We start from the raw sequence: 237,841 nt of genomic DNA, 5'->3' as shown, positions 1-237,841 counted from the left end.
TCTATATGTGAACCTTTTTCTATGAGATTGTTTTCCGTATGAAATTAATGTTTTTGGTAAGAAGAGATATTCTGCCATGTGAACCTCAACACCACACTCAGTGTGAAGTGGTTTAGTATGTATTTCCACCCACCACCTCAGGGAGAACTAGCGACTCTAAATTCTTCACATCAAAAAGTGCATATGTTTCACATTTTTAAATATATATATATTTACAATCCATGCACATGCAGCATTACAAAGAAGCTGCCTCTTTAACACTTTCCTGTGAATTTCATTAGATACATTCAAGAATAAACACGGGATTCAGACAACCCATATTTCCCCATCAAGTGTCATTTTGGTGGAATTTGCATGCAACTGGGTTGCCTGAAGGGGTGAGATACATACATTGTAAACATGCAATAACTTGCACCTGCAAAAACCTACCTTGTTGAAAACACAATGGCCATTAAGTCCCTATTGCTTAAGATCCCACATAACTTAATTCCATCGTGATCTCATCATGTGGTGGGTGTGAAAATCACTGTGCAACAGCTCACACATTCAGATTTCCATACACACAAGCAGCTGTACTACTGCAACCACATGAGAAAATACTAATGGGAACCAGGCTGCACACAAGAGAACCATCAGGCATTTCCATAATAATGACAGATGATTTCCCCTGACTTTGTAAACCAGACCTGGGAAAATTTGTTTTACAAATTTAGCTTTGACAATATTGAAATATCGACTTCATACCTTTGCATTTGTTACTTCTAAAAAAGAAGGCTTTTCAACCAGAAAGAGACAATAAAGTGACTACAAGTGCACTTACAGCTACTTAACTATGAAGCTTTAGAAGTAAACTGGAAAACCATGGAAGTATACAGGAAGCATACAGGTAACTTGCATCTTACGCTTACTTACGCGATCGCAGCTTTGTTTGGGGAGGGAGGGGGATAAATAAATAAATAAATAAATGGAGAGCAGCAGAAACCCACTCTCCATTTATATATTCCCCTCACCCCACCTGTGCAAAGCTGTGATCCCCAGCTTTCGGAAGGCAACGTGAGGGCTCTCAGGCTTTGGCTCTCACTGGGCTTTGGGAAGGTGGAGGGAGGGCTCTAGGTCCCTGCCAGAGCCCTCACACGCCCTCCACCTTGCGGGGGGGGGCCTGGTTCTGGGGGTTCCTAGTTTTATTATTTTTTGCTCGTGGATTCCTGGAACATATGGGATACGTGGCTATCTTATCCCAACAGCCTGTCCCCCTAAAGCACCAGAGAAAAGTTAAAACACTCAAAAATCCCAGTTTCCAGCCTGAACCACAGATCCCATAGCACAAATACATTGAATGAGTACCAGTTTGGTTCCAAATATTGGTCAAATTGAAGATGTGTCCAGAATAATAGGGAAAAGGGACTTGGGTGAGCATAATCCAAATATACAAAGCTTTTTTGGATACTCCAAGTAAAAAAATATGCCTGAAATGTGGTGATCTTTCAACAGTTCGCTGGAAGGCAGTCATAGGTAGTAATTAGACAGCTCCTGATTTGCGTCCTTTGTTTCGCCTCCGAGTGTTATTGGAGGAAGAGCTGTCTCGTCTAGAGCAGTAATGTTTGGTGACTACTTCTTTGCACTGTTCACATTTCACGGTGCAACACCAGATGAACTTGCAGTTGCAGTTGGTGACTGTTTCTGTCTGCCTAGCCTCAGTTTTCAGCCCACACTCTGCACAGAGCCTTTTACAGCTCCGCTTCTCCCACTGGGACAGGTTTGTACCGCCTTGCAAGCACTCTCGTCCTTCAGTGCCGCGGAGGCCCAAGGTCATGTTTTTGACGCAGTAGTCAGAAGAGTCTTCCAAGTAGACAAGTTCACCAGCTAGCAGGGTGCTGAAGGTCTCGAGTGTGACTCCACGACTGTCTGCACTGTTTGCCGCTCTCATTCTCTTCTTGTCTGTCTCCAGCTTCTGAGCCTGGCGGTATTTGATCTTCAGGTAATTTCCAGTCTCTCGGAAATCTGAAAGCTGGAGCCAACAGGTTTGGATGCTGCAGCTCCCTGAGACCCCGTGACATTTGCAAACCTTCTTCATGGTTGCTTTTACAGCCTTGGGTGAGAGACAGGAGAACAATTAAGAACACCAAGTCTGGAATGAGCCTGAGAAATGTGCCCTCTGTGCCCACCCCACAGTTCCATACTGATGTAAATTGCAAGGGGCAGAGAGAGGATGTGGGCCATAACATTCAGTGAGACACAGAGAAGAGAAGCACCAGGCAAGGCAGCTGTAATAGTGGCCATCTTCATTTGCCCTTAGCAGGAGGAGCCAACAGGTGCCCTCCGGATGTTCCTGGACTCCAGCTCCCATCATTCCTGGCTGTGGCTGATGGGGAGTCAAATAACATCTGGAGGACACCTTATTGCAAGCAAAAGAGGACAGGGCTCCCACACACAGTGCTTTTTTCAGGGGACACTCAAGGGTACGCAATACTAGCACCTCTTTTTTGTTATTAAAACGTATAGCACTTACTTTAACAACTTCATAGTGAGTACTGGGACCTATTTTTCTAGAAAAAAAGCACTGCTCACACTTTTAAAAGTTGTGTAGGAGAGGGAATTTAGGCAGGTATAAAGTGCATGATAAACAACAACTGTCTTCCTTCCCATCAGGGCTTAATTTACCCAGAATGCCCCTAGACCCCAATATAGTAGCAATTCTGGATAAATTAAGTTAATAGCACCTGCTACCTGTGCAAAATGTGCTTCCATTTATAGCCCTAGGTTTAGCACCATGATGTTAAAAGCTTTTAATATTTATTTCTTAATAAAGGAAGCTGGTGACTGGTGATAACCATGTTGGGCCCACCATGATGCATGCCAACACCGGGCCTCGGTGATCGAGATTTGGAATAATGCTTTCAGAAGCTTCCCTACATCTTAAAAGTTATCAGCTCTCATTCAGTATTTATTTTCCAGGAACTAAATTTCCTACTTATGTGGAGTTGTTCTAGATGGAAGCAGCATGCCATCCAATCTAATGCATGTTCCTCAAAATCATTCCTCTGTGTTCAGTGGGGCTTACTCCCTGGTAGGTGTGCATAGAATTGCAGCTTGAATTTTCATTCCAGAAGATACTCAAGACTGGCAAGTTTCTATCAGGAATGTATAGCATGCTAGTCCTTTGCCTAAGAGGTTAAACCTCAGTGCACCCAAAAATGTGCTTAACAGAACAAACTGTTTAAAGTCATGTTATATATAAACAGAGATTAAACCAGAAATTTGCTGCTTTCAAATTTCAGTTGCATCACACTAATCAAACAGAACTGATCACCCTTGTGTAAAAACATTCCTTTGTTTTGAAGCAGAGTGAGGCGGCAGCATGATGAGGCTTGTCCAAGGCCACTAGGTTGAACCACGACCAGAGAGCCTAGAACAGAAAACTGATCCACCTAACAGAGAACAGGCAACAATTTTGCTCACCCAATTACGCGTCTGTGAGCCATATGGATAGAAGCAAAGTGTATATTTTTGTTTTTTGTTTTTTGTTTGTCTGAGAAATTGGTCAGTTTTCTACCCTAGGTGGGGTTGCCTGTCTCCTGAAGGAGCAGTTTTGGGGTGCTTCTGCATCCAGCTCTGTTGCTGGAGGCACAGGTAGCCTCAGTGGCTAGAAGTGCCATTTACCAACTGCAGCTGGTTCAACAGCTATGGCCATTCCTGGAGCAGGAAAGCCTTGCCACAGTAGTTCATGCATTGGTTACTTCAATGCACTCTACTGCATTACTGCAATGCACTCTATGTGGGGCTCCCCTCGTGCTCAATCCGGAAGCTGCAGTTAGTGCAGAATGCCGCAGCATGACTGCTGACAGGAGTGAGACCTTGTCAACATAGAACACCTGTGCTCAGAGTTCATCACTGGTTACCAATTTGCTGCCAGGCCAAGTTCAAGGTGTTACTCTTAGTCAGTGCTTTTTTTCTGGGGGGATGCAGGGGTACGGACATCCCTAAACATTTTGTGAATCTTAAGTTTGGCCTCATTGAGGGGCAGTTTTTCAATATGAGTAGGAAAATGAGAGTACCCCTAAACATTTTTATAAGAAAAAAAGCACTGCTCTTAGTATATAAAACTCTTAACAACTTGGAACCAGTTTACCTATGAGATCACCTTACCATACCTATGCCCACTTGGCCGCTTCAGCCAAATTGGCACTACTACAGGTGGGAGAAAAGCAATGACAAACCTAGACAGCATCTTAAAAAGCAGAGATGACCTTGCCAACAAAGGTCCGTATAGTTAAAGCTATGGTTTTCCCAGTAGTGATGTATGGAAGTAAGAGCTGGACCATAAAGAAGGCTGATCACCGAAGAATTTATGCTTTTGAATTATGGTGCTGGAGGAGACTCTTGAGAGTCCCATGGACTGCAAGAAGATCAAACCTATCCATTCTGAAGGAAATCAGCCCTGAGTGCTCACTGGAAGGACAGATCCTGAAGCTGAGGCTCCAATACTTTGGCCACCTCATGAGAAGAGAAGACTCCCTGGAAAAGACCCTGGTGTTGGGAAAGATTGAGGGCACTAGGAAAAGGGGACGGCAGAGGATGAGATGGTTGGACAGTGTTCTCGGAGCTACCAACATGAGTTTGACCAAACTGCGGGAGGCACTGGAAGATAGGAGTGCCTGGCATGCTCTGGTCCATGGGGTATAGCTGTCAACTTTCCCTTTTTGGGGGGAAATTCCCTTATTCCAGCGCCGTTTCCAAATGCAAAAAAAAAAAAGGAAGGTTGACAGCTCTGCCATGGGGTCATGAAGAGTCGGACACGACTAAAAGACCAAACAACAACACAGGTGCCACATAATAGCTGTTCCACATTTGTAAGAACTTGACTGCTCAGTGTGGTAGCACCTACAGTGTGGAACTCCCTGCCTATTGAGACCTGTACTCTTTTTGTTGCTTGCTAAAAACATTCCTATTTAGACAAAGCAATCCAGAAGCTTAAAAAACGAGGTGATTTTAATCTGTTTTAGTATTTTAACTTTGGTATGTTTTAAAGTAGGGTTGTACATTTTTCTTGATTTTACTGTTTCTAGTTTTTGTCAACTGCCCTGAGGGTGTGGCTTTTTTTTACAATCAAGCGGTGTATCAATTTTATGGAATAAATAAATAAATAAATATTTTACTGCTATTTCCTTGATGCAACCGAATACAAATGAATACAACTGTAAGGGGTTTTTGTTTTTCTAAAGTAACACATTGAAGGTGATAGTTTCTCCATCCTGCTTAAAACAATCAGGTGTGCCTCATTTCTCTTTCAGAAAAAAAGAAGTAGGTAAAATTAATCAGGAATTCACCCTGAAGGCCTGATAAGGTGACTCTGCCCGCATTCAATGTTGAGCAACCCTTATTTCCAGTCAGTCCATGAAATCAGTGAGTCAGTCAGCTTATTCAGAAAAGGACAGCCTGAAGGGGCAATTCTGAGGTCACTCTTCTCTTTGGCCATTTACACATTCTAAAAGAAGTATTTTTCAAATGAAGACTACATATTTTCGCACTTACCAGTCTCCCTGCCTCATTATTGTGCAAATTCATTGAAGCTCTGGTATCATGCGCTGTCTCCAAAGCATCCACAAATTTTTTGGAGATTCTTTCACCAAATTCTACATTGTCACTGCAGCCTCCCCAAACCCATCCTTTTCCACCTGGGGGGACAAAAATAACATCATTAGCAAACTCTTCTGGTATGAATCTTCCAACAGAAGTGGGTTTGAGCACATGGAGGTATCACAGAAGAAACAGGGAAAGGGGTAGTAGCCAGGTTTGGACTGGGATGAAAGTAGGGGCTAAGAAATATATATTAATTATAATTTAGTTTGAATTGTATCTTTCATGCTACTGGGAAGCCAGACTTAGCAACCAAAAACAGCTAGCACAAAGCGTGTAGATGGAGATTCTGACACCTAGAAGTGTGAAAAGCAAAGCAATAATGAACTAATTCCAGAATTATGCCCACCAAGATGAGGTCTCACCTGCATGTCCCTTTCTTGAGTTATCGCAGCCACAGTTTTCAAATTCTCCCATGCTGCAGTTCCTGGTAAGAGTGTACATTACGCCAGCTGAGCTAATGGCATGAACAAAAGACGTCTCCCTGGTAGCTGAAAGAAGAACCAGTCAGCGTCAGGAGGGGCGGGGGAGGCAAAAATTGTCCACCACATTTCTTCTTCTACTCTTTCGTGGTCTCTAGATCCCTTTTATAAATCCACTATAACATGAGCATTGATATATAATACATTGCACTAAGCATTAGGTCAGGTTTTATCTTCCTGCACTAAACGTGGTCTGTGTATCACTAGCAACAGAGCATGATGGAATATATACAATCATTTTAACACAGAAGCAAAAAAGTCTATGATCACAACTTTTATATCCCAGCTATTAGGCTGGTAAACTATCTTGCTTTAGAGTTATATCTTACAAAGTTGTCGTGCCTGTTTGGTGAAAGTACAGAGAAGGTACTGTTCTAAAAGATCTTGGGAAATTAAGCTGCTGCTGCTGCTGCTAATATTTATTTATTTCACAGGTTTATATACTGCTTTATAGTTAAAAGCTACAGAAGCAGTGTGCAATATGATAAAATACCAAAGATACAGACTCAAACTAAAAACAATAAAACCACTCTTAAACAAAAATGTCTTAAACAAAAATGTAGCCACCTAAATATGAAGATACTGTACAGTACTAGCCACTTCAGCTGGTAATTATTTTCAGAAAGCTGGAGCTGGAACACTATATACCCTATTTCTTATAAAAACTAAGGGTACCTCTGGGGCATTTGGTACTCGAAGCAGTTCATGTATTCCTATATTACTGTTGAAGCTTCAATCCTATAGCTTCTTATCTTGGAGTACATCTCATTGAATTCAATGGGATGTACTTCTGAGTATATTGGCATAGAATTGCACCCATCCATTTAATGTATTATTGAATTTATATCCCACCCCTCCTCCTAAAGTAGTCCAGGGTGGCAAACACATGGGCCTTAAAACAGTATGTTAAAACTAAAATGACATACATTATAAAATGAAATAACAATAAATAATAAAATATCAGAAATCATCTAAAAACACAGCAGTTTTTGTTTTGTTTTGTTTTGCTCTTCTTATTCTGGAGCTGGATTCCTTCCATTTGCATTTTGTAAGCTAGTTTGACATTTTCCCCCCAAACAAAATAAATAGGAAAAGAGATTGTAACTTTAAAATAAATACATATGTTCTTGGGTAAAACCAATGTGTTGTTTTTTGAGGGGGAGAGGTCTCTTAGGAAAAAGTACCCCCTGGTCTGGAAGCACTTTCACTGTTATTCAGTGGTGGTGGAAATGAAAGCCAGCTTGGTGGGTACCGTATAATGGTTAGACTGAGGCAAGAGCTGAAGAAACTTTACTTCAAATTTCCACTCAGCCATAAAGCTCACTGGGTGATCTTTGGTCAGTTGCTCACTTTCAGTCTAACCTACCTCACAAGGTTGTTGTTGTTGTTGTTGTTGTTGTGAAAGGTAAAAGGAGTGCAAGAGAATTTTGTGCCCCAGCCTTATCTCCTTAGAAGAAGGGTGGGATGAGACGCAATAAATGATAATTTATTCATTAAAAAAACAAAACAACTCTGAATGTGTTCCAAAAGCATTTTTGTCTGTCCATTTCTTCACACATTCCAGGATCAAAGCCTGACATTGCCCACATTTCCGCATTAGAAGTTGCCCACCACAGAACCCAGACAGACCTGTCTGTAGGAAAGGACATGCTGAAATCCACTTACCACTTCTCAGCTTATTGTGAGTGGAGAGTTGCAGGGTGCTCTCGGGACAATTCCAGCGCTCCCAGGCAAACTGGTGCTTACACTCTTCAATTCCACGTAGGGCACCAGCAGCGACACTGGACGAATATGTCAAATATGCCTTTAACAGACAAAAAAAAGGGTGAAGTGAGGTGTTTATTTTCTCTCTTAAAAAAAAAAAGCAAAACCCAAACATCATTGAAAAAGCTGGTTTCTATCCAGTTCCCCTCCATTCTGCACAAGGAATTGTATGTAGCTTTGTAGCAGCAGATGTGGTTACTTCATTCAAGCAGACTACGTTGAAAGCTATTTAAACTCACAATATTGAAAAGGGGTGGGTGTGAATTACCTGGGTTCCTGACATCAAAAAGTTGTTCACGGACCTGAAGGAGGGAAAGAGAGAAAAACAACAATAAAACACCTCATTGAACAGAATTTTAAGGACATCGTTTTTGAAGTGGGTGAGAACCACCTAGTAGCAGTGAGGCTTGAGCTCCTACCATGCTGATATCCTGAAGATCTCTCCGTAAATTCCAATAACAGTAAGGATGGCAAAGGTGCCCCTCTTCATGGTGACTCTCTATTCCACGAGCAGATCCAAAAAGCTTTCCCCCCCAGACAACATAGGCTTTTGCTAGATTAGAGCGGGGAGGAGGACACACAGCTAAAATCCTTTTTTTCTATGCCAAATGAGAGATAATCCAGAATAAAGAAAGTTACAGCAACCAAAATCCCAAGTTATTTATAAGATGAGCTCCTGAAGGGCGTCTATTTGCTGCCCAATGATAAAAGAGCTTCTGATCCAATGGTTGAAAAGATAGCAAAAGGAACCGCCTGATGGTGCACTTCAAAAGGCCGGGAGGCAATTGCCATCTGAATCTCTGTAGTGATTCTGATGAAGGGCAAACTTGCCTAACAATAGAGAACTTTTAATTCAATTAAGGGAGCTTTTGACTTTAGCTGAGGTGCACTTGCTTTCTCTTTTAAAACAAACAAACACCTCCCCTTCCTTAGCCAAGGTCTCTCACCACCATCTCTTCTGCCATTCCCCAAAAATCAGGATCTATTACTGTATTTTATTTTTTTATTTTTTCTCTCTCTGGGGGAAAAATGGCTACGATGCTTGATGCTTCCAATGAAGTCCCAATAGCCATTGCAGGAGCCATCCCAGAATTAATGAGCTGTGGATTTGGCCATAGACTTGAGGTTTCAGCTAGGATTTTTTTTTTAAAAAAAATAAACCACACCAAGCAGCAGCAGATTCTAAGGCTTAGAACATTCAAAAGTATCAGTACCAGCTTTGGCCAGGCGCTTTGGCAACCCTGCTTTTACTCAATTAGTTTCTCCTCAGCATGCAGTAGTTTAAGGTGACAGATTCCTTCCAGAAAATAAAAGCTAGTGATTGTACTTTTTTGCACAAAAGCCCATCCATTCCTTATAACTTGACTTTGGACAAGCAGAATAGAGACCCTGGCAGTTTCAGGGAATCTTCCCTTGCATACAAGCATCTAAAGCAGAAGTGACTGGGAATTGTCAATGGACTTTTCTCTAGCATATGCAAAAGGAAAGGATTTATTAAGCTCATCATGCAATAGATTAGCTTTCCAGCTGCCACAGAACACTGTCTTCTGGGCCTTTGGAAAACTGTGAGTGGGAGCATCATTTGGTATTGGGGGGAAATTCATTTTAGAGTGGAAGCCTATGCATGTTTGCTCAGAAGCAAGTGCTCCTTTGTTCAGTGGATCTTACTCCTGAAATACTATTTAGTGAAAAGCTTAGGGACAATCTGCTTTTCTGAGTATTTTGCAGGATAAATCCCGTTTTTGGCTCCCTACGCCAGTATAACTATGATAAAGTTCACCTCTGTTCTCCACCAGACATGATTTGTATGAGACGCAATGTGCATCCTATAGTTAAGGCAATATTCATTTGATTTTATAAAAACAATTAATATTTCATTCACCTGTTTATTTTCTTAATCAATCTGTGAGGCAGATGACTTTAATTCCCACTTTACAGATGAAAAAATGATACCGATAATTATTTTTCCAAGATAACCTACCGCGCTAATGACAGCTGGGATATGAACCCAGGACTAGTACCACTTGGCTGAACTCCTAAAACAATTTACTCCGGAATAACATAACAAAACTCCATTAAATAACTCCAGAAAAAGTAGTTTGAGTATCTGCAATTAAACTTGTTCTCAAGGAATCTCTCTGTAAAAAAAAAAAAAAGGTACAACTTTTAGGAAACAGAAGATACCACTTCTCTTAATATGAAACCAGCCATGAAGCTCATTGGGTGATCTTGGACCAGTCAGTATCTCTCAGCTTAACCTACCTCACAGGATTGTTGTGAGGTAAAATGGGAAGGAGGGGAACTATGTATACCACCTTGACCTTCTTGGAGGACAGGTGGGATATAAATATGAAAACATACATATACACATACACAGAGTGTAAAATTCCTTGCCTATGAAACAAGGCATCACTGAAACATTTCACCAGCTGTTTTGGTAGCCAGTTCCATATTGCAGCATAAGCCAGTGTTTTTCAACCACTGTTCCGCGGCACACTAGTGTGCCGCGAGATGTTGCCTGGTGTGCCGTGGGAAAAACGTCCCGGCCGTTGTTGTTGCCTTCCTTCAGCCAATCAGGGTCAGCCCGCGCGTTTGTACAGAGAGCCGAAAAGAGACGCCCGCCTTGCCCCAGCAGCGCCGAGGCTACACTGCACTGCATTGCACGGCCCTGGACGCGGCAGCCGGGCCGGCCGCCTCAAAAGCGCCTCCCTCCCTCCTTCGCCCTCCCGCCGGCCAATCGTCAGCGCCCTCCGGCCTGCCGGAGTTCCCCGCCTCCTCGGCTGTTGGCGTGGCCCTGAAGGGGTCCTGCGCGCTGCGCGCCGCGCGCCCCTTGTCGCGAGTGGGGTTCCGAGGCCAATGTAGGTGCGCGCATCTTAGAAGTGGGAGGGGGTGGAAAGAGCGGGCCGGAGATGAGGAGGAGGGAGCCGGCGGTGGGCGTGGGTGGGGGCTTGGAAATGGCGCACGCGAGGCGGAGGCCGGGGGGGGGGGAGAGATAGAGTACCAAATCGGATGCAAAACCGCATCTATAACCTCTCAAGGGAAATGTTTCCCAAAGAGTAGTCATCTCCAACCTACATAAATTAAGAATTCTTTTGCTGTTTGGAGGAAATAACAAGCCTGGCTCCTTTCAGCTGGGTGAGAGCACTTTGCTAATAAATGATGAATAATTAGGATGTGTAGGTTTCCTTTTGCATTTATTTTGCACTTGCTGGTTCAACCTCTTTGAACTTCCCAAAGCACAAGATCATCACAAAAAAGGGAAACACCACATTGGCTGGGCTCTCAAGTGTGGCATGGCAGTTAATTATATCATGTCAGGATGTTCAGGAGCTTCTCCACTCATGTCTTTGTCACAAAAAGTCACTCAGGTACAAGACTAGAGTCCCTCAGACCTTACTTGGGGCTGGACTATATTTTGAAAAAATATGAACAAATTCCTATGTCCCACAAATAACCCAGAGATGCATTTTAAATAAAAGGACAGGTTCCAATTCTGTAAAAACACGCTGATTCCTGGACCATCCGCGGGCAGCATTTAGAAGGTGATTGGGCCACATCCGACCCCCGGGTCTTAGTTTGGGGACCCCTGCTCTTAAGTCCAAGAATTATAAAATACTTTCTTTGTGTTTATTTGATTCCTATTCAAGAGAATTACTTGATATATAGTCAATATAGGCACAGAGTTAAATTATTTAACATTTTCTAATGGTGGTGTGCCTCGTGATTTTTTTCATGAAATAAGTGTGCCTTTGCCCCAAAAAGGTTGAAAAACACTGGCATAAGCCACATGGCCAGGGCAGGCCCAGGGCTCCTTCCCTCTGAAAGACAATTCCCCCTTGACTCCCAAGTTTATTAGCAAGCAATAGAAGGAACTTATCATCACCCAAGATCATGTGAAAGGGAAACCTGGAGCCAGTCTGGCAAAGCTGCAAACAAACATTTGCAACCAGAGGATTAAAACAGTGGGCTAGTGAGAATGTAATGAATGCAAAATACCTCTTAATGAGCCCAGAGCTTTCACAGAGTGAATGTATTCCTGCAGGGAAGACAAAACTCTGGCTGGAGTCACTCTCTTAATCATTAACATCCTGGGAAGATAGCTCTCCTTCCAGAGAGCCCAGGAAAGGGCCTCTGTTTATAATAAAGAGCTTGATGGGAACATGGCTGGCGAACCTGAAGAGGGTTTTCGCATAAAAGTAATTATTTAGCACCTTCAAAAAAAGTCGTTTTCAAAGTCTGAAATCTTTATCTATCTAATCTTTATGCTCTGTTTGTGTTCGTCCATTGCATTTGCCAAAAACAATTACCTAATCACTAAGTACTTGGATAGTAAATTGTGTCAGAAATTCATAGCTGCAGGCGCATTCTGATAATATATCTTTATGAAGACTTAAGACTTCTAAATTAGGTGCATAGGAAATTTCTGTAGATAAATCCAGACCCATTGGACCATTTATCTTAGTACTCAGTCTCAGTCTACATCAAGGGTTGAGAACTTATGACCCTCAATATGTTGCTGGACTCCAATTCCCATCAAGCACACCCACCATGGCCATTGTGGTACCCAGCATCAGAAGGGCCACATGTTCAACTGAATATTCCTGCATTGCAGGGGGTTGGACTAGATGATCCTCGGGGTCCCTTCCAACTCTACAATTCTATGATTCCCCAGTGCTGTGTAAGAACCTGAACCCAAGAATTCAAGGAAGCTCAGCATGTTCGGGTCTGATCAGTACCTGGATGGTTGACGACCATGAAACACCATGTATGCTGCCTAGATTTCCATTGCAAAAGAAAGGCAAGGTATAAACCGTAATAAACTGAGAAGACTAGCAATAATGCAGACATTCTTCATCGCCTGAAGCCAGGTAAGTTTTGCAGAGTGTCAGATTTCATTGGAAACCCATCAATCCTGATTGCATTTCACAGACTGTTCAACATCAGTCAGACACTTTCATTGGAATGTAGCTGACTCCTCTGATAAAAATATTAACTGTTTTTGGTAAATTAATCTAGTTGCATTCTGAGCTTTTCACAGCCCTGCGGTGATGAAGTGATTAGCAGCAATGGGAAGCCCTTGGAGGGAAAGGATGGTTTGTTTTTGGTAGTGAAGAGGGAGCCCACCTCTCATTCTCACAATAAGCATGGAGGGAAATAGTGGAGGCGTCAACTATTGAATTTCTTCCAGTGGTGCAGCACTGAAAAAGCAGACGTTCTCTGCCAGGGAAAAGGTGGCAACAGGATTATGAAATTGCCTTCTTAATGGGGCAAACCTAACCCTTTATCTACTGAAGATCTACTGAAAAGCAGCTTATTGACTAGGACAGTCAATATGCAGGTCCTCCTGATGCAGCTGAACTACAGCTCCCATAATCCCTGGCCATTGGCCATGCTGGATTGTGTTGATTGAAAGTGGAGTCCGACAACATCTGGAGGACCATAGGTTCCTCATCCTTTGACTAGGATGATAATGGTATGGTTCTAAGTCAGATTAAACCTCCACATCTGGTGGGCCACATGTTCCCCACTCCTGCTTTAGAGTCCCCAACAATACAACAGAAGCACCTGCTGCTTTTGTGTACTATATTTATTTCCCTAACTACAGTCCTGAATAGATCTTTTATAGTTTGGTGGATGTCAGTAAAGAAGGCAAAGATTTAAAGAAATAATAATCCGGAAAGTTACCATGGAACTTGAAGATTCTGTATAGCAGAATTAGACAAAAGGTAAGAACATAACCTTTTAACCTTTTAACATAACCTTAAGGGACGCGGGTGGCGCTGTGGTCTAAACCACTGAGCCTAGGGCTTGCCGATCAGAAGGTCAGCGGTTCAAATCCCCGCAACGGGGTGAGCTCCTGTTGTTCGGTCCCAGCTCCTGCCCACCTAGCAGTTCGAAAGCATGTTAAAGTGCAAGTAGATAAATAGGTACTGTTCCAGCAGGAAGGTAAATGGCATTTCCATGCGCTGCTCTGGTTCGCCAGAAGCGGCTTAGTCATGCTGGCAACATGACCCAGAAGCTGTCTGTGGACAAACACCAGCTCCTTCAGCTTACAGAGCGAGATAAGTGCCGCAACCCCAGAGTCGTTCGCAACAGGACCTAACGGTCACGGGTCCCTTACCTTTACCTTTTAAGAACATAACAAGAATCCTTGTGCTGCTGGATCAGACCAAGAACCCAAACACGCTGTTTTCAGCCATATGCCTCAGGAATGCTTGGAGTAAGACTACATATGGTATTCTGAGTTGTCATGGCTAATCTCTTTTGATAGAGTTGTATTCTGTGAGTTTACCTTAACCCAATTTACAGCCATTTATTAATTTATTTTAATGTCTCTCCCCCACCCCTTGTGGCTTGTTATTGTAAGCCAGTATTGTTATTGGATGGCTCACAAACACTGCCTGCCTAGGGATATGAGGCTGGGATAGTTGGCAGAAACTGAATAGAATGATAGTTACAACTATTCCGCTATGGTGCAAATGTGTGAAAAGTGGAGAGGAACATTTGAAAATTATATATAGCAGGTGACGCCTTCAAAAAATCCAACTTTTGCTCCCTTGCCCAGGCATCAGATACTACATTGCAAAGCTCCACAATAATAATCATAATAAAACACCTGGGTAATTAGAAAGATTCCCCCCTTCCTTGAAGACATATAACAAGGCCTTTTTATTGTGTTCATCTGCATTGCTCTCCATGGGAGGCTAGAATACATCCCCTATGTGTGATGCCATATACTTTATTTGTATACAGAAACTCACAATGGGGTGGGAGAGGTTTATTGGATGACTCATTTCCCTGCACTGTTTCGTTTTCAACTTAACCACTTGTAAAGGTAAAGGGACCCCTGACAGTTAAGTCCAGTCAGTCACAAACAACTCTGGGGTTGCAGCGCTCATCTTGCTTTACAGGCCGAGGGAGCAGGCGTTTGTCCACTTCTGCAGACAGTTTTTCCCGGTCATGTGGCCAGCATGACTAAGCCACTTCTGGCGAAGCCAGAGCAGTGCACGGAAACGCCATTTACCTTCCCGCCGGAGCAGTACCTATTTATCTACTTGCACTGCATGCTTTCGAACTGCTAGGTAGGCAGGAGCTGGGACCGAACAACGAGAGCTCACCCCGTTGTGGGCCTCGAACCGCCGACATTCTGATCGCAAGTCCAAGCGGCACAGTGGTTTAAACCACAACGCCACCCGCATCCCTTAACCACTTGTAGTCACATATATAATTGGAGATGACATTCACGAGCAATGTGCTATCTTCCCATTTAAAGCCACTAAATATGTGTTCCCATACCCACTTACCTGAGAGGAGTCCCCGCTGAACTCAGTAGGGCTTCTTTCTCTGTGTTGTCTGCTGTGTCCACCCACTACTTAACAATTGTGTTTTATTTATTTTTGTGTGCAATTAATTTTATTAATGATGTGTAATTATATGGACCCAGAAGAAGAACACCAGCTTGAAACACATGTTGGATACCTAATTTAACATAAATAGTGAGCATTACCTGCTCTCCTCCTTCCCCTTTCCTGTAGATTTTTGCCACAGTGAACATTTTCTTCTCAATTAGTATAATGCTTGTTTTGACTGAGAGACTCCCGCTGGATGTTTCTAGATGAAATTGCTTTGTTGCATGGGGCATTTAAACACAACTTGTTAGTAGACAATCTCATGAATGGAATCCCTCCACACCCAAGCCTCAGAGGATGCAAGACAGGGGCAACGAACCTGTGGTGTTCCAGATATTCACAGATTCTATCACACCTTGCCAGCATGACCAATTACTGGAGATGATGGGAACTGTAGTTCAATATTGAAGGAGGGCCAGGTCCTCCACCCCTGATCTAGAAGTAAGGTGTGCAGATATGTGGCATAAAATATTTCACCCATCTCCCATCAGAATATATATCTAGTTCAAAACATTATGTCAAAACAGAGTTCAAAACAATCATTGGAACTTTCAAATATCTTTCCAGAGGCTGGACTTCTGATCTGAGAAATTTGCATCCACTCCCAATGTATTTTCCTGTGATTAATTTACTGGCACCAGGGCATACAGATTCCAGGTGTTTACAGATGGTGTGGATTTGGAATGACTGCTAACTCCCACATTGCCGCTCTCTTGCAGTCCAAATAGAAGACCTGGTACTAGTAGGGTTGTTGCAGATGGCACAAACAGCAAACTGCAGCTCAAGGCTATAATACTGGTTGAGGTACTTGAGATATCTTTATCTCTCCTATCCCAGTTTATAATACTACAGTGTTAAATCAATTGGAAGGGAAGTTACTTCTTAGATGCAGAGTTTGGGAGAGCTGGCAAGGCTAATAGGGCAGCTGGAAGTCTTACTGTCTCCTTTCTAATAGGTATCCTTCAAATCTCCCATACATCATATGCAAAAAAATTGAAACTGAATGTGTCTTTCTCCACAATTATACCTGCTGTACAATGAAATGCCTTTAGTTCTGTGACCATGAGTAACGCATGACTTATCTCTGTTTGTCCCAGCAGTCTTAGGTCCCCAAAGAAGCTTTCTATAGAAATGTTATCAGCAGGAATTTGCAGCTTTGGGCTGAACCTTTGGAGATGGACTGAAGCTTTATGATAAGACGTATCTAGTGTGCAAATTGAATTATGTTAAACATTCATCATAGTAGGGCGTCTGGTAGGTGGCAGTCTATAGCCTAGGGTCAGATAGCCATCAACCTAGGTAATGTTAGCAGGACACTGCTAACATTAAACCTAAGAATGTTATTGTTTTAGACAATGTGAAGGACACCCCCTTTATTAAAAAAAAAAAAAATCTGACCAACTGACTGGCAGATATCCCCTTTATGCTTTTCCAAAATGGATATCCTCTCTTCTCTCTAGGTTGCAATAAGCAGATAAGTGGCCTAATTGATAAAATCTGGGCACATTTCTCTGCAATGCTGCTACCCCAGCGACTTCTGTGTGAAACTCCTTGGGAAAATCATATGCACCATATTTATCAAATTCCTTCGGCAGCAGCAATGGCTAACCAGAAGCCCAGGTGCTAATCAACCCCACCACTCACTCCTTCTTTTTTTAAATATCTCCTAAACCAGGGGTCAGCAAACTTTTTCAGCAGGGGCCAGTCCACTGTCCCTCAGACCTTGTGGGGGGCCGGACTATATTTTGAAGAAAAAAAATAAACAAATTCCTATGCCCCACAAATAACCCAGAGATGCATTTTAAATAAAAGCACACATTCTACTCATGTAAAAACATACTGATTCCTGGACCGCCACAGGCCTGATTGAGAAGGCGATTGGGCCGCATCCGGCCCCCGGGCCTTAGGTTGCCTACCCCTGCCCTAAACCCACCAATTTTGTTAGTGGCAGACGCAAAAAAAATAGGCACAGTCCAGCACCCTGGTGGTGTAAATTGCCCCCCTCCTCCCTCATCAATCAATCTGATGAGTGAGGAGAAGGCGATTTGTATTACAATTACCACAGTGGAGCTGGACTCAGCCTAGAGATTTAAACCTCTCCACGGAGTTCAGCCCTCTGAAGGCAAGGGAACAAATTGACCCCTCCCCTGTCATCAGATGGATTATTTGAGAAGTAGGGAAGAGGCAATACTGATCTGTACAGGTCATTTGAGGAAGAGTGGTTGTGTGTCTAAGACTGAAATTTATATTCTCCTAACTTGAGAACAGGCTTAATTTATAGATGATTTTCAGGAAACAGTGAAGAAGTATGTTGATAACCATCCTAGTAGGATAGTAATAAAACTACTAGCACATTTGCAAACAGCTTAAGCAGGTATGGTTTCAAATTGGATGGGGGACCATATGTTGATATTCCTGCATTGCAGGGGGTTGGACCATGGGCATAGCCAAGATTTTTGTTAGGGGGGGCAGAACTGATGTGATTGGTCAGTTAAGTATTTCTATTGTTTTACTTGATGGGGGGCAGCTGCCCCCTGCCCCCCGCCTTGGCTACTCCCACGTGTTGGACCAGATGACCCTCAGGATCCCTTCTAACTCTACAATTCTATGATTCTAATATTATCTCCTTGAAATTAATCAATAAGGTTTATATTTTAATTTGCTTAAAGCTTGACCTTTTAAAAAGTATTCCCCACAAAGGAGAAATTCAAAAGTGAAGTGTGACATTACTCTTACTTCCTGCCTTCAACTTACCTCCATCTTTTATAATATACAGAAATCCCTGGTTAGAGAACCAAACGAAAAGAGCTGTCCCAGTTACAGCTGGGTGTGCGATTTCTGTTCTCATCCTGAGGTAAAGTTCTTAACCCAAGGTACTACTTCCGGGTTAGCGGAGTCTGTAACCCAAAGTGTTTGTAACCTTAGGTACTACTGTATTTTGTATGCCTTCGTGACATGACTCTGTTTGACCATCACTACATCTTGGGAGTGGAGGCAACCTATGAATCAGTATAATAACAGGTAGGATCCATTACTCCCATTTCTTGCAGCAGAGCAGAAGTGGAACACACTTTCCTTGCCTCCACATGAATTTGCATCCCCCACCCGCTGCCCCTGCCTAGAGGTGTGGAGTCATTTCATAGTCAAGAGCTACCTGTTGTCCCAAGCTTTTGGAAGATTTCTCCAGCCTCTCTTTTGATTAACCCTGTTTTGCACTGCTTATACTGTACTGCATGATCTGATTTTAAACTGTTCTTGGTTTCAATTCATATTTTTCTTATTACTGGAAACTGCTTTTGGGGACCCTTAGTGAAAAACAGTCTAAAAGTCTTATACTTAAACTAAAATAAACAAATGTTTGAACCAACCCTCTTGGCACTGGAGTAAAACTAAACACAAAGCAGCACAATCCTGTGATTGTCTGTTCTGAAGCAAGTCCCCTTGTGTTTCATAACTCCTGTGTAAAAGTGCACGGGACTGCAGCAGTATTATAAAAACACACATATTCTAGAGTGGTTTTCCACTTTCACAGAGCACCAGATTTAATTTTTGTGCATAGAAGCCTTGTTTGTGACAGGGGGGTGGATGCTACTGTTGCCATGAGCTTGTGTGAGTATCAAAGGTTGGGTGGGCTTTTCAGCATGGCAGTAGCTTTATATTTAATAATGTTTGCTTTAAAAAGTGAACGTAATGACAATGGCTCGCTCAATACTTCACCAAAAATGTACTACCTAAATCCAGTCCTAGGACTCAGCTATACAGCTGCAAATAAATAAGTGTGTTTTAAGTGCAATATACAATGTGATGCTAGATAGCAATTGTGAGCCTTTTGGAAAACTCAATTCATTTTTTTAAATGCTGTTTTTTAAAAAAACATTTTCAGGACAGTTTTTATATGTGTGTAGATTCCATGCTAGATGAAGTGTATCTTTGGAACATAGGAAGCTATGTTAGACCACTGATCTATCTAGCTCAGTAGTGTCTATACAACTGGGCATTTATTTATTAAATTTCCGTAAAGCCCTTCATCTAAGGATCACAGAGCAGTTTACAACACACACACACACACACACCAGGTAGCAGCCTGATCCAAGGTGGCTTGAAATAGCAGCACTGCCAACATGCAAATATATGGTAAAACTTAAGGTTTAACAAAAAAGTCTGCAAACTCATGTTTAGGTTAAAAGTTGGTACTGGATCTGAAAAAGGTAAAGATACCCGGTCTACACTGCCTGGCAGTGGCTTCCCAGAGGTTTAAACTTGGATCTTTCCCAGCCATGCTTCTAGATTCCAGGGATTGATTCCTGGGGCATTCTGCAAGCAAAGCAGTTGCTCTTGAGCTATGTGCAGATGAATAATCACTGTTGCATTTTAAACAGAATGAGTAAGAACCCTGGAATTCCACATCCACATGGCACGAGTTAGGCCAAGGAATGTATGTGGCTTATTTTAACTGTTTTACAGATAATAATATTTAATTTAATTTTTAAGTGGCTTGTGCTTTCTAGAATCAATGCATGTGCGCTCTCTCTCTCTCTCTCTCCTTAGTAAAGAAAGGTCACAATCTGCCAGCCAGAAGTTCTTGGCCACCAAGCTTTATTCTCCACCCTGTAGAAGAATCTGATCTCCACTCCAGGTTTGGAAACAGTATATATTTTTCTCTTCCATTCCTAAAACGTGGTTTGGAAAACACCTTGGATGATTATGATGGCTAACTATCCTCTTGTGGAGCAATTTAGTACTGCAAGCTCTACCCCTCCCTCTTGTGGCTAAAGCTGTTCAAATGTTGGCACTGAATTCCGTAAGTTTTAATGATGTGTCATGTGAAGAAATACATCCTTTTGTCTGTTCTCAATCTCTCACCATTCAGTTTCATTGAATGGCCTTTGGTTCTAGGGTTTCTAAGTAGAGGTATGTAAAAAAAAAAAGTATCAGAAAATAAGTTTTTCATGTACCATGTTAACAAAAGAAGAATTAAATATGAATTAAGCTTCTATTATTATTTATCAGAAGGCAAAGCCATCTGGTTCATATTTAAGTAGGAATCTGACCATGTGGGACATACAAAAGTTTCACTTTGGTTAAAAAAAAAAAGGCAATGGATATCACAATACAGTGACTATACTTTCTGATTAATGATTATACAAACAAACGTTAATTCATTTTATCTTTTATGATCCCTTCCCACAAGAGATATTTCCCTGTAAATTTGATATTTAACTGTGACCCAATAGTTACATCTTATTTCTGAGAGCATTCACAGATAGGCTTTTCTGGATGTGGAACTCTTTTGTGCCAGCGTATTTCAATACTTAATAAGGGTAACACATAAAAGTGGTTTATTGTGAGGTTCTACAGAGGATACTATATGAAAATAATATTTTCTATTGACAGACAGCAAAAGTGTACATCTTTGACAAAGTGTCATATGTACATTGGACACAGGATTGCAGTCCCTTTGGGGAATTATAAAAATCAGATTTGATTGATTTCAGAGCATTTGCTTGAAAAAAATCTCTGCGGCACCAATAAAGAAAAAAAAAGTGCTTTGAGAACGAAGAAGAAAAGCTGAGCCAAGTCAATGAATAGCAAAGTTAAAAAACTTAGAACTTAAAACCACACAGCAGGATATATTGGCCATATCTTCTGGTCCAACTTCAGGGTGTGTTTTTGCTTTTCTTTTCTTGTTCAATGGCTGCCAAGAAAACAAGAGAAATCTGGTTTGCCAACATTGGACAATTGTAAAGCACCTTGGGTTTTTTTTTTTTAAGCACTTGTCAAAGAATAACCGCTTCTTCATCACCAATTTGTCAAAACAAATGTAATTAAAGTCCCTTCTGTCCTTAATAACTGCTGTCATTAATAACTGTATACTCTCTACTGAATCATATATTACTGGGTGGGAGGCGGCTGGGTATCTCGGTGAGTTTTGCAGGAATAGAAGCCTATGCATTAGAGAATGATGGTTGATGTTAGCCTATTTGAAATGTGGCGAGCCCTCCTGCTTGCAGTACTAACTGGGCTGCTGGCCTTGAGCCCCAAGTCCCTGCTCTGATGGTCTTACTTATAGGTGGACAATGCAGTGAGGATTTATGTTATGTTGGGCTGTGCTAGTGGTAGTTTCCAAGCATCACAAAAATCTGCCATGCCGGACCTCTTGTTATTTGCCTCTGTTAGAATAAAGAGGCAAGGTTGCTAACCTTGTATAAATAACCAGGACCTAATATTCTCCATTGTGATGTACATAAATATGCATCATATATAATGTCAAGTGTGTATGTCGGCCACAGCCAGCATGGCCAATCATCAGGGATGATGGGAGTTGTAGTCCAACAATGTCTAGAGAGCACCATGTTGTCACAGGTTCCCCTACCCTGCTGTAAAGGGTAGATCCAATGCAGGTATGTGCTTAAGAATTATAGCAACTTCCCCAAAAATAGTACTGGGCACAAGGGTCTATGCCTGTATCTAGTGATTTTTTTCTTAAAAAAAATGTTTAGGGGCACTCTCATTTTCCTACGCATATTGAAATACTGCCCTTCAATGAGGCAAAACTTAGATTCACAAAATGTTTAGGGGTATGGGCACCCCTGCACCCCCCCCCCCCCCAGAAAAAAGCACTGGCTGTATCACAAACTGTATGGCTGGAGAGACATTCTTACCAACAGATGAGCCAGCAATCTATATCAAATCCCTTTTTAAAAAGTCTCATATACTAAGGAGAGATTAGGTAAGCTTTCTCCTAAATGTCATGCAAGCAGCTCTGAAGGCCTGGGGTTTAATCCTTTTGCTGACTACTGCTACAGAAAAAAATTAAAACTCTGATTTTTACACTAGTAAAACAGGGATAATATATAACCTGATTAATTCTACATTTGTTAAATTCTTAAAGAGTAGCAGCAACAACAACAAACAGTCTTGCACCACCTAAAAAACTGATTGCGGCATAAATGTTGGCAGGAGTTTGTTGTTGTTCAGTCGTTTAGTCTTGTCCGACTCTTCGTGACCCCATGGACCAGAGCACAGCAGGCACTCCTGTCTTCCACTGCCTCCTGCAGTTTGGTCAGACTCATGTTGGTAGCTTCAAGAACACTACTTCATCCAATACTATACAGTAGATGTGATAGATACAATCCAGAAGAGGGCAGCACTAAGCAACCTTGGAGGGTAATTGTCTCATATAGTAACAAGGTGTGCTTTTTATTAAATACAAAAATAAAAGAATTTTGTATCACTTGAAAAACTGGCAGATTTATTGTAGTGGAATACTGGTGTAAGTTTTAATGACACAATAAAGCTGTCGGGCTATATAATTTCACAGCATCCTTTGTGTGGGCAAGCTGTAACTGTCCAACATGTCTGCCTCTATGGTGATTTATTAAAGGAAACTTTAGATTTGAAATTCAGCTATATAATCATCATGCTTCTGGACATACTGGTAAAATAACTTGCACAAAGTCCATGTTATATTATCTCCTTTAGCAAACAGTGCACACAGTTTAAAAGCCACAATAACCAATTTAATTGGCCAATATAAAAAAAGCTAAGTGCATGCAGATAAGAAATCCAAATTAATAATTACTTAAAAGTGTTATTCCTGAGGAACTAGGACTATTGGCTCTCTGAGTATTTATTTATTATGCACATTGAGCAAATTATTAATTGTACATCCAGGCTGAATTAGATTTACTTACTTTCCTTGGTGGGCAGTGGATTTTTTTCTCTGGTTTCAGTTTTTTTCAGTTTGGTTTTGTCAAATGTTTCGATTTCTGCAAAATCTGGTTTGTCAGACATGATGGATCCTGGCAAAGAAAGGAGAAACACACCCTCAGCTTTGTTAGTGAAGTGCACATTACAAACCACACACAACACATTTTAAAAATATTTTTGGATCAGTTTTTCTTTGTTAAATCCAGCATGCATCACAGGTTTTGCATCACAAGATACCAGAAATTATTTATGCATTTAAGCACCAATAGAAAACAATAAATAAGGGCAGAAAGCTATTATATTTCATCTTGGAGCAAACAAAGAAATAAAAAAAATGAAAAAGCATAGTGCTAATGCACAGCAATCAGATTTCTGACATCCTTAATTATTTTCTAGAATATCCTTTAGCAATCAACAATAATTTTACAAACCTATTCAAAGGATATCATTTGTAATGAGATCAAAACATCCCAGTTCCTTTTTAACAGAATGCAACGACAAAGCAAACGTCTGGATTAGCTACTGTGAACAATTGTGCTCAACAATAGAATGACAGATGTGGATGGCTTTGTTCCCTCTCACCCTCTTCACTGCTCACCACACTTCATGCAGAATGATTTTGATTAAATAAACATTCTGCCATTAAACACTTCACCTATTTCAGCTTCCTTTGTGCTAGTTGCCGGTGGTTTTCTCTTACAGAAACAGAGGACACACACAACACACCCTGAGGGCGAGGGTGTTTCAGCCAGGAATTAATCCAGCCCAAAGATTGCCAACACAATGTGCTCTTTCATACTGACTGTGAAAAGTGATATGATTTTATTGCTGTTTTGGATTACGATGGCAGAAAAGATACTAAAGCCACATGCCTTTACCTGCCCTGCTTCTCTCTCCTCAGCTGCTTTTTGACCGTCTGAGCCAGCATGGGCTTGGAAAGGTCATACTAATCCCTCCTCCTCCCCAACTGAATTAATATTGATAAGCTTGCTGCTAGTGTAGCTCTGCTTATTAATTCACAGAGCAGGATGGGTATAGCCAGGAGTGGGGACAGGATTGGCGGAGGTGGGTGGGATATCACCCTGCATAACGAAAAAGCAGAAAGCTGTGTTTTATCTTCACTTACGCTATGTATTGAACCTGCATCTTAATAAATAATTACATGGGGGTGGGGTGAGGTGGGGAGAATCAGGCATATCCATCTTGCTCATTAGTGAAAGTGAATGGCTCCATACAACTGTACTACAAGGGGCTATAAATATATAAATATATGGGATAAAGGGGGCAGACCCGCCCTAGCTGTTGAGGAGTACTGGAGAGCAGACACAGAATAGTAGATGGGGAAATCCCTTCTTTTCATATGGTGACAACTAAGTCATACTTTGGTCACCTCATGAGAAGAGAAGACTCCCTAGAAAAGAACCTGATGTTGGGAAAGATGGAGGGCACAAGGAGAAGGGGACGACAGAGGATGAGATGGTTGGACAGTGTTCTCGAAGCGACTAGCATGAGTTTGGCCAAACTGCGGGAGGCAATGAAAGATAGGTGTGCCTGGCGTGCTCTGGTCCATGGGGTCACGAAGAGTCGGACACGACTGAACGACTGAACAACAACAAAGTCATATTCGGGGCAGATGCACTCAAATCAATGGATCTGCTCTACATCTCAACCCATAACGTGGCAGTGGGCTAGAATGCAGTATCCCCCCAACTTGAAATTAGGGGCAGGGGCCTTTAAATTGTTGAGGCTGGGAGGTCAAGATGGTTGGAATGTGATGAAATAAGCAAGAAGGAACACTTACAGCTTGCTTTTATTACAACACTACCCACCAGGGGTGTGTCAATGATTGCAGGAGGGGGGTTCTCATATTCCCTGACCCTAGAGCTGGATCCTTGTGCCACTGGCACTGCCTGTTACAGTAGGCACTGGAGAGCTAGTGTAGTGTACTGGTTAGTCTTAGACTTGGAGTCCTAGATTCAAATCTTCACTCAGACAATGAAGCTTACTAGGCAATCCTGGACCAATGGAAGCCTCAGACTAACTTTCCTTATAGAATTGTTGTGAGAATAAAATGCAAGGGGGGGCATATCTACTACATTGAGCCCACTGGAGAAAAAGTGGGATACAAATGAAATAAATGGCCCATGTTGGGGTTCCGTTTCCTATGTACAGAAGATTCAGCTTCCTGCTCCCATATGGAGACCTTGCATCCATTCCTGGAGCTGCTTCCTGCATACATTTCATAAGCAAGTATTTAATGGACATTTGTTGTTGAGAGACCGTGGAGTGTGCCTCTGGGGCTGCTGAGTATGTTTAGCCTCGTAAGGAGGAGACTGAGAGGAGATATGATATCCATCTTCAACTATTTCAAGGGCTGTCACATGGAGAAAGCTTCTTTTCTCCTGCTCTGGAGGCTAGGACCTGAACCAATTGATTCAAGTTAAAAGGAAGGAGATTCCAAGTAAACATCAGTAAGAATTTGCTGACAGTAGGAGTTGTTCGACAGTGGAATGGACTTCCTTGGGAGGTGGTGGACTCTCCTTCACTGGAGGTTTTTAAGCAGAGTTTGGATGGCCATCTGCCATGGATGCTTTAGCTGAGATTTCTGCATTGCAGGGGGTTGGACTAGATGACACTTGGGGGTAACCTTCAACTCTACAGTTCTATGAATGGACACTGTTCTCTTGGCACAATATGCTTTATGTGCGATGTACCCCTTTCAGTGTTGACCTTATAAAAGCTAGACATAAAATAGGTGGATCTGAAAATGGGGAACTTGATTTAAATAAGTGGTTTAAACATGCTTTCCCCCTGGTTATTTAACTCAATGATGTAAGATGTTTTGATTTAAGATAGCCCGCCCTGGTCAAAGGGCAGCCACCAACATTTTCCCCCTCTTGCTTTCGGTTTGTAATATGGAAATGAGGAAGCTGGCCTTAGTCAAAGGAGGGCTGGATCACAGGAACCAAAATTTTGGTGACTAGCAATCATCCAAAAACCCTCTCTTCATTTGGGCTTCTGCTATAGGTTGTAGGAGTACATAAGTAATACGGGTAGGAACCTCTTAGGCACAATATTTGTTTTAAAGTTCTGCATTTTCAGATCCATATATTTCCTTGCCTAGCTGTTATAACTGCTAGGAAATAAGAGAGAACCATTAACATCACAGCATCTGCTAGCAAAAAAGGTGTTACTGCAATGCATTGCCATGCTGTAGTGTTTCTATTATGTGTGGCGTGGAATGACCATGTATGGCAAGTTACTGCAGTAGGGAAGTTAATTGTTGCTTGTAACAATTTTACAAGTGAACAGTCTTGTACAGAAACCCAGTAAATCCTGGCTTGCCGTTGTTAGAATCTGAAAGGAACATATGACTGCATCCGCATTCTGATGGTCCACCTGTGAGACCAAATACTGTATGCTTGTTTTTGACTGCAGTTATTGGATTTAAAGTTAACCAGATAAATGTATTTCAGTTATAGCATGAAAGACAAAGGTTTGGTTCACATGCAATGCCATACTAGAGTTTGACATTTAACGTGTTCTCAGGCTCTCTCCTTAATTCTCTTGTTCACTCGTTTTCTTCCTTTCACGACAAAGCACGATTTGCCAGCACATCAGAAAATAAACTATCATTTGCACTTGCCCTCCAAATCAGACAGACAAAGCAGGTGGGTGAGTGAAGAGAGTGTTATTACAAAATGAGCCAGAAGGCCCAGCAATGCAGGTGTGTATCATTACTATAAAAAGCACAGATGCAAAGAAAGTTAATTCAAAGGATTAAAAGGTGCAGTCAAAATGGGTGTGACCCATTCCCAGTAAGCTATGAACTGGCAACAGCAAAATGAAAAGCAGAACAGTATGGTGCTTACGAGTAATGAAGCAGGACCCCAGTCTTTTGGCCAGGGGCGGAGCAAGGGGGGGCGGGCTGCCCCGGGTACTGCCCTGGGGGGGGTGACACTCAGGGCGGCGCCCCGCCCCCACAATCGGCACCGCCGGCACACGGCAACTTTCAAGGCTGCAGCGCGCGAACAGCAGCACAGCGCCTGTGCTGCTGTTCGCGCGCTGCAGCCTTAAAACTTGCCCCACCACCGCGGTGCTGGCCGCTCGTGCCTGCCATCTTGGGTGGACTGCGCATGTGCAGTCCATCTGGGATGCCGCGCGTGCGCATCATGACGTCACGGCGTGCGCGTGCTAGCATTGAGATTGTTTATTATACAGTGCTATTATTCTAGAAAAGGAGGTATCGGAACTCATCACGAACACCTCCCTTGTTCTCTTATAATGACTAGGGCACCCACCTGAGAGGTGCTGGAACTGAGTTCTGGTGAATTTTGGCTGAAGAAAAGCCTCCAGCATTTATACAATGTAGGTATTTTTATACTGCTTTTCAGGGCCAGCAGCCCTCTCAATATGGTTTGCAGTTAAATTAAATTTTAAAAACCCATGTAAAACCATGAAAACATTTGTGGATTATTTAGCCTCTCTAGGGCAGCTCCTTACACTAAGTTCATCAGCATGAATTGCAGTGGTATTTTATTAGCCACAAGGAAGGCAATATCTGAACAGATATCCTGCTGGACAAGTACCGGTAAATGTGCTATGAATTTATCTGCTTCAGAGGGATGAAGGTTAAAGTCTGCCAACCCAAAATATAGTTCCTAAGAAACAAAGTAAAGTTTAATGAAGTGGTGCGTAATTTTTCTGCTGCTCCTCTATTTTCTCCCAAGACAGATGGATGCTAACCAATTTTTCTGCTAGTTACACTGAGATATGAATCTGGTTTACACTGTCAACTGGCATCGAGTATCTGCCACCATCACACTGGGGATCTACGCCAGGGGTCAGCAACCTTTTTCAGCTGTGGGCCAGTCCACTGTCCCTCAGACCATATGGTGGGCCCGACTATATTTTTTTGGGGAAATATATGAATGAATTCCTATGCCCCACAAATAACCCAGAGATGCATTTTAAATAAAAGGACACATTCTACTCATGTAAAAACACCAGGCAGGCCCCGCAAATAAACCAGAGATGCATTTTAAATAAAAGGACACATTCTACTCATGTAAAAACACGCTGATTCCTGGACCGTCCGCGGGCTGGATTTAGAGGGCAACTGGGTCACATCTGGCCCCTGGGCCTTAGGTTGCCTACCCCTCTATCTGGGAAGGCTATCTAGAAATACCCAAAGCCGCAGCTGAGTTAAAATGCAGTATCTCCTTGAGCACCAGCTTTTATAATCACATGGTTAGGCTTTATACAATCAATATCAATCATGTGATTGTGCTGATAACCATGAGGAAATGCTTTGACTGAAACAAAGAGGAAAACTACAGGTATTAGCTTACAATTTCAAGGGGAAGGTTTTGAAGGACATCAAATGAAGAGACTGGTCAACAGGCAGTTAAGGAGAGGTCTCAGAAAAAGGGCATACTGTATTTCAGCACTCAGCCAAGTGCCTCCTCACCCTCATAGGGGACTTTGCTACTTTATTTTCAGTAGCAAAAAGGAAAAAAGAAAAAAAATGGGGGGGGGGGGGACGACACTACAGCCATTTTCCTAATCAGTATAGCAGTCAGTAGTCCTACACAATATTGTGCACAGCTCTCCTTTTTAGGTTTCTGTGCTATTGTGATGTTTAATCATATTTTAAATAAAAAATAGAAGATTGGCATAAAGGATGGGTCCTTTTGCAAGTATGATAGATAATGGATGCAAAAGCAGGAAAAGACATATAGAACTACATAGATCACTACATAGCCTTCTAATGGGGTTTTTAGCCGAGCAGACACTCTGGTAGATCAAAGCACCTGAGCCAATAAGATGATACAAGTGATTTTATAATCACATTAGTGCTGCCTTGGAATAACAATCCCACTTGATAGGAGGGGAAAGCATTTTATATTCACAACTATTGTGGTGTGTGTGTGTGTGTGTGTGTGTGTGTGTGTGTGTGTGTGTGTATTCCTGAGGATCGAAACCCTTAGAGGGAATGTATATCTTCAAAAAATAATAAAATTGGTACTAGTCCATCAAGAGTCTATATTAACTCACATAGAAAACAAAAAGGTCTCTGTACCTCCTGGATACAAAATGAATTCCTGTCATGCCTGCATTTATTGTTAGCTTGCTTCGCAAGATTTCAGCATGGAGACAAGGGAAACAGAACAAGAAGAACATCTTCCAAGAAGGGATCTTATTCCTTCTTGTGTCTTTTGTTCTCTTTTGTTGCCAGCAAAAATATCTCATCTTGAGAACAGAAACAGGTTCCCAGACAAGAAGACAATGAATCGTGGGTGTGTAGAAGGGGCAGCGTGTGGGTCATGTTGCTCCACGTTGCTGACCTTTGTCCTCCAGTTCCTGTTCTTGCCACTACCAATCTGGATTTGCTCAAGTTAAAACTGTAGACCCTTTGTCTTGAGGCGGAAGCTCTAGTGCAGATGGCTGCTTGTCTCTGGCAGTCATCCTTAAGTCAAATCAAAGTCCACTCCACCCTCAACCCATCCAGTTCGGTAGAACTGAGGTGTGCCAGGGTTTTCTTTTTTTCTTTTTCCCCTACAGTAAACAAAGCAAGGATGTGGTCAGCACCACCGTATTTTTCTTACTTTAGTGACCCAATGGCTGAGAAACCCATTTGCGATTTAAAGGAATAGAAGCAATCATAAATTTAAAACAAAAGAAAACTAGGATTTGCGACATTCAAAGTAAAAGGGCACTATGGAAGCTGTTTCAAACATCTAGTGAGAAATAGCAGGTCTTTAACAGCAATGTACAGACCCTGCATATCAAGGTTGCAGGTTATGTGCCTTCGCTACTTGGCTCTAATGTTTACCTAGCTCTTCAACAGAGAAAGCTCCCAGAGCAATAAAAATCACAACCAACAAGACATTCATAGAATCATAGAACTGTAGAGTTGGAAGGGACTCCAAGGGTCATCTTGTCCAACCCCCTGCAATGCAGGAATATTTTGCTCAATATGGGGCTTGAACCCATGACCCTGAGATTAAGTGTCCCATGCTCTACCCGATGAACTATCTCCAGCATTCTTCTTTTACAGTTAGTCTTCCTTCACCAAGCTGTGCCATGTCAGAGCAGTCTCCTGTACCTTATACAGATGACAAAGTTGAACCACTTTGCATGTTAACATGTGTACTATGTGGCTGCAGCAAATGAACTGAGTTTAACTTACAGGGACATGTGTGCTGCATGTCATGTGTAGCCCTTTGTTGTTTGTTGGCATCCCATCTGCCTCAGGAGACAATGGAAGAGTGCACCTTCAGGAGTAAAGTCAAACCATTGTAGAGTTACAGCACCTGCTGCAGCTGTAGAGACTAAGGTGGGAGAAACATGTTTTATTGCAGGTGTGGCTGATGAAGGTGTCCGGTTTTGCTGCTACAGGTGCATCATGCCATTTCTTCTCTCTGCACTCCTCCCACCAGTCATTCCTCCTCTGATCACTGCTATGGATGAACAACCTATCTGTCTCCAGGCACTGCAGTCATATGCAAGGGATTCCCATATGGCGGGGTTAATGCTGCCAGCCTTCATGTCACAATTGCAGATGTTTGTGGCCCTTATAGACCTGAATAACCCAGCAGATCTCTGACATTATCATTGAACGTCTCAACAGTTATCATGTTACAAGACTTGTATGACCTGAGTGGAAGCAAGACAGGAGCTCAGGCTCTCATAAAAGAGGCCACTGATGACATGAGACAATCCTGTAGTTTTTTGTTTTGTATCTTTCTTTCATTTTTGTCTTAGTATGTTAAATTGTAAACAGTATTGAGTGCCTTGGCAGAAGGGACCTATATATAAATGCAGCAAGCAGATTCATAACGAAGTTGTGTTGGCTTCCTAGAAGTGTTTGATCATTGAAATGCTCTTAACAGTTGCCTATAGCAACAAGATAGCCCTTCATATAAACACACACAAGAATCTGAAATCACAACATATGGTTCAGTGCAGACATGCAGTTTAGGAGCAATTACATAAAATTAATGAAACATTAACTTCCAACATGCCAAAACTGCTACTTGAAAGTAAACTCCATTGATGTCAATAGCATTTACTTTTAAGTGTTTTTAGGATAGTGCTGTAAAATAACCTGCCATTTTCTTTCTCCTCCTTTCTCAGATCAACTACCATTTTCCATCAGTGATGTGGGGTGGAAATTTTTCAGCTACTATAATTCTGCTCACACACACCTATTTCTAAAAATTATTTCATTAAATAAATTAGTAACATAATGAATGGATACCAAATCAATCAAATTTTGATTAGTTCCCAGAAAACCTTAGTCACTGCTGTTTCTTCTCTAGGATCAAAATTTGAAAAATAAGGACAATGCTAAGCTTTCAAGAGTTAGAAAGTCCTCAGCTAAGTTTACAGACTCAAGGTGATACGACCAAAGAAAATATTCAATTTACTGCTGCAAAGAAAACTCACAGATTAAAAAACAAAACTCAGTGTGGTAAAATACATTAGAGTTAGAATTCTTGGTTTTAATAATTTTATCAGATAAGGGTTTGCTCCTCTGAAGAATTGAACTTATCACCCCCAAAAAACTTTTATCCTTATAACGGCTGTTTTAAAGGCAAAACAGGCCACTTTTTCAGAGATGTAGGGGGACCTGGGCTAAAGCAGGTGCAGATGGGATCTATGCTTTATTACTCATATGCTATTATGGGTAAGAAAGCATAGGTCCCATCTGCATCGTGGTTTGCTAAGGTATGATTCCTGTGTGAACGTGGGAAAGAGAGAGTGCTGGTGTCCTGACAAAAAGGTGTACCTTTTTGCTCTCCTTGTAATTCCTGAGAGACCCAAAATCTTTTCCATCCGATAGAAGGTAAAGGAGTGTGCTAAAGACAATGACTGTACCTTGGCCAGCATGAGAAGACGAAGAAGAAGAGTTTGGATTTGATATCCCGCTTTTCACTACCCGAAGGAGTCTCAAAGCAGCTAACATTCTCCTTTCCCTTCCTCCCCCACAACAAACACTCTGTGAGGTGAGTGGTGCTGAGAGACTTCAAAGAAGTGTGACTAGCCCAAGGTCACCCAGCAGCTGCATGTAGCTGAGTGGAGACACGAACCCGGTTCCCCAGATTACGAGTCTACTGCTCTTAACCACTACACCACACTGGCTCTCCTGTCCACCTAGACTACGGTACTTCACAAGCAAATCTGGGATAGAAAGATCCCATGGAGGTTCAAGAATAAATATTCCCTTCCAGTTTAACTCAGCAGATCTATGGGTTTTGCTCATTTCCACCTAAAAATCTGAGGGCTACCCACAGCCTGATACTTCTGGAAAATGTGATAACACTACCCTCATAGGAGTAGCCACTTGGTAGATGTTAGTTACTGTAGAGTGTAATTCATCACCTGACAGCTCCTGGGTCTCCCTTTTGCTTTCCTCCAATTGTCAGCATGAGATGCAGGATGCAGTAGAGTGAGACAAGGGCAGCCAGGCCACTCCATTGTCTCTGACGGCTGAGAGAACTTCTCTTCCTGAACTGTTTCCATCGCAGCAGGTTGCTTTTACAAGTTTTGTAACATTAAAAACAGCTGTGCGCTTGTTTTCCTCTTCCCTCCCCATCCCTTTCCTCTTGTTCCATGTCTTTTAGATGGCAAAGCTGAAGACAGGGGCCATCTTGCTCTTTGAACTGATGTGTAAGCCATGCTGGGAGCCATTTACCTGAAAACAGTAGAGTACAAATGGCTTTAAATACATGGATTTGGTTCATACTTGCAATCACAGTGGACAGAAATTGGGATTTTATGATATTCCCTATTTCCCTTATTCTTTTTTTGGGGGGGGGAAGGGGGGAAACCGATGTGTGGAATCTAATCCCTGTTGACAGCTGTGAATATCTAACCAGGGAAGTGCAGGCTTCTGCATTTAATTACTGCAGAGAATAAGGGCACGATCCAGTAGGACTTCTGTTAATTCAACAGGTGACACTTTCCCCCATCAACTCGCGGAAAGCTACAGTGGTTGGATTTATGCCTGCCAGGCCGAAAGGAAACATTTGACAGGGGGTCGGATGGGGAAAAGCCAGTCACAGGATTTATAAGCCCCTCTCTCACCTCCCCCACTCTCCGCGGCTTCCATCTACCTCCCTCTGCCTCTCCCTGCGAGCTCCTTTATGAGCGCGGCCCTCGTTATATCACGTCACTTCCTGCCGATGGGTTGGGGGGAGTGGAGGAGCAGTGGTAGGAAATAAGCGGAGGGGCGATGCCCGCGCGCCGCTCCCTGTCAATCAGGCGCGCGTCACTTCCTTTCCTGGTCTGCCGCTTTCTGCTCATTACAGTTGAAGAGTCCGTCAGTCGAGAAGCTTCAGCTACGGAGACTGAGGCTGCCTCTGCCGCGCGCCAGATCTTCTGTATTTGTGTGGCCTCGAGGGGCGGGGCCGGGACCGGGACGGCAGCTTCACGCTCGTTACCCTCGGCTGCCGCCGCCGCCGCCGGAGAACCAGCCCTGTGGAGCCGAGCCAGGCCCAGCCAAGCCGGGCCCTCGAACGGAAAGACTCGGAGGAACCTGCTGCTGCTGAAACTGAGGGCCGAGGGGAGAGTCACCCGGCAACGGTGAGGGAGCCGCCATTGCGCATGCGCGTCAGGGCAGTGGCTGGCGGTGGTGAAGGGGGGGGGAGACGGGAAGGTTTTTAGTCTTATTTTTTAAGGGATAGGAACTGCATTGTTGCTGGGGGTGGGGGAGGACGGTAGGCGAAGGAGGAGGTCTCGTTTGGATTGGAAGGGGTGGGAGTGGGAGACCTCGATGCTGGAAAAAAGGCAATGGGTTTGGGAGGGTAAATCTGCAGGTAGGTTGTCGGTAGGTTTGAACGTGACCGGCCTTGGCGAGGGCAAGAAATGATTCGGGGTCAGAAGAGCAGGAGTTGGGGATTATGCCCCCCTTTTTTGGAGGGGTTGAGGCGATCGTCCTTGAGGGTTAGACTGTTGAGGAAGCGCGAGTGATGATTCTTCACACACCTCCCGCAATGAGATCGTGATAACTTGGTCAAAGCGTAACTGCATGTACGGGTGGCGGTGCATCTCTTTTAAAAAGGGCGATTGGCTATTTGGTTGCAGTGTACTCGGGTAACGGTGTCTCTCTGCACACTCAATGGGTACAGAAAGCAATTTGGAGACGTTGGTCAGTAACGTGAATAAATTAGCCACCAGCGTTTGGTATGTGGGGTTCCTAATCCTAGGTATCGTTTGAATGTGTTGTCGGAGATCTCCAACCCCCGAAATAGGACAGAGGCTACTTCCCTCCTGGAAGTAGAATGCTAGGATTCAGAGGATCAAAGCTTCCATTTCGTCAAGCCCCCATGTGCTGATAATCAGGCTGTGTAGATGAAGCTGCCTGATTCAGATCAGGTGTCATAAACAGAGAGCAGGTGCAGCACAGAAAGGTTTACTAGAACAAAATAGCCCTGTGTGATTGTCAATCTGACTTACTGGAAAACCTCCCAATGCACAAATCCAAAGATAACTTTAGTTAAGCTTTCATGGAACCTCAAACTTCACAAGGGCATATCTGGAGTTTCCTAATGAGACCAATAAGGGTATATTAGTTTTTCCACCTTTACTTATCTTTTTATCTGCAAAGAACTATTGGGTATGTTCTAGAGTGCATTGACAGGTTGAATGAAAGGATAGTGAGACTTAGCAGGCTGGTTAGCACAGGACTTAAACTTTATCCCCTAGGATGCATCCCGATGCAGAATTATTTCTTGGGCAGACAAATTGTTGTTACCTTAGGTTGGGAAGCTTAAAAGTACTTTAATCCCTTCTATGGGCAAAATCTCTCCATCTGATATCTTGGGTGTAAATATTCCACCTGTTTGTGCTTTTCTCTACCACTAAGGAAAGCATATTTGGAGTTTTCAGTTTATCCTTCATACCCAGTTAAAATAGACTGCTGGGTGTTTGAAGCAGCAAATGTGTAAAGTTTGGATGCCTGTAGCAAGCTTGGTTCAGAGAGATGGATGGGTGGTCAGTAGTGGGAACGGGTGCAATGCAGCTCTAGCTGTCTTGATAGGCCCTTAGTCCACCTTTGAGTAGAGAAATGCTAGGCAACTTGGCTGAAACAGTTGCCACCACCTTCATTTCCACAAAATGCATCTGAACCCTGGTGTAGTGTACTTTAGGGATAGGGTGGTTGTATTCAGGTTTTTCAGACAGGACACACCATAAATTTAAATTTAAATTGTTCTAACCCAGCCTGGGACCTGCTGTCGAAGGATGGGGGTAATACATTAAATAAAGCTAACAATAATTAAACCCGAACACGCATGTGTTAATTTATTTAACCATATATTTGTATAGTGCTGCTCCTGCTGTTGCTGCTGTGACTCACCTTAGAGAAGCTATGACCTGGTAGTGGGTCCGACCCACCAGTTGAAGATCAGTAAGGTAGGGCATTTGGGGGTAGTGTAGAAGATGGTGGTGACAGCAGCTGCAGCCACCTCACCCAACTCTTGTTTTATCAGTTCTAGACCTAAAAATAGATGAAGGGGGGAAAAGGATGCTGACATCAACTGTGGTAGATTCTCTGGAACCCCTGCATTTGGTCTGACTTTGTCATGTAGTTACGTTGAGCATGTTCCCAGATGCATATTTAAAGATGTATGAGTGAATCTGCACTTGAAATGTTTCCTGCATGAACCACCAGTATAAAACCATAAACCTGCAGCAGTTGTGTCTGCTATAATTATGTGCCCAAAATTCTACCCAGAGAGCTTAGATGCATGGGAAATTGATTCTGAGATTGACATTTATTTTTATTTTTTTGCATTTATAGCCCACCTTTCCTGCAGGGAGCTCAAGGTGTCTTACATGGTTCTCCGCATTTAAGCCAAACTCTAACCACCACATCACAGTATTTTACTAATACTAATAGTTAATATGTTCTAGTGAGATGGGGGAGTTCCCAGGGTGGGCTTATAGGGAAAGTTCAGTTGCATGAACAAAATTCATTCCCTTTGTGCAATGACTTTGTTGATTAAAGCCCTTTATTTAAAAATGAAATCAGAATTTAATACAGACATACTTCTGTAAAGTAATATAGAAGCTACTGGGAACAATAACAGCATGAAATTGTAATTTGAGGTGCAAGAAAGGCTGTAAAGGCCAAAAGATTTAATATTTTCTCTACATTACCCATGGCTTGTTGTTACATGGATGCTTGTGTTACTGGCCTCTAATTTGAAGCATGTGCTTCAGACTGGGCATGTCTTCAGCAAAACATTATTTAAAAGCAGAAAAGTTTCCATCTTGTTTATTTCATAAGCACTTTGATTTAAACCTGCATAATGGTGAGAATACATGTCAGTATTTTGCAAAACCCTGAATAAATTCAACAGTAATGATAAACCCTAGTAAGCTAGTAAGCTTTATCACACATAGTGCAATACAGAATCATTTGATACATATACAGTGGTACCTTAGTTTACGACCATAATCTGTTCCGGAGGTCTGTTCGTAAACCAAAACAGGTCATAACCCAAGGTGCGCTTTCGCCAATGGGGCCTCCAAAAAAAAAACAAAAAAAAAGTTGTAATAAAAAAAATTGTAAACCAAAAAAGTTGTTTGTAATAAAAAAGGGGTCGTAATCCAAAAAAGGTTCGCAAACGAACGCACACTTATGGGTTTGAATTGGTCGTAATCCAAAATGGTCGTAAACTAGGCTGTTCGCAAACCAAGGTACACTGTATATTTGATATCTGGTTATCTATGGTAAAGGTAAACGACCTCAGGATGCTTAAGTCCAGTCAAAGGTGATATGGAGTGCGGTGCTCATTTTGCTTGAGGCTGAGGGAGCTGACGTTTGTCCACAGACAGCTTTCCAGGTCATGTAGCCAGCATGACTAAACCGCTTGTGGCACAACGGAACACTGTGACGGAAGCCGGAGTGCACAGAAACACCATTTACCTTCCTGTCGCAGCTGTACCTATTTATCTACTTGTACTGGTAGGTTGCTTTCAAGCTGCTAGGTTGGCAGAAGCTGGAACAGAGCAACGGGAGCTCACCCTGTCATGTGGATTTGAACAACCGACTTTCTGATTGGCAAGCCCGAAAGGCTCAGTGGTTTAGATCACAGCGCCAACTGCATTTTCTATACTTAATATTGAAATATACTTTGAAGTCCTGTGGTATCTAAAGTAATATATTTTATGATCACCATACACTGGTAGAACAGTGATGGTTGCATTCCTATGCCTTTTAACCTTGGGAGTAAGCCACATTGAAATTATATGAATTAAATAGACATTTGTAGGATTGTGCTATAAAAGCTTGAAGTATCAAGTGATAACTTCTGTAGCTAATGTTGGCATGAGTCATACAAGATTTGATACTGAAAGATAGTTTATGCCTCATTCATATGATATTTCAAGGCAGGCATTGTTTTCATGCCTGCAATCGACAAAAATGAGTAAAACCTGTATGCATAGTTATTTAAAGAGAAAAATTGATAAGAGATTGGGGGGGGTACCAAACTCCAATAGAATTGGTTAAGGTAACAAAGAATATAGCATGTGTTTGTTTTTGTACCAATAAAAGGTTATTTGAAGTTTTTCAAACTTGAAGGTTTGTTGGTGGTGTGAGTCCATCCACCAGAGGCGGATTTAGGGGAGTGCGACTGATTCTGTTGCACTAGGCACAGAGCCTCGGGAGCATTGCAGGGGGCTCCACAACTATTATGTAGAAAGGAAGGGGGGATTTTGGTGCTGCACAGGGTGCTGCTGAAATTTGAGAACCCCAAGGTCTGCCGCTATCACCCAGGGATGGCTGTGGGCAGGATTCCTGCATTGCAGGGGGTTGGACTAGATGACCCTCTGCATCACTTCCAATTTACAATTCTATGATTCTATAATGATGGCCTAAAGACTTAATAATTCTATGAAATATAAATGTTAGACTTTCATAATATTATTTTACAAATTAGTGACATTCCAATGTACTTAATGTGCTGTTTTCTCAAACCATCTTAAACCAGAGATGATGCAAGTCTGGTTAGGATTTTTAGCTTTGTAATAATGTCTATTTTCCATTTGAATTACTTAATTTTTTGCATGTTCTAGTAGTTCATAGCAATTTTGCTAGGCTGCCCAGGTGGAAGAGTAGATAAGCCTTCTTGTACCTTGAATAGTTGTGTAGAAGAGGGAATTTTAACGGGCATAGCTTGCATATGAGCTACACTGGCTGAACTTTACTCTTCTACACAACTATTCAAGGTGTAGTCCTCTTTTCCACCTGGTTATCCACACTATTCTTCAACTGTTCAGCAATACTGTCTCCTTGTTTTCTTTCTTATAACCAACAAGTGAAATCCAAGACACTCATCTGCTTCCTTCTCTGATCTTAAGTAATGTAGCATGAATGTATTCTTTGCCATCTTCACTTTTAGAAGGGATCGCTTGCAGTTATGATCTTCTCTATTCTGGCTTTTGTGACATTGTTGCATTTGGGTTGCTTGAAATTTCATTTCTCTCATTTCTCTGGAGAGACTACCATTATTAATTTTTTACATGCATGTGGTTTTCTAACGGCTTGGTCCTGTTCCTGTCTCCCCCTAACTTTCTTTCTGTTTTTTGTTAGTTCACTATTTCATTTGAGCTCCCAAGACTGCAAAGTACTAGGAGGAGGAAATGTCTGTTTGTATATCATGGAGAATTCCTAATTTATCAATACGTTCATTGATAAGAAATCACAGTGAATATGTATTATATAGCACACTACTGAATTGATATGGTGATGCATATGTGACTTTGAAGCTTCACATTTATTGCTACAACTCTGCAGCAATTTGATGAAGTGATTTTGAGGTATTATGACACACATCTGAATACTTTCAGCATCACCCTTTGGGTAGAGGATAAGAGAAATGCACAGTTCATAATGAGAAAATGCAGCCAATTTGGGGGCTGCTTTTCCCTACCACTCTTGTACAGTGAAGTCTGTAATGATCTTGAAGCTGGATAGGAAGCTTCTAACGTTTTTGTTGCCTTGTGGAAACAGAAGGGAAGCAGCAATCTTGGGCATCTGGTGCAAGAAGAGATATTTATGAGTGGTGGAGCCTAATAATAATTTAACTTGTAACTCCAGTAGAGGTTGGGTCTGGCAAATAACCTTAGCTACTTTCATTCACAAGCAATTCTGCTTAGGGAATATAGGAAGCAGCCTTATACTTAGTCAGACCATTGCTCCACCTAGCTCAGTATGGTTGGTGTACACCAGGGGTAGTTAACCTTTTTATACCTACCACCCACTAATGCATCTTTCTTGATGGTAAAATTTCCTTACTGCCCACCCGTGCTTGATGGAAGGAGGATTCATTTGTGCCGTAGAACCCCCTACTGCTCACCTAGAATCCTGAAATGCCCATTAGTGGGCGTTAGGGACCAGGTTGACAACCCCTGGTGTACACTGTAACTGGCTCTCTAGGGTTCTCTTCCACTTCTATTGGGAAGCCTAAGTCACAAGGTAGAAAATTGTGGTAGAAAATATCGTTCTACTTTTATGGGAAGTACGAAAAACAAAAACTTTTAACAACTTGTTCTCATGCAATTTTTTTTTACCTATAAACCAGGACTCTGAACAACTTTCCTCCTTTCCAGCTGAATTCCTATGTTCCCTAGAAATAAGTTATACTTTTTGGATCCAACTACCGTATTTTCCGGCGTATAAGACGACTGGGCGTATAGCACGACCCCCATCTTTTCCAGTTAAAATATAGAGTTTGAGATATACTTGACTGCACATTCTCCACCCGGCGTATAAGACGACCCCTGACTTTTGAGAAGATTTTCCTGGATTAAAAAGTAGTCTTATACACCAGAATATACAGTAAGTTGCTGTGCGTGGTGAACTAGGTTCGCTCTCACAGTAAGACCCCACCCCCCACCCCGCACATGTCCCCTGCATTCCCTAAATCTGCTTTGGAGGATTGGAGGAACCCCTAGAACAGGTTTAGGGGCTGTACAGGGTGGGGGAGGTCTCACCGTGAGTGAACCTAGTTCTTTACTCATGTATGCCACTTTGTGATATGTTGAATTACACCCAGTGTGTTTGGTGGCATTCTGGGTACTAGTTCAGTGAACCCTGAGCGGAACAGGATCATAGTTCCCAACTGTAGTACGTGTTGTTGAGTTATTTTTAATAAAGTTGATAAACTTTGGGATTATCCCTATTCTTTGATCTGTTGTTAAATAAGCTTGTTTGAAAGTAAAATTAACTTATTTATTGCTTGCTTGTTCATTAACTAGTGCATAAATCTTTGGTCTTGTCAGAAATCAAGATCCCAAAATGTACATTCTGTGAAATAAAACCATCTGGAATACTTCAATGTTCAATGTTAACGTGTTCAGTGATTAATTACAAATTTAAGTAGGACCTTACAAACCGGTTTGCCCAATTTAGGTTACGCTGTGCTCCTATTTATTTATATGTTGTATTTCACCGAAAAGCCCTTATTTTTTTTCATCAAGCACTCCTTACTTATTTTGCAAAATACTGTTCTGTTAATGCTGCTTTTTGGTATAATGTAAATTTGAGTGGGAAATGAGGCTTTTAATAGATTCCTGTTTTAACAACAACAACAACAAAATTCCTTTCAGTAGCACCCTAGAGACCAACTAAGTTTGTTATTGGTATGAGCTTTCATGTGCATGCACACTTTACTCGACTTTAGCAGTTTCTTCAGAAATCTGTTGATTTCTTCTTTCAATGAATGTTTGTGACTTAAATTCTGAACAAGTGCTTTTACAATTTTCTGGAAGTGCAACAGGCTTACAAAGAATGACAAAGCATTGCAACCTTACCTTTCTGTTACAAAGTGCTTCTACAGAAGTGATGCAGACATAGGCTGATTATGCAAGGTTCCATATATGGGACCTGTTGCCTGTAGAGGGAGCTCTTTAATACAGTATAAGAAATATCTTAGCTATTACTGTATTTTGAAAACATGATTAAACATTGAGGAATTACTAATGTATGTATATTTAGATATAAGGCTTTGGAAGGAATGAGAGTTGAAATACTTGGGTTATGATCCTACAATCTATTCCTTTTGACATATTCTTTAGCCTTTCAAATTTAAATACTACACAGTCCACATTTTTAAAACTGCATTGGACTCTGGATAATTAATAAAATGACAATATAAGTAAGGCAGATTAAATATTGAAGCTGTAGATTACTGTTTCTAGGTTTTCACTGTCTTTTCCCGGTTTTGTATACTATCTTCCTCGTGCAGGTAGAACTTCTAAATGTAAGTAGGAAACATGTTTGCTGGCTACAATGATTATCAGTTTGCTTAATTTCTGTCTTCTTTGAATCTTGTACTGCCATTTTTATTGACATACGGTATATCTGAATTGACTTCCAGTAGTTTGGCTGCTCTTAAATACACTTGCTAGAGAGCAAATCTCATTGAACACAGTGTGATCTCTTCCAAGTAAACTTGCATAGAAGTGTGCTGTAAATTTTCCTAATTAGAATAAGTATACAGATTTTTTGAATACACCCCCTACCCCGAATAATGATGGAATATGCATTCATGACATGTGATGGTGAAGTTTTATGTGTTGAATTGTTATTACGGAGCTAATGGGAATGAGCAACTTGAATTAACTTAAAATTTGCTTTTTTGGTAGTGGCAGAACAATGAAAGATCCCTCTAAAAACTAGCATCTTTAAATAATTGTTAAATGTTAAACTGTTCTGTTTTCAGGATATAATGTTGCATAAGTTTACTGACTTTATGTTGAAATGTTATTTACGTTTTATTAACTTTGTGACTTCTGCAACTATTTGTGCATACAATTAACTGTCACACAGAATTACCTATCGCCTATTAGCTGTTATGATTGAGGTACAATGTAGTTACTAGGCAATTTTTTGTTAATATGATAATGTTAGGTTTTGTTTCTGGATGGAATTATTTGCTCTTAATTTGCTCCTAATGACCCAAATATTGTGTTTGGGGAAAGATAAATTTAAAAAGCAGATGAATGATTCTTGTAAGTTGCCTTGGAAGGATTGTATCCTGAAAGGTGGAATATAAATAACTGAAATAACTTTTGTTTGTTCATGATTATATTCAAGCTGTGTTGGGCTGTATCCTAAGCTGCAGTTCAACTTGTGTAATAAACTTAAGTTTGTGCAATGTAACTTTATCTTCCTCACCTGTGCCGACCAGCTCCCCTTGTGTGCTCTCAAGATAGACTCCAAAGGATTGGGCGCTCTTTAGAGCAGATTTTGGTGACACATGGGGACAGCCGAGGAAATTGAAGTTCTATTGTGTGGGTGGAAATCTGCTTGTACTACGTTGAATGCACTACAAAAATTATGGATTTCTGTTTTTCCTACTATGTGATTGTAGGAGCCCTAAATTCCATGTTTGTTTTGGTGACTGTGCGCCAGAACTTTCCTGTAACAGTGATCAGGAGCAGAGCAATATTTTTCATGCAGTGGGAAAAAGAATATCCACATTACTTAGTTGGTAGATAGCTCAATATATTCTTTGTGAAGGCTTCATAGCTATGCCTTGTCCCTTTTCCTATGCATGTTTTGGAGCCCAATTAATTAAGGAAGGAGGGAGGGAACCCTACAAAGGAACATAGAAAGCTGCCTTATACCAGGTCAGCCCATATAGTTCAATATTGACTACACCAGGGGTTGGGAAACCACTCCCCACTTGGCCTGGCAGGCAATTTTGGTCAAGCCATGCCTACTTGACCTACACATGGCAATTTAAGTAGGACCTTACAAATTCCTTACAATTTGTGACACTGTGCTACTATTTATTGCCCACTTGCCCTGTACCTGACTATATATGACACCAGGTGTAGGACAGATAAAATTAGTTGATTGTCAGGGCTTCTAAGCAAAGTGTAGGACTCTGCAAGGACTTATGATAAGGTGATTGTGGTTTGGGGAGAGCCCTGTAACAGCTAAGATCAACTGTAACTTTGCCAAGAGAGTTGAAGGAAGCACTTTGAATACAAACCACTTTCTCTGCAGAGGGGGAAATTTTCTGTTTATATGAGCATTCTGCCCTCTGCAGAAGCATCAAATGAGCTCTTTGTATCCACCAGTTAGCTGATCAGAAGTTATAGCAGGCTTCTCTAAAGGTGCATTCCCAGTGCCAGTCAGATGATTGGCACTGAAAGCATGTCTTCAAAGAAAGTTGCTTTAATTGCTGATCAGCTGATTAATTATAATGGCCTCTTTTGAACTTTGACAGATGTTAGTCACTAGCCATAATTATGACATCATGTAATTGGCGGGTGTTCTTGCTCACCTGTCAAGGTTGGACCACGGGGGTATGTGTGGCAAAATTAAGGATCTGATCTGCTTGTAAAACCCATTTATGGTTTTGGTGTAAACTCATGGTTTACACTTTAAGTCACTGTAAATGGCTCTCCAGTGCTTCAGACAGGGGTCTTCCCCAGCCCAACCTGGAGATGCTGAGGCTTGAATTTTCTGCACACAAAGCAGATGCTCTACCACTAGACTATTGCATTTCTCTCGTTGTGTCTTGACATGTTCATTTAATGGCTAGCTACCCACCAGACCAAAATGTGAGTTTTGTAAATAGTAGAAGGTTTGAGGTAGGTGACAGAAGTAGGGTTAGAGGAGGAATAGCATAGCTGATTAATGTGTGATTGTCAGCTTTTGGGTGAACTAATTTTCCAATACTTTGTTTTGCCCCTCTGAACTATTGATTGTAACAGATGGTACTTTAAGTTGCGCTTACAGCATACACACTCATTCTACTTAAAGGTCTGATACCTGTGACAGGAAGCATGTTCTACATGTGTGTATCCTCCAACTGTTTTGAGGATTTCAGTGTAGCTATTTGGTTCCAGATAATTCAGCTAGTGCCACTTGAAAATGAGCCAGTTGCTATTTGCATAGCCTAGCCCTTTTATTCATAAGAGGCCACATGAAGAACAGTCGGTTGCACTATTCAAACATCTTACAAAAGTTTTAGCATCTCTAAAACTGCATGTATACCCCTCTGAGGGCCAATAACATATCTGATCAAAAGACTGATGAAATTGTTAGTTTATAGAGATCCTTGTCCTGCATTATACCAAATCTGATTGTTAACAGATTTGAGTTATATATTGAATCTGGTTGTTAACATGGATCTAACCTCAAGTTGCGGTAGATAGGGGTGTGTCCATGGAGAGGAGTTCAGTGACTGGAAATGAGGTGGGAATGAAAGAAACAATTTTTGCTGATGCAGTGGCCCAGATGCAGTGCCCCTGAAAAATTCCTCTGGTGGGTTAGAAGTCCCTTTGGAACAGCATGGCACGTGGTCTGCAGGGGAGAGGGGGATTACTGGTAGGTGAAAAGTGCCTTCTGCCTGTAAGAACATCCAGTTTGTGGAGCAGAAACCTCTGATCGATCTGCCTTGCTTTTGCAAATGGGAGAATCCTTGTGTTTGCAGAACCACAGCTCTGGATCCAACCCATATGGTCTGTATTATATTTTTTACTATACAGAATTATTTAGAGCATAGTTATAGAACTATGTGAAAATATTCTTTGAGGGGTGGGATTTGAGTTGGAATTCATATGACAGCAACAGTCGTTTTTTATACTCCTGTTTGATTTACCAAAATGCTGATGGAGATTAATTCCCCCTGATACTAGGGGTAATTTATGGTACAATCATATACATGTCTACTCCGAAGTGAGTCTCATTGAGTTCAGTAGGATTGCAGTCTGTTTACCTTGTTCTATATAAGTCAGTAGGGATAATTAACAAATATTAGAGCAAGTTAAGTGAGTTCCATTGTGAAATGCAGCAATGGAAGTTGATTATTGTAACTTTAACAATAATTTACTTTTCTTTTTCTTTCTCTTTTCTGCTTTTCTTTCTTTCTTTCTTTCTTTCTTTCTTTGGCCTCTTACTTTTTTTTTCTTTCTCTGTATTTTCCTCTTTCCTTCTTTTCCTTTATTGTTTGTAATGTAAACTGTTTTTTTTTAATTGTGTGTAATGTGTATTTGTAAAACTTGTAAAAATTTGTAAACCATTTGGAAATAAAATAAAGATTTTATATATATATATAAAAAAAGTGAGTTCCATTGTGGACAGCTGGAGCAGGTGGGAACTGCCTCCTCACTCCAAGTACTAGAGATCTTGCTGTCTGTATCAGGGAACATGTTCTCCATTCCACAACTGTTTCCAAGATTACAGCTAGTTTATTTTTTTCCTTACATAACTTTAGCAGGAACCATTGTGGTGTAATGGGCACAGTTTTGCTCTTTGATATGTTTTCAACTTTGAGTGGCCTTGGGCAAATCATTATCTCTTAAGTAACCTCAATACACCTCAGGGTGGGTAGTCATTGCCCTGAGTTTCTATCAGGTCCTTCCATTACACTTTGGATTCCATTTTTGGCTTATGCTAGACTCAAAGAAGAAACTCAGTAAGTGGCTTTTTAAAAAGGATTTTGTATATATAACTATATTATTTAATGTAAGACATATAAAAGTCTAGTAATTCTAGGAACATTGATAACCTAAGAAATGGTTTCATGTTTGTAAATGTTACTATCAGAAAAATAGTTGTTAGTAACAAACATTGTACTTAAAACTTTGTAACTACATTATCTGTAGGCTATTAAGTAGGTCTCATGACCAGTGTCATTTAATTGTAAATCCCCATGAAAAAGGTGACGCTTGACTCATTTCTAGTCAGATCATAGGAATATTGGTCTGCCTTGCTCAGTGTTGTTTACACCAACTGGCAAAGGTTCACCATGGTTTAAAATGGGACATTCCCAGCCTTAACTGGAAATGCCAGGGATTGATCTTGGCACCTTCTGCATGCAATGAAGATGCTCTTCCACTGAACTATGGCCCTTCCCCAATTGTCTTGATGACACATAGCTCAGCTACATTGAAACTGTATTTCTGTAGCACTCTCTACATAGGGCTGCTTTTGAAGGATCTCTCTAAGCCTCAGGTGGTCCTGAATGCTCCAGCTAGGTTGCCTATGGGAATACATATGTGTGAGTATATGGTGTCTGCTTTAGAATATTTCAAAGCACAATTTGAGGTTCTGGTTATTATCTATGAAGCCCTAAATGGCATGGTGTTTATGGATGGATGTATATTGATGTCTGTGGTTTTTCTGTGGCCCAGTTGTGGAGTGAACTTACCGGTACATGGGAGGTTTGTGTGACTTCTTCTTTTGACTTTGCACCATCTTGCCAAGACTGTTTTATTTGAGCAATATTAATATTAACTGATGCAGGTTTTTATGCTGACTCAATTTTTTAAAAATAATTTCATGGATGCATTTCTGATTTTATCTTGTGTAATTTGACTTGTTTTTCTGAAAATCTTAGCTGCTTTTAATGTGGCTTAAGTTGGAGTTTAAAATAACTTAAGGGTTTAACATGTAGCGTTTTGAATAATTACAGCATTTAAAATGTGTAATAATTACAGCATTTAAAATGTTGCGTACTTCCTATAGTTGACATTTAAACAAAATTTAAGACATCATTTTTAAAGATTATTTTTAACCATCTTCATGAGGACAGTTTCCAAATCTTAGATGGGTTATTTATGGATTTTATATCCCAATTTGTTAACTAAATGTATTAAGAGCAAACTACAGTTGCATGAACTTGAAATACCAGAACTGGAGTTAGTTCTAAAACAGACTTTCAGTTTCCTCCTTGTATGCACAAAGTACAGGAGAGTATGTGAGCCTCAGACTTGTGCATGCTTGTCCATCGCTAAACCATGGTTTAGCACTGCATTTGAAACAGGTCATTGTCTGCATGAGTATAAGAGCTTGTGCATTTGTTACAATGCCACAGCAGCAGCATGTCTACATTATTTACCTTGGAGTGAAATTGGGGTGGACTGAATGGAAATTTTGTGAGAAATGTGCTTGCAGATCAGGCTGTCTGGAGATTTGATCAGACTATTAAATCGCCTAATTTCTGATAGTCAGACAATATGATCTAGTATTCACATTTTTTAAACTTCGCCCCGAGACATTTAAAAATAAAATATTGAAGCAACCTGTATGCTCTCTAGGAGGGTGTCTTGGGGCCATTGGATGCAGCTGAACTGTTACTCTGTCAGCGGTGAGGAAGGCCTGTTTTGTGATCACTGTTTGGTGGAAAGCACTTGCCCTCTGTTGGGGGGGGGACTGGACCTGTCATACACAGACTGTGGATCCACAGAACCTCAGCCTCCCTTGTTCCTCGGATACACCCTAAAAATATCCCACTCCTGAAGGTGGTGTAGTTAAGTCTCTCAAATTGTTTTATGTATGAAATTGTTATAATTGTTTTTTGTTGGTATTTTTATTTTTAAATTGCTTCAAGATATATCACAGGGTGATTCATGATGGAATGAAATAATTAAATTTGTGGTCAATGGGAGAGGAGAAAGAAAAGTATGGAATGAGACACCTGCTCTCCACCTTTTGCCCTTGTTGCATCAAGCGACGCAGGCCATGGGAAATGGCGGTAGCTCCGCCATGGACTCTTCTTCTCCCCCTGCCCCAGCCTCTATACATTGCTCTTTAAATAATCACAAAATTTAGAGTACTTAAATGCTTCTTTTTGTTTTCCAGATTAACAGCTGAGGTACTGATCGAGTTCTGCTCTTCTTCAATGAGGAACTACAGGCTGATCTTCTGCCATAACCTCAAGCAGCCATAAATGACAAAAGAATGCTTGGTCAGTAAGGGTAGCTGGCGTAGAAAATATTTTGTAAACGTAGGTGTTTAAGTGCTCTGAGGTAGGTTTTCTCAACTTTCTTTTTCTTTTAAGAAATTATTAGAACCATAGTTTAAAGTACGGTTTAATTTGGCCAAGCCAAATTTTCCGCAATCTCTTCAGCTGCTCTTGTTTAGGAGTAATACACATTTCTAATGCCTGATGTAAACTAGTCTGGTAGTAACCAATGGATACAGTATAGTACAATTTGCACATAGTTAAGTTGACAAAAAGAGGATCCATTGAAGTGACACTTTTTTATATAAAAAAATGACAGTTTCTATTGTATTTCAGCATTTTGGGGCTTTTAGCAGGCTCACCACATGTGATTAAACCTGCTGATTATTTGCAATAGTTCTAGCAGCTGTTGTTGCCAGTTTTGTATATCTTTGTTTTGCAGGAACTAAAATCATTGTGTGGTTATTCTGTTTCAGTTTTATCATATTCTGGGCTTAGAGTAAATCTTTTTTTTAAGGAAGATAGTTTGTGTGGGATTCATAGCTGGGGTTCTAGTTTCTGATTAAAGTTTATTCATTAACTGATGTATTTTTATGTGTGAATCGGCATTTAATGTTGGAGTTCAATGCAAGGCAACTGTATTTTGCAGAAAGACAGCTTTGATATTGGGCTGCATAAAGATATGAGGAAGAGCTCCTCCCCTTCTTTGAGTAACTGCAACTCTGTTCTCACTAACAAAATATTTGGAATTCCACTCGATGAACTCCAGCAGGAAGGACAGCCAGGCAGTGAAGTTCCATTCATAGTCCGCCATGTTGTGGACTATATTGAGGAACATGGTATGTATCATCATGCTGTGCCTTAACTACAGACTTAAAGTCTGGAACTATCAATATTTTTCATTTGCACACTTGCTTTGAGTTTATGAACTTAGATTTCCATCATTATACTTTATGAAAGTGAATGGTATCGTATTCTGTCCTGCAGCCCTGTTTGATCCATTTAAAAACACATTTTCACCTACATCAAAATGCATCTTGAGGTGGTGGCTGGTGCCATCTCTTTTTATCAGGAACCTATGAAACTTCCTCATACTGGATTGGTCCATCTAGCCCAGTGGTTCCCAATTGGTGGTTCTCAGACCCCAGGGTGTCCAGGTAACCCACCCAAAAGTACTCCATTGCTTGACTTTTGAAAAACAGGGAGTCTGCAGTACTTAGCTAATTTGGAATTGCTGATCTAGCCCAATATTGCCTGCACTGACAGGCAGTGGTTGTCCAGGGTTTCAGATAGGGAAGCTTTCCTAGCCCTTGCTGGAGCTGCCAGGGATTGAACCAAGTATCTTTTGTATGTGAAGCATGTACTCCACCACTGAGCTACAGCCCTTCCCCCATTCATAGGTCACACAAGAAATGAGGTAATAATAATGCACTGCAAATACAATTATAGACGCTAATCTAGTTTTCCCAAGTGGTATCTGAAAACTGGCCAATCCATAGGAAGCTGCTCACATCTGTAAATAAGACTTGAAGTACGGTCAGCAGAGTGAAGACAGACATTGGTCTTCCCGCTTTGTTTCTCTAAACCATCCTGTTAAATATTTCCTGTCAGTTCTATGCCAATGCTTATCTACCTGGCAGACATGACCCACTTGACTAATTATCTGTCATTCCCTCCAAAGGGAGGGATAGAGTCTTTAACAGCTGAGCTGCTCTTGCAGCTTGTGTCCCTCCTACCATCAGGGTCTAGACTGGGTCCCCCATACTACCAGGAAGCAGACCATCCCCCTTACTTGTTAGTAGACCAGAATGACTATATTGTAGTGAATAGGCTGGGATTAGTCAGTTTTAGAGCCAAAGTGCTCTGATTTATTTTGTATTCTGTTTTGACATTCTTCCTGCCTTTTCCTACTTTTTATTTCTAATAATGTTTGCCACCTTCAGGATTCTAGAATCCCCATGTGTCTAAACACTTGGAATTTATGCTACTGAAAGTTTCTGCTTTCATGGAATTGATGCTACTGAAAGTTTAGGATCAGAGTCCTAAGAGACAAACATGTTTTTCCATCTGTGGGAAAGACTTTGGGAGAATGAGCTGCCTTTACACTCTGAGGGAACTGCCTGTGAAATGCAGGGTGCATTGATCTCAGAGTTCCTGGGCCTTAGGAAGATGAGGGTGTCTGACAGGGAAATGAGCAAGCTGCTTTGATCTCCAGAGTAAGGTAACACAGCTCAAAGTTAGCTCTGCTTGCCATCAGGTTGTGAACAGGTCAGATCAAGGAGTGCAGGGTGCACTGGCTCAGAGCCTCTGTAAAAGTAATTGCTTTGGTACAACCCAGATCCCCTCCCATCTGGGCTGCAAGAGTGAATGGGTGAGTGGTGATATCAACTACCAGATATTAAGACTCAACTGGCAGCACTGCAGTTGTGCAGCTGCTGAGCTAGGAACGGGCTTGAAAGGCTCTCCTGAGCATTCCCCTCATATGTGGAACTTCATGATATTATGAAAGTGATTAATCAATTAATATGGGGGTTATAGCTATATCAGATATCATACATCAATAGCGTAATTGAGTGGGGAGCATTACAGTAAGTTTTATTTTTTTAAAAAGAATATTTTCTGTCTTTCACACAGGATCACACATAATGCTGTAAGATACGCACCTTTTAAAATAAGCAGTTGTACTGAATTTTGTATTTTCATTCTAACTTAAGGAGGTCTAGAGCAAGAAGGACTTTTTCAAGTCAATGGAAATGCAGAAACAGTGGAGTGGCTTCGGCAAAGATATGACAATGGAGAAGATGTGGATCTGGTTAAAGAAGCGGATGTACCTTCAGCTATTAGTCTTCTTAGATTTTTTCTTCAAGCACTTCCAGAACCAGTTATTCCTAGCACTCTACATATGCATTTGATACAACTTTCTCAAGGTATTGGAATTCTTTTATTAAGGATTAAATAGCTTCAATAAATAATCATATCAAAACTTTAGGGTGGCTGTGGGTTTCTTCTGTATGAAACCCCACATTTATATAAAGATAATTGGGAAATTTGATCTGGTTTGGATGAATTTAGAAGCTACATGTGGTCATGGAGCAGAACCAGATTACCAGCATGCATTTGTTCAGCCTCTGGTTTACCAGTTAATCAATGTGCAAACAGAATATTTGCTATAGCATGACGTATAATCCAACATCCATAACTCTGAGTCATGTAGTTGATTTCTGGGTTTTATTAGGTTAACAGCCATGTAGTTCGGTTCTGTGTGTGTTGATTTTAAATTCACTCAATACACAAAAATGTTATGGCAGGTCTGGAGGCAAGATGGAGATGTTCAGCGAGTATGATTGGTACATTCCTCTCTCCCTTGGTGCATAGCTTCTATGTTCATTCAAACTGGGTCTTTGACATTTACAAAAATCCACCAAATTTATTTGATAAAATTAAAGAAAGGTTTCAGACATTAAGGAAAAGACTGGATATCCAGGTTCTATTTTGCCCAGGACATAGAGTGGTTATTGGAACACTCCATCAGAACTACAGTTCAGAAAAACGCAGTTCATGCATAATGCTAACCTAAACTATGGCTTGCCACAAATGCACAAATGAACTATCTAGGCTCCCAGAGAGAAGTTTGTGACTGCTTTGCTGCTCCTCTGGTCCTGCTGTTACGATCTAAGCCATGGTTTGTCTTAGTGTTATGCCTGAACCCATGTTTGTGGTTTATTCTCCCCCTGCCCTGATAAATCACAAGCAGTAAGCCATAGAGCAAACCTGGACTACAGTTTGCGGCTTATCTGGATTGAGCTTGGTGTTGGACGTAGTGCTAAGCCAAACTATGGCTTGGCATTCAGCATGAGCTGGTCTTGAGGAGCAGAAAATCCTTGTTGATCTGCTGTTCAAGAACCTGCTCATTTACACTATGCCATAGTTTGTCTTACTGTGAACTGCGTCAAAGAATAATGCTGGAATTTCACAAGGAATACAGTAGGTGGCTAGCAGTGCAGGAATGCCTAGGGGCTTACTGAAATATCAAATCGATAGGGAAGGGGAAAAGTACAAAATGAGGGGAAATGTGCTCTTAATATGAAACTTGTAAGTGCTGAATACTGTTCAAGTTTTGAACCTTTAAAAACAATAAAAACCTGAGCATTTCCAATGAATGAAGTGGAACTTTTTATCATATTGGTTACACATTTGGACTACTAAAGTTAAATTTGTCTTGTTAAATGTTGAAAGTCATATTAGCATTTATTAACAATACTTCTTTCACATTTTACAGATTTTAATGAAGATGAATTTGGAAGAAAGTTGAGGTTTCTCTTGCAGCAGCTTCCGCCTCTTAATTACAGTTTGTTAAAGTTTCTGTGTAGATTTTTAGCTAATGTAGCAACGCATCATGAAGAGATTTGGTCTGCAAGTTCTCTAGCTGCAGTTTTTGGTCCTGATATCTTTCAGTAAGTTAGATAATGTGAACTTGTTTGCTACTTTGAATGTGACTTTGCAGTAAACATGCATTTTTGTTTTAACTTTAGCTGCTATCACTCTTCAATAAGCTTGTTTTCCTTGAATGCAGTAATTTTTTACTCCTTGCTGCTGTAACAACATAAAATACTATTGAAAACGATTAAACCAAAGTTGAATGTTTCCAATATCTTCCTGAATTCTAGTATTTAAAATAAAAAAGTTTATCCTGATTTAACAGCTATTTGCTTGATCTTTAGTCCATTTAATAATTATAGTATTAATTCTGCCTGTGTGTGTTGTGAAGTGGATAATTATATAAAGCTATAAGAAGCTGATTTTTCTCCTGTACAATCAAATCAAATTAAATTCCCAAAAACTTAATATTATTTGTGGTTGCTATCCTAAGATTATGAAGTTTGCTTCCACTTAATGGACCTACCACCATTTGTGCTTCTATGTGTAGTTTCATGTTGCATTAGATGCACAACATATTTACTCAGCATGCCACAGCAACTGTGATGCCACCCTCTGGTGAGCATGACATGTGGCCAGCCTTCCAACTTTGAAGCTGAAGAGTTGGGCAGGTATTTTGCCAGCTCCAAATTTGGGAAGAAGGTAGGGATTGTGCAGCAGCTGTGTGTCAAAGGTATTAAAGGCTCTGTCAAATAGGAGCTGTTAAACACTTTCCTTGAGGGCTAACGTGGTGGATGTGGGTGTCTTTAGGCAGTGGCGCCCAACAGTGCAGACTCCGCCTGGCCTTTCCTATGGGTTGGGCTTATTCTTGTTTTTATTTTTATTGTGTATTTTATGTTTTTATATTGTGACTTTATCTTGTGAACCGCCCTGAGACCTGCGGGTATAGGGCAGTATACAAAATTAATTAAATAATTAAGTGTCCTGCAATGAAAGATGTACAGTTTCAGTATGTGCAGAGACAGTTCCTTTATGTCCTTGAGGATCTCTGTCTCCACCCCAAAGCCCCTTGTAGGAACATATGAATAACCTTTGAGGAATTAGTTTCAGAAATCATAAATTTAGTTTTGGCCTTTCTTTTCAGCATTTACACAGATGTGGAGGATCTGAAAGAGCAAGAACTTGTTAGCAGAATAATGGCGGGGCTGTTAGAAAATTATGATGAACTCTTTGAAAATGAAGAGGAAGATTTTTCATCTAATGATTTAAGTTCAGTAACCGAGCAGGTAAGAATTGTGTACAGCTTCAAGTTAATACAAGACTTTGCTATTAAAAAAGCCTAGAGAAACTTCATAATAGATTAGAGGTAAGGGTCTGCTTACAGTGGTTTGGTTCACCAGTCAGCAATTTATATGAGGTTGCAGCCAAAACCTCCCCCTCCCCCAGATCCTCTGACATTTGTAGAGAACTTTGAATAAATTGTTGGTTGGCTGCTGCTTGGTAAAGAGTCCTATTTCTAATCTTCTCCAGACTGTGAAACAAATTAAAGTTCTGGGGAGGGGATATGTGTTCTGCTAGGTATTGTATTCACTAGAATCACTTGAACCTGTGAAGCAAATTATTAGTGCCCTTCAGATACAGTGGTGCCCCGCTAGACGAAAATAATTCATTCTGCGAAAATTTTCGTCTAGCGGGTTTTTCGTCTTGCGGAGCGGCAATGGCAGCCGCGCTCCGCAAAACGAAAAAAAAAAGACGAAAATTTTTCGTCTTGCGAGGCAGCCCCATAGACTTTTTCGTCTAGCAAGGCATTCGTCTAGCGGGGCACCACTGTATTGTTGGACTCCCAACTCCCATCAGCTCCAGCTAGCATAGCTGATGGTTAGGTATGCCTAGGGCAGTAGTACAAAATCTGGAGGGCACCATGTTGACTACCTCTGTTGTGTATTGTTAAGGAATTGTAATCATGTTTATTATGGCTTAGACTTGAGAAAACAAAGTTATTTATTTGGGAAAGTTAAAATAATAGTGCAGTGATCTAGATTCTAAAGACGGGGTATTCAGAGCTAAAACTACACTTGTGCTTTGATGTTAGGGCCTCTTTTTAGAACTTCTACAGCATGTTCATCAATGTAAACTCCACCTATCTGCAGTTTTTTCTTGCCCTTTATTCTTGCCCATGCACCCTGGAGAATGGAGTTGAACAAACAAAATTATTTGGTTTTTCAATCTAACTAGGGACTAGAGTTATTTTGTAATAAATGAAGAATTGAATTTGTCTCCTACAGTGATGTGGCAACAAGTAAATCTTAGGTGAGTTTTTATATAGGGTTGCTTTAGCCAGCCAAGCAAAGCACTGCTCGGTTGTCTGCACAAGTATAGTTTTGGCTCTGAAACCACTTTTCATTAAATCACTGGCATTGCCAGTTAAAAATGCAGTAGGTAGAAAGACTAATGCCTCAGAACATGGCTATCCAATGGGTTACATGTCCCAGTGGTCTTAATCTCATAATGGGGAGTTAGTGCTTTTTCTCTAGCTGTTGTTGTTGTTGTTCAGTCGTTCAGTCGTGTCCGACTCTTCATGACCCCATGGACCAGAGCACGCCAGGCACGCCTATCCTTCACTGCCTCTCGCAGTTTGGCCAAACTCATGTTAGTAGCTTCGAGAACACTGTCCAACCATCTCATCCTCTGTCGTCCCCTTCTCCTTGTGCCCTCCATCTTTCCCAACATCAGGGTCTTTTCTAGGGAGTCTTCTCTTCTCATGAGGTGGCCAAAGTATTGGAGCCTCAGCTTCAGGATCTGTCCTTCCAGTGAGCACTCAGGGCTGATTTCCTTCAGAATGGATAGGTTTGATCTTCTTGCAGTCCATGGGACTCTCAAGAGTCTCCTCCAGCACCATAATTCAAAAGCATCAATTCTACGGCGATCAGCCTTCTTTATGGTCCAGCTCTCACTTCCGTACATTACTACTGGGACAAGGCAGTGATCCATGAAGGGGTCTCTAGCTGTACAATAGCTTAAAACTGAATATCTTAGCTGATTGAAACTACCTCATATCTGGGCTTTGGCAGTAGGTGATATGGCTATAGTGGAAAATGTTTGTTTAGAAAATATATCCAGTGGCTGGCTTTGTTTTCTAAATTGGTGCTGAATCTGAATCACAAAATGCCTGCTAAAAAATCTTAAGCAACTTTATTTTTAGAGCACACTTCTCACCCTTTTGGAATTTAATAATCTGTCTTTCTAAGAAATCATGGTCTCAATTGGTGTGTGTTTTTAAAGATAAATGATCTGTTGGATGAAGAAGATATAAAGCTTGAACAGTCTGAAGAACTGCCAGAAGAAGAAGAAAACATGGAGGACCCAGAATACAGGCAGGAGATGGAGCCCCAAGAAATGATGGAGAGCATCTTGGAGTCATGTAGCGTTTCAGCATCAACAAGGTATGAAGGTTCCTAGTATGGACACCATCCCTAGATGGTGTCCTGCTTCCTGACTACTTTAATATAGCTGCTTATGTTTTCCATTGTGGCTTTTGAGTTTTGTTAAATTTTTTGTTATATGCTTCCATTTCAAAAATAGCTCTTCAGAGTTTAGTTATTACATGTTGTATCCCAGTCTTGCTTTAAGGAACTTACAGGGACAATTTAAGCTTTTCAACCATCTCATGAGAGAGGTCTGGTTGAGGAAAAGTAACATATTCAAGGCCACACAGTGAGCTGTTAATAAGTTTGAGGAATGACTTGAATATGAGTTTCCCACATTCAACCCCAAAGTGCCTGTCTGTCGCTACACTGTGCTGGTTTTCTTGTGTATTAAAATTTCTTCTTTCATGGCAAAAAGTCCATTTTGTTTTACTATCTATATCAGTGCCTTCTCTACTAGAATTTCACATAATCTGGTTATGAAGTAGTTTCACATTTGTTGTGCTTTTGATTGAATCAGTACCGAAGAATTCAGCAGGCCCAGTTCATTTAGCCAGTCTATATTATATTGATTTAAGTTAGGATTAGCCATGTGCTTAGACCTCCATCCTGTATGTATTATGTTCTATAATTTTTTTTTATTTTTTTATTTTTTTAAAAAAATAAATACTTTATTTTATTGTTACAATTTATAATACACTCACATATTACAGACAAGACATACACAACATACAAACATTCTTTCTAGACATCTTAAAAACCAAACATTCCATCATACTCTTCCTTATCATCATCATACTCTACTGCCTCTTCCCACCACCTTTCAACACCCCACACCCCACCCTGTGCTTGACTTCCAGTCAACTCAGCTGTAATTTCTTTCCATTTATCCTTTTTCTTTCTTCTAACACACTATTATTCCAATTTCTTGTTTATTTACAATTCCCCTTTATTGTCTAACTTGCTTAATATCCAATAGTTATAACGGAACTTGTTTATTATAATAGGAGATTTAACTTTTCAACATAATTTTGCAAATATCCTCTGAACGCTTTCCAATCTTTGTCCGCCCTTTCTCTTGTGGTCCTTCCAATTTCTTCCATTGTTTTAGACATATTGTGGTATTCTAGAAGTTTGGCAAGCCATTCTGTTTTTGTGGAATTACTCCACTTTTCCAATTTTTTGCTATCAGTAACCTTGCGGCTACTGTTGCATATAAGTATAATGTTTTATCTTCTTTCTTTAAACTGCCTGGTACTATTCGCAATAGGAAACCTTCTGGTGTTTTTTTAAGAGTATCTAAGCATTCTTTTCATCTCATTATATACAGTTTCCCAAAATCGAACTATATTTGGGCAATTCCACCATATGTGCATCATGGTGCCTTTTCCTGCGTTTTTTAAACTACTTGAGTGGAAATGGACTTTATATATTCTGGAAGAAAAAGAATATTACAATGAACATGTATTTTACTGACCGAGTGAACACAAGTGCAAGATGTAGAAACTCCATCTGAATGAAAATAGAATTTTGTGAAGTTTCAATTTGCATGTAGTGGGGCTTCATGGCAAAAGAGAAGTTTTTTTGTTTTATTTTCAGGAAATAAAATACTGGAAATAATTCATAAATTTAAGATGAGGTCAATATAATACCAAACCTACTGGATTTCATCATATGATTGTTATGTAGTATCCCACACAGCTAATCCTCTCTAGCTTTATACCATTTCCATAACACTTACTCTGTTTCCACATCTTCCTCCTGTATTGTTACAACCCATATTCCTGTTTCATATCTAGTCCTTGCTTCTTTTCCAGTATTGGAACCATTGTATGGGCCTTGTGTCCTTAGAAAATCAAGTAGTTGCTGCAGTGGCAAGTGTGTATTGAGTGTCTAGCCTGCTAAACGGGGCAGGGGGTGGGGCCTGCTTCCTCCAGAGAGTAACTATATCACAAATCTTTTCCAGAAAATTTTCTGAACACAAGTTTTTTACAACTGCAATGACTAAAAAAAAAAAAATTAAAATGGACAGATTCAGGTTTAAAAACTACTTCAAACTGTTTTTCAATAGAGGCTTGTGGGCCAAGTTTGGTTTGCACATATATTTAAGCCAGGAAAGCTATGGTAACAGCAGGAGTGTTGCCTCAAACCAAGTCAGGGAATCTGAGCAAGGAGAAGAGGAAGCGTACAAACCTGGGACCTAGTCCTGATGCCAGTTGTAGTCTGGTCATTACTTTTTGAAGTGCATTGCTGTAGCAGTTTTTTTAGTAATGATGTGAGTAAGGTATGATAAAAAACTGCATAACTATCCACTTTCTATAATAATTATGCTGTGATTGATTTCAGAATAAGCATTCCATTGTGAAGTTGAAGGCTTTTTGTGGTCTTTATTTTGACATTTGTATGGCTGCTTTTGGCTGGGGCTCATGGTCTCGCTTTCTCTGAAAGCTTAGTTTTCCAGCCTGAATAATTTCGTGTAATGTAAAAATTATGATTGAGTTAGATAATCACTTTTTTGTTGATACTGTTAAATGCTTTAACAAAAAGAGAATCTGAATTATCGTGTTCTGGAAGAATTCTGTATACCTTAATATTATATAAATCCTGCATGGACAGCATTTCCTATACCTAAATAATTCTGAACAGGTGCTCATCCTCTAAAACAGCTGGAGTATTTGTTGTGATAAACATGTTTCATAGCCCACTGCTGCTTGCTTTTAAGAATTTTTCTCCTGTTAACTACTTAAGCTAGCTCTCTTGCAATTTGAGCATATTATTAGTCCTCCCATTATTCTTTGCATCAAGAACTCTTTAATAAACTGGTGGAGAAAAGCTGAAATTAGGATAACTCCATATCTATTTGTTCATATATATATTCTATATCATATTCTTTCCTCTGAATATTCTCTGGTTTCTTTTCAATGTGGTGATCATACTGAGGAAGTGGGTGCTAATCTGGTCAGAAGTCCTTATGATCCACCATCTTGCACCAAGAAGTAATAGAACGAAAAGCATACTAGAGCTAAAATGTTGATTGGGCAGCTTATTGTCAGTAGTGACCTCATGTTGCAGTCTATTTCTATGTAGACTGCAGGGCTTAGTGCAGCACTCCAGTAGTGCCATCTTACAGGCAGCTATTGACATCAAGCAAGCAGAATGGATAGTCAACAGAGATTGCCATACTGTATAGTTTTTCAAATGAAGTGTTTTTACATGAAATGCTCATTTGGAATTGCAAAAATAATCAGAATGGCTTACAAAGTTCTACTGCACAGGTAAATCAACTTAAAATGATAGTTTGATAAGACTGAATTAACTTTTTAGAAGCTAAACACAAATATTTTTGAAGGCATGCACTGCACTATAAAACAATTTGCATGTAATAATAAGCTATCTAAAGTAAGCTTGTGAATATTTTCCTAATTGCTTATTTTTGTTACGAAAAATGACAGTGCTTAAGAAAATCCAAAGTGCTTTGTCCTTAAAACGTCTATGCTGGTATCTTGCTGTGTCATTCTTAATCAGCAGTCAACCCAAATGATGCTCCTGTTTGAAATACAATTTTTTGGAGGGGCACTGATAGGATACATAATACATTTATGTGCTGCGTAGCATCTTATCAAATCCTGCTAAACTGATTAGAGGGACTTTGAACTAGTAATAGGATTCCTTAGTCTTTGAAATAGTGCTGTTTCAATACACTTGTTTTTCTAAGAATATTCACTGCATTGCATAAGTAGAAGTGTTGGGGGTGAGAGAGAAGAAAATGTAAGAGGAAGAGGAAAATTGTAGAATATTTTGGTTCTGGTGTTGATTAGTCTAGCAGCATATCTATTATGGTTTGATGTTTCAGAACACAAAATTTGAATTGCTACAAATAAGGATTGTTCTTTGTTATAACTGTTCTTTGTTATAATTCCCTTTTTGTTTTCTCTGTGCTTTTTGACATTTTTGGCTTAAACAAAAGTTGTAGTATATATAGCATTTGTAATTTGCTATATACTAATATATTTTATAAATGGCATAATGTGTAATGGTGGCTGGAGCATATTTTTAATTGTTTTTATTTATAATTTCTTACTTTTAATTTCCCTCACATTTTGCTTAAACATTTTGCTATCAGGAATTACTGTCCTATAGCTCATCAGTTACTAAAACCATTGGTGGTAACTAAGCATACAGTGTAATCAGCTGAGAGAAAAAATTGCATTAAATTAAAGCATTTTGTGGGTTAAGGGTTTGTTCATATTAAATGTACAAAAAATGAAATGTTATATTAGCTACTCTAAATGTACCAGTTCTAAAATAAACAGCTGGTTAGCAAAAGCAGAATAGATTAGCTTAGTAACAAGATAAGTAGTATAGAGAAGCATTGTGATGTGAAATAAAAACAATGAGTTTGATGGCTTTAGTCACAATAACAATAACTTGTACAAACTCCAGGGAATACAACGCAAATAATTTATTTTAAAAATAGTTTATTTTTAAAGCAAATATCAAGCTCTGGATCAACTATTTTCTCCCTCCTTTTGCCCCCCCCCCACCCCAAATATGGAGAAATTGTAAATACCTTACCATGTGTAAGAAGTACGGTACTTTATACATAACACACTGATATGTTATAAATTGGAAAGAAGGAGCAGCCATTGATATTTCCAGCCACTTTGTTGGGAACAGAGTAGAAAATGATCCATATTATTTGTTCCAATATAAATACGGCAAAACGCTGATTAGGTACTTGCTGTTAAATTACTGACTTGATAATGCTTTCATATAGTAATCCCTGGGTGAGCCCCATTGTGCACTGTCATATGCTTAGGGCTGACCACAGCTTTCCCCCAAAAGAACTGTATACTTTCCTGCTAAGACCTTAAGCCTCCCTTTGCTACCCATCTCAAACTCTTGAAGGTAATCTCCAATTCTTTTTGTCCTATCAGCTTTCAAAAGACTCCAGTTTGGAGAGATTGGAAAAGAACACTCAGAATTGCTTCCTTTTACAAGCACTTGTGAAAATCTGGTTTCTAGTGGATTAGAGAGAGCAGTATACTGTGGTTTCAGCCCTCTACCCTTTTATTAAAAGTTCAAATATTTATTTAACTTTTACATTTTCTGGTTGAAAACAGCAAATGTTGTGAAAGTGTGTGCTTTAGTGCGTAATACACATACTTTAAATTTCCCTGTATAATAATTTTTTATTACAAAAGTGAATGACTTTTGGCATCTTAACTATTCTGGCATGTGCCAGCATTTCAGATTTGGTTTTTCAAGTTCAGTGAAGCTTTCTGGCCACAAATTTTGGAAAAACTATATACATGTATTCCCCCCTCTTATATATACTATATTCAGGATTCACAATAAAACCAGATTTTTTACATTCTGGATCCTTCCTTTAGAGTGCCCGTAATGTCCCAAAGAGTTACGTTTCTAAGAATATTAATATCTTTGTTAACTGCGTATTTTCCACCTTCCTTTTCATTTCAGTTATAATGCTTCTTAAGTTGCAGCTATTCCACAAACTAAGACAACAGTTCTTTGTATACATACATGAAAGTAAGCTCTATTAAATTCAGTGGGACTGACTTCTGCCTAAGTAAACATTCATAGGATTCTTTAGTTAGAGAGGAGGTGGAGGGAGAGATGGAACCTAAGCTATAAACATTTATGCATTACATTCCTGAATTTTACTAATTATCTCATTTATTAAAGACACAACAGCTAATACATGCTCCAAGTCCTCTGGTAACATGCCCCCTCCACCAAATGTCGAGGGCTCTATCCAGCATGTCCCATGTCCAAGCTCCCTCAGGACTTAATGGTAAATAGGGCAAAATGCCGTTTTTTAAGATTCTGCCTCCTGTCACTGCTAGGTAGCACAACCTAACAAGTATGACCTGCAACAAAATATTGCACCACAGAGTGCCCTTCACCCATGCCATGCCCCCCACTTCAGACAGCAATCAATTAGCATTCCATTCTCACTAGATTTTCATTCTTGTTGGGCTGTTTTTGATACCCCCCTCTTAAGCTTTTTTAAAAAAGATCTTTTATTTTTCTGCACGTCTTTGGGTTGCCCTGAGCCTACCTCCTTCTCATGTGGATGATACTGTTGTGGTTACATAAGAATGCACCCTCAGAAAACGAATTCATTCTTTGTACTGTATATGAATGAAGACAATAAGTGTGGCTAACACACTGACTACTCTTTCTTTAAAAAAAATTAATTTTAAAAGAAAGGTTATACAAAATTCTGCAAAATAGTATTATCAAATAGGATCTGATGGCAATATATATAATCCACATACAATTACAGATCACTGTCAAACAAAACCAGCCTTAAAATAAAACCAAAGTAAAACCACAGGTAGGTGAATGTGTGGAAGGTAATAACTGGAACTATTTATTATAGCATGGACACAATGGTTAAACATGAGACAGGGTTACAAAACATGGACCCTATTATGCCAAGGGAATTACAGTGACTTGACATTTGAATGCTTTATCAGCTGTATTTGTTCGTAAGCTGGGGTGGGTTCCTTGGTCACTGAACCTTCTGACAAGTAGCAGCTCATCCCCTTTGAGAGACATCAGATGATGCCTTATGCAATCTCAACTATAGAGATCATTTTGAGGACTGGAAGTACAATTTGTGGTTAGATCAATGAAAGCTTTCTCCCCCTAACTCTTCATTCTTCTCAGTGACACATGGCCAGTATTCATCAAGATAGTTGTGAGACCAATGATCTGAATGTGATCTGGCTGGGATTGCTAATACCTAAGTGACCTAGCTGGGATTGCTGCCATATGTTGTTAGCTTCTCTCAGTATGATTGACCACCTCCTCCTTATGGACAGTCTTAAGACTTTGATCCAATATCCTGCTACCATTTAATCAGTTGCATCAATTCACCTCACCATATATTAGGCCACATTTTTGGAACCCCTGTTTTAGGGGATTGAGTTGCATGTTTGTTGTGGAACTCCCAAGTCATCAAAGGCTGAGACTGCCTCTATATCCCCCCCCCAACCATGTAGGCATGAGGTATAAAAGATTGTGGAGATGTTGTTGTTGTTGACGTTGTATATTTATACCATGCACTAAATGGATTTGGCCCTTCATACCATTTTATATTCCCATCACAACTTAAGATTTTGCCAAGAAAACCATCACTGAATCCCATCAGGGGACAAGGCATGGTATAAATATCCCAGGAATAATTATGTTCTGATCCCTATCTGGGAGGTCTGCTTTTTATCAGTTTACTTAAAGAATGAAGAAAAACAAAACTCTACATCTTAATTAAGCCTCTTATTTTTTACGAGAGAATCCCTTTAAAGACCATCAAATTATAGGTCAGCTCTCTGTCCATAGATTTGTTCTGTTCAGGTTTTGAAAGCACTGTTGTCAGGCCTATATTAAAGCCAAGAAGATCATGAGGGCCTGTATCTTCAATAAATGTTTTTGTGGTGCTGGCAAGCTCTGGACCTGTAGACCCTGTGTAAAATCAGACAAATTCAAGAGGGATGCATTTTAATTCTGACCTTTACCCAAACCCTATGGACAAGCAAAGTGTGCACTTTGTTTCTGGCTGGGAAAGGGAGGCAGACAAGCAGCCAGAGGGGGTTGTGGACCTTAGTGCACTCCAAATTGTGTCCATGGGCCCAAAAAGGTTGGTGACACATTGATTTATATTTTTAAAGATAGAATATGTACATTTCTGAAAAAACGCCAATAGTTTAATTCAGAACCCCTGTTGATGTTGAATGTTATGTGGCAAAGGGAGACCATATTTCTCTTTCATTGCAGTGCTCATCTCTCTCCCTTAAGCATCTTGCCAGCCTCTGCAGAGTAAGTATAAATTCCCCACCGGAATCAAAAATACTCTTAATTGGACTGTGTTCTGTTATGAAAGCGTTGCGCTATTTGTGCATTAGTTTATTCAGTATAAAGAGGACACCTCTAGCTAAGAATTGAATGGCTACTTAAGTTCCTCTATGAAATCCCTCCTCCATATTTCTCAATACTCCAGATAACCCTACTTATTCACTACCTTTTCTAACAGCCCATAACCTTTATTTCTCCCTCCAATCCTCCTTTTTTCTTACTCTATTGCACCTTTTTTCTTTTAAGCCCTCTATATGCCACAATACTTCATGTGCTTATTTCTCAGCCTAGCTTTCCAACTTCAGCTATGCCATCCTGCGTCTCCACCTTACTTCACTTCTGAGCACTCTTGCCTCTGTTTTCTTATTTTGCCAGTGTTGACTCTCTATGTACCATTTCAAAACATTTCTTCCTACCTAATTGACCATTCAGTTCCACGCTAACTGCACTGTTATGTTGCTGATACCTTTACTCTGAGCCCTCAAGAGATTTTCATGACATAACAACACCTGAGCCCAACGACCAAGGTGGTTTGTGGCAACAGGTATATTTTGAGTGAACTTGAGTCCATGTTGCTAATTTTACAAGTAGCATTATTAGGTCAGATGTAGCTGACAGTTTTAGAATAAAAACATATAAGTAGGCAGATGTCCCTAATAATTGACACCCACCTCTCATCTGCATTAGGAAACCTAACCCAGTGTTAATCAGGAAAAGTCCTGAAACAATATAACCTTAAGCTAGAGTCTATGCATTATAGAAAGCCCAGCCAGCCAGAAATCTAGAAACCAACCCATTGGATATCTAATGCATAAGAGACTTAGTTATGCAAGTTATACTACCTTCTTTATGTCTAGTAGAGTAGGTTTTCATATGACTTAAAATACCCAAATGACACCACAGTGTGGTGGTAAATATCCTCTTGTCAATCTAATGAATAATCTGTTGAGAATATATTTTGGATTTACATTTGATAGCTGTTGTTTGTTACTTGCCAAGCTCTTTAGATGAGTAGTCTTGCAAAAGTTAATACAATACAGTTTTAAGTAAATGGATTATAGTAAATTGAAAGGGTGTGTGTGTGTGTGTGTGTGTGTGTACGCACGCACATGCATGCTGAGCACTCTGGTTTTCAAGTCTGCTTTCTTTTTTTGTGCTCTGCCTGCTTAGTACAAATTGGGAAATGAGATTATACTATGTGGATAAATTAGATTTGCTACTAAAACAACTTCTTTCTTTTAAAGCATCTTGGAAAGAACAATTAGAGCAGCTGTGGAACAACATCTCTTTGATCTGCAGAGCGCATAGATCAAGATCTCAAGAATTTACACCACCACCAAATGGTGTGCCAAGAAGCAAATATTAAGGGGGATGAAGGATCTAACAACCAGTAAGATAGCATTTTACTACTGGATTGTATTTTACTATTTTTTATATAGCAACATCATGTTATATAAACTGGCAGTAAGTGAGTAAATAAAACAAATACAACTGCTACCTGGCAGAGCAATATTTTGGCCTTTTGTATAACTAGGCTCTGTGTTATAAGTATTGCCACTGCTGATCCGAACAACTTAGTTGAATTTCCTTGATTACTGTGTGAAGGCAGCCCTGGAAGCCTATTTAATTATCTGCTGTCTGTGCATTTACTTGACAGGAGCAATAAAGGTTTCCCCCAAGAGCGATACCTGTAACCGGTGCTTTTTTCTGGGGGGATGCAGGGGTACGCATACCCCTAAACATTTTGTGAATGAAAAGAACTATAAAATGGTGATTTTCTTGAGTCAAAATGAGAGTAGCCCTAAACATTTTTTTAGAAAAAAAGCACTGCCTGTAACTAATAGTAAATTAAGAATTGTGTCACAGGAGACAATTTAAATATATAAGTGATCCTTTAAATAACCCCCTTTTTCTTTTTTGAAAGCAGTTGGACTTGTGAACATCTTCTAACCTAACTAATTGAACCCCAGGATATTCCCAGCATACTTTTTTTTAAACTTCTAATAATTGCAGCATACTTTTTTTTAAAAAAAATATTTGTTTTGATATTAGGGATGATACTGAAAAGAATATTACTAAAGATGGTGAGAATCTTGGTGACTGCTCTGAAGCTGTGGATTGCACTAATTTAGACAATGAAGTTATGCAGCCTGTGTCTGAGGAAAAGGAAAATTATCAGGTAAAGTAGCACAGAAGCATGCTTTATGCATCTTATATCACAATATTCTGTGGAATTTGCTTTTTAGTAAATGTGCATAGAACTATGTTGCACATGTTTTATAGCAACATTGGGAAAAAGTAGGTGTCCTGAACCTATATTTTGTTCAACTCCGCCCCAATAAGCTATTTTATTTGTTTTTGTTTGTAACTTGCAGTTTTGATATCCCATCTACTAACCAAAGTTCTTGCGGCAGCAGTACAGTAGAAGTACTCGATTTTATTTCCCTAGTTTCTCCAGTTTATTTACTTAAAGCTTCATGCTTTGCCAAGTGCAAGGGGTTTCTTTTTCAGGGTTTTAAGAAGTAAACACGGGTTGTGAGGAAGTCTAAGATTTATGGCAATTTATTCATAAAAGTTAATGGCAAAACAAGCAAGCAGATAACACCCCCATTCATCTGCTTAGAGCTTCAAAGATACAGCAGCGGAGAGACCCCAAGCTAGCCAATGGGTTATGCAGTACCCATGCTGGCTTTCAGGTTTGCATCAGAGCTCACTTCTTGGGTCAAACTTCAGGGTTTTTATCCTAGTTGTCCTAAGTCATGTGGCTTGAGATGCGATTGTTTAACTATCCAGACCTAGCACCATGGGTCTTATGGTCTGGGTATGTGCCATCAGACAAACCAACAGCTAAGCAATGAAATTAACTCTGAGTTCCTTTTGATGTACCACAGCTGTATTATCTCTAATCAGGGGATGCTCCCCGCATTAGCACTTCAGTCTGGGAAAGAAGACAAGTCAGCATGATTCAGCAATAATATCACCTGCTACCAGCCTAGAGGCTAAGAGAAGTAGAGAGGGCCTGTTCTCTGGTAGCTTCTATGATGACATGAAGGACTACAGTGGTACCTCAGGTTACATACGCTTCAGGTTACATACTCCACTAACCCAGAAATAAACGCTTCAGGTTAAGAACTTTGCTTCACGATAAGAACAGAAATTGTGCTCTGGCGGCGCAGCGGGAGGCCCCATTAGCTAAAGTGGTGCTTCAGGTTAAGAACAGTTTCAGGTTAAGAACGGACCTCCAGAATGAATTAAGTTCTTAACCCGAGGTACCACTGTAATTGTGCCAGGCCAACCATGTCTCCTCAAAATACCATGGATCTTCTGGTGTATTTCCACTGCACTTCATGAACTTCAAAAAATGGAAGCTTGGCATGAAACAAGCTTCTCAGCTCCTTTCATTTGCTCATTTGTAGTGTATATTCACAAATATTTTTCACCTTTTCACTTGTTGCAGAAAATGGTGGAAACTGACGCAAGTGAAAAGCAATAGGAATTGAAAGCTTTGTTCTACAGGGTATAGTGTTGTTTAGCTATGGTTGGCAAAATGATTGCACTCTTGTACCAAATAGTTGCAAATGTTCTGTATTTTGAAATATTTGAAAGTTAATTTTCCACAAGGTTATACAGTATTTGGACAATCATACTTATTGTGACAGGAACAAATGTAGCCTTCCCTTGGGATCTCACAACTCCACTCCCTCTCTTTCAACATGACCATGAAGAGGAGAAGCTTTGGCTTCTGTTATTTATTTAACCACAGCTTGTTGTGTCATCCAAATTCAACAAATTGGTAAATCATAACTGGTTTGTTTGAAACAATAAAGCCCACATATTGCTCTGCACAACAGAATGTTTCTCTCCAGATTCTTTAAGCTCTCTCTCTCGATTCCCCCATATATTTTTTAATTGAGCTCATCATATTGCACAGTTAGCGCCTTCACAAGGAATACTCAAACTGAATCAATGTAGGATCTCGACATTGGGCATAAGTTCCACATAGATAGTTCAGAACCCACAAAAATAGGGGGAAACAAATTATGATGAGTTGTTGTTTTTGTGTCATCAATGTATATGAAACCTCACAAAGGAGAAGATAGGTGCTAGCCAAAGGGGGCTTGAAGTTTAGATATTGACACAAGGGACATAGCAAGAGGAAAAGGAGAGAAATAGATGCAAGAGTCAAAGAGGAAGATTATTTAGATATAAACAGCCTGAAGCTGCTCAGATCCCCTTTGGAGGGATTTGAGGGCTGCAGTTGGGAGGCTGCATTAGCATTCTGGACAGCTGCTTGGCGCTGAATTTGGTAGGAATGTATGAATTCCTTAATCACTTTTCAAAATGTCAACAGGGACTGAACAAGCTGTGATTAGTTTAGTTTAGGCTACTGGCAGTTCTAGCTACGCTTCCGAAAAAGAAATTCTTCATGACTGTCAGCAGTTTCCAACTTGTTATGTAGTTGGAATTAGGGAGCTCACAAAATGCATTATAGCGGAAATAAGTGTTTTGTCAGTAAAATTCGCATCCTATAAATCTGATTTGTTACTAATGAGTAAAAGTATGTGCTCCTCTGTTGTTGCTTTACATAGTATGAGTGCTTGCTGCCAGCAGCAAGAATCTCATTTTATCCTTGTCGCTGCTTTATTTAGTAACAAGGATTAATTGTACCTTTTAGTGTGTCCAACCTGATGATTCATTTACATAAGCTGAGGACAAGTCCTCATCATGTTTGTCATTATTGTTTTGTTCAGATCTCTGGGCCTCAAAATCTGCAATTAATATGTGTCAGTAGCCCCTTTTGAAAAAAAAAAACTTTTTTCTAGATATAAGAAGAGGGCTAAAAATGAACAGTCTATTTGTGTTATATTAATGTTTTCTAATAAATTGTGGTTTGGCTATATTTGTGCAAAGTTAAGGAACTGAATGTATATTTGGGTCGGCCACACATAAAACCTTAAGTTTGGTTTATTTTTTAAAAAAAATTAAAATAAGATGTAGATGTTTCAGTCTGACATATCATGCTGAAGTCTGTGTTTTTTCCTAAATAGGAAGCAGGCATATTATTGCAGCCATGTGATGGAACAGAAGACGCTAAAGAGTCTGTTGGAGATAAGTATGTTATTTAGTATAAATGAGAATATGGGGGGGGGGGGGCGGTTTGCATTCTAGTATCAGCTTTGTGAATGCTGAATAATTTTTGTTCAGATAAAATCTTTTAAAAATTGAGTCATCATCCAGAAGTGATTTGACTGGCATGAGTACTTCTATTTGTTGTCAGAACAATGGAGAAAAATTGGCAAGTTTTTTAAATCCAAGTTTAGACTTTAAAGTCATTTGCTTTTAAAAACAGTGTTGATACTACCAGCACTCTTATTTTCTATTTTAGGTGGGCTGCTTAGATGTCCAGGTTTTTGTGATTACTTATTGTTTTATTAGAGTAGGGAAATGGGAAAGCCGGTCAAGTTAATAATAATTTAATTTAAGCCTATTATCTGGCCTAGCACCTTTCCCCTTTCTGTTAACTCAGTTCTTGTACTTGCAGTTATTAATGTATCAGAAGGTCTTGTGGCTCTGACCCCAAGTGTCTCCTCTAGCCAATTTCCTGCTATACATTTTGGCTCAATTCAGATAAATCATGGTTAAGGAAGTTTAACATGGTTTCGCATGATGTCTGAATTGACAAACCATGGTTTGCAATCAGTTGACAATCTAGAACTGAAAGCCATTTTTAGTAGTGGTTTCCAAACCATGGTTTTTGCTAATTATGATTTCGCATGACCTCTGAATTGACAAACAATAGCTATGGCTACTGCTAATGATCCATCTTCCAAGGCTACTACATGATGAAAGTGTTGGGCAGATGAAAAATGAAAGCAGACAAGTATCTTTAATTGATGGTTTGCCTTGATTGTTTGGAAGCTTAAACTGTTTCCTTGGGGTTCTGAATCATGATTGGCACAAACCATGGTTTAGTGTGATGTCTGAATTGGGCCTATATGTGTGGTATAAAAGAATATAAATTGTCTTCACAGATGCTTTGAAGTAATAATCTGCTCAAACAATAATAAGACTCTCTGTTTATAGGCAAGATTGTACATCATTTGATGATGGCGACAAAATGACTTCACACGTGATTCTGGTGAGAAACTGCTTCTTTATTTTTCCTTGTAAAGCTAGGCCTTAATGTTAAACATGCTTGCTTGCTTGCTTACTTAAATGAATGAATGTGCACTCTCTCTTAAGTGTCTAGTGTTTCCTTTGTGCCAGAGTGGTTGCTTATGGGGGGGGGGGGGAGAGAATGTTTGCTTATGTGTGGAGTTCATTGGCATAATGTTTAGTTATATTCACATTCATAGATCTTATAGACAGAAAAACACTGTGAAATTAATACACAGAGATTAATTGATTGATTGATTGATTTAGCTAGCTGGAGACTGAAACGTCTTAACTCCACGGTAGAGTGAATAGAAGAACTGTGATGTTTCTTTACAGGGTTTTATTAGCAATGTTTGTGATCCAAGTGTCAAAAATGAGTTGGAAGAACTGAAAAACAGAAACAACAATGCTCCTGAAGCAACATTGTGTGTCCCTGTACCACATCTTGATTTGAAGAATGTGAATGGTGGTGACAAATGGGAAGGTAATTCTGAATCCTTTGATACTTTTGAAGAACAGAGTAATTCTGAAACTTTTCAGAAGCTTGCATCCCCCCCCCCATTAATTTTGGATGATCTCTTAGCGTTTTAAGAAATGGACTAGTAGCTGTTTGAAATAAGTGTGAAGAGAAAATAGATGGCTAGAATGATAGTTACATTTGGGGGGTTGAGGCCGCCACTCAGTTTATCCTAAACATAACCAAAAGCAAACAACCTAATGCTTATTCAAGCCCTTAAAAAGTATTCATATGCTTTTAACATTCCTGTACAGCATGTGTGTGCTTCCAGTGAGTCACCTTTTTAGAGTATCTTGTCATGTATAGAACTCTGTATATAGTTGGCATGGCAAGTACACTTGCAACCCTCTGGGAACCACTACCAAATCTTTAAGCTACAAGGTAGGCAGGGATCATCCTAGAAATTATGCAGTGAATCCTTCATGCCTCTTCAGGTCAAGGATTGGGATAAAGACTGAAGGTTGTCTGTGTCAAGCTCACAGGGTCAAATCAGCAATCACCCCACCACCTTCCCACATCATTTACTGCCATGGAGCCAAAGAACATAAGAAAAGTCCTGCTGGATCAGACCAGAGGCCCTTCTAGTTCAGCATCCTGTAATCACAGTAGCCATCTAGGTGCCTATGTGCATCCCACAAGCAGGACCTGAGCACAACCCTACTCTCTCCTGAACACAGCAGCAGAATGGAAGCAGTTTCCCAGATCACCGTGCATATGAGATGCCTACAACACCTGAGCCCAAGCAGCAACCAGAATGGCAATACTCATTGCCCTCTTATACTGTGGGGAATGAGTGGAAGCTTCCTTGAATGCTGTGCTCCTGAGGTGCCTTAAGTGCCTTGTCCAAGCAGTATTCACACCTCTCTTCTTTCCTTTCCTGCAAGAAAGGAGCATGTAGGCCAAATAATGGCCAAACCAGCAGGGGCTTCGTAGCCACAGTTTTTAACTTTGGTACAAAGTGCAGCCCTAAATGATATACAATGGCATGTAGTGTTAGTGCTTACTTAAGAAGCAAGTACTGCCCTGTTGTATAACTCATAAATCAACTAACCTCAATATTAATATTAATATCAATTTGAGATACAGATTTTAATTGTTTTGTGTATAATTAAAAAAACCAACCTGGTGTTCTTATGTGGTATCAGGCATTTAGGGCTATTCTTTTTACACTAATGGGTAAATAAAAATTGTTGGAGTTTCTTATAGAACAGGAAAGGTGAATACCTGGACACCAGGAACACAGACATGAAAGTTTCAGTCTTAGGTTATTTTTATTTTTATTTTGTATTATATGAGAATAACCCTGGAAGGAGTCTCTCTGGCTTTTGCACTCCCTCTTCCACCTTCTCCAAATACATTTAGCGTAATTAAGGACTTCATTGTTTTCAGCAAACCATATGGAAAACTATGACTTGCACTTGTCCAATAAATTAGCGTTTGATCCTAATTTGCAGAACAAACACAAATGATTGTTTGCTAGTTTGGATGTAAGGGTAAACTTTATGCTGAAAGCCAGGAACTGCTTTGAGCATGAAGGAATATTGGAGGAAGGCACACATACCAAACCATATAGCTGAGCCAGTGTGTGGATATGTACCAATATTAATCCCAACATGGAATTACTTCCCACATAGGTGATAGCTCCCATCCCCATTTTTCCCTGAATCTAAGCATAAGTAGTACTTTGTGCACAAATATCTGCTTTAAAAGCAACAACAGTCCTTTGTTTAGATGGTAGGAATGTCTGCTTCTCAAGTTGCTTTTAGAAGAAAAAATGTGGCAAGTAGGACTTCTTATTCTGTTTGCTGCTGTATCTGTATCTGTACCCCCTTTGTGCTCTTGGAAGGTTTCGCATGGTCCTTTGGACCCTGGACTAAATCTGGTCATTCTCTGTTCTGTCAAAATCAATTAGAATTCTAGTATGCTAAACTTTTTGTGTTAACTAGTTGGATTTCCTGTGTAAGCCTGTGGGATCCTGGTCTACTTCATTGGTTTGCAGAGTGAGGCCTGCTTAGTATGTTGTGATTAAAAAATCTTCTTCTACCAGTATTAACCTTTATCATTCTAATTAAACAAATGCATGTGTTGAGTGCACAAATAATTTAATTACTTCCCTGCATTTTGAATTGCTATTACTGTCTTTAAAAATGTGAGCAAAAACTGTCTTGTGTGTAAATCCTCTTCCTTTAAAAACGTGTTTTGCTAAAACATGGGAAAGCATGTGGCTTTTTGTTTGTCACCTCTGATCCAACCCTTCTGGAAAGGCTTTTAATTAATGAAGGGCCCAATCTTGAGTGATGCTGGGCACCTTCAACTGTCCCACATCATTGGGAATGGAGTGCTCACACCTGGCCCACTCAGTTGGAAGACTTTCCTTGTGCTGTACTTCCTACATGTTATGTATGGTTTGTTCTAACTGTGCGATGTGTTCACTTCAGTATTTTTTGCCATTTTTTCATTTATTAGCACCATGCCCTATCACTTTTCCCCTCATTGATTTCAAAACAATGCATCTGCAGACAGAAGGGGAGGGTAAGTATGGCTCGCCATACATTATCTACATTTTTTCATGGTTATGGTTGCTTTCAAATTACCCCTTTACCTGCTGCCTTCTGAAGAGCCATAACGTACTTATAGGGGCACATGCCTTGCATGCATCAGGTTCCAGGTTCAGTTAAAGCATTCCAACCAGCGGGGCTGGGAAATACTTCTGCTTGAGACCTTGGAGAGCTGCTACCAGAGTGCTTATTAATCTGCTAGATGGACAACCAATGGTCTGACTCTGCATAGGGCAGCTTAATATGCTCACAACATGAGGACATGCTTGGTTTGTGGGTTTTTTTAAAACCCGGCATCTTTTACTTCAAGCCAGTGATTCCTTAAAGGCATTTTTGTACTCGGTGGGAAGCAGGTACAAGTGGGTCAATCAACATTTTGTTGTGTTACCATTCCATACTCTTTGAACTTAGCGTTCAAGTAGAATAATTGCACTGGAAATTATGGTAACTATATCCTGATAGCAGCAAAGCAGACAGCTAAAAAGCCCTTAAAGAGAGATGTAGATACAAATTTTTTAAGGGACATTAACAAGGATTTTATTTCCTGGGATCCCTTACTTAATCTTTCAGTTCCTTTAAAGCAGAAATCAGTTTATGAAACATATCAACAAATCACTTTTTCCTCAAATTTGGAATTTTATTCTGTTCTTTTTTCATGTTTGAAAACAATTTATTCTCCTTCAACATCGCTCTAAAACTAGTGAACTAATCCTATATATCAACACATGAAGGAAGTCAGAACTTTTAATATACTGAAGCATAGTTGATTTTGCTTTGTTTTCTAACAGTACAGTCCTATACATGTCTACTTGGAGGTAAGCCCTGTTGAGTTTAATGGGACTTTCTCTTAGTCAAGCATATATAGGATTGCAACCTAAGAGTTGTAAAAGATTGTATTCATTATCTTTATGTAGATGGATCAATGCACTAAATGTTGCACTTGAACTATTTCAGTGTGCCTTTTATTGCTTTTACAGAAAATATCTGCTGCCAGTGGATTAAACATCACACTGGCTTTGTTGTGTTATCTAAAATGCACACTGTATATAATCTGTTGTGCAGCATTGTACAACTTTTTAAAGTAATGCATGCTGACTATTCAGAAATATGCATAAGTTGTATACACTCATGAATATTGTTGTTTATGTATTTTGGGCGTATTGGGCTATTTATTTTTTGTTTGCTTTATGACATGTAGCTTTCCAGTGCATTTCACTATTCATTTTGTGTATAAGCATACTATTTAATGCACACTTGGTTTTCCTTGTGACCCTTTAATACCTAAGTGCCATTTGCTTTTTATTTCATTGTCTTTTGTAGAGCCGTTTCCGGCTTTTAAATCTTGGCAGGAAGAGAGTGAATCTGGAGAAGCTCAGCTTTCTCCACAAGCTGGAAGAATGAATCATCCTCTGGAAGAAGACAGTCATCCCATATTGTCCCATCGGAGTTTGGATTTTGGACAAAGCCAGCGTTTTCTGCATGATCCAGAAAAAGCAGATTCTTCATCTAAAGCACTTTCTTTTGTTAGGTAGGTAGTTAATGCTCACAACTAAGCTACACGAGAAATTATTGCAATTCCATATGTTAGGATCTAGAATTCTTTATCTCATCTTTGTAAACCCCAATCCTGAGTGCCATGAAATGGGTGTCCATCTGGGCCTGTAACCCTCCTATGAAATCGCCGTATTTTTTCGCTCCATAAGACGCACCTAGTTTTTAGAGGAGGAAAGGGGGGAAACCCTTTTTTTTTAAGGATAAGCTCAAAGTGGTGCAGCTTTTTTTGCAAAGGGAAAAGCCCCCCTTTTTAAGGATCAGCTCAAAGTGGTGCAGCTTTTTTTGCAAAGGGAAAAGCCCTGCTTTTTGGAGGATCAAAGAGGAAAAGCCCCGTTTTTATGGGGTTCGACTCACAGTTCTGCAGCTTCTAGTCCTACAGCCATTTCTACAATTTCCAGACAGATAATGTAATCAGCCAGTCACATGTCAGTGGGGAAACAAACAGCCTCCCTCCGCATTCAGCAATGGAGGCCTGGGCAAGGGGGCGGGGCTGGAAAGGGAGCCTTATCTCTCCCTGATCACTTGCTGAACAGCTGTTCAGCGGCTTCCTTTCAACACCCCCTTCTCTCTTTGTAAAAAAAAAAGCATGATCTGCTTTTGACCCCTAGGCGGTTCGGCTCCTGAGACCATGCATTTGCTCCATAAGATGCACAGACATTTCCCCTTACTTTTTAGGAGGAAAACGGTGCGTCTTATGGAGCGAAAAATATGGTGCTTTGCAAAACCTTTTTTGGTTCCATGTAATGCCTACCTGAAAGAATGAAGGGAAGAATGCAGACTATTGTATCCAGTTCTATTCACCCACTGATGAAAAGCTCGTTTATCAAGATTAGGAGCATTTGCCTTACTGAGAGGAGTTTCACAGTTTTCAAATTCTGTTGGTTGGAGTCAGTTCTCTTTAGAAAAGAGGTGTTTTGGTGTAAAAGCTGAGATAGAATCATAGAGTTAGAAGGGACCCCACGGGTCATCTAGTCCATCTCCCTGCATTGCAGACTTTGGAGACTTCTGTACCTAGCATGTAGAAATCTCAAACCTGATTTTAATTTGGATCCATTGAATTTGCTCATTGCTCATTGAAATTAGTCAGGACTAACTTAAGCCCTACTGGATCCAATGGGTCTAGTCAAAGTTGTAACTACAAGGAAACGTTAGAGCATTTTGGTCTTTTTCATTGAGAAGTAAGGTGGGACACAATAGAGGTGTATAAGATAACATGGGGTGGTCTTCACATAATCTGTCAGTGCAAAGCCTGTACAAGGGATTTTGCTTGTGCAGTGGAGTTCCCCCCTCCCCCTCACACCTCTGGAATTGGCCTGGAGGGTGTCAAGAGAACACCTAGAACAGCACATTGGGGAGAGGAGAGGGGCTGATTGATCGTTGCATCAGGCAGGCAGCAGTTCACCATAGAGCGACATTGAATTCCACCCAAAGTGTAAAGAAAGTGGATAGGAAGATGTTTTTCATCTTCTCTCATAACACTAGTACTCAGGTCTATCCTGTACCTCTTCATACGGTGCATAAACGATGAATTTTGCTGCCAACTTGGTTGGCTTTAAAATGGATTAGACAAATTTATAGATAATAAGGCTATCAGTGACGACTAACTATAATGGCTTTATTCCCCCCGGTGAAGGCATCATGCCTCTGAGTACTTGTAGCTGAGAATCGCAAGTGGGGAGAGTGTCCTCCTTTTCAGCTTCCCATAGGCATTTGGTTGGCCACTGTGAGAACAGGATGCTGGACTTGATGGGCTTTGGCCTGATCTAGCAGAGCTGGTCTTCTGTTCATAACTATGTCTGGATCCGATCCATTTATGCTTAAACTACATGGTCATTGTTGTGATGCTATCTAGCCTGACTTTTAGTGTGTATGCATTTCCCACCTGTTTCCAGCTAACGTACAGCAGATTTAACACTGTGGTTGTAGAGAGAGGCATTCTAGAGTACACTCAACCCACCCATAATGGGCAAAATGTTATATCATTTTAATGATGGAGACTTGCCTTGCCCTGAGTTCTGATTCATGTTAGTTATTGAGCATTGTTACACAAGAATACTTTTCTGGTTATGAAAATTATACATAAACCAACCATTGTCACTACAAAGTTTTTTCATTTTTTTCTGAAGTGGAAGAACAAGGAGTGGAAAGCATACTCAGTCAAGGCTTCAAGTCTCATGTGGGCCTGAACCATCTTCTTGCCACAAGCTTTCTTCATAATGGATAGTGGTGACAGTTTAAAAGTTCTACAATGCTACAACTGACTTCAGTGCTCCTAAACATGTTTATAGCTACAAAAAGTATTAAGGGTTGTGTCTAGTACTGCTGTTGCTTGAATGGAACATACCGGTACTTACACTCACACATTGGGATTTGTCCTTTTCCTCCCCACTGTCATCTTCAAAACCTTCTCCAGACAGGGGGACGCCCTGCAGCAAATTTTGGTGATGAATTGGGGTGGCGGAGAGAAATTTAGATACAGCTCATAGTGTTGAACTTACAGAGCATTAGTTGTTTCCTAATATGTCAGCTTTTTTTCTTTTCTTTTCCAGAGCTTAGCTAAATTGTTTGTCATTCTCAAGATCTCATTTCCCTGTGTACTTGTATATTTCACTACCATTCTTCACTGCTTTTTAAGCACCTTTGTTGGAGCCGGGCAGACCATAGACCTATAGCACCTACATCTGTAGAGCCTTCGTCTTGGTCTTTACAGCAATAAGGTCCCTTGACTTTAATTAAAATGGAAATTGGCTGGTTTTGTCTGAGAGCAGTAGGGGTCTGGGAAAATCTATGGAGAAATGGTGGTGTCCATTTGTTTTTCTTTTTTAAATGCATAGTTGTTACTCATTTTTCTAAGCAGGTGCTAGGGAATTCAGGCTTCTGAGATCTTGCATGATGATACACTTGTTCTATATCTTTTTCTCTGCTGCCTTTTACTTTTGACCCCATGCCAATATGTCTTCTGAGTCCATATTTAACAATGTGTACTTTGCATAAGCGTGGACCACCTGACATCTGTCTCCATCTTCTACACAACCTTTGACTCAAACCTTGTCAGGTCCCCCCCCCCAATATTAACAAAATACTTGGAGCTTACGTCTCATATGGTGCATGGAGCGGTATTTGTGTTGTTCAGTAAGAAATAACTCCTTAATCTGCCTGGATCACAGCATGTCGTCAGTTGTCCAAATTTATGACTTCTTTTCCAAAACATCAGTTTAAAATATTACTACTTTCACTTCCCTGGACTTAACTGCCCCTGGCTCCAGAAAATCCTGTTTCATCCTATGTTGTAGACACCAGATGAGTCTTTGGTACATTTAGAGTTGTCACCTTCTTGATCCTGAGATCATCACAAAGCATGGGATGATTAGCAGTGACATTTTTCTTCAAGTGCCTATTCATTAGATTCATAGGTGTCCTATTGCTGGTTATTTGATGATTATTTAATTTCTGTACTGCTTAATATATTTAAAATATCTCTAAGCGGTTTACAGAAAACTGAAGCAACAACAGACAAATTGTTACAAAAACAGAGTTACGTATAAAAACATTACATTAACACAAAGTTACTAATGTATATAAATCAGTATCAATTCATTTTCCTTCTGACACACCCTCCCTCTCAGCCTCTGGGTTTTCACCCAGGGTCCAAACAAACACTCAGCTCACCCACAAAAGTTTCACAGCGAGAACCGAGTTCCTAGAAACAGCAGTCGTGACCGTAGTTCCTCACTCTAGTCTTGCTTTCTATGGGTAATCCCAAGGTGGATGGTACTTCAGCAGGCTGACATCAGCTGTGTCCCATTCAGCTGCACTATCCACACCCAGTTCTAGGTACAACAGGTTTGTTGAGTTTCCCAGGGGGTCCGAAGGATCGGCAGAGGGGCACCTCTACTCGCAGCTCTTTCTTTACTCTCTGTTTCAACCTGTGGCTTACACATTTTGTTTCAGTGTGGCTTTTCTGGCAGCCATAGTACCATCTTTGAAGCTACTGATATGTTCTGATGTTCCATTTCTACAGATGCATTGGGACAAAACAGTTAAGATAGTCTTAAGCCTTGGCTTCTCCTTCTTCCTAAAACTGAATTTGTAACATTAATAATGCTTCGGCATACCTCATAATGAGTAAATATATACCAGGTGGGCAGACTTGTGCAATAAAGAATTAGTAGCTAAGGTGCATTAGAGAAAATTTTCCTAAGTCTGGAAGGAGAAAGGCTGTACCAAAGGTACAAAACACACATTCTAGGGAGAAAAACCTCAGTTTCCAGGTTACCCAATTTTGTATATTTATATGCATATCTTCATGGTTCTGAGATGAGTGATACTTATTTTCATCAGTGTTTGTTGATTTTCTTCCTTTTTTGCTCTCCAGTCTCTTCCTGTTTTTATGAGCTCCCAATGTTTTCACTTTTCAAGTGCACTATTTGAATTTGAGACTGTAAAGGGAGATTAACTTTTTCCAACAGGATATTGATCAGAATATTATTCAGAGAGTAAAATAGTCTAAAAGAAGGCAAAATAGGAAGAGTGAATTGTTGACAACACTGAGGTGAAATTTGTGCTACTTGAGGGGTTCCAACCCCTCCTGAGTCAATTTGGGAGGGTGTGTGGAGAAGGGGGGAAAGCCCCATTGCTCTAGTGGAAGTCCTTGTGCAGGTTTCTGCTGCGGGATGCATTAGTTGAATCCAGCCTTTAGTGTTTGCTTTTAGCTAGCATAAGCTCCAAATCTTAGAGTCTTTTTGTCGTCTGGCTGTAGAGAGAACATCTAATACACCCTTTAAAATGGGGTAGCTGTTGCAGGTCACATCACTACAAGGAGGGAAGAAATAGAATACTTTAAGAAAAAGGCATGGAAAAGCTATGAAACTTTGTCAGAAATATCCTGCCAGTTTGATTTCCAGTTCTTCATATGATGCTTTGAAACCAAGAATCCTAAAATCATGCATAGAATTCAGCACTTGTAGGAGTTGTTGGCGCTGAATCTGAATTGTTAGCTTTTATTCAACTGAGCTAAGTAACAATGCTATTGTGAATATAATAGTTGAAATGAGGTTTTAAGACCATGTTCCATTAATCCCTGCATTATAAACAATCTGATAATGGTGTCAGAGAGAATACATCATTTTCTGTTACTGCTTTTACCAGATACCTTTTAAGTTGTGGTGTGAAAGAGCTGTACTTTTCCCATAGAGGAGGGTTTGCAACGGTTTAATAGTTTTTTAGATGTTATGGTTTACAGCTTTTGGAAGATATCAATCATCTTGTGGCAAGAGGAAGGGGTGGCCCTTATGAGTGACTCAAGCACTTGACTGACAGCTTTTTCACCTGCCATGTTCTCATCTGAGCAAAATGCAGCTTTAGTGAGGATTAGTGACAATGTTGTGTGAGAGAAGTTAACAGGTGAGACTATTTTTGTTCTGGCTTTTGTGATGGAAATATAAATGTACACCTGCTTGCTGTTTTTCAGTGTTGTGTATTTTACAATATGTGTATTTGGTATCTAAAACCTTGCTCTTTAAATCCAGAACTCGAAGAGCATCATTTAATAGTTCTAAGGATGACAGAAGGGAAGACAAGACTCCTTATCAGCTAGTCAAAAAGTTGCAGAAAAAAATAAGGCAGTTTGAGGAGCAGTTTGAAAAAGACAAAAATTTCAAGGTAAGCTGCTTTTACACATTGGTAGCTAGCTAGCATTCCCAAACTTTAAAGTTGTGTTTTTCACATGGCTCTATGTATTCCTGTATAGTAGTCAGTGAAAAGGTCTCAATTGTATCCCAAAAAATCTATTGGGGGTTGGGCAGGACTAGATGTCTTGATCCAGCATGGTAATTCTTAGGTTCTTAATTCTCTGACCAAAGAAGTTGCATGCTGGGGTGTATGAAAAACACAAGCCCAGATTTTGCTGCTATTACTTACTTTGTCCAGCAAGGGGCATGGAGAACTCTCCCAATGAAGAAGTCAACCCTGTTAAATTCAATGTGTGTTTGATTTCCGAGCATCCTAATGCTATACATATCTCTTTTCAGCCGTCGTATTCTGATATTGCAGCAAATCCAAAGGTTTTAAAGTGGATGACAGAGCTTACCAAATTGAAAAAGCAAATAAAAGGTAATAATTTTGTGTTTTATCTTCTTGGACTTTCGCACCTTTCATTGGACCTTACTGGAGAGAATGAATGAATAAGTTTCTTGTTTCTGTGTTGACTCAAGTAATTGAACAGTAATAATTGCAAAGTGAATTTGACTTTGGGTTTGGTATTCTTTCTTCAATACAGATGCAAAGCACAAAAGCTCAGATGGAGAATTCATACCTCAGACACGACCACGAAGTAACACTCTTCCAAAAAGCTTTGGCTCATCTTTGGATCATGAAGATGAAGAAAATGAAGATGATCACCGGGTTGCACAGAAAGAAAGGAAGCCTACCAAGGAGGCCACAGTTGAACTAATTTTTAAAAGGCTGAAGGAAAAACGAATTGAAAGCTGCCTTCCAGAAGATATAAAGGTATATATGCTTATTTTGTATTTGATTTGTTGCACTTGAAGAGATAAGAAAAGAACAGCTCAGCTTATTTTACAGCACTTATAAATTTCCTAAGGCAGTTGACTTGCAATTTATGCACATTTAAGTTGTGCGATCGTAGCTTAACATGCTTCTCCAATAAAGGGGGGGTGGGGGCGGGAATGCCGGCAATCTCACCCACCATAGCATTCACTCTAGGAGAATATTTGGAGGTGCATGGAGAGGCTGTAGTGGCCTTTTGGAGAGATTACGGAGGTTGTCAGAGTCTTCAGTGGCCTTAGGAGAGTTTTTTAAAGGGTTGTTTTGACTATTAATGATTTTGGCTTTGCACACCAAACCCAAGGCCACGTAACCCCCACACAAGATGAGAGTCAACCATATAACATGCAACACTGGATTACAGTAATCATTCACTGTATTTTAATTTTATAAGCAAACACTTTCACAAACTATTGCAAAGTCTCAAATGCACATAGGGAGTAAGAGTTGTCATTTGGTATTAGGGTACAGTTTCCTAACAGTAGGGGAAGCCTCATGCAGCAGGTGCAGTTACCTTGAGTTTTGAACTCTTTGGAACTTTTGGGCTGTATATGTATAAAATATATTCAGTATAGCTGTCTTATCTTTTATAATTTTAGCTTCAGAAGGAAGCTTACACTAGGAGCAGATTTAGGGTAAGACACTTGTCTCTCTTGTTACAGAAAATGACAAAGGATGATCTGGTAGAAGAAAAAACGTCTCTCCAAAAAAGTCTCTTGTACTATGAAAGTCAGCATGGACGACCGGTAATATTCATTATTTCATTCCCTGCAATTATTTAATTCACAGTTAATGTTGATATGAAATATCACTGAACACCTGCCTCAAGTAATTTTCATATTTTATGATTGCCAATTTTTCTTAAAATAGCATATCGGTTGAATGTGTGCAATGTAGATGCTCAAAGAATGAGCTGCCAAAATAAAGATCAAAGGGCAGCTCTCTTAAACACTGTTAACACTGAGAGAGGAAAGAAATAGATCTGAGCTGATGTTCTATTGTATTTTTGTTTTCAGTTCACTGCTTTGGTATTTTTTCTGCTGTGTATAAATAAATAACAGATAAATAACCCTTCTTCTGGCGCTTGTAGGGAGGTAGTCAGGCCTCTGTTGTTGTTTAGTCATTCAGTTGTGTCCGACCTATCGTGACCCCCATGGACCAGAGCACGCCAGGCATGCCTGTCTTCACTGCTCCCGCAGTTTGGTCAGACTCATGTTGGTTAGCCTCAAGACACCGTCCAACCATCTCGTCTTCTGTCGTCCCTTCTCCTTGTGCCCTCAATCTTTCCCAGCATCAGGGTCTTTTCCAGGGAGTTGCAAAGTACACACTTTCTACAGAATTCGCATTGAGTAGCAAGATGCAAAATTATCAGTATTGGAAAGCTTTATTTTTCTGTGATTACTTATTGTCCACACATAAATTGTGAATTTGCAGTTTTGGTATTCCTCTGCTTAGCATCGTGTATGAACCACAGACCCTGATTTAAACAATAGTCAGTTAAACAAGCCAGCTCTATAACCAACCCATGGATCAAAGTTGGCTTGTTTAGCAACTCATAATTAGCCACATTTGCTCAAAATGATAAGCTAGACTTCCTGGCTTATTGTGGTTTGTGTGAATGAGCAATGTGCTTATGGACTTCACAGCTCCAAATTTAAAATCACAGATTTAAAAACTGACTAGGCCAGGGAGTGGACTGAACTTGTTTTATGTGTGAACACAGTTATTGTTTTAAAACAGGATCATATCTAATGACAAGCCAAGATAGTTTAAAGTGAAACAAAAGTTGGCAGAAGCCCTACTCCCACCGTGTGGGAAGAGGAAAGTGCCGCCAAGCCAGGTACTTTGCTCAGGCTGCTAGAAACATGTCCACATAGTGCTAAATCATGGCTTAGCATTGCATATCAACTGGGCCACTTCAGGACAACTACTGAGCAAGGAGACTCTGACATCATGTGATCTCTAGTGGGAAGATACCCTGTTTTGTTTTCAGTGTTAGATAACCCATTTCTCCTTTCACTCAGGTCTCCAAAGAAGAAAGGCATGTTGTTAAACCTCTCTATTGACAGATACAGGCTTGTGAAACAATGTTACTCGAGGCAAGCATTACTCCCATCCTTGTAAGTAGTTAATCAGTGTTTCTATACATTTCCAACTGATTGGTGTGTACTTGCCTCACAATGAGTGTTCATCTTGCTAGATGTCTCCCTTCTGGACTAGCCCTTATGCTCAAAACAGGTGTTCCCAAGCTAGTTAGTGAAACACTAGATTGTGAATTTTTAAAAATCCTTAATCCTGTTTCATATGGTCCCCTAGTTTTGGATTTGCAAAATATTAATGCCTTTAATTTTTTTTAGAGCTTTCATTTTTAAATGTTTTGAATATGTATTCAGTTTATTTCTTAAAGTGTTTTTTATAACTTTGGTGGTTACTACCCTGGGCTCCTTTGGAAGGGTGGGATAACAATAACAAATAATCTAGTAATGAAACTAGTTCCAACTCTCAGCAGTTCTTAAGATGTTATTTAGTTTCTCAGCTGTAGGAAATGTTAAATGTGTTCTATTTGTCTACATTCATCAATATTTGTTATAATGGACCTTTGTCTGAAGTGACTACCATTTTTTAACATGGTGATCTTTCTCTAGACATTCTGTAAAGCTTCCTGTGCAGTAGTTGAGAATTGGGCATTGGTTTGCATGTAAGATTTACTGTTCTCACTTATGATGGGAACCAATGCCTGAAGATAAATGTTGACTAGGGTTGAGTGTGTTTTGCCAACATAGCGCAAAATATAAAATGATGCTGTACTCAACCCAAATGTAAGTTGAACAAAAGAATAGATTTCTTGTATATTGCGTAACATATTGTGATGTATATTTTAGGGCTCACCATCAACCAAAAGACGAGGTCAGATGTTACAACCTATCATTGAAGGAGAAACAGCCCACTTCTTGAAGAAAGCAAGGTATTTATCTATCCAAAGACAACAGAGGTCCCATAAGGGCCTATAGTGTACTCGTTGAGTTTAACTGCTGCATTTCACATTAATACACACATCTCCACACCTCAAATTGTAACAAAAATGTAAGCTTGAATGTGTGTGCAGAATGAATGTGTCTTTTACTGGGTTTATAGCCAGGTAGTTGAAATACTTAATGCATGTTTGAACAATTTTATTATTGTTCAGGAAGAGGAGGAAGATGGTGATGTGTCATCAGAGTTCACTGCCTCTTAAAAACTAACACCCAAACGCAGTCTATTACTACTAGTCCAGTTGAAAAACTCAGAATCTGATGTTGAAGAAAGTCAAGAGAAATTGACTCGAGAGCTTCGTCTGTCGAGTACACGTGCAGCTTCCATGTACGTAAATGCGACCACCACACAACAAATGTAGCTTTGTAATCAAACAGCTGATTGATTTTTAAAAAAACACTTGTGGATCATGGTGGGGTGTGAGGTGGAACAGTTGAAGGATTTTCATTTGCAACGTCCTCCTGTACAGGTCAGACAAATCATTTTACTTAGTTAGCTGTTTTCCTCTAAGTCAGAGGATCCCATGGGCCAGATGGGCCCAGCTCTGATCCCAGTTTGACCTGAGAGGCTGTTCTCCCCAAAAACCACATCAGGTGTGGGGCAAGCAGAGGTGCAGCTGCATCAGCTGTGTGGACCGAGTTCCCCATGGGAAGCATCATCACACAGCCAATCCATTCCCTTATGGTGACTTGATTGCATAGCTGACGACTGCAGAAAGCAGCTATGTTATACTCAGTGCTGCAAGGGGCACTGATATTATTGCTTTGTTGATGGGTGGAATATCCATGATGGTTTTGATTACCCTATGCATTTTTAAAATAATTTTATAGGCCTGAATTATTGGAGCAACTTTGGAAGCCAGAGCGGAAAAAAGAAATTGCGCAAAACTCTACGGGAATTTGAAGAAGGGTTTTATCAGCAGAATGGAAGGTTAGTTGAATATACAATGATTGTAGGCCCAGAGGTTACTCATAATGAAGATGAGACAAATATGCAATTGTGTTTGTTGATGAAGGCATTAGTTATGCTAGTAATGTAACAGTGTTGAAAAATGACAACGTAACTGACTCAGTTCACATGACCCTTACTAAGCCAGGATACACTTGCTTTATGCAGTTGCATGCAGCCCCTTGCCTTCTCTCTTTGTACAAGTGGGAAAACAAGGAATCCACAGTTAACTATAGCTTTACACTAGGTGTAAACTGGGTGGGAACTCAGGTTTAAGACAAACCAGGATTCATAAACCAAGTTTAAACCATAGATTTATACCCTGGGTTGTTTGGAAGCCATAGCTTCTAAGTTTGGAAACACATAGCTTCTATGTTTACTTGCAACAGGAAACATGGTTAACAGGGGTTTTTGCAAATGTGGGTTAACACATTTGGATTTTGCAAATGTGGCCTCTAATGTTCATATATTTTAGTAGGATCATCAGCCACACCATTTGGTTTCAATGAATATTTGTATAGATATAGCCAATTAAAATAAATGATAAAATTTAGTACATGTTTCCCATTGGATTCTAGCCATTTTTACCCCAATTCAACAAGAAATAGGTTCTGTGAAAGAAGCTGGAGGGGGGCTCCAAATTCATTACACATGAATGCTTGCCAATCAAATAAGTCATTACATTCCATAAAGATACTGAGAAATGTAGCATAATAGAACTTCGATATTACTGTCAACTGCATCTCTCAACTTTGCTATGACGACAATGCAGCCTTGTTAAACGTTATGTAACTGGATTCAACTAAATAGCTATGCTAGTAGGAGGCAGCACAATAGATTTTTCTCCCTTCTCCCCCCCCCCCCCGAAGCCAGTTCTGGGGAGATTGAAAGAAGCCACAGAACAGCGTGCAAACAGAGGAGATAGTTTGATTAGGCAAGCAGAAAGTTTGTGCTTACAATGCAATTTCATTAGCACTAGTTTGAATTCCACCCTGTGACATTTTTGCACTGATTTGGGTGGAATGTGAATGGGCTTGCTATTCTTACTCATTTAAATGGGTTTTAAACCTTTTTTAACAAGTTGTTAACTTTTTATAGACAATTTGTAAAACCTTATGAGAACATCAGATAAAATGAACTGTGCACTGTTATGAGTGGAGTGCTGCAGATGTGTTTCCTTTTCTTGTTACTTCTTTAAATAGTTACCACATGCTATTATTTTACCTTTGATATATCTCTGATTATTTCCATGAATTGATGTTCGTACCTATTTCAGAAAATACAAGCTTTTGCCTAAAAATGTTTAGAATGAAGCACAGGGTCAAGGATGACAGATGCACCACCTCCAGTTCACCAGTATAACATGAAACACCTCTAGCCTGCATGCATCCCCAATCTATTTCAAACCAACAAAATTGATCAGAATTGTTAAATGTTGCATTGGCTTTATTTTTCCAGAAATGTTCAGAAAGAAGATCGTGCTCCCATGCTTGATGAGTACAGAGAGTACAAGAAAGTTAAAGCCAAACTGCGGCTTCTTGAAGTCCTTATCAGCAAACAAGATTCTTCAAAATAAATTAAGTTTCTTCATAATAGTGAAAGGTTGTTTTCTTATGATGTCCATAGTACTGTTAGGTGTTCACTTTTGTCTTGCGCTGTTGAAAGAATGCAGTTTTTGTACATTTTATGGTGCCACATTTGAAAGGCAAGTAGGTCCTATCTAGAAAGCTAACAAAAAACTCAAAAAAATTGACTGCTCTGTCCAACTTTAGAAAACATTTTCCTTGTTTCTTTTAATTAAAAATGCATCTTCCTCCCAAAAGACTGTAGAACTAGAACCATTCAGAAACTCTGGACCTTCTAACTTCGTTTCATCTGCATTTGTTAGTGTTGTACTGAACTCCCTCTGTTGCCTTTTTATGCTGGGGAACAATGGCAGCAAATTTAAGAACACAACTGTGTTTTTCAACACCAAACTGAACTGAAATGCCTTTCAGAGGACCGCTGCAGAATAACTTTGTTTGATTTCAAATGACATTTTTCATATGATAGAATGGTTTATGGTCTGTAGATATTGCAACTTAAAGCTCCTTGGTCTTCAGTTTCAGATTACAATGGACAAACCAGAAAGTGACCTTGCTTGTTGTATTTTTAAAACTTGGAAAAACCTGAACATTTATATCACATATTGCCTACAAGACTTGCATTACTGTTAATTTATCAATTTATCAGCTGATGGTGATTTAGTGTGTGATCTCAAGTGGGTATTGCATCTTACCTTTGTATGGGAGAGTGTCTGTGCTCAGATGTGTACAGCTCCAGGTTTGCGCTACTTAACTCTGTTGTATCTGAAATAAGCATATCCACCCTTTACCTTTTTACCAAGGGCTAAAATAAAATCATTAGTGTGATGGATTCAAGGTAGATACACAGTTTGAGAAAAGTCTCTCTGCTATGTCACTGTTGTAAAAATGGAAGGAAAAGTGATTTGTCTGTGACATTAAGCAGATATCATATGGTTATTGCATGATGAAGCTTCAGAATTGAAACATTTTTGTGATGTTTATTTTGCCTAGTATAGATGACAGTAGCCTTTAATGGTTCTTCTCAATCCCCTCCCTGCCCCACTTAAATCTGCATAGTCTGAAAGGCTCTATACAGTCTGCACATAGTAAGATTATAAAAGGTCAGAGACTCCGTTTTACCACCTGTCTTTATGGCATGTGTGCAGACACTGTACCTCAGGCTCTTAAAAATGGTTTGATGAATTGAGTGCCACTGTGTGCACACTGAACGGGAAGGAACAGGGCAATGTCATGGGATTCCTTTGCATGTGGGTGCTGCATCTGTGGCACAACTGGACTGAGCCCTAAATGTTGAAATTGGCACATTTTTTAATCTTTTGTACTGTGGCCATGTTTTTGTATGTGCCTATTTGCTGCATGTGTTATGAACATCTAATGTCAACACAGATATTGATTCTCATTGCTTTTTGAAAGACCAAAAAAATGAATGTCTGTGAAATAAGTGGCTAGCATGTAATTCATCAGGTCAGTGTGTTAACATGGAATAGATAGAAAGTAGATTTTCAATACTCCATACTTGCCTGTTTGCTACGTCTCTCTATTTTTACTGTGATTATAGGCATGTAATTTTGGAACCCAAGAGCACTGAAATGAGATTATATTCAAATGCTTTGCCTTTTTATACAACTAGAAGGTTTTTTTAGTAGTGAATTACAGGTTTGGAAATTAATCTGGAGATCATCTGTGGCTTTTATTCAGCTCCATTGTGCAATGTACACTTCACTTTGTTTTCTATCAATCTGCAGACACAGGTGCACCCAAACATTGAAACTTATGTGTACTGTACAGTGTTGTACATGAATGTTTTATATACCACATGCAAAATGTCAATATGCACTATTTAAATGTTTTAAATAATATATTCCTCCTTTATAATGCTTAAATCTATATGATTCCAATATTTTTATAAAGTGAGTGATCAGACTGGTTCTACTTCAGAATTAACAGCTGCTTTTGTGTGTTATGCAGTGTTTGGCTGTTTGTTCAGTATCGTAGCTAGCATGGCATCAGTTATGCTGAGAGTGTGTGTTGTGCCATCTTATTGAGCAATAAATGGTAGTGTTAGGCATTTGTGATATAACATAGTTTTACTTTGGTATAAGTAAAAACTATATGTGGATATATAGATATATAAATATATATATAAATAAACCAGATATAAATGATTGCTATGTCTGGCATTTCATTGTATAGATTTTTATAATAAAAGGATCTTTTATTGTCATACTCCATTGTGTGTTTGTGGTGTGTATGTGTGTGTGCGTGGAACATGTGTTGTTTCTCCTAATTGACTCTGGGGCGTTTAAACAAGGTTTTAACAATTGTTTGTTTTAATCCTGTGTGCTGTTGCCTAAAATTCTACTGTTTGGCTTTAACACGTAGTCCTGGCTTAGAGTCTCAGAACTGGTGGTAGTTGAAGTTTCACCAGAAACAAGCATGTACTTGTGTTTTTTATCTTGTTACATTGTAAGCTGCTTTAAAGGCCTTCAGGTTGAAAGGTGACCCATAAATAAATAAATATATTCATTGTGCACACTCTTCTAATTTTTACAGTGCTGCAGATTGGAAGCAGTTTATTATACTGTATTATACTTCTAGAATGTTCAGCAAGGTGGTTATTGTGTTCTACAGACCTGATTTTTTCCACATCTGAATTTGTTAACCTAATTTCTTTGTGGGTGTACAGAGTGTTACAAGGTCCACCCTTTTTTTTGGCTAGCTATGCAGTTTTTCTTCTCTGTCTCAGGGGTATGGGGGTACTCCTGCCAGTAGGTCCTTCCTTCCCACCTGATTTTTTGGTCTGGTTTTTCCCATTAACCTCCATATTAGACTGTTGCTTAACAAGTTATTATTATCATGCACCTTTTGCTATATGTTCTAATACTTGACAGAGATGCATTGGGCCTCAAAAGGAAGAGAGGAGTGATGTGTTCTGTTGGTGTAGTTTTGTGTTTCTGAGCTGCAAGGCAGGCAACACATCCTTCTTGGAGCCCTCTGTTGATCCACAAAGAAATGCTGCTTGCCGTAAAAACAACTGATCCATCTAAAATGATGGTGCAGTTGCAAGAGCTTTGGGAAATGTAAGATTTAAAAAAAATCCCTCAAGAACTAAAAACAAGATGCTGATTGGGTGTAGAATTCAGCAGTACCTGTTAAAGGGAGGGTCTCAGCCATGTATACTAGCCTTCCAGGGTTTCCTTTATTGTTAACCATGGTTTTCAGCTGCTCACACTTTTAAAAATGGGACCTGGCTGTTGCCAGAAGAAAGTCCTTTACCATGAACAAATGCACGTTTCTGATGCAATATGGCCTTGATGCTAATGCACTAAAAAAACCCTCTACTTTTCCCCTCCACAGCTCTGAGCATCCTCATCTACTGGAGCAGAATTAATTGCTTGTAAATTTCCTTAATTCATACAAGTCACAGGAAATAAGTGGTCTTGACACAGACTTTTTTTAGTGCAAAGTGCACTGTTTCATACTTAACACCTCCCTGCTACCGTTACAAGTACCTGAGAGCATCCTCTTAGCACTACCAGCAATGGCACAGAGAAGGGTATTCTCAGTGACTGTATTACAGCTGTGTGCCTTCTTTCCCTGGGGATAAAATTTCAAGCCTGAATGTTATCTGGAGGCATTATTTTTCAGGTGACATTTGGTTACTGAGGTAAATAGGATACAGTATTCTAAATGATGAAAATGGTCTTACATTATTTATCCACTTTTAAATTACTTGAGCTTTCAGAAGAATGTAGCAAATGCAAAACAAAATAAATATCACCATTATTTTTAGCAACTGACTTCTCCAGTCTTACCCTGGTCCAGAAAACACAAGCTGGGAGTGTAAATCAGATCACTTCACCACTGGGGACACATTCCATTACTTTCAGTGGGAAGCAGACACAAACCTGGAGCCGCACTGACGTGGGGGTGATGAACTGTGCATTGAATGTGTCCTGTTGAAAGTAACATTTTTATTTGAAGGTACATTCAGATGTGTATCTATGGCAGGCTTAACCTTTTTTTGTGCTGAAGGCCAGCCACCATGGTCAACCCTCTGGGGGGGGGGGGACATATAAACATGGGTGTGGTGGGAACAGCAATTCTAAATACTGCCTTCCAAAAGACTTTCCCATTAGCAATTCTACACTTTTAAAAATTGTTTAATTCTTACATTCAGAAATAAAAGGACAAATTTGGGGAGTTGGATCTTGGGGATTCTAAGGTATGTCCATGGTTTCTGATACGTATGTGGCAAATGGCTGAATTGCCTTTTCTGGATTGGGATATATTATTTTTTTCAAACTGGCTTCGGAATATAGAATAAAATAGATACAAAACTAAACAACTTTATTTAGTTTCCTATAACACTTGACAGCCTTAATGTGTTGTCTACATTTTTCTTTAGTATCCATGAAGGGATGCCTGCTCCCAGCCGTTCCAAAATGAGATTTATTCTTTGCCCCTCCAATGCTGTAAAGAATGAAGAGAAAACACTTGCCTTATCTTTTAAAACATTTCTATTCTTATGTGTTTTCCCACAGCTGCAACATGATTGGGGGCACTGTACTTAAACCCGGCAAACAGCCACATGTTAAAACACTAGGTGGGGTTCAGTGCATGTTCATGGCTATGTAACATGCCTACCATTCTCACTTCCTGTTGACAAAAGAAGTTATGCCAAAAGCAGCTCTTCTGTCTTACATTTAGTAGTAGGAGGCAAGCAATCATAGCTCCTGGACAACCCCATCTTTAGACTGGTTGGAACTTTCCTTTTTTTAACTTTATGAAGTAGCTTTTTCTCAGAATCGATGTGGTGTTCAGCCAAGCAACTGGCACGCCACTTGAATGGAGGGGGTAATACATAAGCTGGGGAAGGATTCCTTTCAACATCTACATTCTAGAGTCCAGAGCGTTTTCCCAGTGCTGCAGCTGTATAAATACTGAGACAAGTTGGGCAACCTTGTTCCTGAAAGGCATAGGAAGTTGCATCTAAGGTTTCAGTCAGACTGGGTCCCAGTTGTAAAATTTGCTCTATTCTCTTACCTTTCCCTACTGTAGCTTTCATGGTGACACTGTGGTTTTAGGAGCAGCATTCATAAGCATGTCAAGCTTATAGGTCACTTCTTTCAGTTGTTTCTCCATTTCTGCTGTATATCTGGAAAGTCTAGAACAAGGAAAAAATCAAAACCCAACAAAATGTACAAACCGAAAATGCATCTGTGGGGCTTTATACGGTTACCAGATTTTTTTCAATGAATCTGGGAACACTTTTTTTTTTAACTGAGTAGCAACAGGGAGTCAGTAGTGGGGATGGTGAGGCAAAAGATCCTGGGCCCAAGCACACGTGCATATTGTATAAAGGTGCAAAGCCCTGTGAAACATAAATGTGCAGAGTTTTTTAAAAAATGGGGCAACGGTGCACCACATGTCCATGACTCCCGAGCCTTCCCCGATCTCATGCCCCCTTCTCCCTTTGTGTTGACAGATCATTGGGGGGGGGCCCTTGGGATTTGTGGGCAGGCGGCCATTGCCCAGGAGGGGCGCAAGGCACACAGTTTCTCTGCCAGGCAAGGTGCAAAGCCCTTCTTTCGCACCCTGTGAAACATAAATGCGCAGAGCTTTTTAAAAAACTGGGCACCGGCAGGCCACAACTCCCGAGCCTCCAATGATCAGTCAAAACAAAGGGGGCAGGAGATATGTACCACTGAATGTCCCCGGTTCCCCTTCAGCAGTGGCAGCAGCAGTCAGCAGCCTGGAGCCAGCCTGGTAGCACAGTTTGCTCTGGCTGGCTTCAGGAACTGCCCACTGCCGTGGCGCCTGCCATTTTTCCTCTCCAGAAGTCCCCATATGATGTGTTGTGCACAAGACACACCATATGGGGACTTCCGGAGAGGAAAAATGGCGGGCGCCACAGCAGCGAGCAGCTCCTGAAGCCAGCCAGAGCCAACTACGCTACCAGGCTGGCTCCGGGCTGCTGAGGCTGCCGCTGCCACGTTTCCCGGGGACAGATTTGCAAATCCAGGGACTATCCCCAGGAACCAGGGATGTCTGGTAACCCTACTTTTAGAATCATTTTTAGCCTGCCAGGCCTCCCCATTTGGCTCAACTAGCCATTTTTGGGAAGCCACACCCACTTGCCCTATACCTGAGATCCTACATGATGTTAGGTGGCAGCTGAGGCTTCAAAATAACAATGGGGAGCTTAATGTGGGCTCTTGGTTTGTTCCTTTGCTGGAGCAAGGTGCTCTCCAGTCCACCCATGAGCTGATGGGCAGTAGGAGTGTGCCTTGAGGGGGAATAGGTTTCTGTTCAATGGAAGCCACTTCTTCCCAGTGCTACTCTTTGATGCCGTCCCTGCAGCCCATTTCCACTTCCCAAATCAGAGGTTGAAAGGAGTAACATGGGGTGGCCTGGAAAGGGCTGTTGGATGCACTTGTTCCTTCCTAGGAACAGTATGTGCAGCTAAAGAAAGCAGCTTCTTTTGGAAGTAGCTACTGTACCTTTGGGAAAGATCAACTTCCCATGGACCTCTGAAAGGAGAAGCACTGTTTGAAGCAGCTGCGCCTCTTTTCCTTTAAATGGGGTGGTGGTGGCTATGTCAAACAGTGCTTTTGAGAAGTGTTGAGGCAGGCCTGCTTTGGGTAGGGATCAGCTGCATTATAGAGTTCCAACTTGGTAGTGCAGACGATCCCATCAGGAGCATGCTTTTTAAAACAAAGAAATAAAAAGTTGCTTGGGGTGGAAAACTGTCCAAATGAGGATCACACACTCTCTTCATACATTAGTTTTCAACTGGTGTATCATGACCCCATTACTGGATTACTATCTGATGTAGGAACATCAGAAGTTTCTGCTGGGTAAGGCCAATGGCCTATCCAGCTCAGCATCCTGTTCTCACAGTGGCCAAGCAGTTGCCTGTGGGAAACCCACAAGCAGGATACGAGCACAAGAGCACTCTCCCCTCCTGTGGTTTCCAGCAACTGAACTCAGCTGGGTCACAAGAGCAGCATTTCCTGCGGGGGGGTGGGGCACTTAACAAGTGGGTCTCCAATACGTTTGGCCTGAACATGAATCCCAGTCTGAAAGGGTTGAAGACAACAGTGACTATGACACTAAGCAGCATACCTTTGAAATTCAGTGTACGAAACTGCATTCTGAAGTCCTGCGGATGAGCCAGCGTAAGATTTCCGTTTCCTGGAAAAATCCTGTAGAGAAACAATATTGTTTACACAAAGAAAAACAGCCATCATTAAGTCACTTACCCGTGTACATGTGCTGCATTGCTCACATGCTCAAGTCACCATTATACGAAGTGCAGAAGTATAAAATAAAAGAAGAAAGGATTAGGCATTTTCTGTCCTTAAAACAAGTTCCTATTACTGATCCATGCAAACACACACTACTTGAAGAAAAGAATGTGTGCAGGGTCGGATGAATGCTAGATTCTACCAGAGCACAGCCAAAAAGAGAGGGAAAGTGTCCGTAGTCTTGTGAGCACAATTCAGCATCAAGTTTTTAGAACAGAAGAATCTTACCTTATCCATACTACCAACTCCGGGGAGGCTCTTATTCACATCTGTTCTGGAGCTTCTAATTGTCATGCAATAAAACACAGTACACAATTACAGTCCATATAATGGCCACTTCCTGATACAGCAAGGGTGGGGAACCACTTTTGTCCAGTAGGCTGGAGCAAGCAGTGGCCAATCATCCAATTATCTTATGATGTTGGGTGATCGGATCCCTGTAAAAGGCAGCAGGGCTCGCATACAGCATTAAATCCAAGTCCCACAGGAAAGGAGCAATTAGGAATACACAGCTTAGTGTGCTCTCCCGACAGTCCCTTGGCATTCATGGCTTTATCAGCCCCACACCTCACGTCATATGACTTCAGGGGAGTAAGAGGTGGGCAACACCAGCTCAAAACAGCCTTTGTGGGCCAGAAGTTCCTCGCTGCTGTGAAACGGCTTTGAGTGAAATCGATGTAAGCAAACTACAAAATGGAACCTCATGTGAAATGTAGATATTATTTTGTGTGAAAAGAGTTAAGTCCCCACTTCTTCCTAAAAAGCCTGAATGCAGCTAATCAGTCAATTAATGCCAAAGGATGACTGAACAAAGCTCCATAAATTTGAGGTGCTAAAAAGTTACGCCCACTGCTCACCCACATCTCTTTCCACATCACAATTATATCTAGTCAAATAAGATGTATGACATGATTATTATTGCTGTTCAGCATTTCACTGCCCCTTGCATACAGCAGCCAAGGAAGTGGTGGAAAGAAAACACTACTTTCAATAATACATATCTTATTCAACCAAGAGATAAGAACAGACATAGAATGGCAATGGCTATACATTTCAGGAAACATCTAGATTGATTGACATTAAATTTACATGTGACAGTACTGAGAGCAGATTCCCTGCCCCCTTATTTCAAAACTTTAACATGCAGTCTAGCAGAACTGTAATCAGTTTTGCCATTTGACTGCAACAGAACATGGATTCTACTATACGCTGCAACAGCAACAGAATTCTCTTGTGAGCCTTCTTTCTATCTAAATAGTATATGGGATATATACTGTATTTACTCGAATGTAATGCACACCTTTTTTGGCCAAATTTTGGTCGTGAAAATTAGGGTACGCATTAGATTTGATAGCACATTAGATTCGATTGCAAGCTTGAAAAACAGCTGACATAGCAAATACTTTTTTGGTTTCAAGGTTTTGGAAACTGAGGTGCGCATTGGATTCAATGGCGCATTAGATTCGTGGAAATACAGTATATCCCCCTCGAAGGTGTTTATGCCATTTGTTATTCTGCTTTTGGTTGCTTTTTGTTTTAGAGGCTGTTCTAACCAGGAGAGTCAAGAGTTCAGCCCAAGAAATCTAACTTTAGTGGGGAAACTGAAACCAAATCACAACTCTACTGTCCTCCTTGATTGGCCTGCAAAGTTGGGAGTGGAAGAAAAATATGAGTATTGCTAGCAAATGGAGATTTGAAGTTAAAAGCAGTTGGAGAAATGAAAATGTTCAGAGACCAGAAGAAGTTAAACAGTTGCAATGGGTCCAGAATCCAGGTAAAGAAGAAGCTGGACACTGAGAGGGCTATCTTGAAGCTGCTTCACTGCTAAGTACTGGCATAAGTAGTGAACAGCCTGGTTTGGGTTTAGCTGGATGTAGTTTCCTGCTTTATTTTCACTTGCTGGCATTCCCTCCTATGTACAACTATTAAAGGCGCAGCAGCCCTGTCCTCTTTTTCATCTAGCCACCCAACAGGATAAAGGCAGCTCTAGTTTATTTAGCCCTAGTATCATCATTAGCCTGTACATGGAAATCAAATGATTGCAAAGTTTTAAAAAAGCAGCACGTCTGAAATGTGATTTCTACCTGTTTACTCCATACAAGTCTTCTGTCTGTGATGTCTGTCTCTTCAGTCTGAGTTTTACTAGAGCTTTATTGTAACTCTAAGTATAATATAAAGACAGAACTGTTAGGTGGATATCTCCCAAAACCATAGCTTGGCAATATATTCATTATATCTCACTGAAAAGTCACAAAATAGTGAATAAGCTTCTGAGTTGTCAGAAACTTCTTCAAACAGATGTTAAGCAAAACAGGGTGGGGGAAGAGCGAAAGCTGAACAGGATGTTGGAACCTCAAAGTTTGCAGTATGTATGAGTCTTAAGAGGGAATGCTGAAGTGTTAGGCAGATGGGCAGAGGAAACCAATGAGAAGGGGTGACATAGACCCATCAAATCCTGAGTCCCAACTGTTTTGTGCTGGTCAGGGTAGAAACAATGGGACTGGTTGGAGGGCTGACATATTTCCCCAACCCTATCCTGGGCTCATAGCAGGGGAACAGAAAGGATTTGGATCCAGAGGATGCAAAGATTTCCTGGATCCACAGACCCTTTCCCCCCTCTTCCTACTGTTGGAGGAGGAACAGTTGAAGTCCTGCTCTGCCCAGATACAGTCAAAGCTATAAAATTCTATGGCCACTGGGATGCCATTCCAGGGACATAGAATGCAAAACAATTTCAGAATGCACCATCTTTGGCTACTGTAACCAAGAGGCAAGCTGCCTCTTCCCCTCTATTTTTAAACTATGAAAGGTAACACTCAGATCTGTCTCCAGCACAACTTAGAACACACAAATTTCTTGTGAGGAAGAAAACAGAAGCAAAAAAAGTGGTACTCTTTATAAGTGATTCTGGAGATTAATTTTAGGTGGCAAACTGGGTAAAAAACACACAACTGAAACATCAGGAAAAAAACCTTGGAAACCATTCTTGGTGATGGGTGGTGCTGTGAAGGACCCTGAATGAGAGGCAGTGAAGGGAAGATCTGCCAGGGTGAGAAAATAGGAGGGGGGGAAAGCTCCCTGGTGAGAGCTGGGAAAGTCTACCTCTTTCTATGAGACGGTTAAGAGCTACCTTTGAGAGAGGACTCTGCATTTCCTTTTATCTTTCTTTTATTGTTACTGTTTTTATTTAATTATTTTATTTTATTTTATTTTATTGTATATGGAAAAACTTTAATAAAATTATATGGGTGGGGAAAGTAAAAAGTTGGCAACCATTCTTGTAACTGTCCTGACTGATTTTAGTTGTTGTATATATTTATCAAAAACCATTGTCTCAATACATTCAGTGCTAAATATAGAGGCTGGGCTGTGAAAAACAGCTTTAATAAACTTGGGTGGGAGTTCTATGTACTGGAAATGTCCATGAGATCTTTTATAAATGAGCCTCCTTAATACGTTCCCCATGATCATATCTGAGCAATAAGCAATCCTTTGCTTTTAAAAATGATGGAATGCTTTTATTTCAAGGTGTTAGAAATTATTACACCTGTCACTTGAACATCCTGTCACACTGTCACAGGATGTGTATTTCTGCACTCTGTCTTCGTCCTCTAGATGCTCAATTGCTTAAAATAAAGCAGCCTTTCTTCTAAATCCCAAGAATAAGGATAAGAAAAAAAGTCAATGGAAGCTACCATAAATTAGGTAGTATGTTACACTGGTGAATTTGGGATGAATCGGGCTTTGAACAGGGTGTCTACATAAGCACAAGGCAGAAAGTGTTTGTAGTTTCTGAATATGCAATGACTGCAAATATACACCTGGCAAATGAAACAGCCACTTGGGGGTCTCATAAAAACCACTGCTCTTAAATAAGCAAATCTCACATGAGATTCTCAATGAAACTAGATTTACATATTCACCAGCCACACCAAACACATGTTTCTCCCTATCACCATGGGACATTGCTAGTAACCCGTTTAAAAATATCATATGGTCAAAAAGACGACATGGGTAAAATAAAGTGATGCAAGCAGCTTTCACGTCCCAAAGGGTGTACCATATCATCCCAATGTAGGGATGGTTGAGCCCCTAAATACGAAGATAAGGTTGGAAACAAGTGGTGACTTTCTACTTTAAAATAGATTTTGCTGCACTGAACTGGTTTTGGGGACATGTGCTATTTTTCCTAGCCTCACAAATGCAGTCAACCAGAAACGACTCCTTGATTAGGGGATGCAACCCAAACAATGAGGTGACAAAACCCCATTCATTATCTATGGAACCAAAGACCCATTGAAGCCAAGTGAATTGCATCTCAATTAATTGGAACTATAGGAAATAGTCACCGAGTTGATCCTTTAAAGAACTTTATGAATAAAGCAAGTAGTCAGTAACTACTCATTATAGTTTCTATTATCTATGATTAAAATAGTCACGTGATTAAGCTGACATATGAACAAGCTTTTGATCACACACACAACCACTTTGCTCTTCCCTTTGTGTAAACAGAAAATAAGCCAGGAAATTTTCCATTAACTATAATTTCCCATTTTGTCCTCATGATAGCTTTGGAACAAGCCAGGATATTAAACTACTCCAAACCATTATACGAGTATTAATATACTTGTTTGTCCTGAAACCATTAACCATTAATTTCCCAGTCAGGATGAGATGGAAAGATTTCCTGTCTTGTTTACTTGATCTAACAAAGGGAGCAGCAAAGTGGCTGCAGGTACAAAATGAAGCTTCTTCACATCTCATCTTATTAAGTCAATATATGATTAACAAGCAGCCATTATTTTGTTGCTGACAATGGTAATATGAACAAACGCCAATAGGTGCTTACCTGTCTAATAAGATCACTGATCTCAAATTCTCTGCTTGGGATGACTGAAAAATCAGCTTTCACTTCAGAGTATGTGTCATTAATGATTGCCAAGAACATGTTCTGTGCAAAAGAGAAAGAATTTTGAGTCACAAAATCAGAGGCTGAACTTACAGGCAGGGGCCTCAATCGTTATTTGATCTGATCCGTAATGGTCAAAAGCAATGATGCCAGATTAGTCAATACAATATACAGTAGTAGCAATTAGAGTCAACAATATCTGCAAGGTGTAGTGGATAAGAAAAAATAGTGCATTTATAATAGAAGACAATTCACCAACCAATGATGGCTAATAGTAGTTTTTATTAATTTTACAACTCCTTCCAATGTCCCAATATTAAGATGTTGACGACACCCACTATTTTTTTCTCAGTTTGTCCTAGGGCATCATATCAATTGCTGGTTAGCGTCCTTGATGAAGATTTTACTTCCAAATTTTGTGTCATGTTTAGTACCTTAATAATAAGGTACAAATAAAACTTGATTGCAATTTTCCTCATGATGTTTGGATGACTACTACAAGATACTACAAGATACACTGTCCATGCCACTTGAAATGAGGGCCAGGGGTGTTTTACTGGTGAGAAGATTCCATTCTGTGTTCTACTGTGCTTAAAGGTAAAGGTACCCCTGACCATTATTAGGTCCAGTCGCAGACGACTCTGGGGTTGCGGCGCTCATCTTGCTTTACAGGCCGAGGGAGCCGGCGTTTGTCCTCAGACAGCTTCCGCCGCATCATGTGGCCAGCATGACTAAGCCGCTTCTGGCGAACCAGAGCAGCACACGGAAACACTGTTTACCTTCCCCCTAGAGCAGTACCTATTTATCTACTTGCACTTGACGTGCTTTCAAACTGCTAGGCTGGCAGGAGCAGGGACCGAACAACGGGAGCTCACCCCGTCGCGGGGATTCGAACCGCCGACCTTCTGATCAGCAAGCCCTAGGCTTTGTGGTTTAGACCACAGCGCCACCCGCACCCCCTATTCTACTGTGCTTAACCACCTCCAATTAAATAAGTATGTCACACTTCTGCTCATCATGATGACAGACGAAGTGCTTGAACCTGCCCCTCAACATAGGCTGTGAATTTGCTTACAAGTAAAGTTGTGTGCTATCAGTGTGCAAAGGAATGCATAGGAATAGGAAAGTGGGTAGGTCAGATTTCAAAAGATAATGGGGAAATGATGCAAGACTGATATAAGCAAAGGCTTACAATGGAAATTCAACAGGGCTTTCTTCATAAGACTGAAGCCTTAACAAAAGCACCCCATGTTTACAAACCTCTATTTGGGAAAAATAAGGTTGGGATGACTGAATGATTTAGTTTTCTCATCTTCTAACATCCCAGTTGCAAATATGAAAAGGTGCATTTACATTTTATAATCATGCCTACTTTTACATAAGCAATTGGCTCTGCTATTCAGTATTCAAGGTTTGTCACAGTAAATTGGCAGGGCAACATAATCAAAACAAATTATAAAAAAGAAAACTCATACCCCACCTCAAGTTCTCTAATTTTACCCTCTAAACCTGAGGGAATAGACAAATAAGAATGGTAAGCCTTTCTAAAATTAGCTCCTTGCTCCACAACATTTGCAGTCTACCATCTCTCCATCTCCCTCTTGTTGCATCCGTGCTTCCTTGCCAGATCTCCTTTTTCCCTGACTCATTAACAAACCATTACTAAGCTTAGCACTGCAAGGACTGCTGAAGTAAGTATCAGCCCTGAATGCTTAAACAGCAGAATAATTTAAAGTCATGCCTCAGTGCTTTACAAATGTATCTCTCAAAAGAAATTCCAGCAGAAGGTAGACCATATTGCACTTCTGTAAGTGGGTGAGTGCTCTCAGGCCAATTCTATAGGACATAAACTATCTGACTTTTAGAAGGCATATGAAGGCAGCCCTGTATAGGGAAGCTTTTAATGTTTGATGTTTTACTGTGTCTAATGTTTTACCGTATATACTCGAGTATAAGCTGACTTTTTCAGCACATTTTTTATGCTGAAAAAGCCCCACTCGGCTTATACTCGAGTGAGGGTCCCCAGCAGAGGCTGTCGGCAGTGGCAGAGGAGGAACAAGCAGCCTAAAAGGGCTGCTTTCAGGCTGCTGCTTCCTCTGCCTTTGCCGCTGTTGGCTTATACTCGAGTCAATAAGTTTCCCCAGTTTTTGTGGTAAAATTAGGTGCCTCGGCTTATATTCGGGTCGGCTTATACTCAAGTATATAGGTAATTTGTTAGAAGCTGCCCAGAGTGGCTGGGGCAACCCAGTCAGATGGGCAGCATATCAATAAATTAATAATAATAATAATAATAATAATAATAATAATAATAATAATAAATAGTTGTTGTTGTTACATACTTCTACAGGGCCTGAAGGGAGCTGAACACTACCTGGAGGGCCACACAATTCCCAACCCTGCTGTACTCAGTTACCTGGAAGTGGGTCTCACTGAACTCAGTAGGACTTACTTCCAAATAAGACATGCATAGGATTATACTGTTTTGTTTTTGTTCTTGGCTTTCTGGTGCTCATGGTTTGCATTAAAATATGACAACTTTGGTGAAATATATATAACAATAGTCTTTCAGCTTAATAAGTTGAGATATAAACACAACTTTTGCTTGCACACCAAGCTCTTTCACTCTTCCCTTTGCACAAGCCATGATTAAGTGGAAAGTCTCTAATTAACCATAATTGCAAGTTTTATCTAAGCCATGAAACCATGGTTACTAGCTTCAGAACAAACCACAGTATTAAAACAACTTCAAACTGTGGCTTGGAATATGGTTAATTGAAGCTTTCCTGCAAATTGAAAAGAACATTACTCGACTGTGCCAACAAAAGGCACATTGATATCTCAGCATATTAAGCCAATATATGATCATTTAAATACTGTCCCATTAAACTATGAACATGTGTACTATGTTTTATTACTCTGAAACCAGCCCAAATACAGAGATTTAATTACTTTATTTATTTTTTATTTGTATTTAATTGGAATTATCTAAAATACTACTTACCAGCAGTACGAAGAACACAAAGAACACAAATGTAATGAAGTAAATTGGCCCAAGAATTCGATTTGCATGCTCTATTTCGGCAAAGTTAAAATCTCCAAGCACGATGCGAAATTGGGTAAAACTTGAGAGGGAGCAAAAATATAGGAACAGACAGTATACAATATTCTTCTACAATTTATATTGAGTTAAATCTTATGATACAGCTTCTACTCAAGTTAAAAATATCAACCAATGGCTTCCATAGATTATCTGTTCTGAGTTTTCAAACCTATTTCTATATTGACTAGCTGACTTTATTATTATTACTGGTAAGCTTTTTACCTTGTTCCTCAGCACAGCTCCCAAAGAGTGTATAGTGGCAAAACAATTTAGACATAAAAGCTTAGCACAGCCTTGCTCAAACTGATGCCCTCCAGATGATTTGGACGAGAGCTCACATCATGCTGGCTGGGGTCAAAGCATCTAGTCCAAAACATCTAGAGGGCAGCAGATTGAGAAAGGCTGGCTTAGGTAACAATCTACTTTGTGCCCTGCATGCTGAAATGTTCATTCACAGTCATCATGTCTCCCTGTGCCTGGATGAGAACTGAAGTGGGAGGGGTTTGGAGATATATTGTTGTTTCATGTGCGAGCTCCTTTAAAATGGCTGTGAGTAAATGGGACACTTTGCCCACCCAGTCAAGATCTGCTGTGCCACCATTGCCCATTCCAGCTATATACTTTAACCAGGCAGCTCAGGCCTCCCACAACGTGCCATTATCAAACATCTCAGGCACTCTTAGCACTTCACTTAAGAAAATGCTGCTCTAACTAATCACAGAACTATATGAAGACAATCTGGAAGACTCCATACATGCAATTCTGAAAAGTGGAAAATTCGTCCACTTGAGACCCGAAGACCAGGTAACCCAACTGTGCGTATGCAAAGAAGATGATAAAGAACATGATGGCAAATCCGATGATATCTTTAGCACAGCGGGACAGAGTGGAAGACAGCTGGGTCATGGTCTTGTTAAAGCTTATGTATTTAAATATCTGGAAGAAAGCAGAACAGGATACATTGTGGTGGGACAAAGACCAAGCCAACAGCAGGAGCTGAAAGTTACCTGCTTAAATTTGGCAGGAAATCAATACTAAACTGGATGAATATTCAGGTGGGCCTGAAATGAAATAACTAGAGAAATGAAGTTCTTCATAAAAGACATATTATTTTGAATTTTTATAAAAAATTTGTATCTCATTCTTCTAATTCTTATAGATCACTTCCAGTGCTCACACAGTTCCCTTTTCCAGAGGAAGGTTTTCTGCTGGAGATTCTATATAAATCTTTATATAAATTAAAATAATCAGTATTGGAGGTACTGAACTTGGTGGACCTTTAAGCCCAATTTCAAACATTACATTGGTCCCTAGTGTGAGATCCCATGCTACTCTGGTAACCTAACAAACTGCAAAACAAGAGCAAAGCGATGGGGACTTTCTCTTACGGCACTTCCAGTGTAAGTTCAAAAGGGGAAATAAATGTGGGAAATGCACAAGCTCTTCATTTAACTGGAACATGGCATTCTCTCCATGGAAATTCCCTTCTGAACATTACATTAGAACAGGGTGTTCTAATATTTTTGGGCCAATGGACACATTTGGAATTTTGAGTAACTGCTAGGGCAAGTGTGACTGTGTGACCAGCCTTGACCAATGGAAGATTAGTGAAAAGTTAACCCATTCTTTTTTAAGCAATCTAAGTCATTTCATGGCCACATTAGCAGCCAATAACACTACACAACAGCTTTCCCCACTCCTATAGCTTAAGCAGGCTGCAATTTTAGAAGCAAGGTGATAAAGAACCTAACAGTCAATGTTACTAAAGTGGTATATTTGAGTCTCTCCCTGACAAATAAGGTACTATAGCCCCCTAAGGAATAAGCCTTGGCAGAGATTATGAATGTGGAGGAAAGAAGATCTATAAACACCTATGCAAACATTCTTCAGATAACTCTTTAAAATCTCTAAGAGAAAATTTGAAAATTTTCTGTGAGAAGTATGAAAATAAAACATTGTCAATATATTTAGTGATGTGAGCAGCAGTACCTTTATCCATGCAAAAAATACATTCACCGAAATCATATTATTGTAACGGGTCTGCCAGAATGAAAGGAAATTAAAGTCTGGATAAGCTTCTGAATTTGAGAGCAGACTTTCCATCAACCTGGACACTTCAATAGTTCGGTAAACATTGAAGCAAATAGCAAAAACAGACAACTGGAGGGGAGACAAGCAAACGTTTGTGAGGTTAAAATTTATATTTTTTTTCTGGTATATTCTTCATCTCTTAATGAAGTTGATTGGTAAAGGACTACGAGAGTAAATCATATCTGCCTATAAGCCAAATATGCATTAAAATGTATGTAGGGAGTTGTTGTTAATTTATTATTTATAGCCTGCCCAGCCACTCTGGGTGGCTTCCAACAACGGAGTAAAAATACATTAAAACATCAATCATTAAAAAACTTCCCTAAACAGGGCTGCCTTCAGATGTCTTCTAAATGTCAGATAGGTGTTGATTTCTTTGACATCTGATGGGAGGGCATTCCACAGGGTGGGCGCCACTACCGAGAAGGCCCTCTGTGAGAGTATTTATATGAGGAACATTTTATTTTATGAAACACCATAACTCATGCTCTTCTTCAGCATGAGGGTAACATTAATATTTTTCTTCAGGCATGGAATACTCACATCTTAAATCATTTTATAGTTGTCACCTGAAATAGAATGTTTTGGGGTACATGAAGAACTCATTTAAGTTTTATTGCTAGCTTAGCATGGTTTCCTCTAAAAGGATTCTGCGTGGGGTGAGTTTCCCTCAGATTTCAAGGCCCAAAAGAGGTATCAGACAGGTGTGTTTCTAATTTAGGTATCAATTTTCCTCCCAAAAGGAAGGTGATATATGTCCTATAATTCCTACTTTTTCATCCTAAATGGGTGAGAGCAGACTGCAAGGAGACAATTGAAAGCTTTCCCTTCAATTTTCAATTAGCTGCAGTTTAGCATTATGCCTGAACTTAGCTATGGTTTTTTGAAAGAAGCCACCTTAATAAACAAAAGTTTGAAGTTAGTTTCTTTCAGTAAACCAGTGCTTTTTTTTCTATAAAAAAATGTTTAGGGGTACTCTTATTTTCCTACTCATATTGAAATACTGCCCCTCAATGAGGCGAAACTTGAAGATTCACAAAATGTTTAGGGGTATGCGTACCCCTGTGTACCCCCAGAAAAAGCACTGCATTAAATCATAGGTAAATTACAGTTTTTGACATAACACTAAACCTTAACTAGTCAATAATGGAAGCAAAATCTGGAGGAAAAGGGAACACATGAGCCCTGAGGCTCTTGGCTCATTCTTCTAATGAAAAGCCAAAGTTTAACATTATACCTGACTGATCTAGTGGCTCCCAAGGAAACCAAGACTGAGCAGGGATTGCAATCCATGCCTCTGGATTCAACATAAATGCAGGACCACTCTGAATATAATCAATTTAATGTAGCCATGTACTTATGTAATTGTGGAAAAAGAAAACTTTTTCAAGCACTTTACTTTAAGGAATGCAGGGTATCAAAATTATTCTGATTACCAGTATGCTCACTGTAAATCATATACAAGCTAAGCTGTGGATGGCCATACAACACTGAATGCACACATTGATCGTGAGCCTTGCATTTTGACTGCTTTGGCCTGGTTTTCAGAAAAGAATTGCCATGTATAAAACACAGTTAACTGCCATGTTTCTCAAGGGGCAGAAACATACTAACTTTGAAGCTGCAAATGTTCCTTGCCCAAGGAACATCTACCCCTCTTCTCAGTGTTCCCACCTCTCTCTAGTGGCATAATAGAAAGCATCCTGTCCCCACACCCCAATATGGTTTCTGTCATAATTCATTTTCTGTAATTTCTTAGACTTACCAGGAGCAGTAACACATCCAGCCAGTTCCAGGCATCTCTAAAATAGTCCTTTTTCTGTTTCTTTAATTTTAAAACTTCTTGGATGGTGAAAGTGAAGATGAAAAGACAAAAAATGACTTCACAAGAGGCCAGGAAATAATCGTAATAGCTGACGTATCTGAGAAGCTTTACAGAGTGGAACTGCCAGGAGGGGATTGCACCACCTGTTGCAGGAAATTCCACAATGAGCCTGTGAAATGAAAGTAAAGGAGGATGCTATCCGGTAACACATAAGACTGATTCCAAACTATAAAGCTCACCTGGAGTAATTTCAAAGGCCCCTGCACTATTATTATGTCTCGATCAGTTGTAGCTAACCTCTGGCTTGGGGGGCTAATGTAGTCCCCTAAGCAAGTTTTCTGGGGGCCCCCAAGACCCCACAGATTTTGGTAGTGGTGGCAAAGCAATAAAAAATATAAACAGGCATGCACTGTAGTTGGCCAAGAGATTTAAATCCCTCAGCCCAGTCCAGTGCCCTGTTGAAGGTGCATATCACAACCTTCCACTTCATTTGATGAGCAGGGAAGGTACAATAATTCCCTTCCTCGGTAGATCAGCAAGGGCTCTGTACCCATGTGACCGCGCACACATGCATTCTGTGCTTGTGTGAGTATAAGATGCACATACCCACTTTTGGTCACAATCACCACTAGCATGCACCCAGAGAGCTGTCTAAGGATGTAGGTAGCTATTGAACCAAGTAAAGCTAGCCACTTCTGCTCTAGATATGAGGGTTTTGTATCTTGACACATTTTGAACATGTTACGGTTTTGTGGATCCAAAAAAAGCTGCTGCTCTATCGCATTCTGTCGAGATTTCAAACTCTGGCATCAGTGGAACTTTTAGGAAATGAAATGTAATACAGTCCATGCAGTGGCGGTACCCTAGATTTAATGCCTGAAAAGGCAAAGCAAAAGGCAAGGAATAGAAGGGTTTGTATGCTAAACCAGCAGCAACTTGAAGGAGTGGAAAGAAGAAGGATTTGATTTGAGCAGTAGATGTACCACAATTTTAAGAAGCCTGCACAGGGTGAGATTCGTCCATTGAGCAACAGAGCAGAGCATGCCATTATTACTTTATCAACGGAACTGGTAACACGATTACTTTATCTTGAAAACTGAATTTTAAGAACAGCAAACAGAAGAGCTCACCTGACCACACAGAAGAGGTTTACATTGGCATTATACATTGAAAAGTCAATGAAGATAACCCTTGTTCCTCTGGTGATCCAGCTATGCTTCTTGAGGAAAGCAAGTTTCGCTGCACTTTCTGCCTTGGACTTGGGCAAGGTGAACATAAATCCTCCACTACTGTATAGCCCAATAAGGCCCCAATGCCATGGGGAGAGTGATTTAGAAGTGGAATAATGCCACCTGTAGGAAAGAAGGGAATGGAGGCACTTCAGTTTACAGAAAGCACTTCCTCCCGTTTATTCCCCAAGGAAATGGCTAATTGAACCCTGCACTATGGGGATAACCAGCATCTGGGACGACCAGTAATTCCCGGAGTTCCTGCTCCCACTGGCCGTGAAAGGGTCCGCTGGTTATGAACCTGAAGGTCGTGAGATTGTTGTTGGGAGTTCTGAAGGTTTCCGAAGGTTTCTGAAGTTTCCGGAGGTTCCGGAGGTTTCCGGATAGGAAAGATAGGCAAAGCTAAAGAAGCGGCCAAAACTAAGAAGGCCAAATAAACTTTTAGAAATAAAAGAAATAAAGACTAAGAGACTGCAGTCAATGGTGAAGAAGCGCTCTACTGCTCTGTGCGGCTTGGTTTCTCTTTCGGTTTCTCTCTGGCTTGTCTCGCACGGATGTTCTCTCTTGGCTTGTCTCGCACACTCTCCACACCGCTACAGAGAGCAGGGGCTATTTATTAGGAAGTTAAACTTCGTCATAACGTTAACAATAACCAATCACAACGCTGTATCTAGGTGAGTTTCTGGGCGGGAAACTCTTAACTGACCGTTTACTAAGGCTGTTTTGCCGCGCTTTGCAGCAGGTGCGGAAGGATCCACGCAGCAGCTGCTTGCCTGATCTTCTTGCCTTCCATGCCTAGCGCGGAAGGTTACCTTACTGCGGCAAGGTGCAGGAGCACCTGAAAACGTATTCCTACAATGCACACCTGCTATTCACATTGGAAACAAAAATCTCATTTGTACCAGTTTTCTCCCACCCCCATCTAGATCAGGGCAAGGGGGTTAAAGGGTTAAAGTTCGCCTTCCCACCAGGCTCCCAATCCAGATTGTCCCATCCCCTATCCCATCCTGCTATTTACTTTTAAAAATTCAATCACATGAATGCAAAATTACATGGATGACATCTTTTTTGTGGGCGGTGTATACAGTAGAAAGCACATTCTTTCCCCCAAAGAATTCTGGGCACTGTAGGTTGTTAAGAGTTGCTGGAGGTGTAGCTCTGTGAGGTATAAGCTGCAGAGCCCAGATTTCCTTGAGGAAAACAATGTGCTTTGAATGTGCTTTAAAGGTAAAGGCATAACTCCAGTTGTACATAAGATGGTATGGTCAAGAAGTGCGGAAGGGCTGGGTGGGGAAATGGAAGGTGTGTAGAGGCTTGCCATTTCCCATAACAGCCTGTTGGGCTAACTGCACATATGCCTATGAAATGTGGCAGGGGATGCAGAGCAATAATATTGTCTTGAACCCTATAGTCATCCCACAGTGCACAGGGACTATACTGTGTTGTTTAATATGTGAATACCTCACCTATCAATTGATATGACCGAAATGGGTGGCAACCTAAGACAATACTGAAACAATTTTACAAATAATATCAACAAAGGTGCTTTAGCAAACATTTTAAAAACATAAAACAAATATCTATTATCTGGGATAATTTAAAATAAATCTTTAGACACTGGGGCAGCATTCAACTAAGTTTTACTCAAAGTAGACCCACTGAAATTAATGAACATTACTAAGTTAGGTCCATTAATTTCAATGCATCTACTCTGGGTAAAACTTAACTATGTTTACCAGTATTGGAATAAACCAGTCTATGAAACTCAAGGTTCAAAGTTTGTTTCAAATCTTAAGTTTGTTCCAGCCCTGGTAACTATATTTTCCTAACTTTGATGTAACTGAAAATCATGATTAATAAACCCAGGGAGTCTTCAATGTTGGTACACTGAGAAGCAAGGGACTCACACAGACCTAATTTTCTTGTGAGTGCAACCGGCACATTAGTTTCCATACATTCCCCTTTTTTCAGTCTTAATATGCAATTAATCGCTATTCTGTTGGTTGCTATCCACACTAATAGGTGGAAGTTGATGAAATGTATCTGTAATGTTGTTTTCTCCTTTCTCCCAGACACTCCTCCCTCACTGTCTATGGCCCATTTCCATTCTAGACATGCTTGCAGTTATTTCTGTATCTGTGCACGCACACACCTTCCTCTTAAAAAAAACAAAAACAAAAACCCAGGAAGAACATACAAGCAAGCATAACTAGTATGTTTCACCATGGGCAAAATGGCGGGTTGTAGGTGGGGGGGGGGGTGAATGACACTAGCACACACACCAAAAAATCAATCTGATGTGGCTGTACTCAGTTAGGTGTCATGCATTCTCTTGCTGTCTTTTTCCTTTATTATCATCTTAGCCCAGAAGCTTTAACACTAATATGGTACGGTACCACTGAAACAATTATATTTAAGGGATCTAGGCAGGAACCATGAAATTCTAGGTCAATGAGGTTAATGTTTGTTCCTGGACAACTTGTAGAAAGTTTGACACAACACTGTCCTTTTTTAAAAGCAAGTTGGGCCCAGTTTGGTCTCATCAATTTGCAACAGCCATGGTCATTCTTTGCGCTGGTTGGCAGGGTTTCCACAAGAGCCACACACACCCAATAGCGGCCATGGGGCCCCATGATCCTCCCACTCGAGCTTCTTACTCATGTGGCAAACAGCTGGCTAAATGATTTAGCGGACCTCCCGATGAGCCAAATTTTATTTTTAATATAGAGGTCTCTGATATATGAACTGTGAACATGCCTTCTGCATGCAGCAATTGGTGGAAACAGTCACAGTCACATAATTTGGGCCACCAGACGCAAACAGAAGTAGGGGACGGCACATGACAATGTACCTGCCAAAAATATGTGCTATTGTGCTTCCATACCAGCAGTGACTGTAGGTGCATACTGGCTCCTTTTTACTTCAGTGTTTCCACAGTAAGGGGAAATTCAGATGAAGGGGAGAGGGGAACATGGACTGGAATTTTTATTATGATGTTGTGTGAACCATGCAAAAACAATGAGCAACACCAATACCACAATAAATTCCAATCTAGAAGCACTGAAGGAGGGAAGGGGTAGCACAGGCACAAGGCTCATGCAAATATTGTCTAAACTAAGGCAGCGTTTGGTTCACCCTTATATGGGACAAGCTGATGTAGGTGCAAATCAGCAGGGGCCACTATTTGAGCCCCTTGACATATATTGTTTCATTTTTTTACAGTACAAATGCATTAATAATAGAATTTCTCAGTGCTCCCTAAAGAAGCCAAATCCCACTATTAAACTTATTTTGCTAAAGTATGTGTACAGTATGTTCAGATACAGTCAGATGGAGCAAGGAAAATTAAATGTCACGATACTTACTCAGAGCCATTCTTAAAGCCAAATGATTGTCTGTCCTCATGTAAATACTGATATTTACCATAGCATTCTTTCATAAATGACCGGAAAGAGGGATAGATAGAACATGTGTTGTTACGGACTTTTAGTTGCCGAATTCGAGGTACTCCTAACAGTAAATTCTCATAGTAGATAAGTGTGGTGTTTCTTTCATTGCGTATGGTGTCATTGTTGTACGAAGTGCCCCAATCAAGGCCATCCAGAAGTGGTCCTTCTATAAACTACATTGCATGAAATAAGCAGAAAATAAAAGTTTTACCAGAAGAAATTCATCATCTGAAACTCTTTTACTTGGAATAAAATATTATTGGAAATCCCTTTGTTACACCTGGGAATCTAGGAGGCACAATGGCCCTATAAAATGTTTGTTTATATATTTTGTTTGTTTTATACATCCTATTTGGACTACTATAAAAAAACCCAATTGATTTCACTTGGCAGATTAAGAGGTCTAGGAAGAAGAAGAGTTTGGATTTGATATCCCGCTTTTCACTACCCGAAGGAGTCTCAAGGCGGCTAACATTCTCTTTTCCCTTCCTCCCCCACAACAAACACTCTGTGAGGTGAGTGGGGCTGAGAGACTTCAGAGAAGTGTGACTAGCCCAAGGTCACCCAGCAGCTGCATGTGGAGGAACAGAGACACGAACCCAGTTCCCCAGATTACGAGTCTACCGCCCTTAACCACTACACCACACTGGCACTCACTTCACCCATCCTGGCCAATCACAGTTAATAGTTTACTGTGAATGTGCCAATCTGAGCTGCTTTGTTCCTCCTTGCTAGAACATTGAAGAAATAAACCAATATCCTTAGCATACATATTATGTATGAAACCAGGTGTCAATGTTTGTTTTGTTCAACCAAACTGTTAGGCAAAATGAGGCAATCATCACAGGAAGCAAATACTGCAGGCGGCAGCACCTGCTGCCCTTCTCTTGAGCCTTCTGGTTATTCTTCCCTGTTAGAAATCAAGAGCTGAGTGTTCCATACAGCTTCTGTACATGTAAAGGGCCAGGGGAGGGGAATTTTTGTCCTTTGCCTCAGGCAGCAAAATGCCTTGGACAGCCCTTTAAGTAAGCAAATAACAAATCTTGCCTACAGATCATGGTTTGTTGGAAGTGAAACAACTCATGATTCTTAGTAATGCGCGAACAAGGCCATAGGTCCTTAAATATTAATTTTTTATAATGGCACACTGAATTCCACTAAAAACATTGGTGATGGTTTTAAAATACTATAAATGCAGACAGCTATGTCTTATGTTAAGGGATGTGCCTCATGCACACAGAACACATCAATAATGTTCTGTTCATGCATAGATTTATGTAAAATCAGAGGCCCTGCATTTGCACAGGAGCTGTTGGGTTGTGTTCAGCATCTTTTTGTTATCTACAGTAAACTCTAAACTATAACAAACTGTGAAACAATAACATATAACTGGTTACTTAAATTGCATCTTTCTTCACAGAAATTAATGATACCAGATTCATCTCAGCACCAGACATAAGCATTACAGACCTCAGGTGAAGGCTGTTGTAAAGCACTTTATCACGTGACAAGAGGTCTGGAGGGTGGCAACATGATAATGGACCTTTTTACTCAGTGGCTCCCCATTTGCGGAATACATTCCCCAAGGAGGTTTGGCTGGCGCCTTCGTTATACACCTTTATATGCCAGGAAAAAGCATTCCTCTTTAACCAGGCCTTTGGCTAATTGACATCTAATGCCCTTTAAATGTGTTGTGGAAGGGGGGATTATTGGGTAGTTGTTGTTATTATTATTATTAATAATTTTTTATTGTAATTTTATGTTGTAAACTGCCTTGAGGGTACGGGGCAGTATATAAATTGAATACATAATAATAATAAATGAGCATGTGGCAGCTATCCAAAAAGCAGGTGTAAGGTTTGAACACCTCTTCCTATGTAGTCACCCCATTTGCATACAACATATCACAAGGTTTTATATTACAGTGGTACCTCTTGTTACGAACACTTCAGGTTGCGAGCTTTGCTAACCCAGAAGTAGCTGCTCCTGGTTGCAAACTTTGCCCCAGGATGCGAACGAAAATCTCAAGCCTTTGGCGCACGCAGCAGGAGGCCCCATTAGCGAAAGCGCGCTCCAGGATGAGAACAGTTTCAGTTTAAGAATGCACCTCCAAAACAAATTAAGTTCGTAACCAGGGGTACCACTGTACAGGGCTTTTGTAAGGATTACTAAGATAGTATACATTTGTGTACACTAAGTGCTTGGAACACTTAGGAAAAGTACTACATAAATATAAAGTAATCCAAAATCAATTATCACTGCGCCAAGGTAAAATATGGTGTTAATCCCAGATAGCAACAGATTGTGATGACAGCAAGATAAAAAGTAGAGTAAGTAAGTCATTTAAGTCCTGCTACCTGGCAGGACTTAATGCCAAAACAATAAAAAAGTCAAGTTCCCAACTTTACCGCTACCTATCTCTTGATGTATTTTCCCCAATCTAGGCAGGTTTCTGAGGGTACCCAAACCTACCCTTAACTTTATAGTGTGAAACAGTTTAGTGGTGATAGGACAGTAGCAGATTACAGAAACCATGTGTCTATAGTTCTGTGCCAAAAATTAGGTTTATTATTATTATAAGTTATGCTTTTCTCATTTAAAAAAAAAAAACACCTTACCTGCCAAAAGTCAGCAATGCTGCTCATGGATTTGAAGTCTGTCGGATCTTTATCTGACAGAGGGGTTTCTAGAAAGAGATTTGCCATAACTTTGTTTAGGTAATACATATCTGTGCTCACCATTCCAAATGTCACTAAAAGGAAAGAAATTAGGATAAAATCCTAAGCAACAAAGAGAAATGGGAAGACACTTCAAATTAGCAAATATCAAACACCTAATGTTTATTAGCAGGACCCCAAAACAAAAATACTGGAGTCTTAGTCAGAAATATCAAATAGGCAGTTATCACCTCAGTTACCGTATTTTTCCGTGTATAAGATGCCCCTTATTTTGGGGGACTAAATTTAATGAAAATGAGTGGAGTGGCCCAAAGTTGTTGAGCATTTTTAAGGGGGTTGGCAAAGTGGGCAGCCACTCCCCCCACGCCACTGCAGGTGGAAACGCTCCCTAGAGCACAGGCCCGCCAACCAGCTGGTTGCACAGTTCCCCCAGCCGCTGTGGAACGTTTTAGAGCGCACGTCTCTGCAGCAGCATGGGGGAGAGTTGCGTGTCCACCAACCAGATGGCTGGCAGGCACGCAGCTTCCCTTCCACGTTGCTGCAGGAAACGCTCTCCTCCCACAGTGGCATGGGGGAGAGTTGTGCACCCCCCAAACAGCTGGCTGCCAGTGCACAGCTCCCCCCCCAAACTATCCGTGTATAGGATGACCCCAGTTTTTTGACATAATTTTTGAGTCAAAAAACCTCATCTAATACACGGAAAAATACAGTACTATATGTAGAAAATATGCAGCTCTTGCAATGCAGTGTTCTACAGATAATCAATGAATTGTAGAGTTGAAAGGGACCCCAAGGGTCATCTAGTCCAACCCCCTACAATGCAGGAATCTCAAGTAGATCATACATGACAGATGGTCATCCAAGCCCTGGTTAAAAAAACTCCAGGGAAGGAGTGTCCACCACCTTCCAAGGGAGTCTGTTCCACTGTTGGACAGCTCTTACTATCAGGAAATTATTCCTGTTGTTTAGTTGGAATCTCCTTTCTTGTAACTTGAATCCCTTGGTTCAGGTTCTAGTCTCCGGAGCAGGAGAAGCTTGCTCCATCCTCCATGTGACAGCCCTTTAGATACTTGAAGATAGCTATCTCCACTAAGTCTTCTCTTTACCAGGATAAACATACCCAATTCCCTCAACTGTTCCTCACAAGACTTAGTTTCCAGACCCTTGATCATTTTGGTGACCCTCCTCTGCCTATGTTCCAGCTTGTCAATATCCATCTTAAACTGTGGTGCCCAGAACTGGACACAGTACTCCAGGTAAGGTCTGACAAAGGCAGAATAGAGCGGGTCTATTTTTTTCCTTGATAGGGACACTATACTTCTGTTGATGCAGCCTAGAATAGCATTAGGGCTGTTCTGTTGCTGTATCACACTATCGACTCATGTTAAGCTTCTGGTCTACTAGACCTATATATCCTTTTCACGTGTACTACTGGGAAACCAGGTGTCCCCCATCTTCTATTTTTGCAGCTGGCTATTCCTGCCTAAGTACCGGTGGAACTTTACATTTGTCCCTAGTGAACTTCATTTTGTTAGTTTGGGCCTTGTTCTCTAATCTTTTAAGCTCATATTGAATCCTGATTCTGTCCTCAGCAAGATTGGCTACCCCTCCCAGTTTGGTATCATCTGCAAATTTGATTGGCATCCCCTCAACACCTTCATCCAAGTCATTAAAAAAGATATTGAACAAAATGGGCCCACTTGTCACTTTCCCCCCATGATGACGAGGAACCATTAGCAAGCACTCTTTGCTTTCAGTCAGTTAGGTAAAGGTAAAGGGACCCCTGACCATTAAGTCCAGTCGTGTCCGACTCTGGGGTTGCAGCGCTCATCTCGCGTTACTGGCCGAGGGAGCCGGCGTACAGCTTCCGGGTCATGTGGCCAGCATGACTAAGCCACTTCTGGCGAACCAGAGCAGCACATGAAAATGCCATTTACCTTCCCGCCGGAGCGGTACTTATTTATCTACTTGCACTTTGATGTGCTTTCAAACTGCTAGGTGGGCAGGAGCAGGGACCGAGGAACGGGAGCTCACCCTGTCGCGGGGATTTGAACCGCCATCCAGTCTACATTTTACTAGCTTCTCCACAAGCATATCATTGGGGACTTTGTCAAAAGCCTTACTGAAATCAAGATACACTATCTCCACAGCATTCTCCTGATACACCAAGCTCTAAACCTCATTTACATAGCCACTTACCAGCTGTAAAGGAGTTATTTTGCATGTATATGAGTTAGGCTATGGGCAACCATCCAGGGGTCAAATGTCAGTGTTAGGTTGGGCCAAAAACAAATGGGGGCAGAGCAACAGATGTGATGTTGTACAATAGGCTAAATTCCAGCTACACAATAGATAAGAGATTTCTACACCACCACCACTCACACCCACACCTCCATCATCATCCTAGGCAAACAAGAGGCATTATCACACTTAAAGAACAGTTAAAGTAGGTTGTGAAACTCCTCTAGTGAGGACTGTAGTCTGGACAGAGTTCCCAGGGCTGGGTAGAGAAGTTTTGAGGAGCCCCTTCAGTTCCTGGGCCTAAGGTTCCCCATACTACATTATACCATTTCAAGTTGCATAGGCTTGCAAACCAATTAATTAATTAATTAATTAATTGCACCTTATTAAATGTTTTCAGGGGGGAGGGGGGGAGCAGCATTTGCATGTCAACAATCCCCTTTTCCCCATGGACTTACATATACACAGATCTGTTAGGAAAATTATGTAAATCAGTAGCTCTTGAAAGGTAGTTCTCATTTCAAGTTCTCTGCTATGAGTCAGTCGAGGTTTAATACTCCCTATAAAATATGAAGTTTTCAGAAAGAACACAAATAAAATGTGAAAAACTATTTAAAAGTTTGTGGTATGAATGACCAAACCTAAGCAAACAAAAGCACGCTTCTACATTGCAAGAAAAACAAATTTCAATTATCTGTAGATTGTACTAAAAGACAGATGCAAACTTAAATACTGTACATGTATATCAACTAGCTTCTGATAGCAGTGTGCAAGTAAGGCTATGTGCCAAACATTTAAAATAACGCCCCCCCCGAATCCTAGGAACTGTAGTTTACCTTGCGCAGAGCTGCAGTGCCAAGCACCCTTAACAAACTAGTTCCCAGAATTATTTGAGGGGAATCATGCAGTGCACTTTAAAATGCATGGCAAGCCTAACTGCACTTTCCTAGGAGAAAGCCTCATTGAGTTAAACAGGAGCACCTGCATGCCCTGCTTCTGAATTGCAGTAGCATCTACCCGGCTATTCCTGCTAGGAACCAAATGCCATTTGGTGCAATCCAAGTAGTCTCTACGTACTTGTTTCCTTAAGCTCATCATACAAAATGTATGAATTTGATTGTATGGGGGGGGGGGTATGCTGACACCTTGTCAAGCCACGTTGCCAACAATGGGACTGGGGGGAAATGGTTTGGGGGCGGGGGGGCGGCATCGAAGTGGTATCTACGTTTTGAACAGCAGCGGCATTTCTGGTTTATTTTTATTTTTACTCCAGGTCCTCAGGCCTAGCTTGGGAAGCGTCTCCTCCTCCCTCTTCCAAGCCTTCCATCATAAGAAGATTAAGTTTTATATTATCATTCGGCAGGAAACAGGAAGTAGTGGGGATGGCAGTGTCGCCCTGAAGCTAAGGACTGGGCAGGCTGTGGCCCTGTCTAGAGGCAATGTCAACGTGGCGAGAGACCAACTAAGGCGCTGAGCCAGCGAGCAGAGGCCTCGTTCGGCCCTCTCCCCGACAGCTCCGCTCTCCGCCCCAGCAGCCATTACTACTCACCGAAACTGCTTCGCCGCTCTAGGACGGACGAGTCCTGGGTGGACACAGCCATGGCGACTCTTGGGAGGGAGAAGAGGAGCCGCTTCTCTTCGCGGGGCGCTTGCCTCGCCCCCGCCCCGCGCCGGGTTCGAAGTAACGAACGGGCCGTCGCCGCCGGCTGCCTCGGAGGGGTAGAGGCTGCTTCGCCCCGCGGGACGCGCCTTCGGTTTACCCCGCCAAGGTGCCCCGTCAGGCATGCGGGCTTCCACCACAAGTTCCGCCCCAAAAAGATTGACTACAGCTGGGGACGCATACATACTAATGCTACCCCCTTAACCCATCACTCCCGTGGGGAAATAAGCCTGCCAGTGCCACCCTTTATGATTTGCCTGAGAGTAAGCCCATGGGAAAATATGAGGCATACTTCTGAGCGGAATTTCTCTGTGACTAGATTGCTCCCCCCTCCCCATTTAATCCACACAACAACCCTGTCAGGTAGGTTAGTGACTGGCCAAGGTCACCCAGTGAGCTTCATGCCCAAGTGGGGATTTGAACACTGGTTTATCCCAGGCCCTGGTCTGGCACTCCAGACTACTACACCGCATTGGCTGTCAAATACAGTATAATATTAGGTATAAACTTCATTTTGCAGTTAAGATAGCTCGCCAAGTGCACAGGCAGCCGAGGCTCCTTGTACCTCTTTGCATATCCCTCAGGTGCTCTGAAGTCATTCTCATGTTGCTGAATGGGAGTCATTCGAGGAAGAAGTCATAAGTTAAGGTTACAGCCTTGGGAATTGTATGGATGTGGGGATTTCCAAAGTGGAGTTCGTCACATCTAAAACCAGCAGCTCCACCTGCCAAAATTCCCACCTCTTCTCAATATAAAGTTACAGAAGCCCAAGCCTGCTTTAATAATGTAAAAAGAGCTCTTCTGGATCTTCTTATAGGTTAAAAGCCCTGTCATTGTCCAGCATCCTGTTCTCATAGTGGCCAACAATATCTCTATGAGAAGGTCACAAAGTAAGACATGAACGCAACAACACACTCCACACTTGTGATTCCCAGCAACTATTATATGTTTAATCAGCCTGTCTAGAAAGTTGGAAGAGCTTCATCCTGCCAGTAATATTGGGAGGTTAATTGATGTGGATGTTTCAAATCATGTCAATTAACTCTAAAATATCATATTATTGTCTTTATAAAGTATAATAATATGCACCATCTGCTTTCTTGCTGATTCCTGTCTTCTCTCTGTAGTGTTGGGTTTTTATATATTCAGAAACCACTTCTTACTGAAGAGAGAAATAACTTTAATAGAACAAGTTCATAAGTAAGATCGGGTGGGAAAGGATTAGGTGTTTGAAAATATCTCCAGATGGAATGTTCCAAGCATCCCTGTGAGCAGTCATAAATCAGAAATAAATATCTGAGTCACAGCATCCTACTACAATTGCCATTTTCCAGCAAGGTTTTGCATACCCATGAAGTCTGAAATTGGTTTCCAACCTCATGTCAGATATTTCTTCATGCACCTGGATTCCTGAGTTTAGTTGGTCCATCTGCAATGACAGATTTTTTAAATGTGGAAATCTGCCCTATAAAAACCCAAAGCATGTTTCTCTTGCCTGTATGAATTTGTGTGGAACAAAGTCACTGGACAGCATATCCATTTTGTTACTCCGCCTTTTCCAGCACATTGCTTCTGTGCTTCAGAGATTAAGATGGCTCTAGTTAGACACACAATCACAATGACTACGAGGCACTCTGATACTAAACAGGCGCACACAGAACCTGCATGAAATTTTTCACTATTTTTGAATTGTCATACATTATTTATTGGATGTATAATACCACTTTACACTTTTAAAACTAAAAACACATGGTATAATGCAAATTGTTACATGGTTGGGCTTTTAATGTGTAACACCGATCTTTATTGTTGCTAGTTTTAATGTATAGCTTTTTATGCTTTTCACTAGGCTTATTTTGCTTTAAGCATTGGTTGCAAAAAAAAATTTTTAGAATTGTACTTTGTGTCTTCATGGGTTTTATAGTGTTATGATTATGTTGTATGCCATGTAAAATACAATATATGGTAAATTATTATCTATATTCTATATTGAGTCTTCCTGTGCTCATGCTTATGCAGCCAAAACCACACCCAACACACGAAATACTGAGAAATACTGGCAGGTACAGACTAACCCCAAGGTATAAATAAGTACAAAAAAAATTGGCAGAAAAAACCTGTGGATTCCTTACCTCCACCCCACCAGGAACAAACCAACTCATCCCATTAATTCAGTGGCATAGAATGTTGAGTCTCTTGATGGGAACAGAACAGAGAAATACTGAAGCGTCTCATTTCCTGCATGTCACTTCTTGGTTCACACAAGATGGTTTTCATTGCCTCCAGGCCCAGAAGAGACCTGTCTGTGGACATCAATGGAGCAACTAAAGAATTCAGTGCAGCTGCTGTGTCCTTCACCCCTACAGAAAAAGCAGTGAGGAGACCGAAATGGAGCAAAAAGAACCCCAACACTGCCTATGGGTATGCTCCATGGGCACAGATTGCTGACCAATGGAGGGAGGGCAGAGCAGGAATGGAGTTGTGAGAACCATGTTGCTGGGGCCCAATTATGAAATAGCTGCCTTTGAGAAAAGTCCTAAAAGTCTCAGCCTGTGTATCTCACAAAATTTTCTTATTATTCATGTTAATGGTTAACTATTAGAGATATTCCACTCCAAGGACTTGGCACATGGAAGGGGGATTTAAGAGAAGCTCAGCCTAGGGAGTACGCTGAACGATGCTACTTCAAGTGTTTCTTACAAACCACGTCATGCAATCCATAAAAAAGGATTCTAAAAGCTCATGGTATTTGTAGTATTATGAGTTTGTGGGTACCAGACTACCCTAAATTCCTGGGTCCAGTATGTTAAAATATAAGCCAGAACAAAAGGAAGGTGATGAGCCATTAGGAACTCCAAAGAGAGGGTAAAGGGTAAAGGTAAAGGGACCCCTGACCATTAGGTCCAGTTGCGGACGACTTGGGGGTTGTGGCACTCATCTCAATATTGGCCCCGACTTGGTGGAACAGTCTATCACAAGAGACCAGGGCCCTGCGGGATTTGGCATCTTTCCGCAGGGCCTGCAAGACAGAGCTGTTCCACCTGGCCTTTGGGTTGGTTTCTGTTTAATATTTATGCTTCATTCTTTTATTGGTGGGTTATTTTGAAATTGAGACCGCAGTTTTAATTGAATTTTTAAATTTGTATTTTAATCTGTTATTTTAAATTGATTGTGTTTATTTATTTCTTTATTTATTGCTGTGATTTTAATTGGTGTTAGCCGCCCTGAGCCCGGTTTTTTGGCTGGGAAGGGCGGGGTATAAATAAAATTATTATTATTATTATTATTATTATTATTATTATTATTATTATTATTATTATTATTATCTCGCTTTACTGGCTGAGGGAGCCAGCATACAGCTTCTGGGTCATGTGGGCAGCATGACTAAGCTGCTTCTGGCGAACCAGAGCAGCACACAGAAATGCCATTTATCTTCCTGCCGGAGCAGTACCTATTTATCTACTTGCACTTTGACGTGCTTTCGAACTGCTAGGTTGGCAGGAGCAGGGACCGAGCAACGGGAGCTCACCCCATTGCGGGGATTCGAACTGCTGACCTTCTGATTGGCAAGCCCAATTGGTTTAGACCACAGCGCCACCTGTGTCCCCGAAAGAAAGAAAGAGGGTGCTCTGTGCCAAATGGCAAATGGGAGTTAGTTACAAGACAAAGCCAGAGTCTGAAGTAGAGACTTGAGTTGGCTTGGATGTGACCTGGAGGAAAAGGGTTGCTGTTCTGATAAAGGTAGCAAGCTGGAGAGAGGATAAGTGCAGGATGTTTGATGTCTGTTTGAATTCAGATCTGCATCTATGGGAGAAGCAAGACCTTCAAGTGCTAATGCTGTGAACCCCTCCATCATAGGCTCAGGTTGTCTATGTGTGTAAATAAACCATATGTCATAAAGACACCACAGTGTCCACTGGGCCTCATTTCCAAAAGGAAACATGAGCACTGGGTGAGCATCTGGAACCCCACACTGCTTGGAGATTGAAGATGTCATGCAACAGTATATTCAAGGTCTTGTAAATTATTAATTATTATAGCCTGAATGCAAGGGCTTTAAATCGCCTAGACTTTGCTTTCACAATTTGCAGGAAGCTGCCTTTACTTCAGTTTGTCAAAACTTACTGATTACAGTGAAACCAGCACTTTAGTGGACTATTTTAGTATTTTTAAGGGAAGCTAGTCGGGTTCTCAAAAAGCAAAAGCAAGACACTGGGGGAGTTGAAAACTCTTCCATCGTCTACTTTCCTTATGTCTGAAGTTCTGCTACCCAGCAGACTAATTCTTAAAATCCATGAGCACCCAGAGAGGAGACCATGGCAACTTAGTTCTTCCCCAGGGAGAATATGAGGCCAGGTTTGGACATGCTAAGCCAAACCATGACTTAGCTCAGCATGGCACTGCAGCGAAACCAGGCCAGTGAAACCAGCCAACATACCCCAAAATGTAGCATCAAGATATTGGTTCATAAGAGCAAATGGAATGCGCAATGCTGAATTTTTATATGTTTTTAAATGTTTTAAATATTATATTATTATATCATTTTTTATCTTAAAAATTACTTTATCTTAAAATATTATTTTATTTTTATGTTCTTTCTATTTTATTTTAAATTGCACTGTTTCACATTTTGATATTTGCCAGCCTTGGCGCTTTTGGAAATGCAAATTTACCAAATTAAATAAATATTCAACATACTGTACTGTTTACAGCCTGACGTTAGTAGTGCAGTTGCTTCAGATTTATTTTTATACTCTCTGCTTTGTCTGGCTTTAACCCAAATACTAGTGACATTTTTCTTTAGTAAAGTACTGTTCATGACAATTTTGTTGAGAATTTCTGTAACAGAAAATACCCAAAGCTCACATAATAATTAAACAACAACAACAACAACTCACAAAACTTATAAGGATAAAGCACATGACAAGTCTTATATTTAAAATTTTATTTGCATCAGACATAAAACTTTCATTAAAAGCACTCAAGTTATGTTTAATAGCCAGGCAGCAGACAATTATAATACTATGGGGCATAGTATTAACAAAGCAGTACAAATAAAAATATTGTGACTGAATCTAGATGCATTCAAACCATCTACACTTTCATGATCATCCACTGGCCTTGTTTCTTGGCCTTTAAAATTTAAAAATACAAACATTTGGATTTCCTTCTTGCTACAGTCACATACATTTATAAAAATCAGACTTAGTAAAATCACAACAGCAGAACTAAGAGCAGGAGTTAAATAATAAATAAAAATATATTAGGTACGTTTGCTTATCAGCGCAATAACCGCTTAACTGCATGTGCTGTTCATATACGTCTGTTTCAGGAGTGAAAGTTTCTTCCCTGTTGCCAGTTAAAGTTCATCGCTCTCATAGAGTCCAGACTGTGCTGCCATACGCTGAAACTCTCCTTCATCCGGGAAGAAAGCTTGTTTCACATCTAGACCTTTACCATTGAGTGCCAAGTATTTGCTAAAAGTTGGTCGAACCTTCAGTGGTTTGGGGTTTGGAACTGGCTTGTATGTGTGAGCTGAAAAAGGTTTTAGAAAGCAAGGAGAAATAATTCAGATTACTTTGTTTAAAAAGTGGGAGAGAGAAAAGTGGGATACAGTCCAATCAAGTAAGTCACCCCATTTCAGCTTGCTACATCAAAAGGGAAGATCATCTACTACATGCAAGACACATAAAGGGAGTTTAGGCAATCATGCCAATTAGACATGTTCATATACTTGGTGCATCAATACCTTTCACATCTTCAGTCCAACTGTATGCGAAGTTAGGCCTAACTAAAACCTGCTCATTTCAATTGGCCTGGGTTCACCTAACTGCATGCCTTTTTTGGGGGGGGGCGGTAGCATCAACATTCACATATGTAGAAGAAAAAGAAAAAGAGGAAGTACTTACTAGCCACGTCCAATCTGGCATGGCATGTTGCCACCCCTGCCTCGTTGACTGCAGATACTGTGTACCAACCAGCATCTTTCTTATTTACATTGTGGATCAGCAAGCAAACCTTCCCAGAGGTATCATGAAACATACTAGGAAAAGAAAAAAATGACAAAAAAGTTTTTGAAGATTACAGTCCCCTCTCCCACTTAAAGACTACTGTAATATACTTCATGAAAATCATTCTTGTTAAGCATTGCCAGGTATTTCTAAGACACAGACCTATATTCAACTGCATATATAAATTTGCTGATATTTATATTTTGCCTTTCTTCCATCATGGAACTCAAAGCAGCATGAATGTGTTTTCCAGGTGGTCATCCACCCAGACCATGGGCAGGCCTACTTAGCATCAACAAGATGGCGGTCTCATGCCCCTTCAGACCATACCGGGGGTGGGGGGCTATAGATACTGTCCAGCAGTGCCCTTGAGCTGAACGTAGTATCAGGCCATGTAAGCATGTCTCATCTTACAGATCCCCTCCTACTTTTCAGGTCCTAAGAGTTTCTAATATTTTGCAAATTCCCATTATGCAGTCACTTTGGAGGGCCCCTTCTCCAAATTCAACATCTAGTCCACATCCAGGCTCAAGATTGCTTAAAGCAAAAATGCTCTCCCACACTGCAGACTATAATCCAGTCTTCCGAACAACACTTTTTTTTGTAGAAGAGTGATGAAGCTGAAAATCACAGCAATTCCCTCCCCCCCCCCCGATGCTTGGAGCCAAAAACACCACATATCAGTTTGTAAACCTTTAAACTAGACCCACCAACAGTATTTGATTCAACTTGACTCCCGAACAGCTGAGATGCCCATCATGAGACAGATACCTACCTGATTCTGTCTGTATTGAATTGTACCATTTCATTATTCCTCTTCCAGTATATTTGTGGTGGGGGGATAGCAGACACTTGGCATTCAAGTCTGGCTGAATCCCCCTCATAAACTCTTGTGCTTTGAGGTTTAAAGATGAATGTTGGGGCTTTCCGATGTTCTCGTGCTAGATAGAAGTTTGGATTAAAAAAAAAGACAAAAGATGACACCTTACAGCCATGATAGACTAAAAGTGAAGGCAGATAAAAACAAAACCTTATACTGTATAATATACCAAACGTATTTATAATCCAGCATATTTCAATCTATCAGGTCCTTCATCTGGTAATTTCAAAAATACAGAAGCTAACAGAAAGTAGAAAGAAAGTGGAAACAACAGAACTAAGGACTTAGGCTTCTGCATTTTGAAATCCCTTGTTGAAGGACTTGACATTTAATATTTGTTTAATTCAGGATATTCAACAGTTTCTTCTACTCCTTTGCTTCCAGCTTTACCCCATCAATTGCTTGGGGTTTCCCTCTTTTGCTGCAAATGAAAGATATATCCTGGACAATGTGATGTATGACACACATGCATGCATCAGTGGTTCCATTCTGAACTCACTTCGTATTCAGAAGCCCTGCTATGAACATAGTCTTCCTATTTATTTCAGTATCAATGGCTGTGCATCCATGCCAGCTTTACACTTCATTTGGTGTTGTACCCAAAAGAGTAGGGGTAGAAGAACAGCTCTCAAACTCATATATTGAGGCTAAGTAGTGGCTTCCCACTTTCAGTGGAATTAGAAATCCCATCACTGTAGATAACATTTAGAAATTTCATTTTTAGAAAGTCATACACACAAGGTATGACTTTATATCACTAACATTTAAAATTCTGACATCTTGAACCAGAAAATTTATTTAGATACATACTTTGATAAAGGGCACATCAGGAAAGGATATTCATAACAGAATACACCAGCTGAAGTAAAGAAACAAAAAATTGTTTCCAAACAGACAAAGCTCTCTCATACCAATGACATCTAGCTTTACTGTAAAGGAAGCTTCTCCAGCACGATTGAAAGCCACACACTCCCATGTTCCAGCATCATAGACCCTGACTACTTCAAAAATGAATGAGTGGAAGCCTTTTTCAGATACGATCATTTTATGGAAGTCATCTGGGTGAACTAATCTTCCGTTTAGGTACCATGCCACATCTGGAGTTGGGAGGCCGCTGACCTACAAGGGGAAAGACAACAGATACCAAGGGGGTAGTGCCAGACAAAGGTATTGTGCTACTATAATTCATGCCAAATTGCAAATCTGCGTGGGAACATCATTGAGTGCTCATTTGATACTCTATACATGCAGATTCACTGAACACATTGTGAATGACTTGTGTAGTACATGTTATTCTGGGTTGCAGTTTTGTAACATATACAGTCATACCCTGGTTGTTGAACGCCCTGGAACTTGGATGTTTCAGCTCCCAAACACCGCAAACCCAGAAGTGATTGTTCCGGTTTGCAAACGTTCTTTTGGAACCCGAACTTTCGGTGGGGCTTCCGCAGCTTCTTGCAGCCAATCAGAAGCCGCAATTTATTTTTTGAACGTTTTGGAAGTTGAACGGACTTCCGGAACGGATTCTGTTCGACTTCCAAGGTACGACTGTAAAGCAGAAACAGAGCTACGTTCATACCACATGGTCTACAAAAGAGTCTAGTACTGTCATATATAAATGTCATAGTTTAACAAAAACAAGTCGAGGAGTAGTTTCTATTCACAAAATGGTTCTGTGCTATAAAAATACATACAGAACACAGTGGTGTGACAATAGCTGTATGAAAGAAATTGTATGACACAAAACTAGGTCACAAGGGATAACTGGGGCAATGCTCAGTGGCCTGCAAAACCTCAGACCTTTCTGCCCATTATCAGATTTTGTCAACATGCAACCACACAAAAGGCAGTGCAGAGGGGAGGTCACAAGAACACTAGCAAAATTGTGCCTAGACTTTACAGTATGCACACAGTTTGCAGAAGATATGGTACACTGCTCCACATTTTTGCAGTGTTAATATGTTTCTTTTTAAATGCCTTGCCTCGTGGCAGTGGCTGATCAGGCAGCCCATGAAGGTTTCCAATCATACCCTAAATTCCTCTTACTGGAATTTCATAATTTACTTTCAGGATATGTTAGCAAAAGATACAGTGGTGGCCAACGACTTAGATGGCTTTTACAGAGAGATTTGATGAATTCATGGAGAATGTAGGTTTAATCCTGTTTCCATGATCAGAGGCAATATATTTCCAAAGCTTCAGCGGTTTAGGGAAAACAACAACAGAAGGATATTACCTTTGTGCCATGGTCTGGTCCAACAAGGCAATTCTTAAAACCAGTGATTTTAGTTTTTCTAAAAAAAATGTTTAGGGGTACTCTCATGTTGACTCAAGAAAATCACCATTTAATAGTTCAAATTGGGAAAATAAATACAGTGGAACCCCAGGTTGCGCACTCGATCCGTTCCAGGTCGCCGTGCATAATAAAACCCGAAAACCCAGAAGTCGCATGATTTGAGCGCTTCTGCACATCTGGCAGTCGCGCACACTCCTGCACGCTCCGGAAAACATTTCCGGTGTGCGGGAGTGCGTATCCCGAACATACACAACATGGAGCGTACACAACATGAAGTATGACTGTACAGTAAATGAACAAAAGTACAAAGATTCATGAAATGTTTAGGGGTATGAGTACCCTTGTGTCCCCCCAGAAAAAAGCACTGCTTAAATCTATTAGGAAAGACAGCTGTGTTGAAAGTGGCTTGAAATCATACATTACCTTGAAATCAATCCTGCAAAATCTTCCTTCTTCAACTGTTATGTCTTCAGGAACTTGTACAAAACGTGGTTGAAAAAATTTCTCCTGGATTGACCCTTGCTCATTCCTCTCCCCTCTTGAAGATGGCCTGCTCCTAAAAGGGCACATCAACAAGGCAATAAAGCATTCCTATAATAACCTTTTTTCCCCTACACACCCACAGTAAGTATGTGTTAATAGTTCCATTGCACGATTGCCTGGTGAGGATAGTTTGCAAAGAGGCAAAATTATATTTCTAGTTTTGCAGTTTCATTATGGCAATGAACTACCTACGACTGTTGAAGAGAATAACTCATGCATATTTCATAGGATGACTCCCAAAGTAGCAAAAGGAGAGGTGGCTTTGCACATTGCAATTTTTATTTTTTAAGGGGGTGGTGATCCAGGAATCACATCCACCATTGAAGCCTAAGTGTTTTGACTGTATGGGATTATGGCTTTAGTTGTGACCCCTGCATAAATTGTGGGCATACTGTATTTGTAACTGTTGAGTCTGGTGAGAGGTCATTTTCAAAGCTGAAAATGATTTTTTAAAAAAAATCTGTGCTGTGTCACCAAAGGTCTAGTAGGATTAGTACTGATTTCAGCTAAACATAAAACTGGGATAGGTTGGGATTACAGTGGTGTGATTGAAGATGTTGCTTCCAAGGAGTCTCATAAAAGTTATTTTCATAAAATAAGGTACTAGATAATTGACCCTTAAATGATTTACCACTATACCATCATTTATAGTAAACTGGTCCTCCAACCATGATAGCATACAATCTGATTTTAAAGCCTGGGGTGTTTTTCATCATTTCTATTTACATGCGAGTATCACATATGGCACAAACGAAATGTTTCTTTTTGCTTATGACTTCTACTCAGTGTAGTGTTGCTATAATGCACTGAGCAACATTCTACACTCTATTTGTAATAGAAAATGACCACAATGAATTTATTATGATGATACATTTACCCATACTTTCATTACCACTTAATATATAGCATTAAGTGAAATGGTATGCCGGACTTCCTTTCATACCTTTAAGGGACTCCAAATGACACTTGCCCAAGGCTCCCAAACCATGGGGAAAGGTAGCCAATGTGGTGCTCTTCAGATGTTGTTCAACTACAGCTCCCATCATCCCTCTTCATTGGGGCTGATGGAAGCTGTAGTCCAAGAACATCCAAAGGGCACTATGCTGGCTACCCTTGCTCTAGGGCCACTATCGGTGACAGTTCACACAACCAGTGTATGCAGTTTGGATCAGATCTCATGTCATTAGCATACACCTTGCAGGTTAATGTGCGCATAAAATGTACCTTGCTTGTGCTGAAGGAACGTGCAGTCGTGTGCTTTCCAAATTCTGTTGCTGCAAAAATCAAAAGAGGTAATGATCATTGCTTTAACCATGAACACATATGATGGACTCTCAACTGAACATCCTACAGCTTAAATCTTTCTGGAGAAACAAACTGCTCATTTAAAATCACAAGCACTTTCTACTGCAGACTATAAAAGAAATTGATCTCCTAAAGTCATCATAATCAGCAGTCACAAATGTGAGCCAGAGTCATATGCAAGAGGAATGACACAATTCTTTCCATTGGTCCAAAGTATTTTGGCAAACATGTCACCTTTGTTGTGGGGTGGGGGTGGGGGGACTATTATCCCACTGGAGTATCTGAAATGAGAGCTAGGGACACAGTGTCCTTCAGCTCACCAGGAATAGAAGTCAAGTATTGGCAAGAGCACACTGTTGTGCACACTCATAAAAGGGTACCAATGGCAATCAGCACATCTTAAGCTGGAAAATGTTTTCCCTGTTAGGTCACAGAGCTAGAACCAAATCACACAGGCTTTATGAGAGCAACTGGGATTTTATTTTATTTTATTTTTCCCTCACTAACACAACTCATCTTAGCATTTTAAAGAACAGATGTAATTGAATTCAATACAAGTTATAATTCAGGCACAGTGGTATTCCTGCCATTTTAGCAATGAGGACAGTTAATTATAGGAAGTGCAGCACTAACAGTTCTAGGTATTTGTATATCCATCACAGTACGATATTAACACTGTGTCAAGTTCTTCACATTTGACAGTTGCATTTGCAACACTGGTTTAGCAGTCAGGAGAACCTTTACACCAGAGTAAGCTCATGAACTATCTAACATGGGTATTTTTATTTTGCTACACCAATGAGCTATCGGCTAGCATTTTCAGAAGATAATATCTGACAATATCTTACATTGTAAGATGCATAATACATAGGACTATTAGCTATTTTGTACTGGTGTTTATAAAATGGTCCTTTTCACTTTCAACTCTCTTGTGCATAGTAGAGTCAAAAGCTCACAGGCAGGTTAAAAGTACAAGGGGATGTTTTGCTCAGAGAATTTTGTACAATGGGATACTGTAGGTTAAAGGTTCCCCTAGCAACCTAGCAATTAAAGAAGAAATAGAAACTTAACTAAAACTCTCATCTTGGTGTTTTAAAAGTTTTTCTTTGGGATATCTATTACATAAGTTATGTTCAAGATAGGGTAGGTGTCATAAACATAATGACTTGGCATTGCAAATTTTTCTTCAGGGTCCAGTGTTAAGAGACTTTATGTAACTGCAATAACACTATGACTAGTGTGGTGGTAACAGAGACTCTCCTACAGCCTTTCAACACCATTAAACTCCAAGAAGAAGGGTAATCAGTCAGAAAGTTGGGAAGACAGAGAGATAAAAACCTGAAGAGTTGAACAGCTGCAAGGGTATAGAACAGGGCTGAAAACACTTTTAAGGGAGTTGGAATAATGAAAAGTGTTAGGGAGCAGGTGGATACTGCAGCGGAAAGAAGAAGAAAATCAAAAAGTGACCCCGAAGTGGAAAATGGAGATGCAAATTGATAAGTATTGTCTTGGTAAGGAAAACATGTAGTATGGATACAGCTGGATGCATTTCTCTATTTTATCTTATCTTAGCTATTTAAATGTAAAATTAGGTTCCCCCCCCCAAAAAAACCTGTTTTAACCTGTTACCCTACCAAAACCTTAAGTAAAAGCACAGTTTGGTATGATGCACTGTCTCCAGCCCCCATCCCATTTAATTGCCATACTACTCTGTCCAGTACTGGGAGTAAGATGGGCCAGTTAAAATCCTAATCAACCATCAATAAATCATAAATCCAATAGCTGAAGAGGCCATGACAGCAGCAGCTAGGACAAAGCACACTAGAAAATAAATTCTCAACCTGGTATTTAACTGTGGCCACAGATACAGTTCCCCCAATCATCCCCCCCCCCCATTTTTTCTACTTTTTCTATATAGTACATCAATGGAGCAAATACTGGTAATGTGGGGCCAAGTTCAGCCTTTGTCTCAGGTCCCATCTGCATCACACCACTTTACATGCTCATGGCTTCCTCCAAAGAACCCTGGGAAGTGTAGTTTTAAGGGTCCTGAGAGCTATTAGAGGAGACCTCTATTTCTCCTCACAGAGCCGCAATTCCCTAAGTTCCCTGAGAAGAGGCTGTTAAATAATTTGAAGATTGTAGCTCAGTGAGGGGAATAGGTGTCACCCAGCAACTCTCAACGCTCTTAACAAACCACTCTTCCCAGGATTCTTTTGGGGACGGCAAAATTATTTAAAGTGGCACAATACTGCTTTAAATGCGTAGTGTATATGGGGCCTCAGTCAGATCCCATTGTTCCAACAGCAGAGGGGAAGTGCATTTCCTGGCTCAATTGTTCCATTGAAAAAGGGAAGCATCTGCACTTAGGATGCTCAGTGATACAGCACAGCCCATTCTGCTCACCATCATCCTTCTGCATGCTGTGTTCTGCATCACTCCTACAACTTCCTTCGCTCTGTGTGCTCTCTTCCCATCACTCCACTTCTTCCTGTGTCCTGTTGGCTATGGAAAACCACTGTGGCCACATCTGAGCAGCAATACACTATGAGCATCTGCCACAGTGAACTGGATCAAATTTTTGCTGTACTATTACATACAGCAACACTTGGGATTTATTTTATAATTATGTTTAGAGTCACAAGAATTTGGTATGGGAGAGAAATCACCTCATGGTGAAAGACAAGCGGTCTGACAGCTTTGTTGGATCTTCCAGGTGACCATTTAGCATTTTCTACACAGCAAGGAATCACTATCCGGTGCAAATTCTAGAAGCAAGGTAGGTGAGCTAGTCATTATACAAGCCGACTATACGTGTCAGCTGAAGTAATCATCTCATAGTGCGGGTAATGACAGCATGGGAACTCGCAGATGGCCACAAGTACTCCTCCTTTCCTACATTTAACCTGCATATGTCTTTATTATTATGAATATGCATTTATTATACATATTGCAGTGAACCATGATGGGCCATTTGTGAAGTGGTCTTATCCTTATGTTACCATGGTAACATGGGAAACTATGGAGGGAGGACACAAGTGTTACCTAATCCATGTCTTTCTTGTCTTGGGCAAGGGAATATATCTTTATTCCTCATATGAAGAATCTTAATATCCATTTCTTGAATGTTGTTCAGAAAAAAAGATTCTGCTAGGTTGTATGGATGAAAGTAGGAACAAATATGACTATTATTGGTTATGATACCAACCCCCAGTCCTATTTTATTTTTGCAAATCCCAATTTATGTTCTGGACTGTGAACAATTTTTTTTAAAAAAAACCTTACTTGTCCATCCTGTACATTTTCTTCACTCTGTGGTTCAAACACAGATGCAGCATTTTCTGGTCCAAGTAACCTGCGAGCCATTCTCTCCTCGTAGCTTAAACGCTAAACACAGAGCAAAAGAAAAGGTTAGTTAGAAAAGGCTGTTTAATGCTGTTTGAACTTCTAATTCCTATTCAGCATAACAGAGCTAACTACATGAAGAGATAACTGCAAGACAAGCCCATGAACTCCTTAAAGTATTCCAATACTTGATTTACTCAGGGGATCTCTTCACTGCAGTCAGGAGAACCAAGGAAGGGACACATTAACAAGAATAAAATTAGCTCTGGATTCCATTCCACATGCATGTCTGTCAGGGCTTTGTGGGTGGCGCTGTGGTCTAAACCACTGAGCCTCTTGGGCTTGCTGATCAGAAGGTTGGCAGTTCGAATCCCGGTGTCGGGGTGAGCTCCCGTTGCTCTGTCCCAGCTCCTGCCAACCTAGCAGTTTAAAAGCACACCAGTACAAGTAGATAAATAGGTACTGCTGTGGCAGGAAGGTAAACAGCGTTTCCATGTGCTGTGGCTTCCGTCACAGTGTCCCGTTGCGCCAGAAGCAGTTTAGTCATGCTGGCCACATGACCTGGAAAGCTATCTATGGACAAACGCCAGCTCCCTCGGCCTGAAGCGAGATGAGCGCTGCACCCCAATCGACTCTGACTGGATTTTACCTTTATTACTAAACATACAGCTGATCCAGGCAGACATCTACACACACACACACACACACACACACACACTGCTTGAGAGTACTTGCAAATTACTAATGGTTGTTACACAATTCAAGCTACCTGATGAATGAATAAACTATAAAATACTTGATCTGGGAAGTTAAACAGAAGCTTTAACTCATTTGAGATAGATTCAGCTTGGGCCAATACATAAAGCAAGAGCAATAATAAACTAGTGTACTACAAGTGTTCTGCGCAAGCTCAATGGGTGTGCAGGTTCAGATTTCAAATCCATTGCCTTTTGGGACAAGATGCACAAAGTGCAACACCACTTCTTTTAAATAGGTATAAGCAGGGTAAAACCATGGGGCTACTGTGGCAAGTAACAGCCTTGTGTGGAGTTACTTCTTCTCCTCTTTCAATGTCTAGTTCAATGTACCCAGTGTCAATCCAGTTCAATCTACTCAAAATCATAATGTGCTTTGCTACCCTCACCTTCTCCTAGATGACTGCTATGGAAAAACATATATTAATGACATATACAGGGTAAGCTGATGTTGACATCAGGGGGAAACTCAACACAGAAGTGACATTTTCAGCGGGACCCTTGTAGTTAATTGTCTGCTACAACATAGTCTGACATACTCTGATGGTTGAGATCCTGGTGGTTGAACTAATCTCTCACACATCTTTGCCATAGGATTTTAGCTTTGACTTTGATCAGGTTATGGCTTTGGCATCAACTGCAAATTACAGTATTACATCCATGAATGGCACTTGATCAGAAATTAAGTACTGGTGACTCAAGGGCCAATTTATCTCCAAGAAGCCACTCTGTTGCCAGAGCTCAATAGCTCTGGAGGACAGCACTTCAGTGAAATCATTCCCAATTCTGAAATGATTGCCTTTGGTATTAAAAGTACTCCTAAATTAACCTAGAGAATGTCTTTCTCAATTGACACAGTTTGAATGGCAGTTTCAACATACATTACAGGTGTTATAGGTGTCACATAATATCGATTCTGCATTTGTAAGAAATCAATCTTTTAGTATGGCATCACCTACACTTGGAACTCCCTGCCTACTGACATCAGGCAGGCGCCTTCAACATGCTCTTTTAGCACTTGCTAAAATCATATTTATTAGACAAGCCTCCCCAGATGTGTAGTATACTGATGTGTGTTGTAATCCGTTTTTAGTTTATTGCTGATTTTAAAAAAAATGTTTTTAATTTATAAAATTCATGAAATAATATTTGATCACACATCAAATATTTTTTAGAGACGGGCTATAGCTAATTAAATTGGTTTAAGGCAGCAGAAGAAGAAGAGAAGAAGAGTTTGGATTTGATATCCCGCTTTTCACTACCCGAAGGAGTCTCAAAGCGGCTAACATTCTGCTATCCCTTCCTCCCCCACAACAAACACTCTGTGAGGTGAGTGAGGCTGAGAGACTTCAGAGAAGTGTGACTAGCCCAAGGTCACCCAGCAGCTGCATGTGGAGGAGCGGAGACACGAACCCGGTTCCCCAGATTACGAGTCTACCGCTCTTAACCACTACACCACACTGGCAGAGACAACATGCTGCCCTCGTGCTTTAGTAAAACATGAGCCTTACTGGCTTGGACTGATAGGAGTTAAGAGAGAGGGCCCCACATTGGCTATGCCTGGCTTAAGATGCACAAACTACACGGTAACTAAGCTCAGAGCCATCCAGCTCAGTCACTTAACTTGCAAGTTCCCCTCTGCCAGATAATATACATCTCTTACTTGGTTCCCGTTATGGAGAAGGCTGTCTTTACATCGTAGTTTCCTTTCCAAGTCTTGAATGAGGGCGTCTTTCGTTCCTTGTATCTCTCTGTCAGATGTCTTCTGCACTGGTTTGGTGCTGCTGGTTTGCTTCTTGTACATAGGCTTCGAGTAACTGCTAATTTAAGGGGAAAGGTGAAATTGGGAGCTATTTAGAGCTGGAAACAAGACATACCACTGAAGGCAGCTCCATTACAAGTTTGTGTTGCTACTCAGTTGTTGTGCCAGAAGACAACATCAACACCGTATGTAGACACACTGGTAGCCATATTCACATGTTACTTATGCACAGGATATTACTGCAACTACTTGCAAGTGGGGCTGTGCTTTTAGCCAGACTTCTGATGTGGTGTCTCCTTCCTCAAACAACCACGTGCTGCCCATGGTTGTCTGAGGTGAAAGCCTAACACACACGTTCCTGCTTACGTGTGGCAGGTATGTGTGATCCAAACAAGTGGCACTTTAGACCCAGTTCTAAAGTAATCACAGTAACATGCTACATGAAAGTAAGATGTGAATAAGGCTTATGCAGTTTACTGTGTGGCAATGGCACCTGCCACATATTTGACCCCATATTATAATTAATGTTTGGAAGAAGGCACAAGCTATTGGTCCGCCCCTTATTTTCTGGGCATGTTCCAAGCTACTTAATACTAATAGGTACATATACTGAATGTTGCCTCAATAGGTATATACAATGAGTACTGCCAGTAGCTTACTTGTCTCATTTCATTTTCTGCAACCTAGGACTATTTTTATAGAAAAGAGAGCTAAGTCATGTGCCAGCAAGACATTGGATATGGCCAAAATTGAACTTTTGATTTATTTTAAAGACTGGGACACAAGGGATCTGTCTCTGAACAGATAATTGCAAGAGTATCTTTTTATTTTATGAAAGAAGACTCAGGATTAGCTCTCAATTAACCTGCAAACCCTGATTTTTTTTCGCATTTTTAGTTCAGATCTTCTTGGCAATTCACTCCTAATAATTTCACAGCAGGATTCACCAACACCAGGAATCCTGATTCTACTATATTTGCATGCTAATTCCCCAAACAGTCCACCACTGGGTCTTCTGTTTGTCGTCTCACACTCAACTCCTGTACACATTTACTTGCAATTCCGTCATACTGATTGCAATAGAACTTGATTCCAGGTATGCATACTTAGGGTTGCAGTCCTAGTCTTGGAGGATTATCCACCTCTGAGAACTTAAATAATGGCAAAATGTTTAGCAATTTTACAATGAAAAGCATTAAAGGAATGCAAAGTATTTTATAACGTATCATGTATTATGCTGGCTAACGCAGGAATGTGTAACCCTTACAGACAAATCCTCTAAATAGAATGGCAACTGGCATTGCTGTTCCCAAACCTCTTGCCTTTGTAGCACCTGCATTTCAGTCCTATTATGATTAGGAAACACTCCTGCCATTGGTGCTCCTTTGTGCCCTTCAGATATTATGCAGAATATGAATGCCACCGCTTTTCACAGCACAGCAAGAAAGGGTTGTTTGGAGAGACAAGGAAGGTGGAACATCGCGTTCTGTCTGGGCACTACCAAGAGTTGTCCTTTATTCTGGGAACAAAACACTTATCCTAATTGGTATGAAGCTTGTTTTTCAAGAACGCTGACTGTCAATAAAACATTTCAAAGAATTTAAGGGTAGCAGGGGGAAGAGTTTTCATTCTTCAATTTCCCACAATATATTTTCTCCATTATATATTTGTCTGCTCTAAATATACATTATCAAAACCATAATACAGTGGTGCCCTACTAGACGAAAATAATTCGTTCTACGAGTGTCTTCGTGGAGTGAATTTTTCGTCTAGCGAAGTGGCAATGCAGCGCGGAGGTTTTCGCGCCAAAAAAAAAAATCGTCTTGCGAGGCAGCCCCATTGACATTTTCGTCTTGCGGGGCAGCCTTCCGCTAGTGAATGCCTTTCGTCTAGCGAGTTTTTCATCTAGCGGGGCACCACTGTATACTGGAGAGCAGCAGGAGATATTTCCACTGAGGGATAGATAGTACCCAGGGAATAATTCCACTTGTTTCATGTAAATTGCTTGGCTTGATTGCCGGTAATTCCTACTGTACCAGGAGTTATCACTAGGGCTGAAATCCAAGACATCCTCAGTGGGGAGTAAGCCCCACTAAACACAGTGAAAGACTAACTTTGGTTATGATTTAACAGTACAGTCCTAAGCATGTTTTACCCAGAAGTAAATATTGAGTTCAACTGGACTTGGGTCCGCTTAGGATTGTAGCAAATTTGCTTGTTGGGGGTAGCCCTACTAAAGTCAATCAACATCTAAATCAATCAAGCAGTCCCCCCCCCCACCTATTTTAACAAAAAGACAGAGCCACAATTCATGTTTAAAACCTGGAAAAATGTAAGGGATACATATCTGGCTTAATATAAAACCATTTATTTATCCTCTCTTTAAAAAGGATCCCTTAACAGACATGGCTTTTATCATACGCCAACCAGGCGGCCAGGGTGGGGAGACTGAGGTGAAGAGCACAGATAGAATCATGCATTTGGGGCCTGGTTTAAGTATCCAACTAAAAAACAGAATGGGACATTCTGCAACTACTTTTATTTTTCAACCATGCCCTGCCTTCTCTTATACTAAGCTTTGGAAAGTCTCATGCCTCATACATCCCATCCCTTGGCATTTAGAAAAGCAAAAGCAGACTTTGCAAAATGAAGGGCACTTCTCAAGGTTGCCATTCCTGGTTTCCCCTCCTGTCTCCAGAGTCAACACTTGAAGCTGAGTACAGTACATGGGAGCACAGGATCAAACAGGCCAAGGGTTTTCAAGAGCCATACATACACATACTTCAAAGGGAAAGAACATACTTACTTTGACTCCACTGAGGAAGGACCTTGGCTATTATAATCAAAGTGGGAGGGCAACACCGAGCAAAGGAATGCCGCAGGGGACTGGTTATGCATGGATGAAATCCTCTGCCCAGATGAGGAGCTAGCAGGAGACTGTGCAGATGCAGGTGTTACGGGAAATGAAGCACTATATGAAGGTGAGGAGAGTGAGATTGGCGAGCTCAGCGATGAAGAGGAAGAAAACTTCTTCTCATTAGGATTACAAGGCTGGATTAGAATGGAAGACTGTTTGGTTTGCCTGCTTGGAAGCGCAGTAGAGGTTTCTGGTCCTGGAGGCTGTGCTTTCCCTTGATATGTATTTTGAGACTGGATAAAATGTTTTGGACGCTCATAGTTAAACATGCTTGGTTGATACATAGAGGACACGGATGGGAGGTTACTGACACTCATGGGGAAGATTTCACAATTGTCCTGTGTTTTAGAAGGTGAAAAAAGGGCTTTGGGTTGGTGGCTGGAAAGAATAAGCTGATAAATTTTGTGGCCTTTCTCGGCTAGGTTCCTGGGCGGAACAGAATCCCTGCCTCAGCAGAGTGTGGCTGTCTTGATGATGGCAATTCCTTTAGGAAAACAATACAAATAAAAAATAAATGGCATGCCACAATGACTAGCAAAAGGTCATGTAGACTTATCAGACTGGAAGGTTCCAATGGTTGCCCAACCCTGACAAAACATAATGTCTTGTACCTAAAGTATCCTGGAGGTAAACCTGTCTAACCTCTTCCCCCCCTGCTAATTCTTTATGAGAAGTTTTTCACTTTACATGCTTTTGAAAGTTCAGCTCTCCAAAATGCAATAGTGAACACATTTGCTTTAATACATTCTAAAACATATTAATTTACATGTTGATTACAAACATCCTAAAACCTCACCCACTGAAATCAATGGAACTCAATGAGTTACTTTTGTTGGATTACCCCTATAGCTACCACTAAAAGATACTGTACTAGCATTCTATAATTATCGGTCATTTACGGAACCCCAAAAACAAAGCAAAAATTTGGTTCCGTAAATGACCATATAATTATAGAACGTTAACACTAATTTTCCATGGAGGCTTCACAACTTGTGTGAAAGTAAAAGGAATGTACAACGAACAAGCACAAATCTTGTCTTCATTATAAGGGATGCTTCAAGCTGCTGTGTGTCAGAAGAAAGCATAAGCAGATCAGAAAAAAATATTTTTTTCAAAGCTGAGAACACTAAAAGTATATGAGCTGCTCTAATGCATCTCACATAAATAAACTTGAATTCATTAAAAAAAGAGTTACAGAATATACTAGTACTGTGTATTAGGGTTAACATAACATGGCTCCTCACTAACATACTCTTAGCCTTCTCAACAACCAAGATTTCTTTATGCTGTAATTTTACAACTATAGATACAAGTTCTAACCAGAAAATGTGTGTTGATGTCCCAATGAAATTAATTGGGTGAGTGAGCTGCCTTTTTATGGCTTGTGCACAACCTACAGAAATTTATATACACAACTAAATAAATTTAGCCACCCAGAGTGGCTGGGGAAAACCAGCCGGATCGGCGGGGTATAAATTATAAATTGTTGTTGTTATTATTATTATTTTTAAGCCAAGTAGTCATTCCAAGTAGTTCCTTGGAAGCTAGTGGGTCATATGGGAAATTAAAAGTTTAGACCTCACTTTCAGATTTAGAGTCCAGTTTCATGAACAATTTATAGAGAACTACCAAAATCAGTGAGCAGCAAATATGCAGAAACAGCTTTAATTATATAAGCGTTATAGAATAGAATTACCTAATTAACCACAAGTTTTTGCAACCCACAAAAGATAACCCTTATACAGGAGATTATGTTCACCCAATTCATTTTCTGTCCGAACTAGCAGTCATAGCCACTCTCAGGCACATGCTCATATGGATGTTACAAGAAGCATGCATTTACAGATTTAGTTAGCAACAATCCCTATTAACATGGCTCTTCATATGCAAACTGTAAGCTATAGATAATGAGGAAGTTTTATTTTTTAAAACTGAGCAAAAATTCAGGAAGTTGCTTATGGGGAATACTTAATACAACCAACGATTAATGTGTTACTGGGAAAATCCACCTGTACAGCAAACCCCATAGATGCTTCCAGACAGGGATTTGTATTGAGTTGTGGGCAAATTTTTAGAAAACTTAATTAGATATATAGATGTAATTTAAACCCAGACAGGGTAAATCCTGATGAGGTTGGGGGAAGAAAGAATCCAGGCTGCCATTCTTATACCAACAATGTTGTGTGGAAACCACAAAAAAATGCATGCATCAAGAGCACCCATCCCACAAGCACCTGTCTGCAAGCTCTGTGAATCTCATGCATGCCACTGTTTTGTTTTTTTTAAGTCAAAAGACCTCTAGGAGGAAGGCTGAATAGGAGTAGGGGGGGAGCTACTTAACCTTTTCTCCATCAGATATTTTTCCAAATCAAAAACTACCAGCACAGCAGCTGCTTCCCCCTGCAGAGTCCCAGATCAGCTGTTTTGCTATATATATTTGTGTGTGTGTAAATACAGTACGTTGTATTCCTTTCACAAGAGAACCTAAAGAAGGTTCCATGTGGTCATACATTCCCCAGTGAGATCAAATTATTAAGGGTGTGTGTGTGCACGCTGTATAAAGCCTTTTCCTTTCGATATTTAGAAGAAGATGCAACCTTAATAATTATCAAAAAGAAAGCAACAAGTCTCCTACTTCTTCCTCTTTGCACATTTCAGGAATGCAAGACAAAATCACCTTCAAGTTGGTATGGCGACCCTAAAACACCGACCCTTCCTCCCCACCCCCCTATAAAGCATGCAAGGTGTAACCCAGATCCCAAAACAAACCGAGCCGGTGAGATCCTAATATAATTGACTTTGCTATTTACACATATCCTACTGAGCACAAATACAAAACGTCCCCTTTCCAACTCATCTTAAAAGAGAAGGTTCCACTGCACCTCGCATCCATTACTGAAAGCGAGCCGAGATCCTAAACGAGTTTTTACTCAAAACTCTCGCTGGGCTCTGTGGGTCTTAACTCTCTACAAGATGCACTTTTTGCAGCCTAATGCATGCTAAGCACTCGGGAGCCTCTAAAGCGGCACACTTACTGCTCCAGCGGTTTAAAAGCAAGGCGGGAGGGGAGGAACAAAAGAGTCTTACCTGTTGTCAAAAGATGGTATCACCTGAGGTGTTTTTAACCAGTGCTGGTGGGGGAAGCCAGCCATTCACTAACACAGACTACAATCATAGTAGCTCTCTGCTTAGTATTAATAAGGCCAGGGACTTTTATCTGCTGCCAAATAATGACATCCGATGTGCCCGCTCGTCCACCTACCCAGGCTAAGGTGTCAGAATAAAAGTCCCTCGCCCTACCACGGTCATCTCTCGGTAGGTAGGACACAGGCTGCCGAGCGATTCTGTTAGGCAGGCCGATATATCGTGCATATTTATTCTTGTAAACCCCAAGGGATTCAATCAGGCTTACTCCCGAGTAGGCGTGCAAAAGACCGCCTGCCACCTTAAAACCGTTGCAGAAGTCTTTTGGGACTCTTGGTCGGGGGCGCCTGTCATGGGCGCAGCCAAGCTTTATTGGAGAGGGAGACTTTGCGTCGGGGGGGGGGGGAGAACCAAATTATCTGTGATGCAGTTGGTCAGTTAGTTTAGTTAGTTATTTTTATTTATTTACTTGGTGGGGGGCAGCTGCCCCCCTCCCCGCCCATGGCGCCTGCGCGGGCAACGATACTGGGAGGGTAGAAAGAAAAGCAATGAAAAATGTCCTACTGGGAGCAAGCCTAACTTTTAACATGTCCGTATAGCACGTAGATTTGGAGGAGGGCAGAATAAAATAAAGCAAGTTTGGTGAGAAAGGCTCCCTTAAAACAGAAAGAAAAAAGAACACATTTGCAACTCCCAACTGCTAAAGTAACTTTTCATTCATCGATTCCGGCAGGCTGCAGTACCGGCCATCTCACTGAAGGCCCCCCCCCTACCCCCGGGGAAAAGACGCCCACCGATCTTCACCGGGACTACAATTCAAAGCAAATTGCAGCTCACAGCCTACCGAGCTCGGAATAGCCTCGAACTAATCCCACCGCCCCAAGGGCATCCTCGGGAGTGTTACCATTCCTGCGCACCCGGATGCTCTGCGGTTGCCAACTGCGACTAAATTTTGCACATGATCCTCTAGCTCCCAACTTCAGCGGGCCTCTTCCAGGAGAACAGTGGTGCTGAACCGGGTGAACTTTCCAAACCAAAGCCCGGCTCTGGAGGAAAAGCTAAAATTATGATCTAACTGGGCATTCGGGTTGGCTCAGGCAGCTATGAGAAGGGACGAATTGAAGCCCTCCACCTGTTTGTGGAAGGATAGGAGTGAGCGAAGGTGAAGAAGAGAAGAAGAGTTTAACGAGGCAGAATAAACTAGTGCACTGGATTAGCCCTTCTCCCAAGTTAAGCAGCCGCTTCGAAATAAAACACACACACCCCATTCCAGCCGTCGAGGGGACTTTGATTCTGAAGCGGAGGCAAGGGGAGATTGTGTCGCACCCGATCAGATTTCCAACGTAGCCCTGCTGGCGCTCCTTTTGTTCAAGCACCCCTCTGACCTTCCTCCATCGCAGGGAGTCTCGGGAGACGGTTCCAACCGACTAGGTGTCTGGATGCTTAGCTTATGGTGGAGAGACGTGAAATAAATCCTCGCCTTCCCACTCAGTTCACACAACCACCTTGTTTAGGCGCCGAAAAACGAAAACGGCCAGAGGCTTGTGATTTTTCTTCTTCTCTGGCCATCTAGTCTCGGATTTGCTTCACAATACACGGGCGGGGATGCTTCTTGCCTCCCTCCTTGGAGAGGTTCCAGCCTAGGTTTCAGCGTAGAGATTTGCACGAGATCTTGAACTCCTTTAAAGGGGTTTGACTGCAGCATTATAATCCAGCCTTGCACAAAAAGCCCAGCTGTGAAACCACAAATCATAAGGAACAAAGCTTGTATGGAAACTGGCAGCCTTTACAATATAGTGCCAGGCTTCTGAGAAACCCCTTGGCCCTCCAGTTGTCATTGGACTCCCCATCGGCACAATGCAGCACGGCCAATGGTAAGGATTGGTGGGAGTTGGGAGTCCAATGCCATTGGAGGACCACAGGTTCCCCAGCCTTGTTTTAGGGTGCACTAAACTGGGTTTAGAGACGCGGGTGGCGCTGTGGTCTAAACCACAGCCTAGGGCTTGCTGATCAGAAGGTCGGCGGTTTGAATCCCCGCGACGGGGTGAGCTCCCGTTGCTCGGTCCCTGCTGCCACCACCCTAGCAGTTCGAAAGCATGTCAGAGTGCAAGTAGATAAATAGGTACCGCTCCAGCGGGAAGGTAAACGGTGTTTCCATGCGCTGCTCTGGTTCACCAGAAGTGGCTTAGTCATGCTGGCCACATGACCCGGAAGCTTTACGCCAGCACCCTTGGCCAGTAAAGCGAGATAAGCACCGCAACCCCAAAGTAGTCCGCGACTGGACCTAACGGTCAGGGGCCCCTTTACCTTTAAACTGGGTCCAAATGCAACCCGGTCACAAATATCACTTTTCATGCAATATCCAATACATTCTCCACTGTAGTAAAGCATGTTCACTTCCTGTCCAAAAATTCCGTCTTGGGAGGCATACCTAAGCATGCTTACATGAAAGTACCCTAAAGCCAACTGAAAATCACTGGGCTTTGCTTCTGAATAAACATGTTAGGTTTAGACCATTTAATTTGCAGTTTCACATTGCGTGCTTTGATCTGCTTGCTTTGAGCTACAACAGAAGAATAACAACTTCTGAGCTACAACTGGAGGAGGTGAGAAGTTCCATCCAGGAACAAACAGGAATGAGAAATTGTCTGTAACTGAGGTTAGCCAAAAAGCTAAATGTTTATTCCCCCAATTTCCACTACAAATAACAGTTCCAAAGTAACACCCTAAATTCACTGAATTTGCAGTTCAAAAGAATATGTTAATGCAGTATTGCTTTGATCTACGGTATATTGGTAGCAGAGAAAAAAGTTTAAATGCACAAACCAAAAGTACCTACTTCCTTTTTGGATTGTTTATATCTTTTCCAGAGAAAACTATTAAGGTTCTGATTAGAAATGTAAAATTAAGCTCACATACCAATACTTTGGACACTCATTCTCTCAAGCAAGCATTAATTGGGTACTGATTAGCATAAAACTCCTCCTAAAGAAAATAGTCATTATGAAAAGGAAACTGGCTATATAATTGAAACCAAGCCTTTTAAGTCAAAAGTTTGAATTAGCAGCCATAGAAGGAAACTGTAGTATAACTATCAGCTTCATAAATCCTGTGTGCTCTAATGTGTAAAGAAATAAAGATTACTACAGAGATACAAGTCTCCAGTATCTACGTCTTCTAAAAACAACCCTTTAAAAAGTCATCCTGAACTTTCCCATTACAATGTTGAAACTAGAAAATAAAGCCTGGCCCAAAACATCTTTATGCCAGAGATACAAAACAACAACTACTACTATGATTGTATGATGCGCCACCTCATGAGAGATCTGGTTGTACTTTCAGATATCATAAGGAATTAGGACACTCTACAACTCTGGATGCTTTTGAATTATGGTGCTGGAGGAGACTCTTGAGAGTCCCATGTACTGCAAGAAGATCAAACCTATCCATTCTTAAAGAAATCAGCCCTGAGTGCTCACTAGAAGGACAGATCCTGAAGTTGAGGCTCCAGTACTTTGGCCACCTCATGAGAAGAGAAGACTCCCTAGAAAAGACCCTGATGTTGGGAAAGATGGAGGGCACAAGGAGAAGGGGACGACAGAGGATGAGATGGTTGGACAGTGTTCTTGAAGCTACTAACATGAGTTTGGCCAAACTCCGAGAGGCAGTGAAGGATAGGCGTGCCTGGCATGCTCTGGTCCATGGGGTCACGAATAGTCGGACACGACTGAACAACAACAACAACAACAACTCTGGATTTCTGAAATTCTACAGAGTCTCATAGTTCCTTAAAGGCTTATTACAACATTAGCTATGGCACACAATAAATCTGTTAAGGAGCCAGAAGACCCTACACATGTCTACTCAGAAGTCAGTCATATTAAGTTCAATGGGACTTTCTCCCAGGTAAGTTTATAGGACTGGAGACTTAATCAGTTATTTCTCTTGGAATTTCCCTTATTCAATCATTTCCCTTGGAATTAGGCTTGTGAAGAATTTCAATAACATCCCATGTATGGATAAATGCATAATGTATTTTGCTAGTCCAAAGCACACAAATTTACAGGCTTAAATGTTTCACAACATTACACTAGACCTAGATATACCTTCTTCTTTATGATCTGGACAATTTATTATTTGCTGCCTACCAATATTACTGTATGCTTGGGAAACATGAACCACTTACAAACGCCATCTCCAACTCCTCGAAAGATTCCATCAATGGTGCCTCCAAAAAAATTTACACATCACTTGGGAAGACAAACGAACTAATACCAGTGTACTGGAAGAAGCAAAGATCACCAGTGTTGAAGCAATGATTCTTCAACATCAGCTTCGTTGGACTGGTCATGTTGTGCGGATGCCTGATTATTGTCTTCCAAAGCAACTACTCTATTCTGAACTTAAAAATGGAAAGCATAATGCTGGTGGTTAACAAAAGAGGTTGAAAGACTGTCTCAATACAAATCTAAAAAAAATGTAGTATAAACACCAACAATTGGGAAACACTGGCCTGCGAGCTCTCCAACTGGAGAACAGCCTTTGAACATCAGCTTTGAAGACACTCGAACTCAGGATGCAAGGGAGAAACATGCTAAGAGGAAGGCACGCTTGGCAAATCCACACCGTGATCAACCAACTCAACCAATGTCCCCACTGTGGAAGGATGCGTGGATCCAGAATTGGCCTCCACAGTCACTTACGGACTCATTTTTAAAACCGTGTTTATGGAAGACAATCTTATTTGGCTACAAGTGATGGCTGAAGAATAAGAATAAGAGGGTGGAATTCAAGGTGATGGTGTATACCCACACAGTTCTAAACATCTTAGGATCTAAACAACTGAATATTGCGTCTCCCTACATCAGCCTGCCCATTATCTTAGTTCTGGAGTGGAGGCCCTTCTCATTGTTCTGCCAATCAGCTGAAGTGCATTATGTGGTGTGACATAGGGCGTTCTTTGTGGTGGCACCCTGACCACAGAATATCCTCTTCCTAGAGTCATGACTGACATTGGGATTTTGGTGCCAGGTGAAAACTAATGTTTGCCAGGTTTTTTTTTTTGGAGATTATTAGGAATTATGTTGCTATTGCAAGTGCACAGTTGTGGTTCTTTGGGCAAGTGAAGAGCCCAGGTTGTGGTTCCATATTTTATACTGCTTTTATAAGTTTCATTGAATTAAGTCTTATCATAGTGCTGTCTTCCTGTTTTATTGTATAGTAAGCCATCATGAGATGATACGATGTTAGAAGGAAAAACCAAATTAGTTTTAAGAACCAAATCAAAATTTGGTGTAACCAAAATAAAAATAAACTGATTTTTTAAATTTCTAATTTATAGATAGCCATGCTATTGAAATTAATTTTATAGATGTGTAAATCATTCCACTGGGAACTCTTGACTCATTTGTAGTGGTGCATTCAGAACAGGTAATTGTTTTTAAAATGTTGATTACCAAATTTAAAAATAGGATATTCAACTCAACTGAACTACTCATTGCTTTTTATCACAGGAAACTGACATTCTTGAGGCACATATATTATCCCAATGAAGTGTTAGTTCTCAAGTGAACTTGACACGGGTTCAGGTATTTATTTTAGTTTTACGCACAGACAATAATTTTCTATGGCTTTTCTTTTTCTTTCTTTCTTTTTGCTACAGTGCTGATCTTTTAACCTCAGAGAGCAAAAATTAGTTTTAATTTGAGTCATATTTTGGAAAATCTGCGGCCAGATGAAAATGTTTGCAGCTGTGCTTACCGTTATTGTGCTGTACCCTACTACTGAATTAAAGGGTCTGTACTCAACAACCTGCCTGACTTTTGTGGCTAACTCATCCAAATTACAGGTAGGTAGCCGTGTTGGTCTGCCATAGTCAAAATAAAATAAAATAAAATAAAAAATTCCTTCCAGTAGCACCTTAGAGACCAACTAAGTTTGTTCTATGAGCATATAAAGCTAGCTGCCTCTGCTATTGCATGGCTAGACTAGAAGGTCAATTTGTCTGCAGGCAAACTAGAAACTGTGCTTCCAAAATCCATTCATATCCTATGGATCTGGGTTGATTTTTTGGAGGGGGCGGTATTGTTTGCAGTGATTTATAGTGGAAGCAGTTCCTACAGTTGAGTAGAAGAGTCATTAGAATCTTTGCTTTGACTTACCTATGATATGAGTTATCTGAAGTTTCTTCATAAATGTCACTAAAATCCTTGCTCTCATCACCATAGTTTTGCCACCTGGAACCTGCAGGTTCCTCTGGACTTGATGAGCCAGAAGACATTTGTAGTGTAACACTGGAAGGTTTGTTGTCTACATCACTTCCCATTCCTACGCATTGGCTGTTTGGTGTAAAGAGGACATTCATTGTGGCTGGTGTAGCTGACAGTGAGGGAGCCACTTCAAAACCTTCAATATCCTCTGTTCCTGAAAAGCACAATTTAGATATAAAACCAAAAGCACTGACCCACACCATTGTATTATTGTCTAGTTTGGGGTGGGAAAGTGATTTCTAAAGGGCCATATTGTAACTCTCTCTAATTTCTTTAGTCATCAGGGAAATTCCACCGTATCTTCTTGATGAAAAGGATTTGCATATTTTGAGTGAAACTAAAACAACTAAAACTATTTATAAACCTACAGTTCTTATCTGAAAAGAGAGAAACGAAGGATGGGAATCCTTGTGGAATCCGGTACAGAATCCTGAACCAATAATAAGAGCAAGCTTTTAAAGAAATAAAAAAGAGAGAATGTTAGGGACTGTAAAGAAACACAAAAGCGTATTGTACTATCTTTGAATTGCACCAAACAAATCTCCATTTATATGCCTTGATTTAGATTTAGTTAATTAAAGCAAAGTACACATATTATTCTTTGGAAAGCTCAGAACAACTTGCATGGAAGTCCAAGGCTATCAGTATTGAGCAATGCAAGTCTTGCTTAGCTTTCATAATGCTAACTGCTTAACATGCCCTCTGTTAATTCACTAGGCCAGGGGTCAGCAAAGTTTTTCAGCACAGGGCTGGTCCACTGTCCTCAGACCTTGTGGGGGGCCAGACTATATTTTGAAGGAACAAAAGAACAACAAATTCATATGCCCCACATTCTACTCATGTAAAAACACTAGGCAGGCCCTACAGATAACCCAGAGATGCATTTTAAATAAAAGGACACATTCTACGCATATAAAAACACACTGATTCCTGGACCGTCCGTGGGCCGGATTTAGAAGGCGATTGGGCCGGATCCAGCCCCAGGCCTTAGTTTGCCTACCCATGCTCTAGTCTAGGCACTCAGTTTTCAGAAAGTGTCTTTAGACCAGGCAAGCTGTATGTCTAAAGCTTCACTAGATATATTTAAAAACAATCATTTTTAGCTTTCAGATTGTGTGTGTATATATATATAGTCTGTTCATTTTGCTCTGCTGCACAGCTGACGACAAGCTATTCCAAGCTTAAACAAGGCTGTTTTTCACGATTGGGAAACAGAAGTCATCCTTCCAGAGAAGAAACAGCATCCTACCCTCCCACCAAAACTGAGAGGGCGAAGAATCTGCAATTACCTTGGGAAACATAAAGGTGTGCACTGGAGGCTACTGCACCAAACTCGTTTTCAGCAATGCATTTAAATATTCCAGAATCTTCAGGAAATGCTTCTGTAATCACTAAGGTGCAAACTTCCTCTGGAAGGAGGAAATAGCTGAATGAGACACTTAAAAATGAATTTTTAACCATTGCCATATTACCATTTCTCCCATAATACCAGAGGGAATTGACCTAATTTCCCAAAGAACTGAGATTTTATTACTGGAAATAAAGCACTTCTCGGGTAAAAAGGCATAACTATAGAAGTTCATGGTTTATTTTGGCAATTAAGGCATGGAGAATAAATGCATGGTTATTCTTAAAAATTTCAAGCAGATTCTGTTGTCACTTTGTTCACTACTGTATATTCAGTCAGACTACTTTCCCAAGGCAGTTCGCAAAAACCAATTCATGATTTTGAACAAATTCAATTATGACAAAATAAAATGAATAGGCAAGGTCTAATCAACTGCAGAGCCTTTAAAACAGCAAGAGTACATGTGTTTAATCTAAATGTAAGCCTCTGCAAATGTTAACCCCATTCAAGCTTTGAGAACTGAACTCAGGCGGCCACCATACAAATGCAGGCTGGTGAATGTAGAACGTGGTTTCCCTTCATTAAAACGGCTGTGAAGGGATGACACAAATTATTAGATTCTATGTACAAATACCACTGAAATTCAAGGTATACTTACATGGGAGTAAACTAATTCAAGTAATTAAATTAAGTAATTTAATGTTAATGGGTAATTAAATGGGACTGACTTCAAAGCATTGAGCTAGACACCAACACACCTCTTGACTAGTACAGCTAGGCTACAGGCATATAAGAAATCGAGTATTATGTGCACTTTGTTGCTTGCTGTTGTGTCACTTTTACACAGAAGGCTGCAGAATTTCTTACTGATGATACAGCATACAGCTTGCTGAGCAATATCTCTCAGATGCAGCAAGAAATAACTGCACACCGAAGCAGATTCTGTGCATGTTGTAACTGATGCAGGGACACTTCTGTATTGCTGCGCTCAGCTAAGCCTCATTGTACTGACTGGATGCACATTCTCATCTGGGGTCACTTGTTGTTGGATGTGCCTGGTTTTCAGCAACTAGTTCCCGCCTAGTCCTTTAGAATTACTTACCAGGGGTCAGGGATGAACAGGCCTCTGAAACACACACAAAGAGAGAAAGACAGAGAGAGCGAACATCAGTATGGACAATGGCTTAATTGTTATGATCAGGACAAATTTCCTAGCAGTAAGAGCTGTTCAACAAGCTGGATACACAGGTTTCTAATGACTAGCAAATATTGTTGCAAGATACATAACCTAATAAATATACTATACCGATAGTCCCACTAATGAAAAATGCATCTGTCAGTGGAGCCTCTTGAAAATGTATGTGGAATGTCCTTTAATATGAGGGACATACGAGATTAGGCTTGATTCTGGTACTGATGCAGTTTGAAATGCCATGCAGGCTTAGCATTTCATAATAGCCTTATCAGTTTGTAATCTGTGCTACTTGTCATCCAACACAACCCATTTGTTCTCATTTTAATGACTGTCCCACTTCCTTTCCCCAGTGTTGCACAGTCCCACCTGTTTTTACCTCCAGCAGGTGGGCTGGAGGAGGGATTGTTGGAAAAGAGCTGAAACTGAGAGAGCATGCTTGAAGTCTGGGAAAAGCACAGTAGAGGTTAGATTGTTGCTCTTATTCAGTTACTGATCTCCAGTGCCTCAGCATATACTGCATATAAAATATTTTCCTGTACAGTTTGGGACAAAGCCACTTAAGCAAACACTTAAACAATAGTCAATACTATTAGGTTTTAACCTTAGGTTTCTATCAAATTATGCCAAGAGTGCAATCTGTACTGCATTTCAATCAATGCAAAGACTATTGATCTTAATAGTTTAGTGAAACCTACTGAAAATGAAGATCTGAAAGACACAAGTTGTGAACCTTAAGATATAACTAAGCACTTATTTCCTTGCCAGCATTACTAGACCTGTTGGCCTTCCATGAGGCTGTAGAGCAAGATTAGTTTTCTGTCAACCCTAGAAGAGTTTGGATTTGATATCCCGCTTTATCACTACCCGAAGGAGTCTCAAAGCGGCTAACATTCTCCTTTCCCTTCCTCCCCCACAACAAACACTCTGTGAGGTGAGTGGGGCTGAGAGACTTCAGAGAAGTGTGACTAGCCCAAGGTCACCCAGCAGCTGCATGTGGAGGAGCGGGGACACGAACCCGGTTCACCAGATTACGAGTCCACCGCTCTTAACCACTACACCACACTGGCTCTCCCTAGGCTAGCATTAGGCCCCAAAACATCAGGAATACACAATACCGGTAGTTTAATTATTGTTTTACATATGGCTGGTACTTGCAGAGAATGGAGAAACGCTGAACAGGACAGTCATGTATTTCTTTTACTAGATGTTACCATGGACACTAACAGGAGAGATGCAGTTCAGCAGTAGTCACAAAATCCCATAAACACCTGATTATAATGCAGTCATATGTATATTAATCCAATAGTGTGGTATTTCCCTTGAAACATCAATGAGATCTGAGTAAGCATGTGTAGTATCAGACTGCATGTCTCATGGTAGAAGCTTGTAATATTTAACTGCATTTTGCTCAGCAAGTAGATATTTAATTGTTAGGTTTGCCATGCTATTCAACTATTGGCTGCCTAAGTCTCATTGACTTCAACAGGATTTGCCAAACACTGTGCACAAACTTTAGACATTTTTGCAGATTACAGCTTGTTTAGATTTGTTAAATTCCATGGATAGAAACAATATTTTTTCTTTTATAAAGTGAAATTGGAAATTTGGGTAGCAGATACAGAAGTTGTTGTTTTTTTAAAATAAAATGAGGAAACCTACTTTTTCTCAATATTCGGAAGTCTGCAGAATCGATTATTTGATTGTGCTCTCTGTACCAGTGAACTTGAAGAGTGGGTGATGCCCGTATTCGACATTCAAACACCACTAGCTGGCCGTTGGTAGTGCTAATGTTTTGAAGACCCTGAAGGAGTTTAAAAGTACTGTAAATATGCATGACATAAGACTTCCCCACACTTACTTTGCTTAGAGAGAAACTGGGGATTAACAGTTTGGAACTGTATTTTTATTTTCTTGTACACTGCTTAGAGATTTTTTGTAATTCAATCTGTATATAGATTGTCAAAATAAAGAAGAAATGAACAGTATTATTTAAAAGAATTTGTATGCCACTTAATTGTAAATAAAACCTCTAGCAGTTGCGGATTTTCACTTTTTGAAATATGGAGAATATTTCAAAGAGATATCACTGAGCAAGAGGGAACACCTGGAAGAGGTAGATTCCAAGGGGAAGCAGATTAACATAAAAGCCCTGCAAAGGATGCCTAGCCCAGCATTCCATTTCCTATAGCAATCAAGCCCTGGGAGGGAGATTTAGCAACCTGCCTCCTGTGAGCAGAAATGCCTTCTACTCCTGCCACAGCACCTTTGGCTTCAAGCTGCTGCTGTCTAGATTATGCTACTTACCTTTATAAATACAGGGGCAGCTTCATACGTGGATCCAGTCTGGTTTTTTGATGGGTTTTGCATCTGTATGTTTTAAAAAAAGAAAGAGATATATTGCTGCCACTGTATTTAATATCTAGAAGCTGCATATTGTTCACTTCTGACAAAAGGGGGAAAAATAACTTCTAAGAATTTTATCTGGAGTTTGCACACTAGGTTATCTATGATACAGTTCTCTTCTGATAATCCTGATTTATGCTCTCCATACCAAAAAATGAAATAAAAAATCCCTTATTAGAAAAAAAAGCAAAAAGGAAGTTGTATGGAAGAAAATGAATGAGTTGTGGTTTTAATGAAGTGATGTCTTCGCCCTCCAGCTGTTTTGGGAATACAACTCCCATCATCCCTAGCTAACAGGACCAGTGGTCAGGGATGATGAGAATTGTAGTCCCAAAACAGCTGGAGGGCCAAGTTTGGCCATCACTGTTTTATGGCATCTCCACTTGAAGTTTTAGATGTGTGTCCTAGATATGCCAATGTAATGCTATTAATTCCAACAAGTCACATGGCTCATCTGCTCGTCCCATCATAAGAGGTCAAGCAGCCTGGGATTCTCACAGGGTCATGGTAATGGGGAGTTGTGGCGGCACACAACCCTGCATGGCACGGGATTCTTTTCCCTCCCTACCTGTGCTGTTCCCAAGTTTAGGACTTGACCCAAGATCTAATGCAGACTCAAATCATGCAGTGCAGCCCCTGGGGATAGCAAAATCTCTGCCAAATGTCTTGTATTAGCCAGTTGTATAGAATGACCATTCTACAAAGCTGTCATAACAATATTTATAGAATGTAGATAAAAAAATTGATGGGCATAGAACTAGAGTACTGAAATTTATGAAATCGACACATGGCTTTGGGCAAGTCACACTTTTGCATTTGTAAAAGTGTAAGAAAAGGCCAACAATTTACACAACCACTGAGGAAACGGATGCTGCTACAGTGCACTTTGTGCATTAAATATGCTATGCAAATAATATTTGCTTGATCTGTAGCATACCTCTCTTCCATTTTTTTTAATGTTGTAATCCCCCAAACTACCTATGCTATAATCTTCAAGCCATCTAATGGGTGCTACTCTGGAGAAAATACTTCAAGTGTTGTAGACCTGGGGCCAGTTGACATGCAATTATTGCACTCATCTGGAGGCCACTTTAGACTGTAGCATTTTGTTCACAAGGTGAAACATAGGTATTTAATGGCTTAACAGCTGTATCTCAAATTTTGAAAAAATGTTGCCACTGCAAAATATTTTTTGGCCACTTGCCATCGCTTATTGAAATCAACTAACTTGCACTGTTAGCTGTTGAACAGGAATAGTTAATTATGTGGTAACCATCATATTATGACTGTTAACATGTAAACCAGACCTAGTCCTTGGTACGTAAGTGTCAACAGTTTCTAGATATGCTTCCTTGACTTGGTACCCTCCAAATGTTTTGGACTACAACTACCATCAGCCCCAGCCAGTAAAACATCTGATGGACACCAATTGGGGAAAGCTGCCTTTTGGAAAGTATTTCAGCTGCAATGTAGAAATTTGGGATTCTGGAATAAGCAGGAACTCTTGCCTTTGACAGATGAAGAACCAAGTCATCAGAATATTTTACATTTTTACAACTGATTTCTTACTATTGAAATAAGGAAGGAAACATTGGCAAATTATGCAGATTGCTGTAGATTTGGACCTACGGATGCACCTGTGTCAATAAATATATTTTGTTTAGCTTTTTGCTAAATGAGTTTATTCAATGGGCATTAATGGCTAGAAGAACCTTCAGTTGCTTTTGATGGCTGGTGGATACTAACTTGTGAACAACACAGACATGGATGGGAGTTGGAGAGAACAAGCAAGCTTCAAACTCTAGGCATGCTATGTTTGTTTTTGGGAGATTCCATGCTCCTTTCAAGATTTGTGGTATCTGCGTGCTTGTCTGCATTCACAACTTGTACATTTGTAAAGAGATATTTATGTCTCTAAAACCTCTTTACAAGGAAGCCAATTCCATGGGGGCTGCCTGAAACTGCCTACTAGTCAATGAAGTGCAAAACAATAGAAATAATTACTACCACCGATAATATATTTGCTTTTTTACTTTAGCAGAATATTATAAAAAGAAACCTATGTAATCTCTCCCCACACTTTCCCCCAACAACTTGAAAGGCATTTAAATCCCTGGATGTTTTGAATTCTCCATCTCTATACTAAGTAGCTGCTTTGATCCAACTGTCCTTTCTTAAATGTCTTTGGAAGAATATGACAAATGGCTAAGCTCCAGGGTAACCACATGACTGCTTCTAATCCTCTCATTGATAGATGCCAAAAAACACACCAAAAACCCAGCCAGACATGTTTTAAATGGGGGCAGAAATAAACTAATGCACACGAATTGGAATTTCAATGCAGGATTCAATGTTTTGCAAAAATCAATGCAAAGGGAACAGGGAGTGTTTAACCTACTCTTTGAGGGTCAGTGGATAACGGCTGAATTAAAGTGGAATAACTGCGACATGCTTTGCTGCTGCTGCTAAACTCTCCACTGGCTGGTGATCCAATGGTCAGTGACAGGCTGGAAGTTTTCCGCTGGGTCCTAAGTGTATTGAGGGCAGGGGAGAAACAATAATAAGCACAGCTTACTGGGAGACGGACATACATTTTATTGGGTGATTATGCATACGATGGAGAACCTATTCACTTACTGTGACATTCCTCTGGCCCAGCCAGTATGCTGACACTCACAGAGAAGAGTTTGGTCAGGATTTCCTTGTAAACCTAGAGGAAACAACATCAGTCAGGCTTGCATGTTAAACATAATTCACTTTATCTTCCCTCGCCCTGAGGGGAACCAATGAGCAAGTTTAGCAGATTAGGGTGGTGAAAACTGAATGTCAGGCAGACAGCATGCCATGGAAAGGACGGACGGCACTATTCCAAATCTAGCAGTATCACCACTGGATAAAAACCTAAGTGAAAATACAGTGCTGCAGCCCCTTCAACTTTTTGAAAGGTCCTCTAGAGATTAAGCTTTTTAAAGCATATGTTATTCTTATAAGCATAGGCAACCTCCAAGAATTCTGGACCAAGACAGATATCTAGACTTAACCACAGCTAGTAAGGTAATATTTGTGCAGCTGGCAAGAAACATTTGGCCCCAATCCCTGCCAAAGTGTCTTGCAGGGACAGGAAAAGCTGCCCCTGATTGTACGGCAAATCCTGCAGCAAAAATGCATTGTAGGAAGACCCCTACGTTTAGACTTGGCAGCTCTCGACCCAGTTCTCTGCCTGTGGTCACATCCACACCATACATTTAAAGCGCTCTTATACCACTTGAAACAGTCATAGCTTCCCCCAAAGAATCCCGATAACTATAGTTGGTTAAGGCCACTGGGGATTGCAGCTCTGTAAGGGGCTTCAAAGCAATTGTTTTAAATGTGTGGGTTGTTTTTTAAAAAACTGATTTTAAATTGTACTGTTTGTTGCTGTTTGCTGCTGTGGGCTCCTTTGGGAGGAAGGGTGGGATACCAATATAATAAATAAATAAAGCAATAAGCAACTCTCAGCACCCTTAAACTACAGTTCCCAAGAGGCTTTGTGGGGAAGCCACAACTGTCAAGTGTGCTTTAAATGTTTTGGTGTAGAAGTGACCTCACTCTCTCCTGCTCCGTGTAATTGTTAGCTCTTTAAATAGATAAGTTCAGTGTGGCACAGTAGTGCCGGGAGTTTGCACTACTCCCTGACTGCAGTGATGCCACTCTTGGCCATGTAAAGATTTGTCATTACAGATCTCTCTCTCTCTCTCTCTCTCTCTCTCTCTCTCTCTCTCTCTCTGTGTGTGTGTGTGTGTGTAGTGATGATGATGATGATGATGATGATGATTATACCCAACCCACCTGCCTGGGTTGCCCCAGGACCTGGTAGACCAAAGCTTGAATACTCCACTCAGCCATGAAGCTCACTGGGTGACATAGGGCCAGTCACTGCCTCTCAGTCTAACCTACCTCACAGGGTTGTTGTGGAGAGTAAATGAGGAGGGACAGAACTGTGTACACTACCTTGAGCTCTTTAGAGAAAAGGTGGGATATAAAAATAAAAAACAAATAAATAAATAGAAATAATAATTATAATCAGTTATTTATAAAAAAATAGTAATACCTAAACTACTAGGTATGGAACAGAAATAAAATGAACAGTCTCAGTATCTTTAAGAAAGTAAATAATTTCGAAAGTAGAAACTGTCCTAGCTGAGCAAAACTAAAGAAGCAAGAGGTTAAAAGTAAAAACTGGAGATTAACAATAACAGTATGAAGATAACCAAAGTAATCAAGAAAGAAAGAAAGGCAAGAGAGAAAAGGCAGGTTGAAGAAGAAGAAGAAGAAGAAGAAGAAGAAGAAGAAGAAGAAGAAGAAGAAGAAGAAGAAACATGCTACATAGGAAGGCATGTCAGGATTACATTATTACCATGTAATATAGGATATTACATGATAATGTTTAAATGGAAATGTTTACAGCTGAATTTTCAAAGTCTACTTTGGGGCTACTTTTTCCTTAAGATGTTTTTATTCATTTCTTTGAACTTCTCAAATAGCATTTACTGCTTCAGGAAGTGGAATTTACCTCCTGGAAATAAGGGTCCTTAGCACTGCAGCCTGAATAAAAGAAAAAGGTAATGAAGATCTTAAAATGACAATAAGCTTAGAAATTACAAGACCCACTGAAACCAGAAATGAAGAGCTGGATCTTGACTTTATTTTAGAATGCTACAACAATCTAAAGACATGCTTTTTTCTTTCAGTCTTTTGCTGTGTGTAAATTCCAGTAAAATGCTCCACAGTGAAATCCTTGGATAGAGGGCAGTTTATAAATAATACAATAAAAAACAAAATTTGGTGTTGTTTCCAGTCTTGGTTCTATTTAGAACAGACCCAGTGAAATGGATAGACAGTAGGACTTACAGTGGTACCTCGGTTTAAAAACAGCCCTGCTTATGAACTATTCAGTTTACGAACTCCGCAAAACTGGAAGTAGTGTCCCGGTTTGCCAAATTTACTTTGGTCTAAGAACAGAATCCGAACAGTGGAATGGCACCGGTGGTGGGAAGCCTCATTAGGGAAAGCGCACCTCGGTTTAAGACCAGTTTCGGTTTAAGAACGAACTTCTGGAACGGATTAAGTACGTAAACTGAGGTACCACTGTACTTTGATACATCACTTGGTGTAAAAGCTCATCAGGCTCTCTACAATTCAGATCTATTCTAGTTTAAGAAGATTCTGAGCTGTGGGAACACTCTCAGATAACCCAAATGAGAGATCCCAGCAAACCAATTTCCTTGCCACCCTAAAGAACTCAATTCCACAGCCACTTTCGCACACTTGTAGTATAACTAACCTTGTACTGGGCATTTCAGTCTCCATTGGGTAGTCTACATTTGTGGGAACAAAGTTATAGCAGGGTGTAGCTTACCAGCAAACTTTGGTGGTTAATTTTAAAAATCAAATTTGTCAAAAATGTGATGATGCAGGGTTGAATCACCTTGCTACCAATTGACCCAAGAAGCTAAGATCACATTTGAATAATTTCACATTACTCAAGAACAGCTTTATCAATGTAACAGTACGACATATTCATAATAACTGGTAAGGAGAAACAAAACTGGTGCTTCACTCCACATATCTGTACATCAAGAGTTTCTAATTTGCTTTGGCAAAAACCTCTGCATTGTCCTGACTGTGTCCTTGGAAGAAGAAATAGCATAGACTGTACCTAAGGGAGTCATTTTAGCAACCTCAGTGTTCCACGTAAATGGCAACCTTTACTTGCTGTAACTTTAGATCTTAGTGAAGATGACGGAATTAGACTCAGCCAGATGAAGAGAGGAGGACCTTTGCAACCCAACACCAAGATTATAATAAGGTACATACCGATCATGCTGTTGACACAAACAATAATGACGACTACCTGAATAGCTGAAATGTTTGCACAATTATGCTGTCTCCAGGACAGGGACAGATGTAATACAGAGAGGGTTAGGAAAATATTATGAAGGCTCCATGAAGCACTTTGCCAGAGATCTGAAAAGTAGACAGACTATTAAATCTGTTGTAGCAACTAACATTTCTTCTGGCTGATTTTGAAATAAACTCTATTGGGTGAAGGGTGGGGGTGGGAAAAGGAATATCTGAAACCCCCTGGTAAAGAGGTAAGACAGGATTCATTCTAATGCATGTCTTGTGCTGTTAGATAAACACGGTCCATCTGTAAAGTCTTGCACTAACTATGGATATGATGAATTATGCAAACCACATTCAAACATATCGTTGCATTGCTATTTTAACAGGATTGTCTGCATGCTGAACACTTATGGTGTACAATGCTTTAAAATTCTGTTTGGGTTCTTACATTTTGTTTTATACACATTATCTTTACATCCCTTTCCAGGTCTGAATGGACACAGGAGTTGAATGAATAAGGATGCTTTTGGAGAAGCAATATGATAGAAGTGCTGCCTATGGTTCAGTGTTAGATGCCTCAAGGCTGAGTTAGGGAATTACAAGTAGTTCAGCAGTAACATGGCTATTCCTTAATTCACCCAAAGAGACAGGTCACTTTTCTAAAATCTCCTTGTTTATTTACCAACAATGAGAGACTCTACAAGGAATTTTGATTTTTAATTAAAATAATTCATATATTACTTGGAAAGATTAGTGACACACATTTAGAAACAAAGGGACATTGAAAAAGACCCACTTTTCAAAAGATCCATGGGCTATTTAGGAACATAAAAGTTACTATCTCATGAATTTGATTTATCTTGAGTGTAAAACTGAGAAGGAACAAAGGCATTCATAAACAGACGGGTGGTTCACCTAAAACCATTAAAATCAAATGGGAGTTTTGCTATAGACTTTTACACAACATGAACTTAGTCCTCTGATAGTATGTTTTTCACTTTGCATGTTTGTTCAAATCACAAAATGCAAGGCAGTTACCTCCAGTGCATTGAGAAAACACAAAATTGAAGTCTGGCTGGTGTTGCCATGCTATTTTTCATATTTTATGTAATGGTGGTACCGGTATATTAGTTCCGGTCACTGATGATGCAGAACAAATATGAACTAAAAGCTGTATTGTTTAACTGAATTATCTATTTTAATTATGCATTTTTCTGTCATTTTATTTGTGGTTGGCCTTATTATTCTGAGTTTGGATTCCAACAAGGCTGCTAAGGTAAGAGCGTTTGGTCTTTCTCCAATAAAATGTAGCCCCCGAAGAAGTTCTGAATCAGCAGTAGAGGTCAGCTAAGAGGCATCACAATATCCTATGGCAATCAATTCTGTAAGAGGATTTTCTTACAGAATTTGCTCATCTGGTTTTTTTTTTTTTTTTTTTTTTTTTACAGATGAACAGGAATATATAGAGCAAGGAAGTAAAAGCTTAATGTGATCATCTGAGCCAACATGACAGGTGACAAGAAGGAACAGAATTAATGTTCTCAAATGAATTTCTAAAACGTGCTAAATGCTAGTCACAAGAGACTTCTGTATACAGCATAGAGATGTAGAAAGAATTCAATGCATGAGGTTTGTAGGTCCCAACTTTTACAAAGCCTTTTATAAATGTATTTGGCAGCATTTAAGAACAGATCCAGCTTTTTTAAAAAGTGGTTTTTAAAAGGCTCCTGAATATTTTGCCTTTGAAGAAGACATAGCATACAATAGAGATGCCAGCTAAAAACATGTCATTACTTGTATTGCTAATCCCATGAGAAGGCTCGTGATATTTGAGAGCTAAGCATTGGCAATTTTGATAGATCAGTCGGTAGAGCACGTAATTTTTTAATCTCAGGGTCATGGGTTTGAGCCCCACGTTGGACAAAAGATTCCTGCATTGCAGGGGTTGGACTAGATGACCCTACTGACGCCTTCCTACACTATGTTTCTAGGTAGGAAAACTACACAACATAGACTTAGAGTGTTATAAAGCTAATCTGTCACTAGAAACCACAATCCTGCAGAATGTTTGTTTCCATTCAGAGGAAATTAACCACTGTTGGAAGACACAAAGTGACAAGGGGGCGAGGCGGGGAAATAACCATATACCAAAATGGAATTAATACTGAAACAATAGTATGTAATTCAGGGAGGATAGTTCTCCTCTCCGCCCTCAGATCTTAGTTGTTTAGTAAAGAATTACGTTTCCTAAGAAGCTATTCTTGCAGAGCCTCCTAGTGGCAACGATTTACCTTTTGGCAGATCTGTTAAAGCCATTCAACAATAGCAAAAATCCAAGGGAATTTTTTCATTGTGGCCCCTTACTGTTTCCTGGACCATCATATTTGCCTGCTGGTGGTGTCAGACATTATGTTGCCAGTCATATTTCCACGAGTACTAGCACCTGTGAAGAACTTTATGTGAAAAGAGCCTGCAGCTGCTTCCTCTTCTCCAGATTCTTAAACGGTATTGTGATGCATGCAGAGGCCCAATAAGAAGTTGGAGCTAAGAGGTAGGTACATGACTGCATTAACTCAAAACTAACTTGGTTGGGCTCTCCTTACTTGGCACCAGGGAGAAAGGCACGTAGACTTTCAGTATGCTTTCAGTTCAGCTAGTTGTATGTTAACAAAACAATCCAGATTAGGAAAATAGGGACAAATTTGTAAGGTATCTTCCTCATCACTGCATATTCTCAGCTAGACCTCACATAACTGGAATTAAGGAATGGAGATATCTGGTCCCAGAGGGTATGATAGATACTTATCTGTGCCTTTCCCCTGCATGGCTTCTATAGTTTTCAGGACTTCTTTTTCTTCCTCCTTTTAGTCAATTAACCACTAATGCAAGGCAATAATAGACTCTTGGATTCATGGGGCATTTTTTGTTTGTTCTGAGACTATGGAGTTGTTAATTTGATCTCTGCCCCCCCCCCAGGTATTTTTATTTGCTCATCTGTCAGCAATCCCTTTGATAGTAACTGCTCCATGCTTGTTCCCCGAGCAGCTTCTCTAAAAATTAATGAAAGATGGTGGGTTCCCTAAGGATGCAAGAAAATCCCTGGAACATGTTCTTTTGTGGGTGACTAAGTAGGGACACGGGTGGCACTGTGGTCTAAACCACAGAGCCTAGGGCTTGCCGATCAGAAGGTCGGCGGTTCGAATCCCCGCAACAGGGTGAGCTCCCAATGCTCAGTCCCAGCTCCTGCCAACCTAGCAGTTCAAAAGCATGCCAAAGTGCAAGTAGATAAATAGGTACCACTCCGGCAGGAAGGTAAATGGCGTTTCAGTGCACTGCTCTGGTTTCGCCTGAAGCAGCTTAGTCATGCTGGCCACAAGACCCGGAAAAACTGTCTGTAGACAAATGTTGGCTCCCTCGGCCAGTAAAGCGAGATGAGCACTGCAACCCCAGAGTCGTTCGCGACTGGACTTAACTGTCAGGGGTCCTTTACCTTTACCTTTTAAATAGGGTATATATGCCCACATTAAGTTATGACAGGGAGAAGAGAATGCCAAGAAATTTGTGCTAACAGGGCAGAGGGGTATTTAAAAGTCAACATCCAGTCAGAACAGCTCAGTTGCAAGCCAAATACTGTAGAGGTTCATAGAAAAATTAACTTAGTGTTTATTTAGTACAATTTGACTTGTGCTTTTTAAAGATTTCTGCATCCTTGAAGCTAAAATAAAGATGTTTGGTTAGGAACAGTCCATTCTCTACATGCAATTTCTTTTCTAAAGCTACTGATTCCTTAATTGTGCTGGCTTTTTGTTCTTAATACCTGCATTTTGTTCTTTCTTACTGCCATAAAAAGGCATTTCCTAGTTCTGTGCTCTTTATAAATATTTCAGAAATTCCACACAAACTAGCCATCCTCAAAATGTCATGAGAAACAGGCTTTGCTTGGTCTCTCAGAGAATCTTTTAAGTGTTGAGGAAACTTTCACAGAGATAAGCAACTGCTCAAAAGTACCCTGAAATCTAAAATAAATAGTTTTGGGAAAACCCTTATTTGCTACTTTAAGAACCGATCGCCAAGTGCTAGGTCTAAATTCACCTTAGAAGTGTGTATGTGTGTGTGTGTGTGGGGGGGGGGAATCCCGCTCCCTATTCAAACTGCACACCCTGGGTGTGCCCATCCATATAAAGGCCAACATGTAACTCAAGTAGACATTGCTAAGATTGTGGACATTGGTTATGAGCATGATTCAGTACCTTTGCTATCCTGGGATGAGGTAGTCCTTTGCTGTCCCACAAGCAGCCCTGCATTACTATTTGACACAAACATTATGACTCCTGCTCTTCTACAACTCTACAGTCTGAAATGACACAACACTGTGTGAATGCAGTTACTGTGCGTGCTTTTAAAAAGTTTGACTAGCAGCTGGCCTGAGGCAGGAGGTGGGAGAAGAGAGAACAGAAATGGGACTGGGTGAGGAGGGAGAGTTCAACCATTCTCCTTCCATGGTCCTGATGACAGCTATTTGCATCAAAACACAAGCTTCCATTGGCACCACATAATATACTAACAGAAAAACTCATTCTCCAAGCATCAGACCTGGTATAACCATGCTCAATAGGGAAGTATCAGCAGGCCTAAGAGAAACAAAGTTTTTGTAGAAGTACTGAAAAACCCAAGGGGGTGGGGGATGGGAATCCCAGAACAGCCCAAAGAAAACTGTATGTGTTAAGAGGCCATAATGAATGTCTACTGGGCAGTGGTGTTGGGGAAATGCAGTACAGTATTCTGGCAAAGCATGTGGAAATGCAGTACAGTATTCTGGCAAAGCACTTATATGCAGAATTCATCATGCGAAAGGCTGGGCTGGATGAATCCCAAACCGGAATTAAGATTGCTGGAAAAAATATCAACAACCTCAGATATGCTGATGATACAACCTTGATGGCAGAAAGTGAGGAGGAATTGAAGAACCTTTTAATGAGGGTGAAAGAGGAAAGCGCAAAATATGGTCTGAAGCTCAACATCAAAAAAACTAAGATCATGGCCACTGGTCCCATCACCTCCTGGCAAATAGAAGGGGAAGAATTGGAGGCAGTGAGAGATTTCACTTTCTTGGGTTCCATGATCACTGCAGATGGTGACAGCAGTCACGAAATTAGAAGACGCCTGCTTCTTGGGAGAAAAGCAATGACAAACCTAGACAGCATCTTAAAAAGCAAAGACATCACCTTGCCGACAAAGGTCCGTATAGTTAAAGCTATGGTTTTCCCAGTAGTAATGTACGGAAGTGAGAGCTGGACCATCAAGAAGGCTGATTGCCGAAGAATTGATGCTTTTGAATTATGGTGCTGGAGGAGACTCTTGAGAGTCCCATGGACTGCAAGAAGATCAAACCTATCCATTCTCAAGGAAATCGGCCCTGAGTGCTCACTAGAAGGACAGATCCTGAAGTTGAGGCTCCAGTACTTTGGCCACCTCATGAGAAGAGAAGACTCCCTGGAAAAGACCCTGATGTTGGGAAAGATGGAGGGCACAAGGAGAAGGGGACGACAAAGGATGAGATGGTTGGACAGTATTCTCGAAGCTACTAACATGAGTTTGGCCAAACTGCGGGAGGCAGTGAAGGATAGGCGTGCCTGGCGTGCTCTGGTCCATGGGGTCACGAAGAGTCGGACACGACTGAACGACTGAACAACAACAACATGTGGCTTGCTAACATCCTGAACAGGAGTGCTGTTCAATGAAACGTTTTAGTGCAGGTCCCACCTGTATGTTCTAGTTTCAGTTCTACAGATCTGGCAGCTGCTACTCCTAGCACTTGTGGATAACCCTGTCAAACAACAAACTTTGTCAATTTATGCAAGAGGAAATATAATATTCTCAGCAGGACACAGGTACATTCTTGGGGGTGTCGCTCAGTGGTGGAAGACATGGTTTGCATGCAAGAATTCCCAGGTTTGGCCCCTGCCTTCGCCAGGAAGGACTGGGAAAAACTCCCTGTCTGAAACGCTGGAGAGCTGCTGCTAGTCAGTGTGGGCAATACAGAGCTAGATGGGCCAATAGTCTGATTTGGAATACCGGCATCTTCCTATGATCCAAGCCACAAATCAAAACACGTTTGTTCCAACAACAAAATTGGTTTTGTTGAGGGACTGAAGATATAGTAATCTTACCACCTGACCTAGTAGTTGCTGCTCTGAGCCATTTCTTCTCGAGTACAAAAGCCTTATCACAACCCATTGGTAGGCTCTACCTCCCATCTTGGTAATCACCAATCCCTGTCATATACAGTTTGGCAAACCAATTCATACAATGACTGTACAAATCAAACTTCAGCCCTCATATTGCGAAAGCTTACAAGAGTTACAACTCAAACCATGTAGGGCTTTCTAATGGAATGCTAGCTTTAACTGCACCCGGAAGCAGGCAGGAAGCCAGAGTCTCTCTCTCTCTCTCTCTCTTTCTCTCTCTCTTTTTTTTTTTTGTAGAAACTGAGTAATATGGATATGGTCCTAACAGCAAACACTTGCTAAACTGGAGCAAGCTGCACCTGCTGTGGCTTCTAAGAAGTCTTCAAGAGTGGCACTGCACACAGCACATTGCAGTAATACTATCCATCTTTTCACAGATCTGTGAAAATGGCTGAATGTGAAGCAAACACTTGTAATCATTCTACAAAGTGCAATAGGGAGCACTTTCAGCCACTGATGCATACAGTACTTAGAGATATATTTTTCAGCATCTTGTAACAGACTATTTCCTAAGGTTGTAATCGCAGAGTCCTTTGTTAATACAGATTGTTTGAGAGCACAGGTCATTGTTTCCTACCTTAGCTGATTGGCCTGGAAGGGCTAGCACACTTTTGAACAGGAAATTGCCTACAAATAATGTTTAGCTGTGCACTTTGGTGGAATTCACTGCTGTAATGTGCTCTCATGACAACTGGTTTATATCACTTCTGATTAAATAAGTCCAAAACCTAATTCCTCAGACACTTAGACAACTTATTCAGCTGTCCTCAAATGGGAAAACATTGCAACTTGAGAAAACAAGTATTTATCATAGGTCAACTTAAAGCCACTAAAATGGAAGAATAATGCGATCTTGCCAAACCCATGCACTTTCAAGCAGAGACTATCTAACAATTCAAAGTGAATATAAAATACACCAAACACTGCAAATTTAGAGGTTGCAGTGTTGAATTTAGATGTATTCTTCACAAGCACATATTTCAAAAAAAGCTAATAAAATAGGAATTAATCAATCATCCCATGGTGCTCAAACAATGAAGGATAGGCACCAGTAAGAACCATGATAAATAGATTGGAGTGTATAATGGACAGTGTGCTGCAGTATATGGAGGGCTACATTGAACCTATGTTGACCCTGTGGATGCAAGTTTTCTGTGGGCATCATTACTCAGCTAAGAGGTTGAAATATTCAGAATCTAAGATGAACTAATGGCTGCCCAATTAAAATGAAGGTGAGTGTGATCTATGTATTTGTTCTTCATACTGATTCCTGAAAGTGTAAGTCCAGAACCAATATGGCATTTGCAAGAGAACAACAATGAATCATGGCTATCCTGTTGTTGTATAGGTTGGGCTTGTACATCAGCTGCTGTCTTCTTCCCACTACCTTCCCCCCCCCCCCCAACAACAACAACACATCTCTGAATTTTTATACACTGTCTTTCTGGCCATTAAACCCACAGTAAAATATACTATCCTTTATAAAAGCAAATTGCATATTTACACTTTGCCTTTTGCAGTGCTGCTTCTTTGCGAGTTCTTTCCTAGAGGAGTGCAACAGTGTCTCAAAATATACCACAAACATAATTAGGTGTTTTGGTAGCAAGTGGATGCGGATTTTTTTGGATTAACGGAATAGCAGAGGTCTTTGTTCCTGCCAGACAATCTATCCATTAGCGCTAGGAAGCCCAGGCCATGGATCCGGCCTGTCTGAGGGATGTATAGCAGAATCCACTCTTGGAAACCTGATCTGATTAACTTCTAATTTTAACTATGTGTGTAGCATTTAATATAGAAGCAGCTGATGGTGCATAAATCTACTGGCCCGTCAAGCAGCTCAAGTGCAGGGCTAAAGCAGAGGTCTTTCTTCCAGCTGAAAGCGAAAGCCTGAAAGCTGTGCTTTGGTTTTTTAACGTGCTGCCATTGCACCTGAAAAACAAACAAAGAGCAACGCAACCTCCTTATTACAAAACACAAAAGGTGTATAACACCCCAAAGCACTGTCAGGGCTTAGCATTGTAATCACAAAGCTGTGATCATATTTTTTTTTTTTTGCCCAATGGTTAAATGACATGCTGTTTTTTACATACCTGTTTGTGTTTGTATAAGCAGTAAAAACAAATACAAAAAATCCTTGTCATACAATCTTTCAGAAAAGACTCTACTGTTCAAACCTGAGTGTCCCTGCTGAGACTCATCAATCTCCTTGGGAAATGTTGCATGCAAATCGCACCGCAAAAGTTTTCAAAGGGTGGCTTTCCATGAGCGGAGGCTAAGCTGTTGGTAGACCCTTGAGCTACTGGGTGTCACACTAATCACTTAGGGATAAATTGAGGAAGTGATCTCAGGGTATGCTCAGATTTCTGTCTTTTTGTCAGCTGACTCAAGATTACTAGGTAGAACTGCAGGGCCTGAACTGTCACTGCCAGAAAGTGATTGTTGAGCTAATTCATATACCAACCTCTGGGTAACAAGGTCTGTAAACAAATTGCATGACATCAGCATATGCATGTGTAACACCAGCAGCTAAGGAAATTTCAAGGCAGTCTCTATTTTAAGAGGAACAGAAATGACTTAAATGTAGAAAAGTATGTCACACCATTCTGCATTTATTTGCTTCCTCCAGGAAATACAGAAATTATATCGAGTCATTTAATCGAGTCTGAATTCCTGCTTTTTTTTTTAATCGTTTCTCTGAACATGAAAGTGAACTTTGTTTTCACAGCACTACTGTGCACAACTACCAGTGACACCTCAATACATTAGCATTTAATACGAAACATATCTAATTCTTGGACAAGAATGTGTCTAGGAACCTGTAATACAACAATAAGATGGTTAAAGCTAAGTTTAGAATTGACTGGCACACAAAGCAAAAGTTGAAAATAGTTCAGAGAGCTTTACAGTGTTATCCCTAACTCAGAAGTCCCTCCTTGGCTAAGTGTCTAGGATTGCAGACTTAATTTATGTTATTCTTCCAGACCACTAGCCCACCCAAGTAGAAAGCTTGGGAGTCAACACAAAATTTAAAGGTCAGTTACATCCAGTGCTTTTTTTCTAGAAAAATATGTGCCAGTACCCACCATGAAATTGTTAAAGTGCCACACTTTTTTAACAACAAAAAGAGGTGCCGGTACTGCGTACAGTTGAGTACCTCCCTTTTTTAAAAAGCACCGGTTAGATCAGTAATTTCAATACTGGTGTTAATATGGTTCCCTCAACTGAAGACCATGGCAGAAGAAGGGTAAGAAGGAATTCAACCTCTAGGTGAGGCCTTTCCAGTGTCACAAGGCTTTTCGCAACCTGGAATACCTCTGCTGTCTGAAAATAAAGTTGTCTTTGTCACTGCCGACCACTAGTCACCCTAAGCAGAACATCCCAAGAGCCTAACTCACCCAAAGATTCAGTTCATGAGACAGCTTCCAAAAAAAAACCACGTAAACCAACTACACACACATTTGTACAATGTACACATGCAGGAAGCCTCACTCTGCTTCCTTTCCATGCCAGCTGATACAACTCAGCTGTGTTGTTACTGGCCATCATGAGTAAAGAAAGACGGTTTGACCAACCTATGTGGGTGATGTGTCCGTACACTACCAAAAATAGGGTGCTGCCCAAACCATGCAGAAATGGTTCCCCCCCCCCACAACAGCCAGACCACAGTGACAACTTATTCATCAGGTCTGTATCTTCAGAAATGGAGTCCTATTACAAAGTCCTGTTACAGACTGAAGGACCCCAATGATGCCATTGTGCACGACCTCAAATGCATTCTGAGGAAATGAGATATGACTCTCATTAAGCAGCAGCTGCTGATGACAAAAGTTCTGGGAGGTGCGTGCAGTCACTTCATAGACTGCTAGATATGTACCTGCATTCAAAACATGCCTCAGTCAAAGACTTGGGCTCAGAGGCCTTGGAAAAGCCATTGTTCCTTTGCCTTTGTTTTCTGACATATGTTCCATTACAGCAGCCTCTTCCTTAATAATGGAATTGTTGCAAGACAGCCATCAAACATAATCCAGAAGTCACACTTCTAACGAAGTGAGGTTGACTTGTATACCAGCTGACTAGGAAGCAAGTCCCTGTAACTCTCTTAGTCATCATGTATAGGATGACTCTGTAAGACTCAACATGTTCTCATTGTAAAACCAACAAAGTTATAATTATAGCTCTTTATAAGCATAAATACCTAAAAGAAATTATAGCGGTAGCAAATATAATGTGTATATATGTGTATATACACACACACACATTATATTTGCTACTGCTATAATTTATATATGATAAAATAGATAAAACAAATATATAATTATAAACTTTCTTGAAGCTGTATAACTAGAAACACATTACAAAGCCACTTTTTAAAAGCAAATAAAATAGCAACCAGTTTGCACAATGAAGCCTTTAAACTTACCAAAAAAATTGGTTTCTTAAATGCTTCTCTGAAAAAAACAACCCTCTAGAGCAGCTAGATTACTCCAAAACTACACACACACACACACACACACACAAATAAATAAATAAATACACTCAGGCTCAACACAGCTGTAAGCTAAAGGCTCATCAAAGAATTAAAGTGAAAGCAAACGGACCAGATTAACCCCTCCAATGCTGGAATAAAACTACAAATAAAAAAGTATTCATCAGCAATCAGTATTAACATGAAAGAATGTATAAGATTTACAACCCATGCTTCACCATGAGGTCGATCCCAGGGTAGGTTACAACAAACAGAAAAATACGGTTTTAAAATCTCTGCAACTAAAAAAAACACCCAGAAACCATTCCAAAATGGGACAGAGTGTTACCACACCTATATGATCTGCACGAGAGCTGAAGAATCAACATTTTCACTTGAACTATTCAGAGCAACAAACTGCAGCCTTAGTATCTTCTGTGCTTCTTTCCACAGCAATAAATGGCCACTGAGTGTGTATTCAGCCTTTCAACTTTCACCCCAAAAAAGAAAAATTAAAAAAATCAGGTGATTTATGTTGTAGATCAGGGGTGGCTAACATTTCCCGACTTGAGAGCTGCCTGCCAGCAGTGAGTGTGGCCAATGCATGTACATATGCACAGACATAAATACTCACTCCATTTGCAGACCATATACACCTACGCTCACCATACATGCACATTCACCACATAAATAGTGCACGTGCACACAACAGACTTTCAGGCACAAAGCACTCTCTCCCTCTCTTTCACTGCTCTCTCTCACACACTCATACATACACTTTCTCACACAAATGCCCATGCTGATGCAGGCACATAAAACAAAACACACCATTGGCATTTCCACAGCCTCCCAACCAATCCAGCTCTGGTAGTTAATGGAAATAATGCTTTTTGCTTTACACAGGTAATTATGTACAAAATAAAAGGCAGCCCTTCTCCCCACCCTAACTCTCCAGCGCCATATTTAGGGTGGTACAAATGGCTCCCCCCCCCCAGGGCGCTGAGCCAAGGGAGTGCAAAATACAGCGGTACCTCTGGTTAAGAACTTAATTTGTTCCGGAGGTCTATTCTTAACCTGAAACTGTTCTTAACCTGAGGTACCACTTTAGCTAATGGGGCCTCCTGCTGCTGCTGCACTGCGGCTGCACGATTTCTGTTCTCATCCTGAAGCAAAGTTTTAACCCGAGGTACTACTTCTGGGCTAGCAGAGTCTGTAACCCAAAGTGTTTGTAATCCGAGGTGTTTGTAACCTGAGTTACTACTGTAGTACAGTTGAGTGCATGTGCATAATGGAAGGTGGAGAGGGGGACTGCTCTTTAACAAGTAGTTCCAAAAGGATTTGTTGTGAAAATAAGAAATGGGGGGAGGGGCGCTAAATTTCATCCTCACTGCTTTTTAAAGAGCTTTATGTCCCATTTTAACGTGGTGGTAATGTTCAGCTAGTGCTCAGATCAAAGATGTGTGCAGAGCAATGCTTAGGTCCCAAGCACAGAACAGCTAAAATCTCCCAGAATTCTTTATCTCCGGTATTGACCTGCAGGACAGGAATGGGAAACATGTAACACTCAAGATATTGCTGGACTCCGATTCCAACCAGCCCCAACCAGCATGGCCAGTGGTCAGGAATCATAGGAGCTGTAGTCCAACAACATCTGGAGGGCCACAGGTTCTTCACGCCTGCTGCAGAGTAGAAGAAGAAGAAGAAGAACTGAAGGGTTGGAAGGCACCACAAGGGTCATTTAGCTCAATGGTAAAGACAGTTAACACATTTGTGGACTAGGTAAAGGAGTACCTTACCTGCATTCGTTTTTGCTAAACAGTTCATATTTCTATCCAGAGTTGGGATGCAATAAAAGTAAAAATAACTTGATCTGAAAAAAGATGTGCAATATAATATCCCTGGGATAGCTCAGTCAGTAGAGCATAAGACTCTTAATCTCAGGACCGTGGGTTCGAGCCTCATGTTGGGGAAAGAGATCCTGCATTGCAGGGGGTTGGACTAGGGTTCTGAGTGGTTCACGAAGTATTTTAAAAAAAACCTGTTACATTTTCGATAGATTCAGTAAAAAGTAAAAGTTACTGACACTACTTTCAGTGGTGTTAAGTAGAGTGCATAGAACCTCCTCTGGACATTACTGATGTTGTGGGTTTTACACACCCACTCATACAGTACTCCTCTACCCTAAGCAATTTAGCATCACTCCTAGTCATCTTTCACTAGAAAGACCGACACAAAGGAATAAAGAGAAGTAGCTCTGAACTAGCATAGAGAGATACCCTTTCCCTTCTGCCCTTAGCAACTGCAGTCCAGCCCCTTTTAGACACAGAATTAATATATTCCAAGACAGATGGCATGGCTTCCATTCAGGACTAAGTCACAGCATCTCTATTTTTAAAAAGTAAGCATTTCCCCCACTATATCTCTTGCCAGCATTCTGAGAACAGTGTGAAAACTTCCCAGAGACTTTTCAAGCTTATAGCCACTCTCTCATCGCGCAAGGTTCCTGTGACACACATAATCTTTAATCCATATGTGGATACACTGTCCCCGTGCTTCCCCCCCAAAAAAAACTATGTTTAGGGGTATTCTCGTTTTCCTACTCATATTGAAATACTGCCCCTCAATGAGGCCAAACTTAGATTCACAAAATGTTTAGGGGTATGCATACCCCTGAGGCCCCCCCCCTGAAAAAAGCACTGCACTGTCCCTACCAGACTGTACCCACTCACTTTCACCACTGGTTGTTTTCCTGTCTTGCATCCCTGCATTGATTTCAGTGGGCCACCCTAACCCACAACACCCCCTCACTCCACTCATCTGCCCTATTCAAACACCATCAGTTTATGACTTCCTAAATTACCACGGCAGGCTAAATTACATGCTTCCCAGCCAGTGTGCAAATCATCAGTAACTGTACACCAACATTTGTCACTACTGGGTATGACCCGCATATGTCAAGTGTGAGCTGCAGCTGCTTGTTTGGGGGTGCTGTTGCCTCTTGAATAATTTCTTATGCCTGAAGAGCTTAGAAGAACGTGTGCTTCCCTTCGAAGATTCATCCTCTTTCCTGGACAGTAATTGAAGTCAACATGATTCACTCAGATCCTGTGGAAGGGTAGTCTGATACAAGGAATTTCAACTATTATTCACCTCTTGGCATCATAATTACATAGTGAACTTTTGACATGGGCTTGAATGCAAGGATGGCAAGGGGGGTGTGTGGAAACAACTATTCAAACAATTTCAAACTTTTCACAGGGTAAGAAAAAGAAGCAAAGCAGCTGGCCTAGAGTCTGGGTACTTGAGGTTCTCCCCCATCCCCTCCTCTTCTTGATTGCCTTGGCTTCTCTTCACGAAAAGATTACTTATCAACAACATCTTTTGGAAATATAACCCATTTAAAGAATGTTAACCAACTGCAAGGGGTTGATAAATATTAAATGTTAAAATATTAAAAATGTAATATGTATAAAAATGTGTATCTTCCTTCTGGAGGATCTCTGTGTGTATTGCCACTGGGCAGGGGGACTGCATGGATACGTGTGTAAATACCTGCACAATGAACTCATCTACCGGCTTCAACTGAAGTCGAAAGGTCATGGGTCTTCACTAAGAGTCTGCCGCAGCTCTGCTCAGCTTCTCTATGGGCACAGCAATCCTCTACTCACATTCCTTTGGGTCTGGAGTTACATTGTCACTACACTGGTGGGATGGTCACCATATCCAATGTGTGCTCAACCCAGGTGGGGAAATGAAAAACAGAAAATACAGAAAATGTTATGTCCCCAGCATCCCTGGAGACACTGCTGCAGCCCACCAATCAGTGGTTGGACCAGCAATGAAGCCCACATGCCACATGGACATGGAAGTAGCCAATCCCTGAAGACTGAGGAAGTCCCATGTGGCCCTAATATGCAAGAAATGCACAGAAGCAAGTAAAGGCAGTGACCAATGTTAAAGCTCCATTCTGATAATGCACAAACGAATTTGATCATGGAATCATTGGTTCAGATCCACACTGGGACATTTCCCCTCCTATTATCATCATATATTGTTTACTGAAATGGGTTGCCTACTGGTACGGTTGGAGGGACACAAATTAATACTTGCACGCTCCTGGGATCAATGGCCCCAAGTCCCCCAAGGAGAGGACCTCCAGTGCTGCCACCATGACAAACAGCGGATCCCACGATAGCGGATGCCAACTGTGCAATTAATTAAGGATAATCTGGGAGTAATTATCCTTACAAGCCCCCCCCCCCGGGTTGGGAGGGAGATAACTTTCACTCATGGATCGTCCAATAACTGCCTCTTGGTCCGATGGAAAGTGGAGGCAGGGACACAGAGTGCATAGCACTGTATGTACTGGAAACTCCCCAATGCGTGGCTAATAGTCAGGGGTGATGGGAGTAATAATAATAATAATAATAATAATAATAATAATAATAATAATTTATTACTTATACCCCACCCATCTGGCCAGGTCTCCCCAGCCACTCTGGGTGGCTTCCAATATTAAAAACATGGTAAATCATCAAACATAAAAAAACTTCCCTAAACAAGGCTGCCTTCAGATGTCTTCTAAAAGTCAGATTAGTTGTTTATATCTGATTGGAGGGCATTCCACAAGGTGGGGGCCACTACTGAGAAGGCCCTCTTTCTGGTTCCCTGTAATCTCACTTATTGCAGTGAGGGAACTGCCAGAAGGCTCTTGGAGCTGGACGTCAGTGTCTGGGCTGAACAATGGGGGTGGAGACGCTCCTTCAGGTATACTGGGCCAAGGAAGTTATATCTGGAAGACCACTGGTTCCTCACATCTATTATACAGTTTCCATGACCAAAAGCATTAATTGCATGGTGGAAATTTCAGTCCATGCTCTATCCAAGTTCTAACCCCCTGAGCCTGGTTGTTAGACTAGCACCTTTACTTCTTCAGGAAATCCTCCCAGCTCACTGAATGATCCAACAGGCATGCTTTCTGGCAGCCTCTCAAGTAATTTGCTGCTTTACATACATTCCCAGGTGATGCTAAAGTTCAAGGATTCTCATCTATCTAATGTATTTCCTGTTGTCATTTAAACTAAAGTCACCCCAAGATGTGTATGAATGCCTACTGCTAATCTGAGGAGTCTTGGGACATGTTTGGATACTTGCCAGCCCACAGAAATGCTGCCTGGTTATTCAGCTATAATATCCATCAACATGGTGCACTTAAATGTTTTCCTTCAGTTGTCAGTCCCCTAGCCATCTTTGCAAAATACACTGGACAATAGCAACACTTTCTTTCCAATATTTACAACATGAGAAATATCCTTCCTCTGCTTGCTTGCTTGCTTGCATGCTTTCAATCCATTTCTATCTACACTAGTGAGAGTTAGTTTTCGGGCAGATTTGCTTTGACAAATTTTACCTCCCATGCTTTGGTGTTTCCAGTTTGATGCACAATGTTTACTGGTCCTTGAGGCTGCATCTGGACATCCAAGGCTTGGCCCTGAGACTGTGAAACAAACCTGTCCCCTTACCTTCCAGGTTCCAGAAAAGGTAAGAAGGACAGAGTAAGCTGTGGACCAAGACTAACAGCTAGGGATGGGGAAACAATTTTATTCAATCAGCATTTAAAGGTAAAACTTACCTTTCCAAAGCACTAGGTGAACCAAAACACCTAGTCATCCTTTGAAACCTGAAATTCTATGAATTTTACAGTGCAGTTCTCCGGCCAAATAATGCATACAAAATGCATGTACTGGGGTAGGCTGTGCATTAAAATGTATTTATTAGTGAAAATAACATACACAATGCATAATATTAGAGGGGGAAATTGTTCTGCTAGGTTAAAGTGTAACGTGTATCTCACTAAACGTGTACCACACTAAAATGCTGGTGAGTTTTCATGAGGACTTAAAAAACATAAATCACAAACTGATTTGGAAATGTAGAGAACTGAACTTAAGACTGAAAAAAATGATGGCAACCCTATTGTTAACTGATCCAAGCCAGTAAGCCTAAAGCTGCTGAACAGGTTGTATGACATTTCTGTCCTGTCCAGGCACCTTTTGATACCTGAACACGATCACCTTGGGCATAATCTTGCCAGATGTATGCCTGCTCATGTTATATACATTTTTAAATTTACCCATTGGAACCAATGAGCCACATTGTTTTATCAGGATTGTCTCTGATTACTTATGTGAAGACCCAAAGTTCCACTGGTGAAGTTTAAAAAAAGAAATTGTAGGGTCTCCTGTCACTTTGTGTGAAAATTATTACCGGGGGGGGGGGGGAATACCTCGTCGTCATTTGCACCTGGTTTGGATTATTCCACAAGACTTCCCTTTAGATCACCGGTTGTTGTATATTATAACATGCTCCCATTTACCGTACTTAGTGCACTGAAATCCCTTGCATTTTTAATCCTTGGTGATATGATGAAAGCTGCTGGATACATAAAGGTTTTGCAAATCTCCCTGTACTCTTTCCAAACAAGTTTACTGATGGAATCCTTAAATTTTAGGAGCCTCAATCAAGATGGGTGGAAGGCCACTGGAAAGGCTAAAGGTTTGTGCACTGGTCCCATACTTCCAAATTCACTCTACCTGGTGCTCTGCTGATTGTATGGAGTCATTAATTACCATACAGCTAACTAGCAAGATCTATATTTTATTCCCCTCACTGAAACCAATGGAAATTTATTGAAATACAAATGTTGGGAATTAATGCAACTGAAGATAGCATTCACTGATCCACCTCAGCATTGAGCCTGTTTTCCCCCTCTATGATTCATATCTTAAATCAGTTAAATATATGCCCCTATTAAATGCCCCATCAATGAGCGTGAATTTCAGGGCTTAATTCATAAAATGAAAAGTCACACCACCCGAAGTCAAAAGTACTAACCACCCTAGCTTGAAACGATGGGCAAAATCCAGCACTCCAGAGTGTGTCTTTATTAACAACTGATATTTCCCCCACCCATTGGCAGCTTTCCGCTTTTCATCCAGGGATGTCCCTGATTTAGAGAAGCCGTCCTGGTTTCTGGTTTGATCCTGGAATGTCCCACTTTCCCTTAGGATGTCCTATTTTCATTGGAGATATGTTGGAGTGTATGGAGTTATCTGACCCCCGAGCCATCTGAAGGCAATCCTGTATAGGGAAGGGGTGTGTGTGTGTGTGTGTGTGTGTGTGTGTTAAATAAAATAAAAGGATGTCCGTCTTCTTACCCACTCTCCACACACACTGGCTACTCAGTAGGCCTAGTTTATTTAAATACATAAGAAGAGCCTGCTGGATCAAGCCAATGGCCCCTCTGGTCCAGCACCCTGGTCTCTCAGTGGCCAACCAGATGCCTGTGAGAAAGTGGCAAACAGGACCTGAGAACGAGAGCCCTCTCCCATCCCATGGTTTCCAGCAACTGGTATTCAGAGCATGCTGCCCCCAGCAGTTAAGGTAAGAGATAGCCATCATGGCCTGTAGCCACTGATAGGGCTACCCTGCATGAATTTGTCTAATCCTCTGATTTATTTCTACCTCTCTTTCTGTCAGTATCCCTCTGACCTTAAGTGTTGTTTCCTTGTGGTTCTTCCTTCTCCTGTGGTGCAATTTCACTCCCCTCACGTACCTTTGCTCTGCTGAGGCCCTCAGGTAAGCTGCCTCCACCTCTGCTGCCTCCATCCACCCTCAGCAAGAGAGGTTTGCAGCCCAGTCATATAAACATGACAGGAGTTTCCCCATGCACTTTCACTGGGGCAGAAAAATAAACAGGATAGTCCCAGTGTGCACTTTGTTGTTGTTGTTTTGTAATGGCCTCATGAACATGGGGATTCCTCCCAGTCACCTGAGGTTCCTCAGCATGTACTTCAGCTCTGTTTTATGCCACTGTTAGCCCTGCATTAATTTTACCTCTATTTTTGAGGCAAAATTGAGAAACTGAGGAAGAAATGTAAAAGCTTGATGAAAGCATGAAAGTCTTCATCAGATTACATTTACTTCACAGGCTCCAAACAGCTTCTGACTCAATCGAGATAAAATAAATTTAGCTTCTTGACAGGCAGAGTTTCCGTTTTTAGGCCTTGCAAAACTGCTCCTGAATGTGTGGGATTCAATCCAACAGCTGCTCTCTCTCTCTGCTTATGTCTGTGAAAACACATTTGTGTTCTCTCAATCAAATGTTTCAAGGTTTCTTAGTAGAAATAATTTATTTATTTTCTCTCTCTCTCTCTCTCTCTGTTTTAAAACCCACTGTTTATGAATAAAATTCATAAATAAATTTCATTAATAAAATATGACGGGAGTCAAATGCACAGCTATTTGAGAATAAATTCTGTCAAACTCATTGATGGTTCTGAGTAAGCATGTATAGGCTTGGGATGTACATCAATTTGCTGTGGTGATTATGAAAAATGTCTATTATCATTATTACCTGGAGAGAAGCATGAGAAAGGATAGAGCTTCTATACTTCTGCATCAGTTGTGGGGACTCTGGTGCCCCCCAAGGCTTTTTTTACAACCGAAACTCAGTTCTGGCACCTCTCAGGTGGGCACCATTGCCATTATAAGAGAACAAGGGAGGCGTTCATGGCGAGTTCCAGTACCTCTTTTTCTAGAATAGCACTGGTGCCCTCCCAGTGTGATTGGAGGCCAATATTCATCAGCCCCAGCCGGCAAGACCCAGTTGTCAAGGATGATGAAAGCCATAGTCCAACAACCTCTGGAAGGCCACAGGTTCTCTTACTGTTTTACAGATCAGTCTTGTATAATATTGTTGCATGCCACCCTAATCTCAAAACTGTGTGAGATTCCAGGAGTTCCAGGCACTTACCCAGGGTTTGGTTTCCTTGGAATGAGGGACAGCGAAGATTGTAGTGTCTTTGTGATATATGGTTCATTTACACATATATACAACCTAAGCCTATGATGGAGGGGCTCACAGCATTAACACTCCAGAAAGTGCACCGACATTTTCACTGTAGTTTATTATGAAACACGTTAATGGGTGGATCTCTTTTTACAACAAAGTACTGTACAAATCTGGACATGTTTTTCTTATGTTTAAGCAGCAGGTGGCAGCAAACTTCCACCCATGAATTCAATCAACATGGTTCAACTACTTCAAGCTACTTCAATCCGATTCTACTTCATCCCTATACCTTACTATATTACATGTTTAGCATTCCCTGAACTTCCACACTGCCAGGGGGTGGGGGCCTTTAGAGACCTTGAAGTTTCCCTTGGCCAGCGGGCCTCAGAGTTTACGTTTCAACATATTGACTCATGCACCAAAAAATAATATCTATCCTTTGAAAACAGAAGAAAGGTAGTCTGCTACTGACAAAGAGGTTCTGCAACTTCAAGTAAGTATCAGATAATAGTATGATTTCTGTTAACTTACATGGCAGTTCTATGCATGTCCATGCAGAGGGAAGCCCTGTTGAGTTCAGTGGGGTTTACTCCCATGTAAAAATAAAAAACCTTGAGCTGCAGGCAGTGGGATATTGGCAGACAGTGCGGCTCCCTCAGCAGAGGTGTTATATGATGTCATTGGGGTGCCCCAGTCAACAACTTAGCTGCAGCTTCTAGGTTAAGCCCAAGGGAAACCCCACATAGAGCGTGTTGCAGTAATAAATTCTTGAAGTTACCAGTGCCAAGATTACCATGGCCAAACTATTTCGGGCCAAGAATGACTGCAGCTGATGCTGGTAAAAGGCACTCCTAGCCGCCAAGGCCACCTGTGCATCAGATGACAAATACAGACCCACGAGCTGCCCCAGACTATATACCTGTTCCTTCAAAGAGAGTGCAAACCCACCTGGAGCAGGTAACTGACTTACCTCCTGGACATGGAGATTAAGCATTACTGTACGCATTCACTGGCCATATAACCCATCTGCCATTATTTGCCAAAGGCCCATCCTGTGAATTCATCAAATCTGTTCCATGTGCAAAATTGCTTGCAGTAGTTGAATTGTTTTTCTTTGCTCCAAGCAATTCCTAGAACATGAAGGCACCCCAAATACGAATGTTCCTACTGCACAAACACAAACAATTCTGCCACTAAGGGTGAACACAGAAAACGTATCTTGAGATCACAGAGATGACTCTGGGTGGAATTCAACGTACCACTAAGTGGGATATACGTCCAGGGAACGAGGTCAGCTTGTGCAATTAGATTTCCCCTCCTCCTTCCCCTTCATGCTCCCTAAATCTGTTCTGGGATTTCCCCCAATCCTCCAGAGCATATTTAGGGGGCAGAGAGGGAGGAAAGTCCTATTGCATGAGTGGAATCAATCTGTTCAAGCAACAGCTGAATCCTGCCCTCTGGTGCCTATTGGTTTGTACATCAGCAATAGTTTTAACTGTTGTGTTCTTTAAGCCATCTCATGGGACAGAGTTGAGCTGAGCAGTTATCCAAGATTAAAGCAACCCTTGGTTTATAACTTTGTGTGGCTTGCTCTGGCTTTGGAGGTGCTAAGGAGAAGATGCTAAGCTATGCAGATGCTAGCCAAGGAACATCTGACCATTAAGAGAGCACAGCAAAGTTTTTCTGCCTCTTGTAAAATGCATGATTTGCTTGGGGTTCCAGTTGTTTCCTCCCACCCCCACCCACTGACAGAAAACAGGGAAAACTAATGTACATGCTCTTGGCTTTCTTTCTTTTTAAATCTTTTTTTGGCAGGCCACTTTTTCAGGGGTAGAACTCTCACCAGGAGGTTCCATAAACGAATCCTTCTTTTTCATGGAGTCATGTTGTTTAGATTACCTGACTCCAGGAGTGCTCAGACAATTTGTGCACATAGTCAGTTGGCAGCAGCAAAGTTGGTGTCCTGCTTTCCTTCATGCCTTACCATTCCCCCCCCCTCCATGAGAATTACAATGAGTAGGGTTGCCCAGATTCTTCTTTAATAGGCCGTGTTTCGGTGTGTTTAACGACACTCAGGCATAAAGTGAATCCAAACCCCTGAAGATTCACTGAGGGGGTTGCTCCTTGGGTCTCTCAGTGATAAATCGGCAGGGGAGGGTGTCCCCATCCACCTTCCACCTTGGCTGTCTCTAGTGAGTAGGGCTTGGGATAGAGCAGTCAGCCCACTGCTCCTCTTCTCCTTGCTGTTTCCCAGCCATGGTTAGGGTTTGCTCTGCCTGATTAGGATCCCGAGTGTTTGTTTTCTCAGATGTAAGGCCCACTGAGTTTCCCAATGGCTTTTTAAAGCCATGGATTCACAAACTGAATGGTCACAAAGACCAGATCCCAGGCACCATGCCCTACACCTAAAACAACCCTGGCAGACCCTTGGATGGTGCAAGAGGTTTTGTTGTCTGAAGCGAAGGACAAGATGGTGCCACCACTAGTCCAAGATACAGGAACTGCTTGGACTGGAAGTAGAATCTCACTTCAGTGAGAGTTTACAGGGTGCAGAGCAGGGGAATAGCTGTTGTTTCTCTCTCCTCCACAACTACTGCCTGAGACAGCCGCCTCACTCTGCCTAATGATAGGACTCTGTAGCCTTTCTAAATAGCAGGCGTATTTCACTGAAGAAGTGCACTTATTCTCTATTCACAGCTTTTATATACTGCTTGATTATAATAAGAAAAAAACCTCAAAACAGTTTACAAAAAGAATAAGACAATAAAAATCATAAGTAAAAAACAAACAAACCCCAGTTAAAAGCAAATATTCTCTTATTCCCTCTTTGCAATGCTTCTGCCCCTGTGCCTGTGCCACAAAGCAGTCCATCATCCTGTGTCTTAGGAAGCTTTGCGACACCTACTTACCTGAACAAATGGTCCTTGCTTTTCAGTAAACATAGAATTATGCCAGTCCCTTTCAGAATGTATTTATCTTTATAGTAAACATGGTGAGCCTTTGGCTTTCTAGATGTTGTTGGTTCCAACTCACATCAGCTTGTAGGGCCAGTGCTCAGGGATGACAGAAGTTGTAGTCCAACATATGAAGTGCCACAAACTCCTCATCCATGAAATAAAATACAAGGGAACCATTTCCCCCCTCCAAGATTGAGTGACAAAGGTGACTTTGACAATTGGGTCCCTCCACATAATTTTCTTTACTAATAAGCTGGAAGTTGGTTTGGCTTGGACCGGGACCATAGTATGGGACGAGGATGGGTTTAATCCTTGCGCTCCTACACCCCGATCCAAATTATTTTCAATCAACCACAGTTAAACATTACATCTGAAACATAAACTGTGGTTCATTGCCTTTATAAACTAAGATCTGGCATTGCTTTTTTCCAGATTTGGACATAATGCTAAACTGGTTAGTTAAAATAGAAGTGAAAGCTTCTGATTTTGTGGCCATGTTAGAGGAGGGGAAGGGGCAGCACAGAAGCCTAAGGTTCCTCTAGATAATTTCTGTAATGGTAGAATCATAGAATCATGGAATTTTAGAGTTGGAAGAGAACCAGGGTCATCTAGTCCAACCCCCTGCAGTGCAGGAATCTCACCTAAAGCGTCCATGACAAATGGCTATCATTATCAGATGTCTTCAGGTGAAGACATCTGAAGGCAGCCCTGTTTAGGGAAGTTTTTAATGTTTGATATTTTATCGTGCTTTTACTGTTCTGCTGGAAGCTGTCCAGAGTGGCTGGGGAAACCCAGCCAGATGAGAGGGGTATAAATACAGTGGTACCTCAGGTTATAGACGCTTCAGGTTACAGACTCTGCTAACCCAGAAATAGTGCCTTGGGTTAAGAACTTTGCCTTGGGTTAAGAACTTTGGGTTAAGAACTTTTCAGGATGAGAACAGAAATTGCGCGGTGGCGGCGCGGCAGCAGTGGGAGGCCCCATTAGCTAAAGTGGTACCTCAGGTTAAGAACAGTCCGGTTTAAGAACAATTTGGTTTACAAACTCTGCAAAACCAGAAATAGTGTCTTGGTTTGAGAACTTTACCTTGGTCTAAGAACGGAATCCGAACGGTGGAAGGGCACCAGCAGCGGGAAGCCTCATTAGGGAAAGCGTGCCTCAGTTTATGAATGTTTTTGGTTTAAGAATGGACTTCTGGAATGGATTAAGTTTGTAAAACAAGGTACCACTATAATAAAATGATGATGATGGTGATGATGATGTATGAATGCAGCCCATAATTAACAGCATATATGAGTAAACCATGGTGAATTTAAGAACAAGACTTTGCTTTCATTCTTTTACCATGATTTTATAACCAAGTATATAATTTGCTTAGTATAATTCTACATGAAAACCATTTTATAGCAATTTTTTAAGAGTTTTGCACGTTAAAAAAGAAACACTTCTGGCTACAGAATATCATTGCTAACTTTTTTTATATGTAATCATGAATTTGTTATATCTTGGTTTTAAAGTAATTGGATAAAACATGGCTTAACAAGATTTGATGTGGTTATACAGGGTGGCAGCTGCTTGAGCTTAAATGAAATTAGATTAAGGATAGACAATAATAACATTCCATGGTTCTGGGATTTTCTGTTGAGGAACTACATGCAACAAACCTAAGGGACAGGAATGTAACCTTGAAGACTAAATTTGAAATAATTATTATAAATGAATAAATCAATAGAAACAATCTTCTAAAAATATTCTATATTTTAATAGAAGCTCAGCTGGAAAATAAGTTTAATCAACAATGGGAGAAAATTATTAGCAGGACAATAACAGCGGATACATAGACTAATATATATTTTTGTGAGTCTGGAGGCTAGAAACGCCCCTGTTCACAGTTTTCCAAAAGCCTTTGCGTCACTTCCTGACAGTAAGAGCTGTTCAACAGTGGAATTTGCTGCCAAGGAGTGTGGTGGAGTCTCCTTCTTTGGAGGTCTTTAAGCGGAGGCTTGACAGCCATCTGTCAGCAATGCTTTGATGGTGTTTCCTGCTTGGCAGGGGGTTGGACTGCATGGCCCTTGTGGTCTCTTCCAACTCTAGGATTCTATGATTCTACTTCATCCCGTGATTCAGGAGCTTGTTGGAGACCACTCTGTTTCCAACCTAGGAAGAGCGGTCTGATTCCAAATTGCCAATCAAAACCTCTGATCTTGCAGCTGACAGACTCCTTTCCTTCTTTCAGCTGAAGATTTATAGTCAGTTATCTTTCCAGTTAGATTACATTCCAAATTGTCTCAGTCTCCTTCACATTCCTTTGAAAATAACGGACAGTGGGGTGGTTTCCTTCTATATTCCAACATAGTCCTTTCAAGCGGTGAAACTTCCCCTCCTTTCTCTCTCTCTCCCTCCATTCTATTCCTCTCACACAGCAGTTCCAGTTTGATGTTAAATTCCATGTTATTAATTCAGTTTCTTCCACCCTCACTTTTTATATTACATTTTAACCTTGCATTCCGAGGAGGGTTGCCGAATGTAGAAGTAAAACTTAAAAAAACAACCATAGACTCCCCTCCCCTCGCCATCTCTGGCACTGAATGAAACCTTATCTCAATTCCAATCTTTAAATCCTTGTAGCCGAGATGTTCCGCAATTTGTCTTCTCTTCACCACTAGCACACGCCTGTACTTTACCCCAGTTAAAGTCCAATTAGCAGGATATCCTCTGCTTCCAGGAATGGATTGGGTGTGTGTGTGTTGCGGCAGTCAGAGTGCTCCATGCACCCAGTGCCTTTGCCTGCCCTTGCATTCCATAGGGAAGCAAGGGCCAGACCGCAGGGCACTCTGCAGGTGAGAGCCTGTTTCTCTCCCACCCAGAGAGGAATTCAAAGAATGAGTTTCTCCCATCATTCTTTGCTTATCTCTGTCTGTCTCTCCCTGCAGTGTCGAGGGAGACCTCCATTCCTGGTGCAGGCGGAAACTGGAAGCCACATATAAGGCAATTTTTATCAGCTTTTCATTGTTTTGGAGGTTCCTGTGATTTTGTCTGTATATATGTATATGTATATATATATATATGTATATGTGTATACACAGTAGTTTAGAACTGTCTAAAGATCTTCCTCTGGATCCAGACCATAGAAGCTGGCATTGTCAAGGTTGTCACAAGTACAGAAAAAGACCGTGGTTGTATGCTTAAGATTTCCTCTCTCATCCTATTAATGGATGGCTAGTGCTTTAAACAGGACATCCTTGGCAGTATGCTAATGAATTTTTTGGGTGGAGGGAAGAGGGAAAAGGATGTGTTCGGACCCAGTCAAGAACTAGCTGACCTGCTAGGAAAAAGTATTGAGGACATTGATTGTTTTAGCCTTCCAAATCTCATTAAATAAAGAGATCATGGATATTAGTAATGAGGAAGAGAATTGTGTTGACATAAGGCTGAAATTTATCTCTCAACACGGTTAATTGCTTCTTTGAAATGTTAACTGGATGGTTTTTATGGAGGATCCCTGCAGCATGAGCCTATAACTTGTGTACATTTACCACTACACCTCCACACACACTGCACCAGCAAAATGTTGGACATTTTTCATCCTAAGACTGCTGCTGGTATTTTCCATTCTCATTGCCAAGCGAATAAATGCTTAAGAGGGGGTGCTCACAAGATGCAGAGCCAAGGTTCATTAAAGCATGTTAACTGAAATGTTTGCAAAGATGGAAAACTGTAAATAATCCCCTAATGGAGCATTTAGAATTCACTTTATCAACTTTCCCAAACGGAACATACCACCAGATTACTAGTGCTACAGTTTGAGAAGCAGCTTGTTATTGTTAAGAGCTGGGTGGGTTTGAAACACGAAAACTTCTGCTTAATATCTCTGCGTTCTCACAATGTAGAAGCTACAGAATGAGCGAGTCTGGCATTCAAATGCAAGGACGTGGAACTTTGATCTCCTCAAATAGAAAGATGTATGTCTACTCATCATGGCAAGATTTGCAGAGCTCATTTTTTGACCTAAAGGGGAAAGGTTCTGGTTGGATTCCAGTTCAGATCTTAGACACACAACAAAGAATTACTGTATTTTTCCATGTATAACACGCACCCATGTATAAGACAACCTGTATTTTATTGGACCGCAACAAAAAAAATGGGGGGGGGGGGGAGGAATTGCCAAGAGTTGTTGAGCTTCTTTGTGTGGGTGGGGGGTCACCAACGCAAATCACTCTACAATGCAAATCGCACATATTGCTGCAGCCAACTATCATCAGAACGCTCAACACAAAAAGCCCACCTGCACACTCAACACAACCACAGCCAATTGCACACATGCCTAGCCGCTGTTGTAAATAGCCCACCCAATTGCCGCAGCTACAGCCAATCGTCAGCAGGCTTTGCCACAGCAACCAATCACATGCCCAATCGCCGCTGACAATCTCCTACTGGCTGCTGCCACCAATCGCCCGTCCCTCCTCTGCTATCTGTGTATAAGACGAACCACAATTTTTGCCTATTATTTCTATGGAAAAGTTATCGTCTTATACACAGAAAAACACACTAAGAGCGCGCGCGCACACACACACACACACACACAATATTCACAATCAGTTTCTTCACTGTTTATTGCATTTATTGATTGACAGCATGAGTTGATATATCTAGCTCAAATCTTACTGGGCTCCTCCCCTTTTCTGCATGCTGGGAGGGAGGGTTTGATGTTCCCCTCCGTGACATTTTTCTGCCAGAGGTCCTACCTAAGTTACTATTTGCCTCCAAAGATGCCATTTGCTTTTCTTTATCAACAGAAAACAGTGCTTATCATGTTATTAAGTTATCATCTATTTATGACCTTAGTTCCTATTTGTAATAAAAAGATAATAATACCAGCCTCTTTACATTACGGAGATAATGGGAGAAATTCAACATTGCGTTCTTCTGCCTGTTGCATCAACACATGCATTTCAGCTTGCCAAGCAGATGATTTCCTTTCCCTGTGCACTGTTCTGAGGGCTCTCATGAACCCTCTGAGCCAATTTCAGGGGACATGGGGCACACGTGTGTGTGTGTGTGTGTGTGTGTGTGGAGTCCTTTTGGAGAAGCAGAAGTAATAAAATCATATAATTGTAGGGTTGGAAGGAACCATGAGGGTCATCTAATCCAATCTTCTGCAATGCAGGAATCTTTTGCCGGCGACTGAGATTAAGAATCTCATGCCGTACTGACAGAGCTATCCCAGCTCTATATCATTGTGCAGGACCTCCACTGATGGGACTCATTAGGTGATTCCTGTCCAATGTATGTCAGGGGTAGTTAATGTGGTGCCCCCCAGATGCTGCTAACTCCCATTATCCCCGATAAGTCATGCTAGCAGGACCTGATGTGAGTTGCTGTCCATGGCATCTGGAGGACACCACCTTGGCTATTCCTAATGTAGATGACACATACTTGCTTACTGTAGTTAGGAAAAGTGCTATATAGACACCAACAGCATACACAGTCGAGTGTAAGTAGTTTGACCAGAGTGCCACTGAAATAAGCTGTAAATACAAGGCGAAGCTTCCATATTAGCACTAAATGATACCTAACAATGATGGACATGCCAATTTGGCATCAAGGAGCCCACCTCACACAGAATCACATGGGTTGTCAGTAACAGCCAGCAGTGGCTCTCTCAGAGCAGTCCTCCATGGACCAAGGGTTTGGAGGTTTGCACACACAGTAGCTTTGGCTACAGCAGCAGTAGCTAAACTGTGGCTCTCCAGATGCTGCTGGGCTGAAACTCTCAGCATTTCTGACTGTTGGGCTTGCAAGCTGGGGTTGGTGGGAGTTGGTGTCTGACAACACCTAGAGGGCCACAGGTTACCTTCACTGGGGTACAAACTTGTATTTCAGTTTTTGTGAGGGGAATGACCACGTTGTGACCAGATTGGTAGCTCAGTGTGAAAGAACAAGGCAGTAGGAAAGTCTTGCCCTTCTTACCTCTGCTTCAGGTGGGATGTCTAGCTTTATTATTATTTTTTAAGTACCACATGAATAGTCATGCATTTACTTGTTCAATCATCACCGTATCACTTCAAAAAGGCTCTTTAAAAACTTTTGAATTTCTTGGCAACAGCATTGGGATCTATCTTGTTAGCACTATTCACAGCTGGTAGAACTGTGGTAACCTTGTGGAACTGTTTTTTGTTTGTTCTTTGTTCATTTACGAGAGACTGATTCTTGAGATGAATAGGTATATTTGGGTTGAATCTGTTTGAAACATGTGCAGTCTCTGTTTTACTTCCTCTGTATGTAATGGTCCATATGTAGGTATGAGTTCTGCAAGGACAGCTGGCCTGAAAATACACTGACAGATGGCCCTTTCACATTTCAAAGGCAAAGTGCATAACCCAATTTAACTAGTTAGTGATCAGAATAATAGGAGGAGGAGCATGATACAAGACACTGTGATAGCCTTGGTTGAACAACAATGTTCATCCAAGTCTGAAACTGGCAGAGCTGAACCCTGCCCCACTAATGTTCCCTCCCCCAAATGGCCTTTGAAAGCTGCTCTTTTTTGTCACAGAGCTCCTCTGGGAGAAAACAGATTAAAAAGTCAGGTTTTGCAGAGGATGGGGGTAAGTAGGTAAAAGAAGGGTTTGGCTGCTTTCTACAAATCTGACAGTGACCCTATCCTAACACGGGGCTGCCAAAATCCCATATAATTTGGTGCTACATTTTATTCAAGTGGAAGTGAAAAGTTTGATTATGAGGCCTATTACTTTTCAGTTAGTTCAGCTACGCTACAGGGAAATGGCATCTTGTACAATTGTCTCATTCTAATCAAAGAGCTGTTGCATCCCCCCCCCCCACGAAAAACCAGTATAACAGCAAATGTCTGTCTTGCAAGAAGCTTCTAGTGCAGTGGTTCTCAACCTTGGGTCCCCAGATGTTTTTGGCCTACAACTCCCATCAACCCTAGCTAGCAAGACTAGTGGTCAGGGATGATAGGAGTTGTAGTCCAACAACATCTGGGGACCCAAAATTGAGAAAGGCTGTTCTAGTGCATAGGTAGGCAAACTAAGGCCCGGGGGGCGGATCTGGCCCAATCGCCTTCTAAATCCAGCCCACTGGCGGTCCAGGAATCAGCGTGTTTTTACATGAGTAGAATGTGTCCTTTTATTTAAAATGCATCTGTGGGTTATTTGTGGGGCATAGGAATTGGTTCATCCCCCCCCCCAAAAAAAATATAGTCCAGTCCCCCACAAGGTCTAAGGGACAGTGGACCGGCCCCCTGCTGAAAAAGTTTGCTGACCCCTGTTCTAGTGTGTGAATTTAAACCTCCTTTTTCAAAGTATCCTGAGCACAATTTGAACAATTTCATCTCAGAGGGAAAATATCGTTTTTCTTCCTTTTACTATTGCTACTAAAAAGGAACAAAACGACCCTGTTGCTAAACGTAGATAAGATATGAGCCTATGGAATTTGTGTGGAACATGCAAATAATGGGAAAGAGTTACTTTGCGAATGACATTCTTTGTCACAGACACTAAATCAGTGGATTCCCTGGTTACTCCATAAAATGCCTCTGAACAAAGCCAACCAGCTTTTGAGAAAATAGACATTCAGTTTGGAGATTGCATGAGAGATCTGAAAAAGTGAGTAGGCATGCTGGTTCTTCTGTTTAAAGAGGAAAGTTTCCAGCATATCTCTGCTACCTGGCGTTTTAATTGCCTGCATCTATCAACCATCTGGTATTAAGAATGACTTTCTAACATGAATAATTAAGCAAATATCATCTGAATGCCAAATAGCCTGTACACCCACATTGCAATCAATGGTTGTATCAAAGTCCACACTGTCTAGCTGCCTTGACCAAGGCAAGTCAACTGATTATATGGCCTGCTGTTCAAATGGAAGAAATGTAGTTAACGTGATGGACCACAAGAAACTGTGCAGACTACAAAGTGCATTCTGCTGTGAGAAATGCAGCACAATCCCATACATGTTTACTCTCTGAAGTAATTCCCACTGAGATAACTGGATTTCCAGCAAATGTGCAACTGTAGCTGGCCCTTATAGCTGAAACACATCAGAGTAATTATGAGGTCAATTTTTATTTGGCTAAGACTATGTTTTGAATAAGGGATGCGGGTGGCACTGTGGGTTAAACCACAGAGCCTAGGGCTTGCCGATCAGAAGGTCGACGGTTTGAATCCCCACGACGGGGTGAGCTCCCATTGCTCAGTCCCTGCTCCTGCCAACCTAGCAGTTCAAAAGCACGCCAAAATGCAAGTAGATAAATAAGTACCGCTCCGGCGGGAAGGTAAACAGCGTTTCCGTGCGCTGCTCTAGTTCGCCAGAAGTGGCTTAGTCATGCTGGCCACATGACCCGGAAGCTGTACGCTGGTGCCCTCGGCCACTAAAGCGAGATGAGCGCCGCAACCCCAGTCATTATTATTACAGGAGGTGGAAAAACAGTTCAGTCCAAGATTGTGGAGAGGTGCTACCTTTGGAGTTAGCTGGGCCACTTGACCAGTCTTCCCCAACCTGATGCCGTCCACATATTTTTGAATGCAACTCCTGTCTGCCTCAGCTAGCACAAATGTGCTGTCAGGGGATGATGGAAAGTCTAGGCCAGGGCACCAGGTTGGGTACGAGGCAGCTGTTATAATGTAAGTTTGTGTGCTCATGGGAAATATTTAAGGGCATAGCCAGAAAGAGACAGATGAATTATGTACTACCGTAATTGTTTGATAAGAAAAGTTTAAAATAACTGCTGGTCACAGAAAACAAAGGTTTGTCTTTCAGGGGAAAAAAGTGTAACTTTGAACAAAGACAAAATTTCATTAATAACCTCTTTTAAAGGAGAGAGGGGTGGAGGAAAAGTAATAAGAAGATTGGAAACAGAAGCACCAAGGGATTGCAGCTCTATGGACTGAATTTACTCAGTGGAGAGGTGCTGATGTTCATATCTGCTCAGCAGATCAAATCTCTGATCTGAAAGCACACCCCGCTAATTTCAGATATGTAGCAAAGCAGACTGGGGTTTCTGTGTAGCATTTAGCATAGACTTGGCTGCATTTCCTTTCTAACTGTTCCTCCATTACAGTACTATGATGGTACGTTCAGATTTGGGCACTTCCTGGTTTTTGAAGGGGAGGAGCTCACACAAGGTGGCGTCACTGGGCCTACCTCCTTCTTCCCACAGTCTCTGTTGCCCATCCACTTGCCCTCTGTTTCTGGACGCAATCTACAGAACCTTCCAGAGGGAGCGTGCAACATGACTGGTGTTGGCTGTTCAGTCTCCTGACGCTTATCATTGCAGAGGGGCCAGGTGAACAGGCAGTGCCACAAGGAGGATGGGAGGCTATAGGGGTCAGCAGTGGGCGTGGGCCTCAGCAGGTGGCTCAGCATGACAGCCCTGTTTGCATCTTGCTCCTCCTCAAAGATGCTAAGGAGGTACATGAAGTAATTATCTCACTTATCATTTCAACAGCACCTCTGTAGGATAGGATAGGGGGCGGGCAGTGCCCCAACCCCACTGCCACCCACCACAAGCAGTTTGTATCTGGGATACGTACCCTCAAACTTCACCCTTCCCTTCACTCCACCACACACTGTATTACCTCAGAGTGCTTCTCCATCTTCTGTAGCCTTCAGATCATTGTGTATAAGATAAGCTGAATGTTGTTTTGTATTTCATTATTCGTCTTACAGGTTTCTGTTCATTCATGCTAAAATGGGGGCAGAGGGAAGCAAATGGAGACCTTATGACAATGGGACTTGTTGCTAGGTCTGTGGTTCTTCACATCCCATTGATTTCAGTGGGATTTAAGCAATCTGCATTTTTACAGGTAACATCAAAGGCTTTGCTGCCCTCCCACTCTGCCTGCACAGCCACAATGTGTCCTACTTAACCTCCTGGGAGAAAAGAAATAACTGAGAGTTTGGCTTTTGTTTTCTTTTTCTTTTTGGAATGGTAGGAGTGGAACAGGGAAGCTAGGAGCTGTAATGAAAGAAGCTGCTCCAGGGGCTCAAATGATCAAGCCTTATTAAGAAGCAATCTGTCTACTGCTGCAGTTCTTCTTTTTCTTCTTCTTTTTTAAAGCAGCCTTTTCTTCAAAAATAATAATGTGAGTTCCTGGGTTCCCACAGAAAAATAATATTTGATTCAGAACAGCCTTTATTGTGAAATACCGAGGGAAAGCATTCCATTGACCAGTCACAGCTGTTTACATAAGAGCTGTGTTCTTTCACAGTATGGTACATTAAAATGTATAATTCATACATGCTCATTTTTATACTGTTTGAAAACAGTTTGTTTGTTTGTTTGTTTGTTTGTTTGTTTTTGCACCTATGTTGGAACCTCAAAGGCCAAACATTTGTATGGTCAGCATACGACTTTCACACTTGTGCTGCCTTTATTAGTTTGTGAATTTTGCCTTTTCTACACCTTGTATTTCCGTTTGAGTTGTCATTGTTCTTTTTGTAAAATCGTCTTGGAAATATAACTGAAGGCCAATATAAAAATAACAACTCTTTATTATTATAATACTTAGAATAATCAAACAAATGATACTTCTGTTAAATTTGCTTTGCATCTTGCTAGGTAGGTATAATGTTACCTGCAGGCATCAATCCATTAAGGCTCAACATTATCACAGGACTTCATTTGCTCCAGATTCTCTCACCATAAATATGTGCAATGGTAGTCTTCTGGAATCCTTTGGTGTGTAATGCTCTAAATTAAGTTAAGCACTTGCAGGATATCTGGGATTTTCGAGCAGTTCAAAGGTCGAACAGATTCCCTCAGGAGGTTGTGGACTCTCCTTCATTGAAGGTTTTTAAGCAGAGGTTGCATGGCCATCTGTCATGGGTGCTTTAGCTGAGATTCCTGCATTGTAGGGGGTTGGACTAGATGACCCTTGGGTCCCTTTCAACTCTCTACAACTCTATGATTCTGTGATTTGTTCAGGATATCAGTTCATATTTCACAGCCTGATTGAATTATCATTACAGTATTTGAAATATGAAATTGTGTAAGGATTATGGGACCGAATATGTATATACATATGTTCGGTATATGAGGATGTCTAGTTACTCAGGCTAGGTTCAAAATAATAATGCACTGAGTTCTTGCAGCCTGAGCAGGGTTAGGGTATGTTCCTGGGAGAGCAGACTGTGGAGAACTAGCCTCATGCCAGGTAGGGGTTAACTTTTCTGACAGTTAGAACCCTCAGGGGCGGGCTTAGCCTGGGTATAAAACACCCCTCCCAGTGGTCAGTTAGTTAGTTAAGTGTGGGCAGGAGGAGTGAGTTAAGTGCGGGGAGTTAGAGTTGGAGTTGAGCAGTGTGAGTCAAGAGATAGAGCTGGGAGTTTAGAGTCTTAGGTGGATGTTAGCAGAGAGGATAATGAGATTGTGAAACGCGTTGTTATTGATATTTAGTTTACTATTAGAGGTATTAGGCCGGTAATATTTAGAGGTATTAGGCCGGTATAGGACAACTGTTTTAAGCTTATTGAACAACCTTTTATTTTATCAGCAACCACAAGCTTTGTACGCAATAAACATCTTTTTAGTTCACAATATCCTCGTCTGTGGTGAATGAAGTAAGCAGGATCCAGCTAGTAGTCTGAAGGGCTGCTGCTGGGAACTGTTTGTCGTTGGTGCAGCACTCATAGACCGTAAAACGTCCGGGGGTGGGCTGTACAGGGCGAAGGGCCCGCGACATTAAAGTGGTGGCAGCGTCGGGACGAAAGATTGTCATAAAGTGGTGGTCACGTTGAGATCAAAGATCTAAAGTGTTGGCAAGAAGTGCCAAGGTACAAGAAGGATTTAAGGGTGACGCATTGTGTGAAGTGTGAGGCTTAAAGAGGATTTAAGCAAACTTCTGTGAGACTCTACAATCTAGTCAGGAAGGGGATCGCATACACCTGGAAAGGGAGAAGGGGAATTCAGAGAGGAATTACCTGGCCCTAGGGTGTGGTGTGATAGCGCCTAAGACTGTGAGATTGTGAGAGAGTTACAAAGATACTTTGCGTTTGAAACTATTTCAGGCAGAAAGGTTTATAGTGAGAGGTCGGAAAAGTACGCTGGACAAAGTGCACTGAGGTAACTTTAGGCGTGACTTTGGACCTAAACTGTGGAAACTAAGCCTGGAGAAATAGTTTAACTGAAACATCCTTGATTTAAGTACAGAAATAATACCACCAAATAAATAGAAAATGCCACCTAGAAAGACTAAAACAGCTCTTAGGGACTCACAAGTAGAAAGCTCTGAAGAAGAAAATGGGGTTTCCCAAATTGAGGAAACCAGTACTGAAACAGTTAACAAAAATCCTGCTGAGGGGACTAGTTTTAAAGCCTCAGAGGAATTTGAGAAATGGAAACTAGAACAAGAATATAAACTGAAGGAATTAGAAATGAGATTGCAAGCTGAGGAAAGAGAGAAAAAATTACAAGCTGAAGCAAAAGAGAGAGAATTAAAATTACAAGCTGAAGCAAAAGAGAGAGAATTAAATATTGAGAGAGAGAGAGAGAGAGAGGCAAGAGAACTACAAGAGAAAGAAATGAAACTAAAAGAGAAAGAAATGACCTTAAATATTGAGAGAGAAAGAGAACGGGAGGAAAGAGAATATTTATTAGAAATGAAAAGACTTGAATTATCAGCTGCAGATAATAGAAACAACAACAATAGTTCCACACAAAATCCAAGCAGGGTGGATTTAAAAAGATTCCCTGACTTCAGAGATAAAGACGATCCTGAAGCGTTTATCATTTCTTTTGAGAGGGCTTGCGAAGATTTTGAAGTAAAAGATGAGGAGAAAATGCAAATACTGAGAGCTCGTATTAGTGGAACATTAACAGAGATTTATTCTCAAATGCCATCTGATCAATCTAAAGATTTTGAAGCATTTAAACGGTTGGTTTATGTCCGATTCGGAATTACTGCAGAACAACTGAGACAAAAATTTAGAACAATAACAAAAGTGCGTGAGGAAACATTTGCTCAACTAGGAGCTAAAACTACAAATTATTTAAACAAGTGGCTAGAACAGGAGGGTGCTGATTCTGTGGCGAAAATAAAAGAGGTGTTCGCATTAGAACAATTTTATGACACGATTAATAGTCATCTGAAGTATTTAATTAAAGAAAGACGCCCTAAAACCATCCTGGAAGCTGCTAACCTGGCAGATGAAATAAATGAAATCCGAGAACACGCTTATGATGCCCCAAAATATAAGGACAAACAGTGGGAAACAAATAAGTTTAAGAGAACGCAACAGCCCACAAAGTTTACCACAGAAACTGCCAAGAAAATTTTTCCCGCCAATGCAAATGTTCCCCATAACACGCCTATGACAACGGGGGGGGGGGGACTGAGGGAAAAGTAAATAAATATAGTGAGGGTAAAAGGCCTGAATTAACCTGCTGGCAATGTGGGAGAAAAGGCCATCGACAGGTGGACTGTAGAGCTGAACTCAGAACTAGGAGTGCAAATAATATCCTTCAGAAGCAGACATATTGTGTCCAAACTGTGGAGACAGAGCCAACTGCCAACATGGTTGCCACGGCAACCGAGGCCCAGTCAGAGGCTGATGAGTTACCAGTGGCCCAAGTTGTGAGGTGCTATATAATTCAACAAGATGACATGCTATTACACAAAACAGGAGAAGAAATTTGGGTGAATGGTAAACAATATAAAGGCTTAAAAGACACAGGGTCTCAGATTAGTATTGTACATCCTGATTTGTTAAAGCCAGAAGACTTTATTAAAGGCAAAACAATCAGTTTAAAAGGAATATCAAAACAGCCAGAAATCTTGCCAGTCGCATTAGTTAATCTGACATATAAACAATGGTCTGGAAAATGGCAAGTAGCAGTTTCGCCAGAAATCCCAGCTCCAATGTTAATCGGGTGGGATCTACTTGACCATGTACAGAGTGCATTTGTGGTAACTAGGGCACAAAAACTGCGACAGTTACCTCAGGAGGAAAGGCCTGATACAATTGTTGAACTGACACAAGATACAAGTATAATGCCAGTTACAAATAGTCAAGCAGCTAGTTTTGCAGCCAAGCAGAAACTAGATACAGATTTACAGAAATATTTTCAAGCCACAGCCGTGAATACAGTATTAACCCCTGAAAGCCCGGAGCGGTTTATAGTCAACAATGGGTTGCTATACAGGGAGATTCTTTTAAAGCCTAATAGAGGGGGTAATGAGATCCACAGGCAACTGATAGTACCTACTGAATTCAGAACCAAGATAATACAACATGCACATGGCAGTATCTTTGGAGGTCACTTGGGAATCACCAGAACCAAACAAAGGGTGTCCCAAAATTTCTTTTGGCCTGGGATGGGCAAGCAAATAACGTTACGAAACCTAGAGACTGAAACAGTGGCTTCAGCTCTAATAAGTTATATGTGTCGGCTAGGGTTTGCAGAACAGATCGTGACAGACCTTGGAGCCTCATTTACCTCTAAACTTATGCAGCATTTGTGGGAGAGGTGTGGGATCAAACATATCACCAATACCCTTGACCACCCACAGACCAATGGCCTTGTAGCGCGAATTAATGTAGTTGCCTACCTATTTAAATTGCAGAACACTCTCAAACGATCACTAGAACTGGCAGGAGAACAGTGCAAGGTTGCTCAGCACAAACAGAAAGTTTGGTATGACAAAAAGGCACGTGTGAGATCTTTTGAGCCAGGACAGGATATTTTATTAATCAGACCAGTAAAAGGGGTTAAGTTACAACTGACATGGGAAGGTCCTTTTAAGATCATTTCAAAAATGTATGATATAAACGATATAATTCAGCATGGTGAAGGGAGGCGGGTCATGCAGGTGAATATGATAAACCCAATCAAGCTACTAAACCATGAACCCAATCTAGACCACAGTAGTCACGTTGTTGAAAAAGCCTGTGATATTGGTAAAGGAGTGTCTACCTGCAATGTGACCAGTGACCTATCTGTGAGATCAGTTAGAACAACTAGTCAAATTTATGATAAACCATTCATCAGTTGGAAAGATAGAAAGAAAGACGTGCTAGAAGTTATAGCTGGCATGGGGTCCCATCGACTTTCTATGAAAGTGAAAGTGTTTCCTACACTAGAGACTGTGTGGTGGGAGGATGGGTACCCTGCTGCTCATGCAACACAAATAAATGTCCAAAATGAATGTAGTTGCACAGCATTAACAGGGCTACCACGTCAAAGGCATACAAAAGTAATCTTAAAATTGCTCGAAGTGGGAACTAATAAATCACTACAGACCAAAGATGAACTGACAACAAGGGAGATTGCTATGAGCAATAAGCAATCAGAGCTTGTTAGCCTACTTTCATTAAGAGATCACGCTTGCCTAGAAAGCTTCAGCAAGCTGACTAAAAAAGAAGATATACACAAACTTCTGAAAATAGTTCCCAGTGCATTTAAAAGCCAGACAACCAGTGTTTATGCAGCTTATGATGACCTGGAGATGTGTGTACAAGTCTGCGAGCTTAAACATTTAACAGAGATCCTGAAGGAGGGAGAGGTTGAACTAAGAGAGCTTTTGATCCTGAGAAACAAGGACTCTACCCAGCTTGGGATCCACAATCGTTACAGACGCCTCGAGTGCATGGATCGGAATGGGACTGTGTCATCTGGCCGGGGAAGACAGCTTACATCCCATCACGTATGGCAGAGAAAAGACTGGTGCCCAGAGAAAGATACTTCTTGCGACGGTTAAGGACGAGAAGGAGCGTGAAAGGATCCTAAACATCATCGCAGACGCCTTATAATGAAGACCCAAAGACAAAGGTTAATGGACAGTTACGGTTTTCTTGCAATAAAGACCTAATGCTGCATGAACTATTGTATATAATGTTCACTACTATATGTACTTTTACTGGAGATATAATATTATGTTATAGTTAGGTAATATAGGTAAGAGTTATAAAATGTATTGTTTATGTTAATGTTTTAAACTGTTGTTTGTATCAGAGGGGTACTTTGGCTAGTAACTCCTCTGATACAAACCTAAAAAGGAGGGAGGTATGTGGAGAACTAGCCTCATGCCAGGTAGGGGTTAACTTTTCTGACAGTTAGAACCCTCAGGGGCGGGCTTAGCCTGGGTATAAAACACCCCTCCCAGTGGTCAGTTAGTTAGTTAAGTGTGGGCAGGAGGAGTGAGTTAAGTGCGGGGAGTTAGAGTTGGAGTTGAGCAGTGTGAGTCAAGAGATAGAGCTGGGAGTTTAGAGTCTTAGGTGGATGTTAGCAGAGAGGATAATGAGATTGTGAAACGCGTTGTTATTGATATTTAGTTTACTATTAGAGGTATTAGGCCGGTAATATTTAGAGGTATTAGGCCGGTATAGGACAACTGTTTTAAGCTTATTGAACAACCTTTTATTTTATCAGCAACCACAAGCTTTGTACGCAATAAACATCTTTTTAGTTCACAATATCCTCGTCTGTGGTGAATGAAGTAAGCAGGATCCAGCTAGTAGTCTGAAGGGCTGCTGCTGGGAACTGTTTGTCGTTGGTGCAGCACTCATAGACCGTAAAACGTCCGGGGGTGGGCTGTACAGGGCGAGGGGCCCGCGACACAGACCACTCTCACCCTGTATACTACATGATGAGTCACTTTGCACTCTGTCTCCTGTTTAAATAAAAAGGACAGAAAATCCCACTGGGTAAGTGGCACTATGTGCAAAGTCATTAGGCTGCATTAAAGAAGTGGACCTACAAATGTTTGTCGGAACAAACATTAGTTTTGTGGTGTCTCAAGTAGTCCCGTTGTCACTTTTGCTACTCCATACTATCACCCCCACCTTGCCCGCCCCCTCCCAGTATTCAAGACATTAAATCACTTCCTTCTTGCTTCACCCACCATCCCTAATTACATAAATGGCTGGTTTATATATCAGTTGCATAATCCATAATCCCCCATTTAATAATTTTTTGTCTTTATTTTTGAGTCATTCTGTTATGTTAATAGCTGGATACCCTGTGAGGGAACTGAACCAAAAGATAAGGAGAAACCAGCACTCATAGACGGTGCTGTCAATATACTGTGCAATGACTGACACATCGCAGTGAAAGTCGGGCATGTTGAGGCAGACTTCTGAGGAAAAATTGGATTTGTAGCTGTAAAGCCTACTGAGAGGAAAAATTGGTAGGCACAAGTTATGTCAGACTAAGTTTGGAATGGTACAGGAACAGGAAACTGAGGTCACTCAGCTGTGTGATATTCTGAATGTCTGATAACCCAAGGACAAACTATTGTGTCAAATCTTATTAAAAAAATATTTTGGAGCATCAAATTAAATTTTCAAGAATACAGAACTGTTGTGTGTGTGCCTCTTACTTTTCAAGAAATTGAATTAGCAGCTGCAGTATGAATGCCTTATATGTTACCACAACCCAAAAATCAAATTAACTGCTGCTGTCCAAAAAGCACAATGCTGGTTCAAGAGGCTAAATGGATGCTCAGTTGGGGAAAAAAAATCTGATTTTCAGGTTATAAAAGCACAAAGATTGCTTTGTTGACCCTTAATTTCTCATTCCATTTCTGTGGTAATACAAAGTTTATATCCCTTTTAAAAGTATCCCTTGAGTACAATACTTAGAACACGTAAAGGGACATGGGTGGCGCTGTGGTCTAAACCACTGAGTTTCTTGGGCATATGTGTATCTGTTTCAAAACCTGTGCGCTAGTATTTAAAGTAGCACAAGATTCTTTGCAGTGTTTGTGGCAAAAAGCTGACACAAGTACCTTCTGAAAATGTTGAGAGATGTAGTCATGCAGTCCTGGGTGCCAAATTTAGGGAGTTTAGTTGTATGCTCCCCTTCATGGATCACTGCCTTGTCATGGCGAAGGGGCTTGAATTACTCAGGGAAGCTATGAGCTATGCCGTGCAGGGCCACCCAAGATGGACAGGTCATAGTGGAGAGTTTGGACCAAACGTGATCCACCTGGAGGAGGAACTGGCAACCCACTCCAGTATCCCTGCCAAGAAAACTCCATGGACAAAGACAACAGGCATATAAAAGATATGACGCTGGAAGATGAGCCCCTCAGGTCGGAAGGCGTCCAACATGCTACTGGGGAAGAGCGGAGGACAAGTACAAGTAGATTCAGAGCTGATGAAGCGGCTGGGCCAAAGCCGAAAGGACGCTCAGTTGTGGATATGCCTGGAAGCGAAAGGAAAGTCCAATGCTGTAAAGAAAAGTATTGCATAGGAACCTGGAATGTAAGAACCATGAACCTTGGTAAGCTGGATGTGGTCAAAAATGAGATGGCAAGAATAAACATTGACATCCTAGGCATCAGTGAACTAAAATGGACGGGAATGGGCGAATTCAGTTCAGATGACTATCATATCTACTACTGCGGGCAGGAATCCCGTAAAAGAAATGGAGTGGCCCTCATAGTCAACAAAAGAGTGGCGAAAGCTGTACTGGGATGCAATTTCAAAAATGATAGATTGATCTCGATACGAATCCAAGGCAGTCCTTTTAACATCACAGTAATCCAAGTTTATGCACCAACTTCCAGTGCTGAAGAAACTGAAATTGACCAATTCTATGAAGACTTACAACACCTTATAGAAATGACACCAAAGAAGGATGTTCTTCTCATTATAGGGGATTGGAATGCTAAAGTAGGGAGTCAAGAGATAAAAGGAACAACTGGCAAGTTTGGCCTTGGAGTTCAAAATGAAGCAGGGCAAAGGCTAATAGAGTTCTGTCAGGAGAACAAGCTGGTCATCACAAACACTCTTTTCCAACAACACAAGAGACGACTCTACACATGGACATCACCAGATGGGCGACATCGAAATCAGATTGATTATATTCTCTGCAGCCAAAGATGGAGAAGCTCTATACACTCAGCAAAAACAAGACCTGGAGCTGACTGTGGCTCTGATCATCAGCTTCTTATAGCAAAATTCCAGCTTAAACTGAAGAAAGTAGGAAAAACCACTGGGCCAGTAAGATACAATCTAAATCAAATTCCTTATGAATACACAGTTGAAGTGAAAAACAGGTTTAAGGACTTAGATTTGGTGGATAGAGTGCCTGAAGAACTGTGGATGGAGGCTCGTAACATTATACAGGAGGCAGCAACGAAAACCATCCCAATGAAAAAGAAATGCAAGAAAGCAAAGTGGCTGTCCAATGAGGCCTTAAAAATAGCGGGGGAGAGAAGGCAAGCAAAATGCGAGGGAGATAGTGAAAGATACAGGAAATTGAATGCAGATTTCCAAAGAATAGCAAGGAGAGACAAGAGGGCCTTTCTAAACGAGCAATGCAAAGAAATAGAGGAAAATAACAGAATGGGAAAAACCAGAGATCTGTTCAAGAAAATTGGAGATATGAAAGGAACATTTCGTACAAAGATTACCACAATTAAGGACAAAAGTGGAAAGGACCTAACAGAAGCAGAAGACATCAAGAAGAGGTGGCAAGAATACACAGAGGAACTATACCAGAAAGATATAGAGGTCTCATACACCCCAGGTAGTGTGGTTGCTGACCTTGAGCCAGACATCCTGGAGAGTGAAGTCAAATGGGCCTTAGAAAGCCTTGCTAACAACAAGGCCAGTGGAAGTGATGATATTCCAGCTGAACTATTTAAAATCCTAAAAGATGATGCTGTTAAGGTGCTACACTCAATATGCCAACAAGTTTGGAAAACTCAGCAGTGGCCAGAGGATTGGAGAAGATCAGTTTACATCCCAATCCCAAAGAAGGGCAGTGCCAAAGAATGCTCTAACTACCGCACAATTGCACTCATTTCACACGCTAGCCAGGTTATGCAAGGCAGGCTTAAGCAGTACGTGGACCGAGAACTCCCAGAAGTGCAAGCTGGATTTCGAAGGGGCAGAGGAACCAGAGACCAAATTGCAAACATGCGCTGGATTATGGAGAAAGCTAGAGAGTTCCAGAAAAACATCTACTTCTGCTTCATTGACTACGCAAAAGCATTTGACTGTGTCGACCACAGCAAACTATGGAAAGTTCTTAAAGAAATGGGAGTGCCTGATCACCTCATCCGTCTCCTGAGAAATCTGTATGTGGGACAAGAAGCTACAGTTAGAACTGGATATGGAATAACTGATTGGTTCAAAATTGGGAAAGGAGTACGACAAGGCTGTATATTGTCTCCCTGCTTATTTAACTTATATGCAGAATTCATCATGCGAAAGGCTGGGCTGGATGAATCCCAAACCGGAATTAAGATTGCCGGAAAAAATATCAACAACCTCAGATATGCTGATGATACAACCTTGATGGCAGAAAGTGAGGAGGAATTAAAGAACCTTAATGAGGGTGAAAGAGGAGAGCGCAAAATATGGTTTGAAGCTCAACATCAAAAAAACTAAGATCATGGCCACTGGTCCCATCACCTCCTAGCAAATAGAAGGGGAAGAAATGGAGGCAGTGAGAGATTTCACTTTCTTGGGTTCTATGATCACTGCAGATGGTGACAGCAGTCACGAAATTAGAAGACGCCTGCTTCTTGGGAGAAAAGCAATGACAAACCTAGACAGCATCTTAAAAAGCAAAGACATCACCTTGCCAACAAAGGTCCGTATAGTTAAAGCTATGGTTTTCCCAGTAGCAATGTACGGAAGTGAGAGCTGGACCATAAAGAAGGCTGATCGCCGAAGAATTGATGCTTTTGAATTATGGTGCTGGAGGAGACTCTTGAGAGTCCCATGGACTGCAAGAAGATCAAACCTATCCATTCTCAAGGAAATCGGCCCTGAGTGCTCACTAGAAGGACAGATCCTGAAGTTGAGGCTCCAGTACTTTGGCCACCTCATGAGAAGAGAAGACTCCCTGGAAAAGACCCTGATGTTGGGAAAGATGGAGGGCACAAGGAGAAGGGGACGACAAAGGATGAGATGGTTGGACAGTATTCTCGAAGCTACTAATATGAGTTTGGCCAAACTGCGGGAGGCAGTGAAGGATAGGCGTGCCTGGCGTGCTCTGGTCCATGGGGTCACGAAGAGTCGGACACGACTGAACGACTGAACAACAACAAAGTTGTATGCTTAAAATTGAAGAAGGATGCCTAGCATGGGCGTACCCATGGGGGGGCAGGGGGGGCAGATGCCCCCCTAGAAGCAAGCTACCCCCCCCCCCAGAAGCAAAAATGATCGGCGTCCGTTTGGAGTAGACCGGGACTCCAGGGAAGAGCCGAGTAGACCGGGACTCCAGGGTAGAGCCGACAGCTGAACAGAGCTGGGAAATAGCCCTGCAGTTCCTGAAGCTGCCACTGGGGGCGCAGGGAGTCCTCAGGCCCACCAGAGTCAGTGGAGAGCGGCAGACCTGCTGCTGGAGGTCTCGCCCGCTCTCAGCCTTGGGGGAAGAAGGGCCCCCCGAGCTGGCTTCCTGGCCATGCTGGCTGCCGCCTCAGGGGCGTCGCTAGCCACTGGGCTGCTGGGGGCGGCAAGCCCAGTGGCACCCATGGGGGCGGGGCGTCGCTCCGTCATGACGCATGCGCACGGAACAACGCCTCCGCGCGGGCCAGTTGGCCCACCCCTCTCCCGTGAGCGGAGCCGTCCCGGGGAAAGGAGAGGGGTTGGGCCAGCGGGCCTGCCCCTGTCCTTTCGCCCCGGGCTCCGCTCCCTGAGCACAGCGGGCAGGGAGCGGCGCGGCGGCGCATGGGGAGTGATGGGAGGGGCCGCCGCTTGTCACCCCACGTGCCGCCGTTCGTTCCGTCGCCCCGGGAGCAGCAGCACCGCACACACTGTGCGCCGCTGCTGCTCCCACGGTGACGGAGCGAGCGGCGGTGCGTGGGGGTGACTTGCGACGGCCCGTCCCACCACTCCCCACCGGTCACCCAGGGAGGAACAGCTGCTGCTCCCAGGGTGACGAGCGGCGGCGCGTGGGAGTGGTGGGAGGGGCCGCCGCTTGTCACCCCACGTGCCGCCGTTCATTCCGTCGCCCCGGGAGCAGCAGCACCGCACACACTGTGCACCGCTGCTGCTCCCACGGTGACGGAGCGAGCGGCGGTGCGTGGGGGTGACTTGCGGCGGCCCCTCCCACCACTCCCCACGCACCACCGGTCACCCCGGGAGGAGCAGCGCTGCAGGAACGGGGTGCTCGCTCGGCCGAGCGAGCACCCCGTCCGTGCAGTGCTGCTGCTCCCGGGGTGACGGAGGGAGCGGCGGCGCGTGGGAGTGATGGGAGGGGCCGCCGCAAGTCACCCCCACGTGCCAAAATGTTACTCCCACCTAGGGGCGGCCCGAGGGGTGGCCCCCCCCCCCCCACCCTACGACGCCCCTGTGCCGCCTCTTTCCCTCCCTCAGCCTTGGTTTCTAAGAGAGTTTGAGATCTCTCACACAGCAACCCAGAGGGGGGAACCCTTCCCCCGGCACCTTTTTGTCCTTGACACCCCCCAAGTCCTTGCCATGGGGCTCCCCGTTTTGCAGGCACAGGCACAGGCTTCCCCACCCCAGTTGAACTGCGTCCCCTCCCTCCCTATTTTTAAAAATATTTTTAAAGAGTCCTCTTCGGTGTCAAAATCAGTGCCCTCCTCTCCCGCCTCTATTTTTCAAAACCGCTTCCTTAACACTGCGAGGCCGGCAAGGAATCTCCCCCCCCCCCAACACTGCAAGCCGCCACCTTTCCATTTTGGAGATTCTCTCGTATAATTGATCCTCACACACTTTTTTTCCTTATTTCATGCTGTCCTGAGAGCAGCTGGCTGCTCACATCGCAGCCATGTCGTCATACCTTCCAGTTTTTAAATTTGCTATTTGAGAGAGGAGAGATCTCCACTTTGCATGTAAAGAATTTCTCTGAAGGAGACAACTCCTGTTTCTAAAGTAAGTTGAAAGGAGAAGGGTAGCAGATAGGCTTTAAAGTGCAGAGACTGAAGGAATGTAATCATAGAGTTGAAAGGGACCCCCAAGGGTCATCTAGTCCAACCCGCCACAATGCTATCCGTAATGTTGTTTACATCTCTTCCCCCCCCCCTTCACATGGCTTAAAGTCACTTGTAATCAGATTTTGGGGTTGATCCACTGGGGTTGGATCAGTATAAATAGAAGAATGCAATTCTATATAAAGGAGAAATATTCCATGTAAATTGGCACACTTGAATTTAAGCATGCTTTACAGTCAAGGCTGTAGGAATAAACCAATTTAAATGCTTCTATACTGTGTAAAGTTGGGATTTTACCCTCAGGACTGGATTGAAACGAAAGTTTTGAACAAGTTTTCTTCAAACCCAAGAAAAATGATATTAGTATAAGACATGTAACTAGAATAAAAATTTATTTTTTTTCAAGCAAATCATTGTAATAACTATTGTAATAAAGCACTGCTATAATTATACATAATTTTCTTAAAATTTTGGTTTCATTCACCTTTTCCGTGCTGAAATGTCACAACCTGAGCGACCATGGCTCCCCCCCCCCCCCCAGTTTTGATCCTGGGTACGCCCCTGAAGAACACAATGAAATTCAAAACAGTAACAATTTATTGCACATTTATTCAAAATCCATTAAAAACTGTTTTGTTTAAGTGATGCAAGAAAATTGATCAGCTTGATCCAGTGACATCAGAGAGAGCCATTTTCTAATAACTCAAGGGCTGTTCCATGGAAAATGCAGCAAGCTTTTTTCCTCCTGCTCTGGACGGTAGAACTCGAACCAATGGCTTCAGGATACAGCAAAGGAGATTCCGACTGAACATTGTTCAACAGAGGAATGGACTCCCCTGTCAGGTGATGGACTCTCCTTCCTTGCAGGTTTTAAAGCAGGGGTTAGATTTCTTTCTTTCTTTCTTTCTTTCTTTCTTTCTTTCTTTCTTTCTTTCTTTCTTTCTTTCTTTCTTTCTTTCTTTCTTTCTTTTTCCTTCCTTCCTTCCTTCCTTCCTTCCTTCCTTCCTTCCTTCCTTTCTTGTTATGCCCAATCTCAGTCCATATTTCATGGCTGGTTAAATCATCTGTCCCCTTCCTGATTCTCAGCGCCGCTTCTTCTGCCAGTCTTCAGCCAATGGGGTTGTCCAAATGCAGCAGCAATTCCTTCAGGGAGAAGAATCATATGTCTTCGATGATTATGTCATCTGGATGGAAGAAAATGAAAAAGAGAGAGAAACTCTGTTCAGTCCTGTCTGCTTTTTGTAGCTGGAGTCAGTCTGGGCGCTGCCCTCCAAGGCCAGGTGGGAAAGGCCTGCTAGGCAGGGAGCAGGACCTGCAGGATTCCCAGCAAGAAGACATGGGAGGTGTGTCTTGGGCAAACAAGGGACAAGGAGGTTCACTGTCCCCAAGGTGTGGGGCTTACCTTCTTTTAGATTCTTTTGGAAACATGCTAGCTCCGGCCGAATTATTGTATGCTGCAGAGGAAAGAAAAATCTGAGTCAGATGACACCACGAACCTCACTCCACACCAGGAAGGACAGGTCTCCCTATGGTTTGGGCCCAATCCCTTCCCCCAGAGGACCTCCCTGGGCCCTGCAGCCTCCTGGGCAGATGGGCAAGGGCAGCACCAGGAAAGGGGGCAGAAAAAGCCTCTGGCCTCATCCTGGAACCCAGGAATACACACTGCATCTTCTGCATTAAAGGTTGCTGGGGGTGTACTCTTGGGGGGGATGGAAGCAACCAAAGAAATGAATACAGGAAGGCAAGATACTTACTCGGAGTTTGGGAAATCTTCGTGAAACGGCCAGCAGCAGGGATATGCTGCTGCCCGCTAAGTTCCTTTCGTCCTCGCTTCCCCAAAAGGCGTAATATCTGAGGTCCTGCAGGAGGAAAGAAATGGGACAGTCAGTTGGGTAAGGGACAGGGGGCAACCTTAAAACCACTCCTGATGCCATCAGGACACTTACAGTAAGAAGCTGGAGGAGGGTGCCAGGATTAGGGGCTTCTAGGAGCAGACCCCCCAGCAGACTCTCAAATGGCCTCTTCAGTTCCTGCGGGAAAAGAGAGAAGAGAGGTTGAGTGCTGGGTTAAATCTTGTAAGAGTGTGAGAAGAAGAAAGAGATGAGCAAAGGGAAGTCAGTACAGAGGACATACCTCTTTGTCCTCCTCCTGTCCCCCCAGTACAGCTTCAATTGTCTTGTGCAGGATAGCACTGATAGTAGCGTGGCTGAAATGGGGTCTCATAAAACTGGAGAGAGAAAGGGAAGGGGTTAGACGCTGCCTCCTCCCTTGCCCCCTTCTCCCTCCTGCTTGCTCTTGCCCACCCAGAGCTCCCCCTGGAGTTCTGCCCCCACCCCCTGCAATCCTGCCCACCCCAAAGACCCCACTCACCTTAGCTGGAGGAGCGCCTCGAAGGCCAGGGCCAGGCTCAGGGGGCGATCCCTGAAGCACTCCAAGTGGCCAAGGATCTTCTGGAAGAGAGCAGAGGAGGAAAGTCAGCTCCTTCCGGGAGTCTCCAGAGGACAGCTCCAACCCCAAACGCCAGCCCCTCTCTGCCCCTCCCTCCCCATGGGGGTCCCTCACACCACCCATCACTCACCAGAATGGCTTTGGCTGTCTCCTCCTTGGAGTACTTCAGGGTTCGGAGCCCCCTGAGCCGAGCTGCCTGGCAATCCTGGATGATCTCCAGCAGATAGATCTGGTCTTCGTCCAGCAGCTGAAATTTAAAAGCCAGGCTGTCAGTTCCTTGTGGGGGGGGGGGGAGGGCTCCTCTGCAGCTGAGAGTGCAGAGTGGGGGGCAAAGAGCCCGGGCAGTGGGGGGGGCAGGTCTGAGGGATCCACTCCCTGCTCTCGTTTTATCCAATACTCACCTCTAGGGAAGGGATGGAGAATCCCAGCACATCTGCAAAGAGAAGGACATGGGGACAGGTGAGTTCATCCCTGAGCCTCTGGTAAGGCTTTTCCAAGAGTTTTCTCCTGGATTCCAAGTCCTACCACAGGGGAGGGACACCAATCCTGACCTCCTGCCCCCAGAACATGGCTCCCTAGGGAAGGTGCCCCTCCCGCTGACAACCGCCCCCTGCCTTGCCCCGCAGCCCAGCCCCCTTCTGGGGTGGTTGCTGGGTGGGGGGTTGGGTTTCCAGACGTTGGCCCTAATGGACCTTGGGTCGGATCCAGCCATCTGGCTCTGTGCATCTTTTTACTAGCAGCCCCCCTAGCCCATTCCTGCCCTCCTTTGTCCCCAAAAGGAGGGCCACTTGCTCACCTGATGGCACAGGCTGCTCTGGGCCTTGCAGGGGGGCCACCCTGTTGCTGCGGCCCATCAGGCGTCTTAAGCACCTGAGCCTAGAAGAGACGAGCAGAGAGAGCGTCTCAGAAGCCATCAGCTCCAATTCTTGGGGGGGGGGGTTGTGTGTGAGGAGGGGCAACTGGACCAATTCCTGCCATATCTCTGCAGTTGTGTGACCTGAAAGGGCATCAACAGAGATGGAAAGAGGCGGCCCAGAGCACGAAGGGATGGCAGAGAGAGAAAGGAGGTCCCAAGTGCTATGGGTTCAAGAGCTGTAGCCTAAGGAAAGACAAGCATTGCCCGCTGTTAAAGGGCTGCTATGCCTCATCTTCTTAGGACAGCCCTGCCCTTCCTGGAGAGGGAAGAGACTCCTAGGAGTGTCCTCCAAGCATCAAGGTGTCCCAGAAGAGGAGCAGAACATGAGGAAGGTGGTGGAGTCTTCCTTGGAGCCAGAGAGACCCCCAGGAAGGGGCAGAAGGCCGATGTTGTAGGGCAGCTGGAGAGATGCACAATCGAGCCAGGCAGAGGTGTAGTGGTTGGAGGGCTGGACTAGGAGGACATGGGAGAGCAGGGTTCGAATTCCCACTCAGCCATGAAGGTCCCTGGTGGACTAGACAGCTAAAGCTGTGCATGAGACCCCAGGACTCGCCCCCTCCTGCCCCCAGGAGACCAAGAGAAAGCAAAGGAATGCTACTTACAGCCTGCACATCTTCTTTACGGAAAATTCCCACCCTCCTATAAACTATCTAACTATCTAAAATCCCCACCCAAGCCTAATTCTGACCCAACCACCACCCCCACCCCCAAACCCAGCCCTAAGCGTAAGCCTAACCCCCCACCCTAACCCTACACTTACCCCTAACTAAACCTCTATAAACAAAATATATACAAAATGTGCACAAATGCGCACAGAATAAAAATAAAAAATAAGAAAATAAAGAACAAAAAAGTAAAATGAAAAAGTAAAATGAAAAAGTTAAAATGAAAAAATGAAAATAAAGAACAAAAAATAAAATAAAAAGTAAAATAAAAGCGATAAAATAAAAAAGTGAAAAATAAATAAAATAAAAATAAATAAAATAAAATGAATCAAATAAAAGTAATAAATAAAATAAAAATAAAAGTACCAAGCAAATCAACACCTCTCCTCGTCTACAACCACCACCACCACCACCTCTCTCCTCTCTCTCCTCTCCTCACTAACCCACAATGGCTGCCTGCAGGTCAGTGGCTTTTAAGGGAAAAGCAAGAGATGTCACAAAGGAAGGCAGGTTCTTGTCACCGTGGCAACCCCCCCCCCACCTGGACCTGGCCCCTCCTGAGAGATGATGCTTCTCTGTCAGAACTTGGAGGCACCTTCTGTTCCACCTGCAACTGGACTGCATCTTCTCTCGGCAGATTCACGTCGGCATTTCATATCCTTCTTCCTGCAGCCCCATTTCCAAAGGGAGACCATCCCCACATCCTTCAAGGCAGCCTAGGGGTCTCCATAGCACAGGATTGGACCATCTGCTTTGCATGCAGGTCTTCTGTCCTGGGCGGCATCTCCGGGGGGGAATGTGTCCCCCCCCCCATCTGAAACCTGGGAGAGCTGCTGCCAGTCAGTGCAGGCTAGTTGAAGAAGGATATTGAGCAGCTGGAAGGTGAGCAGAGGAGGGTGACCAGGATGATGAACGGTCTGGAAACCAAGCCTCATGAGGAACGGTTGAGGCAGTTGGAAACCAAGCCTCATGAGGAACGGTTGAGGCAGTTGGAAACCAAGCCTCATGAGGAACGGTTGAGGCAGTTGGAAACCAAGCCTCATGAGGATCGGTTGAGGCAGCTTTTCCGTGCTGAAATGTCACAACCTGAGCGACCATGGCTTGCCCCCCCCCCCCAGTTTTGATCCTGGGTACGCCCCTGATGCCTAGCAATCCCAGAAATCCTACCTGCAGGGCTGGCTAGATGGTTAGAGTTGAGTGGTTTCGGCACATGGATGAAGCACTAGTGCTGATCTGGCATTATACTTAGGAGTATGTAGAACACATGAGTGGGGACCCAAAGCAGAACCCCAGAAAAACACAATTCTACATCCTGGTGGAATCGGAGTGTCTCCACAAATACAAGAGGCTGTCTGCACTGCAGATGGCTTCCCTTCAATTATGGATGGCTGGGGAGATAAGCAGCCCCAGATGTAGATTACTTATCCTCACTGCCTCCACTCATGTGTTCTACTTACATGTGAGTGTGAGGCCTGAGTAGAGTGTTATTGTTATGGAGTGGGATTCACCCAATGAGTCTCATCAGTGGAAACCCTGAGCAAAGATTTCTGCATGCTGAACAGGGCTTTCCCCCTCAACCCTGTCTGCCCTCCATGCTCCCCAAAAATGGCTTGGGTGTGTGTGGGGGGGGGAACTCTCAGAACAGTGCATGGGGGAAGGAGAGAGGGGATAGTTGAGTCTAGCAAACTGAAATGCTTGCACTGACAGAATTATCAGAAAAACAGCATTATTGTTGTTATTATTACTATTATATTATCCCGCCATTCCTTCCAAAGGAAGCCACAGCAACAAACAAGAGAACAATTAAAACAATACAATTTTTAAAATACAAAACATCCGCACAACTAATAATTCCAAAGTTTCCAGAAACAATGTGTATCAATCACCAAAGTAAGATCACCACAATCTTGTTGTGACAATCTTTTAAACCTTGCTTACTGGGAAGTGTTATTCCCACTGTTGAGCCAGTGCTTGTTTTTCCAGACAAGAGCTACATGACATCCTGTGGTTAATTCCTAAAAGGTCCATTATTTGGATTCAAGGTACCATAGAAATTATCTGACCCGAGAAATGCCAGTGGAAGTTTCCCTCCTGCAACTCATAGCAGATTGGGGGGGGGGATTTAAATGGAACTGGGAAGGTGAGAGGAAATGTTAACCTCTCCTCTTTATGTGCTGTGGTCCCAATCCCAATCACTATATAGAAAAGAAAAAGTGGGAATGCTAAGTGCATACATGCAATGCAATGCAACTCCTACTTCCTACATTTCTAATCCTGCTTGGAAGTAAGTGTCCTCCTGAGTTCAGCTGTACTTGTGTAACTGCTGATTGCGATTGCTGCCTAACAGAATGAACATATGTTTGTATGCTCAGAATGAAACCAGTTTAACTGAGTTCAATGGCTCTTACTCTCTAGTTTAGGATTGCAGCCTTAATGTTTGAAGACATTTCTGCCCCCTCTCTGGTGTACACAGCCATGTGGAAATACAACTTGAAAGGCAGCGGGGTGGGGGGCAACCTCGCTGCATTTCAAGGTGTTAATGCCTAGGTGCCTTCACTGCACTCTTTTTAGAGCCTGCTAAAAACATTATTGTTTAGACAAACCTACCCAGAGGCTTATGGGACTCTGTGGGTTAAACCACAGAGCCTAGGGTTTGTTGATCAGAAGGTTGGCGGTTCGAATCCCCACGACGGGGTGAGCTCCCGTTGCTCGGTCCCTGCTGCTGCCAACCTAGGAGTTCAAAAGCACGTCAAAGTGCAAGTAGATAAATAGTTACCACTCTGGCGGGAAGGTAAACGGCGCTTCTGTGCGCTGCTCTGTTTTGCCAGAAGCGGCTTTGTCATGCTGGCCACATGACCCGGAAGCTGTATGCCGGCTCCCTCGGCCAAAAAAGCGAGATGAGCGCCGCAACCGCAGTCATCCGCGACTGGACCTAACAGTCAGGGGTCCCTTTACCTGGCTTTACCTTTACCTTTAACCAGAAGCTTAGAAAGTTGACATAATTGTAATCTGTTTTGGTGTTTTAACTTCTGTATGTTTCAAAGTAGGGTTGTAAATTCTTCTTGATTTTATTATCTTCTTGTAAACCTCCTTGAGGTGTTTTACAATCAAGCAGTGTATAAATTTTATGAAATAAATAAACAGATGAATAATAGCAGAAGGCATTGAGAAAGACAATGTGGGAGTGGTACAGGCTTGGTTGTTAAGAAGCCACTCTTGGTTTAACTCACATTGCTTCCAGAGGACCTGGTTATTGAGCACCCATCTGGATTTGTTCATAGGGAGGTTAAATGACATTGCAACAGGCAAACATTACCCCACATTTTCCAATGCATTTCCCCATAGGTTTCTTAAGATGAAGATAGTCCCGTTTTGCAGAGAAGTGGATTTGTTATGCAACAGCACCATATCAGCTTCAATTTTGCGATCTGAATTTGCTAGTGTGTGATCGAATCCCACCTGATAACAGTGTGAGTCTCATTTAGAATGTGTGATGGCAATAGAACAGGATCCTCTGTGCCCACAAGTGAAACTTCCGAGTTTCTGCAAGTCAGGAGTAAAACTCACAATCAGCTGGAGAGGCAGGAATTGAAACTTGGAAATTTATTTGGACTTAATATCATTTGAAATGTTTAACAATGAGTTTCCCAGAGCAGGAGTGTATAATGCATTAGCACAATAGGCTGACATTTCCCCCCACTCTGCTTTTACCTTCTGTCAACGATACAGCAACAAGCTAACACACTTAAAATACACGCTAGTAATGCTGCTATCATATGTGCTCATTACATAACTAACGACCACTGATAGTCATAAGCAATCCTATCCATTAAAGTTGTGCTGAACAAAAGCAAGCAAAACTTGCAGGAGATAGATATTAAAAATCTTCTAATATATCCAAAGGTGCTACAATGGATATACTTCATCTTTTCACTTCCAGGCTCTACCACCTCCCAAATTAAAAGAGCCCTGAAACTAGGGGCCCATCCACACTTTGTCCTGTGATTTCAAGTCACAGGTCTGAAAGGGATTTTTTAAAATCCCGCCTCTGTGTTTTCTGCGGATTAACGTTTTTCCAGTTCAGCAGTAAACAGCAGGTTTTCCCAGGGAAAGCAGTGGGACCAAAAAAAGCAATCCTCTCAGACCTGTGACTTGAAATCACAGGATAAATGAGAGTGTGGGTGGGTCTTAAAGAGACAGTCAGCTCTGTTAGGGAACCTGTTGCCATCTTGAAAGTGTCGGACAACAACCCTCATCATCCTTGAGTCACTGGCCATGTTGAGTGGGACTGATGCAAGATGTAGTCTATGGAGGGCCACAGTTTCCCCAACCCTGCTCTATCACTCTATTGGCATTTAGTAAATATAAAATAATGGACAGCTATAATTATAACTATATACACTTTGGTCTTTGGGCTGTGACCTTAAGCTCACTAACTTGCCAACTGATTTGCAAGTAAATATATTTAAGGTTGAATGCCGGCAAGTCTTGCTTCCTCCTGCGCCTTTCCCTTATTTCATGTTGAACGTCCCAGGTGAGATATACGGCTTTCATTCCATCAGCTGATTTGAGTAAACATGCTTAGGATTGCAGCAGGCGTAGGCAACCTCGGCCCTCCAGATGTTTTGGGACTAAAACTCCCATCATCCCTGACCACTGGTCCTGTTAGCTAGGGATGGTGGGAGTTGTAGTCCCAAAACATCTGGAAAGCCGAGGTTTCCTATGTCTGGATTGCAGTGTGAAGCTCACTTGGAGTCCTAAAGAGTAGTGCAGTTACTTCTTTGGAGCCTGGTCATAGTCCTGGCGTTTATGAATCTTTGAACATCCTTAGCAAGGCAATCTTTATGTAATTTTGATATATTTCAGATTGAATATTTATATGGCTCACAATGGCTTACAAAATTTAGCACTCCAAACCACAAGACTAACATAAAGTTGTACAATATTTGGTATACAAAAAAACAGATGTAAAGACCAACAGTTACCCACAGTTGAAACATGTTGTTAGAATCATAAATAGAAATGACTGCTATTCAGGACATAGGAAGCAGCATAGTAAAAATACAGCAACCATGTCTATGAATGAAAGAACAGAATTACCTTAATTGAAAAGAACCCTGATCATTCCTCACATTGTTTTCAAAAATAGTGGTCAGACTAGAGGCAGACATACATTGCAAAGTGTGGTGGAAGTGGTCAGAACACATATTCATTGCATTTCAGGATTGAGGATGTGTGTTCAAACATTTCTACCATAAAGGTAAAGGACCCCTGACAGTTAAGTCCAGTCGCGAACGACTCTGGTATTGTGGCGCTCATCTCGCTTTACTGGCCAAGGGAGCCGACGTTTGTCCGCAGATAGTTTCTTCAGGTCATGTGGCCAGCATGACTAAGCTGTTTCTGGCGAAACCAGAGCAGCGCACGGAAATGCCGTTTACCTTCCCATTGGAGCGGTACCTATTTATCTACTTGCACTTTGACATGCTTTCGAACTGCTAGGTTGGCAGGGAATTTCTATCATATGCAAGCATTATTCAGGGGTTTTAATCCATCATGTGATGAGGGAAAGTGGGGACACGCATAGAATAATAGAATTGTAGAGTTGGATGGGACCACAAGGGGCATCTAGTCCAACCCCCCTGCAATGTAGGAAACCTTTGCCCAAGGCAGGGCTCAAACTGACTAAGCTATCCCAGCTATAGATCCTTGTGCTGGGCTTCCACTGATGAAACTCAGAACATTGGGGGGAAATCCATAGCAGATTTGGGAAAGGGAGTGTGTTTGGGGGGTGGAGAGCTAGTTCCATTGCACTCACAGAAGTTGTCCTGCATACCCAATTATTGAGTTTGATACAATCCAGCACCTGTCAGAATGACAGGTTACCTAGTGCATCAGTGGACAAGATGGGTTGTATTCAACATAGTAGTTTTCTGTGAGCAGAATGGTGTCTGTTGTGCATTGGGATTCCTGCCCCCACCTCCCCCACACACTCCCTAAATCTCTTCTAGGTTCCCTCCACCTTCCAGAGCAGATTTAGAACAGAGGGGGGGGCACAGTAGGGGAAAAGAAAGGGAAATGGTTTCACATAAGGAATTCTTAGAAGGTGATTATTTGAGTTCAGACAACAAGAGTCAGTTGCTTAAGATACTAATTATTGGTATTATGTTAAGGTAGTAAAGGGGCCTTTGTCAGAAGTACTGATTCAGGCAGACCAGGAGAACCATGAGGAAAACGCAGGTGGTACAACCCACATAGGATATTGCATCATCTTCCAATCCAAGCAGTACCTCCTTTTCCAGATTCTCCTTCCCACACTTCCAGTTTTCTAGCACTGCAACATTGGATGCAACTGGAAAGGTCTTTAATAAATATGGGGGTGTTAATAAATATTATTAACCCAATTTGTTTTATTCATTTGAATGATACGTTAATATTCAGGTAGGCTCTTGATTTCACTTTGAGGACAGGACTTTGCTGACAAGAGCCAGAAGGCCACACTTCCATGTAACTTGGCAATACAGTAGTTCATGACAAAGACATGTAATTGATTCAAAGGTTGCCTGTTTCAGATATTCGAAGGCATGTTGTTCAGCTTAAAGGATCCCTTTGACACATCAGTGTTCAGAGTTGAAAGGGCACTGTTCTCAAACAACCCTTGAGATTCACAGCATTTGAAATTGTGAAGCAGACTAGCCAAATCTTTCTGAAAATTCTTGTTGAGGAATCCATAGAAGATTGGATTGACACACGTCGAAATCATGGCTACCAAGTGACACAAAGTAAAGACCACATTATGGTGGCAGTTGATCAGGGCCTCATGGTTCCAGTCAAACACAACGTTAAATATGTACAGCGGTAACCAACATGCCCCAAAGGTTGCAATAATTGAAATCAACATAATATTAATCCTTTTACTCTCATTTAGTCTAACCTCTTTCTCCCTTAACTTATCCACTTTACCCTGCCTCTTCTGAAGGCACACAAATATTTTCATGTAACAGACGAAAATAAACCCTAGTGGTAAGAAGTACTGGAAAACTAACATTGTTGTGGTAAAGCTACGCCTCTCCTCAAGGGATGGCCATGCCTCAATGCAGACAACTTTGTTCATATAAATATCACTGTGGGAAGAAAGATTTCTAAAGGGGTCATCGGTGACTTGGTGGAATAAAAAAAAAGGAGTCGACAGTATTATAGAAAAGGCCCAAATGAAGATAATTCCCCAAAATGCGTGTGAAATACTAGGCTTCCAACCTCGTGGGTTTACTATTAACTGATACCTCTCGACAGCAATTAACACAAGTGAGAATGTAGAGGCAGTGACAGACATACTTTGTACAAAATTAGATATTTTACACATGGCTTCTCCAAACACCCAGTAATCCATCAAAGTGTACGCAACAGTGAAAGGGATGCACATGACACAAACAAAGATGTCAGATAGGGAGAGGTTGGCGATCAAAATGTTGGTGACATTCTGGCTTTCTTTCTGTTTCCTGATGATAATAATTAGGCAAAGGTTGCCAAGGAGCCCCACCAGCATGACTACAGCGTAAGCTGTGATGAGCAAGAAGATCGCAGGAATAGACGGCAAGCAGGATTCAAAGTGTGAAAGCTGCAACTTACTGCTGTTTGCAACAGACGGATCCATGCCAGGCTCTTGAATGTTTTTGTTTTATCCTTCATGAAACACCCCTGAAATCACAAACATAATTTAGATTGAAAGTCCCCACCACACACACACACACACACACACACTTTTTCAACGTTCTTTGCTTCATTTATTTGCTATTTTGGAGCATCTCAGCAGCAGGAATACCGGTACTTCAAGAAAAACAAACCCTTCGAGAACCATTTCCTGGTGACATATGATCCTGGATGAATTTTGAACATAAATGTGTTGGGAGTGGGCATGCACTCAATTACACACTGTTGAAATTAACCTTTGGGGGCATAATTTCTTGTTCTTCTCACAAACTGCAAACCTGGATTTTGAAAAATGACACTGCTGTCTTTAAACCCACAGACTTAAAGACTGAACCTACATCCTGTCAGTTGCCCTAGATCAGGAGTCAGCAAACTTCTTCAGCAGGGGGCCAGTCCACTGTCCCTCAGACCTTGTGGGGGGCTGGACTATATTTTTTTGGGGGGGGGAATGAACAAATTCATATGCTCCACAAATAACCCAGAAATGCATTTTAAATAAAAGCACACATTCTACTCATGTAAAAACACACTGATTCCCGGACCGTCTGCGGGCCGCATTTAGAAGCTGAATGGGCCGCATCTGGCCCCCAGGCCTTAGTTTGGGGACCCCTGCCCTAGATAAAGTGGTGTTTAGTTCCAGTTCATACACTTGAGCTCCATGTGAGCTGACACACCGGATTTACTTTACTGTTGTTGACAGCTTTGTGCAGGCAACAGGTGTGTGTGTGTGTGTGTGTGTGTGTGTGTGTGTTCCTGACATTGAAGGGATAACCATCCCTGCATATGTGCTGGAACGGCAGATCTCAACAGTCCAATTCTAAGCATGTTTACTAGAAGCAAGTGCGTTAAGAATCAATGTGACCTACTTTCTAGTGTGTATGTTTAGGATTGCAACTCAGTGCCATACTGCTGCCTCCCTGTTGTCTCAGTGCCCAACAGCAATATCCGTATTCTACACACACACACGCACACACACACACACACACACACCAATCAGAATAAAGTACACAAATGAAGATCTTTGATGCTTATTTGTTTAACCCATATAATTGTTTTTCTATTCAGATCATTTAGAGTGCAAAATTCTAACTCTTGTTCTTTAAATCCAAAAGAAATAATGCAGTCTCTTACAGTGCATGTCACCCTGACATTCTGCAAAGGGGTTTCATATTCATGTGCTGCCTTGCACCTCTAAGTGCCAAATCCTAAAAAGGCCCTGTAGATGAATGATGTGATGCTTAATGTGGCTGGTGAGTTCACTGGCATTATTTACCTACTAACAGCCCTTTGTCAATTAAGATCTCAGGGTGGTTTATGACATGCACATTTAAACCATAAGATTCAATAAAAGCATTAAAACCAAAATTCAATATCAAGCCATATCAATACAACAATACTTTATCAATTAAAGCTGGCCTTACCAGATCAGGGATGAGAGATGCATCGGAGAGAGTGTTTCTCCAGGAGTCCAGGTAGTTAGTATGGACACATAAAGAAACCTATCAAATTATCACTTTTAAAGTTGAGTTTAGGGGTCAGGATTTAAGTAGAGAGGATGTTGGAGGCCTGCAAGTGCAATATGTAGGCAGATAACACCTGGCTAGTCCAGGAAAATATCTGGGGAAAGTGTGGTCTAGAGATTTCTCCTCTTCCTCCAGAAGCCCCACATATATTCAGGCAAAAACTCAGCTCAGTGTGTTGGCTCATTGTTTTGGATTTAGGCTTCAGCACATTTCTTGACAATGTGAGGTTGTGCTACCAAACCTAAGGAGGAATGCAGCCCAATAAATTCTCATTTGCCCATCTTTCACTGTTAAAGCAAAACTTTTCAGAGTCTCCAGAGCCTTGATACGCAGGCATTCCCTCTGAATTGCCAAAATATGACTCACCGTGGTCCATTAATGAAGTGACACTGAAATGTAAGCCAGAATCAATGAGTCTTTGCCTCTGTCGATGAGTATCCTGCTGTTACAAGGAAGAGGCAAGATGAGGAAGCTGCAAGCTATATAAATTTAAGAGGAAACACAAATTAAACAGACAGTCATTCTTATCTGTAATGTTTTTTCATGGTCACATAAGCATTCATGGAGTAAATTCCATTTAGTCAGATGTGGGCCTTTGAATTGCCTCAGTATTTTTTAAAGGCTGTACTGCTTCTAGGATTTTTCTTCATAGCACTTTTCTTTTGAAAGTGTGGGTGATCGCAATTAGCCAGAGCTGGAGTGCAATAATCTTTGACTTTAGGGTTGGAATATATGACACAAAAGAACTCTTAAAAGGTGGATAACACTTGTTAACACATAAACCGTGGATAGTCAGGAGATTAAAAGGGAAGGGATAAAACCAGGATCTCCTCCACTGCGTGAATGCAGAGGTGCAGCTGCTGTATTGTAAACCAAGTTATCACCTGTCAGGTGTTAAACCAAAGATTTTCTGCAGGTGGGTGCTTTGTTTTTAGCTGAGGCTGTGTACACAGTCCTGTTTACTCTGCATCCAGTGTGCTAGCTTGCAATCCGCTACTAGCTTGGGAAGTGGCATACACACGATATTAGCTACAATCCCTATATATCATGTTGTTTCTTATGAAATACTGCTTTTTGATGCATTTTCATTCAAACCAGCTTAAATCTAAATTAAGAAGGGGGGGGAAGGCCAGTCTGTGTTTTTAGCTGGTATTTTGTACCTGAGTTTCAGTATTACCAAGCACATTCAAATTTATGACATGCAAGAAAATCCACATATTAAACAGACAGCGACTTTTGTTGGGGAGAGGCATCTACAAAGCCCAGCAAACTTAACAAAATGGAAATAGAAATACTTCCTCAATAATAAAATTGTGACATCTGGTTTTCCTTAATTACTTGTATTAATTATGCCAGAAGTCCTGCAGTTAAAATTCCTCTACAATGCTGCTTCCATCATATTGGTTGTTGTTAATTTAATTTTTGAAATTTATTTTTACATGCTCTATTTCTGGCTTCTGCCTTTCTTATATATTTTTTACCTTGCATATATATCATTTCATTACTTTTTGATATATAATAGGAACTCTGAAAAATAAAAATGTATGTGTTAGTGAGAGACTGTGTGTGTGTGTGTGTGTGTGTGTGTGTGTGTGATGGAGAGAGGTGGAATATTGCACCTTATATGTGCCTAACCCACATTGTAGGAGTGTGGCCAGGAGCTACAATACTGAAACTATTTATTTACTTCAAAGTAATGCTATAATGGAACTTTACCAAGATTCCTTGGGAATAGGCAGTTTCATGAGTATGCAGTCCCGGAACCACAGAACTCAGTAGAAGGCGGCACTGAGAGTGAAAAACCAAAAGCAGCAGAATTTTCTGACGACCTGTGTGCTGAAAACTAAGGTGCAAAACTGTATCATGGATGTGCAAAGGGTCTTCAACTGTGAGTCAAGACCTACTAGGGGGTTGCAGCCTGATCCAAGAATGGTTGCAACAGAATCACTACCACTATTACTATATAATAAAAGATTAAGAAACAGGTCCCCAGATGCATGTTTGGGTTAGAAGTGGCTCCTGGGACTGAAAAGATTGAAGATACCTGATCCAAGCAATGTAGGGAGGAGAGAAACCCTTTTGCAATCTCTAATCAAAGGTGAGGAACATCGTCTCTCTTCACACAATGCATTATGCAACCAGTATTATTATTTCCATTTTAGTTTTATGAAAACTGATGATAGAAACCAACAACTATTCTATGTTCATACCAAGGATGATTACATACTGTACTTCGGTGTCTACTGTGAAGTATTCTGTATGTTGAATACTCAAGAGTATTCCTCATAAATATAGCATTAATGAATGATTCCTTTCCATAAAGATTCACATGGAGAATATTTTTTTATTTTGATAGACAAAAAGTTATTTGCCACCTAAGCTTTAATTCAAGCAGCTGTTAAAATACAGTTATTACATCACATGAACATAACATTTGGCCAATTAATTCATTTTCATTCTCATGCACAGTTGCTTTCTAAAGTTGAACTCATAATTATTTAGGATCAGATATCACCTCCCCAAAATGACCAATGTAAGATTTCAAATGAAATAATATGAAATCTTAAATTCTAGACATCGGAGGGGGGAGGCAAGATACTTCAAACTACACATCTGTATAAGACTGGGATCAATTACAAGGATCCAAAATGGTGCTGAACATAAAACCCCACTGGTGTATCGGGGCATTTTGACCTCGCCTTCCCAGCAGCAGCCACTCAAGCACAGGGGGGTTGGATCCTGGCTAGGGTCCACAAGGCAAGTAAAAGAGAAAAAAAATAACAAAGTCTTATGAATGCCCCAACCTCTTACCTTTTGGAAAATCCACACAACACTTCCTCTCCCTTGCTTTGACCAGTCTTCTTTCCCTTTTCATATTAAATATTGACAAAATCAGCCGACTTACATTTTGCCTGGAAAGGAATCAGAGGTATTTTGACCCTTTTAACTACAACCAGAGGCAAAGCCCCTTTGGTTCACGGTCTTCTGAAGCAAACTGATGCTCTGAGCTTTTCCTTCCGAGAACTGAAATCACCACAGTCAAGAGCCACTGCTCTGAGAGAGAAACTAAAAAGTAAGGCAAGCTCTAGAGAGAAACCAATAAGGAGGCAGCGAGTAGGAGAGGCCAGTAGTCATGGGGACCACTTTTTCTATTACTGTAATGTTTTTTCCAGGCATTATCTTGCAACCTGATTTGAGGGTTATCTATTCCACAGAACGTTTGCTTACTTAAAAAAAAAACAACCCCATGCTGGATTTCACATGTGTAAATATTTACATTGGGCTTATTGGTCCATTGTAAAATGCGGCAGTGTTAAAATATGGGGAATATACAATATACTGTGCTGATGAGAGATTGGGCTTTTATTCTTCTGAGACATTGGCGGTGCACAATTAAAACCATGGTTGCTTTTCCACTGTAAGCTTTTTATTGTTATGTGTAAGCCGTTCAAATTAACTGGGATTTTTGCCACTGGTTTCTGAGCAGTGTGGTATATACGCAGTGACTGTTTCTCTGTCTAGAATCACAGACACTAATATTCAAGAGACAGGCTAATAAAACTTAGGACATATATAGCAAAATTGCTTCACAAACAAATCTCGGCAATTCTACAGCAACCCTGTAATGTCAGTAAATATCACTATTTGGGTATTGAAGGTATGGGGGAGGGGTAAGAGTAGATTGAGTTCATGGCCAGGCTGAGATTTCACAGCTGTTATTGCATTAGTTGTGATATTAGATCTCATTGATGTTATTAAAATTGTACTGTTTGAAATAGGAAGCTAGTCATATTTATTACACATATGTATTACGCATATTACATATCAAAAAGACTGACACCAAAACAGGATTCCTCATTTATTTTATGTTTACCACACCTAATGGCCCTGTGAGTAGGGGGTGCTGCTATACAATGTTAAAATATTTTAATGTGTACCTCTCATCATGGACATAATGAAAGGAAGCATAGTTGTGTCCTTTCCCCCTTTAGATATGTGTGAGGTACTTATCACTTCCTCTCCAACCATAGGGTACAGATGGTACTGAAAAGCTAGGAAGGGTTGGGGCAAGGGTACATGAGTGGACTTCTACATTGCATAGTCTACAGAGATGGGATTAAATGTTTTATCCCTGCCTCTTATATTCAGCAGCATCACATTCTTTATTTAAGAATGAATATGGCATTGGGGGAAGTAGCCTTCAACTTTGGAACTTACCTGCAACCAAAAACTGCATCTGGGGAATAATTTATATACTGGTATATAAAGATCACCAGATTTTGTAGGTGGTAGTGCTGCTGTTGGGCTGCATCCTTGATCAGGGCACTGTGAAAACAGGATGTTATGCTAGATGGGTCGTTGGGTTGGTCCAGAAGGGCTCTTTCTTACATTCTTATTGCCCTGTGAATATTTGCTGATCAATGATGGTTGTCACCTATATTCAGTTTTCTGAAGGAGTAACTTGGCTACCAGTCAATATAGTTAGACCAGCACTTTGTGGTTGTTTATATAAGTAATTAATCTTGATATGCAATTCTTAGCATTTATGGGACTACAGTACTAACAAAAATAGCACTAAAATAACTCCCCCCCATATTAATTCTGTTTGCAAAAAAGGTTAATGAATAGCAGAATTATGTTTGGGTTATTTGAATATCCGTGCCACTTTTAATTGCTGAGTAAAAGTGACATCCAACGAGCCTTTAGCACTGGGTAAACACAGATAGATTGCTAAAAGGCCATGGCCATGCTTCATTAGGGAGCTAACTTTATAATCACTATAATCTGATAAAAAAGAATTAAGAGCATACGTATTGCAGATAAAGTCTTGCTAAATAGAATCCATGCCAAGTGTTAGACCCAAAGACAGTATAGCAAAGGTGAATTTGTCTTTTATAATGCAGGAAACATCAGCAGTATGGTGCTGATTTTCTATTTCCTCTTCATGTAACAACTGATAATGGAATGCCCAGATTCAAGGCAGTAACAATATAAAACTTAATTAGACTTGAACCATACAGTACGGCTTCTCTTCAGCACCAAACTTCTTAGTTGGAAATTTTAGCTAAAGTGTGTGGGTATTCTTCCTTTACTCTGATCCTCCCATTCAATAACTTGGTTCTAGAGGACAGAAAACACACCATTATCTCCAATAACATTCAGGGGGCCAGCTAGAGATTTATTCTGTCAACAGAAATCTATTCTTGACTCTTTTTATCTAATGTTCAGTTTATTCATACCAGTCACCATTAAAACAATTGATGGTTATCTAGCACTTAGACTCTGGTCTGGTTAAGATCAGGCCTCATTTAGTGTCATTTCCCAGACACCCTCCTCTCAGCATAGACAGTTGCTAAATGAGAGGTACCTTAGGGTTACCTCTGCCTACTATTTCCCAGAAAAACAGAAAGGCCAATCATCCTCAGTCTTTGTGTGCTATGTACTTTGCCTGGGGTTCTTTTACTGTTCCATCTCAGGCAGCAAAATGCCTTGAATTGGCCTGTGTCATTGGTAGAGATGTTTCTGAATTACACTGTAGGTGCATCCCCTAGATCTTAGTCTTCTGTAGCTCTGAGAGGAAGAGAAGGTACACAGAGCTCAGTATCTGCTACTGCTTCCTCTGGGCTCCCATTTCCTGGGAAGTGGCAGTGGAGGTGGTAGTGTGGGGAAAGAAGCAAAGCGTAGATAATCAAGGTAGGCACGAACCCTTAGCCACTGTTTGCAGTGTAGGATGGGGCATGTGTCCTATATGGCTTACGGCCCAAGTGACTGAAGGACCAGCTTTCCTATCACCTTCCATCTTCTGACAAGATCTGTGGGAGAGGCCCTGCCCATAGTTCTGTCAACATTAGTAGCCAGGCCCAGAACAAGATACAGCACTTTACTGTCTGACAAAATGTCACTCATCATTTCATGTACAGAAACTGACTGGATGGGCAGTGGAATATTACTTCACCACTAACAACAGGACTTTATCCTCAAGTGCACCTGAGGGCAGCAGTCTAGTTAGGGGATGTCTGACAGGCTCTGATCTTCAACAGCGGGGAATGGCTGGGGGAGGGGCTGTAGGAGTTCCTGCTGCCCCCCTGCATCTGCAGCCAGAAGCAGACTGCCTCACTTGACCAAATGGTAGGGGCCGACTCTGTTCTTGCCTCATGGTGCAACAATGCAGATCTGACTGACTTCTACATTATATGATTTTTACACCTCAGATTAAGATGAATTTATTTTCTGTTTGAGATAATTGCCTGAAGAACGCAGCAGCAGCAAAAACAACAACAATTTGTGCCTTTTCTTCAAAGGAGTTTAAAGACTATCCAAACAACTCATTACAGCTCATTGACTAAATGCTTATGAAGGTTGAGGGCAGACTATATGGGCCAACATGCTCATTGTCATGCCTAGCCCTGACCTGGTACCAGACACTGAGTCCTCAGAGGATAACCAGATATATCACAGGTCAAGGACCTTGAAGAGCAGGCAACCCTCTCCCATAACCCAGTGTTGAAGATCCCCTTGAGGAGTCCTCTGGGTTGAAACCTGATGAAGAACTCCTGGAGTTGTCAGATGGAAGGTGGCTGGCACCAAATGCTTTGGATCCAAACCCAGAGTTGTCAGTCTAATTGTGAGTGAGGATGAGGTGGGGCCTGTTCATGAGTAAGCAACCTCTGATGTGCCTTCAGTGTGCTTAGGGTGTGGTTTAGGAGGTCAGAGTATGTAAGAACTCATTCTTGAGTCTTGAAAGCAACATACGATATTTGGTTCTTAGTTGCCTTTCTTTTGGTGTACCTTGCCTGAACTCCCTGTGATATTGATCTTGGAGTGTTGCCTATATCTGTCTCTGGCTCATGTATGGACTTAGATTAACCTCGGTTTGTTTGGACTGTGCTGCATCCGAAACCCTGCCTGTGTCGGTGAGTACGTTGGATAAGGCTTATCTCCTATAGCTGTGACCCTAGTCCCTTGAGGTATCCCCTGCAACATCACACACACACACACACACACACACACACACACTGGTTTGAGATTCCATTAAATCACTATGGGGGTTTATTGTTTTTGGTAAAATAAATGCACATTTATCAGGAATATGAAGATACTGCATTTTTGAAGTATTTATAATGCACTGTTTTGTACCTGCATTTTTCTAGTACTTCCTTGTGCCTGCCCCAGGACATTTGGGAAACGGGCAGGAAATCCTAGTGATACAGAAACTTTGCCATCCTGAATTGACCAATCAGAATCTGAGGTCAAAATAAAAATAAAAATAAATTGTCCAGAGGCACCTTATAGACCAACTAAGTTTGTCCTGGTATAAGCTTTTGTGTGTATGCACACTACTTTAGATACGGTACATTGAAGCAGAAGTCACCAGACCTTTATATATAGTGGGAGGGTGGAGTGGGGTATTTCTCAGAAGGTAGTAGGAGATGGATGATTGGCTCAATGGGTATGGTAAACCTGTTGACTGTTAACAACTGTTAACAACTGCAATTAGTCCTACAGGAAAAAAACAAGGGATAGTATGCAGATTGACCAAAAAATAGCTTTAGCATGTGTAATGAGACAAGAATCCAATATTTCTATTCCGACCAGGTCTCTCCATAGTTTTCAGTTTAGTAATAAGTTGTAATTCAGCGATAGTTGCCTATAGTCTCCAAGCGACTTACCCATGCAGTTTACAGCCATTTCTTTTAAGAAATATTGTCACACAAATGCCTCATTGGAGACTGTGCAAAAACACTGGTATTGCTGGGAATATAGTACTGTACCGGATTGTATGGTGGATTCCAGTTGTGTTGCAGTGCAGAGGTTGTGTTGCAATCATTTATGTGTGTGACATAAAATACTGTTGGAAATTGTTTCTGACATACCCACAGCACAAGCAGGAATTAAATTCCAGTTCTACTACTAAGGCTGGTTACATCTTTGATCCATCTTCATGAATGCATACTGATCTTTTATACTGCTCTGCCACCATGTGGCTGCAAAATGGTATTTGTGATGCTTTTTTAAAAACAGGCTCTTAAAAAAGAAGAAGATGGTAGTACAATTAAGATAAGATAAGATAAGATTTCTTCATTGTCATTGTACAAGTACAATGAAATTAGATGCCAACCCATACAAACAACTTAGGGGGAGGGAACAGTTTCAGCTGCACATACATATACATACATACCCATCAAAACTCTCCAAGGTCATATTATCTAGTTACAGCATTTAAGATGGTTATAGCTTTTGGATAGAAACTGTTTTTTTAATCTATTTGTTCTTGATTTGATGTTCTATATCTCTTGCCTGAAGGCAGTGGTGCAAAAAAACTATATCCAGGATGAGATGGATCTTGTAAAATATTTTAACTTTTTTAAGGCAACGGGAACTTTATAGTTCCTCCAAAGATGGGAGGGAATGACCGATAATATCTTGGGCTTTGTTTATGACTTACACATGGAAATCCAAGCACAAATATAATAAGTAAGAATGCTCTCTATGCAGCTACGGTAAAAGGACACCAGCAGTTTCTCACCTAGATTGTTTTTTAAAAAAATTCTGAGAAAATAAGTTCTCTGCTGGGCTTTCTTACTAGAGCAGTGGTATATGTACTCCAAGTTATACCCTGTTTGATAGTTACTCCCCAAAACTTGAATTCAGCCACCCTCTCCATGCAGATATACAGGGGCTGAATATCCACACACACCCCCCCCCCCCCGTAGTTCACTACCCGGTCCTTGGTCTTTGCAGTATTTGGAGCCAGATTATTTTATTTACACCAAACACAGAGCTGCTCCACCTCATCCCAATAGGCTGATTCATTCCCTCCTGAGATGAGCCCCACCATCGTAGTGTCATCAGGAAACTTGATGATTTTGTTGCTGGAATAGATGGCTGTGCAGTCATATGTATAGAGGGTGTAGAGTAGGAGACTCAGCACACAGTGTTGTGGTGAGCCAGTGTTAAGGCTAAGGGCTGTGGACATATATGACCCTACTCTAACCCTTTGAGAATGATCTGACAAAAAGTTCAAAACCCAGAGACAAATGGAGTTAGAAAGTTCAGTCGCCTCTAGCTTGGACATCAGTCTATGGGGGAGGATAGTGTTAAAAGCAGAGCTAAAATCCACGAACAGCAGCCTCGCATAACTCCCCGGCTGCTCCAGATGGGACAGAGCAACATGGAGAGTGGTAGTGATAGCATCTTCCGTGGATCTATTTGCCCTGTATGCAAACTGGTAGTTGTCGAAAGTCAATGGAAGACAGGAAATAATGTGACTGCGTACCAGTTTCTCAAAACACTTCATAATGATCGGAGTCAGTGCAACTGGTCTGTAGTCATTCAAACTACTAATTGTGGATTTAACAAGTTAAAAAGTACAGTACAAACCTACGTACATTTATTAAATGTTTCTTTCCCCCACCCCCAAACCCACAGCAATTAAAGGGGTGTGTGGGTGTGTGTATGTAATATACATACCGGTACATACATACATATATATAGAATCAGGTGGCAAAATAATGCAATGGTTCAAACTTACAAACTCTAAACCTCAGTCAGGAAGATATTTTCATGAGATCTATGATGGCTAACCAGTAAATCAGTGAGAGATGAACGTCAAAGTACCATAATACTTCTGAAAATTTTCTTATAACAAACTTATGAAAAATGTTTTTCAAATATTTGTGCATTTACAGGATGTGGTGTTTCCACAAGGTGCCAAACTGTAGAAGACTCACCAAAGACTCCTAAGGTAAGTTTAGCAGTCAAGGAATAAGAGTGGTCCTTTTGTGGATCAGGAATTGGTTAGGATGCAAGAATAGGAATAAATGGATAGTTCTCTGAATGGAGAGTAAAAAGTGGAGTCCCTCAATGATCGGTATTGAGACCTGTACTTTTTAACTTGTTCATAAACGATCTAGGGGTACAGTGAGCAGCAGTGAGGTGGCCAAGTTTGCTGATGATGCTAATTTTTCCAGTCATTAGCATTATATTGTCACAGGCTATTTTTTTTATCATTTTGAACAAAGAGCTGAAACATTACCTGTCATACAGTGGGATGTGTTTAGTGATCCACTGGGCAACTAAATGAGGACAGGTTCTCCTTGCATTCCTGTAGAGTGGGGGATTCCAGGGCATGGGGGAGGTGACAGGTTTTTAAAAATACACTCCAGATCCACCCCAAAGCAGCTGAGGGCTGCAAATGAACACTCTTATCATGCTACCATGGAATGTTGACTGCAGAGAGCTTTGCACAAGCTTCGCTGTTGCAACAGCTGTAACTGGGAGTTAAGCTGCTGGGAACCAAATAAGACTGCTGCTGGCTTCCTTTCAGCCCTAGATTCAAAGGGATGGAATTGGTTGGGAGGATGTAAGCAACCAGTCAATCAATCCATGCCATCCCAGGATCCTTTTAAACAGCAAGGTGTAATACAGTGTAAAGGGATGCTTTGGGTCTACATAAATTTTACTGAAACCCAGGCAGGCTTTTTGTCATCCTCAATGCTCTGAAATCCCCAGAGCAGTCGCATAGGTTTTAATCCTACTGCTGTGTTTGTGCACTTTGCAGTTATCTGGCAGATTGAACACATCTAACTTTAGGCGTTATATTAAGATGCTCCGGTACAAAGGCAGCCTTCCTTCTCTTATTTCCTAGGGAGGGGTTGGAGGCAGTGGTGACCATCAACTTGAATGGCTTTAATAGGGGATTAGAATGATGTATAGATGGTATATTACACCAGTGAAAATGGCAAAGATGCTTAGAAAACAAAATAACAGATGTTGGAGATGTAAGGAAAAGGAAGGAACATTTTATCATATGTGGTGGGAATGCAAATGCATTAAAAATATTGGGAAATGATATACAACGAATTGAAAAAAATGTTTAAAATGAATTTTGTTAAACACCCTGAAGCCTTTTTGTTAGGTATCTCAAATCAAGAGTTACCAAAAGAAAAATGGACATTATTTATGTATGCTACAACAGCGGCAAGAATCTTGATTGCACAATAGGCTACTGGAAGACGGAAGAAATACCCATCAAAGGAACAATGGCAAGAAAAGCTGATGAACTATGAATTGGCTAAGCTAACAGACAAACTACGAGAGGTGGACAAAAAGGACTTCAAGAGTCTGGGAACCATTTACAGTTTATTTGCAGAAACAACAGAATGGACTGGATTCACTTGCAGGATTTGAATAAACTTTCACAACTTTATTTGAGTAACAGATATTTTAGAACAAAATAAAAAAATAAAAAATCCTTCCAGTAAAGCTCATACCCAGAACAAACTTAGTTGGTCTCTAAGGTGCTTCTGGAAGGATTTTTTTTATTTTTTATTTTGTTTTGACTATGGCAGACCAACATGGCTACCTACCTGTAACTAGATATTTTAGAGAATAAGGGATTTTATTTTTGTGTAGGAAAAGCAGTCTAAGATAAATAAAACTAAATAACTCAGCAGTTGAGGCAAGTCCAGAGGAGGGGAGGGGAGAATAACTGTAAATAACACAATCAATGAGATTTGTATCATTGTTATAAAATTCAATAAATATTTAAAAAGGCTATCCATGGTGACCAGCTACTGTGCCTATGCTCTTGTCTCCATGACGGTTGGCAGTAATGCTTCTGTTGCTGGTAATGAGGGGCGAGTGCTCTTGTGCTCAATCCTGCTTACTGCAGGTTTCCCACGGGCAACTGGTTCAGCCACTGTTGAGAAGTGTTTGCTGGCCTGGGTGGGGCTGACCTAGCAGGCTCTTCTTTATGATCTTAAGCTTCAGCCAAAACATGTTTGCACTGCACACGCGGTGTGTGTACGTGTGATGAGGACACGCGTAGAAATAGAGCCAGCAGAAGCGCCGTCAGAAACGCAGTAAAAAGATGGTGTACAGATTTCCACGTGGAAACCTGTACCCGGCAGGACCTTTGTGCCTCCCTCTGTGGATGCGTGTGGTGGAGGAAGCTATTATTCGGGACCCGGTGCATTCGCTTCAACGGCACCGTTAAAACCTCGCCTCTGACGAGGTGTCGTCAGTTGCACTCGGCTTTTAAAACGAGTTCTGCGCTCTCTACCCGCCCCCGTCCAAGCCCCGGATGGCAGGGGCCCCAGAGGGAAAGAGCGCGCGCCAGCAAGCGGGAATGCCCATTGGCTGTTGGCTTTGAACGCTGCCGTATTAGCGCGCAGCTTCTCTCTCTTCCCTGTTTCCCCTTCGGCACGAGGCCGTCTTAAGATCGGAACGCGATAGGTGCTTTGGGACGTCACTCACGGGCCTTTTCAGCAGCTTACTTTTAAAAAGCTCCCCGCTCCCCGGCAAAACCTTGTGGTGGTAAAAAAAAAAAAAGAACCCTTCCCGATTGGTTATCAGAGCTGTCATTCAACAAAGTGACGCAAAAGACAGCGACGGTTCCTCTTTGCCTCATTTGGCACAAGGGGAAACGGAGGGGGGGGGCGTGCTTCGCGCTTCCAAGGTGGGCGTGGCCACCCGCCGTTTCCTTTGTGTGTGGGCCCTAGTCGCCGGCTGCGAGCGCGCCTAAGGAGGAGTGGAAGCCGCCATTTTGTGCATTTTCCTTTTCCCCACCCCCTTTTTTCCCCGTTCTCTACCGGTGGCAGCCTAGGCCTTCGGGTGGCCCTCCGAACCGACCTCGTAGCGCACCCGCCGGTGTACTGGTAGGCTGCAGCTGCCCCCTACCGGCGGCAGCGGCGAGTAGGCGGCGTGTGGCGGGCCGCGGCTCCGGCATGGAGAACTCCCAGCTGTGTAAGCTGTTCATTGGCGGGCTGAACGTGCAGACGACGGAGGCCGGGCTGCGGGAGCACTTCGCGGCCTACGGGACCCTGACTGACTGCGTGGTGGTGCTGAACCCGCAGACCAAGCGCTCCCGATGCTTCGGCTTCGTCACGTACTCGGCGGTCGAGGAGGCCGACGCCGCCATGGCAGCTTCTCCGCACGCGGTGGACGGCAACGCCGTGGAACTGAAGCGGGCCGTCTCCCGCGAGGACTCGGCCCGGCCGGGGGCGCACGCGAAGGTGAAGAAGCTCTTCGTCGGAGGCCTCAAGGGGGACCTGGGCGAGAACGACCTGGTGGAACACTTCAGCCAGTTCGGCCCCGTGGAGAAAGCCGAGATCATCTCCAACAAGCAGAGCGGCAAGAAGCGCGGCTTCGGCTTCGTCTACTTCCAGAACCACGACGCCGCCGACAAGGCCGCCGTGGTCAAGTTCCACCCCATCCAGGGCCACCGCGTGGAGGTCAAGAAGGCCGTGCCTAAGGAAGACATCCAGGGCGGCGGCGGCGGGGGCTCCTCCAGGTCGAGCGGTGGGGCGGACGGGGGCGAGGAAGGGGAGGCGGAGGCAACCGGGACCACAACGGGCTCTCCAAAGGAGGCGGCGGCGGCGGCGGCTATAACAGTTATGGTGGCTACGGCGGAGGAGGAGGCGGCGGGGGCTACGGATCCTACGGAGGCGGCTCATACGGTGGAGGAGCCGGCGGCGGCGATTACGGCAACGGGTACGGCGGCTTCGGCAGCTACAGCCAGCACCAGTCCTCCTACGGCCCCATGAAGAGCGGCGGCGCGGGGGGCGGAGGGGCGGCGGCGGCTGGGGCCCCCGCAGTAACAGTGGACCATACAGAGGCGGTTATGGTGGGGGAGGTTACGGCGGCTCCTTCTAAGCGGGAAATGCCCATTACTGTTCTGGGGGTGTCGGTATTGTCTGCATGGAGTATGCCCTCTGTTGTACCGGGCCAGGTTCTTAATAGTTCCCCTACTCTTCGCCCTAAGGGGGCACCTCCGTACGAAAAGGCTCCCTTGATGCGGAGCTGCTTTCGAATTATTCTTGTTGGAGTCGCTCTGCTGCCTGTTTCACTTCTTTCCGAAGATGGACTGGGCCTCCTCACACACAACGATTTTGTGTTAGTCATTGATGGACTCTATTTTTTTATTGCTTGGACATTGGTCGTTTTTATACTAGGAATAAGATACCGTTTTGATTTTGGTTTATTTGGGGTTGGGCGGGAAAGGGGAATTAACTTTGTAAGGACTTGGATACCTAAACATTTTTTTCTACAAAATCTGCTCTGCTCCCGTGGCTGTAAAGGGGGAGGGGGGAGAGAAATGGTTTTTACATTTTTTTTTTTAAATAAATCATTGTGTTCATTGACCTTTACATGTCTTTTTTCCTAGGGTTCATTCCATACAGTTCAAGCAAAGGCTTTTTTAGTCGAACAAGTTATTTCTGCTCAGATTTCTACATGTGTTTCTAGTAAAGGTCTCAACTTTTTTGCTGCCCCACTAGATTGCATTTAATACTTAAGAGATATACACCCATTTTTGAAAAGCCCACGGGTGGATGTAGTCAGTTAAAATACTTTATTGTACATCCACTGTTTTGTAATTGGGCAGTTGTCTTGCTGACACAGTTAAGTCTGTTTTTTTGTACAGGTTGTTCTCCATCAACATATGTCGTTCTGACACATTTACAGCATGTGCTTTTTCATATAAGTGTTCAAATTTTCAGATTGCTCAGTTTCACATTGTGTTATTTATTGGCTTGCCTGTAAACTACCCATTATGGGGGAGGATGCTTTCTCTTCTGTTAAAAGTACTTTGTTTGCATAGTGAGGTCATTTCAACTGAATTCTGTCTTGTTCTTATTAAAGGAGCCAAGAATCTTATAGAGCACCACCTGCTGGCAGAATAGTTGACCATTGCTATAAGCTTTACTACAACAGACCAAAACTGTTCTCAAATCTATAGACACTTAGTCCTTTAAATTGCAAAGGTCACATCTGCATGCCAACAAAAATCCTGGACATTGGCTGAAAAGAAATACATCTGACATACCCATAAGTAAATTTCTTGATTAAATAATTAAATTGCCCAGTCTTCAAATTTTGTGCTAGGTGATTGATAAATGAGCCAGTAACCTAGGTGCCAGTTGTAAATCAAAATCTCTGTAGTCTGCTTGATGTATTTGTAGCCCTTTCACACAGTAGAATTGAAGTTTGTTGTTCTATTAGCAATGTTCTAGAGAGAAACTGCCTTCCTCAATAGAAATATAGACTAGTTATGGATTATTGCAAATAAAGAATTGAATTCTTCACATGCTTCAGTGAGTATGTATGAAATGGCTAAAATGTTCCTGTTTTTAAAATATTCAGACTTCAACCAATGTCTTATGGCCTTCTCTAACTACTTTGCATTTAAACTGCTGGCTCAAAACTTTTACATAGGACTTAGCTCCTGAAACAAGCTAGATGGTATTTGGTCAAAAAGCTTTCAGTCAGGCTTTTATAAAGATTTACTGCAAGGTTGAAGTAGTTATTTGTACTGTACTAGGCTTTTATGGTGGTTGAAGTAGATTTGCATTGATTATTGTCTTGGAGAAAGTTCATAGCTACTTATGCAGGTTGAAGACATCTGAAAGAACATGTTCCATTAGTTAATTGTAGTTTGCTCTAGAAGTACAACAGTTACATCAAGTGACTGTACAACAATAAACTGGCTTGACTTCATAACTTGGTTTAGATGCATAAAAACACCACAGGTCAATTGCTGATCAGTTATCGTGCATTAAGTTACCAACTTTTTAAAGCAGTGAGACATCAATTCTTAAATTTATTTGATAGCATGTAATGCTTTTCCTTCACAGAAAACACTAAGAATGCCTAATACCCACATTAGGTGGTTTGTGGCTTTGCAGCTCATGCACTTATAGCAGAAGAATATTTTTTTATCAATTACTACATGTTCTGTTTGCAGGTCTTTCACAGCAGTGTGTTCTATTTTCTTTATTTAATATAAAAACCTCAGTTCCTCTGAAAGGCTGTTAGAAACAGTTATGCTGTCTCAAAAAAATAGGCTAAGACACCTTAAAGCAAACAGGCTCCCCTTTTTCAAATATTAGATATGTTAAATTTTTTATTCTTCCTTACAAAGAAGATAAGAAAGCTCATGCAGATAGGACTGACCTCTGAGTGTTCAGACAAAATGCCTGAACAGCTTTTTTGTTTAGCTTCTGTCTGTAATTGTGGTGGTCTGATCTCTGCTTTTTAAAGGCTTAAAAAAAGTTGGCATACAAAACTATTAGTTATGGACTTAATATTAGGGAAATGCTGGAGATGCCAAGAATGAAAGGTGAGAACAATCGATGAGGAACTGGGAATGCCTTTTACAACACATAACATGCAGTGGGTGGCATTTTGGATCCCCTTTGCTGGTCATATTTTCAGTACTGTAGTTGGGTAGTAATGCTTGAGTATGCATGTCTAGAGGAATTAAACTACCTGATGCAATAATACAGCATCTGATAATCGCGAATATTGTGAACAGACTAAACAGGATGTGAATACGAAACTAGTGGTGACATCTCTGGTAGTGACTATATATGGTGCTAGTCCCTTTATGCTGCTATGTGTAATACCTTGGTCTAGTTTTTGGCACTAAAGCTTTATTGCTTATAAGCTGCAGCATGATTATGTATATTCCTCATAAAAGGAAAATGCTGGTGGTGTACCACTGTTTGTTAACAGTTATAAAATGGGTGCATGCGCCATAAAGTTTTCTTTAGCTGCCATTGCATACTTTCAAGTGATCTGCTTGTAAGAGAGTGTGCCATATGTTGTAAACAGTAGAAGCTGAAGGCCGAAAGTGCTTGATGCAAAAAAGAGGCCACTTTCAATTACAGTAGGTTGACTACCAGCACTTCTGAGTCCTGAAACGAAAGCATTCCTGTATATGGAGAAATGTACAAACGATCCAATACTTCACAGTTCAATTACTGTTCTGTTAAGACCAGTGTATCTTATGTGCCCCCCCCCCCCACGTTCAACTGAGTTTCCCAAAAACAGGCAGTTTTCTTGGCCAGAGTTTAAGAACAGAAGCTGTGTGCCAAGCTTCCAATACATGTAATGTAGGTCTAGGTCTAATTAAAATCAAGTGCAGTATGTTAACAATCTTGGGCCAATTTCTAACTGCGCCTAAATTCTATAGTTTTTTTACATCATGCCAGATACGGTGTATACATTGGATGAAAGAAGCAACTATAGTACTCTGATCCCACCCCATTGCAGATAACCGATACCTTACATAAGAGTACAGTATTGGAGACCAATATTCTGGTATGGTTCCTAACAGGATTAATAATGGTAGTGGTTTACCTTAATCTGTGTTTTATATATGGGATCACAAAATTGGAAACCTTGTTTTAATGTTCATTGAGATGCACAATTTAAAGATAAGAGTGTGGGGTTCACTGAAATGAGAGGCTGGAGGCTTAGTTGCTCATGAGTTTGAACAGTCGGTCTAATGAGTGATTAACTTGGTGAAGTGGAATAAATTTCAGCCCTGTGCTTTTATTTTAGCCTCATAACTCACTGCTTACTATCTGGTCATTAGAATAATCATTGTGTCTAGAGATGCTTTCTCTCCCCCTTCATATATCAGTTGTATATGAAAGGAAATGAACACAGGCAAAATTAAGCTTGATGTGGATATGTTGGCTTGAAACAACTTGTGCGCTTAAATTCTACAATTTAGTTTCTACAACATTTTAAAACTTTTTGATATTTGGTGTTCTTTGTGCATTGTCTGTCTTCACCACTCTGGCTGCTTCACAAGTTTGGCAGACTGTTTCTCCATAGATCCTCTTGTGTTTTCTTTGGATTAGATCTAGCTCTAAAGTCTCCGTTTTGTCTCTTACATGTTTACATGAATGGACGAGGGACCTTGAAACCCCCACCCCCCAGCTTTCTTGGGATAGATATGCTGAAAAGCTCTCTGTCAACAATGCAGATTGTGACACATTTCATGCAAGATGCTGTAATCCCATACGTCTTGTCATGCTACCCTGAAGGAAGGTATGGTTTTTAGTTCAGAAATTGAAATTTTATTAAGCAGGTGTATTAGAAATAATTCATACACCATACATCTAAATAAGCTGTGAGATTAAACTTTGAAGTTCAACATACTATTTATCACATATGGTTAACGGTGCCTCTTTGAGTATTCACATTTTATGTTATAACATTAACGACAATTTGGGATGGTGTTCACATGTAGTGTGTTTATAAAGCAAATGAGAGGAATGCTTTATAACTAAGCTTGTTCCCAGTGTTTGATATAAATAACTGAGTTTTTTAAAACCTAAACTTAATGGTGATTTACACATGCATGTTCATTACTTAGTTATTTGCATTGGTGAATGAGCCATGAGATCAAATATCAGATGTTAAGCTGAGAGATACTAAGTTACTTAAGGTCACCCAGGGAGTATCATCAGCAATGGTGGACTTGAATTGACTGTTTCCACAACCAACTAATCTTTTTAATGCACTGTCTCATAGACCTTACCAAATTTAACGTTCCTAACTGCTGAAAATGCTAAAGAATTACTTGGGATTAATTATAATTGGTCTGTGCTCAGTTGTGTGGTGCTTATTCATACAAGTAATTGCCTGGAAAAGCATCTGGTTTGCTATCAGTTTTAATAATTTCTGAGGGCATAGATCTGCAGGGTAAAGGTGAGTTCTAGTCGGAGTTCATTTAAAAGAAGCAAACATATGGGCCCAAGAGACCTCTCATGAAAGTCAGCTTTGCATAAGCTTATCCAAAAATTACCTGTGAAAACACAACCATACCTGCACTGCTGTGCAGCATAAAACAATCCTTACCCAATGAGCAACCAGGGGAACAACTGGTCTGATCTGGCGCTACTCATACTTAGTTCAAATAATCCTATAGAATAATATTTGATCTTTAACCTCTTCTGTAATTTGGGCTATGCAGGAATGCTGGAAAATTATAACTTTTCAACACCTACAAGTATTCATAAAGCAGTTCCACATAAAAATAGGTCAATAGATTACTGAACTCTACAACATACAAGAATTATAGATCTGTTTATATTTTGTCCAGCTCCTAAATGGCTGTTACATAGATGTGAATATTTGCTGCACTAGGGTGTAGTGATTGATTTTCAAAATACAAATATGTCACAAAGAAATGTTGACCCATAGACTTCAGTCATATAAATAAGATAGCTGAGAGGTCAGATTCTGACCCAAAGCAGCCTCTGGCTGCCTATGACCAACTGCTGCTGCTGCTTCAGAACGAATGACAATTTTATAATGTCTGAAAAAGAATGTGTAGAAATACGTGAAGTCTATATTGACCAACTTGGAGAGTGCATACATGAATTAAAACCTCTAGGAATTGTAGGAGTTGGAAAGGGACCCAGAGGGTTATCTACCGGTACTCCATGTTGTAAATCAGTTTCTTTTTCAACTTAGTACAGTACTGTATCTCTTTAAAATAGCCAGCTTTACAATGCAATCGTGTGTCTTTACTCAGAAAATAAAGTGTCTGTTCAGCGCAGTCCAAAATGTGTGTAGTTCTGTAACCTAGGGCTACATTTTTTTCTAGAGTCAGTAGAAAAAGGTAGTTGTAAAAAGTCCACACATAATCTAGATCTGTTGCATGTTTTTTTTGCCTCTAAAAAGCACTTCTTGAGACAATGTTTCATTTTTCAACTAAAAAGTCAGTGTGGCTGATCCTATTCGGTATCGCTTTTGAAAACACATGTAGGCAGTCCTGGCAATGGGGGTGTATCCACTACTGCCCAATGACACAGATGGGTGTATACCAAGATCACAATCACCACTTCCTCCTCCATTCACTAAGGGAATGTGCAAGGAGGAAAAGTTGTGAAAAACCTACTTATTTACTTATTAAATCCATTAGTTGCTTTATCTTGCCCAAGGGCAACCTAATGGGACTTAAGGTAAAGGTAAAGGGACCCCTGACCATTAGGTCCAGTAGCGGACGACTCTGGGGTCACACTCTCATCTCACTCTATAGGCCGAGGGAGCCAGCGTACAGCTTCCGGGTCATGTGGCCAGCATGACTAAGCCGCTTCTGGCGAACCAGAGCAGTGCACGGAAACGCCGTTTTACCTTCCCGCCAGAGCGGTACCTATTTATCTATTTGCACTTCGACATGCTTTTGAATGCTAGGTTGGCAGGAGCTGGGATCCGAGCAACGGGAGCTCATCCCGTTGTGGGGATTCAAACCGCTGACCTTCTGATCAGCAAGCCCTAGGCTCTGTGGTTAACTCACAGCGCCACCCGCGTCCCAGCGCTTACCCAGTTTGACTTACAAACAAACAAAAACAAAGTCCCACATAAATAAGGTCAAGGGAAAAAAACAATATGTACGTTAAAACATGTCACCACAACCACCCATAACCTTACCAAGGAGAAGGTTTTCAAATGTGTAACAAATACAGTGGTACCTCGGGTTACAGATGCTTCAGGTTACAGACTCCGCTAACCCAGAAATAGTACCTCGGGTTAAGAACTTTGCTTCAGGATGAGAACAGAAATCGCACGGTGGCAGCAGCGGGAGGCCCCTTTAGCTAAAGTGGTACCTCAGGTTAAGAACGGACCTCCACAACGAATTAAGTTCTTAACCCGAGGTACCACTGTAACCACACCCATCCTTGTGGTCAGCAGGATCTAGAATCAACGCAGCATATGAGGACAAACATGAACAATTTCAGGTTGAGAGAAACTATATTTTTTGTGCTGCAAGTGTATTAGCGCGCTAGCAGCCTTAGAATTAGTCCTCAGAATGCTAGGTTTGTATGAATGATTTCAAGAGAGAAATCAAGTGGCTGAATAATGTAAGCAATAAATACCAGTACCAATTTTCTTTCTACTTCAGCTTACTCTACCTAAATCTCAATCCTTGGCACTAGTGTGATAATACTGAGCATTCATTTGCTGGCACAGCAAATCTGATGATTTGGATTGCTAGTGATTCTAACACACAGTGTCAGAGCTAGGATTACAGAGGTTCCAGAAAAAGATCAGTCTCCATGTGAATTAATTTATGAAAGCTAAGAGGTCCTTTATACTGTCTTGATTAGGGTTGCTAGGGTAAGATTTTTGAGAGGGTCCTATACTATTGATGCTGCTGCCCTTCGCTTAAAAACGATCTAACTTTCTCTCTCTTGATCTTTAGGGGAGAGTGCCTGCACTTAATGTGGCGAAAAACGACAGAGCCCACAAACCAAAAGGAGGTAGCTGCAGGCTGAGTGTGTACTGAGTTCTTAAGTACAAAACTTTTTTATAACACCCTTGCCCACCCCCACCCCTCAATAGCCCCATGAAACTGAGCATGTTCTCAGTGGGTATGGAATACTGATGGGGGGAGCACCTGGAAAACCAGATGGCGGGGGAAATGGAATGGAGCGGTTGGAGGAGAAACACTGCTTTCTGCTGCAAATCAGGTTACCTGTTTTAAAATGCTCCAGGGCTAGAAGTCAAAGCTGGTCAGAAAAGTCAATAGAGATACATAGGATTTTAATTTAGCTGGGATTGGGCACCAGCATGTCTATCCAACCTTACCTCCCTCCGAAAAAACCTACCCCAAAGTATCTTGAACTTAGTTCTTAATTAGTGTGAAAACACACACACACACACACACAGAGAGAGAGAGAGAGAGAGAGAGAGAGAGAGAGAGATTCCAAAGCAAATGCAACTCCTTGTGCATTTTGCAGGTTGGAAGAGGCTGTGTCTGGGGGAAGAGGTTCACACAGCCCTGCAGGGTAGTTCATACTGAATACATTCAGGTTGCAATGTTACTCAATGATTTTATCTTCAAAGCGCAGGTTTGGCTAAGGGCAATATAAAACTGCAGTGTAGTTTGCTGCTGTGCCTTATTCCTAAGAGTAGTTTACAGCGTCCATGGCACTGCAGTCCCCTGTTAATGTTGCAGACTAGTTGTGAAGTGGGTTTGGATTCCCACACAAAAACCCTCCATGCTTGAGTTGCAGTCAAGGTCAGACTTTCTCCCAGGCCAAATCAAGCACTGAATTGCATTTAAAACCCTCATGCTCCATTGATTTTGGTGCAGAATGGTTTCCCTTTTAAATGCTCAAAAACAGTTTCTGCACATGGTTAAAGACCCAAGCCAGATCAGTTACTCAGTCTTTGATGCGGCTTCTATTTTTCAACCCCTTCAGCTACAGGTAACAAACTTCAGGGATATTGTGGAACATTTTGTTGCAAGGCCTTGTAGAAATAGTGACTCTTGTGTGTCACTCCTTGTGTGTCCAAAACTACACTAGCCATGCACAAGAAGGAGGTATCGACAGGACAGGCTACAAGAACCCTAAGGTTTGCAGAAGTGTGAATAATTGTTAAGGGTAAAATTCATTAAGGTGGCGAACCCCACCCCCCAAAAAAACAGCTTTCCAAGCCCTGAGCTTGCCAACTGTTGGAGGGAAATTGGAGAAGTTGGGAGGGAAACTATTATGGACTCTTTC

At 41.4% G+C, this 237,841-nt stretch overlaps 7 protein-coding genes and 1 long non-coding RNA gene across 17 annotated transcripts; 3 read left to right on the top strand and 5 right to left on the bottom strand.

The window, feature by feature from the left end:
• Positions 1-1,484: 1,484 nt before the first annotated feature.
• Positions 1,485-9,826, bottom strand: WNT8A (Wnt family member 8A). Of its 2 annotated transcripts, none has more exons than XM_033140178.1 (6): positions 9,766-9,826; positions 8,152-8,185; positions 7,785-7,923; positions 6,003-6,128; positions 5,533-5,675; positions 1,485-2,089 (listed from the first exon to the last, which is right to left on the bottom strand). In XM_033140178.1, the coding sequence occupies exons 2-6, from the start codon at positions 8,164-8,166 to the stop codon at positions 1,520-1,522; spliced, it is 993 nt and encodes a 330-aa protein (XP_032996069.1). In that variant the 5' UTR covers positions 8,167-8,185; positions 9,766-9,826; the 3' UTR covers positions 1,485-1,519. The 2 variants fall into 2 exon arrangements, with proteins under 2 accessions (XP_032996069.1, XP_032996068.1); XM_033140177.1 differs by lacking the exon at positions 9,766-9,826 and adding an exon at positions 8,303-8,860.
• A 10,782-nt stretch (positions 9,827-20,608) lies between these two features.
• On the bottom strand, positions 20,609-33,166 carry LOC117041408 (thymosin beta-12-like). 7 transcript variants are annotated; one of them, XM_033140169.1, is made up of 3 exons: positions 33,095-33,166; positions 22,987-23,094; positions 20,609-20,987 (listed from the first exon to the last, which is right to left on the bottom strand). In XM_033140169.1, the coding sequence occupies exons 1-3, from the start codon at positions 33,117-33,119 to the stop codon at positions 20,950-20,952; spliced, it is 171 nt and encodes a 56-aa protein (XP_032996060.1). In that variant the 5' UTR covers positions 33,120-33,166; the 3' UTR covers positions 20,609-20,949. The 7 variants fall into 7 exon arrangements, with proteins under 7 accessions (XP_032996060.1, XP_032996064.1, XP_032996066.1 ...); XM_033140173.1 differs by lacking the exon at positions 33,095-33,166 and adding an exon at positions 32,754-32,783; XM_033140175.1 differs by lacking the exon at positions 33,095-33,166 and adding an exon at positions 32,390-32,422.
• A 69-nt stretch (positions 33,167-33,235) lies between these two features.
• FAM13B (family with sequence similarity 13 member B) lies at positions 33,236-88,854 on the top strand. The gene is given in 27 exon segments (XM_033140176.1): positions 33,236-33,592; positions 47,622-47,727; positions 48,374-48,563; positions 50,439-50,651; positions 52,004-52,178; positions 53,246-53,387; positions 58,698-58,801; positions 63,330-63,371; positions 64,652-64,707; positions 64,710-64,797; positions 65,460-65,586; positions 68,456-68,520; positions 69,492-69,546; positions 69,900-70,047; positions 72,547-72,612; positions 73,959-74,166; positions 79,721-79,853; positions 80,222-80,303; positions 80,470-80,699; positions 81,419-81,502; positions 82,781-82,876; positions 83,639-83,774; positions 83,977-84,035; positions 84,037-84,116; positions 84,620-84,646; positions 84,648-84,719; positions 86,196-88,854. Coding segments are annotated over 26 exon segments (2,814 nt in total). The 5' UTR covers positions 33,236-33,592; positions 47,622-47,709; the 3' UTR covers positions 86,314-88,854.
• On the bottom strand, positions 86,163-116,845 carry PKD2L2 (polycystin 2 like 2, transient receptor potential cation channel). Of its 3 annotated transcripts, XM_033140165.1 has the most exons (16): positions 116,705-116,845; positions 115,614-115,715; positions 112,855-112,988; positions 110,153-110,409; positions 106,689-106,910; positions 105,499-105,727; positions 103,632-103,802; positions 102,397-102,578; positions 101,544-101,664; positions 98,483-98,584; positions 95,718-95,794; positions 93,862-93,916; positions 93,452-93,531; positions 91,370-91,490; positions 87,075-87,085; positions 86,163-87,043 (listed from the first exon to the last, which is right to left on the bottom strand). In XM_033140165.1, the coding sequence occupies exons 1-14, from the start codon at positions 116,754-116,756 to the stop codon at positions 91,388-91,390; spliced, it is 1,887 nt and encodes a 628-aa protein (XP_032996056.1). In that variant the 5' UTR covers positions 116,757-116,845; the 3' UTR covers positions 86,163-87,043; positions 87,075-87,085; positions 91,370-91,387. The 3 variants fall into 3 exon arrangements, with proteins under 3 accessions (XP_032996056.1, XP_032996057.1, XP_032996058.1); XM_033140166.1 differs by lacking the exon at positions 87,075-87,085 and having other exon boundaries at positions 86,163-86,392; XM_033140167.1 differs by lacking the exons at positions 86,163-87,043; positions 87,075-87,085 and adding an exon at positions 90,657-90,796.
• Positions 116,846-121,745: 4,900 nt separating this feature from the next.
• On the bottom strand, positions 121,746-173,134 carry MYOT (myotilin). Its single transcript, XM_033140164.1, is given in 18 exon segments — positions 121,746-122,350; positions 122,725-122,858; positions 123,602-123,767; positions 124,618-124,825; positions 126,426-126,558; positions 127,770-127,819; positions 131,136-131,237; positions 133,614-133,770; positions 136,519-136,991; positions 136,993-137,113; positions 145,935-146,196; positions 147,332-147,451; positions 148,493-148,516; positions 150,245-150,386; positions 150,890-150,952; positions 153,387-153,516; positions 153,626-153,698; positions 172,998-173,134. Coding segments are annotated over 18 exon segments (2,541 nt in total). The 5' UTR covers positions 173,005-173,134; the 3' UTR covers positions 121,746-122,174.
• Positions 157,214-163,564, top strand: LOC117041406. The gene is made up of 3 exons (XR_004425963.1): positions 157,214-158,150; positions 162,665-162,765; positions 163,500-163,564. It is a non-coding gene; the product is annotated as an uncharacterized LOC117041406 (long non-coding RNA).
• Positions 173,135-212,688: 39,554 nt separating the features above from the next.
• LOC117041403 (neuropeptide Y receptor type 6-like) lies at positions 212,689-218,684 on the bottom strand. Its single transcript, XM_033140163.1, has 3 exons — positions 218,343-218,684; positions 215,898-216,010; positions 212,689-213,996 (listed from the first exon to the last, which is right to left on the bottom strand). The coding sequence occupies exon 3, from the start codon at positions 213,950-213,952 to the stop codon at positions 212,867-212,869; it is 1,086 nt and encodes a 361-aa protein (XP_032996054.1). The 5' UTR covers positions 213,953-213,996; positions 215,898-216,010; positions 218,343-218,684; the 3' UTR covers positions 212,689-212,866.
• Positions 218,685-227,951: 9,267 nt separating this feature from the next.
• HNRNPA0 (heterogeneous nuclear ribonucleoprotein A0) lies at positions 227,952-229,324 on the top strand. Its single transcript, XM_033140162.1, is given in 3 exon segments — positions 227,952-228,835; positions 228,838-229,101; positions 229,104-229,324. Coding segments are annotated over 3 exon segments (924 nt in total). The 5' UTR covers positions 227,952-228,259; the 3' UTR covers positions 229,188-229,324.
• The last annotated feature ends 8,517 nt before the right edge of the window (positions 229,325-237,841 follow it).

This window comes from Lacerta agilis, chromosome 2 (genome assembly GCF_009819535.1).
Source record: "Lacerta agilis isolate rLacAgi1 chromosome 2, rLacAgi1.pri, whole genome shotgun sequence".
Classification (NCBI taxonomy): domain Eukaryota; kingdom Metazoa; phylum Chordata; class Lepidosauria; order Squamata; family Lacertidae; genus Lacerta; species Lacerta agilis.
The sequence above is the reverse complement of the archived record's forward strand: the minus strand, read 5'-3'. Positions and strand labels throughout refer to the sequence as shown.

Coding starts and splice junctions, on each gene's coding strand:
- WNT8A (XM_033140177.1), bottom strand. CDS start 8,373: ATGAAGAGGGGCACCTTTGCCATCCTTACTGTTATTGGAATTTACGGA. Junction 8,186..8,302: donor ATCTTCAGGATATCAGCATG/GTAGGAGCTCAA, acceptor TCCCTCCTTCAG/GTCCGTGAACAACTTTTTGA. Junction 6,129..7,784: donor TCACAATAAGCTGAGAAGTG/GTAAGTGGATTT, acceptor TTCTTCTTTCAG/CTACCAGGGAGACGTCTTTT.
- LOC117041408 (XM_033140169.1), bottom strand. CDS start 33,119: ATGGAAGCCGCGGAGAGTGGGGGAG. Junction 23,095..33,094: donor AGCCGCGGAGAGTGGGGGAG/GTGAGAGAGGGG, acceptor TTTCTTTGCCAG/GATCCATCATGTCTGACAAA. Junction 20,988..22,986: donor TCCACTGCCCACCAAGGAAA/GTAAGTAAATCT, acceptor TTTTCTTGGCAG/CCATTGAACAAGAAAAGAAA.
- PKD2L2 (XM_033140165.1), bottom strand. CDS start 116,756: ATGGCTGTGTCCACCCAGGACTCGTCCGTCCTAGAGCGGCGAAGCAGT. Junction 115,716..116,704: donor AGAGCGGCGAAGCAGTTTCG/GTGAGTAGTAAT, acceptor CATATTTTATAG/GGAGTATTAAACCTCGACTG. Junction 98,585..101,543: donor TTGTGTTCTTCGTACTGCTG/GTAAGTAGTATT, acceptor TCTTTTGCACAG/AACATGTTCTTGGCAATCAT.
- LOC117041403 (XM_033140163.1), bottom strand. CDS start 213,952: ATGGATCCGTCTGTTGCAAACAGCAGTAAGTTGCAGCTTTCACACTTT.